The sequence below is a fragment of the Prionailurus viverrinus genome, chromosome C1, assembly GCF_022837055.1.
Source record: "Prionailurus viverrinus isolate Anna chromosome C1, UM_Priviv_1.0, whole genome shotgun sequence".
NCBI classification, from domain to species: domain Eukaryota; kingdom Metazoa; phylum Chordata; class Mammalia; order Carnivora; family Felidae; genus Prionailurus; species Prionailurus viverrinus.
In genome coordinates this window covers 49670971-49889114 of record NC_062568.1, presented here as the reverse complement: position 1 = coordinate 49889114, position 218144 = coordinate 49670971, and the positions used below count along the sequence as shown (strand labels likewise).

General features: G+C 38.0%; 1 protein-coding gene and 1 pseudogene across 7 annotated transcripts; one reads left to right on the top strand and one right to left on the bottom strand.

The window, feature by feature from the left end:
• Positions 1-11684: 11684 nt before the first annotated feature.
• Positions 11685-182705, bottom strand: SESTD1 (SEC14 and spectrin domain containing 1). 7 transcript variants are annotated; one of them, XR_007154798.1, is made up of 19 exons: positions 182684-182702; positions 128288-128367; positions 121061-121169; positions 92485-92575; positions 87488-87601; positions 70449-70562; positions 68712-68809; positions 65612-65667; positions 62691-62902; positions 49145-49267; positions 35033-35227; positions 34391-34505; positions 32799-32958; positions 28433-28514; positions 27206-27328; positions 26123-26314; positions 22260-22381; positions 14923-19473; positions 11685-13558 (listed from the first exon to the last, which is right to left on the bottom strand). XR_007154798.1 is itself a non-coding variant. In XM_047871085.1 (18 exons), exons 2-18 carry the CDS (start codon positions 128340-128342, stop codon positions 19406-19408), a joined length of 2034 nt encoding a protein of 677 aa, XP_047727041.1. In that variant the 5' UTR covers positions 128343-128367; positions 182684-182703; the 3' UTR covers positions 14356-19405. The 7 variants fall into 7 exon arrangements, 6 of the variants coding, with proteins under 6 accessions (XP_047727041.1, XP_047727038.1, XP_047727039.1 ...); XM_047871085.1 differs by lacking the exon at positions 11685-13558 and having other exon boundaries at positions 14356-19473; positions 22255-22381; positions 182684-182703; XM_047871082.1 differs by lacking the exon at positions 11685-13558 and having other exon boundaries at positions 14356-19473.
• LOC125172666 (etoposide-induced protein 2.4 homolog) lies at positions 113542-114632 on the top strand (annotated as a pseudogene).
• Positions 182706-218144: the final 35439 nt, after the last annotated feature.

Here is a 218144-nt window from a genome sequence, read left to right as displayed (position 1 = left end):
TTATTTTCCTGTCTTTTCTTTCTTTTCTCTTTTCTCCTTCTCCTTTGTCTTCTCCTTGGTGTTCTTCTTCCTCCTCTTCCTCTTCTTCTTTTTCTTAATAAAGTAGATTTACCATGAGGCATCTCTCCATTGGTCATGTACATGAGCTTAGAACTGAATGGCTTGAATCTGATGTAAAATCATAAGATCAGAAGTAAAGGAAATTTACTCTTTAAGGATAGATAGGTATGAACTTCAAATGAAGAAATTCAGCAGAACAAATCAGATTAACGAGCAATGAATATTAGAAGGCTTAGTGATGTGGATATATTGAATGGTGAATAATCCCCACTTACATACAAGAAATTTGATTGTATATGCTCCTTGGAGTAGATTTTCTCTATGGATTATTGCTTCTTCAGCACTTTCTGGTTTATCCACAAGCAGTAAAAAATATCTGTTAAATTAAATTTGGAGAGGGTAAGGATGAATGAGGATGCCTGGCCTGATTTTATCTCAATTTTAAAGAAAATGGATGTAATTTCACAAGTAAAAAGAGGTTATAGTTTGATAGTCTGATTACTTTTTGAGGGGAAGAGTAATACAAAGAATAATGCAATAGGCACAAAAGAGCTTAGAGAATTTTTGCACTGTTCTTAAAAATTAGAAAAGTGAATTAGAAAATAGTTTGCAGAGGATAAAAGATGAAATAAAGTGGAATACACAGTAAAGGAAATAAAAAGACAAAAGAGTCTTCAAGGTGATGAACACAGATTATGAATAATCAAGGGTGACTATAATTATGTGAAGAGAGAAAACAATCTACTATTGAAAAGACTTAAAATTATTTTTAAAATGTAAATTTCCCCTCTAAATCTGATAAACATTATTGCTTAAATATTCTGCATTCTTAGGAAAAAGGAAGATACATGGGTTTTTGATATGTATGGCAACATTAGCCTGTACCAAAAATGAAGGTCTTTAACTAGTAGAATTGTCCTCATTTAAGCAGTCATGATTTTTTAATCCCCTCTACTTTCTGAAATTGAGTATTAGCTTTTGTATTGGTTTTCTAAGGAGCAGACCTTCAATACAGGTATATTTAATACAGATAAAATGTAGGGATGCCTGGGTGGCTCAGTTGGTTAAGCGTCTGACTTTGGCTTAGGTCATAATCTCATGGTTAGTGAGTTCAAGCCCTGCATCAGGCTTTGTGCTGACAGCTCGGAGCCTGGAGCGTGCTTCAGATTCTGTGTCTCCCTCTCTCTCTCTCTGCCCCTCCCCCACTCACGTTCTGTCTCAAAAATAAACATTAAAAAAATTAATACAGATAAAATGTAGAGGTGTATAGGACCATGTTTAAACATTGGGTGACTCCCCAAAGACATGAGTCCACTAACCTTCACCTTTCCACTACTTCTTTAATTCATACTTTAATGTAATAATTTCCAATCTTTAAGATACTACCCTCTGTTGGGAATGAAAGCTGGTTCAGCCACTCTGGAAAACAGTATGGAGGTTCCTCACAAAAATAAAAATAGAAATACCCTGACCCAGCAATTGTACTACTAGGCATTTATCCACAGGATACAGGTGTGCTGTTGCGAAGGAACACATGCACCTCCATGTTTATAGCAGCACTATCAACAATTGCCAAAGTATGGAAAGAGCCCAAATGTCCATCGATGGATGAATGGATAAAGAAGATGTGGTATATATATATACAATGGAGTATTACTCGGCAATCAAAAAGAAAGAAATCTTGCCATTTGCAACTATGTGGATGGAACTGGAGGGTATTATGCTAAGTGAAATTAGTCAGAGAAAGACAAAAATCAGATGACTTCACTCATCTGAGGACTTTAAGAGACAAAACAGATGAACATAAGGGAAGAGAAACAAAAATAATACAAAAACAGGGAGGGGTACAAAACAGAAAAGACTTATAAATATGGAGAACTGAGGGTTACTGGAGGGGTTGTGGGAGGGGGGAATGGGCTAAATGGCTAAGGAATCTACTCCTGAAATCATTGTTGCACTATATGCTAACTAATTTGGATGTAAATTTAAAAAAAAAAAAAAAAAAAAAAAAAAAAGATACTACCCTCTGTGGTTTAATCTGTGAAATTACTAACCCATTACTACCCCTTCTTGCCAATGGTATATCAGGTACTAAACTGTGTTGTAACATTAATCAGGTATTTTAAGGTGTTTTAAAAAAATATTTAAATTCCTGGAGTGCCTGGGTGTTTCAGTTGGTTAAGTGTCCGACTTTGGCTCAGGTCACGCCTGTGCTGGAGTTCAAGCCCTACATCAGGTTCTGTGCTGACAGCTCAGAGCCTGGAGCCTGTTTCAGATTCTGTGTCTCTCTGTATCTCCCCCGCTCATGCTCTCTCTCAAAAATGATAAACATTAAAAAATAATAGTAATAAAAATAAAAAATATTTAAATTCTTGTGGAGATATTTGAAGATACATTGAGATATCACAAACTTTAGACTTAGGAATATTAGTATTCCAACTATTTGTTTTTTTTCAACCTTATTGAGACATATAACATGTGTAGTTTAAGGTGTACAATGTGCTGATTGCAAAATAATTACCACTGTAGCATTAGCTAGCACCTCCATCACTTCATATAATTACCATTTCTTTTTTTTTTTTTTTTAATTTTTTTTCCACATTTATTTATTTTTGGGAGAGAGACAGAGCATGAATGGCGGAGGGGGCAGAGAGAGAGGGAGACACAGAATCTGAAACAGGCTCCAGGCTCTGAGGCATCAGCCCAAAGCCTGATGCGGGGCTCGAACTCACGGACTGCGAGATCGTGACCTGGCTGAAGTCGGATGCTTAACCGACTGCGCCACCCAGGCGCCCCTACCATTTCTTTTTTGCAGTGAAGACATTTAAGGTGAACTCTCTTAGCAACTTTCAAGTGTACCATACAACATTGTTAACAATAATTACCACACTGTGCATTAGATCCCCACAACTTATCTTCTAATTGGAAGTTAGTACTCTGACGAAAATTTCCCCATTACTCCAATCATCCAGCCCCTGGGAACCACCATTCTATTCTGTTCCTATGAGTTTGGCTTTTTTTAGATTCCACATTTAAGAGAGATCATACAGTATTTGTCTTTTTCTGACTTACTCCACTTACCATAATGCCCTCAAGGTCCAACCACGTTGTCACAAATAGCAGGATTTCCTTCTTTCTTATGGCTGAATGATTTTCCTTGTACACATATCACTTCTTTAAACCATTAATTCATTGACAGACACTTCAGTTGTTTTCATAGCTTGGCTATTGTGAAAAATGCTGCAGTAAACATGGGAGTGCAGTCATCTCTTTAAAGATAATTTCCTTTGGATATATACCCAGAGATGGGATTCCTGGATCATATGGTAGTTCTATTTTTAATGTTTAAAGAAACTTTCATCTTGTTTTTCATAGTGGCTGCATTAATTTGAATTCCCACCAACAGTGCACAAGGATTCCCTTTTTTCCACATCCTTGCCTACTCTTGTTATCTATATTGTCTTTTGATGACAGCCATTCTAATAGGTGTGAGGTGATATCTCATTTGTTTTGATTTGTATTTCCCTTAGTATTAGTGATGTTGAGCATCTTTTCATGTATCTGTATCTGTGTGTCTTCTTTGGAAAAATGTCTATTCAGTTCCCCTATTTTTTAATTTTTTTTTAACGTTTATTTATTTTTGAGACAGAGAGAAACAGAGCATGAACGGGGGAGGGTCAGAGAGAGAGGGAGACACAGAATCTGAAACAGGCTCCAGGCTCGGAGCAGTCAGCACAGAGCCCGACGCGGGGCCTGAACTCACGGACCGCGAGATCGTGACCTGAGCCGAAGTCAGACGCTTAACCGACTGAGCCACCCAGGCGCCCCACAGTTCCCCTATTTTTTAATTGGAATTTTTTTTCTTTTTTTTGCTATTGAGTTGTATGATTGTGGGTTGTTTGTTTTGGTTATATGCTTTGGATATTAACCAATTATCAGATATATGCTTTGCAAATACTTTTTCCCATTCTGTAGGTTGTCTTTTCATTTTGATTTTTTTTTTCTGTGTAAAAGCTTTTTAAAAGTTTGATGCAGTCCCACTTACTGATTTTTGCTTTTGCTGCTTGTGCTTTTGCCACCATATCCAAAAATCGTTGCCAAGACCAATGTCAAGGAGATTGTTCCCTAGGTTTTTTCTTCTAGGAGTGTTATGGTTTCAGGTCTTATGTTTAAGTCTTCAGTCTATTACAGGTTAATTTTTGTGAGTGGTGTAAGATAAGGCTCCAATTCCATTTTCTGTATGTAGTTATCCAGTTTTCCCAGCGCCATTTATTGAAAAGACCATTCTTTATCCATTGAATCTTTTTAGCTTTCTTGTTAAGTATTAGTTGACTTCCTTGTTAAGTATTGTTTAAGTATATAGCTGTTTACTTCTGGTTCTCAAGTCTGTTCCACTGGTCCATGTGTCTACATTTATGATAGCGCCACACTGTTTTGATTACTATAGCTTTATAATGTAGTTTGAAATCAGGATTGTGATGCCTTTCTTCCCCAGGACTGTTTTGGCTATTTGGCGTCTCTGGGGGTTGTACAAATTTTAGGATTGTTTTTTCTAGCTCTGCAAAAAATGCAGGTGTTAATTTGATGGAGATTGCATTAAATGTATATATTGCTTTGGGTCATATAGACATTTTAACAATGTCTGTTCTTCTAATCCCTTGAGCATGGAATTTTTTTCCCACTTCTTTATGTCCTCTTCAATTTATTTCTTAAGTGTTCTATAGTTTTCAGAGTACAATCTTTTACTTCTTTGGTTACGTTTATTCCTAGGTATCTTATTGTTTCTGATGCAATTGTGAATTAGATAGATTCCTTGATTTCTTTTTCTGCTGCATCATTCTTAGTGTATAGAAATGCAACAGATTTCTGCACATTAAATTCATATCCTGTGACTTTGCTGAATTCATGTATTAGTTCCAGCAATTTTTTTGGTGGAGTCTTTTAGGTTTTCTACATAGAGCATTTTCTCAACCACAAATAGTGAAAGTTTGACTTCTTGCTTGCAGATATGGATGCTTTTTCTTCCTTTTTGTCTGATTGCTGAAGCTAAGACTTCTAGTACTATGTTAAACAGTAATGGAGAGAGTGGACACCCAGGTCTTGTTCCTGACCATAGTGGAAAAGCTCTCAGGTTTTCCCCATTGAGGATGGTATTAGCTGTAGGTCTTTCGTATATGGCTTTTATGATATTGAGGTATGCTCCATCTATACCTTCTTAGTTGAAAGTTTTTATCAAGATTGGATGCTGTGTTTTGTCAAATGCTTTTTCTGCATCAATTGAGAGGATCATATCGTTCTTATCCTTTCTTTTATTAGTGTGGTGTATCACACTGATTGATTTGTGAATACTGAACCACCTCTGCTGCCAAGGAATAAATCCCACTTGATTGCAGTGCATAATTCTTTTAATACACTGTTGCATTTGATTTGTTAGTATCTTGTTGAGAGTTTTTGCATCTTCGTTCATTAGGGATATTGACCTGTAGTTCTGTTTTTTAGTGGAATCTTTGTCTGGTTTTGAAATCAAGGTAATACTCGCCTTGTAGAGTGAGTTTGGAAGTTTTCCTTTCATTTCTGATTTTTTGGAACAGTTTGAGAAGAATAGGTATTAACTTTTTTTTTAAATGTCTGGTAGAATTCCCCTGGGAAGCCATCTCTCCCTGGGCTTTTGTTTGTTGAGTTTTTTGATTACTGATTCAATTTCTTTGCTGGTTATGAGTCTGTTCAAATTTTCTATTTCATCTTGTTTCAGTTTTGGTAGTTTGTATGTTTCTGGGAATTTGTCCATTTCTTCCATATTGCCCAGTTTTGGGGGCCAATATATTTCTCATAATATCTTCTTATAATTGTATTTCTGTGGTATTGGTTGTGATCTCTCCCTCTTTCACTCATGATTGTATTTATTTGGGTCTTTTATATTTTCTTTTTGAGAAGTCTGGCTAGGGGGTTATCAATTTTATTAATTCTTTCAAAGAATCAGCTCTTAGTTTTGTTAATCTGTTCTTTTTTCTTGTTTCTGTATCATTTATTTCTGCTCTAATCTTTACTATTTCCCTTCTTCTGCTGGCTTTAGGTTTTATTTGCTGTTCCTTTTCTAGTACCTTAAGGTGTACGTTTAGGTTGTTTATTTGACACTTTTCTTTCTTCTTGAGGTATACCTGTACTGCAATGTGCTTCCTTCTTAGGACCGCCTTTGCTATATCCCAAAGGGTTTAGACTGTGTGTTTTCATTTTCAATTGCCTCCATGTAATTTTTAATTTCTCCTTTAATTTCCTGGCTAACCCATTCATCTTTTAGTAGGATGTTCTTTAATCTCTCTATATTTGTGGTCTTTCCAAATTTTTTCTTGTGCTTGACTTCAAGTTTCATAGCATTGCAGTCTGAAACTATGCAATGTATGATCTCAATCTTTTTGTACAGGGATGATTTGTGACACAGTGCATGATCTATTCTGGAAAATGTTCCTTGTGCACCTGAAAAGAATGTGTATTCCACTGCTTTAAGATGAAATGTTCCGAATATGTCTGTTAAATCCATCTGGTCCAATGTGTTATTGAAAGCCATTATTTCTTTGTTGATTTTCTGCTTCATCTGTCCATTGCTAGAAGTGGGGTGTTGAAGTCTCCTACTGTTATTGTATTGTCAGTGAGTTTGTTATTGATTTATATACTTGGGTGCCTCCAAGTTAAGGGCATAAGTATTTATAACTGTTAGATCTTGATGGATAGACCCCTTAATTATGATATAAATCCCTTCTTCATCTCTTGTTACAGTCTTTGTTTAAAATCTAGTTTGTTTGACATAAGTATGGCTACTCAGGCTTTCTTTTGTCATCCATGAACATGATAGATGATTCTCCATTCCCCACTTTCAATCTGCAGATGTCTTTAGGTCTAAAATCAGTGTCTTGTAGGCAGCATATAGATGCTTTTTTTTTATCCACTCTGATACCACATCTATATCTTTTGACTGCATTTAGTCTATTTATACTCAAAGTGATTATTGAAAGATATGAATTTAGTGCCATTATGTTACCTGTAAAGTTGGGTGTTTCTGGTGGTGTTCTCTGTTCCTTTGGTCTTTTTTTCTCCAAAGAGTCCCCCTTAGAATTTCCTGCAGGGATGGTTTAGTAGTCAAACTCCTTTAGTTTTTGTTTGGCTGGGAAACTCGATCTCCCTTTATATTCTGAATGATAGCTTTGCTGGATAAAGGATTCTTGGCTGTGTATTTTTCCCATTAAGCATGTTAAATATATCAGGATACTCCCTTCTGGCCTGCCAAGTTTCTGTGGACAGATCTGCTGCAAACCTGATCTGTTTTCCCTAGTAGGTTCAGGACTTTTTTTCCCTGGATGCTTTCAGGATTCTTTCCTGTCTGTATATTTTTTTTAATTTGACCATGATAGGTCTTGGTGATGGCCGGCTTTTGTTGAATTTAATGGGAGTTCCCTGTGTTTCTTGGATTCTGATATCGGTTTCCTTCCCCAGATTAGGTAAGTTTTCAGCTATAATTTAAATAAAACTTCTGCTCCTTTTTCTTTCTCTTTTTCTGGGACTCCTATGAACAAATATTATTACATTTTGTGGCGTCACTCAGTTCTTTAAGTCTACATTAATGATCCAATACGTTTCTGTCCCTCTTTTTTTTTTCCATCTTATTTTCCATAATTTTATCTTCTATATCACTGATTCGATCCTCTGATTCATCTACCCTCAATGCCATTGCATCCATTCAATTTTGCATCTCCATTATAGCTTTTTAAAATTTTGGCCTCACCAGTTTTTAGTCCTTTTACCCCTGTACTAAGGGATTCTCTAGTATCTTCAATGTTTTTTTTCAAGCCCAGCTAGTAACCTTATGATTACTTATTTTCTGGTTCAGACATCTTACTTTTATCTGTATTGATTAAATCCCTGGATGTGACTTCTTCCTGCTTTTTTGGGGTGAATTCCTCTGTCTTGTCATTTTGTCTGGGTCACATTTAAAATTTTTTTTTAATGTTTACTCATTTTTGAGAGAGAGCGAGCACACAAGCAGGGGAGGGGTGCAGAGAGAGAAACACACACACACAGGTTCCGAAGCAGGCTCCAGGTTCTGAGCTGTCTACACACAGCCTGACATGAGGCTGAAAATCACAAACCATGAGATCATGACCTAAGCCAAAGTCAAATGCTTAACTGACCGAGTCACCTAGGTGCCCCTTGACTGGGTCACTTTGTATGTGTGTATGATTGTTAGAAAACCCTGTTGCATTCCTGCTCCTGAGATTAATGGCTATATTAAGAGGTCCCCCCGCCACCCGCCCCCTACACACACACACACAAAAAAGCTAGATCCCAGGTGTGGTTTGGTCCACTTAATAAGCTAGATCCAAAATAAATAAAAATTAAATATAACATTTTTAATTAAAAAAATGGAAGCTAGATCCTAGTACCCCTACAGCCAAAATCTTTGAAGCACTCTATGATTAGACTTAGTGTGTGTGAGGGGTTTGTCTGGTCTTACTGGGGAGGGGTCTTCTCAGGCGGACTTGCCCTGGTGGAGATGCACCTGCAGGGTACAGGGGGGCGGCGTTTGGTGTTAAAGCTGTCCAGCCTTCACTGGTGTCACTGTTTTGCTCCCTGAAGTTGGCCAGTGCTGATGGATGGAGGGGAAATGTTATCACTCTGACCTCTTATCCCTGGAGTGGGGATCTTGTGCCCACCACTCTTCAGGAAGTCCTCACAGAAGAGCAAATAATCACCTCTCTGGGTCGTCAGCTTCTTCCAGATCCCTGCCTTCACCCTGCCTGCATTTGAGCTATCTGCCCGTCCGGTGGCAAAGCACTCCAGTGTTTTACCTCAGGCAGGTGGCTGGGTTTCAAAACTCCAAATTTTAGAGGTCTGCACAGTGTGGACCATGCTGATCCTCTGGGGTTCTTGCTGCACTATGGCTGGTGCTGGCTTGTCCCAGAAATCAGTTGTGTGACTGTGAGGTGCTTCAGAGTTCACAGTGAAGTGCAGCTAAAAACCAGCACCAAGGTTTGCTGCCCTCAGCTGGTGTCTTTGTTGTGCCACCACTCCCAAAAGCACTCCAAGCAGGGGAACTGGTTCTCACTGTGTAACCCAGGAGATCCTCAGCCCACACTGTCAGCTCCTGGGTCTCCACCCTCCTTCCCCACCAGAGCACCACCAAGCCCACCAGGCACAATCCCAGCGATGGCACGGACTTCCAAAACGTCAGACTCTGCACTCTGCTGTTTATAAAAACTTGCAGTATTCAGCCCCTCTCCCTTTCCCGGTCAGTGGTTTTGGGGAAGACTTTTTCTTGTGCAATTCCTGTGTATGCTTTCTCTCTCTCTCTCTCGCTCCTCTCTCCATGATCAGGGCTTCCTCTTCTTTGCAGCACTGCAGCTCTTCTCTCTCCCAAGTCAACTCCCTGCAGGCCCTAACTTCCATGATGTGGAGGGTTTTTTCTGCCTCTAGTCATGCAGTTTTGCTCTCCCAGTCCTCAAACCGATTTCTTGGGTGTTCGAAGTGATTTGATATTTATTTATCTATTTATTTACCTAGCTGTGTTCAAGGGATGAGGCAAGACTAGGGTCTCTCAACTCCTCTGCCATCTTAACCTCTCCTGCAGATGTCAGTTTTATTATTTTTTTAATGTTTGTTTATTTTTTGAGAGACAGAGAGTAAGCATGGGAGGGGCAGGGAGAGAGGGAGTCACAGAATCCAAAGCAGGCTCCAGGCTCTGAGTTGCCAGCACACAGAGCCTGATGCGGGACTTGAACTCACAAACCATGAGATCATGACCTGAGTTGAAGTCAGAGGCTCAACTGACTGAGCCACCCAGGTGCCCCAAGGTCAACTTTTTATAGCCTCATCTTGAGAATTCTTGTTGCAACAGAGATTTCAGGATATAAGAATATACTTGGCAGCCATTTTATATTCAGAAGTACTTTTAAAACACCCATTTTTGAAAAATTAGAAAATAAACAAAACTACAATGGTTTAATTCCACATCTCAAATGTAACTTAATGAAGTTCTGCAAGCATCTATTTTTATTTTTAAAAAAGGATAATATTCCCATAGTTTTGGAACCTGCCTTTTTTCACTCAGTAATGTATCATGAATATCTTTCAAACAGACTTCTACCAATTTCAATTAGTAAACTTTCATGACATTTTCAATGATAGAATATTCTTGTGGGATAAATTTATTTAAATACTTGGGTTGTTTCGATTTTTTGTTTTTTTAAATATTTTGAGGGGGAGGGGTAGAGAGGGAGAGAGAGAGAGAATTCCAAGCAGGTTCCATGCTGTCAGCACAGAGCCTGACGTGGGGCTAATCTCACAATCCTGAGATCATGACCTGAGTTGAAATCACCAGTCAGATGCTTAACCGACTGAGACACCCAGGCACCCACCCACCCCCAACTGTTTATTCTTATAAACCCTTATAACTAAATATTTTTAAGACTAGACCCTTAATATTAAATTATCAAAGTAACTAAACTGGAAGGTAAGCTTCCAAAGGTAGCTAAGTTAGGGTCTGGTATAGTACAAGGCTATTTAAAAAGGGAATATGGTTTGTTAATAATTACATTTTATTTAATCATGGTCACAAATAAGCTTTTATGCTTACTATTCACTTTTCCGGTTTTTCCATCTATTTTTTGTTACTTTGACTTCTATCACTGTAATTCTCTTCCTTCCAGACCTGGCAAAAACTGGGTAGTTCTTGTGCTCATTTTGACTTTCACATAAGAGTTAGGATTATCCGAATATTTTGGAGATTTTACACAGAAGGTGGATCAGGTTTGTGAATACATCAAGTGTCTAACGTGAAATCTAAAGATGGTGGTGAATACTGTAGTAAAATGAAAATATTAAAAATAAAGATACATTCTTTTTGTTTAGAGACAGCGAGCATGAGCAGGAGATAGGGGCAGAGGGAGTGAAAGAATCTTAAGCAGGCTCCACACTCAATGTGGAGTCTGATGCGGGCCTTGATCCCACAGCCCTAGGATCATGACCTAAGGCAAAATGAAGTTGGACACTCAACCAACTGAGCCATCCAGGTGCTCATTCTTTCTATATATATATTTGCTTATATGTTAACTGTCATCCAAATGTACTTAACTTCAATGGACAAGGTCTAAGGTTTGCCTATTTCCAAATTTTGCCAATTCTAAATTCCTGGTAGCCATTCTGGAGCTGCTATTATTTATAGCATAATATGATTAATTTTGTTATTTTAAATATAGCTAACTTTGTTCTAAAATGCTTTCCCCAGCCTCGAACATATTCACCTTTTAAATTGTAAAAATGGACTTCTTGGTAAGATCAAAGGAAATTTAACCACTACCTATTGTGGTAAGAACCTAACAATTTCAGACAATGTAGGATTTAAAGGAAGCCCTGAATTTCTGTGCCAAACCTATGGGAAGACGGGATAGGGGGCTGTTGGACAGAGAATGAGAAGCGCCAAGGGAAAGGGTATTTAGCCTCTGTCTTCTAGGACTCCACATTATATCAGAATAAAGAAGTTACATTTTGTTTTAATCAAATATTTTAGAAAATACTGTTAGAAAAAATTTACAGAATACAATTCAAATAGATTCAAAGATTCAGAATTCATCAGATTGTTACACAGACCAGTAGGACTTAATTCTCCCTAGATTTTATGAACAATCTTTATTAACAGAAACCAAACTTATTGTCCAAAGTGATAACGTATCAAAGAACTACATATCAAAATATACTGCCATTAATAATAGTTTTTAACATTTTTATTGCATTTACAATGTGTGGAACATTATAGGGGTTTACAGTAGAGGCCAAATATCCCAGCCCTTAAAAATTGAGTAGGAAAGACTGGATGAACCATACATAAATATCTTTGAACACAGGCATTAGAAACATACATATGATTATAATTTTACAGGTTTATACAGGTGACTGCTCTATGTAATTTAACAGGGAGGAAGGGTAAAAGAACAGTGAATAACAAAGTCACTAGGGTTTGAAATAATTACAGCTGGGTGGTGCTAAACAAACAAAAAACACAGAAAATATGATTTGTAAAGGCTAAAATGTCCTGCAAAAAACATAGCTATCCCCTATCACAACAGTGAGGTAGAATTCTTCCCACCCTGTTTTCTGGTTTCTTGACCAATTGGGGGGGCTATCCCATCCAGATGGTTCTGTCTCACATTGCTGTACCCAAGACAGACTAGTAGCATATGTTTTTGACTACCCCTTCTACCCCAATTGAACAGAAATAATCTTCTGTTTAATCGGTCTTATTTCACTTATTGAAAACAGGTGGCAAAGTTAGTAACATAAACAAACCAGTGCTGTTTCTTCTAGCTAATGTATCACCATACTTGGGAAGTGCTTGAATCTTTCAAGAAGTGAAACTAATGCTAAAATTTCAGGCATATATACCCGTTGGGGAGCTACTTGGGGCAGACAGGTATTTCTTCTCTCAAAAAACACCAACTGCCAACCATGTTAACAATGCCATTTCTATCACAAACCCACTTCTAATATTTCAAACATGGATCATAAAAATAGTTTACACCTTTCTACACATCCAAAATAGAGTGAAAATCCAGGACACCCTATAACCACATTGAAAAAGGTATAGCAGTTTCTTTTAAAACTACCCTATGACACAGAAATTCTAACCCTAGGTATTCATCCAAGAGAAACGAAAGCCTACATTCACATAAGACCTATGAATAATCATAGCAGCTTTGTTTATAGTTATTAATGCTGGAAACAGCCCAGGTATTCCTAAATAGGAAAATGGATATACTGCAATATAGTCATACAATGGAAGAATACTCAGCAATAAAAAGGAATGAACTACTAATACACCTAACATGGATAAACCTCCAAAACATAGTAAGTGAAGAGGCTTCTAGAAAGATTACATGCTGTGTGGCTCTATTTACATAAAGATCTAGAACACACAAATTTTGATTTGTGGTAGACAAAAGAACAGTAGTTGCCTTGGGAGGGTGTGGGGTCAAGGATTGACTGGAAAAGGCAAAATGGGAATTTTCTGAGAACGCTTTACATTTTGATAGCACTGTATACATTTTCCACAACTCAGTGATGCACACTTAAGATTTATGCATTTCACTGTATGCTAATTCTACATTAAAAATGTGGTAAGCATATTATTGAGTTCCAGTTGATATGTATGCTGAAGTTATTAGTAGGAAATGTAAATCTGTCTGCAACTTAAAATGCATAAAAAATAATTTGGATTGATGAACTGATGGGTGGATAAGTATAACACAAGCATAGCTAATGCTAACTATCACGTGGGTGATGAATACATTGTAAAATTTTAACTTTTTTCTATGTTTGAAAAGTTTTATAAAATGTTGGAGAATTTGAGGGTGCAACACTTACCAAACAATGCCACTGAAAATTTCATTATTGATCTCATAGTAAGATAACCATCAGATTCTTCCGACCAGTGTCAATTTAGAAACTTAAGAGCCTGTGAAAAGATATTCCTGAGTGTGAGGTGAGGAATCAGCTCAGATCTACACTGGCTCAAAACTGTCAGTGACATTTTGATCCCCTCACACCTTTTAAAAATAGAATACATATTATCGACCATATATTCTGAGCGAATTTGTTGGCGATGTAGACTAACGTAAGAGCTAAGATAGAAGAAACATTCTTGAGAAATATCAAGCACAGAAACTTTTACCTGACTTCTAAACTAAAAAAGAACTAGGGCAAACTATAATAGAAAAGATGTGCTGACCCAAAACACTATGTGAGGTTTGATCATACCACACAGGTCCCTATGTTCTGAGTGGAAGGACATCTGATTATCCTGTCTCTTCAAAGAAGGACTTATTTGGGGGGGGTGCCCTAAAGTGATGGCATGTGACTTGTAAATACTTCTAAGGTGACTCCTTCAGATTCACTAAGACTGGCCTCAGGGGCGCCTGGGTGGCGCAGTCGGTTAAGCGTCCGACTTCAGCCAGGTCACGATCTCGCGGTCCGTGAGTTCGAGCCCCGCGTCAGGCTCTGGGCTGATGGCTCAGAGCCTGGAGCCTGTTTCCGATTCTGTGTCTCCCTCTCTCTCTGCCCCTCCCTCGTTCATGCTCTGTCTCTCTCTGTCCCAAAAATAAATAAACGTTGAAAAAAAAAAAAAAAAAAAAAAGACTGGCCTCAGACTCCAATAGCCTTTTGTCAGAAGTAGTTTTCCACATGCCTAACTTAAAATCTGTAACAACACTGCACTTATTATCTAGTGGCTGGTAACTATTTTTAGTTATTTGCTAAGAATTTCTATATAATTGTATAGAGACACACACACACACACACACACACACACACACACACACACAAAAAACACCCTCATAAGAGTTAACAAAAATAATCTTGATTCTTTTAAAAATTTACTCACTGCTTTCAAAATATTTAGTCACAGTTCTGACTTTCCTTTGATCTCTAAGTACTTCATGTTCTAGTACAGGCTCTACTTTTTCTTGAAGCACACGGACTAGTGTTGCCAAGTTTTCAAGTTTGCTCTAAAATATTGCAATTGGGTAATTTAGCATCATCTCTGTCAACGTTTTTCAGTCTTAAAACACACTGCTCTATATTTATGCTCTTTCACAGAGCATCCTTAGTTCTAGCAGTCTCTATTACAGGACCAGTCTTTGTTATTATCACTGCCCAAGTTTATCAAGACTGCTCTTCTCTAGCTACAGCAGAACTAATGGTGGTCTCAAGTCATGCTTTTTACCTCTTTTTTTAGGATACTTTAACAGATTTCTGCTTTTGTTGTTTCTACAGGCAGATGCTAACTCTCTGAGATCCACTCTGAGTATGACTTTTACTTACTTTTACTTATTTTTTAATGGCACTCTGTCATGTCCTGTCAACCTCAAAGTAGATGATACTCCTCACTTGTCTTCCATCTCGCTGGTCTACCATCCTGCCATAAAAGAGTTAATCTGTCAGATTTAGGAGTCCTGTTATTTACTGATGAGCTCACCAACTCCACCCTTAGTATTTCCAGTATGTAATTCTGAATGTAGGGGAAATGGAGCTCAGGGAGGTGAGCATAAACAATGTGCCATGTCTCCCACAACTCCATGCTCGTCATCTGAGAAAAGAGCAAGATTAAAGAATGCTCTATTTTCCATTCTGAAAATATAATTATAGTAATAATTCCTTCCACTTTGGATAACATCATAATTTTCAACACATTTTTTTAGTATGATTGTATTTATAGACGCAGAAAAGTTGAGTAATTTTTACAAAGGTCAGTAAATGGCAAAGCCAGATTCTGAAATCAGATATTCAAACTCCACTCTTTCCATTATATTCAGTACAGCTCTTACTTTAGCTTTTTTATGATCTTTACTATTCTTGCCACTATTTATGCTTCTTGGCTAAACGCAGACATTTCTATAGCACACAATGAAGCCACATAATATCAGATGTTAAATCAGTACTTAATTTTGCCTCATCAAGGTATCTGCTGCCCTCCATACCAGGAGTGTATTTTCCATTTTCTTCAATTGAAGCTTTCTATTTTCAGAACTGAGAGTTAACCTTGGAAAGTTTTCTTATTAGGTTAACTCAGCAGGTATGTTTCAGCCCATCTTCTTAATTCTAGAGGATTTCTCTTTTGGGGATTTAACCAAAGTTATCTCAATCACGCTAACTCTTGTCACTGATATTTACTGATGATAGTTCCCCATATCATTTTCAATAGTTTAGGATGTGGAGAACTTAGCAACCAGAGCATGTGCAGTTCCTAGTAACCACAGGGTTTTACCATGGGAAAAGTACACAGCAATCTCCAACCTCTCTGGCAGGGAACGTACAATGTAGTAGAGGATTCTGAGTTCTTCCTCTGATTCTATCATGAAATACGTTCATATACTGTCACAATCACATCACTGGTTACAATAGGTTTAGAACAGAGAGTATGGTTTGTGCAGCACTATCAGAAAAGTAATTGTCATGTTCAGTGCACCTTAGATTCTGCCAGCAACAATAATAAACTAAACAGCACACTCCATATTTCAACTGATGGGGTAATGAAACAACACGCAACACTAGGTAACACTCAGCAACCTGGCTAATTTAAATGCCTATAAAGTGACAGCAGTATCCAATCCTGTACCCAGTGATGAAGCCTAGACCTGCCATCATCATCCTGGCTGGCAGGGTGAGCCATCTCATCACCATCAGCAATGTGTTACCAACAATGGGAACTGGGAATGAAGTCAATTTTTTTCTGAAATCAAGGTACCATCTTTGCATCTGCTGGGTCAGACATGTGAAGAACAGCTGTCAAAACTTATATATTGAGCTAAGAGAGGAGCAAATACACAATAAGAAGGCAAGAGGAAAAAAAATCCCCCAAACCAAACCAAAACAAAAAACAAAACAAAACTAGCCCAATGAACACTCCAAGAATTCCCTGAGATGAGCTAAAGTGATGTGGAAAGTTGTGGCATATACCAATAGATGGCATGTAGAAATGATGGTTCTTCCTCCAGTTGTGGACCAACGTCAATTTATGATGTACAAAGAACTCATGATTTCAAACAGACTGCAGTCACTTCCTTCATGTGTACTCTAAGTACACTATGATGCTACGAAACAAAATCACGTTAGGGCATTGTTGGGTTTTCAATCATAACTGTACGTGTATGTACAGATATACATATAGAAAGTAGCAGCAAATTTACAAATGAAGAACAATATCATGTCAAAAGCATATTCCATTTCATCTGAAATAGTCAAGTTACAAATAACATTTCCAGATGCTGCCTTACTCTTGCTGTAGGCAAATAGCTTAAGGCATATTAACAACTAACTCACTGGACAATTAGTAGTCGAGTTGATGATAAAACTAAGAGCCCCTTTACTTACAGTGTAGTTCTTTTCTAGCAAAGTCTTAATAAAAGCACTCTAATCACTATGAAGTTCAGTAGAATAGATATTGAGTGTGACTAAGTATCTAAATTACCTAATATATAAGTATCTGAAACACCAAATCACTTCTTTATGAGTAGATTCATTCATAAGTCAGTCATAACTTTAAGAAATATATTTAAAACACACTTTAGACTATCATATAAGGGGGACTATTACTAATGCCTACAACAGACCATTCACATACAGAAGAAGTAAAGCAACTATTACATATGAGGAAAAGGCTGGGAACAGGAGAGTCCCACAAGATTCCTTCCCTCAAAAGAGATTATAATGTAGCAGGCACAGACATCAATAAACAATTGTAGCATGTGGTGAGCACCATTATGAAGACTGAAATGAAGAATCACAAAAGTCCATACTCAGAAGTTAAGTCCTAAAAGACTTGAGAGGATTATCAAATATAGAAAGAATTTCCTGGATGTTTTCAGAAGCAGTGGCAGCATAAGAAAAAAGGGGGCAGAAGTTTCTCACAGATTTTCTGGCATGTTTGACTATAAAAAAAGGCTGCACCTTTAACCAAAACTGCTCACAGAGAAGAAAGGTGAAAAATATGATACTTCATCTAGGAAATGTCAAGTGGGTAGTTGAAAGTATGGGTCTAGAATTTTGGACCAGATACGTAACAGAGAATGCTGGGATAAAACAGAAACCCTGAGGATGAGATACCTCCAGAAGCATTCCGAAGACAGAATCTGAGAGCACATTTGAGTAGATACACTTTAAGTTAAGAGCTGTGTGACTGTACTCACGGTTATGGCAGAGGATAACATCTTCGAGGGTGGAGACACTGTCTAGGAAAGGCCGCTAAATGGTGTAAATGTTGCAGAGACAGAGGACAAGGAAGCAGACAGAGGGCAAAAAAATTATTCAATTCAGTAACTGAGAGCACACTGAGAAGAGTTTCACTGAAGTGCTATGTTACACCAGGCTGCAAGGTGCTGAGCAGTGAATGGTGAGGATGCAGGGAGAATGGATATGGATTTCTCCGAGAAGTCTGGCAGTGAAGAAGGCTGGAGAAATCGGTAGGTGCAGAGGGATTTTTTTGCATTGCAAGATACATGAACATCACTGAAGACATGAAAAGAAACCAGCATACAATTCTTTGCATAATTTTGTATTGATCACAGACTAAAAAAGTATTTTTAATCTTTTTCAAAAACATTTTCTGAAATAAAAATTAACACAAAAATTAAATACGTATTTTACCATTTAAACTTAATATAAACTTAAAAGCACTAACATTTTATAAATTTTATTTCTAAAAGAGTTGTACAATTTTTGTTACTAGACTACTTCAGAATTTTGCTTCTAGTATGAGAAATTAAATTTTATTGACAAATGCTATTTTAGCTCCAGTAAGATTCCTCTGATATAAAGGATTACACTTAAGTAATTATGTATGCCTTCTTCCCCATACTCCTCCCCAAAGATAAAGCATCTTCAAGGTAGGTAATAATTTGGATAACATTTTTCAAATTGAAGAAGAGAACAATCAGAAATAGTATTCCATTACTTTTAAGTTCTTTAAGATCTAAACTTATTATTTCTCAAAATTAAACATGCTTATTATATACACATGCTTACATATGAATTTCCTGTCTAAAATACATGCAACAAACATGAAAAGAACAAATACTATGCCAGCCTCACAATCCTAAGAATGCCCTTGTAAATAAGGCACTCATGTCTGGAAACAGGATATAATCACCAAATTAAATAAGATGTTTAAAAGAAGCTTTTTATTAAGCACAAACAACTTTTAATACATTATCAATACAAATAGGAAACTGTCTTTTAATGAATATGATATATCAAAGATCTGAAGATTTTCTTCATACTGACACAATAAAAATAATCACTTTTGAAGAATTACAAAGTAAAATTTTTGAGTACACCACTGTCTACTAGTAACAATTTAACTATTATCTAAATTTACTACATCACCTGGGGAGAAAGGTCAACCATTTTTATAGAGAGAATTCCTAAACTCTTATTAGCACCATTCAAAGCTTATTATCAGTTGTTCATCTACAAATTGACAGGTCAGGTAAAGCTTTAAAGCAAGTTTTCAGTGCAATGTTTACAGTTCCTTCTTTTAAGATACTTGGAGTCTATGGTCTCAAAGCATGTTAAATAATTATGCCTTGGTAGTTGCAAAGTGTTAACATGTAGAGAGAAATGTAAAATGGAGAGAAATGAGGCTTATTCTGACTGTGAAATGTATCTTAATGTATTGCAGCTAATGCTGTAGTATGCCAACGACATGCGGGATTATGAACTGCAGATTTGTGGGAAGCTGGTAGCTATTAGCTCTCTGTGGTCATCATTTCAGGATGTCTCAGCTGCTGCCTTTTGAGACTAACCAGTTTCATCCTGTCTCTGATGTGTTCTGCGGTGGAGGCCATGTCACTTGGACTCCCAAAATACTGTTCAGTTCTAAAAATCAAAAGAAACAGAAAAACCCCAATCAGGTTAATATAAATCCACTGACCATAGCAAATTCAAAAGGAAGCAAAGATTATCATAAAAATTATCTATGTGATAAGGCATTAGTTCATTTGCAAACCATACTGTTTATCTTTGAGTAGTAATTCGGTAGGACAAACTTTTTAAATTTTTTATTCTTTAAAAAAAAAAAAGATTTTGAGAGAGAGAGAGCATGAGTGAGGGAGGAGTAGAGAGAGAGGGAGACAGATAATCCCAAGCAGGCTTCATATTTCATGCAAAGGCCAACGCAGGGCTCGATCTCATGAACCATGAGATCATGACTTGAGCCGAAATCAAGAGTAGAATGCTTAACCAACTGAGCCACCCAGGTGCCCTGCAGAGAAACATTTTTATAAATGGCATAAAATATCTGAAGATATGCTGAAAGAAATAGATTAATTGTACTAAATGTTTACTTATGACAATCTCAACAAACTGAACAATGCAATCCAACAATGAAACCATAAAAGAAACAAACATTGGAGATATTTACTTTTCAGCTTAAGGTGCATAAGCAAACACAAATATAAAACCTGTATGTGTCCTTCAATGATAAGGGTTATGTACACCAACTGTCTAATATAGCTGGCAAATAAAATATCTGTTTCATGTTAAGGCATTGCTTGGGACTTTAATAGATAAAATCATTTAATGTTATCCTACTTGAAAAGATAATGTATTTGGAGCCACTAGAATCTTTTGGAGCTAGAACAGTTCTTAGAAAGTATCTGGTTGGGGCGCCTGGGTGGCGCAGTCGGTTAAGCGTCCGACTTCAGCCAGGTCACGATCTCGCGGTCCGTGAGTTCGAGCCCAGCGTCGGCCTCTGGGCTGATGGCTCAGAGCCTGGAGTCTGTTTCCGATTCTGTGTCTCCCTCTCTCTCTGCCCCTCCCCCGTTCATGCTCTGTCTCTCTCTGTCCCAAAAATAAATAAATAAACGTTGAAAAAAAAAATTTAAAAAAAAAAAAAAGAAAGTATCTGGTTACGATCTGCATTTTTTAAGATCAGAAAACTAAGGCCTAGAAATTAAATGACTTAACTAGGATCACACAGTGGGGAAACCAGGATTTGAACCTGAGTCTTCAAGCAGTGAATTCAGAGAGATCATCTAATTTATTTTTCCAGGACAATGTGACAAAAGAGAAATCTGAATAAGCTTGCTATCAAACAAACTTTGTATAGCATCAAAAGGTTATCCTACAAATGGAACAGAATAGTAAATCCACATATTAAAGGTGGTTGTAAAATCTGAACACACAGTACTTATTCTTCAATCTTAAAAACATGAGGAAATGCCATATGACTACTTGTGGAAGTAGGAGAAGCCCAAGCAAAAATGCCAGTTATAGATGCTCCTAGGCTGACCTGAGAAGAGGAGATGCTGTAACACCTGGCTGTGAAATGTGGAAACAGGAGTGGGGCTTTCCTGGAACAACCAGAAGGCGCCCCTTCAATATTTTTATAAGCTGAATTTACAAAATTTCAGATTTTATTCTTTCATACACTGCAGATATGTAACATGTATTTAGGTTATTTCTGATGGTTCAAGTTTGGCTATGACCAAAGATTATATAAATATAGGTAATGAATTATATTCTTTCAAGGGAAGAAAATCGTATCTTCCCCAAATAAATTCCAAATAATCACATGAAGTTCATGACACAGTAGTGGCACTTACTATGTATCAGATTCAAGTAATTTATATACATTCAGCTCACATAATTCCCCTGCCCCTGTAACCTGAGGAGGTATGAATAATATATCCCTATTTTATATCCCTACTTTTTAGATGACAGGATTGAGGCACAGAAAGGTTGAGTGGCTTGCCCAAGGTGTTACAGCTACTAAGTGGTAGAGTTGAGATTTAAACCTAAGAAATCTGATTCCAGAGGCCACAATCCCATCCAGTATGCTATTCTACAATGTAAGATAGATGTATCCAGTGACTTGGCTTCTCTGTCATTTGAATTAAATATCCTCTGGATTACTTCTAAACTATTTTCACTGAGAAGGTCTAAGATCCTCAGGGATGAAGCTCCTTCAGATTCATTTACTGGACCATTTATTTACATGAGATTACTTCTTACTTTTACTATCATCTTTTGAAATGTAAAAGGAATGTGGGAATCAGGACCCCATCGTTTTACAAATGAAGAAATTACGAATCCGTACAGCATATTGGAAAGAGAATGGGTTTGGAGCCACACAGACCTGACAGTGTATTCCAATTCCATTTATAAGCTGTGAAATCCTGAGCACCTCACTTAATCTTTCTGAGCTTCAGTTTCTACATCTGTAAATCAGGAATAATCACACTGGTCTAGCACCGTTTGGTCAAAAATAGTGAAATGAAGTGCTTAACTTAGTGTTTGATAAATTGTAAGCTCACTATACATTACACCCCTCCACTCCCCTTCCCTTCCCTGGATGAAGCCCAAAGTCACCCTACTCCCTATCATCACAGCCAAGGCTAGAACCCAGGAGTATCAACCTCATCAGTGATCTTTCTTCTACAACAAGCTGTCAAGAAGCACATTTGATAGCAAGTACCAAATCCACTTTTGCTAACAGTTGAGTTTGCATTTCTTTTCATTACAAACTAATTTATTATAGGAACTGAAGATGTGAACCAAAGCTAATTTACTTGGCTTTTTAAGAAACAGATTTTCCTCTCTTGATGATTTCACTTTAAGACCTGACCAATAAAAAGACAAGATTATAAGAACATGTACCATACCCATCAGGATAAACTACAGGAACAGTTAATCTATCCAAAAGGGATTTCCCAACTGCTTCAATTTCATCAAACTGCTCCTCATCATTAATAGCTTCGGGCTCTTCTGGACAGTCTTGCAAAATCTGCAACAAATAAAATGGTGTCATTAATCAAGAAATATAGAAAGGCAATCAAGCTCATGTAAATTCAGTAGATTGAAGGTATTTTTGTTTTGTTCTTAGCATCTTCATGTATACACCCTTATACAAGATTGATTACTGGTGAAACTGGCTCAAAAAATCCTAACAAAATGAAATACATAATCCTTACTAATAATATATAATGAGAATACAAAAGGTCTACAGTGATTTCCAAGAAAAAATAATACTAAACTACTATTTGGAAAGTAAGTTCAAACTGTACTTACAAAGTATTCCTTCATTCATTAAGTATTTATTGTGCTAAATGTTTATTTAGCTTGGGATGGGACTGAGATATAGATTTTGATCTCAAACAGCTTACAGACTTAAAAAATGAAAGAGGTGGCCTGGGTGGCTCAATTGGTTAAGCATCCGACTCTTAATTTTGGCTCAGGTCATGATCTCACAGTTCATGATATTGAGCCCTGTGTTACGCTCTGCACCAACAGCACAGGGCCTGCTTGGGATTCTCTCTCCCTTTCTCTGTCCCTCCCTTGCCCTCTTCTCAAAATAAATAAATAAACTTAAAAAAAAAAAACTTTACAAAAATGAAACAAAATATAAATGCAAAACCACATATACTCAAGTATACAAACACAGAACTGATGGGATGACCTAGACAGACACTACAGTTATTTTAAAAATTGATCTGCTGACTTACCTGATGTAAACTGCTAAAACTATAATTCACATATAGGAAGTTCTGTAGTCCTTGATAAAATATTACTTTTTCCTTAACTATTACCATTTAAATTTAGAAAGGTGAGGAAAGGGGAGGAGAGGAAGGTAGAAAGGAAGAAAGGAAGAAAGAAAATGCTGTAATTTATAATAGCTAAGTCTAAAGGTACTGACCCACACTGATCAACATAGTAGCAACCAGCCACATGTGTCTTGTGACACTTGAAAAGCAGCTAGTCCAAATTGAGATGTGCTGTAAGTCTAAGATGCACACTAGATTATAAGAAAAATAAACATAAAATATGGGGGAAATGAGAAGTATTTATTTTTGCAACTTTTTTTGCATTGTATTTTACTTAATCCAATCTGTTCATTTCAGCATTACTCATAAAGAACCTTATAAGAAGTTCTAGATTCAATTTAAGTATATTCTCAGTCATTATACTATGTAAGTTACTTAGAGTTATATTTATGCATATTGGTATAAAATAAAACACAGTCAAGAATAAAATACCATCTGATAACAAAAAGCTTTACAAAGGTTTGAACAGTAAATAACTTATAATTGAGATTACAGGCATGATAAGAAAAAAAGGCCAGGTAACAGAAGGAAAAGAACAGTAATGTTCTATGCAAAAAACTCTCAACAATTTACATTCTTATAGGACCTCTTAAGAGAAGTCTAGACCTTAAAATGTCCTTGCAGAAACATTTTATTTTTTAAAGTGTTTATTTAAATTCCAATTAGTTAACATACACTGTAACATTAGTTTCAGGTGTACAATATAGTGATTCAACCCTTCCATATAATACCCTGTGCTCATCACAAGTGCATTCCTTAATCCCCATCACCTGTTTAATTCCCTACCTACCTCCCTTCCAGTAACCTTCAGTTTGTTCTCAAGAGTCTGTTTCTTGGTTTGCCTCTCTCTCCTTTTTTTCCCCCTTTCCTCATTATTTTCTTTCCTAAATTCCACATATGAATGAAATCATATGGTATCTGTCTTTCTCTTATTTCGCTTAGCATTAAACTCTCTAACTCCATCCATGTGGTTACAAATGGCAAGATGTCATTCTTTTTTATGGCTGAGTAATATTCCATTGTGTAGATATGCCATGCCTTCTTTATCTGTTCATCTATGGATGGACGCTTGGACTACTTCCATAGTTTGGCTATTGTAGATAACGCTGCTATAAATATCAGGGTGTATGTATCCCTTTGGATAAGTGTTTTTAAATTCTCCAGGTAAATAGCTAGTTGTACAATTGCTGGATCATAGGGGTAGTTCTATTTTTTAACTTTTTGAAGAATCTTCATACTGTATTCCAGAGTGGCCTCAAAGATACATTTTAAAAACAGTATCATATGTAGAACTTAAGAAACACACAGATGAATGTAGGGGAAGGGAAGGAAAAATAAGATAAAAACAGAGAGAAAAGCAAACCATAAAAGACTCATAAATACAGAACTAAGGGTTGATGAACTTCCTTTTGCCTGAATTACCCCTTCATATCATTTCAAGGTCTCTGATTAAATGTGATCTCCTCAGAGAGGCCTTTCCTGGAAGACTTGTCTTACCTGCTCTCCACTCCCTATTTCCCCAATTGAGGGTGGGGGGAAGGGCTAAATGGGCAATGGGTATTAGGGAGGTCACTTGTTGGGATAAGCACTGGGTTTTATATGTAAGAGATGAATCACTGGGTTCTACTCCTGAAACCGATACTACACTGTATGTTAACTAACTTGAATTGCAATTAATTAATTAATTAATTAATTGTTTTAAAAAGCTATCAGTAGTGTTAGGAATTGGGCCTCTTAGATAGGAGGGAGGGACAGAAGGAGCAATGTGACTAAAAGAGGGTGGGAGAGCTTCTGGGGTACTGGTAATGTTCTGTTGTTTGAATACTGAGCTGATCACACAGTCATGTTCTCTTCGTGAAAATTCATCGAACAGACTGAATTCAACAAATTCACTGAACATTTATGATCTGTGTACTTTTCTATGTTAATATACTTCAATAAAAACTTTTCATTAAAACAATCAGTAGATAAACAAATTAAGCCATTTTATGTATACTTTCACGTTTATCATCATTAGGCCTATTTTAAACCAAAATACTGACCTGTGGAGTTCAGTGACCAGCTCAGGGAGAGTTAACTATGAACACTTCCCAACAGATGTACTGCATAACAAGACAGAAACTATCTAATTCCTGATAATATCTCTTCTATTTTATAGACTAGGCTATCACACTTACATTTAGGTTTCTCATATTTCATTATATTGAACATCCCCCACACATAAACTTTCAATGTGCGAGATCACAACAAAGTTAACTACATAACGAAGCTCCTCCTCAGAGGAGAAATGTAAGGGTTGGTTGGGTGCTATAAATTTTCTCTGTGCAGAGTTCCGAAAAGGGCTCTGCTGAAAATCTGCCCAAATAACACTACACATTTCATTTTTGGTTTCTGGGACTAAAGAATTCATTAAATAATAAATTCCAGAATGAATCTTTAAATATAACACATGAAAAAAAGTTTTATTTTTATCCTTACTCTCTTTGAGTTGGGTAGTCTCTAGTGTAAACATTATAAAATTACTAAGTGCTCTTTTAAAAATGTTATGACAATTAGTAGTAGATGCAGAGGCAAAGTTTCCTTTCCTTGCGTAACGAAAGAGATGGGAGTCGTGCCACCCTAAATATAGAGAGCACATTCTGGGCACCAGGTCTGGAGAGAAGAGAAGCACTGTTGAGAGAGGACTCCTGGATGGTTTTGGATTTCTCCAAGCACAGTATGCCAGCACTAGTATGGATTACTAAGAGGACTTCATCTAAACTCTCTAAGAATACATTACATCTAAACAAACTTTAAACATAGGATTAACAGGAGTTGCAATAAGAAAAAAAACCAAGCTAACTACATAATTATAATATTAAAAGTAATATATTTAAAGACAGGCAATAAATACTACTGAGACTACATTTTTTAAAAAAGCAAACCTTTTCAGCATTTGAGTGAAAGGCAATAGCCATCTCCAGCCTATGTACTCTCTCTTCAGACGCTATCGTAAACTGTTTCCATACTCTGTTCAGTCGAGGAAGCGTGTCCCCAGATGATCGAGACGTGCAGCGCAGAGATTGGCACAACACAACTGTAGCCTGTAGCAACTGTCTTCCATAGTCGTAAGTGCTCTAAAAACAAACAAAAAAAAAGTATACATGAAATTACAATAAAAGAATTCTGAAAAGAGAGATGGAAAAGTGTACAGGAGGACTGTGGTTGCAAATGAGTAACACTACCAGAAATCAATGCGGAATGACTCCACTGGCACTTAATACTATAAATTAACTGCATGCATAATAAAAGGTAGGAAAGCAATACTTTTTAGTAAGTTTCTTCCTTGTTAGGTTTTATTCTCTTACTCTGTTTTCCCCATCTCAGTTTGCTTGATTCCACTGGCCAAAAAGAATGTCTGCTCATTCACTAACCAACAAGTGGGTGAAAATGGACGCTTTATAGGGCACTTTATATCCCACACAGGAAACCACAACTGTTCACTGAGAGCTCAATTATTAGGGAAAATAAATTAAGATACTTTGCTCGCTCTCTCTCTCTCTCTCTCTCTCTCTCTCTCTCACACACACACACACACACACACACACACACACACACACACACAGTTTGTGTTGTTATACTAATACTGAGCAGACGAAAAACTGGGACTTCTACTTTACTGATATTAACACATATTTCTTATTAACTTTAGTGAGTGAGCAGTCGGACTGCCTAAAAATGGCACAGTATATAACACAGTATATATAATGACATAGTATATAACAGCATTCATATAACATATAAATCAGAGGGAGCATATACAGAACCTGTATTCAGGAGAACATAAACCCTCTCAAGTTTATGCAGGCTAGTTTTGATGTACCAGCTGACACTTTTCTTAGTTCTGTGATATTTCTGAAATAACATGACTAACCTTCTTGGACTTGGAGGGTTAAGTTACATTATAATCATGCAGAAAGCTATTCAAACACTGAGCTTGTAGAAAAGGAAGATAACCAGTTCTGCACCTGTGCAACATCAACAAATTTTCTATGCTTTTCCAGTAAAACTTTTGTTTCCTGAGCATCATCACCCAATCTGATGTGGGTCTTAAGCAGGGCATCCAGAAGTTCACTTAGCCATTCTACTGCCTAAATAAAAATAAAGAACAGTGAAGCTCGATTCATAACTCTTATTATATCAAAACGCATTTATAAAAAGAAAAATTACTACCATGTGATTAATTAACCCACTAGTTATAACCTAACTTCTTAATAGCTCATTTCATTCAATGCCAAGCTACATGAATTAATGACCTCTCCTCCCCGTCAAAATCTGTTAAAATCTAACAAGATGTATTAAAAAGAAGCACTCTTTTATTTTTTAAAAAAGTGTTTATTTTTGAGAAAGCACAAGAGGGGGCACGGGGGGGGGGGTGCGGAAAGAGGGGGACAGAAGATCCAAAGTGGGCTCTGTGTTAACAACAGTGAGCCCAACTGTAGGGCTTGAAGTCATGAACCATGAGATCATGACCTGAGCTGAAGTTGGATGCTCAACCAACTGAGCCAACGAGGTGCCCCAAGAGAAGCATTCTTTTAGTATCATGTGGGGGTGCCTAGGTGGCTCAGTAAATTAAGTATTCAGCTTTTGATTTCGGCTCAGATCATGATCTCACAGGTCATAAGATCAAGTCCCATGTCAGGTTTTGCGTCTGACAACACAGAGCCTGCTTGGGATTCTCTCTCTCCCTCTTGCTCTCTTTCTCAAAAATAAATAAATAAATAGATAGATAGATAAATAAACATTTAAAAAATAAAAAATAAAATCAATATCCTATGATTTGTATTATTAGAAGATCATGAGTTTATGTAATATAGATCTTACATGTTCTGTGATGCTATCTACATAGAGATAACATTGTTTATCTAGTTGAAAAAAACCCTCTTGCAGGTTAAAAAGCAACGTGCTACACCAGCCTTAATCCTGGCATGTAATAACTCACAAGAAAGTCAACAGTAATAATAATAAATAATCCCAATTTCTAGCTAAATGGAGAATCTCATTGAGAAGATAAGCCAAATAAGACCAGTACGGTAACTGAAAAGAAAAAAAACCATTTTATTATTTTAACAAGATAAGCTAGAACTTGACTTAATGCATTTACTTTCTTGGACCATGAAAAATACACTTTTTTAATAGGTGAAATCAATATTTTAAGAGAAGACAACTACATCATGTGCCTGATTGATCTTTACCTGGGCAGCATCTTCTTCACATTTAAACAACTGCACCATCTGAAGCATCTTTAACCTTCGCACATCTACCATGTCTTCACATCTAATAAACCCAAACATAAATTTAAGACATCATTTCAGTTTCGTTAATAACTATTATAACATCACCATCTGGCACACATATTTTATAGTATATTAAAATACTTAATCTTCCACACCATGGAGACTTCAACTATTCTGTACTGATTTGTAAGAATTTTAAGGATATCTATGTTACATCAAAATACTTCAAAACCCTCAAGACACCTGAACGATACCTAATCACACACTCTCAAGGATAGAATGGATTCTGCAAAATACTGAAGCAAAGCACAAACATAGTGGTATACTAAAATCCAAAGAAATCTCCACTGCCAGTTAGCATTAAACAAGCCTCAAAGATAAGATTTAAAGTTTGTCAGGGTGCCTGGGTGGCTCAGTCGGTTGAGGGTCTGATTCTTGATTTCTGCTCAGGTCATACATGGTCTCATGGTTTGTGAGTTTGAGCCCTACATCGGACTCTGCACTGACAGCGTAGAACCTGCTTGGGATTCTCTCTCTCCCTCTCTCTCTGACCCTCCCTGACTCATGATCTCTCTCTCTCTCTCTCTCCCCCACCTCCCACAAAATAAATTTAAAAACTTCAAAAAAAGTGTAAACCTTCTCAAATACTAATTTTGAAGATGATGCTCCAATGAAATAAGACAAAAATGTTAACATTTTTCATTATATTACCCAAAGCACTATCTAATTCTAAATAAAAACCAAAACAAAACAAAAAACACTCCCATCTGTTTTCCAAAGAAGAAATAAAGCTCTATTGATCTCTGGGTGTAGAGAAATACAATTCAGAGTATTTTTACATTTTATTTACTTATTTATTTTAATATTTATTTTTGAGAGAAAGAGAGAGCTTGCATGGTGGAGGGGCAGAGAGAGAGAGGGAAATGTAGAAATCTGAAGCAGGCTCCAGGCTCTGAGCTCTCAGCACAGGGCCCAATGTGGGGCTCAAACTCACAAACCGCAAGATCATTATCTGAGCCGAAGTCGGATGCTTAACGGACTGAGCCACCCAGGTGCCCTAAGTATTTTTAAATTTTAGTGTGGTTTGCCCTATCTAATATACAGATTAAGCTTTCAAGGTGACTTGACCTAACTCAGCTCTGATCCATTCCTTTCATACCCATGCAATTCTATGTTAATTTAGACAGAAGGGAGAATTCAAATTCACTACAATGCCAAACACCAATAACCAGTTACCCAGGAGGCACTGGGCTCTGCTACACTCAATGTTCTCCAGCAAGCTGAATAACAAGACAGAAACCATGGTCACAAGGCTATTTTTTATAAGGACCTCCTTTATGAAAGCCCATATTACTAAAATGACCTTAGTTAAAGGAAACTCTATAAGGGACTAAAAGGAAGTGATTATGGTAAGAATTGTTTAAAATCTGAAGCTAAACGACAATGTAAGGCACTGTAATGATGAAAACGCTATCACAGATATACTTAATACATGCTTTTGGGTCTTGGATAATGTGCCTGGAAAATGTAAGACATGGTCTAAACTATTAAGTTGGTTGCATTTGGGGAGGTGGACTTCTAAAGAAACAATATGGTAAGTGCTACTGTGGAGCTACGTAAAGAGTTCTATGGGAGAGGGAGGAACAAGTGACCAAACATGCCTTAGAAATCTAAAAAAAAAAAAAGCCTTCCAAAAATAAGTATCCCTGAGTCATGAAGAATAAGCAGGAGTCCATCAGCCAGAAAATGAAGAAAGAAGTATTCTAAGTCACAGATTCATGAAACAGCACAATGCATTCAGGAAAGTAAAAACAACTGTGTTTATATGAGAAAGTTGCAGGAAATAAGATTATGCAGGATTTAATTATGAAGGGTCTCCCACACTATTTCAAGGAGACAGAACTTCATGTGAGAAAAAAGGAAGTCACTGAGTGGGGTTTTATGATTAGATATGCACTTTACAAAGATTTACTGTCACGTACAACAGACTAGAGAAGAACAAGGCCAGAGGCAGATAAGAGAGAAGATCTTAAGTAGAAAACATTCAGGATTCAGAGAAAGTAGAACTTAAGACATTTAACTAGGCTATAAGAGATGAGGAAGAGTATGGATTTTAGGATAAATCCTAAATTTGGTAGCTGATGGTAACTTTACCTGGAAAATTAAAAGAGAAGAGTACATTATCTGAACATACTAGGTCTGAGGAATGTATGGGGGAAAATACCTGGAGATACTAAGTAGGCAAGTGGGACTACAGGTCTAAAGCAAGGGCAGGGGTGGGGTCAGAACCATAAATACTTAGTTACAATCACATGAAGTCATTAAAGTAGTAAGACTGTCCAGGGAGAACACACAGAATGAGAAGAGGATTTGGCCTCAAACCCTGAAAGCAGTGAAATTAGTGACAGAACAAGAAATCAGCGAAGAAAACTGAGAAGACAGAGTGCCAGGATGAGGGTGTTTTCAAAAGAAGACAAAGTTGTCAGAGTGTTTCAAGAAGAAAGTAAGTCAGTGGTGTCCAATGCTATTCAGTGTGATCAAGCTACATTAAGACCAAAAATATTCCCATGGGGCGCCTGGGTGGCGCAGTCGGTTAAGCGTCCGACTGCAGCCAGGTCACGATCTTGCGGTCCGTGAGTTCGAGCCCCGCGTCGGGCTCTGGGCTGATGGCTCAGAGCCTGGAGCCTGTTTCCGATTCTGTGTCTCCCTCTCTCTCTGCCCTTCCCCCGTTCATGCTCTGCCTCTCTCTGTCCCAAAAAATAAATAAACGTTGAAAAAAAAAAAAAAAGACCAAAAATATTCCCTAGATTTTGAGCCAGATCAGGCATTTATTCAATAAGGCAATTACAAAGTCACTGGTGACATCAATGAGAAGAAGTTCAGTGAAATGGTGAGGGTAGCAGTCAGACTGGGGAGGGCTAAAAAGTAAATGACAGTCAGTGAGAAAGTAACATGAGTGCAGATTAGACCTTCAAATGGCTAAGCTTTCAACAAGGAGAACTCTAGGGCTAGATGACAATGAAGCGGTTGAAGAGGACAGTATATGCATGTGTATAATTTTTTTCTTAATAGGAGAGATTTAAAGATTTAAATGAGAGGCAGAGATCAGAGTAGAGAATGAGAGTGGAAGGGCAAAACATGAGGTAGTTGGCTTTAGTAAGAACAGAGTTACTTTGTGATTAGAATAAATAATGAAATGGTAAGTTTGCAGATACTAGGCTAGAAGGAATTTCTGCCTAACGCATATTTTCTGCGTGATGTAGTGATGTGTTCTGTGAGGTTTTACTGATGATGTTAAAATTTCTAAGTGTGCCAACATTTCATACAACCATGCTACACTGTATATACTTTCATATATTAATTTAACCTTCTACTTTGTAATGCTCTCCAGTTACTACTGCAAATTGAATTTTCAAAGAATCCTTTAAATTCCTCGCTGTATAACTGAGAACAAACTGAGGGTTGATGGGGGGTGGGAGGGAGGGGAGGGTGGGTGATGGGTATTGAGGAGGGCACCTTTTGGGATGAGCACTGGGTGTTGTATGGAAACCAATCTGACAATAAACTTCATATATTAAAAAATAAATAAATAAATAAAATAAATTAATTTAAAAAAATTCCTCGCTGTATATCAAAGAAAACTAAATAGCCTCTTACCCAGAATCTATTGTCTATTCTTTCACAGCAAATGAGTACAATGGATGTGTGACAATTTGTGACTCAGTTCAAACGAAGAAGTTGATCAATGCAGATGACACACTTAAGAGCATCTCTAAACTAAATGAAAATGGAAAAGAGCCAAGTTCTCCAAAAAGGGTTTTCTTTTCTTTTTTAATATTGTTAACATTTATCCATTTTTCAGAGACAGAGCACAAGCAGGAGAGGGGCAGAGAGAGGCAGACACAGAATCCAAAGCAGGCTCCAGGCTCTGAGCTGTCAGCACAGAGCCCAACGTGGAGCTTGAACTCACGAGCCCTGAGATCATTACCTGAGCCGAAGTCAGATGCTTAACCGACAGGCACCCCTCCAAAAAGGGTTTTCTTAAAGGACAGAAGAGTCACAGGCTACTGTGAAGATATGGAATGTGAAGTACTTGGGTGTAAGTGAAATTTCACCAGTGGGTAAAAAGGGAAAAGGTAGCATTAATTGAACAAACTGTTGTTGTTAGTACAATTACACAGAATAATTCCATTCACCAAAACCTAACACATGCCTACTATATCACAGGTGAGACCCTATACTCTGTATGGAAAATGTAAATTATATCAGTTATTTTAATATTATGTTATTTTAGCAAAAATTAACATTAATAGTCAAACTTTGCCTTTGTTTCCTAAGCTGCATATCTTCCATCACTCCTTGTATGTGGTCCACATTTTCTTTATTTTCAATGGTGACATCCTTTCCATAGGCCCAGGATGCCTGATTGGAGATCTGATCCAGAAGTCCTTGACCTTTTTCACGCAAACCTTGTAATCCTACATCTAAAAAAAAAGGTCCTAGATTTAATCTCTTAAACAAAAGAGGCACTTTCCCTCCCTCAAGTAAATCCTCTCAATTGTACCTGGATTCCAAGTGGAACAGCTTTGTGCATTAAACTACCTTGGGGTGGAGGTCTCTGAACACTTCAAGCAATAAACCCCTTTTAATAGTGGCTCAAATTGGAGCTCCTTCTCATGCCAAATTCTCCATAAAGAGAATTTCCAATTATTTCTCAAAATTGAAAGCAGGAAGTAAGTGTGAGAATTTCTATCTTGGTTATAGTAAGATTTTTCAATTTGTTTCCTTTTTGCTTTTACGTAGTCCAATTTTTAGGAGAAAACAGCAAACATTTTGTTCAAAAAAATGTAGAAGAGTTACAAGACTTCAAAGCATTCAAGCAATGTATGATCACTGTGAAAAAAGGATGCTGAATGTTTTGAGTACAGGCATCGTCCAGCTTATACCAAACAAGAAGTAACATTTAGGGTAGATTTACAGTACTCCAAACTAGACTAGCATAGAGGAATTCTTTTTTTTTTTCTTTTTTAAAGGAAAAATATGATTCCAGAAAGCTTCTGACACTTTGAAATGAAGTGCATTGGGCATATTAGATACAAAATATGCACTATGCCTATCATGTGTTAAAATAACAAAGACTGCAAACAAGTAAAATGCCCATACAAACATGATTTTTCAAACCCATTCCCTCAAATCCTTTTCACTAATTAATCTGGTTCAATGGTATGTCATCATTTTCAACTAAATCTCTGTCTCAGGTTTCTGCTTCCTTGCCTCCATTCCCCTTTGCCATCCTATCCCCCTCAATATAACCTTCCCTTCCCATTCGCACATCTACTATCTTCTCTCCATCATGACGTAGGGAAATTCACTGTATTTCCTTCCTACTGTAGTAAAATGTTAAAAGGCCTTGGTGTCAAGTGAAACGGGACCATCCTCCCCTTGGGAGAGTAGGTAACCTTGGCAATATTCCCAGTTTGGAGAAACAAATGCACAGAACCAAACCGACTATGTATTCACAAGGTTAGGATATAGCAACAACAAAAATCATTGCATAAAACACAATTTGGGGCATACAAGGTTTACCACAGAACACTTCACAGCTAATTACAGTTTATGCATGCACTACAAATAACTGTTCATAGGATATGCAAGACATAGCACCTGTAGATATAGCTGGGTAAAGAAGAAAGGCTAAAGGCCCAATGAAGGAAGGGTGATTGGCCATCAATGAAAAATAAAAATTTTACCATGTATTACACCCTTCAAGGGAATAAAACCTATTTTATACTAATTTTTCCTATGTTCCCTATAAATAATTCTCATTAGTTCAGTATAAGTTGACTTGTCTAACGATAGTAATGATATTTCTAAAAAAAGAACCCTTATGTTTCAGCATTTTTAAAATCTGCTTACCAACACTTTTCAGCTTCTCTTCAAGCAGTTTTAAAGTCTGCTGAATCGATGCTCCATCAGCTGGTGCTACATCTACGCACAACATCCCTAATAAGCCATCCAACTGCTGAGACAACTAAAGCAGAGGGACACCAAAGAGATAACCCTGATGTAATCAGCATCTAAAGTGTTTAATGATTAATGAGGTTTATGTCTAATGAGGTTATCACAATTACACTTGAAAAAAGACTATGCTGTTAAAAGACAAGGACGAATAATTAGAATACATGTTATCTGAAAGACAGAACACATAGATGCATGCACCAAGAAGACAAAGATTTATATCCAGGTCAGCAGAATGTAAAAAAAAGTAGTGCAACTTCCATTTCAATCTAAGTTATAAAGCATAAACAGAGAAACAATCAAAATAAATATATCAACTAGGTTGGAAGACTAGACAAAACAGGTTTATGTGCATGCAAAATGACTTAAAAATGAAAATTAAAAAAAAAAAAAGACTTTTATCATCTCTCCACAAGCAAATTATTCTATTGTTCCAGAAAAATAATTAGGAGACATGCAAACCTGCAAAAATTATGTGCAGATAAGTATAAGTGTTCAGATCATTTGAAGAAAAGAAAAGCAATCAGAGTATACACTTACATCTTGGGCAACACCATGAAATTCAAGAGCTGCTTGTAAGAGATTCTGCCTAAATTCCAGCTGACTGGCCTGTCGGTAGCAAACATCACTAAGTTGTTGCTGCAGTGACTTCAGTTCCACAAGATCTTCCTCATCCCCAGCATTTAAGAGTGCTGCAATTTGTTGATTAAGTTCCACATACACTGCAAACCATTCCTGTAACACACATGTTGTAAAGTAAATTAAGGATCAAATTGGTTCCTGAAAAACTACATTACATTTTATAATTCCTTTAGATAAACTAAGTAACATATACAACAATTTTCGAAGGCAAAATTTCTTCAAGTGAAGATGAGAAGTCCCCAACCCCCAAATCCTTCCATTCCAACCTGGAGCTCACTCCTGCCAACAGCAATATCTATCCTGGTCTCTGAATGTTCCATTTCCTTTCTTGTTCTACCTAAAACCTGTCCACCCTCAGAGAAAAGTATTACCCGACCACTTTTTCTCCCTTTCCCTCAAAACCCACTTCTCCTTTACAATGCATGCTATCAGACAACATCCTTCCAATGCTTCCCATTACCCAGGGAGCATGGCAAAGGTCACTGCCCCTCTCTGGGCCAGCCTTCCCACGGGCTCCCACCACGTAGACATTCACCCAGCACACTTAACTCTTTCCCTGATTCTCTCCCTCACTTCCAACCATCCTATCCTCACCCCACTTTGGCCACCTACCCCAACAGATGCAAACTCTTATCATTTTCATACACTACTATCCAGCCCCCAAATCTTAACTTTAATAATCTCATTCTCTGACCACCAGCTCCTGACTCTCCAATTAACACCCTTTAGGATGCTCATTCCTACAACCCCATGAGATTGGCCAATTCAGTGGCCTGCTTGTTTTACTTTTCCAGCACTCAAGAGCCTCATGTCCTCATGTCTATCTTTGGTCAGAGACTATATAACCATCTCCCAAGGCAAGACCCATGCTCATGCCCTGCTCTCTTCCTTTCATCAGATTCCCCTGCAGAATCCTCAGACCTGGGTTTCTGTGCCTACTGTGTACCTATACCAGAGTAGCAACATAGCTGGATAATAACAACTATGTGAACAGCTGTCTTTTTAAATAAAGATAAATTAAAAAAAAATACACACCTACACATACACATTCTCTATATGAAAATATACAAATATATATAACCTCAAATAGAATTTCAGCAATCCTATTACATTTCTCTAGTCAATTCATTTTATCATTCTCCCGATTATTTGCTTTCTTTACTCCAATTCCCACTCCCTTTCCCTCTCTTCACTCTAAAAATCTAGCCTCTTATTTCACTAGGAAGCAATTAGAGAACTCTCCCATCTTCTTACCAACAAATCTATGACCCTCCCTCCATCTGCAGCCCTATGCTTTGCCCTCCCTACTAAAATAGCACACAAACAGTCCCTGCATCTAAGCCAACCCCTTCACTCGTGCTACCTCTGTCCTCTTTTGCCTACATAAGGCCTTGCTCTTGCACTTATCTTCTCTCTCCCATCATGAACTCACTCTTTCCAACTGGATTATCTACCAGCATACAAATAAAATGCAGTATCTTATATTTAAAAACAAAATATACTTAAGACAGGTGCATTTTACTATATATAAATTAACTTAAATTAAAAACAACAAAAAACCCCCAAAACCCTTAAGACCAAGACCATCCCTTAAATAAATACTCTACACTCACTCTACCTTCTCATTTCCCATTCTCTTTTTAATCCATTCTGGTCAGGATTTTGTCCTTCCTGCTCTTACCAAATTCTCAGTCTTTATCTTACTGGGCCCCTCAGTTCATTTGACAAAGGCAACCACTTCCTCCTTGAAATGCCTTTTTTCTCTAGTTCCCTGAGACATAGCAGCTCCTCTGCTGGCCCTCCTGCTTTTTTGCCCTCTAAATTTAGGATGACCGGGGCTCAGCTTTCCAAAGGCTCTTTTCTTTTTAAATCAGTACTCTTTGGGCTTGGATGAGCTCACCTACCCATGTCTTTGAGTAACCTCCATGCGCTGGTAATTCCCACATTAATATTCTTATCTTAACCCCTTCCCTGAATCCAATGCTGATATTCAACTGCCCACTAGCTATCTCCATTTGGATGAGCATTACACACCTAAAATTTAACCTGTCTCCAAAGCTACTAGTTCTAAGCCTCTCAACCTGCTTCTTTCCCAGTTTTCCCATTCTTCAGAGGTGCTAAGGTCAAACACCTGATTCTTCCAAGAGCAAGTCTTACTGGCTCAATCTCAGGAATGTGACAACTTCTCATCACATCTACTGCCTCCATTCTTAGTCTCTTGTTTTCCTATTTTGTTGTCTGTCCCTTGTCCCTATTCTCCATATGATAGCCAATGATCTTTTAAAAACATAAATCAGGGGTGCCTGGGTGGCTCAGTCAACTCAAGTCATAATCTCAAGGCTCATAGGTTCGTGCCCTGCATCAGACTCTTGTGGTGACAGCTCAGAGCCTGAAGCCTTCTTCAGATTCTGTCTCCCTTTCTCTCTGCACCTCCCCTGCTCGCAATCTCTCTCAAAAATAAATATTAAAAAAAAAATTAAAAACATAAATCAGTTCTCTTCTACAAAATCCCTCCAATGATTTCATGTTAACATTTAAAATAAATGTCAAGTTCCTTTCCATGGGCTAAGTGAACATGCTTTGGCCCGAACTCCCTCTAGAAACATGGTTTTGTGTGGCTCCTTACCTTGTTCACAGACATACCTATTATTCCTTTACCATGGCAAGTAAGCTCCTGCCTACGAGGTTTCACTTGTGTCCTAGATCTGAACTTCCTTTTGCCTGAATTACTCCTTCATAAGGTCTCTCATTAAATGTGATCTCCTCAGAGAGGCCTTTCCTGAAAGCCTTTTCTTATCTGCTTTCCTCCCTCTTTCCCAATATAAATTTAAGTTCTATATTATAAGACAGTGTTATATACCAAAGAACATAGAATGATATGTGACATATATAGTATGTGCTCAATACATACTGAATGAACATGTAAGATGCTTTCTATTAGATACTGCAGATTAGCTGGCATTAAATTAAGTTAGGTAACAGGTACTGGTCTAAATGTGGTCTACTCTTGTGCCCTGTACCTAAAACTTGGGTTTTGCTTATTTGTCACATTGTTTTATTGCTTGAACTACTACTATGAAACCTTTGAAAATTATTATACAGATGATGTAGTCAGATGTAGTGAAAAAAACACTGGATTTGAAAGACAGGCTCAAGGTCTTTTTTCCTTACAAAAGGTATGATCTTCATTAAGTCGCTTAATTTCTTAGAACCAGTTTCTTTCTTTATAGCAATGATTTTCAATGGGAGGTTATTTTGCTTCATAGGGAACATTTCCCAATATCCAGAGACACTTTTGGCTGCCATAACTGAGGAGACACAATGCTAATGCATCTATTGGGTAGAGACCAGCGATGCTGCTAAATTACCCTACAATGCACAGGACAGCCCCTACAATAAAGATCTATCTGGCCCAAAGTGTCAATAGTGCAAAGTTGAGAAACCCTGTTCTATACACAACACTGATGACACTATTATCTATCTTACCTATTTTATTGGTTATCATATAAATTTAATTATATACTACCATACACGAAATACTTTTTAAACCATACAGTGATTTTGTTTTTATTTTATTAAAAAAATTTTTTTTGAATGTTTATTTATTTTTGAGAGAGAGAGAGAGAGAGCGAGCGAGCGCATGAGCGGAGGAGGAAGAGAGAGAGGGAGACACAGAATCTGAAGCAGGCTCCAGGCTCTGAGCTGTCAGCACAGAGCCTGAGGCAGGGCTCGAACTCATGAGCCATGAGATCATGACCTGAGCCGAAGTCGGACGCTCAACCAACTGAGCCACCCAGGTGCCCCCATACAGTGATTTTAAAGGTTAACGGAGAGTAGGAGTTAAGATGGCAGAACAGGGGCGCTTGCACGGCTCAGTCTTAAGCATCTGACTTCGGCTCAGGTCATGATCTCATGGTTCGTGAGTTTGAGCCCCGCATCAGGCTCTGCGAAGATGGCTCAGATTCTGGAGCCTGCTTCAGATTCCATGACTCCCCCCACCCCCCGCCCCCGTCCCTCCCCTCCTTGCACTCTCTCTAAAATTAACAAACATTAAAAAAAAAAAAAAGATTAAAAAAAAAAAGGATGGCAGAGCAGCATGGAGACCCTGAGCTTATCTTGTCCTTAAAATGCAGCTAGATCAGCACCAAACCATTTTGAACACCTAGGAAATTGACCTGAGGATTAACCCAACGGCCTATATAACTTGAGCCATAGAACTCAGCAGGTACGCAGTGCAGAGAGGTGAACTGGGGGAGAGAAAAGCTGTAGAGGGCAGGGAGCTGTTTTCTCAGACAGAAGACACAGAGAAAAGGGGGAAAGTGTGGTGCATTGGGGTCCTGCAAGAAAAGCATTCCCTTGAAAGTAGCTGGAGAGAGAAAGAGTGAAAACACTCACAGGAAGACTGAATAAGTAATCTGTTCCCCAAAACCACTGACAGGGAGAAGGGAGAGGGTTTCAATACCACCAAGATTCTATAAACAGTGGGGCACAGAGTCCGAAGTCTTGGAGTTCAGTGCCTGGTGGTGCTCTGGTGAGGAAGTATGGCAAATCCCCAGGAGCAGACAGCAGAGCCTTAGAGGTCTGTGTGCCACATGGGGAGAAGTGGTTCCCCTGATTGGAAAGTATTTGGTAGAAGCCATATGGCCTCCCCAAAGGAAAAGGTCCCAGTGGACCCCACAGAGAAGCCACATTTGCTGGTACTGGGACAAAGATGCCATAGTGCAGCGAAACCTGGGGCCAGCTATGTGTTGTGATTTGCCATAATCTCTGAACCTCTGCCACTGCACGATCGCATGAAGTTTTTCTGGGGCAAGCCGGCACCTGGCCATTGCTCAGCAAGACCCTCCACCAGAGAGTCGGCAGGCGTCCAAGCCACAGAGGTCTCTGAAGTGTAAGGTTTTGAAACACAACCCCATCTGAGATAAAACACTGGAGGGAGGTGCTGCTTGGCAGGCAGACAGCTGGGACACCGATGGGGTGGAGGCAGGGAGTGGATGGAGGCCTGAGACAAAGGAGGGGTGCTTGATTGTGGGTTGGTGAGGGCACGAAGTTCCTATGGCAGAGACTAGGGAGCTGGGTGAAGCCATTTCCACCTCTCCTGCACACACACATGTGCACACGAGCATGCGCACCACACTGATCCACCCCAGTAGCCTAAGCAGTGTCACCCAGTGGAGAACAGAGCCAATACACCAAGCCCCATCCAACTGCACCCTGCCCTCCAAGCACATTTCCTAGAAGACCAGAACAAGTCACTCCATGTGCTCCATGTATGAACTATAGAGTGCTTCATAGTTACAGTTCTAGGGGAAACTGGATGTAACTTCATTTGGGTTTCATTCTGTTCACAGGTTCACTTATTTGCTCGTTTTCCTTGCTTCTGTTTTTGCTTAAATTGTTTTTTTCTTTCTTTTCTTGCTCTTTCTTGAATAGAGAGAAAAAATGTTTTTACTTTATTTTTTATAACTAAAATTTTTCTGTTCTATTTCATTTTATTTTATTCTATTTTTTAATTTTTACATTTTTTACTTTTTCTTTCTCTCCTTTCCCTTTTTTTCTCTATTCTATCAAGCTTCTTTCAACAAGCAGACTGAAAGACACCTAGGATCTAGCTTTGATTTTTTTTTTTTTAATTTCTAAATTTTCATTAATTTTCTTTCTTCCTCCCAAATGAAAAAATGAATGGGTTCACGCCAAAAGAAAGAAGAGGAAGAAATGACAACCGGGACTTAACACAGATGTAAGTAAAACGCCTGAACAAGAATTTAGAACCATGATAATAAGAATACAAGCTGGGGTTGAAAACAGCACAGAAGACACCACAGAATCCCCTTCTGTGTATATTAAAAAAAAAAATCTAGTCAAGCCAAAATTAAAAATGCTATAACTGAGATACCATCTTGAACGGATGCCACGACAGCAAGGATGGATGAAGCAGAGCAGTATCAGCATTACAGAAGGTAAAGTTATGGAGAATAAGGAAACAGAAAAAAGGAGAGAAACAAAGGCAAAAGATTATAATACAAGACATAGAGAACTCAGTGACTTATTAAAGAGGAATCTGAATCATAGAAATCCCAGAAGATGACAAAGAGAGAAAAAAGAGGCAGAAGGTTTATGTGACCAATTCATAGCAAAAAACTTTCCTAATCTGGGGAAGGACACAGACATCAAAATCCAAGAAGCACAGAGAACTCTCATTAGATCCAACAAAAACCGACCATCACCAAGGCATATCATAGTCAAATCAAATTCACAAAATACAGACAAGAAAAGAATTATGAAAGCAGCAAGGGGAGAAAAGTCCTTAACTTATAAGGGAAGACAGATTAGGTTCGAAGCAGACCTATTCACAGAAACTTGGCAGGCTAGAAAGGAGTGGCAGGATACATTCAATGTGCCGAACTGGAAAAATATATAGCCAAGAATGCTTTATCCAGCAAGGCTGTCATTCGGAATAGAAGGAGAGACAGAGTTTCCAAGAGAAAAACTAAAGGAATTTGTGATCACTAAACCACTCCTGCAAGAATTAAAAAAAAAAAAATTTTTTTTAATATTTGTTTTTGAGAAAGAGAGAGAAAGAGAAAGAACAAGAACGCGAGAGTGAGAGTGCTCATGGGAGGAACACAAAGAGAGGGAGGTACAGAATCTGAAGCAGGCTCCAGGCTCTGAGCTGTCAGCAAAGAGCCTGACGTGGGGCTCAAACCCATGAACTGAGCTGAAGTCAACATTCAACCGACTGAGCCACCCAGGAGCCCCCCTGCAAGAAATTTTAAGGGGGACTCTTTGAGCGGAGAAAAGTCAAAACAAAAAAGACCAAAAGCAAGTAACACTAGAAAGGACTAGAGAACATCACCAGAAACACCAACTCTACAAGTAACACAATGACAATAAATTTGTATCTTTCAGTACTCTAAATGTAAATGGACTAAATGCTCCAATCAAAAGACACAGGGTATCAGAATGTATAAGAAAACAAGACCCATCTATATGCTGCTTACAAGAGACTCATTTTAGACCGAAAGACATCTGCAGACAGAAAGTAAGGGGATAGAGAACTATTACACTAATGTTCATCAAAACAAACCTGGAGTAGCCATACTTATATCAGACAAACTAAATTTCAAAATAAAGACTGAAACAAGAGATGAAGGTGGGCATAATTAAGGGGTCTATCCACCAAGAAGATCTAACAATTGTAAATATTTATGCCATCGTGGGAGCACCCGAATATATAAATCAATTAATCAAAAAAAAACCTCATTGATAATAATACCGTAATAGTAGGGGACTTCAATACCCCACTGATAACAATGGACAGATCATCTAAGCAGAAAATCAACAAGGAAACGATAGCTCTGACACACTGGACTGGATGGACTTAACAGATATATTGAGAATATTTCATCCTAAAGCAGCAGAATACACATTCTGCTCAAGTACACATGGAACATTCTCCAGAATAGGTCCCATACTGGGACACAAATCAGCCCTCAACAAGGGCAAAAATACTGAGATCATACCGTACATATTTTTAGACCACAACACTATGAAACTTGAAATCAACCACAAGAAAAATCTGTGAAGACCATGAATACTCGAGGATTAAAGAACATCCTACTAAAGAATGAATGGGTTAACCAAGAAATTAAAGAGAAAATTAAAAAGGACACAGAAGCCAATGAAAATGATAACACAATAGTCCAAAACCTCTGGAACGCAGCAAAGGTGGTCTTAAGAGAGAGTATACAGCAATCAAGGCCTTCCCAAAGAAGGAAGAAAGGTCTCAAATATGCAATCTAACCTTACACCTAAAAGAGCTGGAAAAGAACAGCAAATAAAGCCCAAAACCAGCAGAAGAAGGAATAAAGAGCAGAAATCAATAAGATCAAAATAAAAAAAAACAAAAAACAAAAACAGATCAATGAAACCAGGAGCTGGTTCTGTGAATGAATTAACAAAATTGATAAACCCCTAGCCAGACTGTAGTAAAACTCTACTCTCCACTTGTGAGAGTGCAAGTAAAAAACACAACACCTTAGTATTATGAATAGTTTTGACCCTGTGGACCCTATAATAGAATCTCAGGAATTTCTCTTCCCAGAGATCCTCTGGCCATATTTGAGAACTACTGGACAAGTTAGTTAATGATGCTAAGAAAATTGGTTATGTCCATGAGAGGGGGTGGGGGCGGACAGGAGCCTACCTCACACCATACAATATTAAATTTCAAATGAATTAAAGGTGTAAATGTGAATAATTTTTTTAAACAAGATTAAGAGAGACTGATTTAAAGACGAAAATACTACTTGAGAAAAATATCACTACGTTTTCAAATAGAAAGGAATTTCACAATCTTCTCCACAGTACTTGCAAATGTAGTTTATGCTCTAAAAAAATAGAACCAATTCTTTGAAAAAATGAGTAATGATACAGAGTAAAATAGTAAAGTAAAAGATTAGCGCCCTGGATCAGTATTTCTTACAGTGAGATCTATCTACATCACAGTGGGGTGCCTGCGTGGCTCAAGAGGTTAAGTGTCCAAATTTGGCTCAGCTCATGATCTCGCGGTTCATGAGTCTGAGCCCTGCATTGGGCTCTGTGCTGACAGCTTGAAACCTGGAGCCTGCTTCGGATTCTATGTCTCCCTCTCTCTCTCTGCCCCTCCCCCACTCATACTCTGTCTGTCTCTCTCTCTCCCAAAAATAAACATTAAAAAAATAAGTAAAATAAGAAAACTTAAGTTCCACCCTGACCTACTAAATCAGAGTCTGCTGGTATGTGGCTCTGCAACAGCAAGTTTAACAATTACTTCAGGTGACTCCTATGACCACTAGGGTTCACACGAAACCATACTAAAGCTGATTTTTTTCCCTAGTTTGAACTTAGAATATAAAGGCCCTAGTAACCAGAACAAGGATGCAAACAAAACTAGTCTGGTTCATGAAATTAACACCTGAAATTAAAGAAACTCTTACCAGGAACTGCACCTGTCCTAAAAAAAAAAAAAAAATAATCAGTCTCCCGGGATGTAAGGGAAAAAAAAAACTGTCGTGCATGTGCACGTGCACGTGCGCTCTCTCTTCAAATTAATCAAAATGTTTCTTTCTAAGAAATAGAATATAAAATTTATAGAACACTGAGTGAACAGGCTGCCTTCGGCTCAGTTTTGGTCATCCTCTGGTCTACCTCTTATAAACATTTAACTGCACAGAAAAGGATTACTTCATAGAAAAAAACACATCAATTCCAAGACATTGTAATTTGGATGCAGGCGGCAGATAAGGAATGAGCTTGAATGCTCACATACTAGGACAGAGGGAGTCATCGGGATTGACACTGGAATCATGTGGCAATTGGTGGTGATGCACAGCTGGTGAAATAATGGGTATTTATGCTTTTACCAAGAAATACAAATCCTAATTTAGGCGGAGAGAAACACTGCCAGCTCACTGAAGGCTAATATGTTCAGGAGAAGTGGGTGTTCACTCTTCATGTACATCTGTTTTGCTGCTTACTAGAAGGCACAACACAACAGTCTTCTCTTTGAAAACCAGAAGTCAGCACTGTGAGATGGGGGATACAAACAGAATCCTAAAGCATCATAGATTTGTTTTTGCATATTCCTATGATGTGCTTTTACTTGCAAAGAGAAAAAGAAAACTTTTAATAAGATAGCAGATCATAAGCTAATATACTCATCCTGCATCAATCTATTCTCAAGGTGACAATGTAGTGCCACTTATTGGTTTAAAAAGTGCAATTCTCTTTTGTAAACATTTAGAATGAAAAATTTCAAATATATTAAAAACTGGAAAAAACAGTATAATGAACTCTCTGTGCCATCTATTTTCAGTGACTATTAACTCAACTCATGGCGAATCCTGTTTCTTCTATACGACCATCCTATTTGTCCTCACCCCCCAATTTTGAAACTGACTGTCACACATCATTTAAAATGAGATCCATAATTAAGTCATCAATGATTCTTTTCTTTGAGCACCATGTCTATAAATGCAAACATCAATATATATGCTTATGTCCTCAAGTACTAAGAGGACAGAAATGGAAAAAAAAAATGTTATTATCTATTATCTTAAGCATATCAAATCCAGTAGCTTTCTCTGAGAGTGAGCTAGTGAGCAAGACAGAGAGAAATATAGAAAGCGACAGAAAGAGAAGTACAGAGATGCAGACAGAGGAAAAAGATTTTATGAGTATCAACCCAGCTACCCATTCATCAAAAAATGCTCTCTTCAACAAAAAAAGTTTCTTCATGTATAAAAATAAGGTGATGGTATTATTAGAGTAGTCTAAAAGTAGTCTAAAAGATCAGGGGACCTGGGTGGCTCAGTCAGTTAAGTGTCCGACTTTGGCTCGGGTCATGATCTCATGGTTCGTGGGTTTGAGCCCTGCATTGGTTCTGTGCTGACAGCTCAGCGTCTGGAGCCTGCTTCAAATTCTGTGACTCCCTCTTTCTATGCCTTTCCCCTGCTTGCATGCTGTCTCTCTCAATAATACATAAATATTAAAAAAATTTTTTTAAGAATAATCTAGATCATTTACAATTCAAAAATTCTGGAATTTTATATTGATTTCATATAAGTAAACAAGTGCACAAGTAAACAAGAGCCATTCATAAGCAATGCGTTTCTTTTTTTTTTTTTTTTTAGTTTATTTTTTGAGAGAGAGAGAGAGGGTGAAGCAGAGAGAGAAAGAGAGAGAGAGAGAGACAGGAGAGAGTGCAAGCAGGGAAGGGACAGAGAGAGAGGGAGAGAAAGAATCCTAAGCAGACTCTGCACTGTCAAAAGAGAGCCTGAGGCTCTCTCAAACTCACAAACTGTGAGACCATGACCTGAGCCAAAATTAAGAGTTGGATTCTGGGGCACCTGGTTGGCGCAGTCGGTTAAGTGGCCACCTTCAGTTCAGGTCATGATCTCGTGGTTCATGAGTTCCGGCTCCATGTCAGGCTCTGTGTTGACAGCTCAGAGCCTGGAGCCAGCTTCAGATTCTGTGTCTTCTCTCTCTGCCCCTCCATTGCTTGTGCTCTCTCTCAAAAAATAAACAAACATTAAAAGAAAAAAAAAAAAAACTGGATGCTTAGCAACTGGGCCACCCAGGCACCCCAGCAATGTGTTTCTTTAAATGACTTTCAAACTTTATAAATAAAAATACAAAAATAAAAATCTAAACACGAGAATCTCTATGAATACCCTTTGTAATTTCATCCACACTATATGCAATATAAAATGTACTTTTCAATTCCTTTTGTGAAGTTCTTCATAATAGGTATATAATCCAACTTCTAACTATAATTATTCCTCTTGACATCTTAAAAAAATAATAAAATATAGATAAATCCTGTCTTTAGGACCCTCATGTGTCACATATCTTTATTTAAAAGATTTTGCAGGTACTCTTATAACTAAATCCTCTAGATGAAGTCTAGAATGTTCTATAGCAAATACTGTTTTCAAGAACTAAAAAAAACCCTGTTTTCAAAGGACTAAATTAAATTATAGGATAACTAAATTATAGGATAGAGTTATACTATAGTAACATGCTCTAGAACAATCCACAGGGTTCAAATGAGTCATAGTTTATGCCAAAAATATCAACAGCATTAAGTTATTTAAAAAATACCAAGAACATCAAAGGTTATAAGCTAAATACAAATTATTCAATTTTTTTTAGCATAAAAGGAAAACACATTATGTTGGAACCTGTGAAATGTATAAAATACACATATTTTTTTCAATTACAGGATTTCATTTTTAAATCTCTTACAAGTACTAATTAGGAAAAGTGCTGACAATATATACACTATCTTTAGATAATTCCAAATCCAAATCTTGTGATACCTCTTGCTTATACGTTATTCAGTGAGTTTACAAATTCTATAGAGAATAGTGTGTATTTTATCTGCCAATACTGCAGATTAGTAAAGCTGATTTGGGGAATATTATAATGAAAAAAATATAAAAAACTAAACAGAATGGTATGTATTAAGAAGGAAAATAATTACGTCAGATATTGTTAAAATACACCTTTAGTAAAGAGCCAATGACACTTGGTCAACAATTCAAATTTATTCCTGAGAAAAGCATATTCAACATTTATTTTTTAATCTCATTTAGTTAAAATATACATTTACTAATACAATTATTTTATTTATTTGAGAGAGAGAATGCCAAACAGGCTCTGCACTGTCAGCACAGAGCCCAATGTGGAGCGTGAACTCACAAACCTCAAGATCATTACCTGAGTCGAAACTAAGAGTCAGGAGGTTAACCAAATGAACCACCCAGATGCCCCAACTAAAACTATACAACTTAAAAAAATTTTTTTAATGTTTATTTATTTTTAAGACAGAGAAACAGAGTATGAGCAGGTAAGGAGCAGAGAGAGGGGGAGACACAGAATGTGAAGCAGGCTCCAGGCTCCAAGGTGTCAGCACAGAGCCCGATGTAGGGCTTGAACTCACAAATGGTGAGATTATGACCTGAGCTGAAGTTGGATGCTTAACTAACTGAGCCACCCAGTTGCCCTTTAAACTATACAATTTTTATTTATCACTTCAACTGGGGAAGATATAGGGGAAAGAAAAAAAACTGGATGTTCAGATAACCTGTAAATCTCATCTGGGTCCAGAGTTTAAAAGTATTTTTGATCAATTTTTTTCAGTTCTCTATTATCTATAGATCCTAGTGATCAGGATGCACGCTATAGTCACCCCTGAACACATGACCTTTTTTCCAATTAACACATAAATCCAATCAGAGTATACTCTGATCACTTGGATTTGTCTTTTTGGGGACGTTGGTTGGCAGGGGTGGGGGGGTGCTGGCTTCTTTTATTTCCTATTTAACGGAAAGATGTTTTATTCTTCATATTATATGTAAGGTTGAATACTGTGTGTGTGTATGTGTGTGCAAACTAATCAATTTAAGCTACATAACCTACAAAAGTAGAAATTAATGTATTTCAGTTTATTTTTCCAATTTTCTAGTCAATCTATCGAAAGTACCATAAGAAATACAATTTGAGGGAAAAAAGGGGTGAGCTAATTGATCCACAACTGAATGATCACTTTCTCAGTAATGAAGAGCTAACTCTAACAAAGCAGGGGCTTAACATATATCAACTTCCTCCATATACAAGTTGTTCAATTTTAAACCCTTTTGAACAATTATTATCTATAATCTGCCTATAGATTATTTGCTAATTGTATAACTGTGATTTGTTTGATCATCCCCTTCACAGATACAAACGAGAGCCTCTGAACGCACAAAGAATGTAAAGATATCCTGTACCCTTTGCAATCATTTTCCATCAGTTGTGACTAATGCAACAATTCTGGAATTACTCTCAGGCATTAATTGTACTGTATATACCCTAATAAGACAGGGACAGCCTCCCTGAGGATTTAAGGATCATAGTTTCTGTCGCAGGACTACAGATGAAGATTCTGTTTTTGTACTACCACTCTTTATTCTGTCACTGTAATTTTTAAAATTTCCCATGAATTAAAAAATTTTCACATGAATTATGTTTCTATAAAAATATACAATTAAACTGGATTGGAGCCAAACGCAAAACCAAACTTCCAATGAATACACAGTAAGGAGTCAAAATGTACCTTATGGCCTCTGAATATTAAACATACTATACTTTGGGGTGCCTGGGTGGCGCAGTCGGTTAAGCGTCCGACTTCAGCCAGGTCACGATCTCACGGTACGTGAGTTCGAGCCCCGCGTCAGGCTCTGGGCTGATGGCTCAGAGCCTGGAGCCTGTTTCCGATTCTGTGTCTCCCTCTCTCTCTGCCCCTCCCCCGTTCATGCTCTGTCTCTCTCTGTCCCAAAAATAAATAAACGTTGAAAAAAAAAATTTTTAAACATACTATGCTTTATGTCCTGTGCTAAAGTTTACAGCAACTTATCTCTTAGTACCACATATGCTGATTATGCACAGTAATCACAGCACTGTAACTTGCAGAGGAAAAGCACTCACACTGTGCTGACTCTCGATCTCCTCGTGCTTTTGCTGCAGTGCCTGGGAGGCCCGGATGGAGTCTCCAATCCCCCACTGGGCTCGTAGTTGTTCTGATCCAGGCCCTTCAAGCCAGTTCACAACCTATAAATGAAAGTTGAGATGAAACAATCAAAAGCTTCCCAAACATCCACTGTTTTCTCCTCCCAAAGTTCCTAAAGTATTTTTAATTTAAATTAAATTCTATTGTAAAGGCAATAAATATTTCTTTTGGAACTATATGGCCATAATCTGATAACTTTTCCAAAATCAAAATTTGAAAGCATGTACACTACAGCACCTTAGGCTTTCAGCCATCTGATCATCTGCCAGGCTAAAAATGTGGAATGCCCCCATAAAAGAGGATTAAAAATTAACATATGATAAGAAATAAAAGAACTATAGGATTTAGAGTTGTAAAGGATATGAGAAATGACACTGGTCAAATTTCTTATCTACCACTTAAGAAAACTGAGTTTCAAAGATTGACTTCCCAAGGTAATATAATCCATTATTAAAAACCTAGGACACAAAAAGCCATGTGTCCTGACTCATAGTCTTAACGTTCTCAAAATACTGCTAAAACTAAATGAATTAACTAATATGAAGCTAAAATACCATTTTTCTCTATTTGAAAATTAAAAACTGTAGTTTTATACTACTAGAGTACACAAGAGGGGTCCTGGGATGAACTAAACATGCAGACCCACAGACCATCTGAGCTCCCACTGGTACTGCTCAGTAGGATGTAAGGTGATGAACTAAGTTTGCCAGAGCAGCATCAAATGTTTTTCTGCCAAGTCCCTGAAGCAGTCTAACAGTTCAGGCATAAGGAGATGAGATCCATATGGGATAGATTTGGGGAGCACTCTGGAATCAAAACTCCATACCCCACAGTGGTCATGCATACTATAAAAGTCCTAAATTCGGAGCACCTAGGTGGCTCAGTCAGCTGAGCGTCCGACTCTGGATTTCAGCTCAGGTTGTGATCTTGCGGTTGTGAGACTGAGCCCTGCAACGGGCTCTATGCTGACAGCATGGAGCCTACTTGGGATTCTCTCTCTCCCTTTTTCTCTGCCCCTCCCCTGCTTGCACACTCATGTACACTCACTCTCTCAAAAATGAAATAAAACTTTAAAAAAAAGTCTTGAATTCAAGGATGCCCAAAGTCATGCCTTCCATCAAGTATTAGTTCTCCCCGTCCATATCCAGAATAATTTTTACTATAAAAGCAATGTTGCCCACTAAACACAGATGACATTCCAAATTTTACATGTTTTCAAGGAAAGAGAGCTAGAGAGTTAGGCAAAGATCAAAGTTTCATGCAGAAAGAGTAAAGAATTGTGTTAACTCTTCACCCAGAAACACACACACACTAAAACTATATGGACACAGTAAAATAATTTTAACAGAAAAAATAATATTATTATCAAGTTTTACCTGTTACTAAATTAAGGAATTCAAAAACAGATGTATGGTTATGCCCCAAATGTAAACTTAAGATAGCTCCTAAAAAGTGAATGACGGTATGTCTGTAGCATAATATTACAGACCCTGGATAGACAGGCTTACCTCAGAACTTTATAACAAAGTATTACAGACCCATACTGCATTTCGTTATTATCAGGTTAAAATTTATTCCTTCAAAAATCTAATAGTTCATGTAATTTTTAGTAGTTATATAAAAGTACATCATAGGGAAAAATCATATATATTTCTTTCAATTAAGTTTTCACATGCATTGCATTTTCATGTTACTCCAAATTTAAGTGCTACATCTAATCCTTACAGAGTACAAGGAATTTCTATCCTGTGTTGCTCACTTAATATTATACTATAAAACTATAATGATTTTCTTTTAAAAAAAATTTTTTTTTTCAACATTTATTTATTTTTGGGACAGAGAAAGAGCATGAACGGGGGAGGGGCAGAGAGAGAGGGAGACACAGAATCGGAAACAAGCTCCAGGCTCTAAGCCATCAGCCCAGAGCCTGACGCGGGGCTCGAACTCACGGACCGCGAGATCGTGACCTGGCTGAAGTCGGACGTTTAACCGACTGCGCCACCCAGGCGCCCCAAACTATAATGATTTTCTATGTGGCTACAATTAAAATTTTCAGTAGCTGCAAACTTACAAAAATTTTTAATGTTTGTTCTTTTTTTTTTTTTTTTGAGAAAGAGAGACAAAGCATGAATGGGGAACGGGCAGAGAGAAAGGGAGACAGAGAATCCAAAGCAGGCTCCAGACTCTGAACTGTCAGCACAGAGTCTGATGCAGCGCTCAAACTCATAGACCTCAAGATCATGACCTGAGCAAAGTTGGACACGAAACTGACTCAGCCACCCATGCACCCTGCAAACCTCTGTTTTTAAGAAGACTGACCTCCTTGCCTGCCTTCCTCCCTCCCTCCTATCTGTCCAACCAACTATCCAATCAACCCACCCCTTATTAAAAGCTGAGTAATGTATCACATGTATCACTTCAAATACCACTTTTAAGACTTCAGGTATCTACCATTGAGAAATCTTTTATATGCCCTAAATGTAAACTTAGGGTGTGTGTGTGTGTGTGTGTGTGTGTGTATGTGTATATATATGTATGTACGTATATATACATATATATATATATACACACACACAAACACATACACATATACATATGGAGAAGTTCATATGCAGCATTTTTTTCTCTAATTCGATGTTGTTTGCCTAGGAAACATTTTCAGTAAAGATCTTGAATTCAATGACAATGTCATGTTAGTATACATTATAAAATTGCTCTCTAAAACATGTTTCTATTGGAACATCCAAGTAATTAAAGTTTTAACTGAGCATAACCTGTGCAAAGTGTACAAACTATTGCTTTTAAAATGCTTCTGCCAAACTGAACAACAGAAATCTCTCCAGGTATATTTTTAAATATTATTAAGATTGAATAAATTGCAAGTGTTTACTAAAAGTATATGATCTTTAGTGAATTCTATCCTCATGTTCTTTGCCCATTTATGTTCTACTTTCTTAAATATTAATATATTTTCAGCTTAATTTCTCTTTACAAGGTTTTAATACTAGGAAGCAAAAATTTAAAAACAAAAAATGTCAGAATATTATTCTGTATTCATGGAATAGCCTTCAGTGCTTTAATTTTCTTGGCTAAACTGTTTTCAGAGTCCTAAGTTCATCTGCAAACCCTTGCTCTGAAGTCCTTTTTGGAATACAATGCTTTGCTCCTCAATATCTCTACTTTTCTGCTTTAATCTTTTGTATGAGCAGTCCTACTAGTACCCTAGGATAGGGTACTAGGGTCCTGTTTTTCTCTGTTGGCCTATGGAAAGTATCACTCTTTCACAGAGTAAGAAAGCACAGGGCATGATTTTCAATTCTGAATTCTGGCTCTGCTCCTACTAGTAGAAACACTTTGGGCTGTCCATCTTTAAAATGGTATCTATGCTACATACCATACAAAGCTGCTGTCAGGATTATACCAGTCATTAAATGTAAGACACTTACCACAGTAGATAAATACTAGTAATTGTTTCCTTCTTTGCATTTCCCACTTTTCTGAAGAAAAAAGCCTAGCTCCTCTTTATTCAGTCTTTTTATTAGGTTTTTAATTTTAATTCCAGTATAGTTAACAACAGAGTATAATATTAAGTTCAAGTGTACAGCATGGTGTTTCAACAATTCTATACATTACTCAATGCTCATCATGGTAAGTGTACTTTGTAATCCCCCCCATCTCCCCTTTGATCATTAATCAGTTTGTTCTCTATAGTCAAGAATCTGTTCCTTGGTCTTTTTTTTTTTTTTTGCCTTGGCTCATTTGTTTCTAAAATTCCACAAGTGAAATCATATGGTATCTGTCTTTCTCTGAATGACTTATTTCACTTAACATTATACTCTCTAGCTCCAATCATGTCGCTGCAAGCAAATGGCAAGGTTTCATTTTTTATGGCTGAATAATATTCCATTGTATATATACACCACATCTTCTTTATCCATTCATCCAAAGATGGACTAAGATCCATCCTTGGGCTACTTCTGCAATTTGGCTACTGTAAATAAAGATAAATTTATTGTATATGCAATAAACATGGGGGTGAATGTGTCCCTCTGAATTATTATTTTCACACTCTTTGGGTAAACAACCAGTAGTGTGATTATTGGATCATAGAGTAGTTTTATTTTTAAATTTTTGAGGATCCTCCATACTGTCTTCCAGAGTGGCTATACCAGTACAAGAGGGCTCCTTTTTCTCCACATCCTCACCAACACTTGCGGTTTCTTGTGTTTTTGATTTTAGCCATTGTAACAGGTGTGAGGTGACATCTCATTACAGTTTTGATCTGCATTTCCCTGATGATCAGTCAGGTTGAGCATCTTTTCATATGTCTGTTGGCCATCTGTAGGTCTTCTTTGGAGAAATGTTTGTTCATGTCTATTTTTTAACTGGATTATTTGTTTTGGAGTGTTGAGATGTGTAAGTTCTTTATATATTTTGGAAACTAACCCTTCGTTGGATATGTCATTTACAAATGTCTTCTCCCATTCAGGAGGCTTTTAGTTTTCTTCATTGTGCAGAAGCTTTTTATTTTGATGTGGCCCTAATAGTTTATTTTTGCTTTTATTTCCCTTGCCTAGAAAAAAATGTTGCTACAGCTGATGTCAGAGAAACTACTGCCTGTGCTCTCTTCTCAAGTTTTTATGAGGTCAGGTCTCACACTTCGATCTTTAATCCATTTTGAGTTTATTTTTGTGTATGGTAAAGAAAGTGGTATGGTTTCATTCTTTTGCATATTGCTGTCGTTTTCCCAACACTATTTGCTGAAGAGACTGCCTTTCTCCCATTGCATATTCTTTCTGTCTTAGTTGAAGATTAATTGACCATGTAACTGTGGGTTTATTTCTGGGCTCTCTATTCTGTTCCACTGACCTATGTGTCTATTTTTGTGCCAGTACCACACTGATTACTACAGCTTTGTAATATAACTTGGAAGACTAGAATTGTGATACCCCAATTTTGTTTTGAAATCTTGAAAAAGATTGCTTTAGCTGTCTTGGGGTCTTTTGTGGTTACATCCAAATTTTAGGATTGTTTGTTCCAGTTCTGCGAAAAATGCTGTTGCTATTTTTGATAATAGCTACATTAAATCTGCAGACTGCTTTGGGTAGTATAGACATTTGGACAATATTTGTTCTTCCAACCCATGAGCATGGAGTGTCTTTCTATTTCTTTGCACCATCTTCAATTTCATTCATCAGTTTTTCATAGTTTTCAGGGTACAGGTCTTTCACCTCTTTGGTTAAGTTTATTCCTAGATATTCTACTGTTTCTGGTGCAACTGTAAATGGGATTGTTTTCTTCATTTCCCCTTTTTACTTTTTCATTATTAGTGTATAGGAATGCAACAGATTCTGTACACTGATACTGTATCCTGCAACTTTAATGAGTTCAGTTATCAGCTCTAGTAGTTTTTTGGTGGAGTCTTAAGGTTTTCTACATAGAATGTCAGGTCATCTGCAAATAGTATTTTACTTATCAATTTTTTTTAGGTTGTCTAATTACTGTGGCTAGGACTTACAGTACTTTGTTGATAAAAGTGCTGAGAATGGACATCCTGGTCTTGTTCCTCACATTAGGGAAAACTTTGTTTTATCACCATTAAGTATGATGTTGGTTGTGGGTTTTTGATATACTGCCTTTATTACATTGAGGTAGGTTCTCTCTAGGCCTGTTTTGTTGAGGGTTTTTAACATGAATGTTGTACCTGTCAAATGCTCTTCCTGCATTTATTGAAATGGTCATATAGACTTTATCCTTTTACTGATGTGTGGCCATTCACTCTTTACAAAGTTTCACATCTGTATTTTACAGGAAGATCCCTGAGGTTCTTAACAAAGTCCCGGAACTGTTTCATTCAATATTTTAAAAAATGGAAATAAAAAGAAGAAAAAAAAGTCTTAAGGACATTTATGTAAACATTTTTAAACAATTTTCCATTTCCTTTTGGGAACTCAATTCTCATTGATTGCTACACATTACGAATACAGACATAAAGATAAATATAAAATGCTAAGGGTGGAATGAAAGCCTCCCAAAAGTTTTTAACTATTAATAATGTATTATATGTTATTTTTAAAAACCTAAAGTATTATTTAAACATTTAAACTATGATTTTAGAATATTCTACAAACAAAAAAAGCAGATTAATATAAATCATGATAACTGAGGAAAAACAATTCATTAGCATGAAACTTCCAAAGAGTCATAAATTTAAAAATAAATTTTAAATAAAGCATACATACACTTGGTGCAAAAAATGTTACATACTCAAGTGCACATATAGTTTTAATGTATGCTGAAAGTAATTTTCCTTAGTATGCAACACCAGTAATGTAGACACATTAAATGTATGACTATTTCTAACAAAAACAATGCAAATGGAGGTTGACGCCCTAGTAAACAAGTCTATTTAAATGCATTAATGATGGTAGTTTGCCAAACTAGGCTATAAAACTTAATTTTAATCAGGATATCTTGTTCAATCTGAATATTAACTTACTGCAAAAACAGTTTCATGCCCAATCCACATCAATGTGACCCTCAAGTGGTTACACTGATATGCAAAGTATAACCTTGGAGATGTGCTCTTCTAAAAAAATTTTTATTTAATTTTTTAAATTTACATCCAAATTAGTATATAGCGCAAAAAATGATTTCAGGAGTAGATTCCTAAATGCCCCGTTTAGCCCATCCCCCCCCCCACAACCCCTCCAGTAACCCTCCGTTTGTTCTCCATATTTAAGAGTCTCTTCTGTTTTGTCCCCCTCCCTGTTTTTTATTAGTTTTTGTTTCCCTTCCCTTATGTTCATCTGTTTTGTATCTTAAAGTCCTCATGTGAGTGAAGTCATACAATATGTCTTTCTCTGACGAATTTTCCTTAGCATAATACCCTCTAGTTCCATCCATGTAGTTGCGAATGGCAAGATTTCATTCTTTTTGATTGCTGAGTAATACTCCATCGTGTATACGTGTGTGTGTGTGTGTGTGTGTGTGTGTATCCATTCATCCATCGATGGACATTTGGGCTCTTTCCATACTTTGCCTATTGTTGATAGTGCTGCTATAAACATTGGGGTGCATGTGTCCCTTTGAAACAGCATACCTGTATCCCTTGGGTAAATACCTACTAGTGCAATTGCTGGGTCATAGGGTAGCTCTATTTTTAATTTTTTGAGGAACCTCCATACTGTTTTCCAGAGTGGATGCACCAGTTTGCATTACCACCAGCAGTGCAAAAGAGATCCTCTTTCTCCACATCGCCAACATCCGTTGTTGCCTGAGTTGTTAATGTTAGCCATTCTGACAGGTGTGAGGGGGTGTCTCACTGTGGTTTTGATTTGTATTTCCCTGACGATGAGAGATATTGAGCATTTATTCATGTGTCGGTTGACCATCTGGATGTCTTCTTTGGAGAAGTGTCTATTCATGTCTTTTGCCCATTTCTTCACTGGATGATTTGTTTTTTAGGTGTTGAGTTTGATCAGTTCTTTATAGATTTTGGATACTAACCCTTTGTCTGATATGTCATTTGCAAATATCTTCTCCCATTCTGTTGGTTGCCTTTTAGTTTTGCTGATTGTTTCCTTCGCTGTGCAGAAGCTTTTTATTTTGATGAGGTCCCTATAGTTCATTTTTGCTTTTGTTTCCCTTGCCTCTGGAGACGTGTTGAGTAAGAAGTTGCTGTGGCCAAGATCAAAGAGGTTTTTGCCTGCTTTCTCCTCAAGGATTTTGAAGGCTTCCTGTCTTACATTTAGGTCTTTTGTCCATTTGGAGTTTGTTTTTGTGTATGGTGTAAGAAAGTGGTCCGGGATCATTCTTCTGCATGTTGCTGTCCAGTTTTCCCAGCACCACTTGCTGAAGAGATTGTCTTTATTCCATTGGATATTCTTTCCTGTTTTGTCAAAGAATAGTTGGCCATACGTTTGTGGGTCCATTTCTGGGTTGTCTATTCTGTTCCATTGATCTGAGTGTCTGTTTTTATGCCAATACCATACTGTCTTGATGATTACAGCTTTGTAATATAGCTTAAAGTCCGGGAGATGTGCTCTTAAAATCTACCATGACAAATATTTGCAGAGGCCAAAAATGCATGTGACTATATAACATTCTTTCCTAGCCAGGCTGTTTTCTAAAGGCTGCATGAGAGAATATGTGGAAGACTGTGGAGTCAAACTGGTCAGAAGGACATGTCAAGGAAATGTCAAGCATCTGACCTGAAGAACTGGGAGAACTGGAGCATAGCCTCCCGCTGTACACTTATGCAACTAGGAGTGTATCCTATTTTCCACCCATGATTCCTTTTTCTACAAAGGAAGAAAAGCACATGGATGATCTTAGAAATAACATTTGCAATGCTGGCAGTAATTACTGCCAGAGTAAATAATGAGAATAATGACAGCATATTTCAGTGAAGTGGCATCAGCTCCTTCCCAGAGCACGTGAAAATCTAATTTTTAAATGTAGTAGCAGCAGCAGCATGGAGAAGAATCTCTGCATACCACATGATCTCTTAATGCCACCAATTTAAACTGTGGGGAATAAATGATAATTACATTGGTTATTACCTGTCATAGAGTTTATTAGAGCTATTGATTTCTCTTCCATAATGCTGTCAGTAATAAGACAGTACAAAAGAAATTTGGAAAAATTCAATTTTCACTAATTTAACATAAACAGTGATACTCAACTTTATGATTATCTTTATACAAACAAAAATTTTTTTTCATTTTCCCCAAATTTGCAAGACTATAGACAGTACAGTTTATGTTCTGTGTATGCTGACATGTTCAATACACATGACTATATAGCTACATTTACGTAATCATTCTGGCTAAAGAAATAAATCTTTGCCTAAGATGTGACCTGTGAAAAATAGAGAGCAGAAACCATTATATGAAGATTAATGTTCTATCCAATTAATGTGTAACTCACATAAAGAAAATAAATTGTAATAAAGGTTATTTGTTTTTAACCATAATCTCATTACCATCATCACCATCATAAATACCATCACCTCCCTTCTCTAGTTTCTTATCCAATTGAGCTGGTCCATCATTTTAAAAATGCATGTGCCATTCTGTTTTTTTTTATCATACCCACTGATCCCATGTAGTGAAGTATAAATGCTGGATGATCCCATCACCTGTGTTCTCTGTGCCTGCACCTCAACATCTAGCTAAGAATTGATAAGGTCACACAATAAGCCAGAAAGTTTCTGCCATAAATCCAAGATTAACACCACCTAAAAATACAAGTACAGTTGTGTGGTAATTTTACTCTTCCAATTCTCACAAAGAAAATTTTGAATTCTCTCCAGTTTTATTTTAACCTCATCCTCTTCAACCACCACTACCTACTCCACCTGCAAACCTGTACCTCTAAGCAAATTGCCTTTCTCTGTCTTACTTTACAGAAAAAAAGAACACATCACACAGGAACCCATTCATCTTCATGACGTCTGACTTGTACGGAGGCACCTCTGGATCCATCCTACCCACCATTCCTCCTGTTACAATGGAGTTCTCCCTGTTCCATTCTAAAGCTAATCCTTTCAACTGTGCTTTGGAAGTCTATTCATTTCCACTTTGTCAGGAACTTGATAGTATTAATTATCCTTTCTTTCCTGTATATTCAACCCCTCCTTCCAAACAGATACTTCTTCTTGGTCTTTAAACCTCTTACAGTTTTCCACATTACTTTAAAAAGATAAACAAAATTATACCTGACCCCTGTTGTGAGCTGAGTTGTGTTCTTCATAAAGTTGAAATTCCTACCCTCAGTACTTCAGAATATAATCATACTTATCTGAAGATAGGGTCTTTAAAGAGGCAATTAAACTGAGATTGAAAATATATAAACAAAATGAAGTTGTTACGGCCCTAATCTGACTAGCATCCTTAAAAGGAGGAGAAATTTGGACACAGACAGGTACAGAGGGAAGGCAATGTAAAATACAGAAAGATTCTTGGCACTGACAAGCCAAGAATCTGGGACAGATTCTTCCCTCGCTGCCTTCAGAAGGAATCAACTTTGCTAACACCTTCATCTTAAACTTTTAGCCTTTAGAGTGGAAAAATAAGTTTCTGTGGTTTAGGCCACCTGGGCTGTGGTACTTCATTACAGCAGCCTTTACCAAATTAATACCACCCTTTTTCTATCACTTCTAGGCATTGCTATTTCTCATCATTCCCTCAGAGACAAAATTCTCAGTGAGTTGTCTACACGCAGTGCCTCCTTCACCACACTTCACAGTCATTCCAAATTCACTCCAGTGTGCTTCCAGCCCTCCATGCTTAGGGATCACCCGTGGCCTCAATCTTGTGCATTCTAATGGACATGTTAAGCTGTTGTCTTATTCCATCTTTTAGAGCATTCCACAGGGTTCCTGAGTCTATCCTGAAATGCTCTCTTCCCTTGGCTTCCATGACACAGAACTCTTACACACTTTTCTCCTCCATTTCTGGCCAATCCTTCACTGCCTTCTTTTCAGGAATATGCTCCTCTATCTTGTCCCTAAATGCTGGAGTTTCTCAAAGCTCAATGAAAAAGACCTCTTCTCACCTAGTCTCAGCACTTTCCCAGGCAATTCTCACCCACACTAATGCTTTTAACTGCCATTTATACATGATGACAAACAACTATGTGATCAGCCCAGACTTCTCTGATTTCTGGACCTGTTTGGGACTACCCTTCTAATTTTTTGTGTCTCAAAGTCACCTCAAATTCAACGTGTCTAAAACCAAACCCATGTTTCTCACACCCTTTTCCACCCACACTTAAACCCAGCGTTCCCTGACTGGACAAGACTACCCATCAAGTCTTGCAAGCCAGAAAAATGATTCATCTCTGATTATCTTCTTACTCTTAACTCCCACCACTCTCCTTGGGGCTTGGTACAACTGCATTTTTACTCACCACTGTATTCTACCTAGCAAAAAGTCACACTACTGTAGACATTCATTTTTTAATAAGGGAGCAATAGATACTATTAATAGAAAACTCATTATATGCTAAACACTAAACACTTTATAAACATTATTTTCTTTAATCTTTGTGGTTTTTTTTAACGTGTATTTATTTTTGAGAGAGAGAGGGAGCGCGAGCGTGAGCACAAGCAAGAGAAGGGCAGAGAGAGAGGGAGACACACAATCCAAAGCATGTTCCAAGCTCTGAGCTGTCAACACAGAGCCCGATGCAGGGCTTTAACTCATGAACCACGAGATCATGACCTGAACCAAAGTTGGCCCCTTAACCGACTGAGTCACCCAGGCGCCCCTATTAAGCAGGTATTATTATTGTTGTTGTTATCCTCAGTCTACTGAGTAGGAAGCTAGTGCACTGAGAAGTTACACTTCCTTCCCAAGAGTAAACAACTTGGAAGTAGTAGAAAAAGGTGGACCCAGATCACTTAGGTCAGTTATATACCACTATGCTAGTCTACCTTTATGGTTTTCAAAGATACTCTCAGGCTACTTGGCTGAAGTGTACCCAGGTTTAATACGGTCTATAATTTACAAATATATTACATAGAAAAAGTTGTCCACAATTAATGTATGCTTGGAAATCTTCCCTTTATATGTGGCTATCATGAGAAAGACTAAATTCTTTTGCCTGGAATTCACCATCCTCCATGATCCAACTTCCCCTTCCTTTCAAGTCGTTTTCGCTCTAACACCCTGATGTTCCTAGTCAGGGGTCAACAAACTACTGCCTGCAGGCGAATTCTGACTACCCACTATTTTTGCAAACAAAGTTTTATTTTAGCATAGCCACACATTTGTTTACATTATGTCTACACATTACAATAGAGTTAAATAGCCACAGCAGCTCCAAGAACTGTACCGTCCACAAAGCCTAAACATTTACTATTTGGCCCTTTATAGGAAAAGTTTGCCAACAACTGAACCAGATATATAGACTGGACTCTAGTGCAATGGAGATAAATATAATGCTACCATTAATCAAGTGCTGGGTTCTTTCAACAAACCTTTATAAAGAGGTCTTGTTACCCCTGTTTTAGTTAATGAAGGGAAGAAAGAGAAAGAAAGGGAGGTTAAAAAAAGAAGGAAGTCAGGGGTGCCTGGGTGGCTCAGTCAGTTAAGTGTCCAACTTCAGCTCAGGTCATGATCTACCGGTTGGTGAGTTCAAGCCCCATGTCGGGCTCTCTGCTGTCAGGAAGGAGCCCACTTTGGATACTCTGTTCCCCTCTCTCTCTCTCTCTACCCCTGCCCCACTCATACACAGTCTGTCTCTCTCTCTCTCTCAAAAATAATAAAAAACATTAAAAAAAAAAAAGAAGGAAGTCAAACTGAGGCTCAGGTGGGTGAATAATGTGATCATGATCACACAGTAAATAAGTGGAGGAACTGAGATTTAGATCTTACTTGTTGACCATGCTTTATGATTCAAAGGCCAAAAACTTCCCATGGTGACTCACTGCTTCCTTTTTCCTCAACAAAGTTTGGGATTTCATACTGCTAGTGTTTATTCATGTTAGTCTTTCTGCTGCACAAAGTGCCAATTCTCCTTTAAAACCTAAAGGAGGTGCCTGGTGAAGTCTTTACATATTCTTGGAGAAAAAGCTCAAGTATGCTAAATCTTCCTAGATTACCTACAGCCAGAGGAACAATCCTTCCTATATAAAGGCCCACACATTTCAGTCATACCCTTGAATACTTAAGACTTTGTCCCCTTAATGTGATGATAGCAAAAACCACATCTACCATTACATAATTCTGTAGAAAACCCACCACAATGCCTTCTACATAATAAGCACTTAAAAAATATTTACCTTATGAACGAATTAATCTAGATAAAAACATTGGGACATTTCAATGTGGGATTTAAGAGATTTAAGATCTATTTCTTAATAATTCAACAGAGAAAAACCAGGATGTGGTCTAAGTAACAGAAATGTCTTAGTATTGAGTTTCAGTATTTTTAGCCTATTGTTTTAACAAAAATTTTAAAAGGAACTAAAGATTCATAAGTATTAAATACATTTAAAGGTTTCTATCAGCATTAAAAAATAATGAAATTTCATACTAAAATTCCTTATATTACATGTCATCATTTTGCTAGGAAAGAATAACTCTCCATAATGCCTAAATTAACAAAAAAACAAGTTATTAGAAATTAAGAATAAATCAATAATCAACAATAAAATGTTATTTATTGCAAGAATACAGAGACCACAATGTTCCCAACCACTAGTTATTTTTAAAGTTCATAATAGAGTAAGATGTATGCTCAATGTCATCACTGTAGAAATAATATAGTTTTAATGCAAACGCTATTTGTAAAGATATAGAGAAAATGATTTTAGTGTGGTTTGATATGACTTAGGTTCTCTACATAGTATAAATAAGGCTTAGTATAAAATCAGTCACACAGGAAAAATTATTTCTTAAAAACTCTAGCATTTACAATTTTCAAAAGTTAAACATATTCAAATCAGACACCTACCTGCATTACCTTCTGCTGAATCTCCTCTAACTGTGTACGCTTACTACGTTGCCTACAAACTTCCTGGTAGCGAGTATACTGCTCTCTCAGTGAATCTAATAACTTCATAACCTGTGGCTGGGCCAGCAGTTCATCATCCATAGGAGACCATGAGACCCCTCCATCTGAGCCATTAAATCGACGCTGCTGTAATTCGGACAACAATTCATGCCCTTTATGAATGAAAGATACACAGTTATAATTAACATCCATAGAGAAACACAATTCTTACTTATCACTCTTCTCCATTCTAATCCTTTATTTTTAGAACCTATCTGCCTATATGTCTGCCTAACTATCTACCAGGTCATAAGTACTGAAGTGCAACTTTTAAATTTATATAGAAATGAGTTGGAAAACTGCATATATGAATATTAACGTACATATAAACTATACATATGCTATATATCATGAATGTATATACTATATATGCTACACTATTTAGTAAAGATATTTTTTTCTAAAGCTGTCATTACATTCTTTGTTATTTGTGGATTCATTACTCAGGAAATTATGCCAACCAATCCTCTTTCCCTGTAGAACATAATTACGCTCTGAGATTTCTGTATGATGGTAGTAATTAGTATGTTCTATCTGATGATACTAATCAATACTAAGCAGGATGTTGTAGGATTTCAGTATTAACCCATACCCTTAATCATAGCACCTAAGACGAACGCTAACAGTGTAACAACATGTATGATTATAGGGAGAAAGCTTTATTACTGGTACGAAATAAAATTTAAATAATCTGTCTATAGGAATCTCTATAATTATTAACTGCAAATCATGATGGGTCACACCAGTGTCAGAATTGTATTCATTGTTATTCAATTATAGCAAACTTATGTAAAGAAAATGCATTCATGCATGAGAAATTAAAATTGCAGAATGTGCAGTATCTAAAACTGTAAATATATTAACAATTTTATTTTTTATTTATTTTTAACAATTTTTTTTTCAACATTTATTTATTTTTGGGACAGAGAGAGACAGAGCATGAACGGGGAAGGGGCAGAGAGAGAGGGAGACACAGAATCGGGAACAGGCTCCAGGCTCTGAGCCATCAGCCCAAAGCCTGACGCGGGGCTCGAACTCACGGACCGCGAGATCGTGACCTGGCTGAAGTCGGACGCTTAACCGACTGCACCACCCAGGTGCCCCTATTAACAATTTTAAAAGTGAATAAATCACAAACTGTTTTTCCAGGATAATACTATTTCAATTATTAGACAAGGACCAAAAAAATATGCAGATACTTTTAAATTCTCTTAATCTTTATTCAGGGAAACATCCTAAACTTAAATGGCTTTAAATATATGGAAACAATTTTTATTATGATTTGAAGGTATTTCCAGTTTCTAAAAGATAACCAAAATTATTCTAAACTTCTCTATTTTTATACTCTCTTCCCATCCCTACTTTAAGACTTAATAGCAGGGGTGCCTAGGTGGCTCAGTCAGTTAAGCATCCTACTCTTGATTTTGGCTCAGGTCATGACCTCATGGTTCAGGACTTCAAGCCCCAGGTCGGTCACTGCATTGTGTGTGGAGCCTGCTTGGGATTCTCTTTCTCTCCTTCTCTCTCTGCCCCTCCCTGGTTTGCACACACGCACGTGACTCTCTCAAAGTAAATAAACTTAAAGAAAAAGATAAATAAACTTAAAAACATTTAAGAGTCAATAGCATATTAAAAAAACTTAGCGGCATATAAAGTTAATTTTAAAATACAAATTTAAAAATTTCTTAATTCAAGGGCTTCAGTAGCTTTGAAAATGTTAAATAGAAACACTGAACTACGTTTGAAACCTAGAGTAAGCCATATTTTTACTGACAGTCTACTGTATCTGCTAAACATGTAGCAATTCAGGGATTACAATTATTTCTTTGTTCTCTAAGGAAGTAAGATCTATACCATACTGAAAACACTTGGCACAACTGAATCAATACAATGCAGATATTTTGAATTTATTTCTTTACTCTTCATTATGTTTTATAATTAGAAGAACAACTGCTTCGAAGACTTTTGCCAAGACTCTACACACACACACGTGTATATATATATATATATATATATATATATATATATACACACACACACATATATATATATACACATAGTTTATACACATACACATGTGCACACACACACACACACACAAAGCCACTAAGATCGAAGTAATTTATTTTTCTGCTTTTACAATTGATACCCTTAATGTTTTCCTTATGGAAACATTTCCATTAGAGGAGCAGTACCACATAATGATTTCAAAGACCATACTTTGAAACCAAACTGCCTTGGTTCAAGTCCCAACTCCAGCATTACTAGCTGTGTAACTTGCATAAGTTACTAACCTTTTGCCTCAGTTTCCCCACCTTAAAATTCAGACAATAGTAACCTGTTTTTAGTGATATGGTGATAGATGGAGTTTAACAGTTACTCTTCATGAGCAAGTTTTTCATATCCCTAAGCCTCGGCCTCCTCAAGTACAAAACAGAGAAAACAGTAACAAATTATCTCAAGAGATCATTAGGAGAATAAAACATGACAATACCTAAAAATACAATCTTAGAACATAATGACTATACAATAATCTCACAGCAATCCAATGAAATAGAAACATTTATCTCTATTTTACAGATAAAGAAATAAATACAAATATTTCAAGGGAGAAATAATTTAACTATATATCATTATTAATACTTTTTAAAAATATTGTGAAGTATATTAACACAGTTAGGTTAAACCAAAGGGCAGTTTGAAATTCCCAAGTTTCTATTACATAATACATGCTTACTCAATGTTTATTTCATGAACCAATCAATATACGATTGGTTTATTAGATTATGATTATCACTGATACACACATTTTTTCATCTTACCTGTCTGAAGAACTGTTTCAGGATCAACTGATGGAAGAAAGTTTAAATCCACAGACCTGACAAACACCAAAAGAATAATTTTTTAAAACAATATTTCTATCCATGCAACCTAAGAAAACTTTTTATACATTATCAAAACAAGAGAGTAGAGTATGGAAATGTGAAGCACACTGTTCTACCAGGCTAATATCCTTAAGCATTAAAAAACCAATTAGAGGGGCACCTGGTGGCTCAGTCTGACTTTGGCTCAGGTTATGATCTAAGGGTTCGTGGGTTGGAGCCCTGCATCGGGCTGTGCTGACAGCTTAGAGCCTGGAGCCTGCTTCAGATTCTGTGTCTCCCTCTCTCTCTGGCCCTCATCTGCTTCCACTCTGTCTCTGTCTCGCTCAAAAATAAATTAAAATGCTAAAAAGAAAATTAAAAAAAAAAAAGAGCCAATTAGAGATGAGTGCCTGGGTAGCTTGGTTGAGCATCCAACTCCTGATTTCAGCTCAGGTCATGATCTCACCGTTTGTGGGTTTGAGCCCTGTGTCAGGCTCTGTGCTGACAGTACAGGACCTGCTTGGGATTCTCTTTCCCTCCCTCTCTCTCTCTGTCCCTCCCTCTTTCTCTCCGCCTCTCAAAATAAACTTAAAATTAAAAAGAAACCAATTAGAAAATTAAATACTAGTAGCCCCCCAAAAGTCTGCGATAAATCACCAAATACACTACTTGGAAAAAACAGTGTATCATTATAGTATTATTTCAAATATATCAAAGGAATCCATTTTAGTATATTCCCACTGCATATCTGTTCCAAAATGAAATGTGTGACTATATAATAACCCAGAAATGTTAACATTAAAAATGTATGGAGCCATCCTCCAATCAAACATTTACTTATCTACAGCAACCTCTGAGTGCTGCAAATAATCTCTAATATTCATGTGTGTGTGCATCCTCAAGCAGTTGTACTCTCTTCCCTGTACTAATTGGGTTTCGTTTGCAGTTGGACTATGCCCTGTATTTTCCTAAACATATAAGGGAAGTAGAAAATGATAGAAAGATAGGGTACATACAAATCAAAATCTAGGTAGGACCTTGCTACTGGAAATGACAGGTCCTGCTCTAAATCTTTCACTTTTGCCAATTAATCTAGGCCCTCACCTCTTGTGTAGCCAGGATGCTTCCTGAGGAATGACATTAAAAAAGTGATGAAAATTTGTAAGAGGATGGACTTGGTTATCTGGCGTTTAAAAGAGACTAGGCAATAACACTTGAGCTCCTTGGGGAAGAAATGACAAATACAAGATTTTATTTGATACTTCATGTAGTCATGCAAAACAGCATTTCCCAAACACTGAATAAGATATTATTGGGTGGAGAAAAAGGGTTCCCATTGGCATGTAAGTACAGGAAGTTCTAAGAAACAAATAAGCAGGTTTCTTTACAAGAATGCTTTCTCAGAACCAGTCATTCTTAGAGAGGGAAACATGGTAAACAGCATTAAGCTGTGACCATGAACCCACTTTCAACAGGGACCTTCTTAGAATGTCTTTCCTTATGAATATGACTTTAAGAAACTTCAAATTACTCTGGCGGACTATTCAAAACACAAGAGATTTGGCTAATTTTTGTCAAGCAACTTCCATGACATTTTCAATTCCTAAACCGTAACATACAGTATGTGTGTTATCTATACACACACGGATAGTTACACATGTAAAAATTTTACATTTTATATTTTTATATGGTATCTACAGGGCAGTAATGTTCCTAAATGCTTGCTGTGACTTAACTAGATTTCCATTCAAACAATTTGTTTCTATATTTTTACTCTGCTTAAATCAAGATTTGGTGTTAAACTCCAACCTTCTCACATTCCTCTTACCTTATTACCTCGATTAACTGATATGTGACTACATTGTATTCATGGAATAAGAAGATGCATTTTATCAAGATCCCATTATATTTTTAAGATAAGATTCAAAAGATGTAGACAAGGAAGAGTATTGACTCTTTCAAATTTCCTAATGAAAAATTACTGTTCTGGGGCACCTGGGTGGCTCAGTTGGTTGGGCATCTGGCTTCGGCTCAGGTCATGATCTCACAGTCTGTGAGTCCGAGCCCTGCGTCAGGCTCTGTGCCGACAGCTTGGAGCCTGAAGCCTGCTTTGGATTCTGTGTCTCCCTCTCTCTCTGCCCCTTCCCTGCTCACACTCTCTCTCTCAAAATAAAATAAAAACATTGAAAAAAAAAAATTACTGTTCTAGTTACCACTTTGTTGATAGACCAGAAAGGGTTAAGAGTTTTTAACTGGGGAGAGGGATCTGGCCTACCAACAAAAAATGAAAACTGTTAAGATTGTAAAGTCCAATGGAAATCCGTTAAAATGATAAATCTAGTCAGTTACGTTTACAGAATACAACTGAACAATTACTTCATCCAAGTGTCATAAAACACTAAACTCCCCAACTTAAACTCATGAATATCATATTTTACAAGGACATAAGAGTTCTAGAAGGTAGGCATTTAAGAACTAATGTATTTAAATAAGGTTATAATAATTTTATTTCAAGCTGCAACCTTTTCCAGACTTCACAAAGTGGAACTCTAAAATGAAAATGGTTTCATTTTGAAAACATGTTCTTGCAAATGAATTTTTCACAGTGTCAGAATAAAGTAAATACATTACTATTCATCAAAAAGTCTTTTGTAGAGGGGTGCCTGGATGGCTCAGTTAAGCATTCAACTTTGGCTCAGGTAATGATCTCATGAGTTTGAGCCCCACATCGAGCTCTGTTCTCAACACAGAGCCTGCTTCCGATCCTCTGCTCCCCTCTCTCTCTGCCCCTCCCCAACATGCACAAGAACACTGTTTCTCAGAAATAAACATTAAAAAAGAAGTCTTTTGTAGAGAAACTTTGATTCAAATCAAGAAATTTTACATGTAAAGCAAATTCTCATGAATTAATAAATTTAATTCAACCTTTGTATGTCAATTTGATTGGAGAATTGCTTACCTTAATTCTTCTAGCTTGCATTAATAACTGATGTATCTATCCTTCATCAGGTTAATCACAGCTTTGCAAAGGTATAATTGCATGACACTAGCCACCTACCTCTCTTTCTCTTGCTGACTTCCTTTATCACTTCCATTGTTAATCAAAGCAAGTTCATCTAGTAATGATGTAGATTCCTTTGTAAACTTCTCAAAAACCTACAATATGAGATTTTGTTAACATATTAAGAATAATCTTAAAGTTAGTGTTTACATAAGGATTTTCAGTTAAGATCAACAGAATTAGCCAGGCAGAATTCCCTTTCCTTCTCTTGATGTCAGTTAGTACAATTCAACCACCAAAACACAACAACTTAAGGAGAGAAGACAAAATCCCTCCTAGAACAATGAACAGCTTCAATGGAGAATAAATTTTTAAAATTTAAATAGAGTAAGAAATTATTTTTATTCCTCAATCAGACAAGTTTATTTTTATTCCTGTGTTTCATGGAGAAACATCTGCACCAGTGACAGTTTTAACTACATGAACGTAATTTAGACCAGTACTCATCTTCTAATTCCAGTTACAGAACGTTTCTTTATGTTTTTCTATCACCAATCCATACTAGTTGCATATATTAGTTAAAAAGTTTTATATCTAAGCATGTAGGAAAGAATAAATTAGTTATAATTTTAACATTTTTTTTAAGTTTATTTATTTTGAGAGAGAGCATGCGCCTGGGCACACACAAGCACGAGGGAGAGAGGGGCAGAGGGAGAGACAGGGAGACAGAGAGAATCCCAAGCAAGCTCCACCCTCAGTGCAGAGCCGAACATGGGCTCGATCTCCTGACTGTGAGACCACAACCTGAGCTGACATTAAGAGCCAAACGCTCAACTGACTGAGCCACCCAGGTGCCCCTTAACATGGTTTCTTAAAATATTTCTAAAAAGGGATTTGGTTAAGTCTGTTCTTAATAAAGGGGATACTCATTTGTCTGGTATCACTGTCCAAATAAGATGGAAATTGGTTACCCATTCTGAAATACCCACAAGTTTGTTATTCCTCAATAAAATTAGCAGTTGACCCTTGAACAACATGGTTTTGAACTGCATGGGTCCAAACTGATACACAAATTTTTTTCGATAAACATAGTACAATACTATAAATGTATTTTCTCTTATGATTTTCTTACCATTTTCTTTTGTCTGGCTTGCTGTATTATAAGAACTTGGTATATAATATGTATAACATACAAAATATATGCTCATCATCTGCTAATGTTATCAGTAGGGTTCCAGCCAATAGTGGGCTGTTAGTAGTTATGTTTTTGGCAAGTCCAAAGTTATAGATAGAATTTCAACTGTGGAGGTCCTCAACGATTAACTGTAATCTAAACTGACCTAATGAAAAGTTGTTCTTTTAGTCCCCAGCAGTTCAATCCAACAATGCCATTATCATGCAGAGTAGGGCAATTTCAGCCTGGCCAAAGATACATTTTCAGATACCAACTTTAACCTGTCAAACTGCTTTTCAACTCAAAATGATGTTTAAATATCTCTAAAGATGGTACATCAACTAGATTACCTCTTAGGAGAATATGCTACTCTGTTATTCTACTAAAACATTAACAATTTTGACTAGTAATAATACTGCTATAAATGACAACACCAAAAGCAAACCCAAATGTGACTCCAGAGTTATCTGCCTTCAAGCATTATGCTATCATGTGATATGCAATATATTTTATTTTTATAACAAAGAACAATCTGTACTGTAGTTGATTAAAATGATAAAGTTACCAAAGTATGTCTTATTTGTATGTAATAACATTTCATCTCATGGTAATATACCAACCAGCCTCTTATTTAACCAGTCCATGTGATCATAGGTGAGACTCCCACCAAAATCTTCTGTTAACTGGCACGGTTCTATATAACGAGTCAATTTATTGGCAGACACTAAAATAACCTACAAAAGTAAAAAGAATATTTAGTAAGCCAATGTTAAAGGCCATGAAAGTAGTAAGGAGATAAAATCAGGTTAAAATATGCAATACTGTTTCCAGATGATGATATGTTATCATGTATTTAATTAATACGAGATTTAATACATTAATAGAAGCATTTAAATTAATCCAATAAACTGTGGATATCTAAGAAATAAACTATCCTATACCATTTATTATACCACTTACAAAAAAACAAGAGACACCAGCAACTCAGATGAGATATTTTCAAAATTTTACCAATATTAATAACTTCTTGGTAATAAAAATCAATGCCATTGATACAACATATTCAGCAAAAAATTTTCATATGGCCTTAAAATTAGCTAAGCACACTAAAGTGACAAGCACAAATAAGTCTGGCAATCAAAAAATTATACACTTTCAATTTTCTGTAACATTTCTTTGATTATATATTAACAAAACATGGCCTCCAATGGAGTAAAATTCAGGATAACATAAACTTAAAATTGATGTGTTAAGGTGATAATCTTTTAATGCTAAACTTTAAAAGATTTTAAGTATAAATTAGAGAATGACCTAAGAGATCACTGTGGCACCAAATAAAATTCCAATGAAGATATACAAGAATATAAAATAAAATACACATATGAGAGAAAGATATTCAAATGGCAGTGTTAATGCAAAAATGATACATGGAAATTCTAATCTACCCCCAAAAAAGATGTGCTAAGAAAAATGTGTTTAATGTGTCCAGCTAGAAAGAACACCATTCACACTCTAACAATAACGAAAGCCAGATAATCTATAAAATTATAACTTTTGTAGAACTTCTCAAAGAGCCAAGGTCACAGAGAAACCAACTAGCCTGAAAACGAAGAAAAGACAACAACATAGATGGTGGAAAGGGAGCCTACAAAGTGCCATGAGCAAAGTTTTGGGGGATTATGGAACTCTTCTATATCTTGACTGTGGTGAAGGATTTATAATTATATGTATCTGTCAAATCTCCGTAGGCTAAAAGGGGTGAATTTTACTACATGTACATTATTCCTCAATAAAGCTAACTTTTTTAAAAAGTAAAAAAATGAAAAACAACATAAGAACTTGTGGACAAACTACTAGAGAAAGAAAGAAGGAAACGAAAAATTTAGAAACATACCCAATATGCAAGTGGGGTACATCCACACCATGTATGAAGTTATAATATAAACACTAAATGAGGGGAAATTTACCCAAACTGCTAACTGCTTGGTTAAAAGGTGGGGGAAGATAATCTTAGTAAGGTAACAAAACCATGGTATCAAAAGTTCATAAAACTATCAGAGAAAAATTGATTCTACCATAATTAGACTTTATTTAAAAATTGGTATTGAAAACAATGTATTAAGTGCAAACTAAGAGCCTTAAATGTTTATATTAGCAAAAAGAAAGGGTGATGAATAATGAGCTAAGTAACCTATCAAAGAAGTTGGGGACAGGGGGGTAGTGGGGGAACAAAAGAAAAAATTCAGATAATAGAAAGAAGAAGGTAAAAAATAAGCAATTAATAAAGCCAAAAGTTGTTCCTTGAAAAAACTAAAATAAAATCAACCAATTTCTGAGACGACAGAGCAGTAAGAAAAGCACAAATATGTAGCAATACAAGTGAAAAGAGCACAGCTACATTGGCAGCAGTGGTTTAAAAGATAGTAGGACACAGAACAATCTTGTGTCAATAAGTATGCAAGGTTACAAGAAATGGACAAATTCCTATAAAAAATAATGTATCACAATTGACATAAGAAAAAAAACCACCTATAACCAATGAAGTGAATCACTAGACCCCATTTTCAGGAATCATACCATTAGTGGTAATTTTAGTATTGCTATTCTAAGATCACTTGATGAGGAAGAAAGCGAATGATTAATATAAGACATTCTAAATTTTCCCATTCCTGAAGTCCTTGAGAAAGTGGAATTCTTGAGAAGGAAGACACAACGAGGAAAAAGTTCCCCTTATGCTCTTCAATTTGAATTGGAAGTATCAATTTAAACTCATGATATCTTTCAACTTAAATAAAAACACACACAATTTTTCTAGTTCTAACCATTAACAGGTTTAGAAATAATGACCAGTTCTGTAGAAATGCACACCTCTAGTATCCAGACTGTTACCTACAAATACCATTTCCCTCTAAAGGGAATCAAGGCTCTTTGAAAAAAAGGCCAATTCCAGGTCTTAGGGCTAGAAACACACATGATGAGCTTAGAATATCTTCTCATCCAGATATCAAGAATGGTATCAAAGACTACTAGGATTGTGCCAAAGGTCTTGAAAAGGTTTCCACTGGCCAAAGTTGTAACAATCTGCATGTCAATAAAATTAACAAGTGCTATATTTTGAAACATTAAGTATGTTTAATCCAATGAGCTCATACTGATACAAAAGAAATGACAATCATTGGACTACAATGGGGAACAAATTTACTGAAAACCAGCAAACAAAGGGAAACAGGCATTTCTCTCAACTTTCATATACAAACCATACCACTGGGTAAACAAATAATCAATGAAAGTAAGCTTCTCGTTACAGAAGTATTCTAGCTAATAAATGAAGAAAGAATAATAGAACTAGATCATTTTAAATTTTTAATAAATCCACGCATTAAACATAAATCGCTGCTAACATCACAAAAAAAGAAGACAACTATTATGAGTTTCATGATCAAGGAACACATCACCACCAATGAAAAGCCTTGGAAAAAGAAAACATGAATCTAATCAATTCTCTAAATCCAACTATCAATTTATGGAAATACAGAGAATCAAAAAGGCAGAAGAATATGTTAAACTACACCATGCAGATGCTTGCTGCCATGAAAAACTATAGGAAAAACAACAATCTTGTCTCTTTAAGAGACATAAGAGAAATAAAAATTGATATTAAACAGCTTTATTTAATGAATACAGAATCCCACAACCAATAATAAGAGAAGTACATATTCTTTTCAAGAAGCATTTAATATTTAAAAACTTGACTGTGTATGAGGCCATAAAAAAAAAGCCTTGGTATATTTCAAAGGAACTGATAATATTCTTTCACCACAATGAAAAAAGTTAGAAATCAATAATCAATCAAATCAGATTTTAAGACTGTATCTACTTGGAAAGGGATCTCAAACAATCACAATAAGCTGCCACTCTTTGGATAGTGATTCAAATCAATCAGTCAAATAATCCATGCACATGCATGATTTATATATAAATTTGTAAACAAATTTTAAAGTGAGATATATAATTCATATATATTTTTTATATAACTAAATCCTTTTATAACATTTATTAAGTAATTATAAATTTAAAACCAACTGGCTCTTTGATATTAACAAATTGTTTCTTTTAAGGTAGAATAATGGTATTAGGTTATATTTTTTTAAAAAGACCTTTATGTTTTAGAGACATATAGTAAAATATTTACAAATAAATTCAAATGTCCTCCATTTCCTTCACTACAATATCTCCAGTCTTTCTTGACAGAAGTGGATTAAGGTAAGGAGGGGGCAGGATGGACCATGGAATGATGATTGCTGGAACTGGGTATAGGAATTCATGGAGTTAACTATAATATTTTGTGTATTTTTTATGTGTTCATAATTTTTATAATAAAAATACTAAAAGCCTAAAATAAATATAAATCTCTCTTTTAAAAGAATCTTTCCAGAAAGAAAATGCCCCGCCAGTTTATGAGTGAGTTTTAAAAATCAAAGAATAGACCATTTTGATCTTAAACAAATGCTTCCAGAGAACAGAAATGCAGAGAATAGTCCCAACTCATTTCATGACACTGGCATAACACTGATACCCAAGGACAATGTGGGGAAAGAAAGACCACAAGGACTTGAAAATATCAAGTATTAGCCAATATCAAGCAAGGCTGTGGAAGAGTAAAAATTCTTATACACTGCAACTGGATATGTAAATTAGAATACCTCTTTGGGAAGCAATTTGGCATTATCTTAAAAATTTGAACATTTCTATAACCTAGGTCTGGTGAATCTGCAAAAAGAGAAAACCTTATACATGTTTCACCAGGAGACATATACAAAAATTTTTGTAGCATATCATTCATAATGGCAAAAGAATGAAACAACCCAAATGTCCATCAACAGGAGAATAACATAGCAGAATAACATAGCGGAATGACATTCACCAGTGAGAATGAATCAACTACATCCACTGCAAGAGTATGCATGAATCTTATATATATAATGATGAATGAGAAAAAGCAGGTCAGTGAACATTAAAATCATACCATTTTTAAAAGCTCAAAAATAAGTGAAACTAAATACAATATTTAGTAACAAATAATATCTTTAAATGGCAATTCTACAGATACAAATAGAAAAGAATAATAAAAGGTAAACATTCCCTATTTTCTTCTTAAGATTTTGTCTTTCACATCTAAATTAACACACACACACACACACACACACACACACACACACACACAGAATGAGAATATGAACAAAGGATGGATAAATACAAATAAGTTACCTTTATTTCAAAGAATGGAGATTTGGGTTCTTGGGATGGGCTGTGGGTAACCAAGTATTTATTTCAGTATTAAGCTTCATATATACCTACATGTTTTTAAAAAGAATATGTAGCAAATACTGTATTTAAAAACTAAACACAGAATCAAGAGAAGAAGGGAACAACTATCAGTACCTGACTGAAGAAAAAGCTAACTTCTGAGGAAGCAAGCAGGGAGGTTACAGGGAGAACAAAGGGAAATCTAGAGATGGTAGTAGTAAGAAAGCTGAGGGGGTTTATATGCCTTTTCCTCCATTTAAAAAGTAAAAGAAGGGTGCCTGGGTGGCTCAGTTACGTGTCCCACTCTTGATTTTGGCCTGGGTCATGATCTCAAGGTTTTGAAATCGAGCCCCGCATCAGGCTCTGCACGGAGGATTTTCTCTCCCTCTACTTCTCTCCCCTGTTGGGGTGAGTGTGTGTGTGTGTGTGTGTGTGTGTGTGTGTGTGTGCATGTGCGTGTGCTGTCTCCCTCTCTAAAACATAAACAAACATTTTCTAAAAAGTAAAAGAAAAGATATAGAACACCAAATTACATTTTTGGTTAGTTTAACAGCAGCAAACTATATTATATCCATCCGTTTTAAATGGCAATTAATGCGATCTCTCTTGCACAAGTTTAGCATATCTCAATTTCACAGTCTTCCTCTTTAGGTAATAATGAAAGCTAACTTAAATATCTATTAAAATTTTTTAATGTTTATTTATATTTAAGAGAGAGAGAGAGAGAGCGCAATTGGCGGGGGGGCAAAGAGACAGGGAGACAAAGAAATTGAAGCAGGGGGTGCCTGAGTGGCTCAGTCGGGCGTGTGACTTCAGCTCAGGTCATGATCTTGCGGTTCACGAGTTCAAGCCCCACGTCGGGCTCTGTGCTGATAGCTCAGAGCCTGGAGCCTGCTTCAGATTCTGTGTCTCCCTCTACCTCTCTGCCCCTACCCCACTTGTGCTCTGTCTCTCTCTCTCAAAAATAAATAAAAACATTAAAAAATTAAAAGTTTAAAAAAAGAAAAGAAAAGAAAAAAGAAAAGAAAAGAAAAGAAAAGAAAAGAAAAGAAAAGAAAAGAAAAGAAAAAAGAAAAGAAAAATTGAAGCAGGCTCCAGGCTCCAAGCCATCCCCACAGAGCCTGACATGGGGCTTGAACTCAGACTGTGAGATCATGACCTGAGCTGAAGTCAGACGCTTAACTGACTGAGCCACCCAGGCACCCCAAAACAAACATCTTAAAGAATTTTTTTAAAACAAAATAAACATCTCAGAATAAAAAGAACACAAAATTTTTTTCTCTTATTGAAAAATCTGTCACAGAGGGCTTTATTTTATTCTCTTGTTCTAACGCAGCTTCTTTAGACTAGAGGACAGGCATGACACTGAACAGTAAATGTTAAGTGGCGTTCAGGCCACAAGAATCATCTCATCTTCCAGCAAGTTCTTCTGGGATCTAGACAGATATCTCCACAAGAGCAAGAGTAAACACAGTCAGCTCCCACGGAGGGCCTTTTCCTTTGTCCAAAGTGCCTAGCAATCTATTAACTAGATATACACTAACAGTGAAAAAGAAATATGTATTTACTCCAGGAAGAAACACTGCTTGCTAAATTAAGCACCAATTCACATCTGAAAAGACACCTGAACAGAAACGAATGTAAAATATAATGAATAGTCTTTCTGCTCTTCTACTGTGCCTCACCTGACACAATATTCTATTTGAACATTGAAAAAATGTCTACTGAAAAATCCCTTTCATGTCCCTCTTATTATAATTTAACTTTTAATGATGTTATTCATTTGTTCAACATTCATTATTTAAAAGAGTTAAACTGATTAGAAGTATTATTTATTAGAAGCTATGTGTTCTAGTGCTGGGAATACAAGGATGGGTAAGATATGTTTCTACAAAGGAAATGAGCTTTTTATTTCTGCAATATTCTACAGAGTTGTTTTCATAAAAAGAAGTAGATTAAAGTTTTCTGATTTATTTCTACAGCCTTTGTTAAAAATACTCTAAATAAATCTAAATATTGTTGCAATAGCACAGAGGGACCAAGGTTTTACTAGAATATCCCAAATGATTTCCAAATACCTTTCTTAGGTTAAACACCATTATAATGATTTAATTGTAAGGATACCGAGCTAGGAACCAATCACTCCAGGTTTGTGCCTTAGCTCTGTCACAAATTCACTGACTTTGTAGAAGTCAGCCTAAAGGAACTCACTCCAGGCTATTTTTCCAATCTGCCAAAGAAGGCAGTTGCGTTAAACTATCTATGTCTCTTTAAGCTCATAAGAGGACATATTCTAATAAGCTGTCATGCTGTACATTTAATTTGGGCCATTCTTCTCTAATACATGACCTATCTTGCCCAATGAAGAGTATTTGTCACTTTCTACACACACTGGTTAGCCTCACTAAAAAAAAATAATAATAATAATAAAAGTTAACATAAATTATAAAAAATGTAGAAATATGTATTTGTAGTATCTAAATACATTAAAGTCACTGGTAACAGACTTCAAGTTTAATAAGCCAAAGGGAAAATGTGAAATTACTTAGTTATGCAGAGCAAAAGCTGTACTTGCATCTGAATATTTCTTGTAAAAAAAAACTTTTTTCCTAAAACCAACATAAATGCAAATAGTGCAGAGTCACTGTCTTTTATCACATAAAATATATTTAAGAAAATACTATCTCTTAGGAAACATAACTTTTGAAGAAAAAAGTTACCTAAGATTATTGTCATGATATTTACACTTATGCAAAATAGACATAAACAAGAACATATCACAATTATAGACCTGCATAAGACTCATTTTCTCTATTATTAGAAAATATTTTATAGAATCTATATTCTTATAAAACTCACTGATGGCTGTTCAAAGTGAAAATAGATCTGCCATGTAGAAACACAGAACTGTATCAATACCAAAGGTATCTCAAAGCTAAATTATGTCTATGGAGAAAAACAATAGCTTTAACAATCAGAAGACTGAAAATCACAACCATTTAAAATTAACAACTTAAGGAACTATCTACTGTGATGAAGTATCAGTTTGTACTTCAATAATTTCATCTTTACTTAAGAGGGGGACTGAGGACAAGGAGAAGTGCAGAAGAAGCTGGCAAAACACCAATAACTGATTCTATTTTATTAGATAATGTTCAAAAAGAATGAAGGAAAAAAAATTAAGAAGGGTATCTAAGTATCACCCCTCTGAAGTGAGTCAGGAGAAGCATCCATAAAAGAAAAGAGAAAGCCTCCTTCCAGTCCACAGCAAAAGTACATTCTGTTTACAAAGGTAAGTTGTGCAATTACCTTTGGAAAATGACACCATTTGCCAGAACGCAGCATATAAATTACAACTGCTTCTAAGATGACAAACCAAGCTACAATGAACCAATGATTCTACTCCACTCCAGTGCCAGCGTCACAGAGAAACAGGATTTCACAAAAAGAGCAAATTCAAATGCACAAGCAAAGGAAATATGGGAAGAAACCATATTTTTCTGGGGGTGGAAGGGCAAGGATTTAGGCCTGAAGTAAAACTGGAGTGCTAAGAAAGTAAACTATGCAGACAAGGAGATTTCTGGAAGTTGGAAAAGCGCAGAAACAGATTAGAAAGTAAATAATCTACATTTCAAAAAAACAAAGAGAGGGAACTAACACGCATAACAGTCAATGTGGTGGAACAAATTTGGAATCTCACACTAGGTGATTTTTTTTTTAATTTTCTTTAATGTTTATTTTTGAGAGAAAGACAGACAGAGCAAGTAGGGGAGGGGCAAAAAGAAGGGGAGACACAGAATCAGAAGCAGGCTCCAGGCTCTGAGCTGTCAGCACAGAGCCTGATGCTGGGCTGGAACCCACAAACCATGAGATCATGACCTGAGCTGAAGTTGACGCCCAACCAACTGAGCCACCCAGGTGCCCCTAGGTGATTTTTCTCTAAGCTATTCATTACAGCTTCTCAAGTTACAAAATACTGGTAAGATTTCCTATATTTCTGTTAACAGTTCTGAAAGAGACCACTAATACAACAAACCTTCATAAAACATTTAAATATGAAGCAGTGAAAAGTCAGGGCTATTTTATCTCACGGGAAATGTTTTATTTCCCCTCAAAGAGGGGGAAACACACACCCAAAAGCAATCATCCCCAAAATTAAAAACAAAATTAGAAAATAAAGGTCCAAAATATCACATTTAGGTCATGCATATTAGGTCTAATCCCTTTACCCCAGGATTCTTCATATAAAAACACACAAATAATGCCATAATTGCTAAGAAGTCTAAGGAAATATTTTCCAAAACTGCAGAAAAAGGTGTGAAAATCTTTAACTACTTAATAAGAAATAACACTGCAAATTAGAGAATTATTAAAAAGTTCAAAAAGACACAAATAGGTAGGTATCAGTGCATTAGAATATTAAGCATACTAGCCAGTTCTTTATCTCCTGTAGAACTTTCTTTCAAATATTTACTGACAATGTCACCTATTCTAATCAAGGGATTGTTAGAAAAACTACATTTGAGCAGAAAAGCAAACCTCCTTAAAAATCAAACAATTCCTTACCTTGGAGAAAGAAGATACTACCATAAACTCAAGATTTCATTTCTCAAAAAAACATTTAAAATAATACATTTTCCTAAAGAATGTCTTTAGACTGACTCACTGGCAATACTTCTCCCCAAAATTCTGACAATCTCAAGAACACTCTCCATAACATTCTATAGTATTTTATCATTTTTCCCAGAGCATAACAGAGAAGTAGTATACAATGAGGTTGTTTTAAGAAAGGATTTACTAAATTGTTAATACTATAAAATACTAAATTAAAGGGAACTTCATTACACCATCAAATAACATGATATACACCAAATAAATCAATTCTGACTTTTCCCATCTAACAAATGGTATGGATGATCTTTAATTTTAAAACAGTTATGTAAGATGCAGAGTGAGCTATTATAAACTATTTACAAAATTATCTATTTTTATGTTCAATTTTAAGACTATATATAAATTATGATGAAAATGGTACTATACCTTCAAAAACAGAAGGGGAAATTATTTTCATAACCTAATCTTTGAAATTTTAACTTTTATACTTTAAAAAAATTGACTGGTTTATTTTTATAATTTTTACATTTCTTTTTAAGCAACTATAAGTGAGAAAAGGTTTGTAAGCCTAGCCTGACAACTCTTTTAAAGGGTAGAAAGTCTTCTACTGTTCATAAATGAAAGTTCAAATTTGATTTAATTACAACATATGCTTCCTTTTTTACCATAATTTTTGAGTACCAGAGATATCATCATATGCTAACTAATAATTTTGATGAAATGAGATTCATGTGTCAGAAAATCTATCTCAATCTTAGGAACAGGCAGAAGATATTACCGTTCTTTCAAGCAATGCTGGGTCTGTACCTTTGATTGACTTCCTATAGACTAGTCAGAGACAGGTTAATTTGTAGATATTGTTCAGAAAAAATGCAAATAGTTTATGATCAGTGAAACTGATCAGTTTTGGTCTCGTGAAATAAAGCATAACCTCAAATTTAGAATTTACGGATCTAAAGGACATTGAGCAGTTTTGCATCTAACTTGGCAATCTTATCTGTCTGTAAAAATCCTAAATTCCTCAAAAACTCTTAGCCACACCTTACAAATTACTGATAACCTCATCAGACAATGATTTACCTATGTATGATTTGTGTTTATGTTCTATTTGCAGGAGTGTCATGTTTTTACTTTTATGAATATCATTCTTTTAACATATGCTTGATCTACTCAGGATTATGGTAGAGATCATATTCTGATTTTTGTCTAACTGCTAAATAATTCTAAATTATTTTCAACTATTCATCTCCATGAATAATATGTATAGATACCATTAAATTCTTGAAGAAAAGATTAATCAGTTACATTCAAAGTAGCTATCATTTTAAGCAGGAATCTAAACTTCAGATCTACCTCCAAAGAAATGTGAAACCTAGAAAACAAGCACAAAGGGAGCCAGAATAAAACAATGGAACTGCAAAAAGTTAGATAAAAAAGATCACTACCCTACGTAAGTTTTTCAAACTTTTGCCAAGTCCATTCAAAGGAAATAAAAATCATAAAAATGTTTAAAGGTAAATACTACTTGAAAAAGAGGTTAAAGTAAGACAAATTAAATAACTACACCACAATACTTAATTAACTAGCACATACGACTGCTCAGCAAGTTTGAAGAGAAAGATATTTGGCCATATTGTCTTTAATCAAAACATTTGTGAAGGTTTTCTTTAGTATAGAAACTTACTTATAAAAAGATTCAGAACTTGTTTCTCCTTTATTCTCCCTAGAACACTCATTCTTTCCTAATAAAACATTCCCAAAAAAACCTAACACAGAACCTCTCACTCTGCAGGCACTCACACTTCATTTTTTATTTTACTTAATGGTAAAAATGTGTGTGGAAGATATGAATTAAAAATGTGTCTTTGCGGATTTACTACAGATTCATGTGTGTATATATGTGTGTGTGTGTATATATATATATACGTGTATGTCTGCTTGTATCTGTTAGCTGGGGAGTTATTTTTTCAGTAAGGGAAAACTGCTTTCTGCAAAAACTAGAAAGAAGTCATAATACACGGAGCCAGAGGTGCTCCCAACAGAATGTGAAGGAAGTCTCTGGTCCTGGATCCTAGCATTAGTATGGCCTCAAAAAAAGAAAAAGGAAAAAACAGAATCAGATGCAGTATTAAGAGGAGATAAGGAGATAAGAGAAGAAAACAATTTATAATGGTGGCTGATTAACATTGCCAGTAAATAACTTTTACTCTCATGAATAACAATAAAGAATAAGGTAAAGATCCTTTGTGATTATTAGTCTCCCAATTTGAGGATAAGGTTAATGCTGTACTACTTCAATTTTATCTTGTCATTTAATAGACTACAGATACTATCATCTAACCAGCAAAAGCTATCAAAGCCACCAGGTAGAATGCTGCTGAAGGACAAAAAGTACATGAATATCTGAACTGCTAAAAGGGAAACTGAACAGGTAGGTACCTATTTCAGAGATAGGACAATACATAAGGAAATATTTAGGTGAGCAATGAGAGCTGAATATTCAATAGCTGATGAAAAACATCAGGAAGTAAACAGGAAGAAAGTCATCTAGAAGAAAAATTTAGGAATGATGATGAGCGAGGAAATGTGAAATCATGTGGGAAAAACAAGCTGTCATTAAAACAACAAGTAGGTGTTTATTTGATGAATGTTGTTGACAGATGGTAATAAATAAACTTTTCTTATGGATTATTCTATAAAGTAAAACATACTGTTGCTTATAGGAATGCTGTACTTATAACAAAGTTGTACTTTAAAAATATTTAGTATATATCCAAAAACACAACCTTAATTACAACAGCCCAAATGATCCAAATAACATCAAGGAAAGTAATTTTTGATTAAACGAGAATCTATGTTGAATTTAATTATATATAGCTCTAAGTATCATATAATGGCTGTGTTGAACTGCCGCTTAAAGTTGAATGTGCTTGGCAGTACATTACCCAGCATTTGAAATTACTCTCATCTCATTAAGATATTAGGCTTTTTAATAAGTGCCTAGTGCTTATTTACTCGGGAAAATATCCTAGCTAAATCTCTTCAATGACTGAAAGAAAACAATATAGTGATATAAAAACTTTCATAGTTGGGTTTTAAACATCAATCTATGACACCAGATCTAAGCAGAGAGGAACTGTTTTCTACTTTATTTCCAAGATGCAATGTGTTTAGTCACTATGAACTCATAGCATGAGACTCAACTAGGCACAGCATTTCTGAGCAGATGCCTATGCTTAAGAAGGATGTGACAGACTCTTCACAAAAGGGATCTTCTCTCCTATTCCGTGTTCGCAGCTTTAGTTTCTAAACCACTGGCCTCTGCTCACTTTCTCTCAGAGCAACATTTCCTGCACAACTGGCATGAACAGCAGACCTCCCTGCCTGTCAGAAGTACTCACTCATCATGGCAACATTCAGGCAACCTTTACTCTCTTCCCTCACTACACTTTTATTTCTCCTCCCTCAGATGCAGTTTCTCATTCAACTATCAGGGTAACACCTTTTCTAACGGTGTTAGAAGGCAGCCTTCCCCTACAGTGCCGGCACATCTTTCCACTAAGTCCACATTCACAGTCAAGTCAACCGATGACAAAAGTACGCAAGATAAAATGGGGGTGTGGGGGGATTCAACTCCATCTGCATAGGATGTAGAAAGCTGAGATGAACAATACTCCAACCCTCAGAACACCACCACCAGCACCACCACCACCAAAATAATGCAAGTTAATCTGCAAAATGACAACTTTTCTTCAACACACAAGAGTTACCAGGAAAACCAATTAACCTGAAAAACAGGAATAGGTTAGCGCTTTCAAGAAAAGATGGGACTAGAACACTTGCTTTCCTGTGGAAAATGCCAGAAATGATACAAGCCAGGTAAGGATTAAGCTACCATTTTTAACAAATCGCTAAGGGCCAAATGTGAACCAATGTGAAAATACAAAACCTCTGGAAAGTACAGACACACCAAGAATTCAATCTCACTTGCAGGCTCTTCTACACAGACCTCCTGGGAATCATGAGAAAGATAAGGATGGTTAAGATAAGAAACTTCAGGGGCACCTAGGTGGCTCAGTTGGTTAAGCATCTTACTCTTGATGCATCTCACTCAAGTCATGATCTCATGGTTGTGAGATCGAGCCCCACGCCAGGCTCTGTGTTGAATGTGGACCCTACTTAAGATATTCTCTCTCTCTCTCCCCCCCATCTGACTTTCTCTCCCACTTGTACGTGCATGCGCTCTCTCTCTCAAAAAAAAAAAAAAAAAAGGTAAGAAACTTCAAACAGCCTCTCTCAGATATAGACCTGGGAGACGTGAACAGCAGCCACCACTGAAAACGCATGAAGATGAGACAGCCCAGATTCTTCAACTCTATCTCCTCTAGAGAACAAAAACCTTTGCATGCTGAGGGAAAGGGAACAGAACCCAGATGACCTTGGAGCACAAATACAGCCCCACTATAGCTGGAGGAAAGGAAAAGAAAAATCTTCTGGTGGAGGCAAGAATATACGATGAGCCCACACTATCACAGCCCTTCTAAAGCTGGGAAAGAGGGCTCTACTTCCTAGACTCAGTGTCACAAAGCCTGCCACAGTGTCACAAAGTCTGGTTCAGACTGAGACTGAACCAGAATAACAGAAAATGCCCCTCAGACAAACACTGAGTAGCAAGGAACAGCAGTCTTTGGTTGACTATATATTTGGTTGCATCTATAATGCAGAGAGAGATCTTTTCTGAGGCAAGGTACAAAGGAAAGACCTATAGCTGAGGGTGAAATAAACACTGAAAAAAACAGTCTCTGGCAAGCTAGCACCATCTTCAACACAAGGTAGCTCAAGAGGAATTTGAAGCCTGTGGTGCACTAAAGAAAATAAAAGCAACAACAAAAGCCAAAGCCAACTCAACTCGGCGCAGCCAACTCTCCTGCCCCACTAAAAACCTAGTGAAAACCAAGATGGGCCCATGAACAGGCACAAATACTATTTACTTCAGTCTTTACTATCCTAAACAACATGTCCAACATGCCACAAAAAATAACAAGGCATGCAAAAGGCAATCAGGAATCAAAGCAAATGACGTAACTAGAGTAAGACAGACCCAGATACTGGAACTATCAGGTAAGGAATTTAAAGTAACTCTAATACATGCTAAAGGTTCTCATGGAAAAACTACAAGAAAACAGGCAAGAACAGATGGGGGATTTCAGCAAAAAGAAACTATAACGAAGAATCAAAAAGAAATACTACAAACAAAACATATGGTAACACAGATGAAGTTGAGTTTACAATGAATGACTCATCAATAAACTCAACAAAGCCAAAGAAACAAACAGTAAACCTGAAAATGTTATCAACAGATGGGCGCCTGGATGGCTCAGTTGGTTAAGTGGCTCTCTTTAGCTCAGGTCATGATCTCAGTTTGTGAGTTCAAGCCCGTTGGGTTCTGTGCTGACCGCTCAGAGCCTGGAGCCTGCTTCATATTCTATGTCTCCATCTCTCTCTGCCCCTCCCCCGCTCATGCTGTCTCTCTCTCTCTCTCTCAAAAATAAAATAAAAACATTAAAAAAATTTTTTTTTTTAAAAAATGACAATGGATCAACAGGAAATACCCGAGGGGGAAAAAAAAACATGGAAAAATAAAAGAGAACACCAACCCAGAAATTTTCAAATGGTCTAATATACATGCAATTAGAATTCTAGAAGAAGTAGAAAAAGAAAATGGAGCAGATAAAATATTTGAAAAGAAAGCAAGAATTTTCCAAAATTGATGGCAGACATCAAACCAGCGATGCAAGAAGTTCAGGGAACACCAAAGAGAATAAATACTAAATAAAATACATCAAGGCATTACATAATAAAACTGCAGAAAAAACAAAAACTAAATGAAAAATCTTGAAGGTGGCCAATGGGGGAAAAATATATGGTACACAGGGGACCAAGGATACAAAGAACAGAACTCTCCACAGGAGCTATGGAAATAAGTCACTGGTATGATAATGTCCTGAAAGAAACAATGAAACAAAATTCTATAACCACTGAAAATACCTTTCAGAACCATATTAGAAATAATGGTTTTTGTTTGTTTGGTTTTTTCAGGGAAAAAAAAGGCTGAAAAAATTCAATGATAACAGACCTGTACTGCAAGATACATTAAAGGAAGCCTTTTAGACAGAGGACTATATTAGACAAAAAGATGAATCTCCAAAAAGAAATGAAGAACACCAGAAACGGCATAAAGATGAACTTCTTTTTTTATTTTAAACTGATGTAAAGAGACTATCTATGGCAAAAATAGTAGCCATCTATTGTGTGTTTACAGCATAGAAGTGAAATGTATGAAAACAAGGGGAGGAAATATTGGATATACAGTGTTTTAGGTAATTTCCACTATATGTTAAGTGGTATATTATTTGCAAGTAATAGTCCATTAATTAAAGATGTATATTATAGGGGCACTTGAGTGGCCCAGTCCGTTAAGTGTCAGACTTCACCTCAGGTCATGATCTTGCGGTTCATGAGTCCGAGCCCTGCATCAGGCTGTGTGCAGACAGCTCAGAGCCTGGAGCCTGCTTCCAATTCTGTGTCTCCTTCTCTCTGCCCCTCCCCTGCTCACGCTCTATCTCTCTCTCTCTCAAAAAGAAATAAACATTAAAAAAAAAAAAGATGTAGACTGTAAACCTAGGGTGTACACACACAAAAAAAATCTAAATAAGAGATATAAACTACAATACGGATAAAATGTTATCATAAAAAATAATCCAAAAAATAGAAAAAGAACCAAAAAATACACAAAACCTAGCAAGATAGATTTTAAACCACCTGGTTTTATGAAATACTAAAATAACAGATTATCAGAATGGATATGAAGCAAAACCTAGGGGCACCTGGGTGCTCAATCAGGCATCTGACTTCGGCTCAGGTCGTGATCTCGTATTTCATGGGTTTGAGCACTATCCACAACAGCCAAAGTATGGAGAGAACCCAAATGTCCATCAAGAGATGAATGGATAAAGAAGGTGTGGTATATATATACAATGGAGTATTGCTCAACAATCAAAAAGAATGAAATCTTGCCATCTGCAACAACGTGGATGGAACTAGAGTGTACTATGCTAAGCAAAAGCAGTCAGAGAAAGACAAACATCATATGACTTCACTCATATGTGGAATTTAAGATACAAAACAGATGAATATAAGGGAAGGGAAACAAAAATAATATAAAAACAGGGAGGGAGCCTTTCTCGCCCTGTATTTAGGAGACTCTTAAATACAGAGAACTGAGGGGTTTGTTGCTGGAGGGGTTGTGGGTGGGGGGATGGGCTAAATGGGCAAAGGTTAAGGAGGACACTTGCTGGGATGAGCAGAGGGTGTTATATGTAGGGGATGAAACACTGGATTCTATCTCTGAAATCATTATGGCACTGTATGCTAACTAACTTGGATATAAACTTAAAAATAATAATTTTAGAAATATGTTAAAACTAGGAAAAAAACGCTAAAAAATACAGAGTGATACAAATGAAAACAAGAAAGAATTAGTGGTCTTTGACAAGGAATCATAATCTATTCAACAAATATGTGAATGTCAATTATACACTAATCATTGCTTAGGCACTGTGTGAGAACTGCTTGAGCACAGCTTAGTATCCAATGACAAGCAAACAAAATAATATCAGCAAAATGCTATTTTTAAAGATACAACACACTTCTGCTTTTTTATATAGAGTATATTTACCTCAAAGCCAAGTCTATCCTTTTCTTTCCAAAAACAAAAATGTGTTACTTTCTTATCCCAGAATTCATCGGGCTTCACTACACAAACAAGGGACACCTCAGCTGGAACAACATTCTATAAAATACAAAAAATAATAATTATAAATTAGACATGTAAAATGAATAATTTATTAACACCATAAATTACTAAATGTTCATGGTTAGGCTGAATAATTAAGAGACCTTTGGAAAAGAATTAAAATAATAAAGAAATATTCCAAACTTCAAAACATACATGGCAATAAAGAAATACTTGGAAAGACAAGCTGATTCAGAAAAGACTTCAAATAAACAATGTAATAAAAACAGTACATGTGGGGATGCCTAGATGGCTCAGTCTGTTAAGTGTCCGACTTTGGCTCAGGTCATAAGCTCACGGTTCATGAGTTCAAGCTCAGCATCAGGCTCTACTCTTGATAGTGCAGAGCCTGCTTGGGATTCTCTCTCTCTCCCCCATTCTCTGTCACTCCCCACAATCTCTCAAAATAAACAAACTTTAAAAATAAATAAATAAATAAACACCGTACATATGAAATTACTTTTGTGTTTTACTGAATCTTTGTAATAGGTAATGTTCAGATTAAACTACAATATAATTTAAATAACTATCAAATTTTGTTTTTGTGTTCAAAAAAATTTTGGGGCATAATAAAATCATCTTGGAGAATTTCTTCAAATGATGTAAAATCAATTTTTTCACAAAATAAATTTTTTTTTTTTTAAAAAATTTTTTTTTTCAACGTTTATTTATTTTTGGGACAGAGAGAGACAGAGCATGAACGGGAGAGGGGCAGAGAGAGAGGGAGACACAGAATCGGAAACAGGCTCCAGGCTCTGAGCCATCAGCCCAGAGCCCGACGCGGGGCTCGAACTCACGGACCGCGAGATCGTGACCTGGCTGAAGTCGGACGCTTAACCGACTGCGCCACCCAGGCGCCCCACAAAATAAATTTTTTGCTGGTAATTATACAAAAGAGCCAAGATTCTACTTGATTATTAACTTGAAGAAGAGGATAAGCTAATCTTTGACAAATACAATTTCACATTTACTAGATATGGTTATTCATATTACCTTAAAAAGAATGGAAATTAACATTTACTGAGTCAATAAATATTCCATGTATATTTTATCAGCAAACCCATATAGTCTATCTTTAAAATAGATCTGAGGGCGCCTGGGTAGCTCAGTCAGTTGAGCGTTCAACTTTGGCTCAGGTCATGATCTCTCGGTTCATGAGTTCGAGCCCCATGTCAGGCTCTATGCTACCAGCTCGGAGCCTGGAGCTGTTTCGGATTCTGTGTCTCCTCTCTTTCTGCCCCTCCCCTGCTCATACGCATGCACGAGTGCTCTCTCTCTCTCTCAATAAATAATACAATACATCTTAAATCTATCCATTTCTACCACCTGCATTGCTAACATTCCCAAACTAGTCAGCCTTTTAAAATATCCTCTTAACAGGCCTCCCTTCTTCATATTTTCTCATGCTCAGAGTAAAATTCAAACTCCTACCAAGGCCTAGAAAGCCCTCCATACTCAGGGCCCCAATGACCCTCAGACCTCACCTCATACCCCTCTCCCCATAGATCACTCCCCTACCACAGCCACACTAAGTTTCCTGCTGTTCCTGCCTCAAGCTTATGCCCTTGACGTTTCCTCAGTCAGGAATGTTTTTTGCCCCGTACACAGAAGAATGCTCCCTCTATTTAAGATTCTACTCAAATATTCCCTTTTCAGACAGACCTTCCCTGATGACCCTATCTAAAGTAGCACCATATGACTCGGTCTCCTTTTACCACTATATTTTTCTTCATAGCATTTATCACTATCTGATGTTAGATTACTTAGTAATTTGCCTAATTACTTACTATCTGTAGTAATGTACTACTTTATGTAAGATATCTAATATCTTACTATCATGTCAGTCCTATATCTCCAGCCTTTGATAGTGCCTGGTATATAGAAGACACTCCATAAATAACTTTAAATAAATGAATTCACATTAAATAAAATTGAGAGAATGAGATCTACTTGAGTTTCACAGAAGAATAAACAGAGTTTCAAAGAACTAAAGTAACTTGTCCAATATGACAGAGTTGTTCAGTGATGGAGCTTAAAGACAAACCAGATCTGACTCTAAAGTTCTATCACACCATTTCAAATGTTCTAGACCAGGAGTCAGTAAATTCTCTCTCAAGGTGTAGACAGTAAACATTTTAGGCTTTGCAGGCGATATAGTCTCTGTTGCAACTACTTCAATCCTGTCATTATAGTATGAAAGCAGCCATAAACCATATAAATGAATGGGCATAGTTGAGTTCCAACAAAACTTTATTTATGAATTCTAGGGGTCAAATACCATTCAAGACCATAAATGGCAAAACTGAATAACAATAATAATAAATTATGGTTATAATTATTATTATTAAGGAGAAAATAGAAATCTTTCCATTTAAACATGTTATTGGGCACGTCACAAATCTAGTGCCCCCTGCAATTACCAGGCTATGCATTAGTTAAGTAAATTCAACAGTATCAAAGTTATCAGAGAGGCTGGGAAACTTAGGGTAGACTGAGGTTTATTTATATATTGACTTTTGGAAGACTATTATTTCAAAATCACTGAATATTAAAGTTGCGAGAAACAAGAGAAACCAAACTCATTTTAGAGAATATTAGTTACAAAGCCAACACTAAGCTCTGGGATCCCAAACAACTGGTACTCGTACCTTTTGAAATTAAAGCAATGAACGATTTTGTATGTAGAAACTGCTTGACTAGGAGTAAACAAAAGGCCATTGCAACTTCTGAAAATGTTAACTACTAATAAATCCAAAAGTTGTTAAAATACCTATCGGAAAAGAAATCCCAAGAGGGGATTAAATCATCCATTGACTGTTCTTCAAAACTGCCAATGATCAAAGTCCAGTTCAAACAGCAAGCCCCAAACAGGTCATCTGTGACACAGGTGAATGACAGGATGAAAGGAAGAACAACACAAGGTCATAATTAATGGATTTCTCACCTAATAGTTATTTTAACAACTTTTACTGAGAAGAATTCATCTTCACGGGTGGGATATAAAAGTACTCAGAACGTATCTGACAGAAAAAGTTATGGGATATCAATCTGTGCTCCCTTAAAAACTGATCCTCTAGAGGCTATATCCTTTCCAACTCGAAGGAGTAATCCTAATGATGAAGGTTTAGGCCACACGTTTGAATACAAGGTAATGGGTACCTTATTTGGGAACCTCCTCCAATACATCCCACTGGTAAATATATACTTTGTAAAGGATAAAAACAAGACTTAGGGGTTGGACCATGTTAAGTTCTAACCGTGGCTCTTTCCCATGTTCACTGTATGAACCTGGCTAAGTTACTTAAAATCTGTGAGCCTCAGTTGACCCTTGGGGATAACAAAACCTGCCTCCCAAGGTTCTGAGGATAAAATTAAATGACATAATTTACATACGAAGCTTAGTACAGTCTTAACCATATTAACCATATGCTTAATCATATTAACACTAAAAGTATCCTCATCCCTCAAATCCCTTTTTCCTAATAGTCCCAAATAAAAAATAAAATACTAAGAATCATTCTCCATGGGGCACCTGGGTGGCTCAGTCAGCTGAGCATCTGACTCTTGATTTCAGCTCAGGTCATGATCTCACAGTTCATGGGATTGAGCCCCATGTCGGCTCTGTGCTGACAGCACAGAGCCTGCTTGGGATCCTCTTTCCCTCTTTCTGCCCCTCCCTGTCTCTGCCTGCGTGCTTTCTCTCTCTCTCTCTCTCTCTCTCTCTCTCTCTCTCACAATAAATAAATAAACATTAACAAAAAAAAAAAAAAAAAGAGGATCATTCTCCTTAGTTATCATTTGAAATTTTACATTATCTTCCTTTCCACAGAACCCCAAAGCAGCTACTAATTATTTCCCAATCCATTTAAAATTCTTGATCTTTCTTCCAATATCATTAATATTTACTTAACTGAATTTCACTATCCTATGTAACTGCCAACTTCTATTTTCCCTAAACCGACCTGCCATCAACTCTCTTCATTATATTTGCTTCATTTCTGAGCTATCACTAAGTCAGTGTCCCTGCCAGGAATGCCCTTTTCACTTTCTTTCATCTAAATTAGATCATCTCTTTTATTTAACTCACTTAACTTCTACATTCTCTTGAAGCCCTTCTACAGAAACCCAGATATGTGTAAGCAATCTGCCTTTCAATCACTCAAATGTTTTATTTTTCTATTTCAGATCACAACATCTTCAATACCCTTATAATAAAGCAACAAATAGTTACTAGGTCCCTAGAACATGCGAAGGATCATGAAAACGTTCTGTGAGGAACACAGAAAAACACAGACTAGGCTCAGACCACGGACTTTGTAACTGCAGCTGTTTATTAAATGCTGGTTTGCGGGCTGCTAAAATCCCCAAGGACACAACTGTCAAGTACGTTTCTTCTGGCTTAGAAATAAATAACACCACCATCATGAGTCCTGGTACTTTTCGGAGGAAAGGAACAAAAGGGAAAAGACTGCTCAGAACCACATGAGAAGCTTTTTCAGAACAGACTTACCCAAATCGTGCTCCCTAGCTACAGGATCAGAATGGAGTAGACAGGGGATGATGCAGATACCACAGCCTGCAAAAGCTCCCAGTTAAGTCCGACAACATCACACTTTTAGACTCACTGGCCTACTTATTAAATTTATTAAACATGACATACTATTTTTGATCATTTACAAACCTTTAGGTCTGAAATTTATTTTACTAATCAAAGTCATATCTCTAAGAATTGAATTTTAAAAATCCAGTAGTGTCCATTTCAGAACTCAGTCACTGCCGAGAAGTCTGGGCACAGTCCAATAAATGAAATGCATTTCCATTATCACTTTATCTGTTGCTATAAAATAAAACCATTTCCTGATAGACAAAAATAAAATTACCTGTAGCATTAAGACTACTGTTTTCACCACATTCCACTGTGATTTTCTGCCATCCACAATCACGGTAAATCCTCTAGCCTTACACTTTTCACTGAAACAACAACAACAAAAAATTACAAAACATTAAAACGGCCTTCATATTTTGTTCTTTATAATCCTAAATAAAGTTTATAGCTTAATCATATATGGAGCAGCATTAATCTCACTTGATCTGGCTTACGCTGTCATTAATAAAATGTTTAAGAGTATCCTTTCAGTTTTCTCAAACAATTTACTTTTTTCATTTCAGGAAATGTTGACAATCTACAAACTAATCTGGCAAGAAAATTACTCTGAAAGTACAGAATGTCAATGGCCTAAAAAAAGGAAGAAATCAAAGCAACATTCAAATAATCTCAAAAGCCTTTCAATTTCTTCATCTGTAAAATGGGATCACAGTGAAGTAGATAACTAGTGGCTGCCAAGTGCTTACAGATTCTTACCTCTCCTTCCTGCTAGAAGTATAAGGTTAAAACAGGAAGAAAATAGCGTAAGCTATGACTAACCAACAGAAATGGATTCCCTGGTGTTCTTTTTAGGAAATTTAATGAGATGAGGTAGAATTTGGTCTACATAGTAATTCAAAGCCTGAAAACTCCATGTATGAACATACCACCCACCTCTGCATTCTCAGATATTTGACCAACAAAATAAATATCCTGAGTATTGGAATGTGTTACTGCTATATATTATATTCAATTATTCAAGTATTAAACACTTCCCAAAAGCCTACCCTAGTAAAATGCAACAACTGTGTTGAAAAACTCCATCCTACAGACCAAACTACATAGATGCTTTATTATTATCTACTTATAAAATCAATTCAGTGCAAGGATCTCAACTGTCCTCCCTCCAATACAATAGAAGACATTTAGTTTTACTTAGCAGGGCAAGGAATTGGTAGTGAAACCTCTCCACACTCAAAGTTCTATCAGTTACATACATTATAGGAAAGGTAATTAGCAACCCTTTCCTAAAATATAAATCCAACAATCCAGGGGATTTTACCAATCCTGCCTTACTTCCTCCAACTATTCACATTAGCCTCAAGATGGTTCTTGGAGAGCAGAACGGAGTCGCCGGAGCCAAGCGCAGACGAGAGGCCCACAGAAGAGGGTAGGAAGGGCGGCGAGGCGGTGCGCGCTTCACGGACTGGCGGGAGGGAGCCGGGGCGGAGGGGCGGCTCGCGGGCCAAGCAGAGCCCCCGAGTCTGGCTTGCAAAAGCGGAGGGGCCGGGGGGGGACTGTGTTCCGACAGCAAGCGCGACTTAGCGTCTGGGAGGAGGTAAGTTAGCAGCTCTGCTCGGAAAGCGGGAAGGCTGGAGGACAAAGGGAGGGAGAGCTGCTGAGCCCCCTGACGACAGAGCTCAGTTTGGCGGGGAACAAAGGCGCTCGCCAGCGCCATCTCCCCCGCCCATCCCCCAGCCAAAATCCCAAAGGGAACCAGTTCCTGCCAGGGAACTTGCTCGCTCCGCTCAAACACCCAACTCTGTGCTTCTGCAGAGCCAAACCTCCGGCAGCAGATCTGACTCCCTCCCGCTGCCACAGGGCCCCTCCTGAAGTGGATCACCAAAGGAGAAGCGAGCTAAGCCCGCCCCTCCTGCCCCCGTGCACCTTGCCTACCCACCCCAGCTAATACGCCAGATCCCCAGCATCACAAGCCTGGCAGGGTGCAAGTAGCCCAGACGGGCCACGCCACCCCACAGTGAATCCCGCCCCTAGAAGAGGGAAAGAGAAGGCACACACCAGTCTGACTGTGGCCCCAGCGGTGGGCTGGGGGCAGACATCAGGTCTGACTGCGGCCCCGCCCACCAACTCCAGTTATACACCACAGCACAGGGGAAGTGCCCTGCAGGTCCTCACCACGCCAGGGACTATCCAAAATGCCCAAGTGGAAGAATTCCCCTCAGAAGAATCTCCAGGAAATAACAACAGCTAATGAGCTGATCAAAAAGGATTTAAATAATATAACAGAAAGTGAATTTAGAATAATAGTCATGAAATTAATCGCTGGGCTTGAAAACAGTATAGAGGACAGCAGAGATTCTCTTGCTACAGAGATCAAAGGACTAAGGAACAGTCACGAGGACCTGAAAAACGCTTTAAACGAAATGCAAAACAAAATGTAAACCACCACAGCTCGGATTGAAGAGGCAGAGGAGAGAAAAGGTGAACTAGAAGATAAAGTTATGGAAAAAGAGGAAGCTGAGAAAAAGAGAGATAAAAAAATCCAGGAGTATAAGGGGAAAATTAGAGAACTAAGTGATACACTAAAAAGAAATAATATACGCATAATTGGTATCCCAGAGGAGGAACAGAGAGGGAAAGGTGCTGAAGGGGTACTTGAAGAAATAATAGCTGAGAACTTCGCTGAACTGGGGAAGGAAAAAGGCATTGAAATCCAAGAGGCACAGAGAACTCCCTTCAGACGTAACTTGAATCGATCTTCTGCATGACATATCATAGTGAAACTGGCAAAATACAAGGATAAAGAGAAAATTCTGAAAGCAGCAAGGGGTAAACGTGCCCTCACATATAAAGGGAGACCTATAAGACTCGTGACTGATCGCTCTTTTGAAACTTGGCAGGCCAGAAAGAATTGGCACGAGATTTTCAGGGTGCTAGACAGAAAAAATATGCAGCCAAGAATCCTTTATCCAGCAAGTCTGTCATTTAGAATAGAAGGAGAGATAAAGGTCTTCCCAAACAAACAAAAACTGAAGGAATTTGTCACCACTAAACCAGCCCTACAAGAGATCCTTAGGAGGACCCTGTGAGACAAAGTACCAGAGGCATCACTACAAGCATAAAACATACAGACATCACAATGACTCTAAACCCGTATCTTTCTATAATAACACTGAATGTAAATGGATTAAATGCGCCAACCAAAAGACATAGGGTATCAGAATGGATAAAAAAACAAGACCCATCTATTTGCTGTCTACAAGAGACTAATTTTAGACCTGAGGACACCTTTAGATTGAGAGTGAGGGGATGGAGAACTATTTATCATGCGACTGGAAGCCAAAAGAAAGCTGGAGTAGCCATACTTATATCAGACAAACTAGACTTTAAATTAAAGGCTGTAACAAGAGATGAAGAAGGACATTATATAATAATTACAGGGTCTATTCATCAGGAAGAGCTAACAATTATAAATGTCTATGCGCCGAATACGGGAGCCCCCAAATATATAAAACAATTACTCATAAACATAAGCAACCTTATCGATAAGAATGTGGTAATTGCAGGGGACTTTAACACCCCACTTACAGAAATGGATAGATCATCTAGACACACGGTCAATAAAGAAACAAGGGCCCTGAATGAGACATTGGATCAGATGGACTTGACAGATATATTTAGAACTCTGCATCCCAAAGCAACAGAATATACTTTCTTCTCGAGTGCACATGGAACATTCTCCAAGATAGATCACATACTGGGTCACAAAACAGCCCTTCATAAGTTTACAAGAATTGAAATTATACCATGCATACTTTCAGACCACAATGCTATGAAGCTTGAAATCAACCACAGGAAAAAGTCTGGAAAACCTCCAAAAGCATGGAGGTTAAAGAACACCCTACTAACGAATGAGTGGGTCAACCAGGCAATTAGAGAAGAAATTAAAAAATATATGGAAACAAACGAAAATGAAAATACAACAATCCAAACGCTTTGGGACGCAGCGAAGGCAGTCCTGAGAGGAAAATACATTGCAATCCAGGCCCATCTCAAGAAACAAGAAAAATCCCAAATACAAAATCTAACAGCACACCTAAAGGAACTAGAAGCAGAACAGCAAAGGCAGCCTAAACCCAGCAGAAGAAGAGAAATAATAAAGATCAGAGCAGAAATAAACAATATAGAATCTAAAAAAACTGTAGAGCAGATCAACGAAACCAAGAGTTGGTTTTTTGAAAAAATAAACAGAGGCGCCTGGGTGGCGCAGTCGGTTAGGCGTCCGACTTCAGCCAGGTCACGATCTCGCGGTCCGTGAGTTCGAGCCCCACGTCGGGCTCTGGGCTGATGGCTCAGAGCCTGGAGCCTGTTTCCGATTCTGTGACTCCCTCTCTCTCTGCCCCTCCCCCGTTCATGCTCTGTCTCTCTCTGTCCCAAAAATAAATAAACGTTGAAAAAAAAAAAAAAATTTTAAAAAAGAAAAAATAAACAAAATTGACAAACCTCTAGCCAGGCTTCTCAAAAAGAAAAGGGAGATGACCCAAATAGATAAAATCATGAATGAAAATGGAATTATTACAACCAATCCCTCAGAGATACAAACAATTATCAGGGAATACTATGAAAACTTATATGCCAACAAATTGGACAACCTGGAAGAAATGGACAAATTCCTGAACACCCACACTCTTCCAAAACTCAATCAGGAGGAAATAGAAAGCTTGAACAGAACCATAACCAGCGAAGAAATTGAATCGGTTATCAAAAATCTCCCAACAAATAAGAGTCCAGGACCAGATGGCTTCCCGGGGGAGTTCTACCAGACGTTTAAAGCAGAGATAATACCTATCCTTCTCAAGCTATTCCAAGAAATAGAAAGGGAAGGAAAACTTCCAGACTCATTCTATGAAGCCAGTATTACTTTGATTCCTAAACCAGACAGAGACCCAGTAAAAAAAGAGAACTACAGGCCAATATCCCTGATGAATATGGATGCAAAAATTCTCAATAAGATACTAGCAAATCAAATTCAACGGCATATAAAAAGAATTATTCACCATGATCAAGTGGGATTCATTCCTGGGATGCAGGGCTGGTTCAACATCCGCAAATCAATCAACGTGATACATCACATTAACAAAAAAAAAGAGAAGAACCATATGATCCTGTCAATCGATGCAGAAAAGGCCTTTGACAAAATCCAGCACCCTTTCTTAATAAAAACCCTTGAGAAAGTCGGGTTAGAAGGAACATACTTACACATCATAAAAGCCATTTATGAAAAGCCCACAGCTAACATCATCCTCAACGGGGAAAAACTGAGAGCTTTTTCCCTGAGATCAGGAACACGACAGGGATGCCCACTCTCACCGCTGCTGTTTAACATAGTGCTGGAAGTTCTAGCATCAGCAATCAGACAACAAAAGGAAATCAAAGGCATCAAAATTGGCAAAGATGAAGTCAACCTTTCGCTTTTTGCAGATGACATGATATTATACATGGAAAATCCGATAGACTCCACCAAAAGTCTGCTAGAACTGATACAGGAATTCAGCAAAGTTGCAGGATACAAAATCAATGTACAGAAATCAGTTGCATTCTTATACACTAACAATGAAGCAACAGAAAGACAAATAAAAAAACTGATCCCATTCACAATTGCACCAAGAAGCATGAAATACCTGGGAATAAATCTAACCAAAAATGTAAAGGATCTGTATGCTGAAAACTATAGAAAGCTTATGAAGGAAACTGAAGAAGATTTAAAGAAATGGAAAGACATTCCCTGCTCATGGATTGGAAAAATAAATATTATCAAAATGTCAATACTACCCAAAGCTATCTACACATTCAATGCAATCCCAATCAAAATTGCACCAGCATTCTTCTCGAAACTAGAACAAGCAATCCTAAAATTCATATGGAACCACAAAAGGCCCCAAATAGCCAAAGGAATTTTGAAGAAGAAGACCAAAGCAGGAGGCATCACAATCCCAGACTTTAGCCTCTACTACAAAGCTGTCATCATCAAGACAGCATGGTATTGGCACAAAAACAGACACATAGACCAATGGAATAGAATAGAAACCCCAGAACTAGACCCACAAACGTATGGCCAACTCATCTTTGACAAAGCAGGAAAGAACATCCAATGGAAAACAGACAGTCTCTTTAACAAATGGTGCTGGGAGAACTGGACAGCAACATGCAGAAGGTTGAAACTAGACCACTTTCTCACACCATTCACAAAAGTAAACTCAAAATGGATAAAGGACCTGAATGTGAGACAGGAAACCATCAAAACCCTAGAGGAGAAAGCAGGAAAAGACCTCTCTGACCTCAGCCGTAGCAATCTCTTACTCGACACATCCCCAAAGGCAAGGGAATTAAAAGCAAAAGTGAATTACTGGGACCTTATGAAGATAAAAAGCTTCTGCACAGCAAAGGAAACAACCAACAAAACTAAAAGGCAACCAACGGAATGGGAAAAGATATTCGCAAATGACATATCGGACAAAGGGCTAGTATCCAAAATCTATAAAGAGCTCACCAAACTCCACACCCGAAAAACACATAACCCAGTGAAGAAATAGGCAGAAAACATGAATAGACACTTCTCTAAAGAAGACATCCAGATGGCCAACAGGCACATGAAAAGATGTTCAGCGTCGCTCCTTATCAGGGAAATACAAATCAAAAACACACTCAGGTATCACCTCACGCCAGTCACAGTGGCCAAAATGAACAAATCAGGAGACTATAGATGCTGGAGAGGATGTGGAGAAACGGGAACCCTCTTGCACTGTTGGTGGGAATGCAAAGTGGTGCAGCCGCTCTGGAAAGCAGTGTGGAGGTTCCTCAGAAAATTAAAAATAGACCTACCCTATGACCCAGCAATAGCACTGCTAGGAATTTATCCAAGGGATACAGGAGTACTGATGCATAGGGCCACTTGTACCCCAATGTTCATAGCAGCACTCTCAACAATAGCCAAATTATGGAAAGAGCCTAATGTCCATCAACGGATGAATGGATAAAGAAATTGTGGTTTATATACACAATGGAATTCTACGTGGCAATGAGAAAAAATGAAATATGGCCTTTTGTAGCAACGTGGATGGAACTGGAGAGTGTGATGCTAAATGAAATAAGCCATACAGAGAAAGACAGATACCATATGGTTTCACTCTTATGTGGATCCTGAGAAACTTAACAAGAACCCATGGGGGAGGGGAAGGAAAAAAAAAAAAAAGAGGTTAGAGTGGGAGAGAGCCAAAGCATAAGAGACTCTTAAAAACTGAGAACAAACTGAGGGTTGATGGGTGGTGGGAGGGAGGAGAGGGTGGGTGATGGGTATTGAGGAGGGCACCTTTTGGGATGAGCACTGGGTGTTGTATGGAAACCAATTTGTCAAAAAATTTCATATAAAAAAAAATAGAGAGAAGTAAACAGTACCCTTAAAAAAAAAATGGTTCTTGGAAAAGTGAGGTCTAATTCCACTGACAAACAATAAAGTTTTAAGAATGGGGATGGTATTATTAAAGGTTTCTAAGACCCCCTGTAGGCAAGGATAGAAGCTGAGTTTCCAAAGGAAACAGAGAACTACTCAAAAGATGAGGCAAATTGAAAAAATGTCCATACAAAAAATCTGCACATAAACGTTCACAGCAGCCTAATTCCTAACAGCCAAAAGCAGAAACAACTCAAATGTCCATCAATGATGAACAGGAAAACAAAATGTGGTGATCTATACAATGCAATATTGTTCAATGCAAAAAGGAATGCAGTACTGGTACATACTACAACATAGATTAACCTTGAAAACATTATGCTAAATGAAAGAGGCCAGACACAAAAGCCCACACATTGTATGATTCCATTTACATGAAACTTCCAGAATAAACATATCCACAGAGACAGAAAACAGATTAAGAGCTGCCAAGGGCTAGGAGGAGAAGAGACTGGGGAGTGAATTCTAATGGGTACAACATTTGGGGGGGGAGGGGGCAAATAATAAGAGTGCATGATGGATACACAACCTTGTCAATATACTGAAAACCACTAAACTGTACAGTTAAAAAGGTGATGTTTAAGGTATGTGAATTATATCTCAATTAAAACAATGGTTAAGTACTCTGTTTTTGGATTTTGCATTTTAAAACAAAGGATTCATTAGGTATTCTTTGGGAGAAAAAATGTGAGATAATACAATGATCACTTTGGATTAGCAAGAGCATATAAAGACTTGCTTGGGGAAGCAAATCTGATACCTAACTGCTAGTTGAAGGATCAGGTAAGGAAGAAATTCCTGGAGTTTCCCAGCAACAAGACATCGAGGAAGAGCACTTTAACTTAGGTAGGATACAAGACCAAGAGTGGTCAACCTAGGTCAGGTAGCTGGCTGTTGAGTAGTCTTCAGAGAAGTAAAACCAACTGAGGGTCTCTGCCAATGCATTGTAGAAATTTGCAGGAGCAGGACATAAGACACACAGAGCTGTTCAGTGGAAGGCCTCCCCTCACCGGTACTAGAGACAAGATCAGTGTGCCATCCCCGTAATTTGGTACTTTCTTTTCAATTGGCATTTGCATCTCGGAGATACAGGTTACACAACCATTTTGTTAAAGAAGTTTTATGTGAATAATACATTTATATTTCAAAGCACACTCTAAATTAATCTGTATGTTAAGACAAAGAAAGTAAGGAAGTTTGAAAATACCATCTGCAGTAATCTTAAAGGGCGTAAAAGTGCTCTAAATTTATCTTTTGGGGTAGTTAAAAAAACACCCTTAATCATAATTTTCTCACATTTTACTAAGATAATGAAAATAAAATTGAAGGATACTATTTGAAAATTGCAAAACCAGTGATCTCTCAACTATGGGAATGGATTGTGGGTTTTTGTTTTGTTTTTACATTCCTACAAGTGGAGAGATAGTTTCAACTCTTTTCTAATATCTTAAGTTTAGAAGCATGTTCTGTCCTCTATAAAGGGTATGTGAGAGTAGCTGCAGTGCTAATATTAATAAATTTCTATACTTTTAATATGTTTATAATTACATCTAAAGAACAATAAAAACAATCTATTAAGACTGTCTCGTTGGTCCTCCCCCATTTGAGCCTTTCAAGGGTGAGGTAGCTACATTACAACAACTATTAAAAGAGGAGAGGCTCCTTAAGAAGCTCACTCACTTTGACTAGAAACAGACTGGGGATTTCTGGGGCTCTTCACTAATTTCTTTAATTAAAACTCTTCCACTTATACAGCTCTGTTTATACTTAAATAATAGCAACTAATTTCACTTATGCTTTTATTATAACTTATTTACAATGTATCCTTAGATAACATGCTTCCAGAAAGCAAGGATATTATCTGACTGATATCCTGGCAGCTTTAGCACAGTGCTTTAAATATAGATACCCTTTAAAAATATTAGAGGGTGTACATTGTATCACTCCCCAGTCAGAAATCAACAGTGGCTTTCCTTCTCCTTCAGAACGGAGGCCCTTACCATGGTTTACAAGATCCTCTCTATGATCTGTTTCTAGCCTCTCTGACCACTGTTCTAGAACTCTGTCCCTCTCTCAAACTGCTCCCACCAAATTACCTCCTTGCTGATTCCACAAGCCTGCTTTCACCTCAGGGCGTCTGCACTAACTGCTCTTTCCTAAATGCTCTTTCCTAAATGCTCTTCCATCAGATATCTGTGCTACTTGCCCCTCACTTCCATCAGCTCTGGTAAAATATTATCTTATCATTTTGTGAAATAGTACCACACACACCATCCTTAACTCTTTTCATGTTTTGTCTTCATAGCATTCATAAACATCCAACAAACTGTGTGCTTATTGGTAATATTCATTTGATCATTAGCTATAAGGCCCATAAGGGGAGGGACTGGGTCTCCTCTCTTCACCCATTTCCTCAGCACCTAGAACAATGAGGAGTTCATTGCAGGGTCTCACATATTTACTGAGTGACTAGAGACTTGTGGTATTAACAACTGTATAATTTTTTGGCAACTCATTAAAGCTCTGTGTTCTGCTGTTTATTCTGTAACATAAATGAGTTTTTCTACAATTTTGAAGAATTGACTTAAGACCCAAGTTTGATTGAAAAAAAATTTAAAAAAACTAAAGAAAATGGAAGGGTGACTTCTATAGATATTGAATCACTACAGAATCAATAGTAATCTGATCAAGATTAATCTGGGCAAGTACTTGGCAGCATTTCTATAAAGAAGATTTAAGAGTGGGGAGATGATTCTTAAGGTAACTTTCCAATCCTGATGATGTACCATGATTCTATATTGGGATGATCAACAAGTTCCTAAACTTTAAGCTAGAAAATAATGATTTTAAATACAGGTATACCTCATTTTATTGTACTCTGCTTTACTGCACTTCACAGGACCTGCATTTTTTACAAACTGGAGGTTTGTGTGGCAACCCTGGTCCAGCAACTCTATAGGCACCACTTGCTCACTTAATGTCTCTGTGTCCTACTTTAGTAATTCTCACAGTATTTTTTTTTATATTTACTTATTTTTGAGAGAAAGATTGTAAGCAGGGGAGGGGCAGAGAGAGAGAGAGAGAGAGAGAGAGAGAGAGAGAGAGAGAGAATCCAAAGCAGGCTCTGCACTGCCAGTGTTGAGCCCAGTGTGGGGCTCAATCTCATGAACCATGAGATCATGACCTGAGCCAAGATCAAGAGTCAGACACTTGACTGACTGAGCCACCCAGGCACCCCAATTCTCGCAATATTTCAAACTCCAAATATGTATATTTGTTACGGTGATCTGTGATCTTTTATGTTCCTACCATAGTTGTTTTGGGGTGCCACAAACCACATCCCTATAAGATAGAGAACTGAATACGTGTTGTGTGTGTTCTGACTGCTCTACCAACAGTTGTTCCTCTGTCTCCCTCTCTCCTTGGGCCTCCCTAGTTGCTGAGACAAAGTAATATTGAAATTAGGCCAATTAACAACTGCTCAGTAGCCTCTAAGTGTTCAAATGATTTTGTTCTCTGAATCGAAAGCCAAAAATGATTAAGCTTGGTGAGAAAGGCATGAAGAAAACCAACAAAGGCGAAAAGCTAGGTCTCTTTCACCAGTCAGCCAAGTTGTGAATGTAAAGGAAAAATTTACTGGAGGAAATTAAAAGTGCTACTCCCATGAACAAATGAACTATAAGAAAGCAAAACATTCTTTGGAGAAAGTTTCAGTGGTCTGATTAATCTTCTGATTAAACCAGCCACGACATTCCCTTAAACCAAAGCCCAATCCAGACAGTACTATGGAGGCTGAGAGAGGTGAGGAAGCTATAGGACAAAAGTCTGAAATTAGCAGAGTTTGATCTGTGAGGTTTAAGAAAGGAAGCCACCTTCAGAATGTAAAATTGCAAGGTAAAGCAGCAAGTGCTGATACAGAACCTGCAGCAAGTTCTCCAGAAGATCTAGCTAGGATCATTAATGAAGTTGGTTTACTCTACAGCAGATTTTCAATGCAGACAGAACAGTCTTCTATTAGAACAGCATCTTTAGGAGATGCCATCTAGGACTTGCACAGCTAGAGAGGAGAACTTAACAGCTGACTGTCAAAGGACAGGCTGTCTTGTCAGGGTTGACACAGCTGATGACTAAGTTGAAGCCAATACTCATTTACCATTCTGAAAGGCCTAGGGTCCCTAAGAATTATGCAGATCTACTCTACCTGTATTGTGTAAATGAAATAACAAACCCTGGATGAAAACACATCTGTTCACAACATGGTATACTGAATGGGCTTAAGCCCACTGTAGAAACCTACTGCTCAGAAAAACTGATACCTTTTAAACTATTACTGTTTACTGACACTGCACCTGTTCACCCAAGAGCTCTGATGGAGGTGTACAATGAGATTAATGTTATTTTCATGCCTGCTAACACAATATCCACTCTGCAGCCCACGGACCAAGGAGTAATTCTGACAAGGAGTAATTCTGACTTTCAAGTCTTATTATTTGAATATTTCAAAAATCTATAACTGCCAGAGACAGTGATTCCTCTGATGGATCTGGGCAAGTAAATTTAAAACCTTCTGGAAAGGATTCGCCATTCTAGATGACATTAAAAACATTCTTGATTCATGGGAAGAGATCAAAATATCGACAATAACAGAAGTTTGGAAGAAGGTAATTCCAACTCTCATGGATGATTTCGAGGCTTCAAAACTTGATTGAAGAAATAACTGCGGATGTGGCTTTCCTGTCATATTGGCTTCACTGCAGTGATCTAGAGCTGAACACGCAATTATCTCCAGGATATGCCTGTATATACTGAATATACTGTTGAAAGGAAATGTGAAAACAAATTAAAAAGTCTCTCAAATGTCTTTTATAAGACCATATTCACCAAGGCTGTTTCATATATCAATCATCAGCTGTGATAGATCCAGGTTAAATGTGAATACTAAAAGTTACCAATAAATATGGCACTGTGACGATAGCAAAGGTGGCTGCAGAGCAGTAATCAGGAACACAAACCAGTGGTCAAAATGCCAGGTTCAAATTCCCCTTGGTTTACCACATGCTCTTGGTCAAGACACCTAAATTGCCTACTCTTTCTATGTCTCAGAACCCTCATACATAAGATGGGGATAATGATGACTGAACTCATCCCATAAGTTTGTTAAAAGAATTAAATGACTTAACAGTATCTATTATTTCCTGAAATCTAAGATATCCTTTTCACATATGCTTCCCAATCATAATCCACAAGCAAATCCTCAGGTCAGGTCCATTCTGAATTTAAAGTCCTACAAAGGAAAGAAATACCAGCCTAGACAAACTTCTGTCCATCAAAATAGTTTCTAATGAGCTGGCAACTTCAGTATGTTTGAATTTTCCGACAAAATATAAGATGTTCTGAGAATGGTAAGTTACTAGGTTTAGTCAGCCCACATTTGAGTACACAGAGCTCTGAGAAACTGAAGCAGTAAAATAAAATAGAAGGTAGAAACCCATATCCATAAGCCACACTGACCACCGACTAAGAATAAGGTACTACACTGGGCTATGAAAAATACAAATTATAAGATACAGTTTCTCCCCTCAAGGAGCTCAGAATCATTTAGAAAGATGAAAGAATAAGGAGTATTTCAGTTAGTGTCTACTATACAGTCACATACATATTATTTGTTACTAAGGAAACAATATACGCTTTTGAAATTAAAAAAATCAAGACAAATAATAAATGTAAAAATAAATAAAAAATCAAGAATCATCATTAAACACATTATGGTTAAATTCCTGAAGAGTCAGAAACAGTGAGTGCTATAAATCTGGATAACAGCAGAATCTGGGAAGGATCTACATAAAGGAGCTAATAAGATTTAATGTGAAGGACAGACACTGAGCATAAAGAATATGAGCAAAGGCACTATATTAAGTTGAGAAAGTTTCTTAATTTCTCCGCCCTCATTTTTTCATCTATAAAATAGAAATAATACTATCTACTTTACCATTATTTTGAAAACTGAGTTAGTAAAAGTACTAAAACTAAGTGCCTTACATAATAAGTGCTCAAGAAATATTAACTGAAAAGGTGAGTCTAATCATACAAGGTCGTGGCAGAGAAGACTGAAAGACTGCCCTTGAGAACAAAGACCTAAGTCTTTCCTGCCTTCGCAATGCACCATGTACAATGTCTGCACTGGCATCAGCAAAATAAATGGCTACTGAATTGAATTCACTGTGCAGAAAAAAAGAGGTCATGGAAAACTGAGAAGGATGATACAACTGTTGTTTTAGCGAAATCAATCTTGGTTTTGCCTGCAAAGTGGGAAGAGAATGGGGTTATTATACTAGTCCAGCTTGACAATTTAGCCATCCCTTGATGTGAACTTAAGCATATAAAAAGGGAACAGAAAGGACAGAAAAATAAAAACTACATGGCAAAGAAAGGAAATACTAGCTTAGCAGTTACATTTTAAAATGCCACATTATAAATTTTCAATACATAGGTGTTGAGCAAGTGAGATAATTTCTTACATTAAAAAAAAAACACTCATCAACAGCATAAAGCATGTTCAAAACCCTCAACCATCATGCTTTGAAATAACTCTAAGGACAATGCAACTATACCTCCATCTAGTAAAAGTACATTCGTTAAAGAGGAAAATGGAAGGCACTGGCTCAAAATTTCTTGGGAGTGAGTCCCATTAAAAAAAAAAAAAAAAAAAAAAAAAGAGGAAAGCCATCTCAGTCACACTCTCAGACTATACTGAGTCTTCTCAAGTCTAAGAAAACATATCAACGATGAACTAAGATATTCCAATTATCTTCTAATTGCTCTGCAGAGTCCTAAAAGCTCCAAGAAGTCTCCTTAAAAGTGAGGGAGGAGGCCCTGCAGCGGGAGTGAAGTCTGAGAAGAGAAAATAAGAGTGGGCAGAAATGGCTGTGGACCTCCACTTCTATCTGTTTTATAAATTCTGCTTCTGGCTAAGATTTTCTTTGAAGAAAAATGTCCATAGATTTTTTTTTTTAATTCTGAACATATAAGATACATAACCTACAGAATACTAGTAGTTATACAGTCCAGAAAGGAGTAGCATAATGTATTCCAAGTACTGAAAGGAAAAAAACCTACAACCAAGAATACCCTACCTACCAAGATTATCATTAAGAATTGAAAAATAAAGGGTTTCCCAGATAAACAAAAGTTAAAGGAGGTCATCACGCCAAAACAGTTTTACAAGAAATGCTAAAGAGCATTCTTTAAGTGAAAACCATAGCCCATAACTAGAAGAAAATTATGAAAAGAAAAAAGTTCACAAATAAAAGCAATCATATAGTAAAGGTAGTAGATTAACGACTTGTATCTTTTAAATTTTTTTAATGTTTACTTATTTGAGAGAGAGAGAGAGAGAAAGAGTGAGAGAGAGACATGATAGCACAAGCAAGGGAGGGGCAGAGAGAGGGGGACAGAGAATTGAAGGGGGCTCTGTGCTGATAGCAGAGAGTCTGATGCGGGGCTCCAACTCATGAACCACAAGATCATGACCTCAGCTGAACGTAATGTTCAACCAAATGAGCCAGGTGCCCCAGATTAATGACTTACAAAGCCAGTACAGAAGTTAAAACACAAATTATAGTAAAACAAATTATATCCACAAAAATTCCAAGGGACACACAAACAGATGTAAAATAAGACACACACAACATGTGGGGGTGGGCAATAAAAATTTAGTGCTTTTAGAATGTGTTCCAACTTAAGCAATTATCAACTTATCACAGACTGCTATACATACAGGATGGTACATATAAACCCAATGGTAACCACAAATCTAAACCCAATATTAGATACACAGCAAAACAGAGAAAGGATTCCAAGCATAACATAAAGAAAACCATCAAATCACAAGAGAGCAAGTGAAGAAAATTAACGGAAGAATTACAAAAACAATCAGAAAACAATTAACCAAATGGTAATAAGTACATACCCATCAATAATTACTCTAACTGTAACCAGACTAAATGCTGCAAACAAAAGATATAGGGTGACTAGATTAAAAAAAAAAAAAAAAAAAAATGCTGCCTTACAAGAGACTCACTTCCGATCTAGTCACATACAGACTGAAAGTGAAGGAATGAAAAAATATATTTCATGCAGAAGAAGGGGGAAAAATAGCTGGGTTAGCAATACTTCTATCAGACAAAATAGACTTTAAGAGAAAGACTGCAGCAGACCACGTGGGTGGCTCAGTCAGTCAACCATCCAACTCTTAATTTTGGCTCAGGTCATGATCTCACGGTTCATGGGTTTGAGCTCCATGTCCAGCTCTGCGTTGACAATCCTGAGCCTGCTTAGGATTCTCTCTCCCCCTCACTCTGCCCCACCCCTGCCTGCTAAGTAAATAAACATTAAAAATAGATAAATGAATAAAATGAGAGACAAACAAGGACATTACATAATGATAAAAGGATCCATCTGACAAGAGAATGTAACAACTATAAATATCAGACACCCAACACAGGAGCACCTAAATATATACAGCAAATTTTAACAGACATAAAGGGAGAAACCGATAGTGATACAATAGTAAAGGACTTTAACGCCCCACTTAGATCAGTGGATAGATGATACAAACAGAATAACAAGAAAACAATAGCTTTGAATGACACATTGGACCTAACAAATATATACAGTACATTCCATCCAAAAACAACAGAATACACATTCTTTTCAAATGCACGTGGAACATTTTCCAGGATAGATCACATGTTAGGTAACAAAACAAGTCTCAATAAATTTAGGAATAGGAAGACTGAAATCAAACCAAGCATCTTATCCTACCACAACAGTAGGAAACTAGTAATCAATTACAAGGAAAAAAAAAAAACTAGAAAAAACACAAACACATGGAAGCTAAACATGCTACTAAACAACCAATAGGTCAATGAAGAAATCAGAGAAAAAAAAAATACATAAAGACAAAACTGAAAACACAACAGTACAAAATCTTTGGGATATAGCAAAAGCAGTTCTAAGAAGGAAGTTTATAGTGATATAAACCTATCTCAAGAAACATAAAAAATCTCAAATAAACAAACTAATCTTGCACCTAAAGGAATTAGAAAAAAGAACAGGGGCGCCTGGGTGGCTCAGTCAGTTAAGTGTCCAACTGCTGATTTCAGCTTTGGTCACGATCTCACAGTTTGTGGGACTGAGCTCCTTTCACACTGTCAGCGCCCAGCCTGCTTGGATTCTCTCTCCTGGTCTTTCTGACCCTCCCCTGCTCCTGGGTGTGCTCTCTCTCTAAATAAACAAACTTAAAAAAAAAAAAAAAAGTTAGAGGGAAAGAAATGATAAAGATGAGAATGGAAACAAATGAAACAGAGACTTAAAAAAAAATTAGAAAAAGTCAATGAAACTAAGAACTGATTCTTTGAAAAGATAAACCAAATTGATAAACCTTCAGCAAGACGCATCAACAAAAAAAGAGAACTCATAAAATCAGAAATGACAAAGGAGGAGAAATAACAACTGACACCACAGAAAAACGAAGGGTTGTTGAGAATGCTATAAAAAATTGTATGCCAACAAATTAAACCACCTAGATGAAATGGATTAACTTCCAGAAACAATCTTCTAAGACTGAATCAGGAAGAAATAGAAAATGTGAGCAAACCAATTACTAGTAACAAAACTGAATTGGCAATCAAAAAACTCCCAACAAACAAAAGTCCAGGACAAGATGGCTTCACAGATAAATTCTACCAAACATTTAAAAAATAGTTAATAACCTATTCTTATCAAACTATTCCAAAATATAGAAGAGGAAGGAAAACTTCCAAATTCACTATATGAGGTCAATGTTACCCTGCTACTAAAACCAGACAAATACAGAAAAAGAAAAACACAAGCCAATATATTCGATGAAGATGGATGCAAAAATCATCAACAAATTTTAGCAAAGCACATTTAATAACACATTAAAAGGATGATTCATCACAATCAAGTGAAATTTATTCCAGGGATGCAAGAACTGATACTCGCTAATCAATGTGATACACATTAACAAGAGAAAAGATAAAAACCACATAATTATGTCAATAGATGCAGAAAAAGCATCTAACAAAACACAACATCTGTTCATGATAAACACTCTCAACAAAGTGGGCTTAGAGGGAACACACCTCAACATAATAAAGGCCATATGTGAAAAAAACCCACAGCTAACATCATACACAATGGTGAAAAAACTGAAAGTGTTTCCTCTAAGATGAAGAACAAGACAAGGATGTCCACTCTCACCACTTTTATTCAACACAGTACTAGAAGCCCTAATTTCAGCAGATAAAAAAAAATTTTTAAAGGCACCCAAATTGGTAAGGAAGAAGTAAAACTGTCATTATCTTAAGATGGCATGGTACTATATACAGAAAACCCTAAAGATGCCACCAAAAAACTATTAGAATAAATGAAATCTGTAATATTGTAGGATACAAAAATATACAGAATTCTGTTGCATCTCTAACATTAATAATGGAGCAGAAAGAGAAATTAAGAAAACAATCTCATTTACAACTGCACCAAAAAGAATGAAACACCTAGGAATAACTTTAACCAAGCAGATGAAAGATCTGTACTTTGAAAACTAAGAGACTGATGAAAGAAACTGAAGGCAACACAGACAAATGGGAAGATACCATGCTTATGGCTCGGAAGAATTAATATTGTTAAAATGTCCATACTACCCAAAGCAATCTACTGATTCAACACAATCCTTATTAAAATTTTTCACAGAACTAAAACAAATAATCTTAAAGTTTGTATGAAACCACAAAAGACCTTGAATAGCCAAGGCAATCTTGAGAAAGAACAACAAAGCTGGAGGTATCACAATCCCAGATTTCAAGATATACTACAAAGCTATAATAATCAAAACACAAACACTATGGCACTGGCACAAAAATAGACACACAGATCAATGGTACAGAATAGAGAAACCAGAAATAAATCTACACTTGAATGGGTTAATTAATCTTTGACAAAGGAGGCAAAAATATGCATACAATGGGGAAAAGATAACCTTTTCAATAAATGGTGTGGAGAAAGCTGGAGAACTACAAGCAAAAGAATGAACTTGGACCACTTTCTTACACCATACACAAAAGTAAAGTCAAAATGGATTGAAGTCCTAATGTGAGACCAGACACCATAAAAATCCTAAAAGAAAACATATACAGTAATCTCTCAGACACTGGCTTTAGCAACATATTTATGGATATGTCTCCTGAGGCAAGGGAAAAAAAAGCAAAAGTAAACTATTAGGACTACACCAAAATAAAAAGCTTTTGCACAACAAGGAAACCATCAACAAAACAAAAAGACAAACTACTGAATGGGAGAAGATATTTGCAAATGATACATCCAATAAGGGGTTAATATCTAAAATATATAGGGGCGCCTGGGTGGCTTAGTCAGTTAAGCGGCCAACTTCGGCTCAGGTCACGATCTCGCGGTATGTGGGTTCGAGCCCCGCGTCGGGCTCTGTGCTGACTGCTCAGAGCCTGGAGCCTGTTTCAGATTCTGTGTCTCCCTCTCTCTCTGCCCCTCCCCCATTCATGCTCTGTCTCTCTGTCTCAAAAATAAATAAAGGTTAAAAAAAAAATTTAATAAAATATATAAAAAACTTACACAACTCAACACCAAGTAAAACCCAGTAGTATGATTAAAAAATAGGCAGAAGACCTAAACAGACATTTTTCCAAGGAAGACATACAAATGACAAACACACACATGAAAAGATGCTCAATATCACCAGTAATCAGGGAAATGCAAATCAAAACCACACAGAGATATCACCTCACAGCAGTAAGAATGGCTAGTATCAAAATGAGAAAAAATAACAAGTGTTCACAAAGATGTGGAGAAAAGACAACCCTTATGCTCTTAGGGTAAGAAGATAAATTGGTACAACCAGTATGGAAAACAGTATAGAGGTTCCTCAAAAACTTAAAAATAGAAATACCATACAGTCTTATAATTCGACTACAGGGCACTTACCCAAAGAAAACAAAAACACTAATCTGAAAAGAGATATGGAATCCTATGTTTATTGAAGAATTATTTACAACAGCCAAGATATGAAAACAACTCAAGTGTCCAATGACAGATGAATAAAGAGGATGTGGTCTGTGTGTGTGTGTGTGTGTACATACAACAAAATATTACTCAGCCATAAAGAATGAAATCTTGCCATTTACAACAACATGGAAGGACCAACAGTTATTATGCTAAGTAAAATAAACAAAGAAGGGACGCCTGGACAGCTTAGTCGGTTAAGCATCCGACTTCAGCTCAGATCTCAGTTCATGAGTTCAAGCCCCACATGGGGCTCACCGCTATCAGCACAGAGCCTGCTTCAGATCCCCTCTCTCTCCCTCCCTCCCTTTTTCTCTCTCCCTCTGCCCCTCCCCCCTCCTTCTCTCACAAAAATAAATAAATGTTAAAAAAAAAAGAATTTTAGGGGCACTTGGGTGGCTCAGTTAAGCGTCCAACTTTGGTTTATTAGGTCATGATCTCACGGTTCATGGGTTTGAGCCCCACATCAGGCTCTGCGCTGACAGTTCAGAGTCTGGAACCTGCTTCATATTCTGTGTCTCCCTCTCTCTTTGCCCCTCCCCCGCTCATGCTCTGTCTCTCTTGCTCTCAAAAATAAATAAACATTAAAAAATAAATTAAAAAAAGAATTTCAGGGCATCTGGATGGCTCAGTTGGTTGAGCGTCCAACCTCAGCCCAGGTCATGATCTCACAGTTCGTAAGCTTGAGCCCCACATCAGGCTCTCCGCTTCCCCTTCTCTCTGCACCTCCCCCACTCACACACACTCTCTCTCTCTCTCAAAAGTAAAACATTAAAAAATAATAATACACAAGCCCCCTTTGCAAAATGAAAATGCCTGGCTCCTTTATAAAAAAAAAATGAAAGAAAAATATGATATGATTAACTTATATATAGAAAAACAAAAACAACAACAACAAAACGGACTATTAAATACAGAGAGCAAACTGGTGATTGCCAGAAAGGAGGTAAGTGTGGCGGGATGAGCAAAATAGGCGAAGGGGATTAAGAGGTACAAACTTCCAGTTATAAAATAAGTCACAGAAATGAAAACTGCAGCATAAGGAATAGTATTGTAATAACAATGTTTGGTGACCAACTTTATCATAGTGAGCACGGAGTACAGACTTTTCAAATCATGATGTTATAAACCTGAAACCAATATAACATTGTATGTCAATTACCGTTAAGAATAAAAAAAAAATACTAGCAGTTATAAAACTAATTATGGGATTCAAATAATGATTTCACCATTTTTAAAAATTATAGAACTATACACAGCTGTTCTATTTCCCTTCATGATGTTTTTTAGGTCATTTCTATGACTGTTGCTAAGTGTGGTTTGTTCCTTCAATATGCATATAACGAACACATGAAGTCTTCAAATCACTTTACTGGCATTGTGGATATGGAGATAAATAAAACAGGGTTCTGCATTCAAGGACCTCACAATCTTTTTTTTTTTTTTTTTTGTCTTTTTGAAGTAAGCTCCACACCCAGCATGGGGCTCAAACTCACGACTCTGAGATCAAGAGTAGCATGCTCTGCCCTTCCACCCAGGGCAGCATGGCGTGGCTCCGTTCGGCACCAGCCTGACTTCCCGGTGGCCCAGTGCAGCCCTGGGCATGCCCAGTGCTGGTGCAGCGGCCCCAGCCCTGGAAGCGCCGGGGAGGGAGCTGGTGGCGGGCCCAGAGAAGCCAGGAGGGGCTGAGTGGCCCATGGCGGGCAAGGAGCCAGGCAGCAGAGCGGCCAGATCCATCATGATCAAAGATTTTGAGACGTTTCTCTCTCTGTGTAGTTCGGGTGGTGAAGAAATGGCTGACAGTGTCAAAACCTTTCTCCAGGACCTTGCCACAAGAATCAAAGGCTCATTCTGGGGAATCTGAACCATCTCAAAGCTAGATGCTTGGACTCAACAAAGAGAGAGGAGCTGTACTGAAGAAGGGCAAGCAGTGTCGTGGCGCAGAGGAGAGCCCAAAGTATTGAAAGGAAGCAAGAGAGTGAGCCGTGTATCATCAGAATTTTCCAGTGCTGCACTTGGAATGGTGGAGTATTCTGGTAAGTCTCCTCTTGTTTATCAAGTGTTTATTCCTGTGCTACATTCAGTAACAGCCCAAGTTACTGGTGATCCATCACTACATGGAGATGTTTGGCTGTGGCTAGAATTCTTCCTTACGTCCGTGTTTGTGCTTAGCAATGTTGTCAGTGCCATTTGGTTTAACGACACAGCTGATCTAGCATGATCCAGTATCAGGGAGGGAGCCTCACCTATTCCCTAGTGTCAGCAAAATTATTGCTGACATGCTCTTCAACCTTTTGCTGCAGGCTCCTTTCCTGATCCAGAGGATGTTTGTGAGTCTTTCCCATCTACCTTGTAGGTCTAGTCTTCTAGACCATATGCAGGTTAGTCTTCTGCATATGTCCCTCCTCTACTCTCTATACTGCTTTGAGTATACTGCTTTGAGTTGGTTCAGTAAGGAATTGAAATGCACCACTGGCTGTCAAACATAGAAAGGAACTGGCTGTACTACTTTGGATTTGGTTTGCCACTGGCTTTCCTCACAACAGTGCCATCCTCATGTATTATCAGCCTCTTCCCCATTCTCTTTCCTCTGTTCATAATCAGCACCAATGAAGCAAAGAACCCTGGCAAAGCATACCTTCTCAAGTTGTGCTTCTTCTCTTGGTGGTTTTCTTAAGGAACGGACTTTTCCATAAGACTACCTGTAGTCTTCCCTGAGTAGCTCAACCTCTGCTGAGAAATTCCCTTCACTACATCTGTCTCCTGCCAAACTGAAGACCCCTGCAGGCCACTGAGTCACCTGCCATCCAGAGGAGGGAGATGGGTGGGACTGGAAGGAGGCTGTAGGAGCTCTTTTCCTTATCAACTCCTCCACCAGGGAAGGCAGGTCCCGTTCTGCCAAGGACCCTCTGCATGTTCCCTTCTCTCTGAGGAACTGGGATTTCTGTCTCTAGTGTGTATAAGGCAGAATCTTCCTGACACCAGTATATGGATTTTTAACACCAGTGAGTCTGAATGGACCACAGGTTTTTCTGCATCTCTTCTCTAGCACTTGCCAGCCCCTGTGCCTGGACTGATTTGAATACTTTCTTTCTCCCTATGCCATTTACCCTCCCAACTCCCCTTCCTGCCTCCCACCACCCTCGGATGAATGGATTTTGTAATTCTAGCTGTTGTATTTTGTGGGACTGTTACTTTTGGTCGTTTTTCTGTGAAGCACATATATTGGATGTGAGAAGTAAAGAAGCATCTCATTTGCTCCTGGTCACTTGCTTTATAGCCATCTCAGTCTTATTTCTTGTCACTCATGTCAGATCTTGGTCTCTCTTGCTCCACTGAAAAAAACAAGCCTGAAGAGATAGGACAAGAAAAAGACCTCACAGTCAGATCTGGTGGGCTTTGAGGAGTGATTTTTTTCTTGCCCTTGAAGGGAAAAAGCTTTTTTTATCCAGTGGTACATTTAAAGTTCCCCAGTGGTAGGGATGTACCAGTTTTGGACAAGTGCCACTACAACACCGAATACTCAGAGAACCTACACTTTTTTTTTTTTTTTTTTTTTTTTAAACTCTGGAGGTCTGAAGTGTACTGCTGGCCACTGCCAGGTCTGTCTGGCATTTCAAAGGAATACTGGATGCTACAAATAGGAATTGAAGGTATAAACTTATGAAACCCATTAAGCCTATGATTGGTTGGTGTTTTCCTGTCATTTTAAAGAGACTAAATATGGAGGAGGGAGCAGATGTCAAAACAATTGTCCAATTTTAAAATGTCACAATTAAACGTGAGCTGGTCCCACCCGCTCCCCCGAAAAAAAAAACTTGGATGCTCTACCAACTGAGCCAGCCAGGTTCCCCAAAGACCTCACAATCTAAAAACAGACTGTAATTTGACTATAAACTACTGTAACACCAGCAGAAGTAAAATAGGAAAAACTTTCTAAAGGGTCTCCTTAGAAAATTAATAATGAGAAAACAAGGTTAAGAAATGTGTTTTGCCATTTGTCATGTGATTTTAAAAAGCATGTAGTCTAGGGGTGCCTGGGTGGCTCAGTCGGTTAAGCGTCCGACTTCAGCTCAGGTCACGATCTCACAGTTTGTGAGTTCGAGCCCTGCCTAAGTCGAGCTCTGTGCTGACAGCTCGGAGCCTAGAGCCTGCTTCAAATTCTGTGTCTCCCTCTCTCTGCCCCTCCGCCCCCCCCAAAATAAACATTAAAAAAAAAAAAGCAGGTAGTCTCATTATCTTACAATCACATTTCACGTAATAGTATTGAAACAAATTTCATTCTCTGTACTGAATGTGAATATGCTTCTGATCTTAAATTTTGAATTATGTAATAAAACAATATGAGATTGACAAACTATTTGTGAGATTTTTGGTTAGTGCTAGTCTCAGTATTTACTTCTTTAATGAAAACATTTGTAGATTAATTTCTATTTCTTGTCTTTAATTCCATAAAGGAATCTCTTAATTATAGACTCACATAAGTTTCTGATCATGCTGTTTATGTCTAAAATATACAGCAATAGCTAAGAAAACAAAAGATAAACTTGATTTACCTCTCCTAAAATTTAACACTCAGGCTGGACCAAACCTGTCACTATTATTCTGTACTAAAACCTATGATTGACCTTTTACAGAAAATGGGGCAGTAATGGTTAGGCTTGAACTCCACGTAGAACTGACACGAGTTACTTGGACATAAACTTAGTATTTCATTTACACCCTCTAATTGAGGATCTGAAACAAAAACAGCCTTAGGGGAGACCCATGTGAAAAAGAATCAGGAAATGCTTCCATTCTCAGTTGTGCTGGGTTACCTGTTTAAAATAGGAACATATCCAAAAAGAATGAAATCTTGCCATTTACAACTATGTGGATGGAACTAGAGGGTATTATGCTTAGTGAAATTAGTCAGAGAAAGACAAATATAGAACTTCACTCATATGAGGAATTTAAGATACAAAACAGATGAACGTAAGGGAAGGGAAGCAAAATAATATAAAAACAAGGAGGGGGACAAGACATGAGAAACTCTTAAATACAGAGAACAAACTGAAGCTTGCTGGAGGGGTTTTGGGTGGGGAGATGGGCTAAATAGGCAAGAGGCATTAAGAAGGACACTTGTTGGGATAAGCACTAGGTGTTATATGTAGGGAATGAATCACTGGATTCTACTCCTGAAATCATTATTGCACTATATGCCAACTTGGATGTAAATTTTTAAAAAATAAATAAAAATAAAAATAAACGAATTCTCAAGATAAGGATTCAGATTTCTGGTTAATAACAGGCAGGTATATGGAATACTAAATGGAATAAATGAAAAAAAAAAGCAAAATTAAATAAATATATAAAATACGTATATATCATATGGTGTCTCTAGTCATTAAACATAAGCACGAAGTATAGATAAAAAACTGAATAGTTTCTTTTCATTTTTACATAAGTTTTTCAAATCTATTAATATATTCAAAATGTTAATGTGTTCATTGCAAAAGGAGACCACTTTGGGGCATGTCCTGTGAGGATGAGGCCACACAAGCACACTGCTGGAGCTGTCCTCAGACAGTCACAGCTTAGGAGGGGCCAAACTTTAACAGCAGAAAACTGGGAGACACAGCAGGTCACACAAAAAAATTAAGACATACTACTAAAAAGGACAACTTTCTAGATACATGCTGAGCACAATCTGATAGGGTAAACTTAAAAATAGTTCTGGGATGGGGGCGCCTGGGTGGCTCAGTAGGTTAAGTGGCCGACTCCAGCTCAGGTCATGATCTCACGGTCTGTGAGTCTGAGGCCCGCATCGGGCTCTTTGCTGACGGCTCGGAGCCTGGAGCCTGCCTCCAATTCTATGTCTCCCTCTCTGTCTCTCCCTCCCCCACTCACACTCTGTCTCTCTCAAAAATAAACAGACATTAAAAAATTAAGAAAAGAAAAAGTTCTGGGATGGAAAGAGGGATGGGTAAATGAACAGACATGTGATCAAGTTCAATTTTGGTTGGAGACTTCTAAGTGATGGGCATAATGGTATTTACAATTCTTTAAACTTTCTTGTACATTTGAAATATTTCATAATAAAATGTTGGGGGGGATTATAATTTAAAAGCAGTTTTGGGAGGCCTGGGTGGCTCAGTCAGTTAAGCGTCCGACTTCAGCCCAGGTCGTGATCTCGCGGTTCATGAGTTCAAGCCCTGTGTCGGGCTCTGTGCTGACAGCTCAGAGCCTGGAGCCTGTTTCCGATTCTGTGTCTCCCTCTCTCTCTGCCCCTCCCCAGCTCATGCTCGCACTCTGTCTCTGTCAAAAATAAATAAATGTAAAAAAAATTTTTTTAATAAATAAATAAATAAAAGCAGTTTTGAGGGGCACCTGGGTGACTCAGTCAGCTAAGCATCTGCCTTTGGCTCAGATCATGATCTCATGGTTCATGAGTTCAAACTCCACATCAGGCTCCATGCTGACAGCGTGGAGCCTGCTTTGGTTTCTCTCTCTCTCACTCTCTCTCTCTCTCTCTCTCTCCGCCCCCTCTCTCCTGCACTTCCCCCACTCGTGCGCACACAATCTCTTGCTCTCTCAAAATAAATTTTTAAAAAACATTTTAAAAAATAAATAAAATAAAAGCAGTTTTGAATGGCAGACATTCTGAAGGAGAAAAGTCAGTTTTCAAGACTGCACCCAATAAACTGATCTCCAGATTTGCAATGAAGAGCTCAAAAACACTCTAGTTCTCTAAGGAAATGTCAAGTACTGATACAGAGCTGCCAACTCTGTTTTTAAACACCCAAATTATAGAAGGCTGTTCCAAGAACACAGAAAGTTAGCAATTCAGTTTTCACAAATACTTGAGAAGGCCAAAACTTAGCAAAACAATTTTCAAAAATAAAGTATCCAAGTATTTATTTTGCCTTGCTAGAATAAGTTCTTTCATCTTGCTTCAATTCATAACTTGTCTATTAGCCAGCAGGTATTTGTGGATATGCAGAAACTGATTCATAATTTACAGAGGACTATTATGTATATATTTACGTAAGAAAAAGAGAGAGAGAAATTTTAAAAGTGTAGGCTACTTTTGTCCTCCATTGTACTTGCTGTTTGCACATCCAGAGTGAATAGACAGAGGATGTGAGTCAAACTGCTGGTGCCTCAGCCAGCCTCACCTACCCAGTGCCTCTTACAATAGGGGCATTCTACTGGGCTGAGCATGATTCTAGCATACATAAGCAAGCATTTTCTTATCATAAACTTAATCACTAGCCAAATATGTCTTCTGGAACTCAGCCTCAGTGACATGTTCCTCAAGTGTCACTGGAGGAAAATCTGCATGTTCATGGAAAAATAGTTTGTATGTCTCTAATTCTAATCCTTCCTTGGGCATTATTCAAGGATAATTTTGACTATCAGTAATTTGTGCGTTACAATCCAACTTCAGAACCTCACCTCACATAAAATACAACTACACTGTACTTTATTCATGTGAAATATGAAGAGCTCTGGATCAGTGTCAGCAAAGGTAGATTCTAGTGTCAGCTCTATTACTAACTACCTGTGTGATCCTGGGCAAGTACTTATAACCTGAGTTTCAATTTCCTCACCTATATAACAAGGCAATTGGTTCAGATGGTCTCTAAGTTCCCTGACCACATATCTATGAAGCATGGATACTTTTTCCAAATTTGTTAGCAGTATGTCTAGCTAGTGTTATTTACCTAGAAGTAATATGTTGTCTATGGTGAATAACACAAATAGCTATCAGCAGCTCAGAGGACTAGGAAGGTTATCCAATACTAACACACTGTGAAGTTTGAGAATTTTCCTTTCCAGAAAGTAAAAAAATTGAAATTTTTCACTTGAAGACCTCTATTTCCCCAAAATGGAAAAAATAATCAGCAAGAGAATCATTAAATTATAGACCATTATTGGAAGGAGGTGTAAATAAAGTCAGTTGTTCTAAAATATAGTTTTAACCATGAACTCTAGAAGACGGTTTAAAATGAAATAACCTATTACATAATAAGTTGCAAAATACAGAACCAGAATACAAAGAACTGTTTGCTCTGATGACTAAAATATTTAAAATTCACTATCTAGACCTTAAAAAGCATTAAATAAAGATGGTTTTGTTCCCTTTGCCACCTCTCTATTTAACAAACAAACAAAAAAAATCTCTCATTCTCATTATTTATAGCAATGGTTTACAAATCTGACTGCACATTAGAATTATCTGGGAAGTTTAAAGGGTTTTTTAAAAATGTCTGATGAGCAGACCTCACAAAAGTACAATTTGATCGGAATCTCTGGAGAGCATTAGAATCTCCCAGGCATTAGAATTTTGAAAAAAAAATCTCCAGGTGAGTCTAACATGCATTCAGACTTCAACCCTCAAATATCACATATGGGAGAGGAAGTTGGGGAGGGAGCTTGTTTTTATTGTTGAAGTGATGGGTCAGCTGAAGCAAAAAGGAAAGTTTGTTTTGTCTTCATCCAAGAAATATAGGAATTAAAAATCCAAGGATCTTTAAAGTAAAACAAACATTTTTGGCATTTTTAAAAATAAAAATGTTTTTAAACTGCTAATAGCCTTCCTCAGTATATTAAAACCTACCAATTTATATCTGTAGATATATAGATAGATTAAATATACATAGATTTAGATCTATATCTATGGAGTAAAATAGATGTTTAAATAAAAAATACTTTCTACCAAATTCTGTTTTCTCAAGTTGCATGGTATACAGATGCTCAATCTGTGTATTCCTTAAAAGCTGACAGTACATACATTTTGGAAATCTGTATCACATTATTCAGTGTATTAAGAGCATACAGGGGCGCCTGGGTGGCGCAGTCGGTTAAGCGTCCGACTTCAGCCAGGTCACGATCTCGCGGCCCGTGAGTTCGAGCCCCGCGTCAGGCTCTGGGTTGATGGCTCGGAGCCTGAAGCCTATTTCCCATTCTGTGTCTCCCTCTCTCTGCCCCTCCCCCGTTCATGCTCTGTCTCTCTCTGTCCCAAAAATAAATAAACGTTGAAAAAAAAAATTTATAAAAAAAAGAGCATACAATAATTGTTTTATATGGTGTTGTATCAGAAATGATTAATTCTAGTGTTTTTAATTACAATGTCACTAATAAAAGCGGATAAGATAGCAATGTGTACCTTAGTAACAGGAATCATTAGTAAATGAATGACAACATATCAAAATTTAAGAAAAGACACCTTTAGAGTCACCTTGGAATGCTGAGTAGGTAGTCTAAGGTAACACTCAGCTCATCCATATTTGTCTGTTCCAAGCATAATGGAATTGTCAGAATGAGGCCACTTCGTCGGTCCTTTCCTCCTATTAAAAGAAAAAGATATAAATATAACATGTAATAGATATTAAAGCACTAAATAAATGTTTGAACCCAATGTTACTAAAACAAAGAGTGTTTATGATAGAAGTAAAAATACTATCTAATAGTTGTTTATCTTATATATTGTAAATGTTTACAGTAGTATAGCAAAATTATACAAATTTGAGAAAAAAGAAAAAAAATTCACCCATGAAATCTTCAGTTAAACATAGCAATTATCATTTTGTTCAATTTTCTTCCAGTCTGTTTCTTGGTGTAATCAATTCATCGAGCACCTATTGCATGTCTAGCACTATAAGCATTATGAGGAAAATAAATTTCCATTCAACCTAGGAAGAAAAGTTTTATGTCATAAGAAATAAGAGTATAAAATACAAATTCATTGGGTAGGCTGTGTATAAAATACATAAAGTATTACAAAAAATGACTCAGAAAATGGAGAAAATGATAACAGCTGTGATAAAGGTGCAAAACTTTATAGAAAAGACTTAAGAAGAATGGGTAGAATTTATTAGCTAAGCCAGAAGAGCGTTAGAGTAATCTGTGACAAAGAATGGTCTGAGTTAACTCACAGAGGTCAGACAGGCATTCTGCGTTCACAAGGAGAAAAGTCCCGCCAGCTGAGAAGAGCACATGGGACCTGGATATAGAAGCATGAAAGCCAGGCAGCGGAACACACTCCCATTTCGTGTACATGCAAGTCCTCTTCAATTTTCCATCAACATTAAACTCTAGCTAATACTGGGGCTCTTGGGTGGCTCAGTCGGTGAAGTGTCCAACTTTGGCTCAGGTCATGATCTCACGGTTCGTGGGTTCGAGCCCCACGTTGCGCTCTGTGCTGATGGCTCAGAGCATGGAGCCTGCTTCAGATTTTGTTTTTTCCCTCTCTCTCTGCCCCTCCCCTGCTCATCCTCACTCACTTGCTCTCTCACAAAAATAAATAAAACACTAAAAAGGTTTTTAAAAAATCTAAATAATACACATGGCTTTTTTAAAAGTTCCCCATGTGACTTCCACACTGAAGTCCGTTCTCTGACCCCACTGACATTTATGACAATTTCAGAAGCTTAAAAACCAGCAAATACTAAAGGTAAAAACGTCATATGATCGCTAGAAATCTATCAATAAAAACTGAAAGCTGTGAAGTGAAAAAAACAACTCCCGTGATTGCCATGAGGGCAATTCATGACATACCTACATAATGATCCTCTTTTATTAGGTTACCCATATAAATTAACAATACTCAACCAGTTTGTTTAACCTGAATAAATGTAATTTCAAATGGTTCAACTTAATAGATAATCAATAGTGACTTCAACTACTCATGGTTTTGTTCAGGTTTTACTTTTTAAAAACCCATACCCATGAGTATCAAAATGTCTCACCCAAATGATTATGGTTTAAAAATTTTTCTCTATTATTAAAAACATTTGAAAACTATTGGTTGAACTAAACCAGCCCTACAAGAGATCCTAAGGGGGATCCTGTGAGACAAAGTCCCAGAGACATCACTACAAGCATAAAACATACAGACATCACAATGACTCTAAACCCATATCTTTCTATAATAACACTGAATGTAAATGGATTACAAGCGCCAACCAAAAGACATAGGGTATCAGAATGGATAAAAAAACAAGACCCACCTATTTGCTGTCTATAAGAGACTCATTTTAGATCTGAGGACACCTTTAGATTGAGAGTGAGGGGATGGAGAACTATTTATCATGCTACTGGAAGCCAAAAGAAAGCTGGAGTAGCCATACTTATATCAGACAAACTAGACTTTAAATTAAAGGCTGAAACAAGAGATGAAGAAGGGCATTATATAATAATTACAGGGTCTATTCATCAGGAAGAGCTAACAATTATAAATGTCTATGCGCCGAATACCGGAGCCCCCAAATATATAAAACAATTACTCATAAACACAAGCAACCTTATTGATAAGAATGTGGTAATTGCAGGGGACTTTAACACTCCACTTACAGAAACGGATAGATCATCTAGACACATGGTCAATAAAGAAACAAGGGCCCTGAATGATACATTGGATCAGATGGACTTGACAGATATATTTAGAACTCTGCATCCCAAAGCAACAGAATATACTTTCTTCTCGAGTGCACATGGAACATTCTCCAAGATAGATCATATACTGGGTCACAAAACAGCCCTTCATAAGTTTACAAGAATTGAAATTATACCATGCATACTTTCAGACCACAATGCTATGAAGCTTGAAATCAACCACAGGAAAAAGTCTGGAAAACCTCCAAAAGCATGGAGGTTAAAGAACACTCTACTAAAGAACGAGTGGGTCAACCAGGCAATTAGAGAAGAAATTAAAAAATATATGGAAACAAACGAAAATGAAAATACAACAATCCAGACGCTTTGGGATGCAGCGAAGGCAGTCCTGAGAGGAAAATACATCGCAATCCAGGCTTATCTCAAGAAACAAGAAAAATCCCAAATACAAAATCTAACAGCACACCTAAAGGAACTAGAAGCAGAACAGCAAAGACAGCCTAAACCCAGCAGAAGAAGAGAAATAATAAAGATCAGAGCAGAAATAAACAATATAGAATCTAAAAAAACTGTAGAGCAGATCAACAAAACCAAGAGTCGTTTTTTTGAAAAAATAAACAAAATGGATAAACTTCTAGCCAGGCTTCTCAAAAAGAAAAGGGAGATGACCCAAATAGATAAAATCATGAATGAAAATGGAATCATTACAACCAATCCCTCAGAGATACAATTATCAGGGAATACTATGAAGAATTATATGCCAACAAATTGGACAACCTGGAAGAAATGGACAAATTCCTGAACACCCACACTCTTCCAAAACTCAATCAGGAGGAAATAGAAAGCTTGAACAGAACCATAACCAGCGAAGAAAGTGAATCGGTTATCAAAAATCTCCCAACAAATAAGAGTCCAGGACCAGATGGCTTCCCAGGGGAGTTCTACCAGACGTTTAAAGCAGAGATAATACCTATCCTTCTCAAGCTATTCCAAGAAATAGAAAGGGAAGGAAAACTTCCAGACTCATTCTATGAAGCCAGTATTACTTTGATTCCTAAACCAGACAGAGACCCAGTAAAAAAAGAGAACTACAGGCCAATATCCCTGATGAATATGGATGCAAAAATTCTCAATAAGATACTAGCAAATCGAATTCAACGGCATATAAAAAGAATTATTCACCATGATCAAGTGGGATTCATTCCTGGGATGCAGGGCTGGTTCAACATTCGCAAATCAATCAACGTGATACATCACATTAACAAAAAAAGAGAGAAGAACCATATGATCCTGTCAATCGATGCAGAAAAGGCCTTCGACAAAATCCAGCACCCTTTCTTAATAAAAACCCTTGAGAAAGTCGGGATAGAAGGAACATACTTAAAGATCATAAAAGCCATTTATGAAAAGCCCACAGCTAACATCATCCTCAACGGGGAAAAACTGAAAGCTTTTTCCCTGAGATCAGGAACACGACAAGGATGCCCACTCTCACCGCTGCTGTTTAACATAGTGCTGGAAGTTCTAGCATCAGCAATCAGACAACAAAAGGAAATCAAAGGCATCAAAATTGGCAAAGATGAAGTCAAGCTTTCGCTTTTTGCAGATGACATGATATTATACATGGAAAATCCGATAGACTCCACCAAAAGTCTGCTAGAACTGATACAGGAATTCAGCAAAGTTGCAGGCTACAAAATCAATGTACAGAAATCAGTTGCATTCTTATACACTAACAATGAAGCAACAGAAAGACAAATAAAGAAACTGATCCTATTCACAATTGCACCAAGAAGCATAAAATACCTGGGAATAAATCTAACCAAAGATGTAAAAGATCTGTATGCTGAAAACTATAGAAAGCTTATGAAGGTAGTTGAAGAAGATTTAAAGAAATGGAAAGACATTCCCTGCTCATGGATTGGAAGAATAAATATTGTCAAAATGTCAATACTACCCAAAGCTATCTACACATTCAATGCAATCCCAATCAAAATTGCACCAGCATTTTTCTTGAAACTAGAACAGGCAATCCTAAAATTCATATGGAACCACAAAAGGCCCCGAATAGCCAAAGGAATTTTGAAGAAGAAGACCAAAGCAGGAGGCATCACAATCCCAGACTTTAGCCTCTACTACAAAGCTGTAATCATCAAGACAGCATGGTATTGGCACAAAAACAGACACACAGACCAATGGAATAGAATAGAAACCCCAGAACTAGACCCACAAACGTATGGCCAACTCATCTTTGACAAAGCAGGAAAGAACATCCAATGGAAAACAGACAGTCTCTTTAACAAATGGTGCTGGGAGAACTGGACAGCAACATGCGGAAAGTTGAAACTAGACCACTTTCTCACACTATTCACAAAAATAAATTCAAAATGGATAAAGGACCTGAATGTGAGACAGGAAACCATCAAAACCCTAGAGGAGAAAGCAGGAAAAGACCTCTCTGACCTCAGCCGTAGCAATCTCTTACTCGACACATCCCCAAAGGCAAGGGAATTAAAAGCAAAAGTGAATTACTGGGACCTTATGAAGATAAAAAGCTTCTGCACAGCAAAGGAAACAACCAACAAAACTAAAAGGCAACCAACGGAATGGGAAAAGATATTCGCAAATGACATATCGGACAAAGGGCTAGTATCCAAAATCTATAAAGAGCTCACCAAACTCCACACCCGAAAAACACATAACCCAGTGAAGAAATGGGCAGAAAACATGAATAGACACTTCTCTAAAGAAGACATCCAGATGGCCAACAGGCACATGAAAAGATGTTCAACGTCGCTCCTTATCAGGGAAATACAAATCAAAACCACACTCAGATATCACCTCATGCAGGTCAGAGTGGCCAAAATGAACAAATCAGGAGACTATAGATGCTGGAGAGGATGTGGAGAAACGGGAACCCTCTTGCACTGTTGGTGGGAATGCAAAGTGGTGCAGCCGCTCTGGAAAGCAGTGTGGAGGTTCCTCAGAAAATTAAAAATAGACCTACCCTATGACCCAGCAATAGCACTGCTAGGAGTTTACCCAAGGGATACAGGGGTACTGATGCATAAGGGCACTTGTACCCCAATGTTTATAGCAGCACTCTCAACAATAGCCAAATTGTGGAAAGAGCCTAAGTGTCCATCAACTGATGAATGGATAAAGAAATTGTGGTTTATATACACAATGAATACTACGTGGCAATGAGAAAGAATGAAATATGGCCTTTTGTAGCAATGTGGATGGAACTGGAGAGTGTGATGCTAAGTGAAATAAGCCATACAGAGAAAGACAGATACCATATGGTTTCACTCTTATGTGGATGAGAAACTTAACAGGAACCCATGGGGGAGGGGAAGGAAAACAAAAAAAAAGAGGTAAGAGTGGGAGAGAGCCAAAGCATAAGAGACTGTCAAAAACTGAGAACAAACTGAGGGTTGATGGGGGGTGGGAGGGAGGGGAGGATAGGCGATGGGCATTGAGGAGGGCACCTTTTGGGATGAGCACTGGGTGTTGTATGGAAACCAATTTGACAATAAATGTCATATATTGAAAAAAAAATTATTGGTTGAAATAATTAATGATCAATAGAGGAAGTCTAGAGGGATGGCCTAAGGAAAATTTTCATTTGCTCCTCAAAAATCGCTAAGCTTTATCACTGCATTAAGCCAAGGTTCATATCTGAACCACAGCATTCTGACCCACTATGGAAGTGTCTTCAGAGGACAGGTCTAACACTCAGGACCACACTTAACCTCACACCCTCAAGTTTTCGCTAAGGGACAATAAAATAATCACTAGAGTAAACAAAAAGAGAGAAGCAAAGATGAAAAAGACTTTCAAGGCAGATACGGCCAACCAAGTCAAATGCTGCATAGAGTCGAGTGTCATAAAAATGCCACTAATAAAAATTATGAAAGAATAATAATATCCATTTTTGGCAACAGTGTAGGCAAATAGGCATTTTCATACACTGTTACAAGAAACAGAAATTCAAACAATATTCTTAGAGTGTAATCTGACAAAACTTAACACAAATTTAAATACCAATTCTCCTTAATACTTCCACTTACGGGAATTGATACTGCTGAACTTGTACAAAGTACACAAACAATGAATAAGAATGTTTCCTGTAATACCATTAATATCAGACAAGAATGGTGAAAATATAAGTGTCAACTGGTAAGTTTTTTAAAAAAGGGAAATACAACAATACTAGTGAAATTCAAGAACTTATTTTACCCTTTATAATATACACTAGAAAAACATGCCAATTCACAGAGGGATACAATACACTTTCTAAAAAGGACATTAGGACATTTATAGCCTAAAGATCAAGACAATTCTGATAGGATCTAAAGTGAAAAAGAAAAGATGATAAAAAAAATTAAAAAACAAGCAAACAAACAAACAACTCAAGTAACCCTTAACAGGCAGGCCACAGCGCCTATTCCCAACCGCATGCAAATTTACTCAATGATCCGTAATTCCAGAAAATCACTATACTCAGTGTACCATGCTACTGCTCTCATACTAACACGGTACCTTGCAGTTTCTCTTTGATTCTTAGCTGATACACGCTTCTGGGTTAATAACTAGAGATAAATGCAAGCCTGTACAACCAAGTTCAAACAGTGCAAAGTGAAAGCGATGCAGCTGATATTTCCTAACTCCGCCAAGTGCACTGAAACTATCTCATGGAAGATGGAAGACAAAAGCTAGGATACAGGATATCATACAAACTAATTCTATATTTAAAAACAATTACTTCAGTGCTGGCTAGTCAATTATTCTTGGCCAGTATTATTTTATTTTTATATAAAAAGTGAGATATCATGACATCTACCTTGTAGAGGTCATTTTAATCAATTACAGAATAAATACTGGCCTGCCAAGTACCAACAGTGACAGAGGTGGCTCGCACAGTTACCCATTCTGATTAAAAGAGGTCTCAAAATATCTCTGAAACAAAACCTTCACAGAAAAATGCAATTCTGTCAAACTTGTCAAAGAAAAAAAGTTTAAACAAATTTATACATCAAACACTTCCAATTTTAAGAAGAAAACATACCTGAAAGGAAGGCAAGCTTTTTCTTCAGAATAGGTAATATTACTGAGGCCTCCATTTTACTCCAGTAAACTTCGTCACTTCTGAAAACAAAGAAAGTTAAAGGTCAACTGCAAGATCATAACTATTCTATGAAATACATACTTATGATGGCTTATCCCAGGGTGTCTCAATTTCAGCATTACTGATATTTTGAGTCAGATTATTCCTTCTTTTTTGTAAGAAATGTCCTGTACATTGTATTTGGCAGCATCCCTGGCCTCTTCCCATTAGAATACCAATAGTATCCTCCCTTCTAAGCTCGAACAACCAAAATGTCTCCAGACATTGCCAAATATACCCTGGTAGGTAAAATCACAGCCATTTGAGAATCACTGGCTTAACTGTTTTTTTCTTTTTTGTTTTTTTTAAGTAGGTTCCACACCCAACGTGAGGCTAGAACTCAGGACCCTCAGATCAAGAGGCACATGCTCTACCAACTGAGCCAGCCAGGCACCCCACTATCTTAACTGTTTTTCAGAGCAGTATTCTTGGGCTAGAACAGTGTCTAACACATAGCAGTAACTGTATAAATTACTATCGAATAGAGGAATGAACTACTCTATCTTTTCTCTATTGCTCTTATTATACAACTTCCAAATATCTGACTTCAGTTCCACTACTGAATGTCTGTGTCTGATTTCTCACATTCTTGCTTCTTCATATCACACTGTAACACACCTTATGGTCATGTTTACCTCAAGACACTTCCTAATACACTGTTTCAGTTTTTGCCCCCACTGTTAACTGTCTCTCTCTCTCCACATTCTGAATTTTTTTAATTCTCCAGGAAAAAATCTGCTTAACCCAGTTGATTTTTCCTACCGAGGAATTGGTTTGGTTCCTACCACGCTTACTGTTTTTGGTTTAATTTTCTAGTGTCCACTTGGTCACAGTCAGGGGTTATGGCTAAACACAAAATGGGACTATCCATACAGCAAGGCCTAAGGACAAGACAGCTTCCCTTAAAAGGGAGCTTTAACATGGCAGACACCTGGAGGCTGAGCCAACCCAGTATATTGTTAAAACAGGATTCTGAGGTGAGGACCTTTAACACAAAACAAGAAGATTAAAGGTTCAATTATATTAGCCACCTATACTTAATTGCATATCTAAGAGAGTATTCTCCATCACATTTTATCCTTCCTGCCCCACCCCTCCTCACACCCACCATCACAATGTTGTGACAGTTACTTACAATACCCCATTAATTTGCATTTTATTTAGTTAAGCCATACTCTTGTTTGTAATAGCCTCCTCTTTCTTTTTAAATTGAGATAACTGACATATAGCATTGTAGTAGTTTAGGTGTACAACATGATTCAGTATTCATATTTATTGCAAAGTGATCAACACAGTCTAGTTAACATCTGTCACCATACAGTTGCAAAAATTTTTTTTTTCTTGTGAGGAGAATCTTTTAAAGGCCTAGTCTCCTGGAAATTTTCAAATATGCAATACAGTATTATAAACTATAGTCACCACAAAGCATACTTTGTGACTCCACATGAAAGTGTATTACTTATTTGGCAAATAATTGCAATAAACTTATCCCATTTCAGGTACTGTGCTATCAGCTAGAGCTAAAAACTCAAGTCACAGCCCTGCCGTGGGGGAAAAAATGTAGTCTTTAAGAAAAAAAACCCTCAGATATTAACAAAAAAGAAAAAATGTAGCCTTAAAATTTGTCAAATAATGACTAAGCAAGATTAAAGAAGTGTATTATTTTACAGCTTTTGTGCATACAACTAAAACAATATCACCATTATTTGTACCTCTCTTCAAGGAAAAAATGCTGTCAAACTATATATATTCTTTACAAGTTATATTACTGAATATTTGTTTATAACCCATTCATTTTTGTTCAGCATCAGCCCCGGCTGAATACAATTGGTAGGAAAAATGATGGAAAAACTCACACTATACATTTCAAATCTGAAACCGGTAGTACTTTATGTTTCCAGATCAGTATCTTGACCTGATCAATCAGTTCCCCAGCCCTACAAAAACCAGACAGCTCAGATTCACATCTATGGTCCCTTCTCTTGTGACCATTGTTTGAGAGACCAGATTTGAAAGCTCAATGATGTCCGGGTTCAGAATGAGTTGCCCCAAGATATGCCCCTTGCACAATTATGTTGAGCTAAAACAGAAGACACAGGAAAAAACTCTGACCTTCCCCCAGCTGCCTAAAATAACTTCGATAAAGGGCCTGCTCCAGAAAGAGAGCTATCACTATAGATAACCACATTCTAATATTAAGTCAAGGCAACAGACAGGGAGGAACTTAAACTTTATTTTTTAAGATTTTATTTTTAAGTAATCTCTACACCTAACATGGGGCTTAAACTCACAACCCCGAAATCAAGAGTTGCATGCTCCATCAAGTGAGCCAGCCAGGTACCTGAAGTTTAATCTTTGATCAAATTTTCATATATAGGAATGCCTGGGAGACTCAGTCGATTAAGAATCCAACTTCGGCTCAGGTCACGATCTCGCGGTCTGTGAGTTCGAGGCCTGCATTGGGCTCTGTGCTAACAGCTCAGGGCCTGGAGCCTGCTTTGGATTCTGTGTCTCCCTCTCTCTCTGTGCCTCCCCCGCTCACACTCTTTCTCAAAAGCAAATTAAAAAATTTTTGACATATATGTGTATAATATACATGTATATATTTACAATATACATTTAGTTTATATGTATAACGTATACAAGTGTATGTATATATGATATGTATGTATATATCATATATACATACATGCTACTATCTTGATTCATGCTAAGGCAACTTTTGCCCACCATTGCTTCTGCAATCATCAGTGCAAATGGCAAGTGATGTAAGAACTGTTATAAAAACAGTTTTGATCTCAGAGACTTGTGCAAGCTGGAAACAAGAGACCTGCTGCTCTAGGACGTCAGTGGGATGCTCCCACAAAGGAATTTCAGCCCTGAAGGGGTAATACGGATACAAGTACAACTCAGTCATAGAAACAGAACTGGCTTCCTAATCAGACTTTTCTTTTGGCATGGATGCACAACCACCTGCCTTTGATTCCTTACTATTTTGAGCCTACATTACCATCCTTATCAATTCTGTGAGCTGTATAATATCCTTCCAATAAATCCCCTTTCTACTTAAGTTAGCTAGAGTAGCCTTCTCATCTAGTCAATGGAGAAACTCGATTGATACAGGAAGCAAAACTCCAATTTAGAGTTGTAGATGGTGTCTGCTTTTTTAAATCTGTTACCATTTATTCTGAATGAAAATGTCCATCAATACTAAGGTTTTCAGCCTTGCTACAATAAAACCCAATTAACCAGTACCCATGAGAAAACATCTGGAATTCCTAGGATCCCCCAAGGCCTAAGAAATGACAGCTGCCGCTGACCCTTAAAGTAGCATCTGTGTTATCCAAGGTTTACAAGCCAAGTTATTGATTTTTACACTGAGAAGTACCAAATTTTTCACCATTGTATTCTCCATATAAAGTGAAAAAGGAAGATGGTCTCAGTTCCCAGTCTAGATGTACTTTCACACACTATGATATCCAGAAGCAATCTTATTTTTTGTCACTGTCTCCTGAGATGAATGCTTTATTCAAACTTTCCTTTACTGAACCACCCCAGCATGACAAAACACTGAATTGTTGTTTTTTTTTTTTTTTTAAGAACATGTTGAAACTGATGAAGTAGCTTAAAGTAAAGAGAAATACAGTTTTGGGGTATAAAGGTCAATTCAAATGACCTGGTGGATAAAATGTGAAGCAGTCAAGAAATGAAAGCTGTGATGTTTACCTTTCTAGAGTCTCCTTTCCATCAATCTTTCACTGCTGTCACAAGAGAAGAGTAATGAAAAATGATTACTGTACTACTAGCTCCAATTAAAAAGTTTTTCAAAAGTTATTTTAAAAATGTTTTTAATGTTTATTTATTTTTGAGAGAGAGGGAGAGAGAGCTGGGGAGGGGCAGAGAAAGATACAGATTCTGAAACAGGCTCCATGCTCTGAGCTGTCAGGCTTGAACCCATGAACCATGAGATCATGTCCTGAGCCAAAATTGGACGCTTAACTAACTGAGCCACCCAGAAGCCCCTCAAAAGTTATTTTAGATTTTGCTAGTCATTAGCACAGACATAAATAACAAAAACAAATTTGCCTATCTCTGGTTATCTTATATATCTCACAGATAGTTAAAACAATGAACACAAAAAAATAAAGGAAAATCTTCAAAATACAACCATCCACTACCATCACCACAATAAAATGTAAAATGACACAAAGTCATGGCTGTTCTCTAATGGAGATCAGTATTTTTCATAAGATGCTTATTCAACCAAAATATACCTGAGTGGATTATATTCTCAAACAAGGAATGAAACCAATGATGAATATTTACCTGACCTTAATTAATTAATAAAGCAAGGGAAAAAAAGTTCTTAAAAACTTGCTAAATGAAGTTAAGAAATGGAAGAATTAAACAATTCAAAACATGCTTAATGAAAATGTCATATATCGCATACGGTCATTTAAAATGACCTATTTTGGGGGTGCCTGGGTGGCTCAGTTAAGCGTAGACTTCAGCTCAGGTTGTGATCTCGCAGTTCGTGGGTTCGAGCCCATGTTGGGCTCTGTGCTCTGAGCACAGAGCCTGCTTCAGATCCTCTATCTCCCTCTCTGCCCCTCACACACTCTGTCTCAAAAATAAATAAACATTAAAATAAAATGACCTATTTTGTTACAATTTATTAAATATGAAAGAAGCAGAAAGTCAGAGTTTATAGCAAATAAGGTGCCTTAGAGACAAGTGAATATGAAGAAAATATTCAACCATGACGGCAAGTTACCTTTAATCAAAAGTAAAAAACAAGGAAGTAAATTATCATCATTCCTAGATGCAAAATAAATTCTATCTAAAACAGAGAGAGCCCTTTATGGTTAGAGACTATGAATTCTGAGAACTAGATATGTAAAGGAAATGAAGTTTCAACTGATATCTGTAAACATCTTCTACTTTGAGTATCTCTCTCAAAATCGTGGAGCATTAAAAGAGGAAAATTGGGGCAGCCAAATAAATTGCCATCTTGCCCCCCACAGAGCAGAGACCAAGTCTGAGAGATTTATCTTTGTATTCATTCATTCATTCATTCATTCCTCGTTTAACAAAACGGTAGTAAGCACCTAACAGATCAAGACAATGCCAGATGCTAGACAGACCTGGCATCCAACAAGTATCTAATAAATGAATGTATAAATAATGAAACAAACACTAAAGTAAAGCACCCTAGGAATCCTATCATTATCATAAGTACCTGGATGTCAACACCTTGTGGTGTTGCAAACATAGGATCACATGTACATGCTCTTCCTTCAAAGCAGCTTCTCCCAATTTCTTTCTACTGGGACAGTCTCACACAGATCCAGCAGGTATATAAATTATTGGGATGCTGGAGAAAGGCAGGTCTGTGATGGTGGTTAGATGCACATCAATGGTGCTACCAAAGGGCAGCCAGTAGAGGGCAGCAGAGGATGTGCTGAGTATCAGGAAAAGAGAATTGCAAGCCTTTTAATCAAGACTGGGCAAATTACACTTCATAAGAGATTGTAATTGATGACATGAGTGGGTGCACTGGAACTCCTCTCTCAATAAGTATAAATCAACCAGTTTATTTGGAAAATTTAGTTAGATTCTTCGAGGAGCTTTAACAACCAGTGAAAACCCATTAGGATAGCCTAAGGCTAACTAAATCATCTCTAATAAGTCTACATCATGTAGACACATAATGGCAATGAACAAAATCAGAATGCAAGCTCCTTAGCCTGCAGTTCCATAAGAAATACTACAGCTGTCCTTAAACTCAGATCAGAATACCTCTGTTGTTACGAAATAAAAGCAATTGTGGAGATGGAAACAAGCAAGCACACATATAGATCCTCACTATCTAACTGGGTTCACCATATGTGTGTGTGTGTGTGTGTGTGTGTGTGTGTGTGTATGCATATATACATATATGTGTGTGTGTGTATATGTATATATACACATAAGTATATATGTATATATATATAATGCAGAAATAAACATTACTCAACTTTACAATGATACATCAAAAGCAGATCACAAGCTGAAAATGTATGTAATTTTTCATTATGGCAGATGCCAGTGTATGATTATTAACTGGTTTTACAACAATATTGACAGTTCTAAATGGAAGAACAACAATCTTTTTGGATACAGTTTAAATAAAAATGATAAAGTAATGGTTAGTTTTGACCAAAATACACATTTAGACGAAACTGCAATTCCTCTAAATAAAATTGAAAGCTAAAGTATGGCCATATAACACCACTTTTACAGATGCATCAGGACCTAGTTTATTCAATAAGGGAGGGAGAAAGGAAGAAAGGTTAGAAAGAGAAATATTTGAAGTTTGCTATGAAAATATCAATCTATCTGAAAGAAAAAAAATTTTTTTTTAATTTTTTTTTTTAACGTTTATTTATTTTTGAGACAGAGAGAGACAGAGCATGAATGGGGGAGGGTCAGAGAGAGGGAGACACAGAGTCTGAAACAGGTTCCAGGCTCTGAGCTGTCAGCACAGAACCCAACGCGGGGCTCGAACTCACGAACCGTGAGATCATGACCTGAGCCGAAGCCGGCCGCTCAACCGACTGAGCCACCCAGGCGCCCTGAAAAAAATTCTATATTAAGTTCAGCTTGAACATTAAAAGTCCATCATCAGAGGAAGATGCATGCGCAACCCTAATAACTTCACAAACTCATGGTCTCATTTCTAGATCCCAACCCCTCTGCACCTGCCATTGGCGTCTCCTGCCCTCCTCTTCACCTCAGAATTTCTCTGAGTACTCACCAAACTCCTCTCTCCCAGTCTTTATCATAGACAGAAGTGTTCTTACTCTATCTTTGGCAAAGACATACATGCCTTTCATTGAGCTGATCTCAGACAAAATCCAATATCCCAGATATAAAGAGTTTAACAGATTTGAACAGAGGTTCATTATGTATCATCAGATTCCTAATTCCAAAGAATTGGCATACAAATTAATTTTTAGTAACCAATTATTTATATGCTGGATACCAACTTCCATACAAGGGAAATCTAACACAAATTGAGATTTTGGCACTATCACATTTTTTTGTTTATATAATGTCAGTAGAAGGCACATACCAAACACCACACTGGAAAAAAGGTAAAAAATTGTAAAATGGAAAACTACTCAAAAATGGAATTATAATATTACCAGGCAGAAAGAAGCCAGTGGAACATGTGAAGAGTTATTTTCCATCATGCTAAAAGTCTCATTTAAAAAACAATGTATATAAAAAAAATGTGATACTTTTAACGTTTCTGAGGTGAAACTACAAAAACAATACTGAACATACTACAAATCCTTTAACTTGTTCAGTAACTGAAATGTCACTTCACTATCAATGGAACAAAGTAATCTAGGCACATAAAAACTATTTATAGAATAATCACCTCTTTTATACCTCATAAGGACTATTAGTAATACCAGATACCTTTCCCAAGCAAAGACCTCCCCCACTGAAGAATTTCCCTGCCATAGGATTCCGTTCCAAAGAGCTGTTCCCTCTGAAAAGCAGTTTAGTGCAGCAGTAAATAAAGACCATGGCCTTGGAGACCAGGTGGGACTCCAAGGCAGCCACTTACTAACTAGGTGGCTTAGGCAATTCCTTTAATTTCTCTTCAGGGGCATAATCACTGAGCTCACAGGACTGAGGATTAGATGAACTAACATTACTGTTAGTGTTTAATATACTCCAGGATGGTAGGCATTCAATAAATAGCACCTATTATTAGCAGGTAAAACTTCCCTCCTCCACTAATTACTGATTTACTATCAATGATTCTCCAAAGGCCATAGTCAAACCATCCCCTCTTAAGGCTTTCTTGGTCCAACACACTAAAATGGCCACAACCCCATTACAACCAAATAACTTAATACACCCTGGCATTTTTTTATGTTCAAGAATTTTATTTCATCCTCACAACAACATACCATTTTGTCAGTATCCCCATTTTTTCTGATAAGTGAGGCACAGAGAATTTCCCAAGATAATACAGAAATTAACAGATTTATAAATCACAGACTTAGAACCACAGAGAGGATCTACTCCAACTTTTTCATTTTGTTGATAAGGAAACTTAGTCTGTTTGGCTGCTATAACAAAAATACCATAGACTGAGTGACTTATAAACAATAACTTTATTTCTCATGGTTCTGCTCAGGCTGCTATTTAACAAAATACCATAGAGTTGGGTGCCTTATAAATAACAGAAAATTTATTTCTCATATTTCTGGAGGCTGAGAAGTCTAAGATTAATATGCAGGTGGATTCAGTGCCTGATGAAGGCCCACTCCCTGTTCTACAAAAGGACCGTCTTCTACATGTGTCCTCACATGGTGGAAAGGGCAAGGGAGTTCTAATAGGGTCTCTTTTATAAGAGCACACTAATCACCTCCCAAGGCCCACCTCCAAATACCTTCACAATGGGGAATTGTTTTCAACATATGAATTTTGGGGGGGGGGGGGGACACAAACATCAAACCTAAAACAGAAACTGAGATCTAGAGGACATATATTTACCCTCCTAAGGCTACATGGCAAATAACATTAAATGCAGCTTCAGGAAACCCTAAAACCTTGCACAGTGCTTCTCTCCACTGTATTATTTTATCATATAATAAAATATAAATTAAAAACACACAAATCGGGTGCCTGGGTGGCTCAGTTGGTTGAATGTCTGACTCTAGATTTCCACTCAAGTCATGATCCCAGGGTCGTGGGATAAAGCCCCATGCACTGAGCATGGAGCCTGCTTAAGACATTCTCTCTCTCTCTCTCTCTCTCTCTCTCTCTCACTGTCCTCCCCCCCTCACCGCCCACTCTCACACACTCTCAATGTCCATCGATTCTGAATGGATAAACAAAATGTGGTATTATCCATGTAATAGAATACTACCTGGCAAGAAAAAGGAGTGAAGTATTGATACATGGTATAACATGAGTGAACCTTAAAACATACTAAGTGACAGAAGCCAGACACAAAAGGTCACATATTACAGGATTCCACTTATATTAAATATCCAAAATTGGCAAATTCATAGAGACAGAAAGTAAGTTAATGGTTGCCCAGGGCTGGAGTAGGTGTGGGAAATGACTGGTAATGGATGTAAGGATTCTTTTCTGGGGTGATGAAAGTGTTATAAGATCAAATTATGGTGACAGTCCCTGCAAATCTACTAAAAATCACTGAATTATACACTTAAAATGGGTGAATTCTATGGCATGTAAATTTTATCTCAATAAAACTGCCAAAAAATAATTTAAAAAAGTAAATAGAATTGTCTATTTTGTAGATTAGGGAAATCTGGATAAAAATGATGCACAATTCTGGAGCACCTGGGTGGCTCCGTCTTGTATGCGTCCAATCGTTGATTTCAGCTCAGGTCAAGATCCCACAGTCCTGGGTTTGACACTGACAGCACAGAGCCTGCTTGGGATTCCCTCTCTCCCCATCCCCTGCTCACATGTGTGCACGCTCTCTCTCTAAATAAATAAACTTAAAAAAAAAAAAACAATGACTAACAGTGCTGAAAATGTTCTATAAGGCAATATACAATCACTTTGTGTTTGCTGCTTCATTTAGAACTCACAACAATACTATTAGAGTTAGTGTTGTCACCACTTAACAGCTGAATAAACTGAGACTTAGTGAGATGAAGAGAGGTCACCCTGCCCAAAGTCATGTAGTTCATAAACAGCAAAACTAGAATTTAAACCCAAGGCTGGGCCCAAGGCCTAAACACATTAGTTCCCATGCTCTTGTTTAATGTAGTAACTTTTATTATAAAATGAATAAAATCTTTAACAGTTCCTGAACAGATTGTTCATTTTTAAAATTTAATGACATGAACGTTATGTTTGTTAGGGGAGTCTCCTATTGTCTAGTAACACTGACTTTTAATATTTGCAAATACAATTTGTCTGGAATTTGAGTCAATAATGGGGCAGGGGAGGGATATACATGGAACAGACTTGGCAACGTGTTAATTGTTGAAAGTAGACAATATGTATGTAAATAGTGGCTCATTTTACTATTCTGTTTTTGTATGATCAAAAATTTCTGATAAGATTAAGAACACTCAATCTTAAACATGCCAATCCCGAAAAAGAGGAAGCCACAATCCTTTAAAATTCTTTTGCATTTAAAATTGGTGCAGCCACTCTGGAAAGCTGTGCGGAGGTTCCTCAGAAAATTAAAAATAGACCTACCCTATGACCCAGCAATAGCACTGCTAGGAATTTACCCAAGGGATACAGGACTACTGATGCATAGGGCCACTTGTACCCCAATGTTTATAGCAGCACTCTCAACAATAGCCAAATTATGGAAAGAGCCTAAATGTCCATCAACTGATGAATGGATAAAGAAATTGTGGTTTATATACACAATGGAGTACTACATGGCAATGAGAAAGAACGAAATATGGCCCTTTGTAGCAACATGGATGGAACTGGAGAGTGTTATGCTAAGTGAAATAAGCCATACAGAGAAAGACAGATACCATATGTGTTCACTCTTATGTGGATCCTGAGAAACTTAACAGAAACCATGGAGGAGGGGAAGGAAAAAAAAAAAAGAGGTTAGAGTGGGAGAGAGCCAAAGCATAAGAGACTCTTAAAAACCGAAAACAAACTGAGGGTTGATGGGGGGTGGGAGGGAGGGGAGGGTCGGTGATGGGTATTGAGGAGGGCACCTTTTGGGATGAGCACTGGGTGTTGTATGGAAACCAATTTGACAATAAATTTCATCTATTGAAAAATAAAAAAAAAAATTCTTTTGCATTTAGCAATATTTTATTTCAAAATCAAGAAGACACAAGAAGTAGACTACATATAATTTTTAAATATTCACATAGTCACCATCATATTCTAAAACCCTTTATGGAGAAAGATCTGAGTACTTGGTCCTCATGTAAAACTGCTGAGAAGGAGGAGATCAATTCTGTCAAAACACAGAAACCAGGAGATAAAAAGAAGCAGGCTGGCAGGCAAAACTTTTGTTCCCTGTCTCTTCAGGTCTTTCATACTTTATGACTGGGGTCATTTCCTCAGCAGTCTCACTCTCACTCTATCACCATGACCATATTATACTCTTTTTTAATTAAATTACTAAGAAAAGCAAAAGCGTACATCCACAATAGGCACTCACTGTAACATGTCAACAGCAGTGGTTGGTCAGAGACCAGGCAGATCTCCTAGGAGAAGAATCAATTAAATATTATATGGATTAGCCCAGAAAAGTCCAAACATTCTGCATGTCACACGTTTCAACACTTAAGAGCACAGTTCCAAACTTAGTAACAATTTATTTTAGCTATAGTCAATAGAACCAAAAAGGTTATGTCTGAAATCAAAAGTAGGTGTTAGATCTGAATGTGTTTGAATGAATGCGTGCGTCTGTCCAGGACAATATCTGGCACATGACCAATGCACATTATTTGCTCAATTAACTCCCTTCTTATGATCCCATCACAGCTTTCTCATTTCAGAGTCACTGGGCACAACAATTAGGAAACAGGAGAAAACAAGCTTAAATAATTTTAACTTGACAAAGCACTATGAATAGAGCACGCATTTACTTTGAGCAGAATATTAAATTACATAGTTCAGGAACCTTTACTGAAACATCTTGGGACCTGGCCCATCAAGATCATGAATGAAAAGAAGCACTGTATAAAGCCTTCTTTATGCTACAACCCACTGTATAACCTCTGGCTTTTAGAAGTGGCTTATTTAACTTTACTATCCTTACAGCCTAAGTGAGTTTTCATGAACATTTGGAAAAAGCCACTGTATATAATATGAACATTTTTCCATTTTCTGAAATTCTATCATCACTTTTATTACAGTATTCACCATCATCCCTTCTTCCACCTTACTTTCTCACTTTAGTATCTATCAATACTTTCCAGTTCGTAGTTCTTTCCTGCAATATTTATTTTTTCAAAAGTTTGTATTTATTGGGGAGCCTGGGTGGCTCACTTGGTTAAGCGCTGACTTTGGCTCAGGTCATGATCTCACAGTTTGTGAGTTTGAGCCCCACGTTGGATTCTGTGCTGGCGGCTCAGAGCCTGGAGCCTGCTTCAGATTCTGTGTCTCCTCCTCTCTCTGCCCCTCCCCTGCTCATGCTGTGTCTCTCTGTCTCTCAATAATAAATATACGTTAAAAAAAATTTTAGAAAAAGTTCTTATTTATTTATTGGGGGCGGGGAGCAGGGGAAGGGCGGGGGGGTGGGGAGGGGGGGGCGCGGAATCCCAAGAAGGTTCCACCCTCTCAGCCCAGAGCACAACATAGGGCTGGAACCCACGAACCGTGAGTTCAGGACCTGAGCCAAAATCAAGAGCCAGATGCTTAACCAACTGAGCCATCCAGGCACCCCTCTTGTGCTATTTAGATGGCTCCTGAATCTAGCACCCATCTCTCACTGGCTGACTATCTGATCTGGAAAAATTACAGAAGAACCATAAAGGAAACTCTGGGATTCCTCTACACATTCAAAAAAAAAAAAAAAAAAAAAAAAAAGTTTTTGCTAGCAAGTATTTCTAATAATTGAGGCAATATAACTTCTGCCATCAACTAATTAATACTGTGCTCTAGATGTGAGGTTTATGGCAACAGAAATTACAAACATTTTTTGTAGTAACACACAACGTGCAAAAACTGAAATTTTTTAAATGAGAAATGATGGTGGGGTGCCTGGGTGGTTCAATCGGTTAAGCATCGACTTCACTCAGGTCATCATCTCATAGTTTATGAGTTCCAGTTCCACATCAGGCTCTCTGCTGTCAGCACACAGCCTGCTTCAAATCCTCTGCCCACCCCCTTTCTGCCCCTCCCCTGCTCTCACTCTCTCAAAAGTAAACATTTAAAATAAAATAAAATATCTTAAGAAAGAAAGAAAGAAAGAAAGAAAGAAAGAAAGAAAGAAAGAAAGATTGTTAAAAAATGATTTAAGTTTGGGGCGCCTGGGTGGCGCAGTCGGTTAAGCGTCCGACTTCAGCCAGGTCACGATCTCGCGGTCTGTGAGTTCGAGCCCCGCGTCAGGCTCTGGGCTGATGGCTCAGAGCCTGGAGCCTGTTTCCGATTCTGTGTCTCCCTCTCTCTCTGCCCCTCCCCCGTTCATGCTCTGTCTCTCTCTGTCCCAAAAATAAATAAACGTTGAAAAAAAAAAAATTTAAAAAAAAAATGATTTAAGTTTAAAAGGGCTTTCTTGAAGTGACCAGGGCTTCTAATACAAAGCATACCATTAAAATAGGAGGCATCAAAGCAGCACTTCCTGTTTTTAATGACTTCAATACCGCTTGTGGAGCTCCTGAAAACAAGCAGAGGCAGCAGGGTGTCATGATTAAGACTAGAGTCAGACTGACAAGGGACATATCCGAACTATGTCCCTTGTGAGCTGTGACCTTCAACAAGTTGCTTTACTTCTTACCTCAAGAGGACCTAGCTACAGTTCTGTGTAGGGTGATATGCCAGAATCTCCCCTTTAGCTTAAGCTCATTACATTAGCTTCAATGCTTACAGGGACCCCTGTACCACCCATCCAGAACCCTTTCCTAGGACTGATTCTCCCACCTCCCAGCAATCGCCACATATCTACCACTGAGGCAAACTGAGAGACACATAACCCTCTCTCCTACAAGAAGAATTTTATAAAGACATCTAACAAACCATATTTTACTACAGTGACAGAGGGTATCTTGAATTAGTATTCTTATAAAACCCCCCTAAAACATCAGCCTTGCTCATAGAAATGCAGAGGCATAAGCAATCTTCATCTATGTGAAACTACTGTAAATATAAAATCACAACAATTAAACTTATGGAAAGTACCCCCCAAAAAACAACGAAGCAGAAAACTTTTAATAAACACTCCAAACTGAATTTTATCTCCTTAAACAGGCAGTTGGAACCAAAAAAAAACCAAACAAACAAAAAAAATGGACAAAAGCAAAATAAAATGAAAAAAGAGGTGACTAAACCCAGGTAAGAAATAGAAGAAAAAAATCACATCAGAACTGAAGATGAAATTACAAGGTGCTCAACAATAAATTCAAATAAAAAATTTCTTTTTTAAGTTTATTTATTTATTTTGAGAAGAGGGAGAGAATCCAAAGTAGGCTCTGTGCTATCAGTGCAGGGCCTGATTGACTGAGGCACACAGGTGCCCCCAAATCAAGTAAAAATTTAATGAAATACACTGACTGAAAGCAAAAGAATAAAAATGAGACAATGAAGTAAAAATAGAAAGTTTTTGAAATGGAAGACGAATAAGATATAATTGTGCATACATGAAGCCCCTGAAGAAAAAAAAAAACCAAAACGTTAGAATGGAACTGATGTTTAAAACTATAATCCAAAAAAACTTCAGAAACAAGACCCAATTTTACATATGAAAAGGATCCACTAGATGGCAGGGAAAATTGACCTACTATAATAAACTCTAAGACAAATCCCAGTAAAACTATTAGACTTTAAAAATAAAAGGAAAAATAAAACCAGGGATTCCAAGCAAAAGGATCACATAACTTAGGACAAAGAAAATTAAGGCTGGTAACAGACTTCTCAAAAACAATATATACTGCAAGACCACACCGGAAACATGGAATGTGTGAACCAAGGATATTATTTCTGACCAACCCGTCCTTCTAGTATCAAGGCTATTAAAAAACTTTATTTTAAAACTTTATTTATTTTTTTAAGTTTATGTATTTATTTTGAGAGAGGGAGAGAGAGTGTGCATGGTAAGAGGAGGAGAGAGAGGGACAGAATTATAAGCAGGCTCTGTGCTCTCAGCACAGATCCCAGCACAGGACTGGAACCCATGACCTGCAAGATCATGACCTGAGCTGAAATCGAGATGCTTGAACGTTTGAGCTACCCAGGCACCCATACACGTTACACAAGATTATTCATTATAGTACATACAAATTGGAAAATACAACTGCAAACAACCTGCATGTCCAGAGAAATTGAGAAGTTTAATAAAGAATGAGTGGGGCACCTGGGGGGGCTCAGTCGGTTAAGCTCAGGTCATGATCTCCTGGTTTGTGAGTTCAAGCCCCACATCAGGCTCTGTGCTGACAGCTCTGAGCCTGGAGCCTGCTTCAGATTCTGAGTCTCCCTCTTCTCTCTGACCCTATCCTGCTCACGCTCTGTCTCTCTCTCAGAAATAAACATTGAAAACAATTTAAAAAAAAGAATGAGTATATCCACACAATTCTTCTAAAAAAGAATGAAGAGGACCTCCATAAAATAACATGGATATCCAGTATACACTGTTACATGAAAAAACTAGTGCAAAACAATGTCTGTACTGGGTTACTTTTTGTGTAATAAAAAGGAAAAGATATATACATTTATCTGTTCATTCTGTGCAAAGAAAAACAAAATAGGTGATAAAGTAGAGTAACTGCCTACAGAAAGTAGGGGAGAATGGGTGCAAAGCATAGGAAGCTGGAAAAGGAAAAAAGATGATTCTGTGTAGTTCTGACTTTTGGAACCATGCTAATGTTTCACATACTCAAAGAAATATAACAAGATTAAAAGGATGAGAGGAAAATAAATCCCATAATTGAAATCAAATGGAAAGAAATATCTTAATGGCATTTCAAATGACAAACATACTGCACTAAATGGGGCAGTGTGAGGGGAGAAATAACCCAAATAACTTTTGAACAAAATAGTTTTACCATATACTCTAAGGCTGTAAACAAAATTGTAAATAAATACTGAATTCCAATAAATGAGTTTGTTTGGTTTTACAGTGTTAAGAATTAGCAATTCTTTCTTTCTGTATATTCTAAGATTGAGCAAATAAGTAAGTAAACTGAATAATGAAAGCCAGACTTCTCACTGTCAAAGGAAGTTACAAATATGGAAGGTGGGAAGGAGGCTAAAATGAACCCCATAATGATAGCTGGAATAGGAAACGTTAATATATACTCAAAAAACTTTAAAACATTTAGATATATGTGTGTGTGTATGTTACATAGCTCTGTCCACTGAGAATTTTCTGATTAATTTGATGTGTCAATGTGACTAGGCCACAGACTGCCCAGATATTTAATTAAATATTATTTTGAATGTTCCTACAAGAGTTTTTGATGAAATTAACATTTTAATTGGTAAAGTATACTGCCCTCCATCTTGTGGGTGAGCCTCACCTAATCACCTAAAGGCCTGAATGAAACAAACAGACTGACCCTTCCCCAATGGGAGAGAATTCCCTAACAGACTGCCTTCAAACGAAATCTGCAACATCAGTTCTTCCTGCCTGATAGCTTTTGAGCTGGATCATCGGTTCTCCCTCTGTCTCAGCAGCCTGCCACCCTACCATGCAGACTGACCTGAAGCCTCCACAGTCACATGAGCCAATTTCTTATGATAAATCTCCTTATGCATATGTCCTATTGGTTTTGTTTCTCTGGAGAATCCTAATACAAAGGCCTAAAGATCAACAAAATCTCAGGAGCAAGGAGCACAGATGCCCAGATCTTGATTTTTTTTTTTTTAAGTTTATTTATTTTGAGAGAGAGAGAGAGAGAAAGTGAGAGGTTGGCAGGAGCAGAGACAGAAAAGAGCATGAGAATCCCAAGCAGGCTCCACACAATCAGAACAGAGCCTGAGAGCAGACTCAAACTCACAAACTCTGAGATCATGACCTGAGGCCAAGTCAGATGCTTAACCAACTAAGCCACCAAGGTGCCTCTGAACCTTGACTTCTGAATACTGTTCCCACTAAAAATAATCAGGACTCCTTGAAAAAAATGGCAGATTCCAAGACGAGGTAAAGAAAATATAAGATGACTCTGGAACATCTTATTGTCAGAATATAAAGTGCTCAAAAATGTATGGGTACATGTCAGACAAAGAATAATACAGGTAAGAATTATCATTGTATGGTGAAACTCATGGGTAAAAAAGTTATGAAAAATAAAATATTTAGAAATTCTCAAAGTATCTCCCTTAAAGATATTTATTAACTACAAATGCAAAAAAAGTAAGTTTACAGTGGGGAAACCTAGAGGACGCCACCATAACCAACTAATAAGAATTTACATCACTAGTAATAGAACAATAGCATGGGTCTCCAGATATGATATATGGATATACTTCTGGAGTATTCTGGCCAAAAGTGTACAAACTAAATTTAATCAAGAGGAAATTCAAAAAAAAAAAAAAGGGACAATATTTCTACAAAACAGTGGACATGTATTCTTTGAAAATGTCCTCTCATGGGGGTGCCTGGATGGCTCAGTTGGGTAAGCGTCTGACTCAGTTTCAGCTCAGGTCAGTCTCATGGTTCGTGAGTTCGAGCCCCATGTTGGTCTCTACACTGACAGCGAGGAGCTTGCTTGGGATAGTCTCTCTCTCTCTCTCTCTCTCTCTCTCTCTCTCTCTGCCCTTCCCCCATGCACACTGTCTCAAAATAACCTTTATAAAATTATATATATATTTTTTAAAAATGTCCTATTGTGAAACACAAAGCAGACCAAAGAAGATTAAAAAGGTATGACAAATGAAAATACACAATCCTAGACTGGACCCTATGCACGGGGTGGGGAGAGGGAAGGGTAGTTTATCATTCACTCAAAAGGACATTATCAAATTCAGCAAATTTGAATTTTTAAAATGTATCTATTTTTAGAGAGAAAGCATGCAAGCAGAGGAGAGGGGTGGAGGGAGACAGACAGGGACAGGACAAACAATCCCAAGCAGGTTCCATGCTGTCAGCACAGAGCCACAGCCCAACATGAAACTCAAACACACGACCCTAGGATCATGACCTGAGCCTAAATCAAGAGTCAGATGCTCAACCAACTGAGCTACCCAGGCACCCTCTAAAATTCAGCAAATCTGAATAAAATCAATGCTATATCAATGTTAACTTCCTGATTTGATCACTATACTGTGGTTACATAAAAAAATATCCTGGAGCATCTGGGTGGCTCAGTCGATTGTCTGACCTCGGCTCAGGTCATGATCTCACAGCTTGTGCGTTAGAGCCCCACACTGGGCTCTGTGCTGACAGCTCAGAGCCTGGAGCCTGCTTCAGATTCTATCTCTCTCTCTCTCTCTCTCTGCCCCTCTCCTGCTCACACTCTGCCTCTCCCTCTTGCTCTAAAATAAACGAACATTAAGAAGAAAAAAATAGGCTTCGTTTTTGGGAAATGCACCCTGAATATTATTTAGGGACAAAAGGACACAATGTCTTCAATTGCTCTCAAATGGCTCAGAAAAACTGTGTATTCAACTGCTTTATAAAAAGCAAACGTGGGGTGGGGCTCAGTTGGTTGGGCTTCCAACTCTTGATTTCAGCTCAGATCATGTCATGATCTTACTGTCGTGAGATCAAGTCCTGTGTTGGGCTCTGTGCTGATGGCACGGAGACTGCTTAGTATTCTCCATCTGTCTCTGCCCCTTCCCCATTCTCTCACGTACATGCATGCACATGTGTGCACTCACTCTCAAAAGTAAATAAACAAACATGTTAAAAAGCTAACATTTGAGGAATCTGAGTTGAAGAGTAAATAGAATTCTTTGAATTATTTTTGAAATTTTTCTGTAAGTCTGAAGTTATTTCAAAATATAAAAATTGGGTAAAATTAAATTTTTGATAATAAGCCTTCCTATATCATTCCCCAACGTGTGCACCCACATACACATTATAATAAAAGCCAAAGCTAAAAACCAAAGATAGACCTTCAAGTTATTCTTTTCCTATATCCTCTCTACAAATGGCCATATAACCTGCCAACCCTATCCTCTTCTCTTCAACAGCACTATTGCCTCAATTACTGTATAACCTCTGAAAGATTCCCAACTCCAGAATGTCCTCTTTCACACTTGCAGAATTAACCACCTCACTAGTCTACTCTAAAATTTTGAACAGTCCTCCACAGCTAACTCTTCTGCCAGATTTAAGTCTTTTCCAGATCATGCCCCTGACTCTTTCTACCTCACATCCTCCTCACTGGCAAGAAACCGAGTGCAGTTCTCTGAACTTGCAATGGTTATTTCATTGTTGGTGCTCTGGCATATGTGGCTTTCTCTGTTGAAATCCCCTTCTGTCTACAGAAATTCCTATTTATTCTTTAAAACTTAAGCTTCACCTTGTCTGTGAAAGCTTCCCTGACACAACACTCAATGTGAGGATGAGTATTCTCTCCTTCCTTCGTGCTATGATTTTATCTTACACCTTCTCTTACTATACTTATCACACAGTACAACTATCTCACATTCTAAGGTGAATGGGAACTCACTGACAGAAAAGACTAACTTATTCTTATTTGTTGAATTACCCAACAAATAAGGGTCCTTGGGACACCTGGGGGGGTTCAGTTGGTTAAGGTCCAACTCTTGATTGCATCTCAGGTCATGATCTCTCGCTTTGTGGAATGGAGCACCACATCAGGCTCTGTGCTAACAGTGTGGAACCCACTTGGGATTCTCTTTCCCTCTCTCTCTGCCCCTCCCCCTGCTTGTGCACGCACACTCTGTAAGTAAATAAACATCAAGAAGAAAAAGCTTAAAGAAAAATATTATAATGATACACTTGCACCCCCTTCTAATATACTCATTACAGGGATAAGTGAAACTAATTTTAAGAGATCCTCAAATTATCAATGACAATAATCTGTGTTAAAGCTTCTATGAAAAAATGCTGTCACATACAAATATGCAAAATCCTAACTACAGAAATTAGGACTGTTGATGTCTTTGATACCTTGTCCTCCTGGTTTTTCTGATGATCACTTTGTCTTAGCATTTTGGGGACCAAGCATGATCTGACCCTCACTTACCTGGCCCCTCCTACATGTTTCTATCCTAGCCTAAATATATTTCCAAGCATAAAATTTAGCATCTATCATTAAAAGTGTATGCTCCAGAAATTCAGGATTGCGTCAATTTTAATTTCCACTATATGTCTGCCCTCTCCCTACAAATGACAAGTACAGTGTGTGAAGCATAGAAGGGACTCCATGAATTTAAGAGAAATGGCTGAATTCATCTGGAGATATTTTAAGTGGGAATTTTCAAAATGACTGATTTTCTTGAGAATAAAGAAAGATTATTTTTCAGAATAAGCCCTGATAATCAGACCTATGTACCTTATATGGCAAAAGGCCTATTTTCAGTAGCATAAAGGGTACTTCAAGATTTCCCCTCAAGGTCTGGGAGCACAAAGACTTCCCCTACCACTGTTCACCACAGACAAGAGTCCACAGGGCTTAATAGCTTTATTGCCTACCAGGACAGAGCTACAACCGTGGCAACAAATTCTGAAATGACAGTTAAGTATAATGACACTAATACACCCTTAGAAAATGGTTGCTGTACTGAAAACTAATGCCTTCTCTTGAAAGTTCTATGATCATGAATGAAATTCCCTTCAAAGTCTTGATCATGAATTAAATTTCATCAAAACTTTTATATTCCAAAAAATATATATATTAAATAAAGCATTATACTTATAGCATACACTATACATTTAAAAAATCAGAAAATTTAACAAGTAACTTGACAATAATCCAATAACTTTCTTACTATAATGCATTAAAGTTTCCTTTTTTAAAAAAAGTTTTTTTTTAAGTTTATTTTTGAGAGAGAGAGAGAGAGAGAGAGAGAGAGAGAGAGAGAGCACGAGTGGGGGAAGGCAGAGAAAGAAGGAAACAGAATCCGAAGCAGGCTCCAGGCTCTGAACTGTCAGCACAGAGTCCAATGCAGGGCTCAAACTGATGGGCCATGAGATGATGACCTGGGCCAAAGTCGGACGCTTAACTGAGTCACCCAGGTGCCCATGCATTAAAGTTTTCTTAATATAAAGTACAGCTCTTTTCAGATAGTTCCCTCATAGCCATGCCAGTTTCTATACAAAACTAGTTTATTACTAAATGCTAACTGCAGAAAAAAGTCTGTGTCATCTTATAATTCTTTGTGTATTTTTCTTATAAAGGTCATAGTAACAAAGCAAACTGAGTATGTGTCCCTAAAATAAAGAAATGGAGCACCTAATTTCTTCTTCCTCAGAGGAAAGGCTTTGTTGTCACCAAAGTTAATTGAATTCTTGCTTTGATCCTATTTTTTTCTCTAATGTTCTCTATTAATTGACCTCTTTTTACTTTCCTCTTTCTCTAACTTGCCTTTTCCCCTTAGCCCTAACTGCTTTTCTTATTGAAACTTAAAGTCCTGTCAACCTCTTAAGTTAAATACACAACTACTTAGATGCCAAATGTCTACCAATTTTATCACAGGACATTCAAGAGTGCCATATTTACTAATCACTGCCAATGTCTGATTTCTCTGCTCTAGTAGCAAATTCCTTTTTTACACCTAAAGTACTATATTTTATTATGTTATCTCTCAGCGCTTAAAAGTAAATACTCAAAGATTAATACTATAATTTAACAAAACTCTAGTTTAAATGGACTATACAATAGAATGCCATATAATCCGCAGTGTTCTTACAACCATATTATAAAAAAATAAGATCAAAAGAGAATTAAAATAGACTTGGAAATTTTAAGTTACTTACGAAATACATTTTTCATAAAATGTCTTCTCTTTGCAAATCAGATCAGATTTCATGTAATGCTTCATAATACAATCACATGAGTGAGTCATTTGTACCAGGTACAACAGGGTTTTTAAAAGTCTGCTAAGGTAAAAACTAGGAAAGGCAAAAGTTCAAAGCTGCACAGCTGGAAGCATTCCAGAACAGAACCTTTAAAGTGACAGAAACCACTAGTGCTCACTTGTATTTTTTGATAGCATCATTCTAAACTAGTGGTTCTCAATCTGGCTACATATTAGAATCACTTGGAGAGCTTTTAAAAAATATCCAGCCCAGGCCAAATGGATCAGAAGATCTGGGGTTTGGATCTGGCATAGGAAATGTTTCAAAGCTCCCCAATGACCATAATGTGATACTAGGATTCAAAACCATTAGCCAGGTCTCTATAACTATTAACACAGAATAACATATTAAGATATCACTTAGCACTAACAACATTTTGCAAGTTATAAGATGATAGGAAATATATTTTGAGATGAAGAATTGGGGTATTTCAGGCAGAACAAACTGATCAAGGCCATGATATAAAGACAGTACAAGTGTAGAATCTGTCTAGAACAGAGGAGGAAGTTCAGTGTGATGGAGACAAATAGGGATAGTTAGATATGGGAAGAAAAGCGAAGATTGTTGTGCAGACTGAAAAGTCTCTGAATGGCAGACTATTAGTCTGTTACTGGAGAACTAATAAAGAATGACAGGGCGTTCCACTTTTGAGAAGATGGAGTAGATGTACTTTTTCCTCATTCCTCCCACTAAGTACAACTGAAAATGTTTACACATGAAAGTGGTGAATTCCCTGGGTTTTCTTTGGTCTTCACCTATCTATCTCACATTTGGAGCTAAAATGCTGGCTACTTGCAAACACGAACAGATCAAACCAGAAAAGGCCCCAACTTGTTCTCTTTAGCCAAAGACCAGGAAGGGCTATTCTAGCAACAGAGAAAACTTTTAGACAATAACTGCACTACTCTAACTAAACACCATACAAAAGACCATGATCCCACCCCCACCCATGACAACAAAGCCTGAGTGGGTAGACTACACTTCCACCCTCAGGAATATGTAATGAGGTACACTAAGACCGTCAAGTAAGGTGGGATCACAGACAGCCAAGGAGGGATCCAAGACTTTCATCTGAGAATGAGTCCTCACCCTCCAGGACCTGCCATCCCCACTGTGTGAGTGGAGACCACATGAAAAGCTGTTAGAATTATCTGGCAAAGATTTTAAAGCAGCCATGATAAAAATATTTCAACGAGCAATTATGAACATGCCCAAAACAAATGAAAAACTAGAGAGTCTCCACAAACAAAATCTGGGAGCAAAGAAATAGAAGATATAAGAACCAGATGGAAACTTTAGAACTGCAAGATACAATAACTGAATGAAAAAGCTTAGATGGACTCAAAGCAGAATAGTAGAGACAGAGGAAATAATCACTGAACTAAAAGAGAAAGAATATAAATTATCCAATATTAAAAACAGGAAGAAAACAGACTGAAAACTAAATGAAGAGATCCTTGCGGAGCCATGAAACAACAAAAGACTTAACATATGTGTCACAGGAGTCCCAAAAAGGGGGCAAGGGACAACTGAAAAAGTACCTGAAGAAATATGGCAAGAGACATAAACCTACAGGTTTAAGAAATTTAGTGAACCCAAAATTAGATAAGCCCAAAGAAATCTATGCCAAGTCACAACATAATTAAACTTCTGAAGATTAAGGACAAAGAAAACATTCAGAAAAAAATCGAAACCTTACCCACAGGAGAAAAACAACTCAAATGACAGTGATTTCTCATCAGAAACCATGAAGACCATAAGGAAGTAAACCAATATTATTCAAGTGCTGAAAGAAAAGACTGTCAACCCAGAATCCTATACTCAGCAAAAACATCATTCAGTCACGAGAGGAAAATCAAGACCTTCTAAGATGAAAACAACAAAAAAAACTAAGTGAACATCACCCATACACATACCTTCAAATTCAACTAAAATAAGACCTCTGAACAGAAAGTAAATAATAAAAGAAGGAATTTTAGAATATCAGGAAAGAAAAACAGAAAACAGTAAGCAAAAACATTGGTAAATACAATACGCTTTCCTTGTCCTCTTGAGTTTTCTAAGTTATGTTTGTCATTGAAGCAAAAGTTGTAATTGTCTGATATGATTCTAACTGTACATACAGGAAACATTTTTAGACAATTATAAACAGGGGAGGGTAAAGGGACATAGAAGGAGGTAAGGTTTCTATGGTTCACTAAAACTGGTAAAATGATGAGAACAATAGGCTGTAATAAGTTATGTGTATGATTGTAATACCCTAAAGCAAACACCAAAAATGGTATACAAAGAGAGATGTTCAAAACACAACTGATAAATCAAAATGAATTTCTAAAATATGCTCAAGTAACTGAAAGAAAACAGAAAAATGAAAAAGGTAAACAGAAAATAAAAATATTAAATGACACACTTAAGCCCTAACATATCTACAACATCATTAAATAGAAAAGTTTAAACACATTCAGACACATTAGCACAGTGAATTAAAAAACATGTCTACAAAAAACTCACTTCAAAAATAACTATAATGGCTGGCTGGAAGTAAAAGAATGTGAAAAATTAAATCATGTAAACATTAACCAAAGGAAGGCAGAAATGGCTACATTAATATCATACAAAGCAAACTTCAAAGCAAAGAAATTTACCAGAGACAGAAAAGCATATTATAGAACAACAAAACGGTCAAGCCATCAAGAAGACATAGCAATCCTAAATGTGCAGGTGTCAACTGACAGAAGTGAAAAATATATGAAGCAAAAACTAAAAGAACTAAAAAGACAAATCCGCAATCAATGTTGGAGATTTCAACATCCCTCCCTGAACATCTGATTGACCAACTACACAGAAATCAGAAGGATACAGACCTCAAGAGCACTACCAACCAACAGAATCTAATCAACATTTATAGAACACTCCACCAATCAACACCAGAATACATACTTCTCTCCAAATACTCATGGAAATATACAGACCACACATCAAGAAAGATCCTGACCCACAAACATATGGCCAACTAATCTTTGACAAAGAGGGAAGAATATCCAATGGAAAAAAGACACTCTCTTCAGCAAGTGGTGCTGGGAAAACTGGACAACACCACACAGAAAAATGAACCTGGACCACTTTCTTACATCATACACAAAAATAAACTCAAAATGGATGAAAGACCTAAACATAAGACAGCCATCAAAATCCTCGAGGAGAAAGCAGGCAAAAATCTCTTTGACCTGGCCACAGCAACTTCTTACTCAACATGTCTCTGAAGGCAAGGGAAACAAAAGCAAAATTGAACGATTGGGACCTCATCAAACTAAAAAGCTTCTGCACAGAGAAGGAAACAATCAGGAAAACAAAGACAACCAACAGAATGGGAGAAGATACTTCCAAATGACATATCAGATAAAGGGTTAGTATCCAAAATCTATAAAGAACTTATCAAACTCAACACCCAAAAAACAAATCATCCAGTGAAGAAATAGGCAAAACACATGAATAGACACTTCTCCAAAGAAGACATCCAGATGGCTAATAGACACATGAAAAGATGCTCAACATCACTCATCATTAGGGAAATACAAATCAAAACCATGTTGGGATACCACCTCACACCTGTCAGAATGGCTAACATTAACAACTCAGTTAACAACAGATGTTGGCGAGGATGTGGAGAAAGAGGATCTCTTTTGCACTGCTGGTGGGAATGCAAACTGGTGCAGCCACTCTGGAAAACAGTATGGAGGTTCCTCAAAAAATTAAAAATAGAACTACCCTATGACCCAGGAATTGCACTACTAGGTATTTACCCAAGAGATACAGATATGCTGTTTCAAAGGGGCACATGTACCCCAATGTTTACAGCAGCACTATCAACAATAGCCAAAGTATGGAAAGGGCCCAAATGTCCATCGATGGATGGATAAAGAAAATGTGATATATATATACACAATGGATTATTACTCAACAATTAAAATGAATGAAATCTTGCCATTTGCAACTACATGGATGGAACTAGAGAGTATCATGCCAAGCGAAATTAGAGAAAGACAAATATCATAGGACTTCACTCATATGAGGACTTTAAGATACAAAACAGATGACCATAAGGGAAGGGAAACAAAAATAATAAAAAACAGGGAGGGAGACAAAAACATAAGAGACTCTTAAATATGGAGAACAGAGGGTTACTGGAGGGGCTGTGGGAGGAGGGATGGGCTAAATGGGTAAGGGGCATTAAAAAATCTACTCCTGGGGCGCCTGAATGGCTCAGTCGGTTAAACGTCCAACTTCAGCTCAGGTCATGATCTCACGGTCTGTGGGTTTGAGCCCCACATCGGGCTCTGTGCTGACAGCTCAGAGCCTGGAGCCTGCTTCCAATTCTGTGTCTCCCTCTCTCTCTGCCCCTCCCCTGCTCATGCTCTGTCTCTCTCTGTCGCAAATTAAAACAAAACAAAACAAAACAAAACATTAAAAAAAATTAAAAAAAAAATCTACTCCTGAAATCATTGTCGCACTATATGCTAACTTGGATGTAAATTAAAAAAAGAAAAAGAAAAAAAAAGATGCTGAACCACAAAGCAAACCTCAACAAATTTAAAATAACTGAAATCACAAAGTATCTTCTAACAACAGAACCAAACTCAATAAGGGAAAAATAAAAGAAAAAATCTTCAACTACTTGGAAACTAAGTAACACACTTCTTGTTTGACCCAGGGTTTATTTAGAAGTCTCAAGGGAAATTTAAAATATGGTTATGTGTCTGACTTCAGCTCAGGTCATGATCTTTTGGTTCAAGGGTTCGAACCCTGCATCAGGCTCTCTGCTGTCAGCAAAGAGCCTGCTTCAGATCCTCTGTCTCCCTCTCTCTGCCCCTACCCGCCCCCCAAAATAAACAAAATAATAAATAAAAATAAAAATACACTGAACTGGATGACATCTAAAATACAGTACAGTTGCCCCTCAAAAAATGTTATGGTTATGGGCACCAACAGGTTACAGGCACCAACAGGTTATGGGCACCAACAGGTTATGGGCACCAACAGGTTACGGGCAGTAGAAAATCCACATGTAACTTTTGACTCTCCAGAAACTTTACTAACAGACTACAGTTGACCAAAAACCTTACAGATACCATAAATCAATGAACATGTCTTATCTGTTTTATAGATGTTGTAGTCTTACAATAAAATAACCTAGAAAAAGAAAATATTAAGAAAATCCTAAGGAAAAAACATTTACAATACTGAACTGCACTTTTTGATAGTGTAAGTTTACAGTACCTGTTTTTAAAGATGAACTGTCAATCCCTACATCAATACTGTCTTACCCGATACAAAACTGTATGTGTTATGCACATTACTAACGCTAGACATCAAAGAGTGAGATAATATGAAACAAAGTGGCTACAAAATTATTACAGTAGTACAATATGTACTACAGTTAACTTTATGCAGTAATGATTTAATACTGCATCTTTATATCTTTATATTTGTTTAGTTTTTACTAGGAATGGTGCCACATATGGTCTGGAAGTACTTGTGTGCAGTAAGTTTTGATAAATTTTAACTTTTTATAAAAGATTTGTATTTATTTTATGTTAGTAAGTGATAAACTAGCATCTATCTATAAACTAACATATTATCTTATGCATTTGTTACATACCTCTAATTTTTTGTTGTTGTTGTTATTTCTAGGCTACACAGTTTGTCTGCCAGTTTTTTCACACTGTCACAAAACTCCAAAAATTTTTCCAATATATTTACTGAAAAAAAAAACCCATGTAAGTTGACCCACAGTTTAAACTCATGTTGTTAGGAGTGCCTGGGTGGCTCAGTCGGTCGGGCATCCAACTTTGGCTCAGGTTATGATCTCACGGTTCATGAGTTCAAGCCCTGTGTCAGGCTCTATGCTGACCACTCAGAGGCTGGAGCCTGCTTCCAATTCTGTCTCCCTCTCTCTCTATGCCTCTCCCCCACTCACACCCTGTCTCTGTCTCTCAAAAAATAAACATTAAAAAATAATAAGTTAAATAAACTCTTGCCATTAAAGGGTCAACTATATATCAAAAAGTGTGGAACACAACTAAAGCAGTTCTGTAGTGTAGTTTATAACATTAAATACATACATTAGAAGAAGAAAAATCTCAAATCAATAATCTAAGTTCCAATTCAAGAGAAGAGCGAAATAAATCCAAAACGAGAAAAAATAAGAAAAAAAAAAGCAAGAAGACATTAATTACCAATATCAGGAATGAAACAGGAATAGCACTACCAGCTACAGACAGCAAAAGGATAAGGAAATACTATGAACACTTCTAGCCACTTTGACAACTCAGACTAAGTGGGCCACTCCCTCAAAAAGCACAAACTACCACAATTCACTCAGTATGAAACAGATAATATGAATAGCTCTTTAAACATTATTAAGACAAATGAATTTGCAATTTACAAAATTTGAAAAAAAATCTAAGCCCAGATGGTTTACACTGGAGAAGTCTACCAAATGTTTATAAGGGAATTAATATAAATTCTAAACAACTACTCTAGAAAATAGAGAGGAGGGAACACTCCCCAACTGATTTTATGAAGCTAGCACTACACATTGGTACCGAAATCAGACAAAGACATGAATGTAAATATAAAAATTGTTAACCAAACAGTAAATAGTAGTTGGCAATATATAAAAAGATAATACAAAATGATCAAGTGGTGTTTATTCCATGCAAAGTTGGTTCAGTATGTGAAAATCAATCAATGTAATCCACTATATTACCAGTGTGAAGGGGAAAAATTACAGTCATATCAATTGTTGCAAAAACACAACTGGCAAAATTCCTCACCCATTCATCATAAAAACTTAGAAAAATATCAACAGAGGGGAACTCTCTCAACTTGATAAAGAGCTTGTACAAAAAAAAGTACAGCTAACATCATACTTAATGGTGAAAGACTAAATATTTTTCCCTAAGGAACAAGGCAAGTATGTCCACTCTCACCAATCTTATTCAATACAGTCCTGGGAGCTCTAATCAGTGCAGTAAGAAAATAAAATAAAAGGTATACAGATCAATAAATAAGATATGAGATTTGCCCCTCTTTGCAGACAACATATTCATCTATGTAGGAAATCCCAAGGAATCTAAAAATTCCTAGAATAGATGAGTTCAGCAAGGTTGTAGAATACAACATATTAAAAAAAAAAAAAAATCAACTGGGGGCACCTGAGTGGCTCAGTTAAGCATCCGACTTTGGCTCAGGTCACAATCTTATGGTTCATGGGTTCGAGCCCTGCATCGGGCTCTGTGCTGACAGCTTGGAGCCTGGAGCCTGCTTTGAATTCTGTGTCTCCCTCTCTCTCTGTTCCTCCCCCGCTCATGCTCTGTCTCTCTCTCTCTCCTTCAAAAATAAATAAAAACATTAAAAAAAATTTTAAACAAAAAAATCAACTGTATTTCTAAATACTAGTAACAAGTCTGTGAACACAAAATACATCATTTATAATCACTCCAAATAATGGTATGCTTAAGTATTAATCTAACAAAACATACACAATACTTCCATACTGAAAACCACAAAATGTTAACGAGAAAAAACAAAGACCTATAAAACAAGGAGAGAGATACCATGTTCATGGATTGGAAGACACAATATAATAAAGATACCAATTCTCCTCATTAACACACGGGTTTCATGTCCCTCTCTTCGAAATCCTTTGTAGATATACAGAAGATTATTCTAAAATTTATATAAAAAGACAAAGGAACTGGAATAGCTAAAATAAATTTGGAAAATAATAAAGTAGGAGAAATCAGTCTACCAGACTTCAAGACTTACTATATACTCACAGTAATCAAGACCGTGGCACTTGCAGAAGAACATACAGGTCAAAGGAAGAGAAAAGAGAACCAAGAAATGGTACATGAATATGCCCAATTGTTTTTTAGCAAAGATACAAAATCAATTCAAGGGACAAAGATTGCCTTTCCCACAGATGGCAACAGAACAACTGGATATATATGGGAACAGCGGGGGGGGGAGGGGGTGGAGAGAAACTTATACAAAAATTAACTCAAAATGGATCACAGTCTTAAATGTAAAATAGAAAACTCAAACTTCCACAAGTTTTCTAAAATCTTAGGAGTCAATTTTCAGGATCTATGTATAGCTACACTAGACTTGACACCAAATGCAGAATCCATAAAAGAAAAAACTGAAAAAGCGGCCTTCATCAAAATCAAAAACTTTGCTCTATGAAAGACTATGTTAAGAAAACAAAAAGACAAGCTACAGAGTGGGAAAAAATTTCTTTCAAACTACCCATCTAACAAAGAACTAGTATCTAGAATATAGAAAACAATACTTGAAACTCCCAACAGTTAAAAAAAAATCCAAATAGAAAATGGGCAAAAAACATGAATAGTTCCACCAAAGAGGATGCACAAATGACAAGCACATCAAAAGATATTCAATGCCATCCAGCCACCAAGAAAATACTAATTACACCAATTAGTGTACACTAATTACACTGGGACCTCATCATGCACCTATCAGAATTGTTAAAATTGAAGTCAAAAACCAAATGTTGCCAAGAATGTGGAGGGAGGGGCACATGGGTGGCTCAGTCAGTTGAGTGTCCAACTTTGGCTCAGGTCATGATCTCATGGCTCATGAGTTCCAGCCCAGCGCTGGGCTCTGTGCTGACAGCTCAGAGCCTGGAGTAGGCTTTGGATTCTGCCTCTCTCTCTCTCTCTCTCTCTCTCTCTCTGCCCTCCCCTGCTTACACACTGTCTCCCTCTCCCTAATTTAAATAAGCACTTAAAAAAATGGGGGGGGGGGGGGATGGTAAGGACCATTCAATGTATTAGTCTGCTAGGGCTATCTGCTATAACAAAATACCACAGACTGGGTTGGTTAAACAACAGAAATTTATTTCTCACAATTCCAGAGGCTGGAAGTCCAAGATTAAGGGGTCAGCAGGTTTGGTTTCTTCTGAGGCTTCTTTTTTTAGCTCACTGATGGCCACCTTCTCACTGCATCCCGATGTGGTCTTTCCACTGCGAATATCCCTCACGGATGTGTGCCCACATTTCTTCTTATAAGTACAACACTCAGATTGGATTAGGGCCCACTCAAAAGGCCTCATTTTAACATAAATTGCCTCTTTAAAGGCCTTATCTCCAAACAGGTACAGGAGGTGAGGAATTCAACATATAAATTTTAGAGGGAACAAAATGCAGTCCATAATATTCATACATTGCTAGTAAAAATTAAATGGTACAGCCACCATGGAAAACAGTTTGGCAAATTTTTTTTTAATGTTTATTTTTGAAGTTGGGGGGGAAGGGAGGGGCAGGGGGACAGAGAATCCAAAGTAGGTTCTGTGCTGACAGCAGATAGAGCCCTGTGAGGGGTTTGAACTTACGAACGGTGATATCATGACCTTACCTGAAGTCAGATGCTTAACTGAATGAACCATCCAGGTGCCTCTGCAATTTCTTTAAAAAAAAAAAACAAAAAAAACCAAAAAAAAACCTAAACATGCAGCCATACAACCCAACAACTGCACTCCTGATCATTTAGTGCAGAAAAACGAAGACTCATGTTCATATGAAAACCAAACAAAAATGTTTGTGGCACCTTTAGTCGTAACAACCAATAACTCAAAAAACAATCCAGATGTCCTTCAATGGGTGAATGTTTAAATATACTGTGGCACATCCAGTGTGAAATACTACCCAGCAATTAAAAAGGAATAAACTCTTTAGATACAAAAAACTTAAATGAATATCCAGAGAACTACAAAGAATGAAAAAAAGCCAATCTCAAAAGGTTACATACTACAGATTCCATTTACATAGCATTCTTGAAATGACAAAATTATAGAAAGGGAAAATAGATTAATGATTGCCAGAAGTAAAAAGGGGGTACCTGGGAAGGAAGTAGGTGTGGCTGCAAAAACAAAACAAAAAACTGTATCTTACTACAGATGGGTGGGAAATTTCACTGAAACCTTTGCACTTTCTGATATCTGAACGATGTGCTCTAAAAATAAATTAGAGGGGCGCCTGGGTGGCGCAGTCGGTTAAGCGTCCGACTTCAGCCAGGTCACGATCTCGCGGTCCGTGAGTTCGAGCCCCGCGTCAGGCTCTGGGCTGATGGCTCGGAGCCTGGAGCCTGTTTCCGATTCTGTGTCTCCCTCTCTCTCTGCCCCTCCCCCATTCATGCTCTGTCTCTCTCCGTCCCAAAAATAAAATAAACGTTGAAAAAAAAATTTTTTTTAATAAATTAGAAGAATAATAATGATCAAATAGCAATGGATGGGGAGATATTAGTTACCATATGTAGAATGATTAAGGAGGGCCAGGCTCTGTGCTAAGCCTAAGCCAGATTTATCCTAGCTCCAACACCTATGCTTCCCTTCACCAGGCTATCCTCAAATCTTCAATGTCACAGAAAGTTAACAACCACAGTGTCCAGCATGATCCTGCACAGAAGATGTAAATTATAAAATTACCTTTCCTATCAACATTCTTACTTCTTTAGTACCTGATCTCAGCCAAGTATCAAGGGGGAAAGCAATAATTACTTGCTTAAATGACTCACACTAAGATATAAGTAACTGATAGGCTTAAATATTCTCACTATGTACAAAAGCAGGTTAACTCAAATGGCATTTAAACAGAAACTGTATGTTTAAGATAGAATTAAAACTGTAGTCATCTACATTTAAAGTGTTGTCATCTGTTTAATTCAGGTGCCCAAAAGCAACCACTCCCCATTTCTGATCTTGGGAGTTCTAGGTATTTTCAAAGTAAATTGAATACAAACCCCAAATTACAAAGCAGCAGTAGTAGTTTCCATCTCACCACAACTCAAGCTGTCTGGTTAGCTGCCCATCCTATAGAGAGGAAATATTTGGAATAAAGCTCTTATTTGTGAGTAAAGACAATCCAGAACCTGGTGAAAATCCATAAAACTCCAGCTTTTCTTCTCAGCTGCCTCTAAGCTTCCCTTTCCTGTGCCTTCTGAGTTCCTTCCCACCCCAGGGCATCCTTCAGACCTGCTGGCCCCAGGAGGCCACTGTCTTTCAGCCTACCCTATCAAAACAGAAAATGACTTAAAAAGGAAAGAAAATCTTTTAACAGACTTGTTTTAGAGTTTAAAGCATCTAGAAGAATGTTTGGTTTGAAGGAGTAGGAACGGTTTTTATTTTGCTGAGTCCTCCAGGAAAACCGCTTTCCTCCAGCTCCATGCTCGGGGGAACTGGGTCAAGAGTTCATAGGTAACATGAGCTCTACTTTGCCCTCTCCACTCTTTCCGCCTCAGAAGCCAAGAATCTCAAATTCTGAGCATCCAGATTCCATTTTTCATGGTGTCTACTTCCGTTTCCTGGTTTGACATCCCTTTCTTCTTTCAGAATTGTGGTCATTTTGTACCTCCTCCTCCCCTCCACCATCCCACAATCTGTTCATGCTTCAGAGTTCTTGGAACCTCCAATGTGTTAGGGGTAAAGCCGGGTGTGTATAGTCCATGAGGCGCTAGGTTAAGCTCATGAACTCCCAGACATGAAACTCAACTAAGGAAAAGAGCAAAAGGTCATCACACCCACTATCACCCCTATCCAGTAGATGGAAAGTAAGATTCAGCACTTTTGATTTTTACATGTACTTGGGGGTGGAGGTGGGGGTGTTGGAGGGAGGCAGTTAACAGTAACAACCACCAAACAGCACATAATACATGATCGGAACAAAATTACCAACCGGCAATGATTATATATACTGGAGAAGGCAATGGTATGGAAATACTTCTAAAACTACATGTCAAAATTAATTACAATTATATACACAACTAATTACAATATATTTTAATTTTGGCCTAATTATTATACAAAATAAAGACATGAATATCATAACAGATGTGTCACGCTGATTACCTTTCAGTTTTACTCTAATGTAACTATAACCTTTCCTTCCAACCTCCACCCCTGCCTTCAGTTTCCTTCATTGCTGGCTTCAAATGTAGGATGGTGGCAATACCTCTTAAAATGTTTTTTTTTTATTTTTTTTAATGTTTATTTATTTTTGAGAGACAGAGAGAGACAGCATGAGCAGGAGAGAGGCAAGGAGGAGAGGGAGACCCAAAATATGAAGCAGGCTCCAGGCTCTGAGCTGTCAGCACAGAGCCCGACACGGGACTCAAACTCACAAGCTGTGAGATCATGACCTAAGCCAAAGTCGGACGCTCAACTGACTGAGCCACCCAAGCACCCCACCTCTTAAAACTTTTTTTTTTAACTTTTTTTTTAATGTTTATTTATTTTTGAGAGAGAGAGACAGAATACGAGTGGGGGAGGGGCAGAGACAGAGGGAGACACAGAATCCGAAGCAGGCTCCAGGCTCTGAGCCGTCAGCACAGAGCCTGATGCGGGGCTCGAACTCACTAACTGTGAGATCATGACCTGAGCTGAAGTCGGATGCTCAACCGACTGAGCCACCCAGGCACCCCTAAAACTTTTTTAAAAACAGGGCACCTGGGTGGCTCAGTTGGTTAAGCGTCCAACTCTTGATTTCAGCTCAGGTGATGATCTCACAGTTTGTGAGTCTGAGTCCCACATCTGGTTCTGCACTGACAGCATGAGGCCTGCTTGGGATGCTCTCTCCCCCTCTCCCTCTCTCTCAAAAATAAATAAATAAATAAATAAATAAATAAATAAATAAATAAATAAACAAACAAACAAACAAACTTTTTAAAAAGCAATTACCAAGACACCATACTACCACACCAGAAGAGAGGTCAGCAACTTAGTGATCTACTTCTCAGACTGTCCATCTTGCAACCATAATATTAGTTCTAGTCTTTACGAGGTTCAAACTATTCCTTAGCTAGTTATTATAATTATTTCCCCCAACAACATTTTTTATCACTTTCCAGATAATAAAGTCCAAGTTACTTCACAAAAGCATCATCAAAATCTAAAATTTTTAATTTTTTAAAAATTTTTATTTGTTTTTTTTTTAGAGAGCACGAGCAAGCACACAAGGGAAAAGAGCAAAGGGAAAGAGAAAATGCCAAAATGGCTCTACACTTAGCACAGAGCCTGAGGGGCTCAATCCCAGGACCCTGGGATCATGAAGCTGAGACCATGACCTGAGCCAAAGAAATCAAGAGTCAGATACTTAACCGACTGAGCCACCCAGGCGCCCATTCATCCATTTCATTTTAAAAGTTAATTATTTTTTGAATGCTAATTCTATTTTTCAAAATTAAAAAGATAGAAAAGGATGCATTAAAAAGTCTTTCCTTTATTCCTGTTCCTCAACTATTGAGTTCTCACCTCCACAAAGTCATCCAGTGTCATCAGATTCTTATGTATCTTTCCAGAAACCTTTATGCATACATGTGCTTTCCCATCCATTTTATACAAACAATATCTCTAGGGGCACCATGAGATTCCATGCTATATACATATTCTACACCTTTCATTTTTCACTTCTTAGAGGTTTTTTTTCCTACCAATACACAGAGTCATCTTCTTTTTTAAAAATAAACCTTTTGCTTTGGAATAATTTTAGGTTTACAGAAAAGTGGAAAAAAATGTGCAAAAAGTTCCTGTATGTACCTTACCCAGCTTCCTCAGATGTTATCATCTTACTGTGGTACATTTTTCAAAACTGAGAAACAGACATCAATACATTATTGTTAACTAAACTGTAGACTTTATTTGGATATCATCAATTTTTCCATTAATGTCCTTTTTCTGCTCCAGGATCTCATCCAGAATACCACATTGCATTTAGTTATCTTGTCTCCTTAGTCTTCTCTGACAGTTTCTCAGTCTTTTCTTGACAGTTTTGAGGAGTACTGGTCAGATACGCTATAGAGTAACTCTCAACTTGGGTTTATCTAATGTTTCTCTCATGATTAAAATGAGGATATGGATTTCTGAAAACAATACACAAAGTTGAGCTGCCCTTCTCAACATGTAATGTGAGGGAGTCCTTGATGTATTTACATGACATCATTGGTGATATTAACCTAGATCCCTTGGTTAAGGTAATGTTTGCCAGTTTTCTTCAATGTAAAGTTACTATTTTTCCCTTTCCGTATTTTGCTTTTTGAAGTCAGTCACTGAGTTCAGTCTACCCTAGAACTCAAAGGGGGAATTAAAGGAAATTTCTTTTTAAAAATGTAGTAGTCTTGGGGGCCTGGCTGGCTCTGTGAAGAGCATGCGACTCTTGATCTCAGGGTGAGTTTTGAACCCCCATGTTGGGTGTAGAGATTACAAAAAAAAAATCTTTATAAAAATAAAATTAAAAATGTAACACTCCTTAAGAAGGATGTACCATATATTGATCTATAGTTAGATGGCTTAATGTCAGTTAAGAAAACAGGCTCTGGTGCTACACTACCTGGGTTCAAATTCTTGCCTCTACGTTGTCTATGTGGTCTTGGGCTACTTATACTTGGCCTCTCAGTTTCTTTATCTATAAAATGGGAGTGTTAATAGCACCTACCTTATAGGATTATTGGGAGGATTTAATGAGAAAGTGTGTAAAGTGCTTAGAACAGTGTCTGACCCTATACCAAGTGTAGATAAATGTTCGCTGTTATTCACTTTTTTTGTCCCTACAAATACTGTAACGAATAACTTTGTATATGTTATCTTCCACACAGTGGTGGGGCAGGTGGGTATACTATAAGAGATTTCTAGACATGGTTACTTGCCTTTGTAATTTTGGTAGGTATTGTAGCATTTTGCATATCCATCAAAGATCTAGGAGTACATCTGTGTTTCTATATCCATGTTACCAAATTATTTGGTATTTGTCAATCAATTGGTGCCTACTTTTATTATGAATTAATTTGAGCATCTTTTGGGGCGCCTGGGTGGCTCAGTCGGTTAAGCGTCTGACTTCAGCTCAGGTCACGATCTCGCTGTCCACGAGTTTGAGCCCCGCGTCGGGCTCTGGGCTGATGGCTCAGAGCCTGGAGCCTGCTTCCGATTCTGTGTCTCCCTCTCTCTCTGCCCCTCCCTCGTTCATGCTGTGTCTCTCTCTGTCTCAAAAATAAATAAACGTTAAAAAAAATTAAAAAAAAAATTTGAGCATCTTTTTACTGAGCCATTTAAGAGTTAAGATTTTAGGGGCACCTGGGTGGTTCAGTCCGTTAAGCATCTGACTCTTGACTTTGGCTCAGGTCATGATCTCAGTTTGTGAGACTGAGCCCTGCATCAGGCTCTGTGCTGACAGCATAGAGCCTGCTTGGGATTCCCTCTTTCCCTGTCTCTGGTTCGTTCGTTCGTTCGTTCGTTCATTCTCTCTCTCTCTCTCTCTCTCTCTCAGAACAAATAAACTTTAAAAAAAAAAAATGAAATGAAAAGGATGACAAAAACATGAACTAAGGCAAAGCCACTGGAAATAATACAGGAAATTAATTAGAATTTTAGGAGATAAAAAAATCTAATTAGGGGTGCCTGGGTGGCTCAGTCAGTTGGCATCTGACTCTTGGTTTCTGCTCAGGTAATGATCTCACAGTTTGTGAGATCAAGCCCCAAGTTGGGCTCTGTGCTATCATAGCACAGAGCCTACCTGGGATTCCCTCTTTTTTTTTTTTTTTTTAAATGTTGATTTATTTTTGACAGAGAGAGCACAAGCAGGAGAGGGCAGAGAAAGGAGACAGAATGTGAAGCAGGCTCCAGGCTGGAGCTGTCAGCACAGACCCCGATGCGGGGCTCAAACCCATGAATTGTGAGATCATGACCTGAGCTGAAGTCAGACGCTTAACCAACTGAGCCATCCAGGTGCCCCTCCAGCTACTTCTTAATGCAGTGTTCCATGCAGCCACCATCAATCAAAGCTGGCCCATGAAATAAAACCCATTTGCCACATCTGGTCTCCACTACATTAATCTGTTTGCCTCGATATGTTCCTCCATGGATTTCATATACATACATGTATGTACACACATACACACGTACCAGTATTTTGTTCTGAAAAGGATTAATGAGACTTACAAGAATACACAAACTGTAAAAAGTTAATAAATTTAAAAAACAAATGCAAAAGAATAAAGAAAACACCAAAATTGGTGCCAAGAAAAAGGCTAAAAATATGTACAACATAAAATCACTACGTCTGCTCTGGAGCGGGCCACAAATGACTTTGGCTTTCTAGTGGGCATCACAAAAAGGAAAGCCCAGTCCACAGTCCAGGAGATAAACAGAAAAGTACTCAAAATGGGAACTATTATGTGTATTTAGACCAAACAGTAATTTTTATGGAGCAAAGAGAACAATATGGAATGAACAAGATGAACTAGATATACAAGATACACAACTACCACTTCTCAAAGAGTTGGGAGGTTTCTGATAGTACCATCAAGAGATACCTACGGTATCTTATCAAAGACCAATGCAGCAAAACTGATTTTACAAAAAGCAAGCACAAGCTTTAAGAATTTGCTACGTGCTTTTAGTTTTTTCCTTCAGTGCCTCCCTAAGTATAAACTCTTTGAAGACAAGAACCACGTTTTCTAACAATTACATATACCTCATGATGCTTTGTACTGTATTCCAAAAAGCATTCAATAACAGTGAGAATTTACATAGCACAATTCAAGCCTACTCTGATAATTCTCTAAGTTAAACACAGGAATTCCCACTCCTACCAAATAGAATAAAAATGATAACTGAAGTTTCAAAAGACAGAATTTCTGGACCTTCTATACTATTATTCAATCACAATTTAATTTGTGATGTCCCAAGAGCAGTTTTTTTGTTGTCGGGTTTTTTGTTGTTGTTGTTTTGTTTTGTTTGCACATCCCTAGCACAAAACTTACAAAAAAGCCAGTCAATACCATGGACTCTGATCAAATAAAATGAAACTCATAGCAAAAGCTTTGGCAACCCCTATCAAAGGAAATACAGTATCACAACCTTTCAAGAACATAATCAATAGCTCTTTATAAACCAGCTGACAAAGGTTCATTTTTCAAATGACTCTGCAAGTCTGCAAGTAGACAACGAATTATAATGCAGATTTTCCCTACTTCTTTCCAAGAACCTGTAGTTTCTGTAAACACCAAGCTGTCAAAGAACTGCTGCTTCTGAGCTCTTCCATATACACACACATACACACACACACACACGCACGCGTGCGCGCCACTATCAAACAGTCTTAGATTTCTCTGTATGACCATTACCTATTCCCTCTCCTCTACCTGGTCAAATTGGAAATGCAATGAAGCCTGATGAATTATTTAGGTAAAATGATTATCAACAACTCAAGTACTGTATTAAAAAACTTAAATTACTACTCTTAAGTATGGGCATTAGGATACATTAACCATCCTCTATTTGTATTTTATTAATGGAAATCATTAATAAATAAGTAGTCTCAGCCAACTGTGGTTGAGTTTTTTAATACATTTAGTATTTCAGTTTGCAGTATGCTTATTCAGAATTCCCTGTGCACAGGGGCACACCCTACCATCACCAAGAGAGGACAGCTCTAACAAGTGAAAGAACATGGACAGGCATGGGCGGGGGTTCCTCCAAATAAATGTCAGAAAACCCTGAACCTCTGTTTCATTAAAATGGGAAATAATCATCTCTATTCAATAGAATTATTGGGAGATTTAAATGAGGTTAAGATTTGTAAACTACCTACGAAATGCATATAAAATAGATGCTCAACACGTGTTCAATTTCTTGCTGTTTTTTTTTTATAGGTAAGGAAACAGAAGCTGAGCAGGTGATCTGTCCAAGGCCAATGGCTAGCAATTGTAAAACACAGGCTAAAAGTCTAAGGGCCTAATGTTCTTTCCACTACATCAAGCAGCATTAAAACAGCAGAACCCCGCACCGCATGTTTGTCACTGATGGTCAGGCAAAGAAAAAGAATTAACAATCAGAACACCTGGGGCACCTAAATGACTCAGTCAGTTAAGCATCCCACTTCAGCTCACATCACAATCTAATGGTTGGTTTCCTTGAGTTCCAGTCCTGCAAGGGGCTCTGCACTGATAGGGCAGAGCCTGCCTGGGAGTCTCTCTCTCTCTGCCCCTCCCGCACTCTCGAAAAATAAACTTTAAAAAAAATAATAAAAACAATATGAATGCCTATTAGATGCTAAACACGATGCTAATCTCTTTCTGCTCGTCTCCCGCCAAAATAGACTTTAAAAAATAAAAATAAACAATCTGAATGCTTTTTAGATGAACAATATACTTATCTCTTTCCTAATACCTACCCTATAAAGCTAATGTATTTATCCCATTTTACTGAGAGAAATTCTTACCTTGTCCGAAGTCACAAGGCTAATAAGTGATAATGCAGGATTAATCCAGGTGTGTTTTCCCCACTAACCTGTCTCAAAACTGTGCAGGTATTTAAAAATCACTGTCTATTGGGGCGCCTGGGTGGCTCAGCCGGTTAAGCGTCCGACTTCAGCTCAGGTCACAATCTCTCGGTCCGTGAGTTCGAGCCCCACGTCGGGCTCTGGGCTGATGGCTCGGAGCCTGGAGCCTGCTTCCGATTCTGTGTCTCCCTATCTCTCTGCCCCTCCCTCATTCATGCTCTGTCTCTCTCTGTCTCAAAAATAAATAAACTTAAAAAAAAAAAAAAGCTGCTGAGAATTCAACTCAGTTTTTAAAAATCACTGTCTACCAAAATCAAATTCTAAATAACCTGGAAATTTTTATTGAGCCTTCTAATTTATTAGTGGAAACCATCCATAGCTCCACCATTCCCTCTCCTTAAACTTGTTCTTGATAAAGTAAAACAACTTATGGTAACTATAGTGACAAATTTACATTTGTATAACATTACAGTTTAATATTATAGATTTGTCAATTTTTATTAGATACAACTACTGAGATTTTTTCATATGCTAGCTCACATCTCATTTTAATACTTTCAAGACTCCTATGAGGTAGGGATTATTACCATTTTACAGATAAGAAAACAAGTTTGAAGAGAGAAAGTCTTCTCTATGGTTATACAACTAGTAAGCATAGGGCCTTACCCTGGACCTAAGAGAAAAGCACATATACTCCTGCATCCACTGCTTCAGCTAACCATTTGCTTTTCTCAACTTACTCATCAGAGCTAAGGGAAGGGAAGTGTGTATATGGAAGGATTCTTTCCCCAAAAATGTAATAGAAAATACGGGCCAAAACTCAACAGAACAAGAAAAACAGGAAGAAGTTAAAAGGTTGTCTCAGATCTCTTCCCTCCCCCAAAGTTATCAGGGAATTTCTAATAAATGCTTAAGGGCAGACATTTTTAAACTATTCCAGAGCACAGGGGAAAAAAAGGAGAGTTTTTCAATTCATTCTTAGAAGGCGGCTTAACTCTGACACCAAAACCAGGCAACGATAGCAAACCAAAAAGAAAACATAAATATTATATTTATCCTTTGTGACTATAAATGCAAAAATCTTAATGTATGTAAGTATAAAAACTAAGGAAATGTGTAGTACAATCCCATCTGTAAAGGGAAAACCACTGTGAATGTATGTATGGTTGGATATATTTATACACACATACACATTAATCAAAGATACAGGTGGAAATATAAACCCTAAATGTTAACAATGGTTACCTGGGACAGGAATGATCTTGGGGGTGAAGGAAAGGACGGTGACAAGAAGTTAAGGGAGGTTTTCAGCTTTTACTGAATATACCTACATATTACCTGAATTTTTATAATGAACATGCATGTCTTCCATTAAAATATATAAATGAAAAGCACAGCCTAAATACTCATTTGCTGTATCTTCTCTACTTGTTACAATGAAAACGAATTCTTCTATTTACTCATTGGGCGTTCATTTATTTAACATGGAGGGGGGTTGCAGCTCCTATGCATGGGCACTGAGCTTATAAGCACTTGTGCCAGCCACCAGGTATTTACACCCTATTGTTTTTTTAAGTAAACTCCACCCCCCCCCATGGGGCTTGAACTCAAGACCCTGAGATCAAGAGTCACGTGCTCTACCAATGGAGTGAGCCAGGCACCCCTAGGGCCTTTTTTTTTTTTTTTTTTAACCCAGGATGGAACAGTTACTTCCTTCCATAAGATACATGCTGAATTTTAAGTCAAGTTCCAATTTTTACCATTTATTATTTTTTTAGGTCATGTGTCAGGGGTAAGAAATATTTTTTTTTTCTGGAATTTTTACTGCCTTTATTCTAAAAAACAGCACCAGATCATTTTTACTGAGTTTTTTTTTTGGGGGGGGGGGGGGATTAAAAAAATTCATTTGTATTCATAGTGCTGGACACTATGTTGGACAATGGATATGCAAAAATGTATGAATAACATATGGCTTCTCCCTACACTTAAGGAGCTGTTAATCTTGCATACCTATGTCTGATACAGAGTGCCACATAAAAACTGAAATATGTACCTCAGTAATCCTGCACTTCAAGATGAAACTGGCAAACTGCCCTGCTCAAAAATAAGTTAATTTCAGTTTAACCCAGAAAATTTTTAACATTTATGAAAAATGGAAAATTATTCAATTATTTTAAGATAAAGGGAACATATCAGTGGGAGAATAGAACAAGGAAGCTGTAGGGTAATATAAAACACAACGTCTCAGTGAAGAGTGGGTTCTAGGATTAGCTATGCCACCAAGAAGCTGTTACTAAGTTTACTCTTTCTGGTTGCTTCTGTATAGGAAATATGGAAATCATATCTACCTTATTAGGACAGGAGAAAACAAAGACTTTATTTTTAAAAGAATAACAAAATCTAGGGGCTCCTGGGTGGCTCAGCTGGTTGAGCATCCAACTTCAGCTCAGGTCATGGTCTCACAGTTTGTGGGTTCGAACCCTGCATCAGGCTCTGTGCTAACAAACAGCTCACAGCCTGGAGCCTGCTTCGGATTCTGTCTGTCTCTCTCTCCCCTGTTCATGCTCTGCCTCTCTCTGCCTCTCAAAAATAAATAAATGTTAAAAAAAATTTTTTTTTTTTAAAAATAACAAAATCTGGTGAATATGAGGCAGTATGGTCACAGGACCTGTGTTTTGTTGTTTGATTTTTTTATTTATTTTTCCCCACTGTGTCAATGATTAGCTGAGCAAATTTGCAAACACAATTTAACTTCTGTATGCCTCTTGGAGTGGAAAGAATGGAGGAAGATCTGAGCTTACATTCAAACCCTCCTACTAACTCTAAGGTTAAAAAACAAGCAATTTATTTAACCTTTTTGCACCTTAGCTTCCTAGCAGTAAAACATGGATAAACTTACCTTACAGAACCATTTCAAAGACTAAATAAGAAAATACATGTGAAAACAAACTTAGAAACCATTATGAAATAGACATTTTGTCTAAATAAACAAATGGCCAATATGAACATGAAAAGATACTCAACATCATTAGCCATTAAGGAAATGCAAATGAAAACCACAATGAGATACCACTTCAGACCCACTAGCATGGCTGTCATCAAAAAGGCAACATTAACAAGTCCTGGAGAAAATGGAACCCTCATAATTTTGCTAGTGGAAATGTAAAATGGTGCAGCCATTGGACAATAGAAGTTTGGTATCATAAGACCCAGCAATACCACATCTCAGTACACACCCGAGAGAACTGAAAACACACGTCCACACAAAAATTTGTATATGAGTGTTCACAGCAACATTTCTCATAACAGCCAAAAAGTAGAAACAACCCAAATGTCCATCAACTGATGAGAGAATGATCAAAATGTGTCATACCCATAGAGGAAACATTATTCAGCCATAAATATGAAGTAGACAAAATGCACAATATGGATGAACCCTAAAAATATTATGCTAAGTAAAAGACACAAATGGCCACATATTTGTATGATTCATTTTATATCAAACATCCAGAACAGGCAAATCTCGGGACAGAAAGTAGATCAATATTTGTCAAGTGCAGGAGAAGAGGAATGAGAGTGACAGCTAATGAGGAATGAGAGTGACAGTTATGGGGTAAGGGGGTTTCTTTTCAGCATGATGAAAATATTCTTGAATTGGTGATGTTTGCACTACCTTGTGAATATACTAAAGCCACTGAATTGTACACATTATAAGAGTGAATTCTGTTGGTGTAAGAATTATATCTCAATTAAAAAAACTATTATAAAAATTTAAGTTTCTGCTCGTCATCAGTCAATATTCTACTTTTTCCAAGAGGTTGTTCCTGTAGCTTGTAACAGCTATGAAAGCTCTCTGAAGTCAGATGTGATACAGATGAATGGTATTTTTAGTAAAGTAAAACTACTAATCATTCCAGAGAAACTTTCCACAGATCACATTAATTTGGTATAATTTTATTTCTTCAAAAGAAAAGTCCTTATTAATAGCAAGTTTGTTTGTAGGGAGTAGAAAGAGCTTCAAGGAGTCTTTCCAGAGTACACTGAAAAAAACCAAATAGGTCAGAACGTAACACGTTTTTCTGCTTTTTTATAATAAGTGGACATTTAGTTTTCAGATACGCCCCTGCCTATCAACTAAAACCGAAGTAGATGGAACTTTGCAATGTCTACCACCTTTCATGTTCTGTTCTCCTGCCACTCTGCTAAATCCATCAGGGGTTCCTAATCTCCATCAATTACTCCTTCCCATTACTCTTCTCAGGGATTAAAATGCTTAGCAAACTCTTCAAATGCAATCAATTCATTCCTAACGTTGAAGGAGTTTATAGAGTTAGGCCCAATGTTTAAGGTTAAATTTAGTCTTATGTTGCTTGAATAAATACACAGCAAAATGATTTCCTGGGGTTTGGGATAGAAAAACAATCTATAGAGTTGTGTAATGCTTTCTAAGTCATTGGGAATTTTTTTCATGTATTGGGTCATGGGGCAAAGACAGTCACCAACTTTTGTCCACAAAAAGTATTATGTATAAAAACTTCCTGGTTCTAGAACAAAGAGGCATTTTATTGCTCAAAGCACAAGTAAGATATTTTCCTTCCATTTAGTATTGTTATACTAAAATAGCATACCAACAAAACCAGCTAGGTAACAGCATGACCAAGGTATATGAACAAAGATAAATTGTTTTTTATTAAGTATTCCTCCTGGGGGGGGGGGTGGTTAGAAAAAAGTTCTTCACACGTACGAAAATAATCCCAGATTAAGCCAAAGAAAACCATGTGGATTAATATTTTCCAAAACGGGCGGATTTTGAGTGGCAATTTTAATTTGAGAGTTTGTCAACCTATGCCAGGATGTGTTGTGGGTATATTTGGCACGGACAAAATGTGCAGCAAGAGGTGACCTGTCAAACAGCTGCTGTACAGTTACTCCCTCAAAGAGCACTTCCAACTTCTGGGATAATGTCTGTGTAGGAGAGAAAGACGTCAAAGCACCAAGAAAACCACTTGCTGTCAGAGCAGCAGCAAGTCCAAACCGTGCATCCCAGGTCGAAATCCCACCCGCAACTTCACGAGCCGGCCAGACTGCGGCTCCTTTCTACTATCAGTCTACCTAACGTATAAAAAATAAATACATAACCAGAGATCCTTGCCAACCCTCTCTTCCTTCTCTTTGTGACTCCTCCAAAGGCTGAAGGGATGTTAACAGCCTGCAGGCCCAGGGAAAGCCAAGCCCCACGCCGCAACACAGGCATCCAGGAGCCTCGCCACGGCCCGGGGGCCTCGGGCGGGCGTCCCCCACCCACCGGGCAAGGCTGGTCACTGGCCACACAAAGAAGCCGGCTGCCGGAGCCGGCCGCCGGGCTCGCCCCGGGGCCCGGCGCCTCCGCATGTGGTGCCCGCACGCCGGGAGGACAAGACCCGCCGGAAAATGAGGATTAACGCCCAAACCTGTTGCATGATGCGTGTCCCTTTCACCCAGAAATGAACAAGGGTGCTCGGGGAGGGTGGGGAGACGAGAGCGGCCGGGCAGTGCGGAACGAGGCCGCACCCGGCAGGCGGCGCGGAGGCAGAGGCCGCCCGCGGGGCTCCCACCTCGGGCGCTTTGTCTGCGGTGACGGCGGCGGGGCGCGGGCGCCCCTCCCTCAGCCGAGCGGCTCCACCGCCCCGCGGCCCGCGCCCAGGAAGAAAGCCGGGCCCGCCACCCCCGCCTCCTCCACCCGCCCGCGCTCGCCGCCCGGCCGCGGGGCCTGCGCGCTCCTCCCGCCAGGGCCGCCCGGGCCGCGCGGCGGCCACACTCACCTGGCTGGCGCTGGCGCTCGCGCGGGCGGCCGGCAGCTCCGGGGTTGGTGGGGAGGACGCGGGGACGCGAGCTAGGCGCGGGCGGAGGCGGAGGACGAGGCGGGAGGAAGGCGGGCCGGGGGCGGAGCGGGCCTGGACGGCGGCGGCGGCGACTCCAGCCACTCGCGGCAAATCGTGTCCCGGCCCCTCCGTGCGTCAGGCAAGGGGCGGCGGCGCGGGCGGCCTGGCGACCTCCCCGCACCCGCGGCCCGACCCGCGTCCGCGCGACCCCGCGCGCGCGCGATTAGCGGCGGCGCAGCGACCCCGCCCGGCGCGGAAGGGGGCGGGGCGGGCAGTCCCACCGGGGCTGCGGTGGGGGTGGGGCGAGGAAGGGGCCTCCGACGCACCCCGGCTGACCCCGAGAAGCTGGCAGCGCGCGGGGCTCCGCGCTGCCAAGCCCGCAGCGGTGTGGGTAACGATAGGAGCACTGGGGCTAGAGTCTGGAAGCCGGGTCTTAAGGAAAGACCCCGCTACTTGACGGCTTGCAAATCGTTTCTTTTCTCTGTCCTCAGCCTGACATATATAGGTTTGAGTATATGGTCTCCAAGATTTTCGAAATTCTAACCTCCACGGTCTGGAGAATGAAGGCAGCTGGGGGGAAATGGGTCGTAGTGAGGAAGGGCTGGATTCAGGGCATTTGTTTTTCTTTGGGGATTTTTCTATTGGGCGATCCAAAATTTATTCACAAATGGCCCTCTGATAATCCTACTTCCCTATCTTCACCAACCCTAGTTATTTTTCTCCAAATGTACTGGCTTCGGAGTCCTCGTTCTTCTAACTTTATTGCGCAAATCATTTTTATGTCATTTCCTGAATTCAGTTCAAAAGAGTCAGCAGCTAATATACACAAACAGGGCAACCATATGGTCCCAATCCCAGGCCTTCCGTATTACTCACTGTACCACTCGCTTCTGTATCACCTCATTCAATGGATAAAATCTTGCAATTCCAACAACTAGGCAATCAAATTTCTCTCCACTAAAGTTGTCTGATCAAAACCCCATGGATGAATCCTTCCGCTTATTTCTGTGACTAATAATCTGTCTCCACTATTTCAACCTCTTTGCCACTCTTTAGGTCAAGCTTTCCTAATTTCTGCTTCTGTTTCGTATGACTGCCAGAGAATGCTCCAAAACCACAGAGCCTCCCTCTTTAAAATTCTTCAGAGGCTCTCCACCTGGGCAATCAGGTTCAAGCTAATTACCATGGTATACAAGGCATTTTACCATCTGATCCCTAGACCTCTTCAGCTCCAGCTCTGACTCCCACCACATTTCACGTACAGATGCAACAGGTTCTGTCTGAGTATCTTTGTGTATTTACCCCCATCTGAAATCCATCCCTCATTTAAACAGGTGAACTCCTACTATCCTTCAAGATAATAAACTCATCATTATCTCTTTGGAATCTTACCTGACATCACCTCTTTTCTACACACCCACGTGCTCACCCTATACACTTACACTGAATTAAATACTCTTTCCTTTATGCCTTCATGAAACCTTTTATGTATTCGCTATGATTATCCTTAGTACTTTTTTCCCATTGCTTTGCTTGGTGGTCTTTTGTTGCTAGACTGAGTTCCTTAAAAGGATGCAGATTTTTGTCTAGTTCATTTTTGGTTCCCAGACCTAGCAAAGTGCTCAGCACCAAGAAGTTTCTCTTTGAATATTTGTTGAAGGTTGAGGCATTCCTTCCAGCAGACAAATGTTGAGCATCTATTCACCAGGAGGGAAATATACAGTGCAATCCACAGTCCCTGTCTTGTTAACCTTTCACAGTATTCTATTCTTCCTTAACAAAGTGGCATTCTCTGCTTATCATTTAAAGTTTATTAATTATTTTTGAGAGAGAGAGTGAGAGTGTGGGAGGGGGGAGGGCTGGAGAGAGGAGAGAGAGAATCCCAAGCAGGCTCTGCACAGTCAGCGTGGAGCCTAATGCGGGACTTAAATTCACAAACCGGTGAGATCATTAGTTGAAAACAAGAGACGTCAAACTGAGGGAGCCACCCAGGCACCCCTCTCTGCTTATCATTTAAAACCCTGGGGGCATCTGGTGGCTACATAGGTTAAGTGTCTGACTTCAGTTCAGGTCATAACCTCACGGTTCACGAGTTGGAGCCCCACATTGGGCTCTCCGCGCTGATTGCCTAGAGCCTGCTTAGGATCCCATCTCCCTCTCTCTCTGCGCCTCCCCCACTCATGGACACACATGGGCGCTCTTACTATCTCTCAAAAAATAAACATCAAAAAAAGGTTTTTTAAAAAATCCTGTCCTCCTACCATCCACATTCTTTCCTTGTTTTAATAAAGCAAGAACATGCCAAACGATCCATTACAGTAATTCCCAAACATCCCTGCCCTTCCTCTTTCCATACCCTCTAGCTCCATCCACACTGTATTACCCAGTTAGTAGATAAGGACTAACTGCTGTAACAGAAAAAACAACACAAAACCAAACAAAAGCCATCAGGTTGTAAATCCAGGGTGAAGTCTGGGCGCTGTATTTTCCAATAACTACTGAATTAATGAACATAGCTCCATCACTGAAATTCACTAGGCCTCGGAGTTCCTTTGGCTCTATGATTAGACTTCATTTTTGATATTTTTGTGATGAAGGTAAGCATATCCTTCTTTTCTTTTGAATTTTTTTTTAACGTTTATTTTTTGAGAGAGAGACAGAGTGTGAGTGGGGCAGGGTCAGAGAGAAGGGGAGACAGAATCCGAAGCAGGCTCCAGGCTCTGAGCTGTCAGCACAGAGCCCGATGTGGGGCTTGAACCCACAAGCTGTGAGATTATGACCTGAGCCGAAGTCCAACACTTACCGACATTTAACTGACTGAGTCACCCAGGCGCCAAAGCATATCCTTCTTTATACAGCCTATGTAGAAGTTGAGGGACTACTAGATCCTTACAAAGTAGCTGTCCAGCATAGGCACAAACTCCATGTGGTAGGGAACCACTCACTACTTTATAACGATATTCATCTTTGAACAATCCTTCTAGTCCTTACATTGAACTGAAATATGTCTCCTTATAAATTTGTAGGTAGCTATGGTATTGGGAGGAAATACCACTAGGTTTAAGTTCTGAGGCGGGGTGGTCAGATCCCAGTTCTATAACTTCCTAGCTGTATGAACTTGGACTAGCACAAAACAACTCCAAGTGTGAGTTTGTTCAACTCTAAAAGGGGAAAATAAGAATACTTTCAACCATTATTATAAATATGAATACAATGTGTATTAAAGGGCCCAGGGAATCTGAGTCTAGTACCGTGTATTTTTTTTTTTTTTTAACGTTTATTTATTTTTGGGACAGAGAGAGACAGAGCATGAACGGGGGAGGGGCAGAGAGAGAGGGAGACACAGAATCGGAAACAGGCTCCAGGCTCTGAGCCCGACGCGGGGCTCAAACTCACTGACCGCGAGATCGTGACCTGGCTGAAGTCGGACGCTTAACCGACTGCGCCACCCAGGCGCCCCATCTAGTACCGTGTATTGAGTACAGAACAGCCCCATTCCCCTTCCATACATAGCCTTTTAAACATTTGAAGTCAACAACCATAGCACATGCCTTCCCATACATACTATGCTTCACTCACATGTACCCTTCATCTCCTCCATACACTTTCATCTGATCATACCCTAGTGCCTCTTAAAAAGTGGCATCCAGAACTGAGTCCAATAACCCAGGTATGAAGAGAGAAATAGTGAAGTATAATTTACCACATTTTTATGATATTTCAAATTTCAGTCTGATATCACAATAACACTTTTCTACCACCTTATATTGTTCATAAACATCAAGTTTTGCCAACTAAAAACAAAAGTACCTCCAAATTCTTTTTAAGTCTTTAACACATGTATAGCTATAAAACCAAGTCTCCTTAAGCCTGTATTTGTGCAATTTGTTTTTGAAGACTGAGTTCAGATCTTTGCATTTATTCCTCTTAAATGCCTTTTTGGAAGTTATGTATCAGGAGTCCCTGCCAAATAGAAATCAGTGAAATGAGAATAACATTAAAGAAAAACATTCAGTGGTGGGGGGAAACCATCCCAAAGGCACTTTTGCAACCAATTCCTAAATTCCTAATTTCTGCCCTGCAATTTTCTTTGGGCTTTTTATTAAAAGCCACATTTAAATGTCATCTAAAATTAAGTAACTTTCACACTTGTCTTGTTTTATTTTTATAATAAGTGAATGTTGAAAGCACCTTTTATGTGCAATATGTTCCCCACACATTGTTCACTGGAACTTCTGAAGAACTCACTGTGAGGTAAGGCAGACCCAGGTGTTGTTAAAGCCACCTTACTGAAGCTCAGTAGGGTGAGGTAATTTGCTGAACAGTCACCCAACACCAAAATTGGTTTCTTGAAGAAACTGCCCCACCCACAGCCCATGCTGAAGGGGAGGCCCCAGGCAGTACTATTGTGCTGTGCAATCCCTGAGTCACTGCTAATTGCTGTGATCTATAACAGCCAGGTCACACCCATTCAAAAGTGACGGGGGGGGGGGGGGGGGGGGGGGGGGGGACTCAATCCAAAAAAGCTGGTCCAATCAGACAATCAATTGGGGATACTATCTCCCCAAGAGATCCAAAAGGAGACACAAAGGGTGCCCATAGGTGAGTAGGGCTCTGGCAGAATAACGTCAGCCCAATGACTAAGCAGAAAACATTCATTACACATTCAACTCTTATATTCAACAAATATTTATTAAGCATCTCTGGTTTAGGTGCCGGGGATACAGTATGGACAAAAATACACAAAAATTCTGCCTTGTGGATCTTGCATTCTGGTGGGTGGGACAGATGATAAATACAATAAATAAGTAAATCAAAGATTATATTAGAAGGCAATAAGTGTTGGATAAAAATTATGCAGGAAAGGGGACTAGAAAGTGTAAGGGGTAGGGTACAATTTTTAATAATAGGAATAGGAAAGGCCTCACTCAGAAGGTAGTATTGAGCTAAGGCTTGAAGCAGATGAAGCACTGACCCTGTGATAAAAAAGACACATGCAGTCAAAGCTAAGAGAATCAACTGGTAGTGGGCTGATCATAAAGCATACAATGAGAGACTAGCAAAATCAGGCAACTCCTAGAGCAGGGCATTCAAGATCTACCTGGAAGATTTTTAGCAACGAAGTGACCAGAGCATTTCCTCATATGGACTAGACCAGAGCCTTTGCTGATGGGGTCTCACTATTTTTATCTATCTATCATCTATCTATGTATCTATTTTTTTAAGTAAACTCTAAACCACAGGTGGACCTCAAACTCATACCCTGAAATCAAGAGTCACATGATCTATGGACCGAGCCAGTCAGGCACCCCACACAATCTATATTTTTAAAACACTCCTCAGGTGACTGGGATGTTCAGCAGGATGGGAACCCCTGCTCTAAGGAAAAGATTGGGGGCACCTGGGTGGCTCAGTTGGTTGATCATCTGGCTTCTGTTCAGGTCGTGATCTCTTGTTCGGTGAGTTCGAGCCCCACATCAGGCTCTCCTGGAGCATGCTTTGGATTCTGTGTCTCCTTCTCTCTCTGCCCCTCCCTTGCTCACTCTCTGTCTCTCAATAAATAATAAATACATACATACATAAATAAATAAAACATTAAAAAAAATTTTTTTTGAAGAAAAGATCTGATGCCTTGGGTTCTGAACACTCTCTAAATTTTGTGTTCCGGAAAACCCAACCCAGTGTGCATCCCTCTTCTAGGAAGCATGGTATTCAACTTCTCTTGTTTCTGGGAAGCCTGATATCCCTGGCTGAGATTTCAGTTTTTCTCACTTGCATACGTATTCTTTGCAAACCAAAGGAACAAGAACCAAATTCCAATGCTATTCCCTGAGGGCACATTGTTGAGTTTCTGTATATTGCCATCCAAAATTGCCTAACATACCACAGTCACAAAGCTATGAGATGGTGGCAGTGAAACTGTAGCACTGGGCTGTTATTCCTCAGGCTGCCACTCTCTCCTTTAGGGGCAAAACAAAATGAAAATTTGGGGGTATTTCTTTAACATTGCAAAATCAATATTTGAAAAATTGCCAAAGTATTCTATTTTATTATTATTATTTTTTAAATGTCTTTTTGGGGCGTCTGGGTAGCTCAGTCAGTTAAGTGTCAGGTCATGATCTCAGGGTTGGTGGGTTCAGCCCCGCGTCAGGCTCTGATCTGACAGCTCGGAGCCTGAAGCCTGCTTCAGATTGTCTCCCTTTCTCTCTGTCCCTTTCCCCACTTGCTCTCTCTCTCTCTCTCTCTCTCTCTCTCAAAAATAAATAAACATCAAAAAAATTTTAATGCCTTTTTATCACATCACTCATATTTTTAATGTTTGTTTATTTAGAGAGAGAGATCACATGCGTGCACAATCGCGCGCCCGTGGAGGAAGGACAGAGAGAGAGAGGGAGAGGGAGAGAATCCCTAACAGGCTCCTGGCTGTCAGTGCAGAGCCCAAGGCAGGATTCCATCTCAAACTGTAATATCACAACCTGAGCTGAAATCAAGAATTGGAAGCCCAACGAACTGAGCCACACAGGCACCCCCAAAGTATTCTATTTTAAAATCTAAAGGGATATAGCATTTGTTTTAGGAATGTAAAGTTAATATAATATTGAATTTTTAAGAGAAATATTTAAAATTTTTATTTAAAAGTCACTTTGAGTACTCAGTTTATCAGTTTTTACATTTGATATTTTAATTCCAAACTCAAAATTTCTCTTTCACTAAGGAAGTTAAAAAGACCTGTTTTGCGGGGTGCCTGGGTGGCTCAGTCAGTTGAGCATCTGACTTTGGCTCAAGTCATGATCTCAGGGTTCTTGAGTTGAAGCCCTGCATCAGACTCCCTGCTGTCAGAGCAGAGCCCACTTGGGATCCTCTGACCCCTTCTCTCTGCCCCTCCCTTGCTCACACTCTCTCTCAAAAATAATGATTAAAAAAAACAAAACAACAACAACAACAACAAAATCTGGTTTTGGTTTTGGTTTTAATATACTTTCATGGTCCTGAAGTTATATAACTAACATTTTCAAGGGTTTTTTTGTTGTTGTTGGGTTTGGGTTTTTTTGTTTGTGTGTTTTGGCTGCCTGTTAGTTCATCATCTAGGCCAATGTATTTGGAGTCCTTCATACAAAAGAACTTTTTCCAAGGCCAACATAATTTGCATTCACTTGTTTCAGGTAGGTTCCCCACCCCCCACCCCCCAAATTACACATTTACAAAATGTTTTTGTTAAACAGGCCAAAGGAAAGAGTGAAAAGCACTGTTTGATTTTTTTGTAAAATCAGCAAACGCTTTTCCTAACAAAACTGACTTTTTCTAGTTGTCAAGTCATGGAGTTTTTAAGTTGGAAGACCCCTGACCTATTCCAACATTTTCACTTTCCTGTGACCAGGAGAAGTTGAGCAACATACCTGATTCTAGAGTTAGTTAACAAAACACCCAAGATTAGAATCTAGGTTTCCCGGCCTAAATTAGTTGATATAAGCTGAAAGTATTTGAATATTTGTAGGACCATCCACATGCTTATAGAGGTGGTACATAATGTGGGCATACCACAAGTTTATCTCTTAAACATCAGTAGTGCTTTAAAACTATTAGAAATAATAGAAAATGAAATAAAATTTCAGACTAAGGGAAGGTCCTAATTTCAGCAATTTACTGTCACTCTTAATATAAACTTTGTAATAGAGATTACCAAAGGAGGTCACATTAAAAGCAAACAGTTTTAAATGCCTCTAGCAATATGCAATACATTATATAATAGAATACAGCAAACTGACTTTACCATTTTTTTTAGTTGTCTCTAATAAATTTTCTTCCAATAAGTACCATGAAATGTCAATATATGATACGCTCAGATACGTGTTCCTGAGTCAGAACTCTTTCGTTGAAAGTACTAAAGCCAATTTCAACTGGATTGGGATGAAGAGGTGATGGATTTTCTAGATCAATACTGTGGATTTTCTGGAATAATAGTGAGGTAGCTCAAGCACACTAAAGGAAGAATTGCATTTTTGGGTGTTACAATAGGCAGTCAGATTCTAAAAGGATACCTGGAAGCCAGCAAAGAGAAAGTCATGGCCAGCTATTGGGAAAGTCAGAGGCATGTGCTGGAAGCACTCCACAAGAGGCCAGATCAAATTAGACAGGCCCAAGATGGTGGGTACCATGATAGGAAACCCCTGAGCACATAAGGAAGAAAAGGTGGGAAACCTTGCTTCCAAGAAATTCTGGCCCCAAGTAATGAGTATTCCACCCCTTAATTAACAATCATCAGTAAAACATGGTTGCAGGGCTTGCAGTCCCCCTCCCGCTTTCTCTCTCTCTCTCTCTCTCTCTCTCTCTCTCTCTCTCTCTCTCATTCTCTCTTGCCAGCTCTCACATCTCCAGAGTATACTTTTGCTTTAATAAATGTTCTTACTTGTTTCGATCATCTGCTGCATTGTGCATCTGTCCTTGAATTCTTTCTCAGGACACTACCAAGAACCTTCCATGATATCTTTGAGATAGGCTGAGTTGAGGCCTCAGGGCCTGGGGTTCTGCCAGTTCACCCAGCAACACGCGGACCTCAGAGACCAGAGCAGAGACCAAAGCAAAGTCAGCATCTTTCTCAGCTGCTTCTGTCAAACCAGTTTCTCTGTGACTTGCCTTCGAGCTGTCCCGCAGCATACTGGTCTCTTTTAGACACACAAAAAGAGCCCTAGGTAGCACTATGTACACATCCTCCAGCTTAGGGGTAGTTCACGTAGGAACTGATATTTTGGGTCACATGAATGTTCAAACACTGTGAACAGTAGAACAAGATTGGCCTATGAGGTAGGCAGTTGGGTGTCATAAGGGGCAGTTCCCTTCATGGGAGGAAGTCTCCTCCTAAGGGACAGCCACATTACCAGGAAAAGGGGAGAAAGGGGTACCAGGCCAACCAAAAACAATAGGTATTCAGTGCAAAATGTGTGCTGCTCTAAACCTCACACTGGAAAGATGATTTTCATAAAAGTTTTTATTACTCAAATGTTAAAATTGAAAATTGTAAATTACTTCTAGTCTCATTATTTTGTATTAAAAACCTATACTCAAGTACCCTTTATCTGGTTTGTTGATGCTTCTTTAAAACACTAGCCTAGAAAAATCCTTCAATGTATTCATAATTCTGATAGGGAAATACACTTTTGTTTGATCAGGGCATTTTTACTTCTTGCATTATTAGTGTAAAAAATTTAGATCGACAAATATTTTATTCAAAGCTGAAGACGTAGAACACTGGATGGTCAAATTCAATTAACATAGTGAAAGTCAGGTCTCATTTAAAGAGTATTAGTTAAGTTACAGAGAAAGTTCTTTAGTTTCTGTTACATGGTATTTCAATACAGGGCTAGGTCCTAGTTATTAGTAAGACAGAAAAGAATGTTAAAAACAAGCTCGCTCCAAGTCATAAGGTTTACTTTGTTTTTCTAATGTGTTCCAGCCATCAGCCTGAATACAAAGGTCAAGAACATTTACCTCAGACACTACCAAAAAAAAAAAAAAAAAAAAAGGAAGAAAGAAAGGAAAGAAGAAAGAAAGAAAGAAAGAAAGAAGGAGAGAAAGAAAGAAAACTACAGGCCGATATGATCAAGCAATGTATTCTGCTCTCGAGTCAAAATCTGAGGCTAAATTGTTCCCTCCTTGCTTCAATTCTCTAGTGGTCAGAAATGGCTCTCTTGTTGATCTACATTAAAAAAAAAAAAAAAATCCCTATGTTCCTGAACAAAACAGGGACAAACCACATTTAAAAATAATCTCCACCCATTGTCAGGCTCTTTCCACTGTCACTGTCTCCAGCTGTTCTGGGGAGGTGTGTGAAGCTTCTCCATGACTCCAGCAGCTGAGTGGCAGCTCAGGAGAAATCCCATTGCATAAAGTCAGAGGAGACACTAACAACACAAAAGCAAAGAATTGATTGGGTTGTGGGATAAAGTGGAAAATGGGAAGAATTGCCTTTTGTATCAGTCCAACTTTTCCTCTCCTTCTGAATAAAACATTATTATGTAACAAAGAGCCTTTAAACCATTTCTTTCTTCTTTAAATTGGCAATTTGACAACTACAGATTGTGTCATCCTGGGTTAGAGCCACTTCTTAGGGTGTGGAGTTACTTGATTCTGGCACTGTGGATCAGTGTACTCAAAACATGTGACACAAGCTAGGTCTATGGCTCACTGATATTATCTGAGATTTAGGGGAGAAGAGAAAAGAAAAGCTTGTTTCTCTTTAGAAACTTGAAGAAAAAGGGCCCTAGTTGATCCTTCTTTTCCAAAACCTTAACTTTTGTATAAAAATCATGCAAATAAGCCAAGAAATACATTCTATCATCATTCCTAAAGGTGGAAAAAATTATAGTCCAGACTTTTCCATTGAAATGATGGCAGATTTGACACAAGAGCTGAAGCTGCTGCTCCGTTTACCCTCTCAAAAAACAATCCTGATGTCCTATCTGTACAGAAATTGTCCCTAGATCCTTCTGAGGGAGAGTGTCCTACTCTGGTACAGTGTTTGGAGATTGTGTTCCTGGTTATATCCAGTTGTGTCATTTTTATATCCTATGACCAACTTTTAAGCATTTTACTCATAAAACACGGTGAGAGTGAACAGAAACATGAGAACAGATATTCAATGATTAATTTGTCCATGAAACTAGAATGTGGTGCCAGCACTGCTTTAGGGACCTGGGGACAATGGTGAGGACACTGTGAGTTTGCTTTTGGTCTGATTGGGAGGCAGGAAACAAACCAAACACTCAAAGCAACAGGGTACATACTAGAGTTGTCATTAAATTCTACACAAAATGCTAACAAGACCTAGAGAAGACACTGCCAAGGCTTCTAGTGAAGGCCTCTTGGGGACTTTGATGCTTACACTGAGTCTAGTAGAATGAGCACTGTCTAGGCTGGGAGAAGGGAGAAGAAACAGAAGAGTGTATCAGGTGGCTGCATGTAAAAAACATGCTCCTTGCAGGAGAATTTCGAGTATTCTTGCTGTGTATGCATGAGCAGGGAGAGGACATTTAAGGGATGGAAATGTGAGCCAGGCGTGGAAAATTCAATAGCCTGCAAGGCCAGGCAGGTAATGTAAATGATTGAAGATGGCCAGCAGGTCTAGGTGCAAATGCATTTGCTGTGAGTGCCTGAGCAAATGGCTCACTAGGGGACACAAAACCGCTAAAAATAGTGCATGGAATTATGCTTACCTCCCCAAACGTGAGAGATTGCCTCTTCCCCATAACCTTGCCAAGATGAGTACTTAGTGTAATATTTCTCATTCATTAAATAAATATTAATTAAGGGCCTACTGTTGTGAAGTATTTGTACTAAGGATTGAAGATAGAGCAGTGAATAAAACAAAAATTCCTATTCTCATGAAACTTACATTCCAGTGAAGGGGACACAGACAAAATAAAGAAGTAAAAGGTGCAGGTGTCAGATAAATGCTATGGAGAAAAATAAAAGAGGGACAACTTATAGAGAATGGGAGATAGGTTGGATTTTATCTTTTGTTTGTCTATTTTTGAGAGACAGAGAGAGAGAGAGAGAGAAGGGAAGGGGCAGAGACAGAGGGAGACAGAGGATCTGAAGTGGGCTTGGCACTGACAGCAGCAAGCCCAGTGTGGGACTTGAACTCACAAACTGAGCCGTGAGATCATGACCTGAACAGAAGTCAGATGCTTAACCGACTGAGCCCCACCCAGGCACCCACCCCTAGGTTGGATTTCAGATATAATAATCAGGAAAACCTCACCAAGAAGGCAGCCATTGAACAAAGACTAGAGGATGTGAGAGAGGGAGCCATGCAGATATCTATGGGAAGAGCATTTCAAGCAGAGGGAAAATCAAAGGCCCTGAGTGAGGTGAGATCACACCTGCCAGGGAAGGGCAGTTAAGGGGTGAGAGGGAAAGGGATTGTATAGGATCTTTTAGGAAATTGTAAAGACTAAGGCTTTTGTTCTGAGCAGATTCAAAAAGCTTTCTGTGGTTTTGAGCAGAGGAGTGATAGGTGGGCTTTGTTATTTTTAAAGACTCACTCTGACTGCTGTGTGCAGAGCTGAATGCTTTGGGGGAAGGGTAGAAGCAGAGACCAGCTGGGAGGTAACAGCTACTGCTCAGAACAGACAGGGGGTGGCTAGGCAGGTGGCTAGGGTGGGGGCAGCAGGAATGGCAGGAAGTGGTTGGATTCTGGTTATATGCTCAAGATAGAGCATCAAGACTTCCAGATAGATTAGATGAGGGTGTCAGAGAAAAAGAGGGATCCAGGGATAACTATGGGGTTTTTGGTCTCAGTGATTAGAACAATCTTATTTCACATATTTTGGAAAATTGTGGGGATAAGCAATTTGGGCTGTGTGGATGGGAAGGGAGGGGGGCTTAATAATTTGGTTTTGGAAATGTTACTTTAAGATACTTATCAGACAATAAGCATACATTTAGAATAAGCAGCTGGACATATGAGTTTGGAGTTAAAGGAAGAGGTCTGAACTAGAAATACATATTTGGAATTTGTTAGTGTAACCTCTCTAGCCAATGAGGCTGGAGGAAAATCCCTAGAAATCAAGTAAAAGTGTTTGCAACAGGAGGGCAAGTTAGTAGCATTTGACAAAATTCTTCCTTCCTTCCTTCCTTCCTTCCTTCCTTCCTATAGGCTCCATGCCCCACGTAGGGGTTGAACTCACAACCCTGAGATCGAGAGTCACTTACCCTACAATGCCAGGCACCCTGAAAGTCCACCAATTTAAATGTAAATCTCATCCAAAAACACTTTGACCAAACATTCAGAAAAGTGTTTGACCAAATAGCTGGGCTCTGTGGCCCAGCAAAGCTGACACATAAAATTAACTGTCACAGCAAGTGAGAAGTGGCTATTGTATTTAGCAACATGGAGGTTCTTGGCAACCTTAGGATGAAGTTTTGATGGAATGGTGGGAGGAAAAAGCTTGATTCAAAGGGGTTCACAAGAAAAACGGAGGAGGTCGTTTTCCACTACAAACCAAAAAATGTCATTCTGGGTGCATAGGACCTGGGGGAGAGAAAACACAGTGGGCTGTAAACCCCGAGGCAGGCTGACTTGATGCTCGTTGCCAGCACCCAGAGAAAGCCTAGAGGCAAGGTGGAGAGCAGCTCTCTCCTGAAGCCAGAGATCTAAAAGGGGCATGTGGCTCCACACAGAAGAGGAGCTTTGGAAAAACAAAGCAATTTAAGCCCTCAAGATTCTCACAGATTAATATCAACTAAACAAGAGTTATTCATCAGGGGATATAAAAAATATAAGCAAGCAAATTATGAGTGTATCAGAAACAGCAAACATCAGATCTGTCCCCAGGGGTTTCAGATATTGGACTTATCAGACAAAGAAGATGAAAAAAAGAAAAACTTTATGAAACGTTTAAAGAAATAAAAGACGAAATAAAAGCAAGTAGTAAGAGACTGTCCTATATGACCAGGCATATTTGAAAACAAACCAATAAGGCTTTTAGAAATAAAAACCAGAATTGTTAAAACCTCTTGGGGGAGCCTAGGTTAACTGGGTTAAGTGTCCAACTCCTGGTTTCAGCCTAGGTCATTATCTTGCAGTTCCATGAGTTCAAGCCATGTGTCTAGCTCTACAGTGGCAGCATGGAGCTTACTTGGAATTCTGTCTCCCTCTCTCTCTGCCCCTCCCCCACTTGTTCTGTCTCTGTCTCTCTCAAAATAAACTTTTCAAGTTTTTTTTTTAATGTTTATTTCTTTTTTTTTTTTTTTTTTTTTTAAATTTTTTTTTTCAACGTTTATTTATTTTTGGGACAGAGAGAGACAGAGCATGAACAGGGGAGGGGCAGAGAGAGAGGGAGACAAGAATCGGAAACAGGCTCCAGGCTCTGAGCCATCAGCCCAGAGCCTGACGTGGGGCTCGAACTCACGGACCGCGAGATCGTGACCTGGCTGAAGTCGGACGCTTAACCGGCTGCGCCACCCAGGCGCCCCTGTTTATTTCTTTTTTGAGGAAGAGAGAGAGAGAGAGAGAGCAAGCACGAGTGGGGGAGGGGCAGAGAGAGAAGGAGACACAGAATCCGAAGCAGGCTCCAGGCTCTGAGCTGTCAGCATAGAGCCTGACACAGGGCTCGAACTCCTCAACTGAAAGATGCTGACCTAAGCGGAAGTTGGATGCTTAGCTGGCTGAGCCACCCAGGGGCCCCATCAAAACAAAACAAAACAAAACAAAACAAAACTTAAAAAAAAATTAAAAATAAGTAAAATAAGACATCTTGATTGGTTAATATACATAGTAGCTACAGCCAAATAAAAATATTAATAAATTATGCAACAGATCTGAAGAAACCAACTGGCAAGTATTAAGGATAAACAGATATGGAAATAATCATATGAGGTTACTAGGAAGAGAAAGAGAAAGCCCATTTCCTCCACATGCCTAACACTAACCAGGTGAGTGAAAGATAAAACACACAGTTCATACACATCAATAATGAGTCACCAAATGTTAGACTGATCCGAAGGGGTTGAGAAAATGGTAAAGCCAACAGAAGTTCCTCATCCCAGTTACCAAAAATAAATGTGATGCATAAATAGTGGAACCATTTACAATGTGCATGTTTTTTTAATATTAAATATAATTTATTGCCAAATTGGTTTCCATTCAACACCCAGTGCTCATCCCAACAGGTGCCCTCTTCAATGCCCATCACCCACTACAATGTGCATGTTTTAAGACAGGACTACAGTCTTCCTATACAACTAATCTTGCCTTTTGACATCACAATTGTCTTGTGGGTTGTTTCTTCTTCTGCGCCTATAAACATACTTAAGTTTCTATTTATTTATAAAAATGAAAATTCAAAGAATTCTTTCAAGCTATTATCTTCTCTTTCCCCTTCCATTCAGTGACAAATTTCTTGGGAAAAAAAAATCAACCAGACTTGAAATGATTATTTGTTCACTATTTGTTCATTCATTACTTTCTCCCTCCCCACTTAACCAACTGAAACAGTTCTTTCAAAGTTAACAATGACTACTTTCCATATTCAATGAATTTTCTTCCTCTCTTTCCTTTTTGTAGTACTTGATAATGTTAAGCATTCATTTCTTTCTTTTAATCAACAAATATTTATTCAGTTTTTACTAGTCTCTAACCTAGGCCCTGGAGACAAAACGAGAAGGTGGTTCTCTGATGACAAATGGTTTACCATCCACTTACGAAAGAAGACAAGTGCACACTGAAGTGAAATAAAACACTGAAAGAAAAAGTACAACCACAAATGAGGGAGTGTTCATTTCCACCTGGGGGAGTCAGGAAAAGCTTCACACTTGAGTTTTCCTGAAAAAATGTGTGCTGCCAGGTGGATAGATGAAGACTATGGCATCATTTGAGGCCGAGGAAGCATTATGAACAAAAGTACAGAGACATAAAGCATCCAGGTATATGGTGCTGGGACCACAAACAGCTCAATATACTTAGGGCAAAAGAACCAAAATTGACATAAGGCTAGAATGCTAGGGGATAAAAAATCATGGAAGGCTGTGAACTCATTCAAAGAAGTATGGACTTTATCCTATGGGCACTAAGCAGGGTGCTAAAGGGATTCTTTTCTTCTTCTTCTTCTTCTTCTTCTTACTGTATTTGCAATTTAGAAATAATCCTCTGACAGAAAGGTGGAGGGTGGATCAGAAGGCTTTAAAGCTGGAGGAAGGAGACCATTTTGGAAACTTTTCAGTTCTGAATGAGAGGGTCTGATCTAAGAAGAGTCAAGCAGGTGTGAGAGATGGTGAACTGAGTGAATGAATGACAGTCCCATCAGGAGAGAGAGGAGCAGGTTTCAAGAAGATGTTCTCAGAGATGAGGAGTGTGGGCTGGTTGGGCATCCCAAAAGGTGTCTACTTCAATTGATGACCATGTATTACTTTTTGGCTCTCTTATTTTTGTTGTTTTTATAATACTGATTATTTCCTCATTATAAAATACATAACTTTCATTGCAGATGATTTGAAACATCTTGCAAAGTAATAAAAGCCACCAGTGATCTGAAAATTTAGATGATTATAGGACATTTTATTTATTTTTGATGTTTGTTTTATTTATTTATTTTTAATTTATTTTTGAAGGAGAGAGAGAGACAGAGCATGAGTTGGGGAGGAGCAGAGAGAGAGGGAGACAGAATTCAAAGCAGGCTCCAGGCTTTAAGCTGTCAGCACAGAGCCCGATGTGGGGCTTGAACTCACAAACCGTGAGATCATGACCTGAGCGGAAGTTGGACACTTAATCGACTGAGCCACCCAGGCGCCCATAGATGATTATAAGACATTTTAAAAGTGTGAGCTATGCAGTCATGTACATTCTTCAAAAACTTTAATATTCTATGTAGAATGTTATATACTGCCTTTAAAATTTAATTGTATACTATAAGCACTGTCCTGCATAATAAGATAATCTTTGAATATATCACTTTAATGACTGCACAGTGTTTTATCCTATAAATGAACTATACTTTATTTACCTATTGATGAACATCAAGATTGACTTTTGTTTTGGTATCAGATATAATGTTGTGATGAACACCTTTGCATACAACATTAGATTTCTCTGATTATTTCCTTGAAGTGAAATTACAGTGCCAAATTTATGAACAATAAGTCTCTTGATTGACACACTGTTGTATTGACAAACTGTTTGTATTGACAAACTGTTTTTCAAATACACTGTCCCAGTTTACATTCCCATTAGCACTGAGAATTGCATTAAAATTTTTTTCTTTTCTAGGTTTACAGGCAAAGGTTTCTTCCTTTAAAAAAAATTTTTTTAATGTTTATTTTTGAGAGACAGAACACGAACAGGGGAGGGGCAGAGAGAGAGGGAGACACAGAGTCTGAAGCAGCTCCAGGCTCTGAGCTGTCAGCACAGAGCCTGATGCAGGGCTAGAACTCAGGAACTGCAAGACCGTGACCTGAGCTGAAGTCAGAGGCTTGACCAACTGAGCCACCCAGGCGCCCTCGAGGTTTCTTCTTTTAATTTGCATTCCAGAATTACAAGTTAATATATTTATTGGAAATTTATATTTTCTTGTTTTGTGAATTGTTCCTTCACGTTCTTTGTTTTTCTATTAGAATTTTTTTTCCTCATTTCTTTTAGTTCTCTTTTTTAACTTTTTAAAGTCTATTTACTTATTTATTTTGAGAGAGAGCACAAACAGGGTAGGGGCAGAGAGATGGGGGAGAGAGAAAATTCCAAGCAGACTCTGTGCTGTCAGTCAGTGCAGAGCCTGATGAGGGACTCAAACTCATTAACCCTGAGACCATGACCTGAACTGAAATCGGGAGTCGGATGCTCAACTGACTGAGACACCCAGGTGAATTACTTTACAGCTGTATATATTCATTTATATATATGTACTTATTTATTTTATAGCTATATGTATTTTATTTATTTTTTCCTTTGGAAGCTTTGGTTTCCTCTCAACCACTTCTCTTTCTATGTCTGTGATACTATTTTATCCTATTTCCTATTTCTTGGTCTATTTCCTTATGATGTCTAGTTGACACTTCCTTCTTCAAATAGAGACGTTTGTCATGGTCTTTGGCCTTTTTCACTCATTGTCCTTATACTCAGAGAGTTCATCCATTCCAAATATTTCAGTGTTTGTAAATATTGACTCTCTTAATCTAAATTTTTTTTCTGAATAATATATGTACATAGTATCAAATTCAAAAGTACAAAATAGTATACAGTGAAAAATCGGTCTCTTTTTCTCCCTGATCCCTAGCCATTTTATTTCTCTCCTAGGAGGCAACCACTATTTCAGTCTCCTGTGGAGCCATCTAAGACTATTCCATGCATTTACAAATATTCACACAAATATCAGCAAGCTATGTACAGTGTTCTACATATTACCATTTTAACTTAACAATAGTTTTTGGAGATCTTTTCCTACCAGCACACATGAGACACATTGTATTTCATTATGTGAATATATCATAACATTTTAAAACAGTTTTCTAATGCTAAATAAACATTTAGTCTGCTTCAAATCTATTACAATTGATTATAAACATTATTTTGTTCTTATAAGTACTTAGAACTAGAATTGCTAGATAAAAAACTATGTATGTTTGTTATTTCAATTAATTGTTATAAAATTGCCTTTCACTGACATTGTACCAATTTGCATCCCCTTCACCAATGCTTGGAAATTGTGTTATAAAATTTTGGGGGTTTTGCCAGTCTGCTAGGGAAGAGCATCTCATCGTAGTATATAATTGAGGATTGTTGTCTTTTTTGTACATCTAAGAGAAATCTATACTTCCCTTTTAGTAAACTATTTTTTATATTCTTTGTGTGTTTCACTCCTATTTTGTTTGAATAGTAGGTCTTTTTTCCTTTAAAACATTTTTTTTTTTCAACGTTTATTTATTTTTGGGACAGAGAGAGACAGAGCATGAACGGGGGAGGGTCAGAGAGAGGGAGACACAGAATCGGAAACAGGCTCCAGGCTCTGAGCCATCAGCCCAGAGCCTGACGCGGGGCTTGAACTCACGGACCGCGAGATCATGACCTGGCTGAAGTCGGACGCTTAACCGACTGCGCCACCCAGGCGCCCCTAAAACATGTTTTTTAACATTTATTTATTTTTGAGAGACAGAGAGAGGCAGAGAGTGAGCGGGGGAGGGGTAGAGAGAGAGGAAGACAATCTGAAGCAGGCTCCAGGCTCTGGGCTGTCAGTACACAGCCTGAGGCAGGGCTGGAACCCACAAACCACGAGATCATGACACGAGCTGAGGTTTGATGGTTAACCGATTGAGCCACCCAGGTGCCTCAGTAGGTTTTTTTTTTCTTATAAATTTATAGGAACTTGCTTCTGATATATGTTTTATACATTACATCTCAATTTTCAGTTTAGATAGGATGGGTTTTTTATGTTCCATTTTCTGCAGAGCGTCTGTGGTTATTATGTAAACAAGTATACCATTTCTTATGGTTTCTGAATTTGTGTTGTACTTGGAAAGCTCTTGCCATGTTGTTATTATTGAAGACAAAATTTTCCAATGTTTTAATTTTATATGGAGTTATTTTTATATCTAGATCTTTGATCTATCTGGAATTTATTTACATGCAAAGTTTAAGATAGGAGTCCAATTTTTTTTCCTAAGTGGTATCCTCTCACTGCAACACTATTTGTTGAATAATTTTACTTTCCTTCCCAATTTGATGTGCTATTATTATCACCTTATGTTTTGTAGTCTATTTCTAGACATTATACTATGTTACATTGATGAACATAATCCAAATATTTTAATGACTGTAGTTTTATATTATATAATAGGGAGTCCCTTTACATTTCTGTTGTGAATTTTTCCTGGCTATCCTTATTTCTGAACTTTAGAACCAGCTTGTCTAGTTCTAAATTTTAAGAATTCTTACTGTTATGTTGATTGCAGTCAGGTTAAATTTACAGATTACATGCCTTTTATTTATTTATTTATTTATTTATTTATTTTTCTGATTGCTGAGGCTAAGACTTCCAATACTATGTTAAACAGTGGTGAGAGTAGACATCCCTGTCATGTTCCTGGCCTTAGGGGGAAAGTTCTCAGTTTTTCCCCAATGAGGATGACATTAGATGTGAGGTTTCATATATGACTTTTATGATGTTAAGGTATGTTCCATCTATACTTACTTTCTTGAGGGTTTTTATCATGAAAGGATGCTGACAAATGCTTTTCGTCAAATGCTTTTTCTGCATCTATTGAAAGGATCATGTGGTTCTTAGCCCTTTATTAATGTGATGTATCACATTGACTTGCAAATATTGAACTATCCCTGCAGCCCAGGAATAAATCCCACTTGACCATGGTGAATTATTCTTTTAATGTCCTGATGAATTCCATTTGCTAGTATCTTATGGAGAATTTTTGTATCCAGTTTCATCTGGGATATTGGTCTGTAATTCCACTTCTTAGTGGAATCTTTGTCTGGTTTCGGAATCAAGGTAATGCTGGCTTCATAAAATGAGTTTGGAAGCTTTCCTTGCATTTCTATTTTTGGAACAGTTTGAGAAGAATGGGTATTAACTCAGCTTTTAATGTCTGGTATAATTCCCCTGGGGAGCCATCTGGCCCAGGACTCTTATTTGTTGGGATTTTTGTTACTGATTCAATTTCTTTGCTGGTTATGGGTCTGTTCAATTTTTTTTTTTAATTTCTTCCTGTTAGAGTTGGTAATATGTAAATGTCTAGGAATTTGTCCGTTTCTTCCAGATTGTCCAGTTTGTTGGCATACAATTTTTCATAGTATTCTCTTTTTTTTTTTTTTTTAATTTTTTTTTTCAACATTTATTTATTTTTGGGACAGAGAGAGACAGAGCATGAACGGCGGAGGGGCAGAGAGAGAGGGAGACACAGAATCGGAAACAGGCTCCAGGCTCTGAGCCATCAGCCCAGAGCCCGACGCGGGGCTCGAACTCACGGACTGTGAGATCGTGACCTGGCTGAAGTCGGACGCTTAACCGACTGCGCCACCCAGGCGCCCCCATAGTATTCTCTTATAATTGTTTATATTTCTGTGGTGGTGGTGGTGATCTCTCCTCTTTCATTTGTGATTTTTATCTGTTTGGGTCCTCTCTTATTTATTTATTTATTTATTTAAGAAGTCTGGCTAGGGGTTTATCAATTTTGTTTATTCTTTCAAAAAACTAGCTTTTAGTTTCATTGATCTGTTTTACTGTTTTGTTTTGTTTTGTTTTGTTTTAGATTCTATGTTATTTCTGCTCTAATCTTTATTATTTCCCTTCTTTTGCTGGGTTTGGGCTTTGGGCTTTATTTGCTGCTGCTTTCCTAGCTCCTTTAGGTGTAAAGTTAAGTTGTGTATTTGGGACATTTCTTGCTTCTTGTGATAAGCCTTAATTGCAATGTATTTTCCTCTTAGGACTGCCTTTGCTTCATCCTAAAGGGCTTGGACTATTGTGTTTTAATTTTCATTTGCTTCCACGTATTTTTAAATTTCTTCTTTAATTTCCTGGTTAACTCATCATTCTTTACTAGGATGTTCTTTAACTTCCACGTATTTGGGGGCTTTCCAAGTTTTTCTTGTGGTTAATTTCAAGTTTCGTAGTGTTGTGATCTGAAAATATGCATGATAGGATCTCGATCTTTTTGTAGCTGTTGAAGGCTGATTTGTGACCCAGTATGTGATCTATTCAGAAGACTGTTCCATGTGCAATCAAGAAGAATGTGTATTCTGCTGCTTTTGGATGAAATGTTCTGAATATATCTGTTAAGTCTATCTGGTCCAGTGTGTCACTCAAAGCCATTGTTTCCTTGTTGATTTTCTGTTTAGATGATTTGTCCACAGCTGTAAGTGAGGTATTAAAGTCTCCTACTAATATGGTATTATCAATGAGTTTCTTTATGCTTGTTATCAATTTATATATTTGGGTGTTCCAAGTTGGGCGCATAAGTATTTATAACTGTTGGATCTTCTTGGTGGATAGACCCGTTAATTATGATATAATGCCTTTCTTCATCTCTTGTTACAGTCTTTGTTTCAAAATCTAGTTTGTCTGATATAAGTATGGATACTTCCATTTTCTTTTTATCTTCATTAGCATGGTTCTCCATCCCCACACTTTCAATCTGCAGGTGTTTTTAGGTCTATAATGAATCTCTTGTAGGCAGCATATAGATGGAAATTGTCTTTTTTTTTTTAATCCATTCTTGTATCCTATGTCTTTTGATTGGAGCATTTAGTCCATTTATATTCAGAGTGATTATTGGAAGATATGAATTTAGTGCCATTGTGTTACCTGTAGATTTGATGTTTCTGATGATGTTCTCCAGTCTTTTGTAGTTTTGTTGCTTTGGTCTTTTTTTTCTCCACTCAGAGAGTCCCTCTTAAAATTTCCTCCAGGGCTGCTTTAGTGGTCACAAACTCCTTCAGTTTTTGTTTGTCTGGGAAAGTCTTTATCTCTCCTATTCTAAATGACAGCCTTGCTGGATAAAGGATTCTTGGCTGCATATTTTTCCTATTCAGCCCATTGAATATTTCCTGCCACTCTTGTGTGGCCTGCCAAGTTTCAGTGGACAGGTCTGCTACTGTGCTTACCACAGCCTGCTTTTGTAAATAAAGTTTTATTGAAATAAAGTCATGTTCATTTGTTTACATTGTCTATGGTTCCTTTCTCACCATAACACTGCATTTTGAGTATTATAACAGTGATTGACTATCCCGCAAAGCCTAAAGTATTTACAATCTGGTCCTTTACAGAAAAAGTTTGCAGACCCCTGGTAAAGAGTAGCTGCAAATAAGGGTGTGTTTGGTAAGAGATGATATTTTTCCAGGCTTATAGGAGGGGCCCGAAGCAAGTGAATAATGACATCAATTGAGAAGCTGAGGCACTGTCAATGAGAAGCAATAAAATCTATTGCTTAACACTGGCTCTGGAGCCAGTCTGCCTTGGTTTAAATCATAAGTTTATCACTTATTAGCTATGTGACCTTAGGTCAGATTCTGTGCCTTTGTTTGTTGTATAATGAGGATAATAATCATATGTACCCCATAGGATTGTTGTGAAGATTAAGTTAACACATATAAACCTCCTGGACTAGCATCTGGTAAACAGTGAGTTTCACTAACAGCTATTACATTAAACAATTCTGATATAATTTTGTATTTCTAAAGTATTTAAGACAAAAAATGGAAAAATATTTATTGAATTAGTGCTCTGATAATCAAGATAAAGTGAAATATGTCTGACCAAGGCTCAGGTGTAAGGAGAAATTATGATGTATTTGGAAGACCACAGGCAGAGATCTGTCTGGTTTTAGATAGGTAAAAGGAAAACCATAAAATGTCACCTAATCTCTGAAGCAGAAGAAAAACTACAAATCCCATAATTGAGTGTTTATTTGTATTGCTAAGGTAATGTACAACTGTAATAGTAATTCTTTGGATCTTTTTGAAATTTTGCTAATTTAAATAATATCTGATATTTGTTGAAATCACTGGGCGAGTCCAGGTTTCTGTTTATAAAGCTAAATCCATGAAATCTAAATATAAATATAAAAATTAAAATCAATTAATTATTTGTGGGCATTACTGGCTTTAAAACATTAAAAAAGCATTTTCTGTGATTTAGTATGATAGATGTGTTAATCCTCTGTTGCTTTTCAGCCTTACTTATTCACCTAAAATGTGCTACACTCTGCACATTACAGGATTATGTTAACTGATTTATTTATGTGTGTGTGAGTTTGTGTGTGTGTGTGTGTGTGTGTGTAATTGTATTTGATCTTTAATGAATACAAAATGTTTTCTAAAGAGCTAAAAGCACTTTACATACATACTGCATCAGTTAATTTCAAGACTATGTTCTAATGTGGGGAGAGAATTCATGGTTTTTTTTTCCAGTTAAAAATTTTAAAAATAAAAAATAATACGTTTTTCTTCTTGTTTCAAATCATGCTCATAGCTATTAATGTACTCAATCAGTTCTGAGACAGAGTAGGTATCAATCCTATCTAATTGATAAGGAAGCCAAAGCTCTGAAGGATTAAGGGATTTACTGGAGGTTGTGAAACTGTCTAGCGCATCCCAGAATCCAGAGTTGGTTCCCAGGGCCCACTGTTTACTGTCTACTTTGTAAGTTAACTTTGTGTTGAATTCTCTTTTTTAACTCATCATATTATAGGAATTTTCCTTCCTAGGTCTGTCAATCTAGTCCACACATGAATTGGTTTTAGAGTCAGGAGTTCAGATCTACTAACTCTCAAACCATGATACATGCCACAGCCTTATAAATATTCTATCAAGCAAAAAGATTTGTTTCCATTTCCAGATCTGAACAGCTAAGACCATACACACAAACCATAAATACAGTTAACCATATTAATCACTAGGAATTTTTCACCCTATAGAAATTTCATGTGTATTCAGGAAAAACTCACATATCGGGGAGATTTTTACACTGGAAAAGTTCGTTAAAAACAATATTTTGAACTGAGCTGCTGGAAGCCGAGCTACCCAGCCTGAGTGGCAAAGCCCGGGCTGTGGACGGATTGGTGACTGCAAGGCGGCCCACTGACAGTGAAGCTTCTTGTACGCCCGCCCACTTTTAGGTAATTTGGCCTTAAAACTACCTGGGGTTGGGGCACCCGGGTGGCTCAGTCAGTTAAGCATCTGACTTCAGCTCGGGCCATGATCTCACGGCTTGTGAGTTCGAGCCACACATTGGGCTCTGTGCTGACAGCTCAGAGCCTGGAACCTGCTTCAGATTCTGTGTCTCCCTCTCTCTCTGACCCTCCCCTGCTCGCACTGTCTCTCTCTCTCAAAAATAAATAAACATTAAAAAAAAAAAAAAACTACCTGGGGTATTGTCTGTTGGGGAATTGCCCTTGGCAGGCCCCCTAGGAAAAGAACCATTAGGGAAGAAAATAAGGTTCTGCAAGAAATTGTGCAGCCTTACGCTTAGCCCTTGTCATCCCCTATGGAGACTCTACTTACAGGAAGGATAGTCTCATACCTTTGCCAGCAAAGAAGGCCTGTAAAGGGGAGGCATATGGATTTGAAAGCCTCACTCCGGCAACTAAGGAGTGTATCTCTGGGCACAGGTGATTTCAACCCCTAGGCCCACCTGGCCCCCCGGAGGCATTCCAGATGATGACTGAACCTAGTTGGTTAAGCTACAGAATGGTTCATTGGTTCCTAGGTGCATTGTCTCTCTCAGAATGTATGAGGCATGGGTTTCTAAGGCCTTTTCAGCCCCTTTCTGGCACCTCGGACTGAGGCAAACACATTGTTTTTCTGGCCTCATGTGGTTAGGAGGTCACGTCCCTGTAACTGTTCCACTTGAGGTGTTGAGAAATGGAGGGCCTTTTATGAGAACAGCAAAGCAAATGCTTGTAGATGATAGATAAACGCAGATGCATAATGGAATAATGTAAGAAATTAATCTATAATCAAAGGGTATGTGGGAAAGTTAGGGGAAAATCACCATGTTATTTCTTAAAGGTTGTTTATACATAGGAACATTTTCAAAATTAGGTAATGTTAAAAAAACATAGTTGACATATGCTACAAGGAAATCACTAGCATATGTAATGCCACGTTTGCTACAATAAATTGGCCAGTTCAACACACTGCTGTTGTCTGTGTCCATTTTTATTTTAGTTTTACTTTTTTATTTTAGTTTTTTATTTTCCAGTTTTTTATTTTAGTTTTATTTTATTTTCACCGACGCCGTTCTTCCTTCGGGAACCCCTGGACCTGCTGGAGCTGGACTCTGGCACTGAGCGATAAAGGGCCTCTTTGTGTACATAATGAAGAATATATACTACCTACTTAATATTTTCCTATTCATCATTTTCCTAAGTAATATTAATTTTGAGTCCACCGTTTGCCTGGAAACTCTTCAGTGAAGCCTGAAGGATGAAAACGCTGGACATTCTAAATGTGGCTAACATATGTCCATGGTGGCTGGATATTTAAGTTGGTGTTTGATTAGAAAGGAGATAGTTGTTTTCCCATTTGACATTGACTCATCCCCCTAACCACTACCTACAAATGCTGGTTCTAAAGGAAATTAAGGTCCTGAGGTATGCTGTAGTAAGCCATTTATTACTGAACATTTTCAATAAAATAGCTCATAGAATAGAATAAAATCCTTGAGGGTAAGGACTTCCCTTTTGCTGGTTGCATTTGGTTGTACCTACTTTACTTACCTGTTTTATGTAAAACAACTGAAGCCCCCAAACAATGGAATTCAATATAGGATATAGTCCATCCAGTAACATACAGACTTCTCTGCATTATCTGAAGAGTTAGTTTACCCACTGACTACATTTGAAGACATAAAGGGAAATTCCAACTCTTCAGCAGACTTAAAATTTCCAGTTGGGTTATAGCCTTGTTCTCCAGTCCTATGCAGTCATTACAATGAAGTTCACAAAAACAATCTGAAATAAACTCCAAGAAAGTTCTATATTTTTCTATGCCGAAAAAGATAGGTGGGGGAAACTATTTCAGGGTTAAGTTTCTTTCCAAAGCTTCAGAGTCTTCACATCTCTCTCAAAATCACTTTTAAGGCCTGTCTTACTTGGGGCTCCCTAGATACAGATACTCAGATGGAGAGTTGCATCTGGAAAGTGTATTGGGGAGTGCTCTCAGGAAATACACCTGTAAAGAAGAAAGGCACAGGAAGGAGCTGAAGTGCAGTTGGTTATAAATGAGGCCTCAGCCAAATTGAAGAGGAGATCTAAGCTGGGTGGGCCAAGTTGAGGGAAGGGGATAAGCCTAGCCATTGTATTTCCACATTAGCTAGTCATTAGTCATGGGCTGTTCTCTAGAAGGGGTGTAACCTTGGGGGAGTCAGTTTTCAGTAGCCAAGGGGAAGGACCATGGAAAGACACAGCACTAGCTCACTGGCAGCAGCTAGGGATGGGTGCATCAACCCTGAAAAGGGGAGTTGGGTAGAGGGCCATTGTATTTACTAAAAGGTCCTTCATGATGTGACCTCTTTGTATCACTGAGCTCATCCCCTCTCTAGATCACTGGCCTCCTTACTAGTTCCTGAAACTGCCAGGCGTGCTCCCCTCTCAGGCCTTTGTTCTTCCTGTTTCCTCTATCTGGGACACTTTTAAGATGATCAATTGTTTTGGTTTGCCTGGGCTGGGACTACCTGGTTTTAACACTGGAAGGCCTACAAAGCAGGAACCCTTAGTCCCAGATAGGCTGAGACGGTTGGTCATCTAAACCACTTGCAAATATCCACATGCTTTACTCCTTCACCTCCTTCAAGTCTTTGCTTAGATATCTTTTCTGAGCATCCTATCTAAAATTGTACTCTCTTACCCTCACATACATATTCTCAATTCCCTTTCCCTGCTTTTATTTTTTCCTGTGGCACTTAATATCTTCTAATATGCTATATCATTTTATTTATTTATTTATTTATTTATTTATTTATTTTTAAATTAACGTTTATTTATTTTTGAGACAGAGAGAGACAGAGCATGAACAGGGGAGGGGCAGAGAGAGAGGGAGACACAGAATCGGAAGCAGGCTCCAGGCTCTGAGCCATCAGCCCAGAGCCTGCCGCGGGGCTCAAACTCACGGACCGCGAGATGGTGACCTGAATTGAAGTCGGACGCTTAACCGACTGCGCCACCCAGGCGCCCCTCATTTATTTTTTTTTAATTTAGTTTAAGAATATAAATTCCAGGGGCGCCTGGGTGGCGCAGTCGGTTAAGCGTCCGACTTCAGCCAGGTCACAATCTCGCGGTCCGTGAGTTCGAGCCCCGCGTCGGGCTCTGGGCTGATGGCTCAGAGCTTGGAGCCTGTTTCCGATTCTGTGTCTCCCTCTCTCTCTGCCCCTCCCCCGTTCATGCTCTGTCTCTCTCTGTCCCAAAAATAAATAAACGTTGAAAAAAAAAATTAAAAAAAAAAAAAAAAAAAAAAGAATATAAATTCCATGATGACAGCTTCTGGCACATAGTAGGCACTTGATGAAATAATTAAATATTTCTAATATTTTATAGACAGCCTATGGTTCTTGGTTCTTATGAAATGTATGCCACCCTTTAATGATTAGTTAAAAATATTTCAGATTACAATCATTTATCATTACTAATTATTTGGTAATTATGCTGGTAAAAGGTCAAATTGATCATAGAATCATTTCTTTGGTAAGCAAGTAGAGAGGAGAAAGGATTTTAAATTGAATCATTCTACTTGGTGGTTGATGGTAATGACATGCTATTTTTAAATTATGTGAAATAATTTAACAGATTACTTATTTAGAATTTACACTTGAAAAGAATAGGCTGGAGAAAAAGGGGGCAGTGTAATTGACTGACGGCATTGCCCACCATGAAACAAATATCTGGTAGCAGCCATTTCCTACACATATTTTTATAAGTGAATGTTGAAACCGGAGCATGGGACAGCCTGAGATTGAAATTCCAATAGCTACAAGGTCAAAGCATTAGATTTTGCTTTCTCGTCAGTGATTCATATTTTCTAAAAACGGAAGGGTAGGGAGCACAAGCTTCCGACTTTGGCTCAGGTCATGATCTCACAGTCCATGAGTTTGAGCCCTGCATTGGGCTCTGTGCTGACAGCTCAGAACCTGAAGCCTGTTTCCGATTCTGTGTCTACTCCTTTTCTCTGTCCCTCACCTGCTTGCACTCTGTCCCTCTCCCTCCCAAAAATACATGAAACAGTAAAAAAAAAAAAAAAACTTTTTTAAAAGAAAATAAGGGCAGAAGAAGAGAAATGGGTATCATTTGGAGAGATAAATTTTTACTTGCACGTGAAAGACAAATTTTTAGAAAATATAATGCTCAAACACACATTTTCATTTCCATAAAATGTAATAGATGTTTTGACTGCTATTTTTGAGAACTTAGCCCAACTAGAGTTCCCTCTGCTCCACAAAGAATGAAATATGATAAGAAATATGAAGTGGTCTCTCATAATATTTTAAATGAGTTCTTTTGCTTTTGGTAGAGAATTAACATCCCTCCAAACCCCTTTATCAGACGACTTAAAAATATTTTTTAATGTTTTTTATTTTTGAGAGAGAGAGACAGAGCATGAGTGGGGGAAGGGCAGAGAGAGAGGGAGACACAGAATCTGAAGCAGGCTCCTGGCTCTGAGCTGTCAGCATAGAACCTGACATAGGGCTCAAATCACAAACCATGAGATCATGACCTGAGCTGAAGTTGGGTGCTCAACTGACTGAGCCACCCAGGGGCCCTAGACAACTTTTAATATGAGCAAATAATTATTATTTTCAAGCCCATGGAGAATTTTTAAAACCAAAATGTAGAAAGTTATTCTTTAACTTTATTTCTGAAATATTTTATCCTAAGAAAATGTAACAAATGAAACCCAACTGAACAAATTTTATCATGTTAGGACTTATGCATTTAGCTTTCCATGATTTATACATGGATTCATACACAATATCATTGAGTTAAAATAGATCTTTTATCTTTGTTCTGTTGACAACAGTAGAAGGAGTTAATTAACCTAGGTACTTTACCTGAAAAAGCCCATGGTTGTAACACATAGCCAGAAGGCTTACTTTGCTAATCAATCTTTTGTCTCCTAATATTGAAAAGGCAGTAAATTCAAGTCATGTTTATTGTATTTTTGTTGCAATTCTACTACAGATACTCCTTTAATGGGGCACTTGGGTGGCTCAGTTGATTAAGCATTCCACTCTTGGTTTCAAATCTCATGGTTTGTGAGTTTGAGCCCTGTGTTGGGCACTGCACTGACAGTGTGGAGCCTGCTTGGGATTCTCTCTCTCCCTCTCTCTCTGCCACTCTCCCACTCACACATTCTCTCTCTCTCTCTCTCTCTCTCTCTCAATAAATAAATAAATAAACTGAAAAAAATGATATTCCATTAATAAGTTTACATTCTCTAAAGGTGTAAGCCAAACTCCAACATGGACTCAAGCAATATATGAAGTTTTTCTTTTTTTTAATTAAATGAAATTGACAAAGTACTGTTATGGTTTCAGTTGTGTCTCTGACCATCCCTCTCCCCAAACCCCAGATTCATAGTTTGAAGTCCTAACTTCCAGTACTTCTTTATTTGGAGATAGGATCTTTAGAGAGGTGAGTAAGTTAAAATGAAGCCCTTAGAATAATCCCTAACCCAACTTGACTAAGTGTCCTTATAAGAAAAGGAGTTAGGGACACGCACAGGAACACCAGGGATATAGCAGAAGAGAAGAAAGACCACCTAAGGACACATTTGCAAGCCAACATCTTGATCTTGCAGTTCTAGTACCCAGAGCTGTGAGAAAATAAATTGCTGTTGTTAAAGTCACCAGTCTGTGGTATTTTGTTAAACATCCCTAGCTGTCTAATACAATATACTTTTATTTATTTATTTATTTATTTATTTATTTTTTTTTTTTTTTAATGAAATTTATTGACAAATTGGTTTCCATACAACACCCAGTGCTCATCCCAAAAGGTGCCCTCCTCAATACCCATCACCCACCCTCTCCTCCCTCTCACCCCCCATCAACCCTCAGTTTGTTCTCAGTTTTTAACAGTCTCTTATGCTTTGGCTCTCTCCCATTCTAACCTCTTATTTTTTTTTTCCTTCCCCTCCCCCATGGGTTCCTGTTAAGTTTCTCAGGATCCACATAATGGTATCTGTCTTTCTCTGTATGGCTTATTTCACTTAGCATCACACTCTCCAGTTCCATCCACGTTGCTACAAAAGGCCATATTTCATTTTTTCTCATTGCCACGTAATATTCCATTGTGTATATAAACCACAATTTCTTTATCCATTCATCAGTTGATGGACATTAGGCTCTTTCCATAATTTGGCTATTGTTGAGAGTGCTGCTATGAACATTGGGGTACAAGTGGCCCTATGCATCAGTACTCCTGTATCCCTTGGATAAATTCCTAGCAGTGCTATTGCTGGGTCATAGGGTAGGTCTATTTTTAATTTTCTGAGGAACCTCCACACTGCTTTCCAGAGCGGCTGCACCAATTTGCATTCCCACCAACAGTGCAAGAGGGTTCCCGTTTCTCCACATCCTCTCCAGCATCTATAGTCTCCTGATTTGTTCATTTTGGCCACTCTGACTGGCGTGAGGTGATACCTGAGTGTGGTTTTGATTTGTATTCCCCTGATAAGGAGCGACGCTGAACATCTTTTCATGTGCCTGTTGGCCATCAGGATGTCTTCTTTAGAGAAGTGTCTATTCATGTTTTCTGCCCATTTCTTCACTGGGTTATTTGTTTTTCGGGTGTGGAGTTTGGTGAGCTCTTTATAGATTTTGGATACTAGCCCTTTGTCCGATATGTCATTTGCAAATATCTTTTCCCATTCCGTTGGTTGCCTTTTAGTTTTGTTGGTTGTTTCCTTTGCTGTGCAGAAGCTTTTTATCTTCATAAGGTCCCAGTAATTCACTTTTGCTTTTAATTCCCTTGCCTTTGGGGATGTGTCGAGTAAGAGATTGCTACGGCTGAGGTCAGAGAGGTCTTTTCCTGCTTTCTCCTCTAGGGTTTTGATGGTTTCCTGTCTCACATTTAGGTCCTTTATCCATTTTGAGTTTATTTTTGTGAATGGTGTGCGAAGTGGTCTAGTTTCAACCTTCTGCATGTTGCTGTCCAGTTCTCCCAGCACCATTTGTTAAAGAGACTGTCTTTTTTCCATTGGATGTTCTTTCCTGCTTTGTCAAAGATGAGTTGGCCATACGTTTGTGGGTCTAGTTCTGGGGTTTCTATTCTATTCCATTGGTCTATGTGTCTGTTTTGGTGCCAATACCATGCTGTCTTGATGATGACAGCTTTGTAGTAGAGGCTAAAGTCTGGGATTGTGATGCCTCCTGCTTTGGTCTTCTTCTTCAAAATTCCTTTGGCTATTCGGGGCCTTTTGTGGTTCCATATGAATTTTAGGATTGCTTGTTCTAGTTTCGAGAAGAATGCTGGTGCAATTTTGATTGGGATTGCATTGAATGTGTAGATAGCTTTGGGTAGTATTGACATTTTGACAATATTTATTTTTCCAATCCATGAGCAGGGAATGTCTTTCCATTTCTTTAAATCTTCTTCAATTTCCTTCATAAGCTTTCTATAGTTTTCAGTATACAGATCCTTTACATCTTTGGTTAGATTTATTCCTAGGTATTTTATGCTTCTTGGTGCAATTGTGAATGGGATCAGTTTCTTTATTTGTCTTTCTGTTGCTTCATTGTTAGTGTATAAGAATGCAACTGATTTCTGTACATTGATTTTGTATCCTGCAACTTTGCTGAATTCATGTATCAGTTCTAGCAGACTTTTGGTGGAGTCTATCGGATTTTCCATGTATAATATCATGTCATCTGCAAAAAGTGAAAGCTTGACTTCATCTTTGCCAATTTTGATGCCTTTGATTTCCTTTTGTTGTCTGATTGCTGATGCTAGAACTTCCAGCACTATGTTAAACAGCAGCGGTGAGAGTGGGCATCCCTGTTGTGTTCCTGATCTCAGGGAAAAAGCTCTCAGTTTTTCCCCGTTGAGGATGATGTTAGCTGTGGGCTTTTCATAAATGGCTTTTATGATCTTTAAGTATGTTCCTTCTATCCCGACTTTCTCAAGGGTTTTTATTAAGAAAGGGTGCTGGATTTTGTCGAAGGCCTTTTCTGCATCGATTGACAGGATCATATGGTTCTTCTCTTTTTTTTTGTTAATGTGATGTATCACGTTGATTGATTTGCGAATGTTGAACCAGCCCTGCATCCCAGGAATGAATCCCACTTGATCATGGTGAATAATTCTTTTTATATGCCGTTGAATTCGATTTGCTAGTATCTTATTGAGAATTTTTGCATCCATATTCATCAGGGATATTGGCCTGTAGTTCTCTTTTTTTACTGGGTCTCTGTCTGGTTTAGGAATCAAAGTAATACTGGCTTCATAGAATGAGTCTGGGAGTTTTCCTTCCCTTTCTATTTCTTGGAATAGCTTGAGAAGGATAGGTATTATCTCTGCTTTAAACGTCTGGTAGAACTCCCCTGGGAAGCCATCTGGTCCTGGACTCTTATTTGTTGGGAGATTTTTGATAACCGATTCCATTTCTTTGCTGGTTATGGGTCTGTTCAAGCTTTCTATTTCCTCCTGATTGAGTTTTGGAAGAGTGTGGGTGTTCAGGAATTTGTCCATTTCTTCCAGGTTGTCCAATTTGTTGGCATATAATTTTTCATAGTATTCCCTGATAATTGTTTGTATCTCTGAGGGATTGGTTGTAATGATTCCATTTTCATTCATGATTTTATCTATTTGGGTCATCTCCCTTTTCTTTTTGAGAAGCCTGGCTAGAGGTTTGTCAATTTTGTTTATTTTTTCAAAAAACCAACTCTTGGTTTCGTTGATCTGCTCTACAGTTTTTTTAGATTCTATATTGTTTATTTCTGCTCTGATCTTTATTATTTCTCTTCTTCTGCTGGGTTTAGGCTGCCTTTGCTGTTCTGCTTCTAGTTCCTTTAGGTGTGCTGTTAGATTTTGTATTTGGGATTTTTCTTGTTTTTTGAGATAGGCCTGGATTGCAATGTATTTTCCTCTCAGGACTGCCTTTGCTGCGTCCCAAAGCGTTTGGATTGTTGTATTTTCATTTTCGTTTGTTTCCATATATTTTTTAATTTCTTCTCTAATTGCCTGGTTGACCCACTCATTCGTTAGTAGGGTGTTCTTTAACCTCCATGCTTTTGGAGGTTTTCCAGACTTTTTTCTGTGGTTGATTTCAAGTTTCATAGCATTGTGGTCTGAAAGTAAGCATGGTATAATTTCAATTCTTGTAAACTTATAAAGGGCTGTTTTGTGACCCAGTATATGATCTATCTTGGAGAATGTTCCATGTGCACTCGAGAAGAAAGTATATTCTGTTGCTTTGGGATGCAGAGTTCTAAATATATCTGTCAAGTCCATCTGATCCAATGTCTCATTCAGGGCCCTTGTTTCTTTATTGACCGTGTGTCTAGATGATCTATCCATTTCTGTAAGTGGGGTGTTAAAGTCCCCTGCAATTACCACATTCTTATCAATAAGGTTGCTTGTGTTTATGAGTAATTGTTTTATATATTTGGGGGCTCCGGTATTCGGCGCATAGACATTTATAATTGTTAGCTCTTCCTGATGGATAGACCCTGTAACTATTATATAATGTCCTTCTTCATCTCTTGTTACAGCCTTTAATTTAAAGTCTAGTTTGTCTGATATAAGTATGGCTACTCCAGCTTTCTTTTGGCTTCCAGTCGCATGATAAATAGTTCTCCATCCCCTCACTCTCAATCTAAAGGTGTCCTCAGGTCTAAAATGAGTCTCTTGTAGACAGCAAATAGATGGGTCTTGTTTTTTTATCCATTCTGATACCCTATGTCTTTTGGTTGGCGCATTTAATCCATTTACATTCAGTGTTATTATAGAAAGATACGGGTTTAGAGTCATCGTGATGTCTGTATGTTTTATGCTTATAGTGATGTCTCTGGGACTTTGTCTCACAGGGTCCCCCTTAGGATCTCTTGTAGGGCTGGTTTAGTGGTGACAAATTCCTTCAGTTTTTGTTTGTTTGGGAAGACCTTTATCTCTCCTTCTATTCTAAATGACAGACCTGCTGGATAAAGGATTCTTGGCTGCATATTTTTTCTGTCTAGCACCCTGAAAATCTCGTGCCAATTCTTTCTGGCCTGCCAAGTTTCAAAAGAGAGATCAGTCATGAGTCTTATAGGTCTCCCTTTATATGTGAGGGCACGTTTACCCCTTGCTGCTTTCAGAATTTTCTCTTTATCCTTGTATTTTGCCAGTTTCACTATGATATGTTGTGCAGAAGATCGATTCAAGTTACGTCTGAAGGGAGTTCTCTGTGCCTCTTGGATTTCAATGCCTTTTTCCTTCCCCAGTTCAGGGAAGTTCTCAGCTATTATTTCTTCAAGTACCCCTTCAGCACCTTTCCCTCTCTGTTCCTCCTCTGGGATACCAATTATGCGTATATTATTTCTTTTTAGTGTATCACTTAGTTCTCTAATTTTCCCCTCATACTCCTGGATTTTTTTATCTCTCTTTTTCTCAGCTTCCTCTTTTTCCATAACTTTATCTTCTAGTTCACCTATTCTCTCCTCTGCCTCTTCAAGCCGAGCTGTGGTGGTTTCCATTTTGTTATGCATTTCGTTTAAAGCGTTTTTCAGCTCCTTGTGACTGTTCCTTAGTCCCTTGATCTCTGTAGCAAGAGATTCTCTGCTGTCCTGTATACCGTTTTCAAGCCCAGCGATTAATTTTATGACTATTATTCTAAATTCACTTTCTATTATATTATTTAAATCCTTTTTGATCAGCTCATTAGCTGTTGTTATTTCCTGGAGATTCTTCTGAGGGGAATTCTTCCGTTTGGTCATTTTGGATAGTCCCTGGCGTGGTGAGGACCTGCAGGGCACTTCCCCTGTGCTGTGGTGTATAACTGGAGTTGGTGGGCGGAGCCGCAGTCAGACCTGATGTCTGCCCCCAGCCCACCGCTGGGGCCACAGTCAGACTGGTGTGTGCCTTCTCTTCCCCTCTCCTAGGGGCGGGATTCACTGTGGGGTGGCGTGGCCCGTCTGGGCTACTTGCACCCTGCCAGGCTTGTGATGCTGGGGATCTGGCGTATTAGCTGGGGTGGGTAGGCAAGGTGCACGGGGGCAGGAGGGGCAGGCTTAGATTGCTTCTCCTTAGGTGATCCACTTCAGGAGGGGCCCTGTGGCAGCGGGAGGGAGTCAGATCTGCTGCCAGAGGTTTGGCTCCGCAGAAGGGCAGAGTTGGGTGTTTGCGCGGAGCGAGCAAGTTCCCCGGCAGGACCTGGTTCTCTTTGGGATATTGGTTGGGGGATGGGCGGGGGAGATGGCGCTGGCGAGCGCCTTTGTTCCCCACCAAACTGAGCTCTGTTGTCAGGGGGCTCAGCAGCTCTCCCTCCCTTTGTCCTCCAGCCTTCCCGCTTTCCGAGCAGAGCTGTTCACTTATGACCTCCCAGACGCTAAGTCGCGCTTGTTGTGGGAACACAGTCCGTCAGGCCCCTCCGCTTTTGCAAGCCAGACTCGGGGGCTCTGCTTGGCCGGCAAGCCGCCCCTCCGCCCCGGCTCCCTCCCGCCAGTCCGTGGAGCGCGCACCGCCTCACCGCCCTTCCTACCCTCTTCTGTGGGCCTCTCGTCTGTGTTTGGCTCCGGCGACTCCGTTCTGCTAATCCTCTGGCGGTTTTCTGGGTTATTTAGGCAGGTGTAGATGGAATCTAGGTGATCAGCAGGACGTGCGGTGAGCCCAGCGTCCACCTAAGCCGCCATCTTGCCCCAATCCGGATTCAGTTACTTTACAATATACTTTTAAAGTGTAGTAGTTGTGGGCACCTGGGTGGCTCAGTTGGTTAAGCATCCAACTTTGGCTCAGGTCATGATCTCACTGTTTATGAGTTTGAGCCCTGCATTGGGCTCTGTGTTGACAGCTCAGAGCCTGAAACCTGATTTGGACTCTGTGTCTCCCTTTCTCTGTGCCCCACCCCCACTGATGCTCTGTCTCTCTCTGTCTCAAAAATAAATAAACATTAAAATTTTTTTTAAAAGTATAGTAGTTGTTAACTCTAATTTTTTTTAAGGGAAATCTTCTTTTTAAATTTTTTTTTAATTTTAAAATTTATTCAGAGAGAGAAATCAGTGGAGGAGCAGAGAGAGAGAGAGAGAGGGAGAGAGAGATTCCCAAGCAGGTTCCATGCTGTCAGCATAGAGCCTGACGTGGGGCTCAAACTCAAGAACTGAGAGATCATGACCTCAGCCGAGTCAAGAGTCTAAAGCTCGACTGACTGAGCCACCCAGATGCCCCTGTTAACTTTAACAGCTAAGCCACTTTTTAAAATTGGTTTTAGGCCTTGGTTAAATGCAATTTAAAATTGTTTGTTTGTTTGTTTGTTTTGTGGACCCTGGCATGGGGGCTGGAAGAAATTTGTTTACCTCTTACCCTCACCAAACATCCCTTGTTCCTTCCTTGTAACCACTCTTCCCTCCTTTATGTCTTGCCCTGTGTTCCCCTTCAGCTCTTCCCCTGCCAGGAGTTTTGAAATGACCCATGTGCTACATCCAGATGTCTTTAAATAAATGGAAAAAATGTCAAGTTTTATTTTAAATGAAACAAATACAGAAGCAGAAAGTTAAGGGGAAATAGATGGTACCAGAGTTTTTGAAAATAATTGGGATGGCTTCCTTCCTTATCAGATTTTTTGGTATTTCAATAGATTTCTAGTTAGATTATCATTTTTCCTAACCATTTAATGATTTCACATTTTACCACCTTTGTAACCCTTTCTCTTATTTTCTTCTTTTTGAAGAAAAAGAAGTTCTTCCAGTTTCCCTTTTTTCTATAATCTTCCTTTTTACTTTGAATCTTTCTATTCACATTCTTGACTAATGTTTCTCCAATAGCAATCATGACTTGACAAATAGGTACATAGGAAATGCTTCCTTGATGGATGTATAAATATCAAAATGCATGCTGCCCTTCTCTACCTCTCACCATCCCCCATACTGTGGCCCTGCCCTGAGCCTCATCATCTCTCCTGGGTCATGGCAAAAGCTCTTTGCTGGTCTCTCTGCCCTCCTTGTTCCTGAAGGTTTATTCTCAAAACAGCAGCCAGTGACTCTTTCAAAATATAAGGTAAATATGTCACTGCCCTACTGAAAGCTCGGCCATGATTCACCATTTTACTCAGAATAATACACCAAGATCTTACAATGACCTAAAAGGCCCTATGTGACCCTCCAATCTCATCCATCCCTTCCATGCTAGAACCTGCTGTTGTTCAAATACCTGTAGAAAATTCTTATTTTAGGGCCTGTCTCTGTTTCCTGCCAACTCCAGAGTTGCAATTTTTCCCCTTGTATTTCCCAAATCTCCATTTTCTTCTTCTCCTGTTCATTACTTACCCCCCTGAGCTCCCAGTTGATAAATTCCATAGACATGTCTGCTCTCATTTTCCTTTACTGCCATCTCTTGGGCCATTCTTGGGTCTCCTTGGTTGGCTCCCTCTCCTCTTCCTGACCTCAATATTCTGTGTCTTGGGCCTCCTCTTTTTTCGTGCATCTTCCTCAGAGAGAATCTCATCCATTTCATGACTTTAAATAAAACATCTGTGTTATGTACTCAAAATTTCCAGATTAAGATCTCTAGCCCAAACCTCTCCTCTTCACTCAGCACTTACATATCCAATTGTCAAACTGCCATTATCTTGAATGTCTCCCTTAACATGTCCAGAACATATTTTCTCCCAATCCTGCTTGTCTCCTAGCTCTGAAGCTCAGAACAGGGCATTAGAACATCCACCTAGATGTTTATGCCAAGAACTCGGAAATCATCATCCATTCTGTCTTCTCCTTGTCTATACCCTTCGCATCTAGTCCAATAGCAAGCTCTGCAACATTACTGCCTTTTTTTTTTTTTTTTTTTTTTTTAAGTACGCTCCATGCCCAATGTGGAGCTTGAGCTCATTTCCCTTGGATCAAGAATCAGATACTCTACCAACGGAGCCTGCCAGGCAATAATATCTCCTTAATAAATCCTAAACCAATCCACTCTCCACTTTTGTTTTCTTCTCCTACTTCTAGGTCACATTCATCTCTCTTTGGAGATGAGGTTCCTGCTTCTATTCTTGCTCTCATGTCATGTTCCAGGCCTCATGACTTTCCCTTGGATCTCTGCCATAGCCTCTTGCCTTCTGGCACAATTTAATCCCTTCCCCACATTGCTGTCAGTTGGGTCTTTTTTAACACGTGAGATTCAGAATCTTTAGGATTGTATCTTTAGGAGACCATTTGTGATCTGGTATTTCTCTGTGTCTCCAAACTTATCTTCCTCTTGCCTGTCACATACACTACACCCTCCCCTACTTCTATGCTTTTGCTGTGCTGCTCATCACAACCACCATTATTCATCTGCCTTACTTCTATTTGCCCTTCAGACACTCCATTCAGATTTTATCCCTTCTAGAAAACCTCCCTTGATTTCTCACAATCTGAGAAATGTGGCCCTTGAATCTATCTAACTTCTACCATGGCACTTATCACAGAATATTCTCTCTCTCCTGCTAGACTGAGAGATCTGAGAGCAGGGACTCAAATTGTATATAACTGGCACAGCATCAGTGCTTACTTAATATTTATTGAATAAATTAACAGATGAAGAACACAGTTTTGAATAAAATTAGAGAAGTACAGATATCTGGGCACAAAATAAAAAGGCAGCAAAACTGTTCACTCCGGAGAGAATTGTGAGACGGAAGGAAGGAAGAATTTTCATTTTGTTTTTAAAAAAATTTTTAATGTTTATTTAATTTCGAGGGGGGTGGGTGGAGAGAGAGGGAGAGAGGGAATCTCAAGCAGGCTCCGCACTATCAGTGCAAAGCCCCAGACAGGGCTTGAAATCAGGAACCGTGAGATCATGACCTAGGCTGATGTTGGATGCTTGTCCAACTGAACCACCCAGGCGCCCCTCATTTTCCTCTTTATGTACTTAAGAAAAAAACCTAACTGGCCTGTTGTATGGAAGTTATGAGACCAAGACAGCCTGACACAAGGGCTGTCAGAACGGGGGCTTGTTCCTCTCCAGACACCCAACAAAGGCAATAATCCCAGACAAACCTCTTAACTTATCTGGGCCTCAATGTCTCCACGTAAAATCTGAGGATTGGCTAAACTAGCTGTTCTTTTAAAATCCTTCCCAAGTCTAAAATTCTACTATTTTACAAATGGAACGAATTAACAACCTCATAATAGAAATCTGAGCACCCTTCTTCTGTTTTAAGACAATTTTTATATGCTCTTTGGATGTTAAAAAGCTATTCCAGAATTCTCTAGGACCTGTTTAATATCTCAGGATTGTACCACGGCAGATTCCTGAATTTTCCATCTGCAGGATATCAAAGAAAGTGTTCATTTGCTCTCTTGGCATGCCTGACTTTTTGGTGAAAAAAAAAAAAGTCTGAATAACTACATGTTTTTTCTGAGCTGTATTCTCCAAGCCAGTATTCCAGGAGATGGAAATAGGTTGCCTCAATAGAGGTCAAGTAAATTTGGGAAGTTGCTGCATTTGAAAGCCCTTTTTGGAGGTACGTGACCTATTTTGGTCTATTGAAGGCTCAGAGAACTCCAGCAGTGTAGAAATTGTGCGTAATCCAGCATTTCCCTAACCAATGTGACTGTGGAACATTTTTTTTTTTTCATGAAGGCACGTGTATTCATATTCTGTGGCAATTTGTTATGATGGCACCAACTTGGGAAACTCTGATTTAGAGCAACCTTTCCACTGTTCCCTTTAGTTTTTGTTCATAAAGTTCCACGAAGTAGTCCTAGCTTGAGTAAAGCTGCTTATACAAGGATGATCCGATCAGATCATCTCCACCTAATTCGTGTTTCTATTTTAGACTGCCCCGATGTAAGAGTTTATTTCTATGGTGGTTTTTTTTTAAGTTTATTTATTTATTTTTGAGAGAGAGAGAGAGAGAGAGAGAGAGAGAGGCAGATAGTGAGGGAGAGAGAGTCAATTGCAAGCAGGCTGTGCACTGTCAGCACAGAGTCCCATGCAGGACTTGAACTCATGAACACTGAGATCATGACCTGAGCCAAAACCAAGAGCTGGGCACTTAACCGACTGAGCCACCCAGGTGCCCCTTTATGGTGTTTCTTAAAGCTATCTCCACACCACCTTATAAGACTTCCATTTTACTTTCTTGCTACTAATTATAGTGTCTATAACTTTTTCTTTATAACATTTTAAAACACATTTGTGTAGATACATAGTTATAGACATTTTCCAGCTGATCTAATTGGCACAAGCTTTTCTTTAAAAAAAATTTTTTTTAATGTTTATTTATTTTTGAGAGAGAGACAGAGCATGAGCAGGGGAGGGGAAAAGAGAGAGGAAGACACAGAATCCGAAGCAGGCTCCAGGCTCTGAGCTGCCAGCACAGAGTCCCATGCAGGGCTCGAACCCACAAACTGTGAGATTATGAACTGTGAGATCATGACCCAGGCCGAAGTCGGATGCTTAACCGTCTAAGCCACGCAGCCACCCAGGCGGCATTTAAGCTTTTCGAAAAAATACATTATCTTAGAAATTGCTTGAATTTCTTGTCCTATCACACATGAACCATATTTTATTGGTAGTTAGACCACTTAAAGTGCAGAAGAATATATTCTTTCCATATCCCTTCTCGCATAATAGATGCTATCCAAAGAGGTCAGCTGAGTGCCCTGTATCTTCCTGTTGCCAGCAGTACAAACTGAAAATCTGTAAAATGTCTCTCTCATGTTTTACTATTCGGACAGCAGCTTTTCACCTCTTTTCCAACCAGATCTACCAATGCTTCATCAACTTAAGATCAGAGAGGAGGCCTCAAGCTGAAAAATCACAAATCTTCAATTATTTGTCCTACTTGATAGGGATTTATTTTGAAATCAGGCGGAGAACCAGTGTTTGGAGGGTCTGTGCTGCCGGACCTCACATGCTCAGCGTGACTGCAGACAGCTGCAACCAAAGTTAGCAAGAGGCTAACAGGCTCTGACCTGACTGCAGAACGCCATCAATAATCTACAGCAAACGCTGGCGGCTGTAGCCAAAGGAGTTGACAGCTGTCTCCTTAGAAGCATTTCAGAGCAATTTCAGTGAGCCTGGTTGTAACCTCTTTTGAAAATCTCCTGGTTTCAAATTTTTGAGACCAAGTAGTTGAATGAGGCTAATCTGAATAATGTCATAATAGCTCCATTTAGAACTCAAACAAAACAATACATTTAAAGGAGCTGTGAAATGAATACTGTTTAGAAAGAAAACAAGGTATCATTATTATTGGCACTGTCTTTAAATAACAGACCCAGCTCTAAAAAGGAAATTGTGGTTATAAGACATATGGGTGAAATTGACTGACCCAAGTTAAAAAAAAAAAGTCATAAGTATTTTAACATACGATTTATAGTTAGCTCATAGTATAGGTATGATAATTAAAAAAGATAGTGTATTGGCCTAAAAATAGATCAATTAATGGGAGAGAATAAATAAACCATAAATTAATGGCATAAGAATGTAATATCAGATAACAGCAGTAGTACAAATCAAAAGGGGATGAGAATGTTATTGGATAGTGTCATGGTAACTGGATAGCCACAAAAATATTATCTGCATCTTGCACTATATACTAGTGTTTGTAGTAGGGATGTGCATATTAGAACTGGGGAGCTTTTAGAACTAAATAAATAAGTAAATGCCAACTTAAACATTCAATAATAAGGAATTGCTAATGCAAATTGTGGCACGTTTATGAGATGAAATTGTAAATAGCCATTAAAAATTATGATGACTGTCTTAATCTGTTCAGGCTGCTGTAGCAGAATATGATACATTGAGTGGTTTATAAGCAACAGAAATTTATTTCTCACAATGCTGGGTGCTGCCAAGCTTAAGGCGCTGTTAGTGGCTTGCTGTCTGGTGAGAGCCCGCTTCCTGATTCATAAATGGCTGTCTCTCACAGTGTTCTCACACAGTGGAAGGGATGCGGGAGCTCTCTGGGAGTCTTTTTTATAAAGGCACTAGTTCCATTCATGAGGGCTCCTTATGATATAATCACCTCCCAAAGATTCGTTCTCTTAATACCATAGCATTAGGGGCTAAGATTTCAACATATGAATCTTGGGGAATACAAACAATCAGCCTAGAGCAGTTATAAAGGGTAGTTGGTAGTAAAAAATATTTAATATAGTGTTAAGTGAAAAGGGTGGACTATAGCAAAGTTCATGCACCTATATTACCTAAGTACAAATACGGGTAAAGAAAATCCTAAGTAACAGTGGTTTAAAGTAGACAGAAGCTTATTTCTCTGCTAAATGAGTATCCATTTGGCTGTCCAGTGCTCCTATGGTAATAGGACACAGATATTGATCTTTTTGTTCCACTATGCATGGACTCAACCTCAAAGCTGCATATGAAAACATCTGTGTTCCAGGCAGGAGGAAGGGAGATGAAGGGGAAAAGGCAAAGGGCACTCATGCTGTCTTTAAAGGGTGATTCCCATACTCTAAAAAGTATAGAACACTTATGAAGGAAATTGAAGATGACACAAAGAAATGGAAAAACATTCCATGCTCACAGACTGGAAGAACAAACATTGTTAAAATGTCTGTATTACCCAAGCATTCTACAATTTAATGCACTACCTATCAAAATACCACCAGAATTTTTCACAGAGCTAGAATCAACAATCTTAAAATTCATATGGAACCACAAAAGACCCCAAGTAGCCAAAGCAATCCTGAAAACGCAAAGCAAAGCTTGAGGCATCACTATTCCAGGCTTCAAGCTATATTACAAAGCTGTAGTTATCAAAGCAGTATGGTACTGGCACAAACACAGACACATAGTCAGTGGAGCAGAGTAGAAAACCCAGAAAAGGACCTACAACTATATGGTAAACCAATCTTTGACAAAGCAAGAAAGAATATCCAATGGAAAAAAGACAGCCTCCAATAAATGGTGTTGGGAAAACTGGACAGCAACACGCAGAAGAAGAAACTAGACTACTTTCTTATACCATACACAAAAATAAATTCAAAATGGATGAAAAACCTAAATGTGAGATAGGAAACCATCAAAATCCTACAGGAGAACACAGGCAGCAACCTCTTTGACCTTGGGTATAGCAACTTACTAGGTACATCCCTGGAGGCAAGGGAAACAAAAGCAAAAATGAACTCTTGGGACTTCATCAAGATAAAAAAGCTTCTGCACAGTGAAGGAGATAATCAACAAAACTAAAATTCAGCTGATGGAGTGGGAGAAGATATTTGCAAATGACATATCCAATAAATTGTTAGCATCCAAAGTCTGTAAAGAATTTGCCAAACTCAACACCTAAGAAACAAATAATCCAGTTAAGAAATGGACAAGAAGACATGAGTAGACATTTTTCCAAAGAAGACATCCAGATAACTAACAGACACATGAAAATATGCTCAACATCACTAATCATCAGGGAAATACAAATCAAAACCATGAAAAGATACACCTTACACCTGTCAGAATGGGTAAAATTAACAATACAAGAAACAACAGGTGTCGGTGAGGATGTAGGGAAAGGGGAACCCTTTTGCACTGTTGGTAGGAATGCAAACTGCAGCCACTCTGGAAAACGATATGGACATTCCTTAAAAAGTTAAAAACAGAACTACCCTACAACCCAGCAATTGCACTGATAGGTATTTACCCAAAGGATACAAAAATGCTGATTTGAAGGGATACATTCATGTTGATGTTTATAGCAGCATTATCAACAATAGCTAACTGGAAATAGCCCAAATGTCCATCAACTG

What these genes read in the sequence shown, in the direction of transcription:
- SESTD1 (XM_047871082.1), bottom strand. Translation starts at nt 128,342, where the DNA reads ATGGAGGCCTCAGTAATATTACCTATTCTGAAGAAAAAGCTTGCCTTC. An exon ending in TACCTACTCAGCATTCCAAG is followed by an intron (nt 92,576 to 121,060) that starts GTGACTCTAAAG and finishes TTGTTGTTTCAG; the next exon opens with TGAAAAGTGTAAGGCTAGAG. An exon ending in AGGATAGACTTGGCTTTGAG is followed by an intron (nt 70,563 to 87,487) that starts GTAAATATACTC and finishes TTACTTTTGTAG; the next exon opens with GTTATTTTAGTGTCTGCCAA.